Source organism: Salmo salar, chromosome 07 (genome assembly GCF_965601325.2).
Source record: "Salmo salar chromosome 07, fSalSal1, whole genome shotgun sequence".
In the NCBI taxonomy this organism is placed as follows: Eukaryota; Metazoa; Chordata; class Actinopteri; order Salmoniformes; family Salmonidae; genus Salmo; species Salmo salar.
The window spans coordinates 40,968,624-41,256,981 of NC_138297.1; the positions used below are offsets into that span (position 1 = coordinate 40,968,624).

General features: G+C 44.3%; 13 protein-coding genes, 1 non-coding gene and 1 pseudogene across 18 annotated transcripts; 4 read left to right on the forward strand and 11 right to left on the reverse strand.

The window, feature by feature from the left end:
• Positions 1-15,145: 15,145 nt before the first annotated feature.
• On the reverse strand, positions 15,146-49,001 carry LOC106609138 (D(4) dopamine receptor). Its single transcript, XM_014207615.3, has 6 exons — positions 48,511-49,001; positions 34,270-34,457; positions 30,399-30,730; positions 29,964-30,076; positions 24,980-25,686; positions 15,146-16,337 (listed from the first exon to the last, which is right to left on the reverse strand). The coding sequence occupies exons 3-6, from the start codon at positions 30,681-30,683 to the stop codon at positions 16,135-16,137; spliced, it is 1,308 nt and encodes a 435-aa protein (XP_014063090.1). The 5' UTR covers positions 30,684-30,730; positions 34,270-34,457; positions 48,511-49,001; the 3' UTR covers positions 15,146-16,134.
• Positions 49,002-99,502: 50,501 nt separating this feature from the next.
• On the reverse strand, positions 99,503-105,490 carry LOC145880029 (uncharacterized). Its single transcript, XM_082977625.1, has 7 exons — positions 105,094-105,490; positions 104,434-104,469; positions 104,272-104,292; positions 103,914-104,030; positions 100,836-101,045; positions 100,677-100,733; positions 99,503-100,526 (listed from the first exon to the last, which is right to left on the reverse strand). Exons 1-5 carry the CDS (start codon positions 105,171-105,173, stop codon positions 100,988-100,990), a joined length of 312 nt encoding a protein of 103 aa, XP_082833751.1. The 5' UTR covers positions 105,174-105,490; the 3' UTR covers positions 99,503-100,526; positions 100,677-100,733; positions 100,836-100,987.
• Positions 105,491-106,000: 510 nt separating this feature from the next.
• On the reverse strand, positions 106,001-110,104 carry LOC106609141 (V-type proton ATPase subunit F). Its single transcript, XM_014207620.3, has 2 exons — positions 109,838-110,104; positions 106,001-107,079 (listed from the first exon to the last, which is right to left on the reverse strand). The coding sequence occupies exons 1-2, from the start codon at positions 109,993-109,995 to the stop codon at positions 106,878-106,880; spliced, it is 360 nt and encodes a 119-aa protein (XP_014063095.1). The 5' UTR covers positions 109,996-110,104; the 3' UTR covers positions 106,001-106,877.
• Positions 110,105-110,152: 48 nt separating this feature from the next.
• LOC106609143 (ragulator complex protein LAMTOR4) lies at positions 110,153-112,596 on the forward strand. Its single transcript, XM_014207621.3, has 4 exons — positions 110,153-110,401; positions 110,641-110,724; positions 110,832-110,949; positions 111,058-112,596. The coding sequence occupies exons 1-4, from the start codon at positions 110,399-110,401 to the stop codon at positions 111,153-111,155; spliced, it is 303 nt and encodes a 100-aa protein (XP_014063096.1). The 5' UTR covers positions 110,153-110,398; the 3' UTR covers positions 111,156-112,596.
• Positions 112,597-113,215: 619 nt separating this feature from the next.
• LOC106609140 (ADP-ribosylation factor 4) lies at positions 113,216-116,937 on the reverse strand. Its single transcript, XM_014207619.3, has 6 exons — positions 116,732-116,937; positions 115,904-115,984; positions 114,750-114,859; positions 114,469-114,540; positions 114,077-114,202; positions 113,216-113,892 (listed from the first exon to the last, which is right to left on the reverse strand). The coding sequence occupies exons 1-6, from the start codon at positions 116,796-116,798 to the stop codon at positions 113,806-113,808; spliced, it is 543 nt and encodes a 180-aa protein (XP_014063094.1). The 5' UTR covers positions 116,799-116,937; the 3' UTR covers positions 113,216-113,805.
• A 140-nt stretch (positions 116,938-117,077) lies between these two features.
• LOC106609139 (GRIP and coiled-coil domain-containing protein 1) lies at positions 117,078-129,357 on the forward strand. Its single transcript, XM_014207618.3, has 3 exons — positions 117,078-117,320; positions 122,237-123,417; positions 126,706-129,357. The coding sequence occupies exons 2-3, from the start codon at positions 122,311-122,313 to the stop codon at positions 128,086-128,088; spliced, it is 2,490 nt and encodes an 829-aa protein (XP_014063093.1). The 5' UTR covers positions 117,078-117,320; positions 122,237-122,310; the 3' UTR covers positions 128,089-129,357.
• A 1,997-nt stretch (positions 129,358-131,354) lies between these two features.
• LOC106609144 (uncharacterized) lies at positions 131,355-133,765 on the reverse strand. Of its 2 annotated transcripts, none has more exons than XR_014392918.1 (8): positions 133,540-133,765; positions 133,340-133,439; positions 133,098-133,252; positions 132,865-133,017; positions 132,715-132,766; positions 132,538-132,636; positions 132,076-132,139; positions 131,355-131,947 (listed from the first exon to the last, which is right to left on the reverse strand). It is a non-coding gene; the product is annotated as an uncharacterized LOC106609144 (transcript). The 2 variants fall into 2 exon arrangements; XR_014392917.1 differs by having other exon boundaries at positions 132,865-133,023.
• Positions 133,766-134,072: 307 nt separating this feature from the next.
• On the reverse strand, positions 134,073-134,816 carry LOC145850399 (protein DENND6B-like; annotated as a pseudogene). Its single transcript, XR_014392816.1, has 4 exons — positions 134,802-134,816; positions 134,604-134,682; positions 134,389-134,494; positions 134,073-134,263 (listed from the first exon to the last, which is right to left on the reverse strand). The product of XR_014392816.1 is annotated as a protein DENND6B-like (transcript).
• Positions 134,817-136,279: 1,463 nt separating this feature from the next.
• Positions 136,280-146,343, forward strand: lkha4 (Leukotriene A-4 hydrolase). 2 transcript variants are annotated; one of them, XM_014207491.3, is made up of 18 exons: positions 136,280-136,536; positions 137,528-137,658; positions 138,519-138,639; positions 139,431-139,604; positions 141,482-141,534; positions 141,644-141,716; positions 141,847-141,987; positions 142,085-142,108; positions 142,204-142,274; positions 142,462-142,573; positions 143,518-143,662; positions 143,755-143,858; positions 143,968-144,038; positions 144,202-144,256; positions 144,367-144,462; positions 144,575-144,657; positions 144,738-144,842; positions 145,001-146,343. In XM_014207491.3, the coding sequence occupies exons 1-18, from the start codon at positions 136,381-136,383 to the stop codon at positions 145,131-145,133; spliced, it is 1,848 nt and encodes a 615-aa protein (XP_014062966.1). In that variant the 5' UTR covers positions 136,280-136,380; the 3' UTR covers positions 145,134-146,343. The 2 variants fall into 2 exon arrangements, with proteins under 2 accessions (XP_014062966.1, NP_001133592.1); NM_001140120.1 differs by having other exon boundaries at positions 136,380-136,536; positions 138,498-138,639.
• A 1,622-nt stretch (positions 146,344-147,965) lies between these two features.
• LOC106609145 (protein-methionine sulfoxide oxidase mical3b) lies at positions 147,966-172,258 on the reverse strand. Its single transcript, XM_082977626.1, has 29 exons — positions 171,961-172,258; positions 170,412-170,779; positions 170,099-170,306; positions 169,866-169,982; positions 169,678-169,779; positions 169,227-169,483; positions 168,285-168,542; positions 168,011-168,126; positions 167,641-167,767; positions 167,460-167,553; positions 167,215-167,362; positions 166,533-166,729; positions 166,159-166,259; positions 165,977-166,075; positions 165,659-165,793; positions 163,086-163,199; positions 158,879-159,071; positions 157,058-157,188; positions 156,711-156,783; positions 156,180-156,417; positions 155,785-155,990; positions 153,631-154,914; positions 153,461-153,561; positions 152,075-152,341; positions 151,227-151,320; positions 151,040-151,090; positions 150,823-150,922; positions 148,807-148,880; positions 147,966-148,705 (listed from the first exon to the last, which is right to left on the reverse strand). The coding sequence occupies exons 2-29, from the start codon at positions 170,742-170,744 to the stop codon at positions 148,518-148,520; spliced, it is 5,406 nt and encodes a 1,801-aa protein (XP_082833752.1). The 5' UTR covers positions 170,745-170,779; positions 171,961-172,258; the 3' UTR covers positions 147,966-148,517.
• Positions 172,259-180,371: 8,113 nt separating this feature from the next.
• Positions 180,372-186,579, reverse strand: LOC145880030 (UPF0606 protein KIAA1549). The gene is made up of 9 exons (XM_082977629.1): positions 186,501-186,579; positions 186,159-186,355; positions 185,766-186,010; positions 185,325-185,472; positions 184,854-185,156; positions 184,609-184,661; positions 184,393-184,520; positions 184,105-184,259; positions 180,372-183,291 (listed from the first exon to the last, which is right to left on the reverse strand). The coding sequence occupies exons 1-9, from the start codon at positions 186,502-186,504 to the stop codon at positions 183,064-183,066; spliced, it is 1,461 nt and encodes a 486-aa protein (XP_082833755.1). The 5' UTR covers positions 186,505-186,579; the 3' UTR covers positions 180,372-183,063.
• Positions 186,580-186,912: 333 nt separating this feature from the next.
• On the reverse strand, positions 186,913-196,664 carry LOC106609146 (uncharacterized). Of its 2 annotated transcripts, none has more exons than XM_082977628.1 (12): positions 195,038-196,664; positions 191,451-192,902; positions 191,100-191,185; positions 190,687-190,855; positions 189,518-189,648; positions 189,174-189,360; positions 188,799-188,858; positions 188,494-188,648; positions 188,174-188,351; positions 187,767-187,951; positions 187,297-187,496; positions 186,913-187,211 (listed from the first exon to the last, which is right to left on the reverse strand). In XM_082977628.1, the coding sequence occupies exons 1-12, from the start codon at positions 195,171-195,173 to the stop codon at positions 187,049-187,051; spliced, it is 3,102 nt and encodes a 1,033-aa protein (XP_082833754.1). In that variant the 5' UTR covers positions 195,174-196,664; the 3' UTR covers positions 186,913-187,048. The 2 variants fall into 2 exon arrangements, with proteins under 2 accessions (XP_082833754.1, XP_082833753.1); XM_082977627.1 differs by having other exon boundaries at positions 186,914-187,211; positions 187,297-187,502; positions 195,038-196,663.
• A 1,360-nt stretch (positions 196,665-198,024) lies between these two features.
• Positions 198,025-205,713, reverse strand: LOC106609149 (protein mono-ADP-ribosyltransferase PARP12). Its single transcript, XM_014207629.3, has 8 exons — positions 204,759-205,713; positions 204,266-204,401; positions 202,851-203,115; positions 202,629-202,724; positions 200,789-200,915; positions 199,392-199,560; positions 198,907-199,027; positions 198,025-198,685 (listed from the first exon to the last, which is right to left on the reverse strand). The coding sequence occupies exons 1-8, from the start codon at positions 205,085-205,087 to the stop codon at positions 198,585-198,587; spliced, it is 1,344 nt and encodes a 447-aa protein (XP_014063104.1). The 5' UTR covers positions 205,088-205,713; the 3' UTR covers positions 198,025-198,584.
• A 165-nt stretch (positions 205,714-205,878) lies between these two features.
• kics2 (KICSTOR subunit 2) lies at positions 205,879-212,680 on the forward strand. Its single transcript, XM_014207627.3, has 4 exons — positions 205,879-205,996; positions 206,224-206,476; positions 210,237-210,525; positions 211,188-212,680. Exons 2-4 carry the CDS (start codon positions 206,236-206,238, stop codon positions 212,005-212,007), a joined length of 1,350 nt encoding a protein of 449 aa, XP_014063102.1. The 5' UTR covers positions 205,879-205,996; positions 206,224-206,235; the 3' UTR covers positions 212,008-212,680.
• Positions 212,681-212,836: 156 nt separating this feature from the next.
• Positions 212,837-242,511, reverse strand: LOC106609150 (SLIT-ROBO Rho GTPase-activating protein 1). Its single transcript, XM_082977630.1, has 23 exons — positions 241,897-242,511; positions 224,214-224,409; positions 223,981-224,035; positions 223,745-223,852; positions 222,375-222,437; positions 221,530-221,721; positions 221,262-221,390; positions 220,887-221,108; positions 220,641-220,742; positions 219,870-220,067; positions 219,653-219,737; positions 219,297-219,324; positions 219,133-219,166; positions 218,984-219,044; positions 218,760-218,837; positions 218,542-218,676; positions 217,821-217,926; positions 217,033-217,257; positions 216,733-216,806; positions 216,131-216,341; positions 215,645-215,740; positions 215,149-215,470; positions 212,837-214,988 (listed from the first exon to the last, which is right to left on the reverse strand). Exons 1-23 carry the CDS (start codon positions 241,961-241,963, stop codon positions 214,566-214,568), a joined length of 3,210 nt encoding a protein of 1,069 aa, XP_082833756.1. The 5' UTR covers positions 241,964-242,511; the 3' UTR covers positions 212,837-214,565.
• Between the last annotated feature and the right edge of the window lie 45,847 nt (positions 242,512-288,358).

Genomic DNA, 288,358 nt, shown 5'->3' on the forward strand with positions numbered 1-288,358 from the left:
TTATTTTGTATGTTTTTTGTAAAAAAGAAATGTAATTTTTAGGGGGAGCCTGGCTTCCCTTGGCCCCCATGAATACATGCCACTGGACTCCATCCGTGTCCATATTGGGACTCTTGCTCAAACACACTTGTTCGCGCGCACACACACAATCCAATGTATTGTGAAGTAATTTGTGAACCTATTGCGAGGTGGACCATAGGTGTAAAATACATTGGATTTGAAAGAAGTCATCAAATAACATCAAATAACATTTCAACCACAGAATTATGTCATCATGTTAAACAAATTTCAACATAGACATGCCTTGTATAAAATATGTTGAATTTGTACCTTGGCTGTCAACGTTGGATATTACATTTTTGCATCTGAGCTCCTAGAGTGTGCGGCTCTCCCTTATTTTCTAGTTTTCTACTCCGCTAGCCAGCATCTCGCCTTAATAGGTGTGCATTTCTTTTTCTTCTGAATTTGTATCTTTAAAACAACGTCAGGTCTTAAAAAACATTATACAAAATTTAAACGTCTGGGCAGTACCTCCTACTGGATAATTGATCTATCGACAGCTACCCTTTGGTCTCCCTTCAAGGGTTTTAACTCTGCAGCAGAGGTAACTCTGGGTCTTCTTTTCCTGTGCCGGTCCTCATGAGAGCCAGTTTCATCATAGCGCTTGATGGTTTTTGCGACTGCACTTGAAGAAACTTTCAAAGTTCTTGAAATGTTCCAGATTGACTGACCTTCATGTCTTAAAGTAATGATGGACTGTCGTTTCTCTTTGCTTATTTGAGCTGTTCCATAATATGGACGTATTTTATGTATTCCAGGTGACTACCTCATGAAGCTGGTTGAGAGAATGTCAAGAGTGTAGAAAAGCTGTCGTCAATTTTTGAGGAATATAAAATATAAATATATTTTGATTTGTTTAACACTTTCTTGGTTAGAGTATGAATCCATATGTGTTATTTCGTTCTTTTGATGTCTTCACTATTCTACAATGTAGAAAATAGTAAAAAATAAAGAAAATCCCTTGAATGAGTAGGTGTTTCCAAACTTTTGACAGGTACTGTATATACTGAACAAAAATATAAATACAACATGTAAAGTGTTGGTCCCATGTTTCATGAGCTGAAATAAAATATTTCAGTATTTTACATATGCAAAAAAGCTTATTGTTCTCAAATGTTGCGTACAAATTTATTTATATCCCTGTTTGTGAACATTTCTCCTTTACCAAGATAACCCAACCACTTGACAGGTTTGGCATATCAAGAAACTGATTAAACAGCGTTATCATTACACAGGTGCACCTTGTGCTGGGGACAATAAAAGGCCACTCTAAAATGTGCAGTTTTGTCACACAACACAATGCCACAGATGTCTCAAGTTCTGAGGGAGCTTGCAATTGTCATGCTGACTGTAGGAATGTCCTCCAGAGCTGTTGCCAGAGAATTCAATGTTCATTTCTCTACCATAAGCTGTCTCCAACATCATTTTAGAGAATTTGGCAGTACGTCCAACCGGCATCATATCATATCCGCAGACCACGTGTAACCAATCCAGCCCAGGACCTCCACATCCTGCTTCTTCACCTGCGGGATTGTCTGAGACCAGCCACCCAGACAGCTGATGAAACGGAGGACTATTTTTGTCTGTAATAAAGCCCTTTTGTTGGGAAAAAATCATTCTGATTGACTGGGCCTGGCTCCCCAGTGGGTGAGCCTATGCCCTCCCAAGCCCATCCATGGCTGCGCTGCTGCCCAGTCATGTGAAATCCATAGATTATGGCCTAATTTATTTATTTTAATTGACTGATTTCCTTATTTGAACTGTAACTCAGTAAAATCGTTGAAATTGTTATATGTTGCGTTTATGATTTTGTTTAGCATAAATCATTTGGGACATATCAGTAAGCCCCATTGGACTCTTTAAAAGGTGCAGTGTTCCTCTTTTTCACCTGAGGGTGACAGTGTTGTGGAGGAAGTGAATGTATCCTCTCTCTGTGTGGGAGCTGTACATGTCAACTTTGTCAGAGGCATTGTGTGGAAGGCTCTGCAAATTGTTTCTGTTATCAGCATCTTTAACAGTTGTCTGAAGCAAGTGGCAGGCTATAGCCTCTGCATGCCCACTACACAAACAACATAAAAGGAAGAGAAAGGTGATGCTTGGCTGTGGTGACACCACCGTTGCTCTAGTATACTCCAGTACCAACCTCCTCTTCCCACATTCAGTAAAGCTGAATTCACAACACCAACCACCATCCGCCCATGCCAAAGACCAACTGACAGCCCATGATGCACTGCCTTAGACAGGCGCTTTCGTTCTTCTCACATGCCTTCATTTAGTTACTTCAGTCCGTAGGCTAAAACCAAACCTCTCTCAACCCCAAACAAAAGGCCTTGTGACTCTGGCTGTGTGGCAACGTTTAACCCCCCTGCAGTGGAGTCCTGGTGATGTTGCTCTGCGACCTTGCTAATTGAGAGGCACCAGACTGGCAAGCCACAAGGCTGGATCCGCTCCGATTAAACAGAACATTGTTTCTTTCCCTGTAGCCAAGGCATGGTCTTACTGGGATAAGGGCAAGAGCAAGGCCATCCTTTTGCCTCTGCTCCAGTACATGTGCATGGAATTAAAGGAAAACCTGAAAAGGGAATTGAAAAAATGAATGACGCTTTGATGTTGTGGTGTATGTTTTTGATTGATTGCTGTGTGAATACAGAATAAACATGGTGTAACATGTAATGACAATGACATACACATGTTTGTGTCCTGATCATGACGTTACAAGCCTTATATATCGGCGCTCCCACAGACTCCACGGTTTATTTGAAGTTGGGCAATTTGAATAGTGATCCTACTTTATTTTCACTCCTGAGGCATGGAAGAATCTGGTTGAAAGACCTCGAAACACAAGTTGAAACTGTATATTTTGTATAGAAAGAATAATATCATCGGCTGGACGTTCTTTACCATTCGGCCATCAGATATGCCACCAATGCTCCTTATAGGACACATCACTGCACTCTATACTCCTCTGTAAACTGGTCATCTCTGTATACCCGTCGCAAGACCCACTGGTTGATGCTCATTTATGAAACCCTCTTAGGCCTCACTCCTCCCTATCTGAGATATCTACAGCAGCCCTCATCCTCCACATACAACACCCGTTCTGCCAGTCACATTCTGTTAAAGGTCCTCAAAACACAGACATCCCTGGGTCGCTCCTCTTTTCAGTTCACAGCAGCTGGAGACTGGAACGAGCTGCAACAAACACTCAAACTGGACAGTTGTATCTCAGTCTCTTAATTCAAAGACTCAATCATGGACACTCTTACTGACAGTTGTGGCTGCTTTTTGTGATGTATTGTTGTCTCTACCTTTTTGACCTTTGCTGTTGACTGCGCCTTATAATGTTTGTAAAATGTTTTGTGCTGCTACCATGTTGTGTTGCTACCATGTTGTTATGTTGTGTTGCTACCGTGTTGAGTTGTCATGTGTTGCTGCCTTGCTATGTTGTCTTAGGTCTCTCTTTATGTAGTGTTGTGTTGTCTCTCTTGTTTGATGTGTGTTTTGTCCTATATTTATATTGTATTATTTTTTTTAAATCCCAGGCCTCCGTCCCCGCAGGAGGCCTTTTTCCTTTTGGTAGGCCGTCATTGTAAATAAGAATTTGTTCTTAACTGACTTGACTAGTTAAATAAAAATCATCCTTTTGTCTGTCTATTTCAATTGAACCTTTATTTAACTAGGCAAGTCAGTTAAGAACAAATTCTTCTTATTTACAATGACGGCCTAGGAACAGTGGGTTAACTGCCTTGTTCAGGGGCAGAACGACAGATTTTGACCTTGTCAGCTCGGGGATTCAATCTAGCAACCTTTCGGTTACTTGCCCAATAATCCAACCACTAGGCTACCTGCCGCCCCTAACCACTAGGCTACCTGCCGCCCCTAACCACTAGGTTACCTGCCGCCCCTAACCACTAGGCTACCTGCCGCCCCTAACCACTAGGCTACCTGCCGCCCCTAACCACTAGGCTACCTGCCGCCCCTAACCACTAGGCTACCTGCCGCCCCTAACCACTAGGCTACCTGCCGCCCCTAACCACTAGGCTACCTGCCGCCCCTAACCACTAGGTTACCTGCCGCCCCTAACCACTAGGCTACCTGCCGCCCCTAACCACTAGGCTACCTGCTGCCCCTAAATTAGTCGTATGTACGGGATACACATGGTATACAACTGTCCAACGAAGTGCTTACTTGCAGGTTCCTTCTCGACAATGCAACAACAATAAGAACTAATAAAAGTTAAGAATACGAACATAAAGTAAATGGGTCAGTAGAATATAATACACATTTTAGCATAAGTATAATACAGGAAGGCACAATTTATAGTTCAATATTTACATGTGTTTTGGGGAAGGGGGACTGGGTAGCAAGTGTTTAAATTGTGCAGTATTTAGCAATCATAATACAAATCTGGCAGCAGCAGTTATGATGTGTGTGTGTGTCACGAATGTGTATACACTGACTATACAAAACATTAAGAACACCTGCTCTTTCCAATTGAGACATGAACTGTGTATGTGTGCCATTCAGAGGGTGAATGTGCAAGACAAAATATTTGTGCCTTTGAACGGGGTATGGTAGTAGGTGCTAGGCACACTGATTTGTGTCAAGAACTGCAATGCTGCAGGGTTTTTCAGGCTCAACAGTTTCCTGTGTGTATCAGGATATGGTCAACCACCCAAAGGACATCCAGCCAACTTGACACAACTGTGGGAAGCATTGGAGTCAACATAGCATTCCACAGGGAACTGGCCTTTCGACACCTGTAGAGTCCATGCCCCGAAGAATTGAGGCTGTTCTGAGGGCAAAAGGGGGAGAGTGCAACTCAATACTAGGAAGATGTTCCTAACGTTTGGTATACTCAATGTGTGTGTGTGTGTGTGTGTGTGTGTGTGTGTGTGTGTGTGTGTGTGTGTGTGTGTGTGTAGATGAGTGTATATCTGTGTGTGTGTGTAGATGAGTGAATATCTGTGTGTGTGTGTGTGTGTGTGTGTGTGTGTGTGTGTGTGTGTGTGTGTGTGTGTGTGTGTGTGTGTGTGTGTGTGTGTGTGTGTGTGTGTGTGTGTGTGTGCTAAGGTGCAGAGAGTCAGTGCAGGTGATCAGTCCAGTTCAAGGTTTCAGCAGACTGATGGTTTGTATATAGAAACTGTCTCTGCGCCTGTTGGTATCAGACCTCATACTCTGATACCATCTGCCCGACGGTAAGGGAGTGAACAGCTCGTGGCTAGGGTGTGTGGGGTCCTTGATGATGCTGCGAGCCTTCCCTAGGCACGGTTTTGATTAGATGTCCTGGATGGGTGGGAGCACCCGCTGGAGGGCCTTGCGGTCATTGACAGAGCAATTCCCGTACCAGGCCGTGATGCAACCGGTCAGGACACTCTCGATGGTGCAGCGGTAGTATTTGGAGAGGACCTGGGATGGCGTGCCAAATTTCTTCAGCTGCCTTAGGAAGTAGAGACGCTGTTACTCCCTCTTGACAAGAGTGTTGGTCCATGTCAAGTCCTCTGTGATGTGGACGCAGAGGAACTTAAAACTGATGGTTATCAGACCTACAACCGTGGTGTCGACAGAACTCTGCCACTCCTTTTGTCTGTCTCTGTCTTCGTTTCTGTCTGTCAGTCTGTCTAAAATGTGTTTCCCTAACTCCTCATGGTGGTTATAGGAGTCAGCCAGGCACTCTGGTGGAACAAACCAGAGACAGGGTGGTAACCTTTCTCTCTCTCTCATATCTCTTTCCCTCTGTTTCACCTTCCCGTCCTCCCTTTATGTGCCCATTTCTCTATCACTCTATCAGTCTGTGTACCCCCCCTCTCTCTCTCTCTCTAGAAAATGATCTATATCCCATCTCTGCACTCTTTACTTGTTCTCTATCTCATTCTCCCTCCTCCTGTTTAAGGGCCAATTTCTCCACTTTACCTGATTCTAAACCTGGTGACCATTCTGCCATTGTTTTCATCCATTTACCTTTCTCAGGCTCAGGGCTAGATGTCACAACAATTAAACCGAGCTTCTGGGCCAGCAGCAGTCTGGAATATATTCATGAATCTCTAGTCTCCTTTAGCTTCCCTAAATTTGTCACAAGAGCCTGACATAAAAACCCATGTTGTCCAAGGTGCGCTAAGGCTGCATTTATTGGGGTGTGATTTCGTGTTCCCTCCCGCTGAGTTGTCCACTAGTGTGGAGGTGTAAATTACCTCATGTTATTATGCATTAACACCTTCTGTTGGGAATGAAGGGGAGTTATATTGTGAATAGAACAGGAGAGGTTTTGAAGAACATGCGATTGATGTCATGTACATTCTGAGAGCGTCTATTTCAGATGCTAATGAAACACATCTATTTCACACAGAATAGATCATTAGTGGTGTGTTTGTGGTATGTGTGTGTGAGAGAGCGAGAGAGGGACAGACAGATGGAGAGAGGGGGGAGAGGGACAGAGACAGACTGAGAGAGAGAGGGTAATGTGATGTGTGTGTCCTTAGCTAGTGAGCTCCTTTCCTGTTTTGAAAATGTTCCCACTTATTCACCCTCTCTCTCTCTCTCTCTCCCCCCTCTCTCTCTCCCCCCCCCTCCCCCCTCTCTCCCTCTCTCTCCCCTCTCACTTCCCCCTCTCCCTCTCTCTCACTTCCCCTCTCTCCCTCTCTCTCACTTCCCCTCTCTCCCTCTCTCTCACTTCCCCTCTCTCCCTTTATTTCCCTCCCCCTCTCTCTTTTCTCCCCTGTTTTATCTATCCTCTGACACTTTGTGTCTGTCGGATTAGCACCTTTAGTTTCTCAGCAGACAGGTGGGGAACATCATTAGAGCTCCACAAATAGTCTTGGCAAGCTCATCAGTGGGAGAGAGGTGTCACTTTAAAAAACACAGTGTTGTACATTGGAGTCATGCGACGGTTACGTCATACACTGCTACCCCGAGGCCCAGGTGGAAAAAATTTCTCAGCTAGAGAGAGTTAGAGAGAGAAAGAGAAATTAGTATGGAAACTAGGCTCATATCTGTATTAGGATCCTTTTTCAATCATAATATATGGGCTGTTTTTGTTTTCAAGCCAGTCATTTTACATTCTCTCAAGAGTAGTGATTGATGAATGATATATTGTTGTGTAGCGCTCATAGGGTGATCTTTTTTGTACAATCAATCATCAGAATGAAAGCTGTCAAGGCTCCACTTGATAAAACGCAGCGCAACAGTCTGACGGAAGATCAGTCTTCATACACAGCAATTTGAAATCCAAGCGGCAGCATTTTTTACAGCGCTCCTCAGTACAGACTCATTTTACAAATAGTCTTGATTCAAACCAAGGGTGCAACTTTGGTTTTAGAAGTGGGGGTGACATAATTTTTTATCCAGTCAGATAGAGGCTGTTTGGAGTCTCCGACCACTCGGAGACAACCACATGGTCCTAAAGCACACCGTTGCCTCGTTTTGCATCTCCCCTGTCCCCAGTGAAAGTTGCACCCCTGATTCAGACACATCAGCCATGTGCATGTTTAAAGATGCTCAGTGTGAAATCTCATCACGTATGCTTTTATTCACTGTCAGCTCAGTCAACTGTTGCACCAGGGTGGATCAATCTTTAATTATTTTTACCTCAGGGGTCGAATAATAACTTCAGATATTATGCACTTAACTCAAACTTTCCCATTGATCATGTATTGATATCAGTGTAGGATTAGCAGGAATATTTGAGTTGCACACGTTGTTCAGAAGTTATGATTTGGCCTTGAAAGAATTTCAATCTAAAACTTTTAACCCTCGGGCCCATTGATGAATTCAAGAAGCTTATTTTTCTCTGCCTGTTGTGTTTGACTTTGACACATTATTTCAAAGTCTATTAAATACTTTTGTTTGAGTGTGGACAGCATCCCTTTGTAGAGTAACATTTTTTGAAAGCTCTTCAATTCCTCACAGCTTCTGATCTGCTTGCTCGATGTTAGACTCACACAAGTGTGTCTGTTTTTCCAGGTAGTATACAGACATTGTGTGTCACTAAAAGTGTCACTTTGTTTAAATGTGTTTTTGGTTTATGTTTTCTATGTCTAGCTATTAAATATTATGCCCATAAGCCTCTACATGTTTTATGAACGGACTCTGTTTACCTGGCCTTCATCTTCTTCAGTAAACTTAAGGCTTTGATAACAATGTTCTTTACTTTCAGTAGAAAATGAATAGAAGTTGTTTTCTGCAGTATACTCTGCAAGTTCGATACATTTTTCATGAATATGTGTCACTGCTACTACACTCCCCTCCGTATTTATTTGGACAGTGAAGCTAAAATGTTTACATTTGGCTATATACTTCAGCATTTTGGATTTGAGATAAAATGTTTCATATGAGGCAACAGTACAGAATGTCACCTTTTATTTGAGGGTATTTTCATACATATTTGTTTTACCATTTAGAAATTAAAGCAATTTATGTATTTACTCCTCCCATTGGAAGTCATAAGTATTTTGACAAATTCAGTAAAATAATAGTGCATTAAAAGTCAAAAGTTTAGTATTTGGTCCCATATTCACTGCACACATGATTACATCAAGCTTGTGACCCTAGTGAGAGTTGAGAGGAAAACATGACAATTTTTTTCAAAACTTTCAGAACTACCTTTTAACACAATCTGTGTGCTTAGGCAGAAAAAGAGACATGAGGGATTAACACGATTTCTTGCTGAGAGGAAAATACAGTCAGTCTTGCATTAATTATAACGCTGCAGGGATGAGAGGAGCTATGGCCAAACAAAAGGTCACATCAGTGTCTCTGCATGATAAATTTGCTCTCCTAGATCTGGGGTGGACCTGTAATATCTATTTTACTCTAACAGAAAAGGTATGGTCAAGAATCTCGTCGATTACCCTGTTCATCCTCTACATACATCGGTTTTTGTGGTTGTTGCTGTTGTTCGTTTTGATGGTAATGAATCTGAGTGATGTACTGTGTGCTTAAGGTTTTGCTAACCTCTCGACCCTCTAACAGTAACCACATTGTGCCAAAGGAAGGCCCATGAGGCTCAAGGCATTGATGATTCTGCAAACCGATATTTCCACAACACAGCTACCTGTGTCTGGATAATTTCCTACCAGTTATTTTCAGTTGATGATGGGCCCTGTAAGTTCAAAGCGGTTGTCAGGTGCGTCGTAAAAAGTAGACCAAGGCGCAGCGGGTATCATGCTCATCTTCCTTTTTTATTTGGATAAACGTGAACACTTAACAAAAATAACAAACACCGATGAAAACCCAGTCCTGTAAGGCTACACAGCTATACATAGAACTACCCACCAAAACAGTGACCAAAAAAAAAACTACTTAAATATGGCCTCCAATTAGAAGCAACGAAGAACAGCTGCTTCTAATTGAAGGCCAACCCAAACCTGAACATAGAAATAGACTAAATAGACATTCAAACATAGAAATAGACAACATAGAACATTACGCAAAAACCCAAGACACATAAATCAAACACACCCCTGCCACGTCCTGACCATACTATAATAACAAAATGACCCCTTACTGGTCAGGACGTGACAGCGGTTCATAAGGTTTTTGTCATCTTACAAGGCAACTGTTGAGAGGGTTCAGTTGTCTCTCAACATATTTGACGTAATATTGTATTATTATAATTATTTTCCATAGAGGATTGCATTATCTGACATATGTAACCTAGCAACAAAATAAAGTTTCCCACCACCTTTAATCATAGTACCTTGCCAGTGTCTGCCTGCAGTTGTGGCTTCAAATACCAAGCTGATAACAACTCGAGGGCTCCTTCTTCCTCCCATAGTTATAGTGTTCCACATATTTTCAGAGCTTCTTCTTGAAGGCCCCAGGCTCGACCCTCAAGGGCCCTGTCTGATACGTAAAAACTGTGTCCTTACATGATCCTGTCTTTACAATTTTCTGTTTTATGACATTTTGATGGACAATAAAGCATATGGAATTGAATCGCAAGTAACCATGTTTTGATTGGTGAGAAAAAGGTGCGAGGAAGAGCCTGTGATGTTAGGTCTACAATGGCTTGCGAAGGTATTCACCCCCCTTGGCATTTTTTCTATTTTGTTGCCTTACAACCTGGAATTAAAATAGACTTTTGGGGGGTTTGTATCATTTGATTTACACAATATGCCTACCACTTTGAAGATGCAAAATATTTGTTATTGTTAAACAAACAAGACAAAATAAAATCTAACTTGAGTGTGCTTAGCTATTCACCCACCCAAAGTCAATACTATGTAGAGCCACCTTTTGCAGCAATTACAGCTGCAAGTCTCTTGGGGTATGTCTCTATAAGCTTGGCACATCTAGCCACTGGGATTTCTGCCCATTCTTCATGGCAAAACTGCTCCAGCTCCTTCAAGTTGTATGGGTTCCGCTGATGTACAGCAATCTTTAAGTCATACCACAGATTCTCAATTGGATTGAGGTCTGGGCTTTGACTAGGCCATTCCAAGACATTTAAATGTTTCCCCTTAAACCACTCGAGTGTTGCTTTAGCAGTATGCTTAGGGTCATTGTCCTGCTGGAAGGTGAACCTCCATCCCAGTCTCAAATCTCTGGAAGACTGAAACAGGTTTCCCTCAAGAATTTCCCTATATTTAGCGCCATCATTCCTTCAATAGTGACCAGTTTCCCAGTCCCTGCCGATGAAAAACATCCCCACAGCATGATGCTGGTGTTGGGTTTGCGCCAGACATAGCGTTTTTCTTGATGGCCAAAAAGCTCAATTTTAGTCTCATCTGACCAGAGTACTGTCTTCCGTATGTTTAGGGAGTCTCCCACATGCCTTTTGGCAAACACCAAACGTATTTGCTTATTTTCTTCTTTAAGCAATGGCTTTTTTCTGGCGACTCTTCTGTAAAGCCCAGCTCTGTGGAGTGTACGCCTTAAAGTGGTCCTAGGGCCAGATACTCCAATCTCCGCTGTGGAGCTTTGCAGCTCCTTCAGGGTTATCTTTGGTCTCTTTGTTGCCTCTCTGATTAATGCCCTCCTTGCCTGGTCAATGAGTTTTGGTGGGGGGCCTTTCTTGGCTGGTTTGTTGTGGTGCCATATTCTTTCCATTTTTTAATAAGGGATTTAATGGTGTTCCGTGGGATGTTTAAAGTTTCTGATATTTTTTTATAACCCAACCCTGATCTGTACTTCTCCACAACTTTGTCCCTGACCTGTTTGGAGAGCTCCTTGGTCTTAATGATGTCACTTGCTTGGTGGTGCCCCTTGCTTAGTGGTGTGGTAGACTCTGGGGCCTTTCAGAACATGCTGTTTATAGATTTTTCTACTGTATCATTGATTGTATGTTTGTTTATTCCATGTGTAACTCTGTGTTGTTGTATGTGTCAAACTGCTTTGCTTTATCTTGACCAGGTCGCAGTTGCAAATAAGAACTTGTTCTCAACTAGCCTACCTGGTTAAATAAAGGTGAAATAAATAAATAAAATAAATATATACTGACATCACGTGAAAGATCATGTGACACTTAGATTGCACACAGGTGGACTTTATTTAACACATTATGTGACTTCTGAAGGTAATTGGTTACCTGATCTTATTTAGGGGCTTCATAGCAAAGGGGGTGAATACATATGGACGCACCAGTTTTACATTTTTCTTATTTTTTTTGTGCTTTTTTTTTAACAAGTTATTTTTTTCACTTCACCAATTTGGACTATTTTGTGTATGTCCATTACATGAAATCCAAATAAAAATCCATTTAAATTACAGGTTGTAATGCAACAAAATAGGAAAAACGCCAAAGGGGGATGAATGCTTTTGCAAGGCACTGTTGGTTTAATGACGAGTTCCTATGGACATTGGTGGTGAGGTACAGTACAGTAGACTATAATCAGTTGCATAACGAACCCCCCTTGTGTTCTGGGTTGTGTTCTGCTCAATACGCCACTCAGCCGTTGTTTGTCCATTCAGTCGATAGGGAGATTGTTAGATAATGCAGATGTAATCACTGACTGACTGTAGTTCTCAGTGGACCAACACCATGGCGCCAACAAGAGTTGTGATGTTCATGATGCTGTGCCTTCGACAGTGCTGATCAATTTGCATAGTTTGATTAAAAGTACATGTATAACTTGATTTGGGGAAAAACAATCAATCAGTCAGGTGCTACTTGATCTAGGGAAAGTAAATGATTTTGCAATGAAATGGGTGTGTTTTGTTAAACCGATGGATTGCGTTTCAGATTGAGAAAAACAGGAGTAGGGAGGGAGATAAGATAGAGGGGTGCTTGACAGATCATATGACTCACCCCCTTTGCTCCTCACAGACTCTAAGAGGGCTTAGGCAATGCCCCACCATCCTCACAAATGTATTTCAGGAGGAGTAGAGTGCGAATGAAAGAGCAAGAAATACGTTGGATTGTCTTTCTAACAAAGCCGGGGATAAGGAGGAGCATGAATCAATGGGAAAGCTGCATATCTCTCCCTCTTTAACCCACTCAACAGTGGGTACAAAGCCTCACTGTGTTAACAGACCCTGTAGTGAGAGCATAGCGTCCTGTCCTTTAGCCCTGGCCCCGGTCCAGCCAGGACAGGCACAGAGATAATGGCTATTAAATGCCCTGTTATGAAACCTGGAGGTAAAGCATTCCAACGGATTTAGGTTTCACCACCATAGCAGGGACATCTTGTAAATTGCTTCTATTGCTGTGGATTGCTTCAAAATTCCTTCAAGTATACTTTTTTTGTTGATAACACTCAAAGTTGTTGAGCTGGTTGCAATATCTGTTTCTGCTTCACAGTGACAAACTGGCAAGCCGCTTTGTTATGAGTTTGAAACGAGTTAGCAGACACTCGAGTCCAATGTTAATGTACCCAGGTCTTAAATCAGCCTTCCTTGAGTTAACTATGAAAATCATTCATCCACACGTTTCAGAACAACATGTGCAATTACTTCTCAATTAAAGTAAAAAGTCACGACATCTTGGTTGATTTCCAGGAACAGATTTCTTTTGCTTCGCATTTTAACTAATGACAATAACCAGTTGTGGGCTCATTATAACTGTCTATTTCACCTTCCATTCAGGCATTCCTGTTGATTTAAGTGTGGACGAATGCTATTGTTTTAGGCACCAGCTGTGAGTTGAGAGAATACTTAATTAAAGAAGTGAATTGCTGAATATTCTGATTGTTTTCAAGTTTTAAAAAGAAATTACCTTTTTAACTTAAAGATGGGAGACAGGAAGACAGACACAAAGAACGACAGACAGATGGACGGACATACAGAAACCAGACAGACAGGACATTGAGCTTTTGAGAAAATCCATACATATACTGTATGTTATTACATTTCCTTCCTTTTCACATTTCTCCACAACAAAACACGGCCTCCTCTTCCTGTCGATTCCCCCCCCCCTTCTCCTCCTTCTCCATTTATCACATATCAGCCCAGTTTGTTTGACATATAAATCAATACAGTTAGAATTCTTGTATCCTTGATCATACTTTGATTACATTTTTCCTTTTGGCTTTGTACATTGAACATCCAATCCATGAAATTACAAATGTATACTGTAGGCTCAATTATTTCTATCATTAGATGCTGAGGGCCGGGGTTTTGATTCATAACACATGTGAGGCATTCAGACTCTCCCGTTATATCTTCTCTGTATGTGTGCAACCTTTCTGGACTTCCATCTGCTGAACTTCAATCCCTCTGACTGCCTAACTGTACATGCTTTGCCCTGTTAACTTTACTTTTATTCACTTCTCCTGGTGTGCTCTGACAGCAGCATATATCATTTTACTCTGTTACTGATGGGTTCGGAATAGAGTGAAATTAGACTCCTTTTAAAAGAATATTGAAGAACCTCTTGGGAAAGAAACGGCCTTTCAAAATGTTCCTCATATTGAAGATGTGATTTGGGGTAATAGGACATCACTTTTTATGTGAATGAAATGGATGGATCTAAGTAAGGTGAAAATGGCTCAAGTTTTTGTCTATCTGAAGAGGGCCCTGGGTCTTGAAAGGAAAGGAGACTGAAAGGTAAAGCTCTCAAACGCAGTATTAATGGGCATAAAGAGGGATTGGAGTGAAGGATATTAAACAGGTCGGAATAGATTTTCTCACCTATTTTCTCCGTTCAATACTCTGTCTTATTTAATCAGTGACAAAGACAGCAGATGGAAGAGATTCTCTCTGTAATGCACAATGCATCAAAAAATGAAAACAGAAATAGGATTCCTTCCTTGATTTGATTCAGTATTTATCAATGCCGTCTTCAAAGGATAAATACTGTATTTAAAAGCTCCTCTGTCAGTTTTTAAACAGGCCACAAGCCGAAACACATTGGTTCTACTTTTAACAATAAAAGAAGCCTTTTTATTTAATTCCATTGTTTTTCAAAAGTTGCTGACTGTCCTCTGTACCTCAGTTTGCTCCTCTATTCATGCACTTTGATTGGAAAGGCAGGTAGTGGCAGTGATCCCTTTCGTTTATGGGTGTTTTTGTGCAATAACGCTCTAGCAAACCCCTGGTGTCCGACAACAGAGATGTGGGCCATTTTCCCTCAGACTGCCTTTGCCTTTATGGTTTAAGAAGAGTCACATTTCCTTGTGTCAGGTCATCACAGCATGGCCAGAGATTAAAACGTCAAACTGTGATTTTTATCACTCTTGGTGCTCTGCCTTGGCTTTCAGGCTTGCTGTGGGGAAGATTGCTCGTGTGGTCGGTGGCTGGCTGTGGATCAGATCTACATAGATTGTTTTCATACATGGTTGCTGGTCACTAAGTATGGCTCACTGGTCCACAGCTCAGCTCCCTATCTCTGGGTGTATGTGTTCCTCTAGCTGGGTGAGAGCTGCGTCCGCCAAGCCACAGCAAAGACAGCTCATTAAGCTCAACGCTCAGGCCTTTACGCTTGAGGTGAAATTGCATGATTGCGTTTTTCTCTCCCCCTTGCAGATAACACGATAAGCCTCCCTGGCAACATATGTCTTGCAGACAAGGATAATTTCACGTGTAATGGTAATTTCCCGTGGGTGTAATATAGCAGTGTCTTCGGTGGCTTTTGTTGACATGAGGGGATCGACCAACATTCCGTATCGCTCTCAGTTACATGGATAAATAGATTTTATCTATGTAATTTGAAATTATTTAATTCTGACTGAACTAGTGTTCTCAGTATCTTACATAGGGGAAATATGGCATACATATTATCTGGAACATGTTTTATTACTTTTCCATCAACGACAAAGAGAATTGTTTACATTTGTCACATTCACCTCAGTTAATTCACAGCACTTTTGGAGCACTTGATCAGAATAGGTCATAGTATAACTTTACGAATGATATCATCTTAAATAGTTCTTTCCACAATGTTGGCCCTGAAGTCTGTAATTTGTCACTTCTTGTGGCGTAAATGTTCATGATATTATCTACAGGCAATGTCCGTAATCCACAAGATAGAAAATGTTTGTTGTATAATATAAGTTCCTCTTGAGCCACACTATGTCCCTAAAGTCTCCCAAGTCCTCAGGATAAAAGGAGACAAAGTCAATTCTAAAGAAAATACCATGAACTTTCACAGAAAACCTGCACATTAATAAATCAAAACCATACATAGCATCAACATTTAATTCTGAGAGAAATCAAAACTCACATATCAAATAGTGACATGTTCTTAAATGTGCACATTATTCACATATTTTATGCCTTTGGGCTATGATATTAACAGTATTCACCGTCTTCTTTATCCAAGCAATATTTTACAGGACGAAAAACCGTCACACAGTATCAACTTCAATGTAGAAACATCAGATACAGTGAGCCACTGTCTTTCAGTTCACAATATGTCAACTAAGGCATCAGTCAAATTCTGTCAGGCTGTCCCCTGTATTGTTTATCCATTTTGACAACCTCACCTTCTGCCAGCACTTAGATCCAGGAAAACCCCTTTGGGAAAGGAAGTCACTCTCACATCCAGCAGCTGAGGAGTTTTGTGAAAGATTATTTAATTCAGATCTCATGGCCGAGAGCAACATTCTAGAATTCCGGTCTCTGATTGAACCTTAAAGATAATTGTTCTTCTATCTCAATGAATAGTTTGTCAAAGAGGTTCCAGATCTCAGAACTCAGGTCTCATGCTCGACAGCAGAAAAGTTTGTGAAAGACATTTCGGAACTCTGCGTTGAAGGCAGTGTAGATGACGGGGTTGACAGCACTGTTGACGTAGCCCAGCCACGTTACCACGGAGATCAGAGTGGGGCTAATTTTGCAGGACACGCACAGCACGTTGGTCACATGTACCACAAAGAAAGGCGTCCAACAGGCTAGGAACACACCTGGTATAGGTGAGAGGGGAAGAGGGGAAGAGGAGGAGGAGAAGAAGAGGGAGGGAGGGGGGAGGGGGAGGAAAAGGGGGAGGGAAAGGGGACGCAGTCAGTCTTTTCAATAAATCAATACATGGCAAGGGATACATAACTACAGTATATTACTATAACCTGAGATGGTAAACGTCAATGTGATATGACATTGAGGAAAAGGTGTTTATGACAGACACTGCATATAGAGTTACTGGTTTTGTTTAATGCGAGTATAATGTGAGATGGTAAATATCATGTGATGTCCCATTGAGGAAAAGCTGTCTTTGACATGCAGACTGTAACTCACTGCATATAGAGTTGCTGGATTTGTACTATCTGTTTGTGGGTGTGTAGAATAAATGCATGTGGCACGAAAAAGTGTTTGCACAGATCATGTGAACCATGCTAGAAGATGGCAATCGAGTGGCTGTTTCCAAGGAGATAGCATCCTCTACTTGTACTGCAGGCTGCATTACCGTGATGTATGATGCCTTACAGACACTTACACCATGAGTTAACTCTATATTTGGTCGCTAGCTAATTAGCTGGTAACACTTTATCATCTTTCCGGCAAACGTGCCATGATAACGTTGTCACACTGAGCTCTGCCTGTACGCATGGCCTGCGCCAGTTATGGCGTGAACGACTCTGTCAGAGTAGATGTGCGTAGATGTACGTAGACAGTGTGTGTCATATTTTCCTTTCGTTCATTCAGCACGCGCCAACACACCTGTGCACGCACGCACACATATGGTATGATACAGCTTAGATCCACAACACATCGACTACGGACTCTATTTCTCTCTGCTTTGTCCGTTCAGACACAGCGGGAGTTGGTTTGTCAGTGGATGCGGTCCTGCATTAGTAAGCAAACAGGCCCAGCATTGTGGGAAGAGACTATGCTGTGGAGGGTGCCATTATTCATTCCCCTATTTTCACAACAGCACTCGCAGAATGCTCAACACATCATGTTAAATCTGTGGAGCATCAACACCGTCTAACACCACCGTCTCCCCTCGTTGCATTTTAACAGTCTGTGTTTTCAAGTGTTGAATTTCCAGCCACGGAGGGTGAGCCTTTTTCTCACATAATCAAAATGTTAGCCCCTTCTCAGCATGCAGCCTCTTTCAAGCATTCAGGGTTTGTTATATTGATGCCATCCCCTGTGGTCTCAGACTGCAAAAATCTGATCCTTGTTTTGTGTTGCTGTAAAGCTATGTTATTATGTAACGCTGAACAAAAACCATTGATTTCAAACATCTTCTTCTTGACCCTTGTCTGGCAGTAGAGTATTTACTCTTCTCTCAGGAGAGGCAGGCGTGATGCCTTTAGTTGGGGTAGGCACTGCCCGGAGGTGGCGACAGTTACTTCGTGGTGTTCCTCATTTCTGCATCTCGACGTCGTAAAAACCTAGGTGAGGCGCTTTCACCGCTGCAGGTGTTGTCCACTCTTTTAGGCGATCGAGCTTGGTGAGCACTGTTTCTCCTGGCAGTATCAACTGTAATGGTCTAGCCCCATGACGTTGGTTGTAGTAGAAGGCTTGTTTCCTCTTTTCTGTTGTATCCTTTAGCCTGATGTGTTTCTTGTTGAGCCACTTAGGTTGCAGGTTTCTCTCCAAGGTTGGGAGCGTCGTTCAGATCTTTCTACCCATGACGAACTCTGATGGGCTCATTCCCGTTGTTGTGCATGGGGTTGACCTGTAGCACATGAGAGCAATCAGTGGGTCTTTCTGCTTCCCTTTCTGTGTGACCGTTACCCTGAGTGTTGTGAGCGCTGGAAGTAATGTGCTTAACGTCAAGCTGCTTTGCCATTTCTTAGAACTCGGAACTAGAGAATTGTGGCCCATTTTCACTAACGACCTCATCTGCAATCCCATACCTTGCAAAGGTTCCTTTCAGCTTAAGGGCAACCTGTGTGCACGTGGTTGTAGGCATGTGTAATATTTCTATGAATCTTAAGTAGTAGTCAGATATAATCAGATAGTTTTGTTTGTTATGCACGCATAGATCCAGAGCAATTCTTTTCCATGGCTTGCCAGGGAACGGTCTTGAGATTAGTGCCTCCTTTTTCTGGGCCAAGACTGACATTACCTTTTTCTTCTCTGAGATCCCCGGCCATGATACTGAGGCATTGGCCCTCTCTCTGCATTTAGTCAGACCTTGATGTCCATCGTGTATTCTATCAAGAATGTCTGCCCTCTGTGCCTGTGGTACTAGTATGTGGTTCCCCCTTGTGACCATACCATTGTACTCTGAATGTTCACTTTTCACTGGGAAAAACTCTCTGTGACTGGGGTTTTACTCACATGTTCTGGCCAGCCTGACCTGTACTTGATCACTGTCTGTAGTTTATCATCTGCTGCGGTGGCAACTCGGCTCTCCATTTTTGTCTTTGTAGTAGGTATGTTGTTGATTACGGCTGCAATGTAACACTCCATGTATGTGTGTCTGTTTCCTTTTCTGTGAGTATCAACAGACTCCTTGACAGAGTGTCCGCCACGACCATGGTTTTTCCTGGCGCGTACTCTGCTGTGGGTTTGAACCTCATCAGCCGCATGAGTAGACCCTGGCACAGTAGATGCACGTTATCCAAGTCTTTGCTGTTCATTAGTGGTACCAAGGGCTTGTGGTCTGTCACTAGCTTGAAGTCCTCCAGGCCGTACAGATATTTCTCAAACTTCTCACAGGCCCAAACACTCGCCAGATGCTCCTTTTCGATCTGCACGTATCAAATACAATTTTATTGGTCACATACACATGGTTAGAAGATGTTAATGCGAGTGTAGCGAAATGCTTCCTAAGAACGCGAAGCGAGGCGACCATCTCTGTCGGCGCCATCTCTGATTATCTGGATTCTGCCTCCATGAGCCACCAGGAGCAGTACACCACAGGCTTCCATTCCTCACCATGGAGCTGTAGTACACCGTCAAGCCCAAAGCTGCTTGCGTCTGCTGAGACTGCGATGGCTCTGTTGCTGTCATAGAACGTCAGGACTGGGGAAGTCGTCAGAAGTTCTTTGAGGCGCTGGAACACTGCCTGGTGTGCGTGATCCCATGTCCATTCCGTCTTTGACCTCAGAAGCTCATGCAGTGGTTGACCCACTGTGGAAAGGTTGGGGAAATACTTTCCTAGGTAGTTAACCATCACAATAACTCTTTTCAGCTCGTGCAATTTCTATGGTGGGGAAAAGCAGCCAGATGGCCCCCACTTTCTCTGAATCGGGCCTGATTGGGTCAATGAGGTGGCCCAGGAAGCGTAGCTGTGTTTGCCTGAGGACAGACTTTTATTTGTTCAACTTTAGTCTGGTTGACTCAATCTCTTTTTAGTCACTCGTCGTGCTCCTCTGTGGTATTTGCATATACCAAAATGTCATCCATAAAACGGTGACTCCCTCTAGCCCTTGCAATATCTACATCATTTTTGGGGGGAAGATTTCTTGGAGGGCTCGAGATCCCAAATGGCAAGCGGCAGAAACAGTACCTGCCAAAAGGTGTAATAAAGGTTGTCAACTTTCTGCTGTCACAGTGTAGAGTTATTTGCCAAAACCCACTTGCTGCATCCCTTTGTTGAGAATACTTTGGCTCTACTCAGCTTTGCGAGTATCTCTTCCGAGGTGCGTAGTATAAACTGTTCTTTCACTACCTTTTCAACTCTTCATTATTCTTTTTCAAACCCACACATGTTCGCACTTTTCCACTTTTTTCTTTAGGACAGGCACCATGGATGCACACCTATCTGTTGGCTGCGTCACCTTCTCCATGATGTCATTTTACTCCATCCTGCACAGCTCTTCTTTCACCTTCTGCGTAAGTGGTATTGGGATGTTGCGCGCTGTGTGTTCTCTTTCAGTTGTATTTTGCGTGACACATTCTTTCTCAAATTCCTATTTTCTGACACTTGTTGCATGTCCACTTGAAAGCTGAACATCTTTCCTGCTTTTTATGTTGCATTCTCCTGCACCGGCTGCATTTTCCTTCTGCATGCTCCGTGTCCTTTGAATCTATGTTCTCATTGCACCATTTTGTATTCTTCTTGTGCCCCCCTGCAATCTTCTGCACATAGCACGCAGCTTCTCCCTGCTGGCTTACTTCCATGCTAACTACCTCTGACTGATGGACTGTTTGTATAGTAGTTGCTAACTTGAGATCTCCATCAACTGCAGTTTGCGAGACAGTCCATTATCCATTATGCCCACGACAATTCGGTTTTGAATATGCTGATCTCTATTTGCACCAAAGTCACAATGCTCTCAAAGCTCGTAAAGGGCTCTGATAAATGTCTCTGCCTTTTTCCCAGGTCGCTCTACTCGTTGATAAAAACCGGCATGTTCATGAATAACATTTAGTTTGGGAAAACAGTGTTCATTATATTTCCTCACGACAATATCAAAGTCTGTGTTCTCATCCTCGGATGCAAAGGTGAACGATTTGAAAATGTTCTCTGCCTCGCTGCCCATGGCATGAGGGAACTGACCTGCTTATCACCATATTCCTGATCCAACTTGGTCACGGTTCTGAATCTCATAAAAAGTTGTTTCCAATCCATCCATTCCATCAGAGGAGAACCTTTCTAGGTAAGTTGTTTTAATGCCCGTCTCACCAGAACGTCTCAAGATAACTGATGCACTGCCTCACGTACTGCTTTATGACATCCCGTAACACTGTTGTGTAGACTATCATCTACACACAATACCCCATAATGACAAAGTGAGAACATGTGTTTAGACATTTTAGCAAATTTATTGAAAATTAAATACAAAAAGTTCAGAAGGGTTTGTTTATATATTATGAAAACATTTTGTGACATTTTTTTGTTCGTGTTGGACTTCGGTAAGGTTTTTTTTAATTGTTCGGCACACAATATTTTTTCTTGAGGCCAGCCAATAAAGTCTTTGTTGTCGTTCAACGAGAGGAGACTCGTTTTCGTGGACATTTATCATTGAGAAATACTGCACCAAACATCTTAGTTAGATGTAAAATTGCACAACTAAGATCTCTTCGGCAAAAACGTCTAAATAAATGACAGATTTCTTGACTTATTTAAAATTTCGAAAAACATTATTCCCCTTTGACATTATGGGGTATTGTGTGTAGGCCAGTGACCAAAAACCTAAATGTAATCAATTTTAAATTCAGGCTGTAACACAACACACTGTGGAAAAGGTCAATGGGTGTGAATACTTTCTGAAGGCACTGTATTTGCTCTGAATTAAGATTAACCGATCCCTGCAGAAATAATGGGGTGTCAGCTGTGACATGACTCTTTTGCTTATTGAACTACAGTAAGTGAAGTGATTTACACCCGGTAACAGAATTGCGGTAACGGAATTTCATCATAGGTCCCTGATTTGTACTAAAATAGATGCAGAATTCTGGATATGAATGTCATTCTCTTTATGGTGATGTTTCCTAAATAGGTACACAAAAGTATAAATATGAAATATCCTCCTTTGCATATTTGGGTTTTATTCTACACACTGGCTATTATTTGAATGACCTCTGCCCCCAAACAAGACCAAATTTGGTTGTTCCGGACCGGCCCAAATCTAAACCAATCACAGACGTCTGTTTCACAAGTTTGGACATCAGCACAGTAGAGCTCAGTAGAGTACAATAGAGTACAGAACAGTAGAGGTTAGTACTGTAGAGTTCAGTACAGAACAGTAGTGTACAGTAAAGTAGAGTGTGGTACAATACAGTACATTATAGTGTACTAAACTCTAGTGTGCTCCACTGTGTACTGAACTACACTCTACTTTTCTTTACTGTGCTGTACTGTGCGGTCCAAACTACTATGTGACTACTGTAGCCAACTCAATTGCAGAAATTCCTGACATATTTTTCGGAATTTTCTGTTACCGATTTGGTACTCATAGCTTTCATTTTACACCCAATTTGACATTATCCAATGAACTTCACATGCTGGTGCTCATGGCTCCTTTTACATGGAAATTACCTCATTCATCTTAAGATAGGTAGGTGAGACAACCACATATCACAGTCGTAGTAAGTGCATTTTTCCACGATACAGAAATGATCAGCAAAGTCACTGCTAGCTGGAAAATACAATTTCTTTTTTTATGGGGGGAGGGGAATAAGACTGAGATATCTTATTTAAGATACTCATTGAGAGGTAGAGTTTCAGGTGTTTTCGGGAAGATGGGCAGGGACTCTTCAGTCCTAGCTTCAGGGGAAAGCTCATTCCACCATTGAGGTGGCAGGACAGAGAAGAGCTTTGACTGGGTTAAGCAGGAACGGACAAGAGACCAAAGGTGGCAGAATTGAGTGCCTGGGTTGGGATGTAGGGTTTGAGCACAGCCTGAGTGTAGGGAGGGGAAGTTCCCCTTGCTGCTCCGTAGGCAAGCACCAATGTCTTGTAGTGGATGCAAGTGGACTGTGCGGAGGACTGGGTGACATGGGAGAACTTTGGAAGGTTGAACACCAGGCGTGCTGCAGCATTCCGGATAAGTTCCAGGGGTTGGATGACACAAGCGGGGAGCTCTGCCAACAGCGAGTTACATTAGTCCAGACGGGAGATGACAAGTGCCTGGATTAGGACCTGCACCACTTCCTGTGTGAGGTAGGGTCGTACTCTACAGATGTTAAAGGGCAAGAACCTGGAGGAGCGAGTCACTTCTTTGATATTTGCAGAGGAAGACATGGTGTTGTCCAAGGTCACTCCAAGGTTCTTTGCACTTTGGGAGGGGGTCACTGTGAAGTTGTCAACTGTGATGGAGAGGTCTTGGAGCGGGCAGGCCTTCCCCGGGAGTATGAGTAGTTCCGTCTTGTCGGGGTTGAGCTTGAGGCGGTGGGCTGATATCCAAGCTGAGATATCTGCCAGGCACACAGAGATGCGTGTCACCACCTAGGTGTCAGAAGGAGGGAAGGAGAAAAGTAGTTGAGTGTCATCTGCATAGCAATGATAGGAGAGACCATGTGAGGATATGATGGAGCTGAGTGACTTGGTATATAGAGAGAAGAGGAGAGGGCCTAGAACCGAGCTCTGGGGGACACCAGTAGTGAGAGCATGTGGTGCAGACACAGATCCTCTCCATGTCACCTGGTAGGAGCGGCCTGCCAGGTAGGAAGCAATTCAAAAGTGTGAAGAGCCTGAGACGCCCAGCACTGAGAGGATGGAAAGGAGGATCTGATGGTTCACTGTGTCCAAGGCATCGGATAGATCTAGGAGGATGAGGAGAGAGTCAACTTTGCCAGTGCGGAGCGCCTTCGTTACACAGAGGAGAGCGGTCTCTATTGAGAGACCCATCTTGAAGCCTGACTGGTTAGGGTCAAGAAGATTGTTCTGAAAGAGATAACGAGAGTGTTGGTCAGAGACTGCACGCTCAAGTGTTTTGGAAAGACAAGGAAGAAGGGATACCGGTCTGTCATTTTTTATGTCAGAGGGGTTGAGTGTTGGTTTCTTGAGGAGGGGAGTGACTCTGGCCATTTTGGAGTGAGGGGGGACACAGCCAGTGGTCAGGGATGAGTTGATGAGAGAAGTTAGGAACGTGATTGGTCTGGAGAAGGGAGGAGGGGATGGGGTCAGGCGGGCAGCTTATCGAGCGGCCAGACGTCACTAGAATTTCATCTGTAGAGAGAGGGGAGAACGAGGTCAAGGTGTAGGGTAGTTCTGTGTGAGTCGTACCAGTGGACTCAATAGGCTGAGTGAATGAGGAGTGGATATTGTCTACCTTCTTTTCATAGTGGTTGACAATGTCTTCCGCGGGGGGGGGGGGGATTAAGGAGGGAGGAGAAGGTGGAAAAGAGTTTCCTAAGGTTAAAGGCAGAAACCTGAAATCTGGAGTGACAGAAAGTGGTGTTAGCAGTGGCGAAATAGGAAGGTAGAGAGGAAGGAGTGAAATTATGATGGAAGTTTAATTTGAGTTTAGTTTAACTTTCCTCCATTTTTGCTCACCTGACATGCTCAGCCATCGAGCAGAAAGATAGGGCAAGCCGACCGGGAGAAAAGGGGACAGTGAGTGTCATACGATACAGAAAGGGAGGAGAGTATGTAAAGTAGATGGTCCTAGCTAGCAAAAGACAATACTAGACAACAACAAATTAAGACAAAAAATATTATTCTCACTCACTTCACTTCTCACTCACTTCTTCTCACTCCTGGAGAGAGTAGGAGTCCTCTAGCTATAGATTGAAGCACACTGAACTGGCGCTTGAGAAGCTGGATATACTGTATACTCAGAGAAGAGGTGAAACCACTCACCCTCCAGGCACTGATTACCTGAACAGCAACAATCACAAACTGCCCTGCGCTTTAATCCTAGTTGATGTGTCAACAATCAGCTGCAGGTTATGAGGTTATGGATTCTGCTCACAGTGGGGGAACCCTTCATTTCCATGCTCCTCCATGTTTATGTAATTAATACTTTTTAAGCTCATTGCAACCCACTGTTTTCTTACCACAACGATGCTAAATGTACATTGTTGACATGATTTGTGTAAATATTAGACCTTGGAAGACACATGCATGTATACACACACACACACACACACACACACACACACACACACACACACACACACACACACACACACACACACACACACACACACACACACACACACACACACACACACACACACACACACACGCACACATACCTACCAACTACAACAGGAAGGACCTTCATGGCTTTGCGTTCCCTCCCACTCACTCTGCTACTCTTGCTGTTACGGCGCCCCCTCTTGGTGGCCTTAGCGTGGGCCAGCCCATTCTCCTTCCGGCTCTTCCCCTGCATAGGCGGCTTCTCCGTGGGGTCCGCGTCCGAAACGCTTTCTAACTGGGTAGTCATGGGGTCGCTCTCCGCCATGCCAGCCCCCACACCATCCTGCTGCTTGTCCTCCACCGCCGGGGTTGCTGTGGGCGACGCCATCGATACGGTCGACGGTGACATCGGGCTGAGCCCTGAGGGCATGAGGTACACCACCTTCTCCTTGGCCCCCGCCCTGACCCCTGCGTTCTCCCTCTGCAGGGCGGAGCTGAGGCGCAGGGACAGGCCCCGTTTTCCTCCCCTCGTCAGCTGGGAGCGCCTCCTGCCTGAGCTCCAGCGTCTCAACCCCCGGAACATCCAGTAGTACAGAAAGAGCATGACTGGGCAAGGCACAAAGAAGGAGCACACGGAGGAGTAGACCACGAAGCTGTCGTTCTCCAGCTTGCAGACGGTGGGGTTCCGGCCTGGCACCTGGTTGAGGCCGAAGATGACAGGACTGGCGACGCCCAGGGAGAGAACCCAGGTGGCCGTAATGAGGACCAGCTGCCGCAGGCTGAACTGGTTCCTGTTGTACTTCAGGGGCACCACCACCGCTATGTACCTGCAGGGACACACACATCACAGGGGATAAAATACATTTAAAATACATGGAGCACACCTGTTATACTTCAGGGGCACTGCTGCCACCATGGCTATGTACAGTTAAAGTCAGAAGTTTACATACACTTAGGTTGGAGTCATTAAAACTCGATTTTCAAATATTCTTGTTGACAAACTATAGTTTTGGCAAGTCGGTTAGGACATCTACTTTGTGCATGACACAAGTAATTTTTCAAACAATTGTTTACAGACAGATTATTTCACTTCTAATTCACTGTTTCACAATTCCAGGGGTCCAGCAGTTGACTGTGCCTTTCAACAGCTTGGAAAATTCCAGAAAATGATGTCATGGCTTTAGAAGCTTCTGATAGGCAAATTGACATCATTTGAGTCAATTGGAGGTGTACCTGTGGATGTATTTCAAGGCCTATCTTCAAACTCAGTGCCTCTTTGCTTGACATCATGGGAAAATCAAAAGAAATCAGCCAAGACCTTAGAAGAAAAATTGTAGACCTCCACAAGTCTGGTTCATCCTTTGGAGCAATTTCCAAATACCTGAAGGTACCACGTTCATCTGTACAAACAATAGTACGCAAGTATAAACACCATGGGACCATGCAGCCGTCATACCGCTCAGGATGGTTCTGTCTCCTAGAGATTAACTACTTTGGTGCGAAAAGTGCAAATCAATCCCAGAACAACAGCAAAGGACCTTGTGAAGATGCTGGAGGAAACAGGTACAAAAGTATCTATATCCACAGTAAAATGAGTCCTATATCGACATAACCTGAAAGGCTGCTCAGCAAGGAAGAAGCCACGGCTCCAAAAGCGCCAAAAAAAAGCCAGACTACGGTTTGCAACTGTACATAGGGACAAAGATTGTACTTTTTGGAGAAATGTCCTCTGGTTTGATGAAACATAAATAGAACTGTTTGGCCATAATGACCATCGTTATGTGTGGAGGAAAAAGGGGAAGGCTTGCAAGCCGAAGAACACCGTCCCAACCGCGAAGCACGGGGGTGGCAGCATCATGTTGTGGGGGTGCTTTTCTGCAGGTGGGACTGGTGCACTTCGCAAAATAGATGGAAGGAAAATGACGTGGATATATTGAAGCAACATCTCAAGACATCAGTCAGGAAGTTAAAGCTTGGTCACGAATGGGTCTTCCATATTAACTATGACCCCAAGCATACTGCCAAAGTTGTGGCAAAATGGCTTAAGGACAACAAAGTCAAGGTTTTGGAGTGGCCATCACAAAGCCCTGACCTCAATCCCATAGCAAATTTGTGGGCAGAACTGAAAAAGCGTGTGCGAGCAAGGAGGCCTACAAACCTGACTCAGTTACACCAGCTCTGTCAGGAGGAATGGGCCAAAATGTACCCAACTTATTGTGGGAAGCTTGTGGAAGGCTACCCAAAACGTTTGACCCAAGTTAAACAATTTAAAGGCAATGCTACCAAATACTAATTGAGTGTATGTAAACTTCTGACCCACTGAGAATGTGATGAAAGAAATTAAAGCTGAAATAAATCATTCTATCTACTATTATTTTGACATTTCACATTCTTAAAATAAAGTGGTGATCCTAAGTGACCTAAAACAGGGAATTTTTACTTCTATTAAATGTCAGAATTGTGAAAAACTGAGTTTAAATGTATTTGGCTGGTTTATGTAAACGTCCGACTTCAACTGTACCTGCGGAGACACGGATCAAAGCGAATGACATAGTCTACATTTAAAATACACAAACACATACATTTAACATGGAGGGGCTTCAAACAGGCCAACACAGCAGGGAAGTACTCGAGGGCATAGTGGCTGTTTTGGAAACATTTGAAAAACCTCAAAGCTGTTCTGTGTTCCTACAGGTTCAAAGTAAACTTAGATATGGAGGCACTGGAATGCCACAGATAAAGTTACAATAATACTCCCCTTCATTTGTAACTCCACTCTATTCCACCCCCCACAACCTGGCTCTACCCTGCTTCTCCTGTTTTATAAATCCAATTAATCTCAATCTATTGATTAGATACCATGTCGTATTATTACATTGAGAAATGTAATAACACCACAATGCTATAGAACCTGTCAGACTCATGAGCCGCGAAACACTAGGGATATAACATTTAACTAGCAGGAAGTGTGTGCTGTGTGGAACCTATTTAATGCTTATCTTATATTTTACAGTCGGCTTGTTTTTGCTTTGCCTTAGAAGCTCTCGGTCACACTAAGCCCTTAGTTGTTGTTTGGGGTAGAGTCCCCTGAGTGGATGGCGTGAGTTTGCTTCTCTCTGTTTTGAGTAATCAGTGGGCCTTGATGATTGGGTCGATGAGGGGTTCCAGAGCTACGGTTCCATTAGCCTCCTATAGACCACAGCCATCAGTTAGCATTCACTGTGTGATGTCTGCTAATGATCTCGCTACACTCTTCTCATAGTCTGGCAGAATGATTTGGAGTTTTACTGTAGGGCTCGCTACAGAGCTCGCTACAGATATTAGAAATAAATATTGAACTTGCAAGTTGAAGATATTGTTTTTGGTTTTTTTAATGGCTCTCTTTGTTACTTTCATAAGTGGGAATAAAGAGTATACCCAGGGTATTTCTTGAAGAAACTTTTTGAAGAAAAGCTTGAGTTATCAGTCTTTTCCTTGTTCAAACTAATAATTCAGAGATATTGCGGTAGCTCTTTGCAATTCTTTGTTAACTCAAATCATACTGGAGACTGCCCAATGGGCACAGCATGTCATTTCAACATGAATAATTGGGTAATATTTGGTTGACATGTCGATCAAAGATATTACAACCTATATTCACCCAGTCAAAAAGACAGTCAAAAGTTAGTTGAATATCCGTTGTGTTATCACTATACTTTCAACCATCTAAAGGCACAAACACATTCCAATGCCAAACAATGTCTGATTTGTGGTTTATTTATAGAAAAGATTATTGTGTTATCATAACTGTGCGTCATAACCAAATGACCTGGATTGCAGTTGAGATTGCATTAACCTTAGACTATTTACTGTATTACAAATGTAATATTGAATTGTGTTTGGTTGTCAATGCAATCAAATATCAAAATTATCTTCTGCTTGGATAGTTTCATTTGTGCCACTAACTTAGTCTGGCTTGAATTCCAGTTTGTCTAAGTCAAAGAATAAAACTAAATGAAATCAAACTTTTAAATCACTTTAAATAAAGTTTGTTTTGATTTCATCTTATTCTTAAAATTTGATTTTGATTGAGATTAAGACGTAAATCCAACATATCAATTATTCATTTGTAGACAAACTGGAATTAAAGGCAGACTAAGGCAGTGGCACAAATGGAACTAGCCAAGCAGAAGATACCTCTCCTTCAAATGTTGATATTTGGTTGCGTTGACAGTCAAGCACACAATTCAATACCACTAAATATCATTCAATTAGAAATCAACCAGAGCTTGAAACCCTAGGCCTATTGTATTGTCTATTTTTTGTTGAATTCTGGGTTGAAATAAAGCGATAGCTTTTGATGACTTTGCAAATCCTATAGCTTATAGGCCTCAATAGTATGATTTATGATATATATATATATATATATATATATATATATATATATATATATATATGAGGGATAAGAGTATGGTCACATTTCATTTACTCTGCTAAACCTACCCTTTTGTAATGACTTCGATAGCAACAGTGAATCTATTTTGTTTTTTTTAAGTGGACATCTCTAAGAAATCATTCTCACGATAGCACATTGGTAATAGTCAGTGAGAAATATCATAGCTGGGCTTGGTTAAAACCCTGGATGGGAGACCAAAGGGTAGCTGTAGATAGATCAATTCTCTAGGTGGAGCCAGGAGGCGCTACCCAGCTTATATTTTGTCTTTTTTCTGATAGTGTGTATAACGTTGAAGATCTGACATTGTTTTAAAGGTACAAATTCAAGGTTTATTTACAAGGTTTCCATATGTTGAAATGTGGTTACCATGAGGACATAATCCTGTTGTAGAAACTTCTCCCTCAAAACAGCAGTTAATGACTTTTTTCAAATCCAATGTATTTTCCATGTGTCTTCCACGTCACAATATGTTGACAAATTACATTGAAACAACGTTGATTCAACCAGTTTGTGCCCTGTGGATGGACATATGGTTGTTGCTATGTTTCAGAGTCCGGTGTACCGTAACTAGACAGGTTAGAGAGGGCAGGTGGGGTATTGAAAACTAGTGTGACCTGACGGCCATGTGTTACAATAGTGTCCAGGCGAAGTTGAGACAGAAGGACTCACCGGTCAACACTGATGGCACATAGGTTGAGGATGGAGGCAGTGCACAGCATGACGTCCATGGTCATCAGAGCGTCACAGATGTATGTGCTCAGGGTCCAGACACCACCCAGGAACTGGGTCACACAGCAGCAACAACAACAACAACAACAACAACACATGGTTAACAAGTTGTCTGTCCTGTCCGCGGTGGACTTTAAACTACGAAGAGACAGACAGGGCAGGTAATTGAACAAAACGACATGTATTTGGGTATGTGTATGTGTTTCTTCAATTTAAGAGGTCACGGAGGGAAGGTCAACTTACACGCACGCACGCACGCACACGCACACGCACACGCCACACACACACACACACACACACACACACACACACACACACACACACACACACACACACACACACACACACACACACATACACCCACTCCTCCCTCACCTCAGAATAGACGTAGAGGGGCAGCACCAGTACAGCCAGCAGTAGGTCGGCCACAGACAGGCTGATGATGAAGTAGTTGGTGGCAGTCTTCAGGGAGCGCTCAGTGAGCACGCTCAGACACACAAGTACGTTGCCCAGGATGATGATCAGGATGAGGGGCACGCCCAGCACCAGGGCAAAGTAATTGTAATCATACTCTTCCCTCTGGCCCAGGACCACCAGCCCCCCCTCAGTCAGACCCTCTGGGGTGGCATTGCTGCTGGGTGACGTCGTCACATTGACCATGTCGATTATGGAGGCCCCGGGCTGCACTGTCGCTCTGAAGTTAACATCTAGGGAGGAGGCGAGAGGAGAGTGTTTACTGGGGGTGTGTGTGTGTGTGTGTGTGTGTGTGTGTGTGTGTGTGTGTGTGTGTGTGTGTGTGTGTGTGTGTGTGTGTGCCTTCAGTAAGTATTCACACCCTTGACTTTTTCACATTTTGTTGTGTTACAAAGTGGGATTAAAATGGATTTAATTAAAAAAAATGTATCATCAATCTATACAAAATACTCTGTAATGTCAAAGTGGAAGAAAAATGTGAACATTTATTAAACATTTATGAAAATAAAACACAAATATATTGCAATAAAATAAGTATTCAACACCCTGGGTCAATACTGTACATGTTAGAAACACCTTTGGCAGCGATTACAGCTGTGAATCTTTGGGTAAGTCTCTAAGAGCTTTTCACACCTGAATTCTACAATATTTGCCCTTTTATATATATATTTTTTTTATTCTTCAAGCTCTGTCAAGTTGGTTGTTGATCATCATTAGGGGCGGCAGATGGCCTAGTGGTTAGCGCATTGGGCGAGTAACTGAAAGGTTCCTGGATCGAATCTCCGAGCCGACAAGGTAAACATCTGTTGTTCTGCCCCTGAACAAGGCGGTTAACCCACTCTTCCCCGGTAGGCTGTCATTGTAAAATAAGAATTTGTTCTTAACTGACTTGCCTAGTTAAATAAATAAATAAACAAAATAAAATTGCTAGACAGCCATTTCTTGCTATAGATTTTCAAGTTGATTTCAGTCAAAACTGTAACTAGGCCACTCAGGAACATTCAATGCCATCTTGGTTAGCAAACTCCATTGTAGATTTGGCCTTATTGAATTCCTCTTCCAGTGTCTGTTGGAAAGCAGACTGAGTCAGGTTTCCCTCTAGGACTTTGGCTGTTCCTTGCTGAATTTCATTTATTTTTATCCCAAAAAACTCCCTAGTCCTTGCCAATGACAAGCATACCCATAACATGAGGCAGCCACCACCATGCTTGAAAATACGAAGACTTCTACTCGGTGATGTCATGTCCTGACCTTAGAAAGCTGTTATTTTCTATGGTAGAGTAGGTCAGGGCATGACAGGGGGGTTTTCTATGTTTTAGGGGGGTTTTCATAGTTTTTCTATGTTGTCAGGTTCTAGTTTTGTATTTCTATGTTGGGTTTTGTTTGGGATGATCTCCAATTAGAGGAAGCTGGTCCTCGTTGCCTCTAATTGGAGATCATACTTAAGTAGGGTTTTTTTTCCACCTGGGTTTGTGGGAGATTGTTTTTGAGTACGTGTATGTTAACTCTGCGTCACGGTTTGTTGTTTTTGTTGTTCAGTTTTTTTTATATATGTATTGCATAGTTTCACAGTGTAAATAAAATGTGGAACGACACACATGCTGCACTTTGGTCCGCTCCTTCCTACGACAACCGTGACAGGTGATGTGTTGTGTTGGATTTTCCCCCAAAATAATAGTTTATATTCAGGACAAAAAGTCCATTTTTTTTGCACTATTACTAAAGTGCCTTTTCCACACGTTAATATTTTGGAATATTTGTTATTCTGTACAGCCTTTCTTTCCCCTTTAGGTTAGTGTTGTGGAGTAACTACAGTGTTGTTGATCCATCCTCATTTTTCTCATATCACAACCATTAAACTCTGAAACTGTTTTAAAATTACCATTGGCCTCATGGTGAAATCCCAGAGCGGTTCCCTTCCTCTCCAGTGGACACACAGAGTGTGTCCATGCAACTTATTACGTGACTTGTTAAGCACATTTGTACTCCTGAACTTATTTAGGCTTGCCATAACAAATGGGTTAAATACTTTTTGACTCAATGCATTTCAGCTTTTTGTTTTTTATTAATTTGTAAACATTTCTTAAAACATAATTCCACTTTGACATTATGGGGTATTGTGTGTATGCGGTGAGTGTAAAAAAGTGTGTGTTTGTGTGTGTGTGTGGTGTCATTATGCATGTGTGCGAGTGTTATGTGTGTGTGTGGGCGTATTTAGTGTGTGTGGTGGGGTGTCAGTGTAAGTATGTGTGAATGTGTGGGTAGAGTCTAGTGTGGGTGCGTCAGTGAAAGAGAATTAGTGCAAAAAAGGGTCTTTACGGGTAGTCCGAGTAGCCATTTGATTAGCTATTTAGCAGTCTTGTTTAGTTGTCTTGTGGGTAGAAGCTGTTCATGGTCCTGTTGGTTCCAGACTTGCTGCCGTGCGGTAGCAGAGAGAACAGTCTATGGCTTGGGTGGCTGGAGTCTTTGACAATTATTTGGGCCTTCCTCTGACACCCCCTGGTCTAGAAGTCCTGGATGGCAGAGAGCTCGGCCCCAGTGATGTACAGGGCAGCTTGTGGTCGGGTGCCTTGCAGTTGCTGTACCAAGCGGTGATGCAGCCAGTCAAGATGCTCTCAATGGTGCAGCTGTGGAACTTTTGAGGGTCTATGCCAAATCTGTTCGGCCTACTGAGGGGGAAGAGGTCCTGTTGTGCCCTCTTCCCTACTGTTTGGGTGTGTGTGACCATGTTCATTCTTTAGTGCTCGCCCCTTTATTTCCTGTATTCCACGATCAGCTCCTTTGTCTTGCTGACATTAAGGGAGAGGTTGTTGTCCTGGCACCACACTGCCAGGTCTCTGACCTCCTCTTTATAGGCTGCCTCATTGGCATCAGTCCTTCCACCATTGTGTCAACAGCAAACTTGATGATGGGGTGGGAGTCATGCACGGCCAAGAAGTCGTGGGTGAACAGGGACTACAGGAGGGGACTAAGCACACACCCCTGACGGGCCCTCGTGTTGATGGTCAGAGTGGCGGATGTGTTGTTACCTACCCTCACCACCTGGAGGTGTCCCATCAGGAAGTCCAGGATCCAGTTGCAGAGGGAGGTGTTCAGTCCCAGGGTCCTAAACTTGGTGATGACCTTGGAGGGGACTATGGTGTTCAATGCTGTGCTCTAGTCAATGAACAGCATTCTTACATTGGGATTCCTTTTGTCCAGGTGGGTGAGGGCAGTGTGGAGTGCAATAGAGATTGCTTCATCTGTGGATCTGTTAGGGTGGTATGCGAATTGGATTGTGTCTGGGATGATGGTGTTGATATGAGCCATGACCAGCCTTTCAAAGTGTTTCATGGCTTAAGCATTTAGGCAGGTTATCTTGGCATTCTTGGGTACGGGGACTATGGTGGTCTGCTTGAAACAAGTTGGTGTTACAGACTGGGTCAAGGATAGGTTGAACATTTCAGTGAAGACACTTGCTAGCTGATCAGCGCATGCTCTGAGTACGCATCCTGGTATTCCATCTGGCCCCGTGGCCTTGCTAATGTTAACCTGTTTAATGGTCTTACTCGCATGTAATCTGTGATAGTGTGCAAGTCCTGCCACATCTGTTGAGCTTCAGAGCTGCCGTTGTAGGATTCGATCTTAGTCCTGTATTGATGCTTTGCCTGTTTGATGGCTCGAGAGAGGGAGGGAGCATGTATGTGTGTGTGTGCATGCAAATCATGCCCATCAATACAGAGGGAAGTGTGTAATCACATCACTCCCTCACAACCCTGATAGATGTTCATACCTTAATGAAGTGAGGCCGGGAGATGTGCAGAGCGTGGTGTGTGTCCTGACCGCAGATTCTAGACACAGTGTGTTTAGCGTGTGTGTGTCAGCCAACTGCTTCCCCTCGCTGAGACCCATGACAGCCATGTTTTATAGAGATGACTCTTCAGTCATGCTCATCTCCCTGAGTGACATCACAGATCACACCTGCCAGGGAAGAGGAAGAGGTGGGATGTAAGAAAACTAATTTTATTTTACCCGCTTCTGCTGCAACTCAGTAGCCCAATAAGGCCAGCAGGCTAGTCTTTAAAAAAAGAAATGTATTGGTATGTAACTGTTATGAAAGTTGTATTGTCTATTTTGTTTTGTATTTAAACGCCACTTTAAATGTGTACATGACACTGCAACAAAATTTCCCCATCGGGACAATAAAGTCAGTAAGTAAATAAGAGTGACCTCTGCTATTTTTCATCCAAAGTGATGGTACAGCAGGCATCTGTGTTTTTACATCAGTGCGGATTAAAGGAAAACTCCACCCAAAAACTTTTGGTATTTGTTTCATTAGTCTATTGTTGATATATTCCCAAAATATTTTGCATGTCAGCAATCAAGTTTTCAAGATATGTAGCCTTCAAAATACAGACATCTGGCCCGTATGATGCATTTTGCTCTCGTCAGCCAGTTTTAGGATAGCTTTCTAAGGAAAACGTATTACTATTCCCAATGCCCCCCTTTCGTGTCATATTTTTAACTCTAGCTATAATTCAGATTTCATCATATGCAGCCTCCCTCCCTCCCTCCCTGTCTTGTTGTTTTTGTGTGTTGTTTTGCATGTTGTTCTGAAACACACATCTTGTTTTCCCAGTCTCCCCACTGAGCGTGCTCCAGATCAGAGCAGTTTTTCCTGTGATATGGAACTGTCTTTTTCTCCGCGGCAACAGGTGACAGTTGCCATGACACCCATGAGAGCTCGCACAAGCTACAAAAAGACCCACTCGAACTGTTCCAGCTCATTTCACTTGTATAGATGAGATATGAAAGCAGTGTTTTTTGTTTCTATTTTGGAGTGGTTTGGTCTAGTTTTGATTTACCTTTGTTTGTTGAGTTGTCAACTAATGTGACTTCAACGTGAAATCAACAAACAATGTGCCATGTCATTAGATTTAGGTGAGAAGTTGGGTGAAAAAAGCATAATTCCCTTACGTTAATTACTTTTTGCAAATCCAATCAGTTTTCCACGTTGAACGTCATCACATTTTTTTTTTATGATGTGGAAAAAACATTGATTCAAACAGTTTTTGCCCAATAGGTTGACACATTATGTACAAACAGAGTTTGTCATGTTCTGTGTGTCTATGGCTCTGGTCCAAAAATGATTTTCTTCTCACATCTGGGCAGTCCAGATGCATTCATTGGTGATTATATTGATGATGTTCCTTTTTCAGCGATCTCTTCCTGATAATAGCCACAGATTGCCAAATAGAAGCATTTGTCCCAAGCAGAGACGGCTTGCTCTTTTGAATTTGATCTATGGTGGAAATTTGAATTGTGATCTGGAGGGTGTTCAAGCTCACTGCTGTGTCTAATATCTCGGTTAAATTCGAAAGAGCAATCCGGACAAAAGCAAACAAACGCACACACATGCACCCAAACACATTGCATAGGCCTGCTGTGTAGCAGGTAATTCATCCGCGTGGTCGGCGGACTCGGCGTTCCGCCGTAAATGTCAAACCAAGCGGGAGCTTGCAGATTAACAAGAGAGGCTCAAAGGAAAAAAAACAAGACAGCGAAATAAAGTGGGAGTTATTGAGGTTTATCAGATCAGATGGAATGGACTGATAAAGCAGAGCAAAGACGTGGATAGCCATCACCACTCTTACAACAACACCACATCCCCCTGGGCAAAACAACTCTGCAGTGCACAATCAACCCACTGGGCAAAATGTTTTGAATCAATGTTGTTTCCACATCATTTCAACCCCCCCAAAATATATGTGATGATGTTGAATCAATGTGGAAAACTGATTAGATTTGAAAAAAGTCATCAACATTAGGGCATTTCATTTTTTTTTTACCCAACTTTTAACCTAAATCCAATGACATTGTGACATTTTTTATTGATTTCACGTTGAATTCATGTTAGATTGACAGCTCAACCAAATGTAAATGTAAAAACTAGACACTGTGCCCAGACATCATTAGTCAAAGCAACTTTAGTCAAAGCAACTTTCCTCCCTCTCGCTCTGTCTGTCAGGTTGTCAGAGTTGGGCATTGTTCGGCTCCAATTACTGTTTAATTGGCCTTGGGATTTCTCTGGAAGTGCCATTACAGCCCAACTATGATTAATTACCTACCAAAATCCCACTATCAAGGTGAATAGTCTCAGGTGAATACCGTCGGGAGTGCTAGACTTACATGAAAACGCATTACAGTAGGGGCTACTGAGGAACCTATTGGTACATTTTCACTTCTGCTGCCCTCATTTAAACAGCAAATATTTTAGATAACCATAAAACTGCTTGTTGTGTTACTGTAATTTTGTAAAGTTGAAACTCTGCATTCATACCCTGTCAAATAAAGTTGCACATACATTTTTTTTCTCAATGTAGGCTAAGTATTGTTTTGTTGCAAGTTTCAAGTATTTCCTTACAGACACTGTGATTGTGACCGGAAAGGGTTAACTACAGTACCAATGGTACACTCTGTAGGAGGTGTGAATGTCTTTCCACTGTCATTGTGTGTACCTGTATTACTGTATGTGTGAACTCTTAGAGAGAGGCCATACAAGTGAATGACATGGATACCTATTCTATTCTCTCTCCCAGCTATTGTTCAGAGGTGATGATGATTTTTTTTCTCCCTCTCTGCAAGAAAATACATTACGCAACCACAGCTTCTCCCCCACACCTCTGGACATGCCAACATGAGCACCTACACACCTCAACATAACCCCTGAACACGAGACCATTGCAGTCATTTTAGTCAACGGGTCTAATCCATGGTGGATATTCTTCTTAAAAAGGAACAATGGAATGCTGTAATTATATACCTCCACTTTGCACCTTCACATTACATGTCAGCCACTGATAAGTCGTGCTCATAGGGCTTAGGTTGATGTACTGATGCTGTTTGTGGTTTGTTATCAATAATGGATGCTGGTGCGTTTCTGCCCAAGCCAGGTCTTTATTTTGCTAGTTGCCAATTATGATGTTAGAGGTGGCCAGTGCACAGACAAACTGTCACCCTGTGTAGGGGGTGCGTACTGGCGGCAGAGAAGTCAGGCGCAGGAGAGCAAAAACTGATTTACAACGGTGCAGTTTAATCAATAAAACCACCGTTAACAGAACAATACATCAATGGGTAAACAAAACCCGTTACACACCAGCATAACGTGCACAAGCACTACAATAAACTGTTCCGGACAAGGACATGTGGGGAACAGAGGGTTAAATACACAACATGTAATGATGGAATTGAAACCAGGTGTGTGGGAAGACAAGACAAAACAATGGAAATGAAGACTGGTGACTTCGACCGCCGAACGCCGCCCGAACAAGGAGAGGAACCGACTTCGACGGAAGTCGTGACAGTACCCCCCCCCCCCTTGACACCGGCCTCGGGGTCAACCCGGAGGGCGAGGCGCAGGGCGATCCGGACAAAGACGGTGGAACCCCTGCAGCATTGAAGGGTCAAACACATCCTCGACTGGAACTCAGCACCTTTCCTCCGGACCGTACCCCTCCCACGCCACGAGATACTGAAGGCCCCTCGCCCGACACCTCGATTCCAGTATGGAGCGAACGGAGTACGCCAGGGCCCCCTCGATGTCCAGAGGGGGTGGAGGAACCTCCCGCACCTCAGACTCCTGGAGTGGGCCAGCCACATTTTTTTACATTTTAGTCATTTAGCAGACGCTCTTATCCAGAGCGACTTACAGTAGTGAATGCATACATTTCATACAATTTCATACATTTTTTTTTTTTTTTCTGTGCTGGCCCCCCGTGGGAATCAAACCCACAACCCTGGTGTTGCAAACACCATGCTCTACCAACTGAGCTACAGGGAAGGCTATTGCCACCACCGGCCTGAGGAGAGACACATGGAACGAGGGGTTAATACGGTAAACGGGGGGAAGCTGTAACCTATAACACAACTCGTTCACTCCCCTCAGGACTTTAAATGGCCCCACAAACTGCGGACCCAGCTTCCGGCAGGGCAGGCGGAGGGGCAGGTTTCGGATCGAGAGCCAGACCCGGTCCCCCGGTGTGATCACCGGGGCCTCACTGCTGTGACGGTCTGCGTTTTCTTTTTGGCGCAGCACAGCTCGCTGAAGGTGAACACGGGCAGCTTCCCATGTCTCCTCCGCGCGCCTGAACCAGTCGTCCACTGCAGGAGCCTCGGTCTGACTCAGATGCCAAGGTGCCAGAACCGGCTGGTACCCCAGTACGCACTGGAAAGGAGAGAGGTTAGTGGAGGAGTGGCGAAGCGAGTTCTGTGCCATCTCGGCCCAGGGCACGAACGCCGCCCACTCCCCCGGCCGGTCCTGGCAATAGGACCGCAGAAACCTGCCCACATCCTGGTTTACTCTCTCCATCTGCCCATTACTCTCGGGGTGAAACCCTGAAGTAAGGCTGACCGAGACCCCCAGACGTTTCCATGAACGCCTTCCAGACCCTAGACGTGAACTGGGGACCTCGACACTATATCCTCAGGCACCCCGTAATGCCGGAAGATGTGCGTAAACAAGGCCTCTGCAGTCTGTAGGGCCGTAGGGAGACCGGGCAGAGGGAGGAGACGACAGGACTTAGAGAACCGATCCACAACGACTAGGATCACGGTGTTACCCTGTGAGGGGGGAAGATCGGTAAGAAAATCCACCGACAGGTTGCGACCAAGGCCGTTGTGGAACAGGTAAGGGGTGTAGCTTCCCTCTGGGCAGGTGCCTAGGAGCCTTTCACTGGGCGCACACCGAGCAGGAGGAAACATAAACCCTCACGTCCTTAGCCAAGGTAGGCCACCAGTACCTCCCGCTCAAACAGCGCACTGTCCGACTGATCCCAGGATGACCAGAGGAGGGTGACGTGTGGGCCCAATAGATCAACCGGTCACGAACAGCAGACGGAACGTACAGACGCCCAGCGAGACACTGGACGGGAGCAGGCTCTGTAACGTAACGCCTGCTCAATGTCCGCGTCCAGCTCCCACACTACCAGCGCCACCAGGCAGGAAGCGGGGAGTATGGGAGTGTGATCCATGGGCCGCTCCTCAGTGTCATACGGCCGGGACAATGCGTCTGCCTTCACATTCTGGGAGCCTGGTCTATAGGAAAGGGTGAACACAAAACGGGTGAAAAACATGGCCCACCTTGCCTGGCGAGGATTCAGTCTCCTCGCTGCCCGGATGTACTCCAGAATGCGGTGGTCAGTCCAGATGAGAAAAGGGTGTTTAGCCCCCTCAAGCCAATGTCTCCACGCCTTCAAGGCCTTGATGATAGCCAACAGCTCCCAGTCCCCCACGTCATAGTTTCGCTCCGCCGGGCTGAGCTTCTTCGAGAAGAAGGCACAGGGGCGGAGCTTCGGTGGCGTACCCGAGTGCTGAGAGAGCAGCTCCTATCCCAGCCTCAGACACGTCCACCTCCACTATGAACGCCAAAGAGGGATCCGGATGGGCCAGCACGGGAGCCGAGGTAAACAGAGCCCTCAGGTGACTAAAAGCCCTGTCCGCCTCAGCTGACCACTGCAAACATACCGGACCCCCCTTCAGCAGTGAGGTAATGGGAGCCGCTACCTGACCAAAACCCCGGATAAACCTTCGGTAGTAGTTGGCAAACCCTAAGAACTGCTGCACCTCCTTTACCATGGTGGGAGTCGGCCAATTACGCACGGCTGAAATGCGGACACTCTCCATCCCCACCCCAGATGTGGAAATGCGATACCCTAGGAAGGAGATGGACTGCTGGAAGAACAGGCATTTCTCAGCCTTGACGTACAGGTCATGCTCCAACAGGCGACCAAGCACCCTGCGCACCAGGGACATATGCTCGGCGTGTGTAGCGGACTATATCAGAATGTCATCAATATACACCACTACACCCTGCCGGTGCAGGTCCCTGAAAATCTCGCATTCACCAACCCGTACGGCATGACGAGGTACTCATAGTGTCCTGAGGTGGTACTGAAAGCTGTCTTCCACGCGTCTCCCTCCCGGATACGCACCAGGTTGCAAGCTCTCCTAAGATCTAGTTTGGTGAAGAAGCACGCCCCGTGCATTGACTCAATCGCAGTGGCTATGAGTGGTAGCGCGTAACTATACCTCACCGTGATCTGGTTCAGACCCCAATAGTCAATACACAGGCGCAGACCTCCCTCCTTCTTCTTCACAAAAAAGAAACTCGAGGAGGCGGGTGAGGTGGAGGACCGAATGTACCCCTGACGCAGTGATTCGGAGACATACAGTGGGGCAAAAAAGTATTTAGTCAGCCACCAATTGTGCAAGTTCTCCCACTTAAAAAGATGAGAGAGGCCTGTAATTTTCATCATAGGTACACATCAACTATGACAGACAAAATGAGAAAAAAAATTCCAGAAAATCACATTGTAGGATTTTTTATGAATTTATTTGCAAATTATGGTGGAAAATAAGTATTTGGTCACCTACAAACAAGCAAGATTTATGGCTCTCACAGACCTGTAACTTCTTCTTTAAGAGGCTCCTCTGTCCTCCACTCGTTACCTGTATTAATGGCACCTGTTTGAACTTGTTATCAGTATAAAAGACACCTATCCACAACCTCAAACAGTCACACTCCAAACTCCACTATGGCCAAGACCAAAGAGCTGTCAAAGGACACCAGAAACAAAATTGTAGACCTGCACCAGGCTGGGAAGACTGAATCTGCAACAGGTAAGCAGCTTGGTTTGAAGAAATCAACTGTGGGAGCAATTATTAGGAAATGGAAGACATACAAGACCACTGATAATCTCCCTCGATCTGGGGCTCCACGCAAGATCTCACCCCGTGGGGTCAAAATGATCACAAGAACGGTGAGCAAAAATCCTAGAAGCACACGGGGGGACCCAGTGAATGACCTGCAGAGAGCTGGGACCAAAGTAACAAAGCCTACCATCAGTAACACACTACGCCGCCAGTGACTCAAATCCTGCAGTGCCAGACGTGTCCCCCTGCTTAAGCCAGTACATGTCCAGGCCCGTCTGAAGTTTGCTAGTGAGCATTTGGATGATCCAGAAGAGGATTGGGAGAATGTCATATGGTCAGATGAAACCAAAATATAACTTTTTGGTAAAAACTCAACTCGTCGTGTTTGGAGGACAAAGAATGCTGAGTTGCATCCAAAGAACACCATGCCTACTGTGAAGCATGGGGGTGGAAACATCATGCTTTGGGGCTGTTTTTCTGCAAAGGGACCAGGACGACTGATCCGTGTAAAGGAAAGAATGAATGGGGCCATGTATCGTGAGATTTTGAGTGAAAACCTCGTTCCATCAGCAAGGGCATTGAAGATGAAATGTGGCTGGGTCTTTCAGCATGACAATGATCCCAAACACACCGCCCGGGCAACGAAGGAGTGGCTTCGTAAGAAGCATTTCAAGGTCCTGGAGTGGCCTAGCCAGTCTCCGGATCTCAACCCCATAGAAAATCTTTGGAGGGAGTTGAAAGTCCGTGTTGCCCAGCGACAGCCCCAAAACATTACTGTTCTAGAGGAGATCTGCATGGAGGAATGGGCCAAAATACCAGCAACAGTGTGTGAAAACCTTGTGAAGACTTACTGAAAACATTTGACCTGTGTCATTGCCAACAAAGGGTATGTAACAAAGTATTGAGCAACTTTTGTTATTGACCAAATACTTATTTTCCACCATAATTTGCAAATAGATTCATTACAAATCCTACAATGTGATTTTCTGGAGAAAAAAAATCTCATTTTGTCTATCATAGTTGAAGTGTACCTATGATGAAAATTACAGGCCTCTCTCATCTTTTTAAGTGGGAGAACTTGCACAATTGGTGGCTGACTAAATACCTTTTTGCCCCACTGTATGTTTCCATAGCCTCTGTCTCCGCCTGTGAGAGGGGATACATGGGACTCCTGGCAAGTGCAGCGTCTACCAGGAGATTTATCGCAGAATCGCCCCGTCGATGGGGTGGTAATTGAGTCGCCTTCTTTTTGGAGAAGGCGAGAGCCAAATCGGCATATTCGGGGGGAATGCGCACGGTGGAGATCTGGTCTGGACTTTCCACCGTAGTAGCCCCAACGGAAACCTCTACACACCTCCCCGAGCACTCTTGCGACCACCCCGTGAGAGCCCTCTGTGGCCAAGGAACAGTGGGGCTATGACAAGCTAACCAGGGTAGGCCTAGCACCAATAAGGAAGAGACTAATTCTCTCCTTGTGACCCCCCTGCGTCACCATGCCCAGAGGAGCGGTGGCCTCCCTAATCAACCCTGACCCTAATGGTCGACTGTCTAAGGCGTGAACGGGGAAGGGCACAGCCATGGGAACAATGGGGATCCATAAACTATGGGCGAACGATCTATCTATAAAATTCCCAGCCGCGCCTGAATCGACGAGCGCCTTATGCGGGGAAAACTCAGGAAAAGTGACATACACAAACATATGTGCAACAGAGGGCTCTGGGTGAGAATGGTGCCGGCTCACCTGCGGTGACGCCAGAGTGCCCTGCCTGCTTCCTCGATACCCAGAGGAACCAACCCGGCACCAACCGGCAGTGCGGCCACAGATGGTGCACGAGCTGGAACCCCCTCTGGTCTCCCTGCGCACCGCCCCTCCCAGCTCCATGGGTATCGGAGAGGGAGTGCGGGAGGATGGAACCAACAGACCCCAATCTGAACATCCGCGGGTAGCCAGCAGGTTATCCAACCAGATGGACAGGTCCACCAGCTGGTCGAACGTGAGGGTGGTGTCTCTGCAGGCCAACTCCCGACAGACGTCCTCGCACAGACTGCAGCGATAATGGTTGATCAGGGCCCTGTCGTCCCATCCCGCGCCGGCAGCCAGGTTCCGAAACTCCAGGGCGAACTCCTGGGCGCTTCTTGTCCCCTGCCTCAGATGGAAGAGGCGTTCACCCGCCGCTCTACCCTCGGGCGGGTGGTTGAAGACTGCCCGGAAGCGGCGGGTGAATGCCTCAAACTAGTCCAACGCCGCATCTCCCTCTCTTCACACGGCATTGGCCCACTCCAGGGCTTTCCCGGTGAGGCACGAGACGAGGGCAGACACCCTCTCACGGCCCGAAGGAGCCGGGTGGACGGTTGCCAGGTATAAGTCCAGCTGCAACAGGAACCCCTGGCAGTCCGCAGCCGTCCCATCGTATTCCTGGGGAAGGGAGAGACGAATCCCACTGGGTCCAGGAGAAGGAGGGGCGCGTAGTGGAGACCCCGGTTGTGCTGGTGGAGGCGCTGGGAGAACTCCCTGTTTCTCCCAGCAGTCCATTGTCTGGACAACGCGGTCCATGGCGGTGACAAGATGGCGGAGCATTGCTGCGTGCTCCCGGACGCGCTCCCCCACCCCTATACCCGGGGTGCTCCTGCTGACTCCATAAGTTTGGTCCGGAATTCTGTAGGGGGTGCGTACTGGCGGCAGAGAAGTCAGGTGCAGGAGAGCAAAAAGTGATTTACAACAGTGCAGTTTAATCAATAAAACCAACGTTAACAGAACAATAAATCAATGGGTAAACAAAACCCATTACACACCAGCATAACATGCACAAGCACTACAATAAACATTTCCGGACAAGGACATGGGGGGAACAGAGGGTTAAATACATAACATGTAATGATGGAATTGAAACCAGGTGTGTGGGAAGACAAGACAAAACAAATGGAAAATGAAAGGTGGATCGGCGATGGCTAGAAGACCGTTGACGTCGACCTCCAAACGCCGCCCGAACAAGGAGAGGGACCGACTTTGGCGGAAGTCGTGACACCCTGGGCGGGTCAGCGAAACATCCCGTGGGTTGGAGAGTGGAAGGGAATTGTGTGTGGGAGTTGGCAGGTGTGTCTGTGTGTGTGTGTGTGTGTGTGTGGGGGGGGGGGGGGGGGCAAACATTCAGCAGAGCACCATTAAATCACCCGCCAGCTTTGCCCATAGCACAGAGAGAGGGAGTGAGAGGGGGCAGAGAGAGGAAGAGAGAAATAAGGATGGACTGAGACAGAAGGAGGGAGGCGATAGGGTCGGGAGAGGAGGAAAAAGAGAGTGGAAGCGATGAAGAGAGATATAAGCAAGAAATCAAGCAGCCTAGACAGCAGAACATAGATATACGCCTTATGTTGCTGAATGTCAATTTGTTTTCCTACCGAAGCCTAGCCTGAAACTTTTTCTGGCTGCCAAATTTTGACAGCAGATGCTGCTTAATAAGGTGTTTTTAGCTCTGTCTGAGATATACTTCAACAGGAGACAGCCTGTGACATTTCCTTTTGTGTTGCTTAAATGCTTTTACAAATGTTTTTACAGCATTTCAGTACTGAGCCAGAGAGCATGCTGGGGCACATTAGAGACAACAATAGCAGATGGGGCAAGGAGCTGTTGGAATTAGAAAACAAACAGACATGCTGGGGTCAGATGTGTGTGCGTGAGTAGTCGATGTGTGTGTGTTTTTCTTGTCTGAGTGTGTGTGTGTGTGTGTGTGTGTGTGTGTGTGTGTGTGTGTGTGTGTGTGTGTGTGTGTGTGTGTGTGTGTGTGTGTGGTGTTTTTGTGTAGTGTGTGTGTGTGTGCCTACATCCGTGTGGGGGTTAACAGTATGTGCAGAAAGATAACAACTGCAAGCCAAGATAACTACCCTTCTCCCTGTTTTCACTGTTCCCACATGTCAGTCAAAATAATGGTTATCCTCTGTTCGCATGCTCTTGTACAGTGTGTTGAACTGTCAATTAGCCAGGCGGGACCACAGGCGAGAGCTAACATGGAGACTACATAATGACTATTGGGAGAGGAGGATAGCGTGATTGTCAGCTTGAAGAAGAAGAATACAACACCATATTTAAATAATATTTCTGTGGGAAAATCGTTTTATGTTGCAGATGTGTGTACGCGTAATGTGTTAGCTTCCTGTCAACACTAATTAGCTCATATGCGGTTGGAATGGACTTGGAATGGAGTGTGTAGGATGTGTGTTTGCCTATGTGTGTGCACTTCTCCATACCAGTACCATACCCCCAGTATTGACCTCTATTTGCCCTCTATCTCTCTCTCTCTCTCTCTCTCTCTCTCTCTCTCTCTCTCTCTCTCTCTCGCCCTCCCCTGACCCTTTCCCTCCAATATCAATATTTTCCTTTCCTTTCATTGATCCTATCACTGTTTTTTTTCTCACCCCCTCTCTCTGTGGTCTCTCTCGTATTCCTTTTTCTGTCTCTCTCTTCCCCTTTCTCTTCTCTCCCACTCTCTCTCTGCTCCACGAGGGATTTCTCTGCTTTCATCCATAGCTGCTGCTCCTGCCGTGCTCTGTCGGCCGTGGCTGACTGAGTGGCCATTGTCCAGCACCACTCGTCACAGTCCACACCACCACTAGTGCTGCTGCTGCCATTTATCAAACACGTCACCCTCACCAAACAACCCGCTAAAATCAAAACATTTACATCATCAGCCTACTGTGGTGTGATGTCTGCCGGTACTAGGCTGTCTTTTAGTACTACTGTAGCGGCAACAACTGGACACTTGTGTCTCTCCGGTCTCCACACACAGACGACGAGCCGATCGGTATCCTAGAAACATCCTTTGTCATAACGACGATGCTGATCCGGGGCCTCAGATTTAATTTACTTGGCTAATGAGCTGCCAGACGTTTTGCATGAGGCGAGGAACCATTTGCATCATCATGGGTCTGCGAGAGATTTATTGAGAGATGATTTCTCCACGATATATAAATGTCATTTCTCTGTCCATGCCAAATGATGCGGGGCCACAGATGTTGTAAAAGTGTCTGCAACAGGTGGCAAACGCTCAAATAAAACCTAATAGCATAATGTGCAGCATGTATCAGCCAGTCAGTCTGAATACAGGGCGTGGTCTGTTTCAGTGGAGGCTGGTGAGGGGAGGACAGCTCATAGTTATGGCCGCAATGGAATGAATGGAATGGTATCAAGCACATTGCATAGAAACAGTGTGTTTGATATGTGTTTAATACGGTTCCATTCATTTAATTCCAACCATTACAATGAGCCACCAAACCAGCCACAACTGGTCTGTGTCCCAGTACCTCATCTTCCATCCTTCACTGCTAGCCTACCGATCTAACAGGTCTTCTTGGAGAAAGGTATAAGTTCTATATATGACTATATATATATATATATATATATATATATATATATATATATATATATATATATATATATATATATATATATATATACATACATATCTGGCTATAGTTTCATCTATCAATAGTCGTGAATGGAAGATAGAGTTTGTAAGGTAGTATCTGACAGGGAATATTTGTTTGGGAATGTATAGAGCGTGGCTTGATCGAATCTTGACTTGGAGGCTGCATACATACCAATGATGCCAGAAATAGCATGTAAGTTAGCAGTGCACCTCCCATTGATTCTGAAATGATTGTGTTCATCAAAACAATAGCAAACGAGACGGCGGGCGGGCATATTAGGATGCTCGGTGCTCTAAAACTAATCTGTAGCTCGCCTGCCACATGGATTTATAGATTTATTAATCTGAGCGTTTCTTAAAGTGCGTCCCAAATGGCACCCTATTCCCTATAACGTGCAGGACTGGTCAAAAGGCGTCCACTACACAGGGAATAGGGCGCCATTTGAGATGCAACACTTTCTCTACTCTTCCTTCCATGAAGGTTTAAATTGGACAGCGTCGTGGCAGGTGATGGATGATTAAAGAATATAAACACATGGTTATCCAAAGGGTGGATCAGGGAAGTCATTTCACACCTGAGACAGTTAAAGAGAGCAGCACAGTGTGGTGCCTTGGGAAGCTAATAGAAGTTAAAGCTTTTCTAAAGAAGAAAGTTGTTGACCTTTTGTTTTCTGCTCATTAAATGTGCTGATGTCGGATTAGGTGTAGTTTACGTAACCTGGGTAGTCTTTTCCATTAAAAGCACTGCTGTTTTCCAGGGTGTGCTATCTGTTAGTTTTATTGACAGCTCTATATAGTCTAGTGACATTCTGACAGATAAGAAATGAAATCTTACTTTGTGTTTATCAATATAAAAAAAAAAAATCACTGAACTGGCCTCTTATGTTTTCATTGCCCTTTAACTGTGTTTTTGCTAACCACCTGTCCTGTCCCATGTTATCGCTCCATATCCATTGCACATGTGCTCACCAGTTGTGGCTGACACAAGTTCTTTATCCTTGTGTTGGAGCCCATCCAGAGCTCACCAGACTGGGCTGGGTGGTGTTTGGTGGTGGCCTGGGTGGTGGAGGGTTCAAATTAAGCCTGGCAACGGAGCCAGGACTGTATTAACAAGAGGTTATGATACTGCGTATGACCTACATGTGGCTGTGCTGTAGCAGGAGGCAGTAGGAGCACGCCATGGTCGCGTGTTTCAGTAGGATAGAGTCTCTTGGTTTCTTAGAAATGGAAATACTGAGATATAGTTGGGATGCTGGTCTTTATCACTACTCACACTAATAGAGCACAACTGTTCTATGAATTACGTTTCTGCGTGGAATGATTCTGTAATTGTCTGGGCAGTACTAAATGAGTAACTGCGGGTTTTCGATGGCTTTAAGGCTCTGTGGTTAGTTCCTTTTGGGCACCATGCCACCCTGGGGGGATCTTATCTCACAGACAGAATCTGACACCCCCCCTCATTAAGATGATTAGATTGAGGACAACAAAGTAGTGCACCAGTTCTCTCTGTCTTGATACTAATCATGCCTGATCTGTTTTGATTAAGAAAGTAATAATAGTCATTATAAATTCTCTTTAATATGACAATCTTTGAAATTGTATTTCTTCTGGTATACCAATAGTGTGCTTTTTCCATTTTTAAAACTCAAATGAATTGTTTATTACTGTTGAACATTTGGATATAACAACCATTTTATGTATAATTATGCGGAATCATATCACCATTATACAATAACCATTTTCACCATTATATGCAGATCTTTTTTATTAAGACTTTTTTTTCATGTTTATATCAATTACACTATTTGTTAATGGTATTAGAGGACTTTATTTTCGAACAAGAGTAGAACATTCCAAAAACACAGAACAAAAAATATAGCACAAAAGGCAAAAAAGGTACTCACATCAACATCAAGCCTTTGACCCCATAAAGTCTATCAATCTTGTTATCACTGTCACTCCGAGGTCCCCAGTCCAAACTACCTGTCAGCCCTGATGTTGTCTGCTCCGCTGCTTTCCTTCTCTCAGCTCCACAAAACTGTCCGTCAACAGCTGTTTTCCCCCTCGCTCCGCCACACACTCACACTACTCCATCTCCTCCTGCGCTGCAACTGTGCAGAGTTTTACTATTGATGAGCCGTCTGTCTGAAGTGAACGTCCATGACCGATGTGTCAGAAACTTGTTCCCTGCCTTCACATTTATATGATGCAACGTGACTGAGCCCACATCGTCTCCCTTTTCAAAGACTCGGCCGCAAAGAGTGTGCTAGAACTCACAAACTCTCTCCTCTCACTCTCTAAATGAATCTCTGTCTCGCTCTCTCTTTCTTTCCCTCTCTCTCTCTATTTGTCTCTCTTTTTATCTTCCTCACCTTTGTCCGTCTCTGTACATCTCTTTCCCTCGCTCTCTGGATGCTGAGGGACCATCACTTGCTTAATTAGTCATGATTTGCCTGAAGCCTCTGTGATTGGTTAACAGTTAAAGGCTGCTGTGCACCCCTCGCCGCTCCCTTCACTCTCACAGAACAGCTGCTGCCCTATCACTGGGTCTCGCTATGTTCTGACTCCACCCTTCTCTTACTGCCGCTGCACCTGAATAAGCGCTTCAGGGCTTCTTGCCAGCCACAGAAATAGAGCTCGTAGAATAGACATTGTTCTATATTCTATTTGATTTTCCATGGAACCAACCATAGAAAACGAACTATACGTATATCTCAACGAGTCTCACCAATATGACAGCTTGATAGAACTGGCTTTAGGTGTGAGCACTTTAAGTGTGAGTAACACTTGCCTGTCACTCACTCTGATCTACCCTCAGGAGAGTAGTGAGTCTTGTACTCATCTCAATTGAAATCAGGATTACTCAACGTTATGGTGATGGGAAAACCAGAGAGTTCTTGAAAACATGCATACAGCTGTATGCTCATTCATTTTCATGAGTGTAGTTGATAGTAAACTGTACATAAAGTGTGTGTGTGGTTATTATTGACTCGTATATACAGTTGAAGCCAGAAGTTTACATAGACTTAGATTGGAGTCATTAAAACTCGATTTTCAACCACTCCACAAATTTCTTGTTAACAAACTATAGTTTTGGAAGTCGGTTAGGACATCTACTTTGTGCATGACACAAGTAATTTTTCCAACAATTGTTTACAGACAGATTATTTCACTTATAATTCACTCTATCACAATTCCAGTGGGTCAGAAGTTTACATACACTAAGTTGACTGTGCCTTTATACAGCTTGGAAAATTCCAGAAAATTATGTCATGGCTTTCGAAGCTTCTGATAGGCTAATTGACATCATTTGAGTCAATTGGAGGTCTACCTGTGGATGTATTTCAAGGCCTACCTTCAAACTCAGTGCCTCTTTGCTTGACATCATGGGAAAATCAAAAGAAATCAGCCAAGACCATAGAAATGTTTTTGTAGACCTCCAGTTCATCCTTGGGAGCAATTTCCAAACGCTTGAAGGTACCACGTTCATCTGTACAAATAATAGTACGCAAGTATAAACACCATGGCACACAGTCATTATACCGCATAGAAAGGAGACATGTTCTGTCTCCTAGAGATGAACATACTTTGGTGCGAAAAGTGCAAATCAATCCCAGAACAACAGCAAAGGACCTTGTGAAGATGCTGGAGGAAACGGGTACAAAGTTATCTATATCCGCAGTAAAACGAGTCCTATATCGACATAACCTGAAAGGACACTCAGCAAGGAAGAAGCCACTGCTCCAAAACCGCCATAAAAAATCCAGGCTAAGGTTTGCAACTGCACATGGGGACAAAGATCGTACTTTTTGGAGAAATGTCCTCTGGTCTTATGAAATAAAAATAGAACTGTTTGGCAATAATGACAATCGTTATATTTGGAGGAAAAAGGGAGAGGCTTGCAAGCACGAAGAACATCATCCCAACCGTGAAGCACGGGGGTGGCAGCATCATGTTGTGGGGGTGCTTTTCTGCAGGTGGGACTGGTGCACTTTACAAAATAGATAGCATCATGAGGAAGGGAAATTATGTGGATATATTGAAGCAACATCTCAAGACATCAGTCAGGAAGTTAAAGCTTGGTCGCAAATGGGTGGTCCAAATGGACAACGACCCCAAGCATACTTCCAAAGTTGTGGCAAAATGGCTTAAGGACAACAAAGTCAAGGTATTGGAGTGGCCATCACAATGCCCTGACCTCAATCCTAATGAAAATTTGTGGGCAGAACTGAAAAAGCATGTGCGAGCAAGGAGGCCTACAAACCTGACATGGTTACATCAGCTCTGTCAGGAGGAATGGGCCAACATTTACCCAACTTATTGTGGGAAGCTTGTGGAAGGCTACCCAAAACGTTTGACCCAAGTTAAGCAATTTAAAGGCAATGCTACCAAATACTAATTGAGTGTATGTAAACTTCGGACCCACTGGGAATGTGGTGATAGAAATAAATGCTTAAATAAATAAAACAAAGTGGTGATCCTAACTGACCTAAGACAGGACATTTTTACTAGGATTAAATGTCAGGAATTGTGAAAAACTGAGTTTAAATGTATTTGGCTAAGGTGTATGTAAACTTCTGACTTCAACTGTATTGACGTGTGTGTTAGAGGGGGTTGCAACCTTATCTCGTGACACAGCCAGGTATGTGTGAAATGGACTTGGGAAAGGGTGTTAAACATTTTGGCCTCTCCAGCCCCCGGATGTCCTATACTCCAAGCAGACAGAAATGAAGCAGGGAGTCTGCTCTGAGGCTTATAGGAAGACCTGGAGAGAGGAAAAACAGCACACTGAGAAACGCCAGCAAAATCCATTACAGGTTGATAACCTAACCTTTCCCTGGCTGCCTTGGTCAGACCTGATGGAATGTGGAATTGGTATTTGGTATTTGATTAGGATCCCCATTAGCTGTTGCGATAGCAGCAGCTACTTTTCCTGGGGTCCACATGAAACATGACATAATGCAGAACATTAATAGATAAGGACGGAACTACATACATTTAAAACATGGAAAATATAACTAAAAGGTTCTATACTGACTCAACACTGAGAAAAAAACACAGAGAGACCTACTTTTCTAGGCCTACATGTATTATTTAGATTTTCTTACATTAAATTTACATTCAGTAGGATCTATCAGTGCAGACACATAAAATATTTACGTAAAATAGGAGAGAGGTGTTGTGCTGTGAGGTGTTGCTTCATCTGTTTTTTAAAGCCAGGTTTGCTGTTCACTTGAGCAATGTGAGATGGGAGTTCCGTGCAATCACGGCTCTATATAATACTATACGTTTTCTTGAATTCGTTCTGGATTTGGGGACTGTGAAAAGACCCCTGGTAAACATGTCTGGTAGGGTAAGTGGGTGTGTCAGTGCTGTGTGTAAGTTGACTATGCAAACAATTTGGAATTTTCAACACATTCCTGTTTCTTATGAAAAGCTTCAACCTGGCCTTGGAATGCAATCACACATAGTTAATTCTGGAGTCAGACCTTCCCTGGACATGTCAGGCAGGCTCAGATGCCGCTTCCTGAGATTAAGCTGTGAGGGAGTAACCACACTGCATGTCATTGTAGAGCACCGTGACAGAGAGAAATTATAACTGTGACACGTTGTCTCTTCTGGCCCCTTGCCCCCCGTGTGGCTCGCGGGTCTGCTTATCCACACCCGTACACACACATGCAGTCAGAGCTGGCCCTAGCTTTTTGGGGTTCCTAAGTGAAACGTTGTTGGGGGGGCTCCTCCCACCTTGCGAGCACAACATTTTAGCGGTCCCCCTCTTGACAGTGGAAAGAAAAAAAGTACTTTTTCTCATTTGCCATGGGGCATAGTTTTAAAGCAAGTTTTCTGCAATGCTACACATTTTGCCATGGGCCAGAGAGAAGAATTTGCAATTGTATAACTAATTTCATGCAATTATAAAAATTTAAAAAATCCACGTGGCGGAGTGAGAGAGACTGACACAATCAATGGGGGCACCCTTGTTGGTAATTTAAAACATGATTACTACAAATTTAGATAACTGGCTAGACTAACATACCAATCTTAAAATGTTAGCTGACATGCGCTAATTGAATGACAGTCAGTGACTAACATCACAAGAGAGAAACTGCTGACGCACAACCAAATTTCTACTATTCTAACTCTCAACTGCTGGGACCCCGACTGAGTTTTTGGAAATTGATCCACGGGCCTGCAAAAGGGGGGGGGGGTGACCATCCCCGCTCTAGGTGATGGCTTTTTTGTAGATAAGACAGTTCTTTGAATTTAATTATACTGGGAGCTGTTCTCATTGAAGTCACATTGCAGTACTCCAGGATGCCTTCATAAGTCTGGAAACGTGTAGAACGTAAGGTTACAGTGACAGTATATTGGAAGGTAGTGGAAGGTTACAGTGATTTTGGGCTATTCTGTGTGTGTGAGTACCTAATGTTCGCTCTCAGGGAGAGTTCGCCCTGTTCTGTTCTGTTCTGTGTCAGATGAACTTATTGTGTCCTCTCTGCTCGCCGTGTGTTGGTTCAGGGTCTGGTTTTTGATCGGTCTGTGTGTTTGTAGCTCTGACTACACAATGGATGTGTCTCAAATGGCACCCTGTTCTGTATAGTATACGGTGTTGCTGGCCGGCAGCTGCTCACAAGCCAAGGGGGAGACCGATAGTTTAATTAGACTTCAAACATCAGCTCCTGCTCCTTCTTTGATCTCTCGTTTGAAGGATAACGTGTGAAGATGAATGTGCGCCAGAGTGTCTTTATCACAGCTCAAGGCTGTGCTTTTTCATGGGTCGTTGTGTTTCTATAATGATAAATGTTACGGCCGGTCCATTTTGTCCAGGTCACTGTTAAACAAGGGTCATGTAATGTGATGTATTAGGAGCTCTACTGCTGCATTTGATTTGGTCCTATAGGTTCTGCACTGTAGTATCGGCACCAGCTCTGTGTGTGTTCCCTCTAGTGGTACACTGTACATATATGAGGTATGACGTGATGGTGTTGTCTACTCAGCTACAAGGTGAACCTCTCACTTCCCACACTAATTGGCTGTGTGTGTGTGTGTGTGTGTGTGTGTGTGTGTGTGTGTGTGTGTGTGTGTGTGTGTGTGTGTGTGTGTGTGTGTGTGTGTGTGTGTGTGTGTGTGTGTGTGTGTGTGTCACTCAAATCATTATTCACCTGGACAGGCTCTCTGCTCCTTATTAAAGTGGCCCGTGGCCATGGTCAGATGGGCGCCAGTTTATATCAGAATGGAATACACTACATCCTTGGCTAGCATATGATTAAGTGCCAAAACTTAGTCTCATCAACATTGATGTCCCAGAACAGGTGATATTTATTGAACCCTTCAGAATCCATTGACTTCCAAATGCTTAATTCAATTTGAAAAGTGTGATCTTTTCATGTTTAATTTAATTGATGGTGTATTTGTTGTGTTTAAAAACGGTCTCTCTGTGTGTGTGTGTGTGTGTGTGTGTGTGTGTGTGTGTGTGTGTGTGTGTGTGTGTGTGTGTGTGTGTGTGTGTGTGTGTGGTGTGTGTGTGTGTGTGTGTGTGTTTGTGTTAGATACACTGACTGCCACATCACAAAGCCATCCAGCTTTACCAAGCTTTACTCCAATTAGTGGCTCCCACAATGTCTGCAAAAAGCCATTTAAAAGCTCCTCATAATCCTCTACTTGTCTCCTACTAACATGTTGTTAGAATTTCTTTTCAATGTTTTAATTGCTCCATCCATGTTTTATGCATGGTATATGCTTTAGTTGTGATTGCAAAGGGAAGGTATATTACTGGTAACTTTCAAGAATTTTGGTAACTTTCAAGTTTATGGAATTTTATCACATGACATCTAGTGGCCTTTTGGGGTACTTCCGATTATCACAGGTGTCTGTAATTAACTCTGGCCCTCTGTGTGGCCTTATCACATGTAAAATATATAGAATAATCAAATAAGATGATTTTAAATACAAAAAAATAGAATGACAAAGCTGGTGCCAAACTGGTGGCAGTTGTAAAAAAAATCTGTAGTTGGAAGAGTGTCAGAATGAATTGAAAATAATGTCATTGTTGATTATATATTTTTTCATTAATTGGGCTATTTTCTCTTGAACCATATGGCCTATCCATTAGAAACTCATGGAAAGTATGGACACATGTACAAAATGAATACTATACATTAGTCTTTATTTTTGTATTATTATTGATGTATACATTACAAAAGTTACCATAGATTGCCATAGATTACCTGTTAATTACCAAAATCACTGAAAGTTACGGTAACTTTGGTAAATTACCAGTAGTTTTGAAACCCTAGCGTAGTTAGATAAATTCAGGCATCTTGCTTCTTCTGATATCACAGAGTCCTACCCACCCCTACGTGCCTTCAGAAAATATTCACACCGCTTGATTCACACCGCTTTTCACATGTTGTGTTACAGCCTGAATTTAAAATTGATGAAGTTTTAATTTGTGTCACCGGCCTCCACTCAATACCCAATCATATCAAAGTGGAATTATGTTTTTCATTCATTTTTTTTTCTTTCAAATTAATAAAAAATGAAAAGGTAAAAGTATTCAATCCTGTTGTTATGGCAAGCATAAATAAGATCAGGAGTAAAAATGTGCTTAACAAGTCACAAAATAAGTTGCATGGACACACTCTGTGTGCAACAATAGTGTTTATCATGATTTTTTTATGACTACCTCATCTCTGTACCCCACATACAATTATCTGTAAGGTCTCTCATTCGAGCAGTGCATTTCAATCACAGATTCAACCACAAAGACCAGGGAGGTTTTCCAATGCCTCGCAAAGAAGGACACTTTTTGGTAGATAGGTAAAATGTCACAACAGACAATGAATATCCCTTTGAGCATGGTGAAGTTAATAAATAGACTTTGGATGGTGTATCAATATAACAAGTCACTAAAAAGATACAGGCGTCCTTCCTAACTCAGTTGTCGGAGAGGAAGGAAACCATGGTGACTTTAAAAAAGTTTGAGTTTAATGGCTGTGATAGGAGAGGATGGATGGATCAACAATATTGTAGTTACTCCACAATACTAACGTAATTGACAGAGTGAAAATAAGGAAACCGGTACAGAATTGTAAAAAATCAAAACATGCATCCTGTTTGCAACAAGGCATTAAAGTAATATTGCAAACAATGGGGCAAAGCAATTCACTCGTTTTTTCTGAATACAGAGTGTTATGTTTGGGGCAAATCCAATACAACACATTACTGAGTACCACTTTCCATATTTTCAAGCATAGTGGTGGCTGCATCATGTTATGGGTATGCTTGTTATGGGTATGCTTATAATCATTAAGGACTGGGGAGTTTTTCAGGATAAAAAAAAGGTAGAATGGATCTAAGCACAGGCAAAATCCTAGAGAAAAACCGGGTTCAGTCTGCTTTCCATCAGACACTGTGTTACGTGTGCTCCCTCTCCGGCCTCTAGGTCACCAGGCTGCTCGTTATGGCGCGCACCTGTCACCATTGTTACACGCACCTGCAAGTCGTCAGACTCACCTGGACTCCATCACTTCTCTGAGTGCCTTCTCTATATATGTCACTCCCTTTGGTTCCTTCCCCAGGCGTCATTGTTTCTGTTTTGTGTCTGTTGCGTTGTTCGTGTTTCTTGTTTCGTTTATTGATTAAATCACTCACTCCCTGAACTTGCTTCTCGACTCTCAGTGCACTTAGATACACACTGGGAGATTTATTCACCTTTCAGCAGGACAATAACCTAAAACACAAGGCCAAATCTACACTGAAGTTGCTTACCAAGAACACAGTGAATGTTCCTGAGTGGCCGAGTTACAGTGATGACTTAAATCTACTTAATAATCTATGGCAAGACCTGAAAATGGTTGTCTAGCAATGATCAACAACCAATTTGAAAGAGCTCGAATTTTTAAAAGAATAATGGTTAAATGTTGCACAATCCAGGTGTGCAAAACTCTTAGACACGTACACAGAAATACTTAAAAGTTTTGACTCAGGGCTGTGAATACTTATGTAAATGAGATATTTCTGCATTTCATTAATTTTTTTAAAACATGTTTTCACTTTTTCATTATGGGGTATTGTGTGTAGATGGGTGAGAGAGAAAAATCGATTTAATCAATTTTGAATTCAGGCTATAACACAGCAAAATGTGGAATAAGTCAAAGGTTATGAATACTTTCTGAAGGCACTCTCTCAGATTTAATGGCTGGTTGTGTGGTTGAAGTCCTCTGATCTAGGCTGGCAGCCTCCCCTCTGCTCCCCTTTGTCTGTTCAGGCAGATAAAAAGAGAAAGGGGGAGATGAGATCTGTAGCCATAGAGAGGGAGAGGGGGAGAGATCAGGGTCCTTCTTTGAGAGATTAACAAACGCTGTTACTTGCTGTTGTCGTGTGTGTTTTCAGTGACTCACACCGGCTGCATTTTCAATCAATTCGTCTTTATAAACAGAAAAAGATGTGTCAAGAAGAAGAATTTTCTTTCTGTTTATTTGATCATTTTCCAAAGTAGAGTCCTTCCCTTTTAGTCAGTGGCTTTTGAATCCAAATCCTTATTTTTTTCCACACTGATTCCCCAAGAAACATGTGCCAAGTCGGCTCACTCTTATACCTGCTGCAGTTTTATATTAAGGCTTTGTGAAGTCAGGTTGCATTCTATCCTAACCTGTCTTATTACAGAGGGTCTTCTGTGTTTTCACTGTCTTCTTTATCGCTGTTAAAAAGTTTCTATAGAGTGCACTGCCACGGTGACAGTCGCTATGCAAATGGTCAGCTCTGAAGGCCCCTGAACACGGTACACTGACTGCCACCGTTCTGCCTAGCATTTGCATTTTGAGAGAGATGAAAGCGAAAGGGGCTTTTATGCCCATTCATAAGGTAGAATGAAGAGTTGACGGATGGTGGGGATGGAGGTATCAAACCTCTGTCAAATCTGGCTGTCATAGTCGTGTTTGTAGGTGGCAGGGAAGTCAGGCGCAGGAGAAACCAACTTGGTTAAACTGGAATATTTTAATTAACAAAAAACAAACTCCAAAACCAAAGTACAAAAATAACATGGGTAAAAATAACCCGTCGCACACCGATACAAAAATACACGCGTACATAACTCACAAACAATCACTGACAAGGACATGAGGGGAAACAGAGGGTTAAATACACAACATGTAATGAATGGGATTGGAACCAGGTGTGTAGGAAGACAAGACAAAACCAATGGAAAATGAAAAACTGATCAATGATGGCTAGAAGACTGGTGACGTTGACTGCCAAGCACCACCCGAGCAAGGAGGTGCATCGACTTCGGCAGAAGTCGTGACACTGGCAGATGCAACGTAGGCTTCATTCTGGGTTACAGATAGAGTACCAGTTAAAATATACCAATGGCACTGCATGTTTGTGTTAAGGTACAGCACATTTCCACAGAGAAGTACTGTAGCTAAAAATGTGTTCTTATTCTTAGGAGCATACATTTATTTAAACAGTGGTTTAAATAGAAATGTGCCTTCAACCTTTGTCTTCTCTAGCTTCTTAGATACTGACCTTTCTCTCTGCTTTTATGTCGTGTGCTGCGGCTGAATGAAAAAGTGGATAAAAATCCACTCTCTTCACTACACTACTACTAACACGCATGCACACACATGCACGTACAAACACATACAGAACACACACACAGTGCCACACATCTCTTTGCATTGATCACTGTCACTGGGCCTACATCTTTTCTTATGTCCTTCCGGTGGCGAAGATGTCGAGGCTTTGGCATCATGGTTAGTCTCAGGTGTCGGAGCTGACAGCTGAGCGGTTCAGTATCAGGTTTCAGGTAAAACCCAAGTGCAGACTGTGTTGAAGTAACAATGTTTATTACAACAACAGGGGCAGGCAAACGACAAGTCAAGGCAGGCATGGGTCGATAATCCGGAGTAGTAGGGCAAGGTACAGGACAGCAGGCAGGCCCAGGGTCAGGTCAGGCAGATGTCGGTAATCCGGAGTAGTGGGGCAAGGTACAGGACGGCAGGCAGGCCCAGGGTCAGGTCAGGCAGATGTCGGTAATCCGGAGTAGTGGGGCAAGGTACAGGACGGCAGGCAGGCCCAGGGTCAGGTCAGGCAGATGTCGGTAATCCAGAGTAGGGGAAAAGGCACAGGACAGCAGGCAGGCTCAGAGGCAGGAGGGCGAGGAAAAAAGAGACTAGGGAAAAGCAGGAGCTGAGACAAAATGCTGGTTGACTTGAACAAACAAGACGAGCTGGCACAGACAGACAGAAAACACATCTATAAATACCCAGGGGATAAGTAGGGAAGATGGGTGACACCTGGAGGGTGGTGGAGACAAGCACAAGGACAGGTGAAACAAATCCGGGCGTGACATTCAGTCTTTTATTTCTCCTTGGTCCATTGCAAGGGTTGGAACCAGTTCAGGGAACAGTACCGAAAACAGGAAAATAACGGTGTTATTTGAGGAACAGAACCCGAACCAGAAATGAAAGTATACTGTTCTGGAACCTAACTGCTATTTTAAAGCATGGGAACCGGGTTAATAACGTTTTTTTAATGTTCCAGGCATTTTATTTCCAGTCCCACAAAAATCTCAAACAAAGCGCCTATGCACAGCCCTCACTCTGTCACTCAGAAACTTATTCCAGTGTCTGTCTGCCAGCTGGAAATCTTTCCCAGTGGGAGTATGTAGGGTACCAGCCCTTCCCCTTTGAAGCATAGGTTACTGTAGTCTACTGACAACTTTACAAGCATGATTCAGAAATTAGGGAGAGATGTTTAAAAGAATGGATTCACTTTTTCAATGCTAGTTAAGGATACAATTTCTCATTGGATTTATTAACTACCAAAAGGTAAGACGTGTTTTTAATTCTAGTTCTGCTCTGCACACACCCGCAAAATTTCAGTTGCATCTCAGGGGTCTGTCTGTCCTCCTCCTCACTCTCTTTATCTCTCTTTCTCACTCTCTCTCTGCCTGCCTCTGTTTCTCCTTCTCGTTCTCCTTTCTCCTTCTCTGTCCTCCGTTTCTCTCTATCTCTCCTCTGTCTCACCTCTTTGTGAAATGACTCTCGCAATGAAATCACTTCTCAGCATTCAAGTCATGTGCCAGTCGTCTGTGGCTCTGACCTCTCTGTGTCCTTCTTGATGTGCAAGAAGGTTCTCAAACTTGACAATCTGAATAACATCTGAATAAAACCAACTTAACCCTTTGGCAACCGCAGTAGATTCTGCTTCACTCTCTCCATTTAGTGCAGATTTGATGTGCTCACTCACTCAACCCTCCTCACCCCTAATAGTCTTCACTGACCCACATACACCATCATTCTCCTCCCCATCCTGTCCCCTCTCTCATTCTCCCCTCTCCCTCCCTCACTGACCCCCAATTGTCCCCTTAGGTCCTCCCTCCTCCCCTTTTTTGCTCTGTTCTCTCACCCTGGGCAGAAGATTCATCTGGACCTCAAGATTGTCTATCTGAGATAAACAAGGGAGGTCAGACAGGACCATCATACCCACACACAATGTCATCTGAGTGTGAGGGAGAGAGAGACAGACATTGGAAAGAACTAAACTGAGTTATTTCCCTCATTAAAATGCAAATCAATTTATAACATTTTTGACATGCGTTTTTCTGGATTTTTTTGTTGTTATTCTGTCTCTCACTGTTCAAATAAACCTACCATTAAAATGATAGACTGATCATTTCTTTGTCAGTGGGCAAACGTACAAAATCAGCAGGGGATCAAATACTTTTTTCCCTCACTGTACTTGGCCCTAAACAGAGAGCACACAGTGGCAGAATACCTGACCACTGTGACTGACCCAAACTTAAGGAAAGCTTTGACTATGTACAGACTCAGTGAGCATAGCCTTGCTATTGAGAAAGGCCGCTGTAGGCAGACCTGGCTCTCAAGATAAGACAGGCTATGTGCACACCGCCCACAAAATGAGGTGGAAACTGAGCTGCACTTCCTAACCTCCTGCCAAATGTATGACAATATTAGAGACACATATTTCCCTCAGATAACACAGATCCACAAAGAATTCGAAAACAAACCCAATTTCGATAAACTCCCACATCTACTGGGTGAAATACCACAGTGTGCCATCACAGCAGCAAGATTTGTGACCTGTTGCCACAAGAAAAGGGCAACCAGTGAAGAACAAACACCATTGTAAATACAACACATATTTACGTTTATTTATTTTCCCTTTTGTACTTTCACTATTTTCACATCGTTACAACACTGTATATATACATAATATGACATTTGAAATGTCTTTATTCTTTTCGAACTTCTGTGAGTGTAATGTTTACTGTAAATTTGTATTGTTTATTTCACTTTGGTTTATTATCTACTTCACTTGCTTTGGTAATGTTAACATATGTTTCCTATGCCAATAAAGCCCTTGAATTTAATGTAATTGAATTGAGTGAGGAGACGGAGGGGGAGAGACAGAGAGAAGGGTGTACAAAATAAAGACAAAAAAGACACAGACAGACAAAGACAAGCAGACAAGAATAAAAAGAGACACACACCCTGAGTGTGAGACAGAACAGAGAGAAAAGAGGAGAAAAAAGAGGGGTTGAGAGACAGAGAGAAGTTAGAGGCAGACAGACAAGTGTTTCTGCACCTTAGAACCCTGACAATCCATTGTGGGTCTCAGATGTTCTAGCCTTGCCGACCTGGTGAATAATGTTTCCCAACTTCAATTCAACTGTGTAATTCAATTCAGCCAAGACAGGAACAGGGCTAAAGGTTAAAGCTTCAATGCCATTTTGATGTCCCGAGACTGACCTAATAGACGCCATGAACGATGGATCACTCAATGGGCCAGAGCCCTCTCATTGGGACTGGCAGTTTGCCAAGGCCACACTGATGGGAATCCACAACATTGGGTTTGTCTGTGCTGAGCAGGGTTGTGTCCCAAATGTCACCCTATTCCCTATGTAGTGTACAAAAGTTGTGCACTTTATAGGGAATAGGGTGACATTTGGGAAGCAGCCTGTTTTTTTTCTCCCTCGGAAACTATGTGCAATATGTTGTTTTTCTATGCATCTTTCTTGTACAGTATTTGACTTGAGTCACAACAACCATGCTAGCACAGCAGGAGAAGGAGAGTGAGCTGTTAGAGATGCGTGGCAGTGTTGAGAAGACAATGGCACCCTATTCCCTATATAGCGCGCTACTTTTGACCATAGTCAAAAGTAGTGCACTACATAGGGAATAGGGTTACTCGCCTTAGCAAAGCTGGTTAGGCTGTTTTTATGTTATCCAGAGCGCTGGTGATGGCAACTGAGCTGCTGGCAACAATTTACACTTTTTTTGCCAATGTTTACTGACACCAGCCATATTCAACGGGTATTGAGCTTTCGTAAATTCGTCAGTTATTCTGCGCTCTGGAACACGGAACACTCAGATGAGAGTGCTCTGAAATCGGAGTAGATAGCCAGAGTGAATTTACCAACTATGTCTATCAACAGTTTTTGCGGTGACATCATTAGCATTCTATTGAAATGGTTACTTGCATAGTGGAATCTTTTGTTAAGACATGTAGCTAGCTAGCTTGCTAAACAATGAACCATAATCCCAACTCATGACATTACTACCCTGCATGAATCTGCAGGTAGCTAACCAACCAGGTTCAATGTTAGCTAGCTAACAGTAGGCTATAACTAGCAAAGCAAATGGCTCTGAGATACGAATAATATTACTACACAGATCATACACATAACGTTAGCAAGCGATCCAGCCAGCTAACGTTAGCTAACTAGCTAAAAGTACACTTTAACTTGAAATGAAAACTACTTTCTGACAAAATTAGAAATGTGTAATATATGAAAATGTAGCGAGCAAGACTATCTTACCTGTATACATGAATGGTCGCTTCTCACTCTGTTATGGATGCCATGGTTGCCCTTGGTTTGAAGATGTCATCCGGAGACTGTTTTCTCCATGTCCTTAGCTATCATACTCTAATTCCACAGATTTCAAAACTCGGTCCTCCAGAAAGTGGAGAGCAACACTTACGCATTTCTACTACGTGATATATTTATTTTAAAATCAGCGTTAGACAGGATTACCTACACATACTGACCAACTCAAATAGACAGATGTGTGCAACATGGCAGACCAATCCAAACTCATCTCTTGGCATGTCCAGCCCACTCATTATCTCAGCCAATCATGGCTAGCAGGAAGGTTGCTGTATTTTTCTGTTGCTAAACCCACTAGGCTCATAATTTAACCATTGTATTCATATTTACAGATGGCATACACATTTGTTATTTAGAAACATGAAAGTTCACATTTTCCAGGAGGCATTTCTGCCAAAAACGCATTTAGATTTTTTTTTTAAAGTTTGTGTTCAAATGGCTCTCCTATGAAGTAGTGACGATCGACATACGCCTAGTTTCCTGAAACAAGTCATATACGGTTAGTTGAAGCAAAGAAAGACCTAGCAAAGATGCAGCTGGCTCAAAAGAAAGCAGGACACCTTGCCCTCTTACATCTAGATGTGCCGCTAGCGGAACGCCTCGCCAATATCCAATGATAGAGCGTGGCGCGAATTACAAACTCCTCAAAAATCCCAAAACTTCAATTTTTCAAACATATGACTATTTTACAGCATTTTAAAGACAAGACTCTCCTTTATCTAACCACATTGTCCGATTTCAAAAAGGCTTTACAACGAAAGCAAAACATTAGATTATGTCAGGAGAGTGCCCAGCCAGAAATAATCACACACCCATTTTTCAAGCTAGCATATAATGTCACAAAAAACAAAACCACAGCTAAATGCAGCACTAACCTTTGATGATCTTCATCAGATGACACTCCTAGGACATTATGTTATACAATACATGCATGTTTTGTTCAATCAAGTTCATATTTATATCAAAAACCAGCTTTTTACATTAGCATGTGACGTTCAGAACTAGCATACCCACCGAAAACTTCCGGTGAATTTACTAAATTACTCACGATAAACGTTCACAAAAAACATAACAATTATTTTAAGAATTATAGATACAGAACTCCTTTATGCAATTGCAGTGTCCGATTTGAAAATAGCTTTTCGGTGAAAGCACATTTTGCAATATTCTGAGTAGATAGCCCGGCCATCATGGCTAGCTATTTTGACACCCACCAAGTTTGGCACTCACCAAACTCAGATTTACTATAAGAAAAATTGGATTACCTTTGCTGTTCTTCGTCAGAATGCACTCCCAGGACTTCTACTTCAACACCCAATGTTGTTTTGGTTCCAAATAATCCATAGTTATATCCAAATAGCTCAGTTTTGTTCTTGTGTTCAAGACACTATCCGAAGGGTGACGCGCCGGCGCGTATCGTGACAAAAAAATGCGAAATATTCCATTACCGTACTTCGAAGCATGTCAAACGCTGTTTAAAATCAATTTTTATGCGATTTTTCTCGTAAAATAGTGATAATATTCCGACCGGGAGACCTTGTTTTCGTTCAAACACTGAAAATAGAAAATGGAGTCTTCACATGCACGTGCGCACCCGTGTCATTGTTCTCAGAACGACCACTTTCCAAAAGCCCTACTGTTTTTCGCCCAGGGACTGCAGAGTCATCATTCCCCGTTCTGGCGCCTTCTGAGAGCCTATGGGAGCCTTAGAAAATGTCACGTTACAGCAGAGATCCTCTGTTTTCGATAAAGAGGCTATAGAAGGCCAAGAAATGGTCAGAGAGGGCACTTCCTGTATGGAATCTTCTCAGGTTTTGGCCTGCCATATGAGTTCTGTTATACTCACAGACACCATTCAAACAGTTTTAGAAACTTTAGGGTGTTTTCTATCCAAATCAAACAATTATATGCATATTCTAGTTTCTGGGCAGGAGTAATAACCAGATTAAATCGGGTACGTTTTATTATCCGGCCGTGAAAATAATGCCCCCTATCCTAAACAGGTTAACTGCACACACAGAACTAAAATCGACAACATGCATGATAGTCTTTCATGGTTGAGGAGAAATTAACAACTTCTCTTCTAGTCTTTTTAAGAAGCATTTGTGTTGAAAATTACTAACCACTTGTATAATCTATTTGCATACACTTCAAACAGACATACATAACCCACCAGACACGCCACAATGGGTTTCTTCACGGTACCCAAACAAAAAAACAGAATGAATGTGTCGCTCAGTTATGTATAGAGCCATGTCATCATGGAATGTTCTGGCACTAGAGGTTACTCAGGCAAAAAGCAAGTTTTGATTTAAAAAACAGATAAAAAAACACATTGTATCACAGAGCCTCTCCTCTTTCTAAAGATTTCATTTAACTGTACTGTATGTATACAGTACCAGTCAAAAGTATGGACATACCTACTCATTCAAGGGTTTTTCTTTATTTTTACTATTTTCTACATTGTAGAATATCGGTGAAGACATCAAAACTATGAAATAACACATGAAAAATGCAGTAACCAAAAAAGTGTTAAACAAATCAAAATATATGCAGTCGCAAAAACCATCAAGTGCTGTGATGAATCTGGCTCTCATGAGGACCGCCACAGGAAAGGAACACCCAGAGTTACCTTTGGTGCAGAGGATAAGTTCATAAGAGTTACCAGCCTCAGAAATTGCAGCCTAAATAAATGCTTCACAGAGTTCAAGTAACAGACACATCTCAACATGATCTGTTCAGAGGAGACTGCGTGAATCAGGCCTTCATTGTCAAATTGCTGCAAAGAAACCACTACTAAAAGACACCAATAATAAGAAGAGACATGCTTAGGCATTAGACCGGTGGAAATCTGTCCTTTGGTCTGATGAGTCCAAATTTGAGACCGTGTCTGGTGAGACGCACAGAAGGTGAACGGATTATCTCCGCATGTGTGGTTCCCACCGTGAAGCATGGAGGAGGAGTTGTGATGGTGTGGGGACACTTTGCTGTTGAGACTGTCTGTGATTTATTTAGAATTCAATACACACTTAACCAGCATGACTACCACAGCATTCTGCAGCGATACGCCATATCATCTGGTTTGCGCTTAGTGGGAATATCATTTGTTTTTCAACAGGACAATAACCCAAAACACCTCCAGGCTGTGTAAGGGCTATTTTTACCAAGAAGGAGAGTGATGGAGTGCTGCATCAGCTGACCTGGCCTCCACAGAGTGAAAGAAATGCAACCAACTAGCAGTGGTGGGAAAAGTACTAAATTGTCATACTTGAGTATAAGTAAAGATACCTTAATAGAAAATGACTCAAGTAAAAATGAAAGTCATCCAGTAAAATACTACCTGAGTAAAAGTATTAAAGTATTTGGTTTTAAATATACTTAAGTTTCAAAAGTAAATGGAATTGCTAAAATGTACTTAAGTATCAAAAGTATAAGTATAAACCATTTCTTATTCCTTATATTAAGTAAAGCAGACGTCACCATTTCCACTCCAACACTTAACCATCATTTACTAACAAAGAATTTGTGTTTAGTGAGTCCTCTAGATCAAAGGCAGTAGAGATGACCAGGGATGTTCTCTTGATTAGTGTGTGAATTGGACAATTTTCCTGTCAAAATGTAGCGAGTACTTTTGGGTGTCAGGGAAAATGTATGGTGTAAAAAGTACATTATTTTCCTTAGGAATGTAGTGAAGTAAAAGTAAAAGTTGGAAAAAATACAAATAGTAAAGTAAAGTACAGACACCCCAAAAAACAACTTAAGTAGTACTTTAAAGTATTTTTACTTAAGTGCTTTACACCACTGCCAACAAGTGCTCAGCATATGTGGAGACTCCTTCAAGACTGTTGGAAAAGCATTCTAGGTGAAGCTGGTTGAGAGAATGCCAAGAGTGTGCTTAGCTGTCATCACGGCAAAGGGTGGCTACTTTAAAGAATCTAAAATATATTTTGATTTGTTTAACACTTTTTTGGTTACTACATGATTCCATATGTGCTATTTCATAGTTTTTATGTCTTCACTATTATTCTACAATGTAGAAAATAGTCAAAATAAAGAAAAACCCTTGAATGAGTAGGTGTGTCCAAACTTTTGACTGGTACTGTATATTAATATTGTGTAAATAGTATTCTAGTTGTGTCTTGGTGTCTTTCCTATATATAACTTATATCTTATTTAATTTCTTTATTTTGAATTTAATGTAATATCTTATGTTGTTTTTGCCTATTACTGTTCTGTACTTGGTCATGTATTTGTACGTTTTATGTGGACACAGGAAGAGTAGCTTCTGCATGTGCAGTAGCTAATGAGGATCCTAATAAACTAAACATCATCATTGTTATATTACCAATGTCAGTTAAGATAAATAATATCTGACATACAAATAGGTACTGTGTAGACATAACCAATTATGGTCTCCCCATTAAATGACTGAGGTTGGCGTCTGGCAAAAGTATCTACAGTCTTCTCCATCTGTAGAAATAGGCAGACTTGAGGCAGAGTTTATCAGTGGCACATGGAATAAAAACGATGTTACAAATACTGGACATTTCTGCTACACTGTATTATTAGTAATCACCTTCAGTCCCACATTGTATAGGTATACTATACAAGTATACTATGTTGAAGTTTGAACAGGTCAAACTAAACCCCATCGACGACTGTTGGTGAGCAGGCAAGAGGGGAGGCTGGAGGTAAGGTGTTTGCCAGCGCCTTGTTGATGGGCATGGCAGTGTAGATCAGCTTCTGGCCCCTCATCAAATATATTGGTCGGTCACACACAAACACACTAAACAATTCTTGGTTAAAAAGAACACAATTGGGGATATTTGGTAACCAAGTGCTGGTTATAGTGGACAGAACACGTTGTTTAATTTTGACCCAGCCAGTTGGATTGAGTGAATAATCTAACATGTTGGGTTGTTGGGATTACCCAAACATAGGTTAATTGAACCATCAGTTGGGTATTTATTTTACTCTCATGCTGGGTTTACCTAGCAGCTGAGTCTTTTTGAACGTAATCCTTAAGTTATTTTCAGGAGGCTTGGTTTTGTCAATGGTGTGCGTACTGGTAGCGGAGTCAGGTGCAGGAGAGCAGAGAGTTGTGAACAGGCGCACAATTTATTGAGGCAGGAGGAACCAACAGACGGACGCCACTGCGTCAAAACCTCTAGCCAATTGGCAAAAGTGCAAAATGCGCAAACAGTCACAATAATTATGCTTAAACATACCTCGTGACAAAACACGGAATATACGAACACCAGTCTGGTGCGTCAAAATTGACACGTAACACAAAACAATTTCACACAAAGACATGAGGGGGAACAGAGGAATAAATATATGCAGTGTGATTGGGGAATGAAAACCAGGTGTGCAGGGAACAAGACAAAACAAATGGATAAATGAAAAATGGAGTGGCGATGGCTAGAAAGCCGGTGACGTCGACCGCCGAACGCCGCCCGAACAAGGAGAGGAGCCGACTTCAGCCGAAGTCGTGACAGGTTTATTAGAGGCGTGGCTTGCAACTAGATGCTATTGGCCACCCGTGAGAGTAAATATTAGTTCACCATGTTAAGTTTACATACGGCAAATTCAAAATTCAATAATGTTTTTTATTTACACATTCTTCTATTATATTAAGATAATTTATTACATATAGGGGGTGTAAGGTACACCCCCTTATTGCCTAATAAAGTATTCCACCTTATTGTATCCCAACAATGGGATTTAGATAGACTTTTAGGCAATGCATACATTTCTCTAAGCGTCATTGAAGCTACAAAAATGGCAATATTCAACCTTAACTCTAAAACAGAATAGAGGAACAGGAATGACATTTACTCTCATGGGTGGCTAAAAATAACTATTGGAAATGCCCACCCCTACTAAACTACGCCTCCAGTCTTCTGATCGGACCCTCTGGGTCATATCTCAATAACCCAGCACCAAAAGTCCCAGCACCCAGCATCATTAACCCAGGGTTTTTAAAGACAACAACCCAACTGACCCAACACCCGCAACCCAGCAGTTAGATCAACCAAACAATCCAGATTACATTATCAAGATGGCGCCAATAGACATGGTCATCCTGTTCATGGCTCCTAAGCAACTTCGCAGTATTTTTATTTGAAAATGTTTGATTTCTCACTTTATTAGTTCAGAACTTCCTTTGCATTATTACATGCAGCTGGAAATAATTTTGGGATATTAGAGCAGGGGTAACTCACCAGCATTCCAACCATAAATTACACTTATCCCAAAGAAGAGAAGAGTGGACTCTCAGTCTGACTCAGGAGGCGTGCATACCACCCACCACTTCCCGAGTATATTACTCACTAATGTTCAGTCCATGGACATTAAAGTAGACAAGCTCAGGGTGAGCATCTCCTTCCAGAGAGACATCAGGGGCTGTCACATACTCTGTTTCACGGAACCATGGCTCTCTCCGGATATACTATCCCCACCCATACAGCCATCTGGGTTCTCAGTACATCGCACAGACAAGAATAAAGAACTCTCCGGGAAAAAGAAAGGCGGAGATGTATGTTTTATGATGAACTACTCATGGTGTGATTGTGGTAATGTACAGGGACTCAAGTCCTTTTGTTCACCTGATCTAGAACACCTCACAATCAAATGCTGATCGCAATAGAATTAGAATAGAATTCTCTTTTGTCATCGTCACAGCTGTGTATATTCACCTTCAAGCCGATACCATGACGGCTCTCAAGGAACTACACTGGATTTTGTGCAAACTGGTAACTGCACACTGAGGCCACATTTATTGTAGCTGGTGACTTTAATAAAGCAAATCTGAAGAAAACGCTACCACATTGCCTGCGCCACTCACGCTTCAGAAACTGTCAACTACAAGGTCCTCCCCTGCCCTCCCTTAGGCAAATCAGATCACGCCTCCATCCTGCTCCTCCATTCCTATAGGTAGAAACTCAAACAGGAAGTACCTGTTGTAAGGACTGTTCAATGCTGGTCTGACCAATCAGAATCCATGCTTCAAGATTATTTTGATCACGCAGACTGGGGTATGTTTCGGGTTGCCTCTGAGAATAATATTGACGTATACACTGACACGGTGACCGAGTTCATCAGGAAGTGTATTGGGGATGTTGTTCCCACTGTGACCATTAAAACCCATCCAAACCAAAAACGTGTATAGAACAACTGCATTTAATCATGGGCAAGGTGACTGGGAATATAGTTGAGTACAAATATTCCAGTTATACTCTCCGTAAGGCAATCAAACAGGCAAAACGTCAGTACAGAGACAAAGTGGAGTTGCAAATCAACTGCTCAGACACAAGACGTATGTGGGTGGGACTCCAGACAATCACGTATTATAAAGAAAAAACCAGTCACATCCCGGACACCGATGTCTTGCTCCCGCACAAGCCCACAGTCCATGGCTCCTGTGGACTGTGGGCTCTCGTTCTCCGTGGCCAACATCGGATATTTAAGCGCATTAACCCTCGCAAGGCTGCCGGCCCAGACGATATCCCAAGCCGCTTCCTCAGAGCATCCGCAGACCAGCTGGCTGGAGTGTTTACGGACATATTCAATCGCTTCCTATCCCAGTCTGTTATCCCCACTTGCTTCAAGATGTCCACCATTGTTCCTGTACCCAAGCAAGTGAAGGTAACTGAACTAAATGACTATCGCCCCATAGCACTCACTTCTGTCATCATGAAGTGTTTTGAGATGCTAGTTAAGGATCATATCACCTCCACCTTACCCGACACCCTAGACCCACTGCATACCGCCCCAATAGATCCACGAACAACGCAATCACCATCGCACTGCACACTGCCCTATCCCATCTGAACAAAAGGAATACCTATGTAAGAATGCTGTTCATTGACTACAGCTCAGCCTTCAAAATCATAGTACCCTCCAAGCTCATCATTAAGCTTATGGCCCTGGGTCTGAACCCTGCCCCCCCAACACAGGGGCCCCACAATGGTGCATACTCAGCCCCTTCCTGTACTCCCTATTCACCCATGACTATGTTGCAACGCACGTCTCAATCATCAAATTTGTAGATTGCACAACAGTGCTAGGCCTGATTATCAACAATGACAATACAGACTACGAGAGGAGGTGAGGGCCCTGGCGGAATGGTGCCAGGAATATAACCTCTCCCTCAACGTCAACAAAATGAAGGAGCTGACCCTGAACTTCAGGAGACAGCAGAGGGAGCACACCCCCATCCACATTGGCAGGGCCACAGTGAATAAGGTGAAAAGCTTCAAGTTCCTTGGCGTACACATCAATGACAATCTGAAATGGTCCACCCACACAGACAGTGTGGTGAAGAAGGCACAACAGCACCTCTTCAACCTCAGGAGGCTGAAGAAATTCGGCTTGGCTCATATGACCCTAACAAACTTTTACAAATGCACCATTGAGAGCATCCTGTCGGGCTGTATCACCGCCTGGTACGGCAACTGCCCGGTCCGCAACCGCAGGTATCTCCAGAGGGTGGTGCGGTCTGCCCAACGCATCATCGGGGTCACACTGCCTGCCCTCAAGGACATCTACAGCACCCAGTGTCACAGGAAGGCCAAGAACATCATCAAGGACCTCAGCCACCCGAGCCGCGTCCTGTTCATCCTGATACCATCCAGAAGGTGAGATCAGCACAGCTGCTTCAAAGCGGGAACAGAGAGACTAAAAAACAGATTCTATCTCAAGGCCATCAGACTGTTAAATAGTGACCACTAGCCGGACCCCGCCCAGTACCCTGCCCTGAACTTTAGTCGCTGTCAATTGTGGTGGAATTATTGTAATCAAAAGGAGAGACTTAAGATTTCTTCAAAACATTCAAACTTTATTTAATTACTGCAGTAATGGAGCTGGTCAGTAATCACAGTAATCACAGTAAAGGGGACCTGAGTGAACAAGTAACACAACAATTCCCTACTTATTTCATTTATTTCATAAACAAAGTTATCCAACACCCAATGCCCCTGTGTGAAAAGTAATTGCCTCCTTACGTTCAATAATAGGTTGTGCCACGTTTAGCAACAATGACTCCAACCAAACACTTCTTGTAGTTGTTGATCAGTCTCTCACGTCACTGGGGAGGAATTTTGGCCCACTCTTCCAAGCAGAACAGCTTTAACTCAACAACATTTGTGGGCTTTCAAGCATGAACTGCTCGTTTCAAGTTATGCCACAACATCTCAATTAGGATTAGGTCTGGACTTTGACTAGGCCGTTCCAAAACTTCATGGAGACTTCATGGAGTGCGTTTTGGATGATTGGCTTGCTGCATGACCCAGCTGTGCTTCAGCTTCAGCTCACATACGGATAGCCTGACATTCTCCTGTAGAATGATTTAATACAGAGCAGAATTCATGGCTCTTTCTATTAAGGCAAGTCGTCCAAGTTCTGAAGCAGCAAAGCATTCCCAAACCATTTACTACCACCACCATGCTTGACCGTTGGTATAAGGTTCTTACTGTGGAATGTGTTTGGTTTTCGCCAGGCATGACATGGGACCCACGTCATCCAAAAATAGCGTTCTTCCAAGAGTCTTGATGATCATTCAGGTGCTTCCAGGTGCTTTTTGGCAAACTTGAGTCAACTTTTTGGACGAGATGGGTCCCATTATGTCTGGTGAAAACCAAACAGTGCATTCAAACACCTATTCAAACACTTATTCCCGACCGCGTACTAGAGTGCTTCGGCCGGGCATGAAAACCATAGAGCAGTGGTCACCAACCGGTCGATTGCGATCAAGTGGTCTATCTCCAAGGGATTCCTAGTCGATCATCAAACATTTCTGTAAAAAACCCAACTAATAAAGCCTTGAGTTCTTATTTTATATTCGTTTCACACTGTTGGCGTTAGGTGCTCAATTCAGCAGCCCTAGTGTCGGGAAGGCAAAGTGTTCCCATTTTGAACCATTTCATGTAGAACTCCGCCTACCCAGCAGGCACAGTGAGTAAATCAAGTGCACTTATAGGCCAATCAGATAGCTCAGATCATTGTGCCTGCACAGCTTTCTCACACCATAGACTGTAAAAAGAAGCCTGGAACATACAGCAAAGTTGAAAATGTGTGATTTCTAAACTTTTAAAAGCATGACTAGAGAGAGACTCAACGAATACAGCAAAGAGCTGCTGTTTTTATGGGTAAGTTTAATGTTTAAGTTCTTATTCAGCACTGTCAACACTTTGTTCAACACTTTAATAAGCCATAAAATGGCGTTCTCCTTCCACTCACGCCACAACCAGCACTGTGGCTGCAATGAATAAGATTAGGGTTAAGCATCAGGTTTAGCAGTGGGGTTAATGTTCGGGTTACGTTTAATCAGATTTTTACGACTTTGTGGCTGTGCCAGCTAGTGACCACAGCAGAGCTGCCTCCAGCACCAGGAAGTTCATGATGAAAAACGTTAACCTGCTTTTGACCATGGCCCATAGAACTGCAGACAGAGAATGGCTTATTATCAAGACCTCTGAGACAAAGGGGACTGATCCAACCTAGAGAGAGAGTCATAGAGAGAACTGGAGGTCTAGCTTTTATGTTTCAGCTGGTTGAAATGCCTTCATGGAGGTTTCAGCCTATTGTCAGCTTCCTGGAAAAACCTCGTATTGAAAGTAATAATTTCCCTGCTTGGTTGCGAAAGTTTCTTGGCTCTAGGATAAATTGGTCATTCAAAACACCATGTGACCTTTCAAGACGATATGGCATTAGATCTGAAAACATTATTATTATTATTTCTATAGATTGTCATTCTCAGAGCTTCGTTGGTGGAATGGACTAGATTTAATAGGTTCAACTGCCCACAGGACTACTCTTATACATTTACATATTTACACGTGTCATCCTCCCACACAATATATACAGTCACACACTGACACTGTTATTCCGCACTCACTTCCATGCACACATACACACGCACTCTCTCTCTCTCTGTTTCTCTCTCTTTCACTCTCACACAAACACACACAAACAAATTTGCAGGACCCCTTCCCCTTTCACCCACACACCCACAGGTGCAAGAATAGTCTGCGAGAGTGACTTGCAAGCTTGATCACATAGTGTACGTCATTTACAGTTAGGAAGCCGCCCCTGGCAGTGAGAGAGGTGTGCGGAGACTCGGTGAAGGGTGAAAGTCAGCCGAACTCGGCCCGAAGACAGAAAAAACACTACAAAAGAACATAATTTCGGTTCAGTGTTGCATTTGTACTGTGATTGCTGATTGCTGATTGCTGAGCCACACGGGTGGTCCCGTGTGGCTCAGTTGGTAGAGCATGGTGTTTGCAACGCCAGGGTTGTGGGTTCAATTCCCACAGGGGACCAGTACGAAAAAAAGAAAATGTATGCATTCACTACTGTAAGTCGCTCTGGATAAGAGCATCTGCTAAATGACTAAAATGTAAATGTAATGAATGCTTAGTAGAGAATCAATTATAAACCTAAAGGCTCTTTCAATAGCCGCAATGCCTATGGAGTCTGGCACCATAGCCAACATAATGCTTTGGAGATTAATGTGAATCAATGAAAGGTAATAAGGCAACAGCATTATTATGACAAACTGGCATGTCACAACACAGAATAAAGTTGTATGATGCCAGTCCAGTACAGTACAATGCTGATTTAAAAGCATATGGAATTGCTTTTTATGGAATGCTTTATAGGCTGTGATTGTGGGAGGTTAGAGACAATTACAGACAACTTTTATAGAAAAGTATTTTTACTCTACTATTTTACTCCAATTAAGAATAGCTTCCTTTCAAAATAGCCCGAGATGGGGCCACCACAACCACCTCTATGAAAGCATTATGTACTGTATGTAACTGTCTTTCTTTCTTTTGTTGTCAACCTATTCTCATAGTAATGCTTTAGAATTCATTGAATTTAACCTGATTGTACAGTTCTTGAAAGTCATTAATGGGACTCAACTAACTATTAAAGATATAGCCATCCTCCTCTCCAATACAGAGAGATGATGAGGAGATGATGTTAGATGTGTAGTGTGTTTGATAGGATCCCCATTAGCTGTTACTCGGTGTGTGTGTGTGTGTGTGTGTGTGTGTGTGTGTGTGTGTGTGTGTGTGTGTGTGTGTGTGTGTGTGTGTGTGTGTGTGTGTGTGTGTGTGTGTGTGTGTGTGTGTGTGTGTGTGTGTGTGTGTGTGTGTGTGTGTGTGTGTGTCTGTGTGTGTGTGTGTCGACAACCCGTGGCCCCATAACCAACGGGTGAGGCTGTTAAACCTGATCAATCCTCAGTTTTTAATGATGTCCCTGAGGTCTTGTATTATTCTCACCATCCCTTCCTTCTATGAATGTATACATTTTGTTACAGCACAGACAAAAAGGCCACCATTAGTGTCATAAAAGAACACGTACAGTACCTCTTTTTATGGTGAGTTTTCAAGCAGGCTGATATAGAAAGAATGTAATTCACAGCGGGCGCATCAGGGTTCATCCAACGCATCCAATGAAAAAACAGACAGACACAAACGAAAACGAAAATGGGATCGGTGGCAGCTAGTAGGCCGGCGACGACGACCGCCGTGCACCGCCCGAACAGGGAGAGGAGCCACCTTCGGTGGAAGTCGTGACAGATCATCCTGTTTCTACAAGTGGATTGGAGTCCAGCTGTGGTAAATTCAATTGATTGGACATGATTTGGAAAGACACACACCTGTGTATATAAGGTCCCACTGTTGACAGTGCATGTCAGAGAAAAATCCAAGACATGAAGTCAAAGGAATTGTCGGTAGAGCTCCAAGACAGGATTGTGTCGAGGCACAGATCTGGGGAAGGGTACCAAAACATTTCTGCAGCATTGCAGCCCCAAGAACACAGTGGCTTTGGTCTGAATGCCAAGCGTCACATTTGGAGGAAACCTGGCACCATCCCTACGGTGAAGCATGGTGGTGACAGCATCATGCTGTGGGGATGGTTTTCAGCGGCAGGGACTGGGAGACTAGTCAGGATAGAGGGAAAGATGAACAGAGCAAAGTACAGAGAGATCCTTGATGAAAACCTGCTCCTGAGTGCTCAGGACCTCAGGCTGGGGCAAAGGTTCACCTTCCAACAGGACAACTACCCTAAGCACACAGCCAAGACAACGCAAGAGTTGCTTCGAGACAAGTCTCTGAATGTCCTTGAGTGGTCCAGCCAGAGCCCGGACTTGAAACCGATCGAAAATCTCTGGAGAGACCAGAAAATAGCTGTGCAGCGATGCTCCCCATCCAACCCCGACAGAGCTTGAGAGGATATGCAAAGAATAATGGGAGAAACCCCCCAAATACAGGTGTGCCAAGCTTGTAGCGTCATACCCAAGAAGACTCGAGGATGTAATCACTGTCAAAGGTGCTTCAGCAAAGTACTGAGTAAAGGGCCTGAATACTTATGTAAATGTTATATTTCCGTTTTTTATTTTTAATACATTTGCTAAAATGTATAAAAACCTGTGTTTGCTTTGTCATTATGGGGTATTGTGTGTAGATTGATGAGGCGGAAAAAACGAATAAATACATTTTAGGATAAGGCTTTTCGAATGCACTGTAACATTTGTCAAGCCATGAAAAGAGGTGCGGTTCTCAGAATCCGCATTTAACAAAACATTTCCTTGAACTATGCATCTGTATTATTCTCACAGAGGAAAGAAACGCTGACTTTTTGTTATTCTTACGAAGTACTGAGATAGTGTCTTTTTCCTGTGTGTCCTTGGAGGGATGGATAGGACAATAATATATGAGCGTAGGGAGCAAGTGTGATTGTTCGGGGCAAGTGTGTGAGCAATCTAGAGATTCTTAGATAAAGAGAGAGAGAACGAGAGGAAAGAAAAGATAGGCTGGGACCTGCTGATGCGATGTGTGTGACTATGTGTGACAATAAGTGAGGTTTACAATAAATGACCTCGAAGCACACACAATGGGCCCTAAGGAGACGTATGCTGTATGCATGGACGATTAATAAGCATCAGAGGACAGAAGGGTTGACAAGAATATGTGTGCGAGTGTGTGTGTATGCATGCGTGTAACTCTGTCTTTGTGTGCCTATGTTGTGTGTCATTGTGTGCCTACAGTATGTGTTTAAGCCATATTAATTTATATTCATTAAACAGTTGTTTGTTTGTGTGGCTCGTGGTTGAGGTGAGGGGATGTCACCAAGTCCGTTTCATATCTGTTACCTTTCCCTGACACCTGTTCCTTCAGCAGGTCCCTTTTAATTTGATGCCTCTGTCCCCTGAGAGACTCTTCCAGAAGACCTCACTGAAAGTGCTCAGTAATGTAAAGACCCTGGGGTTGTCACAATAGGGCTGACTCTTCCCCCTCCCTTCTCCCTTCATCCATCGTTCTTCTCAAACAGGGCAGTAAACATTACAGGAACCTGCAAAAGATGTAAAACTGAGACTTATTGGCAGTATTGACAACTACGTTAAAAAGACGGACCTCTTTAGGTTGTGTGGTTCCGGCTACTTTTCGTAATTGAATTCCAAATGGTGGTTTCGGGCTGGAAGAGGCACAGATGGGAAGATCAGTACTGTTCTGAATTTAGAGAGGTATGTTATGCTGTAATGGCCATAGACATTACTACAGTGGACTGTATTATGATATTTATGAAATAAATAGGCCAATAGTTCAAACTTCAAAGATATAAACTACCATTTGACATTTGGAGGGTATGGTTCTATCTGAATTTTCTTCCAAATGTAGTTATTGACATAGCTTTGTTCTGTTCAATGTTGTCTACCTATAAAGTACTATAAATACCACAATTCATGTTAAGTTAAAAAGAATACAAGATACAAATTGCTGACACCATTCACAATGAGGGTTGAAGCCAATTATCTCAGAATCATATTTTTATAGTTCCCAGCTCTCAATTTGTGTATGTGAGTGTGTGTCAATGTGTAGGGTGTACACATTTTTGGGTCATTTTATTTTATTTTCTGCTCTTGGTTTTACTCACTCAAGCTAGTCAAGTGGAACACCATAAAATGATAAAAATGCAATTAAATTTATCACAAGTCTTTTCGGCTGCATACAAAAAGCTATATTACCATTTCTTGGAATGAAGGTGAACGTGGCTGAAGTACTACATGCATAAGTAGAAGGAGAGGGAGATGGATTACAAATAATATTGCACCATTAAAGTGGATATTCCAAAACTTTTGGCCCCTGGGGTCTGGAAAAAATTACAAAGTGAAAAGCTGTGAAGATGACACCCACTTCAATTATGGCAATGCAGCTTCCATAGACAGCCCACTCCTTAGACCTCAGCCGGCCCAGATGCAATGGACTCCTATCTCTCTGAGAGAAAAAATATACATAAAAACACAACCGTGACCTCTGCATTTACCTCTGAGAGAACAATCATACACGTTTTGAAGTATAAAGGACGTTTCTGTACTGGAAATTTATGGTCCCTTTGAGAATCCCAACCCTCTTTTTTATGGGGACATATTTTACGCCACTTTTGGCAACATCTACCCCTTTACCACCCTAAAAGTATTTTATTGCTAATCTGAGCGGTAACTGCCAGGTGGAAGCAATAACTACAGATTTTTTTTTTTTAAGTGTTAACTTTACAATGAGAGTGTACTTTCACTTCCATCTGTGTATGATTCGTCATCTGGACCCGGGCCCAGTGCTGGTGATGGTGATGTTGTTAAAATCCTGATAAAAGCTTTTTGTTCCAGCATTATAATACATTCACAGCTGAATGTTTCCATTCCAAATAGGCACTGATTGCCTTATTACCCAGCATTATGGCAAATAGAGGAGCCAAGCGAGAGGCGAGAGTGGCTGTCAGCCTATACTGTCAGAGAGAGAGAGAGAGAGAGAGAGAGAGAGAGAGAGAGAGAGGGAGCCATGGGGGGTGCTATAGGTTATAGAAGGCATCTGTTGATAGCTCATGACACAACATGAAAGCAACCTCTACAGTATGTTAGAGCTAAACAGTATTGGTCCTGGGTGTTTACGTATGGATGGATACATGGGGTTTGTATGAAAAAAGCTCCTGGGGTTTTTGTGTGGAGCCTCCCACTGTGCATATATTGTGTGTGTGTGTGTGTGTGTGTGTGTGTGTGGGGGGGGGGGGGGGGGGGGGGGGGGGGGGGGGGGATACGTGCATGCGCAGGGGTGCTTCTTCTTTGCGCATATAGACTACATGACCAAAAGTATGTGGACAACTGCGTGTCGAACATCTCATTCCAAAATCATCGGCATTAATATAGAGTTAGTCCCCCCCTTCGCTGCTATAACAGCCTCCACTCTTCTAGGAAGGCCTTACACTAGATGTTGGAACATTTCTGCGGGGACTTGCTTCCATTCAGCCATAAGAGCATTAGTGAGGTCGGGCACTGATGTTGGGCGATTAGGCCTGGCTCGCAGTTGGCGTTCCAATTCATCCCAAAGGTGTTCGATGGGGTTGAGGTCAGGGCTCTGTGCAGGCCAGTCAAGTTCTTCCACACTGTATGGACCTCACTTTGTGTACAGGAGAAAGGGCCTTCCCCAAACCGATGCCACAAAGTTGGAAGAGAAGAATCGGCTAGAATGTCATTGTATGCTGTAGAGTTAAGATTTCCCTTCACTGGAATTAATGGGCCTAGCCCAAACAATGAAAAACAGCCCCAGACCATTATTCCTCCTCCACCAAACTTTACAGTTGGCACTATGCATTCGGGCAGGTAGCATTCTCCTGGCATCCGCCAAACCAGAATCGTCCGTCGGACTGCCAGATGGTAAAGCATGATTCATTACTCCAGAGAACACGTTTCCACTGCACCAGAGTCCAAGGGCGGCGAGCTATACACCACTCCAGCCGACTCTTGGCATTGCGCATGGGCCATGGAAACCCATTTCATGAAGCTCACGATGGTGCCAGTGCCATGTTGAAAGTCATTGAAATCATCTGTAAGGCCATTCTACTGCCAATGTTTGTCTATGGAGATTGCATGGCTGTGTTCTCGATTTTGTACAGCTGTCAGCAACGGGTGTGGCTGAAATAGCCAAATCCAATCATTTGAAGGGGTGTCCACATGCTTTTGGATATAGTGTATGCTTGTAAGTGGTTGGGTGTGCGTCACAGGAGGTTGGTGGCACCTTGATTGTGGAGGACGGGCTTGTGGTATTGGCTGCAGTGGAATAAGTGGAATGGTATTAAATACATTCCATTCGCTCTGTGCCAGCTACAGTTGAAGTCGGAAGTTTACATACACTTAGGTTGGAGTCATTAAAACTCGTTTTTCAACCACTCCACAAATTTCTTGTTAACAAACTATAGTTTTGGCAAGTCGGTTAGGGCATCTACTTTGTGCATGACACAGATCATTTTTCCAACAATTGTTTACAGACAGATTATTTCACTTATAATTCACTGTATCACAATTCCAGTGGGTCAGAAGTTTATGTAAATACACTAAATTTACTGTGCCTTCAAACAGCTTGGAAAATTCCAGAAAATTATGCCATGGCTTTAGAAGCTTCTGACAGGCTAATTGACATCATTTGAGTCAATTGGAGGTCTACCTGTGGATGTATTTCAAGTCCTACCTTCAAACTCAGTGCCTCTTTGCTTGACATCATGGAAAAATCTAAAGAAATCAGCCAAGACCTCAGAAAAAAAGTAGACCTCTGGTTCATTCTTGGGAGCAATTTCCAAACGCCTGAAGGTACCACGTTCATCTGTACAAACAATAGTACGCAAGTATAAACACCATGGGACCACGCAGCCATCACACTGCTTGGGAAGGAGACACGTTCTGTCTCCTAGAGACAGTGCAAGTCAATCCCAGAACAACAGCAAAGGACCTTGTGAACATGCTGGAGGAAACAGGTACAAAGGTATCTATATCCACAGTAAAACGAGTCCTATATCGACATAACCTGAAAGGTCGCTCAGCAAGGAAGTAGCCACTGCTCCAAAACCAACATAAAAAACCCAGGCTACGGTTTGCAACTGCACATGGGGGCAAAGATCGTACTTTTTGGAGAAATGTCCTCTGGTCTGATGAAACAAAAAAATAATTATTTGGCAATAATGACCATCGTTATGTTTGGAGGAAAAAGGGGGAGGCTTGCAAGCCGAAGAACACCATCCCAACCGTGAAGCCCGGGGTGGCAGCATCATATTGTGTGGGTGCTTTGCTGCAGGAGGGACTGGTGCACTTCACAAAATAGATAGCATCATGAGGGAGGAAAATTTGGTGGATATATTGAAGCAACATCTCAAGACATCAGTCAGGAAGTTAAAGCTTGGTCGCAAGCTTGGACAACAAAGTCAAGGTATTGGAGTGGCCATCACAAAGCCCTGAAAAAGCTTGTGCGAGCAAGGAGGCCTACAAACCTGACTCAGTTACACCAGCTCTGTCAGAAGGAATGGGCTAAAATTCACCCAACTTATTGTGGGAAGCTTGTGGAAGGCTACCTGAAACATTTGACCCATGTTAAACAATTTAAAGGCATTGCTACCAAATACTGAGTGTATGTAAACTTCTGACCCACTGGGAATGTGATGAAAGAAATAAAAACTGAAATAAATCATTCTCTCTACTATTATTCTGCCATTTCAAATTCTTAAAATAAAGTGGTGATCCTAACTGACCTAATACAGGGACTTTTTACTAGGATTAAATGTCAGGAATTGTGAAAAACTGAGTTTAAATGTATTTGGCTAAGATGTATGTAAACTTCCGACTTCAACTGTATTATTATTAGCCGTCCTCCCCTCAGCAGCATCCACTGGTGTGCGTGTATGTGCGCGTCTTCTGCACGTATGTGTCTGTGGGTGGGTGTGATTGTGCTGTGTCTCCTTGTTAATGTGATTACATAGAGTGTTCTGTTCTAGACAATAGATCCTTCATGGATCAGTTGAAAAGGAATTTTATGAGGGCCATGACTGTGGCAACTTCCTTTTACTGCCTATTTTAGGAGGCTGTTAGCCTCTCTCCCTCCCGTTTCTGCTTCCTCTGAGTGGATGCCTGAGCCGGATGGCTCCCTCTCTGACATTGTCTACTCCAAAGAACACTTATGTGTTCTTTCTTTGTATCCCCCATAAAAGAGACACCTTCCCTTTTCCTCTTACCATTAACCATCTCTTACCATTAAGAATGTGTCTTTGTTTGAGTGTGTGTTTACGCATCAGAGTGTGACTTTGTTCATATTAAAAAGGTATTGGGTGATTGAGGACAGACCCCCCCCCCCCTCCCCCATCCTTCTCTATCTGCCTTTCTCATAGCTTCCCTCAAGTATAATGGTCTTGCTTTGTTCTTCCCCATCCTTACATCTTCCTCTACCTTCATCCTTTCTCCGACCCTCACCTCTCCCTCTCCTCCTTTGTAACCATTCCCTTGTCCTCTCCTGTTCTCTCCACCATAATCCACTACACCATCGTCCTCTCTTTCCTACTCTCCTATTCTCTTTCACCTTCACCAACCTCCCTTTCCCTCCTCCTCACCCGCCTCCTCCTTTCCTCAGGTGGTCAAATAGGGACTTCTCTCTCTGTTGGATCAGAGCAAGCTTAACCCTCTATCGTCTTTAATCCCCTGACTCCCCCTAGTCTGCTGTCACCTGTCCCACGTGTGTTGTGCTGATGGCCTGCTTCCCCCTGATACTTGATAGGAACATCACTGATCAGCTAGTGAAGGGATTTCAAACAGAGACTACTCCTTCAAAGGTTTTGGTATACCTTTAAGTCAACATTAAAAGGCTCAGGTGTGGATATAAGGTTAAGACTAGAACTGAACAATTCATTTTAGTTCATTAATTTTGCACATACTGTACAGATAAACACCCGCCACCAGCTCAAGCGATCAAACGACACCTCAGTTGAAACAGTTGCAATACGGCTACAATTTAAAAATACATCGTTTTTTTTTAAGGGTGAGATATCATAGAAATCTTCTGAATTGTCATCCTAAGTGCCTTTCTTGTTGTCGTTTTACTGTCTTAGCATAAACGTCAGTCACTCGGCTGAAAGGAAATCAGGGCTGTGTATTGAGTGTGCGCCATCATTCTCTGCTGAAGGGCCTCTGAAGAACATCAAACCCATTCAGAGAAACACTGTAGAAAAGGTCCATGCGGGATTCTTACCATAACATGACCATCATCATCATAATTGCTGTTGTCTTTGTTGTAAAGCACTGGGAGATCTGTATGCACACTGAGAGTGCACACTGTTTGAAAGCAAAGTAGTTTAGATAAGCTAGCAGCTTTTTCGAGTGAATGTCATGTCTAATACTGTTATGCACTGAATGTCTGAATGTTTATCAGATGTGGAAAAACAGCTCCAATTTAGAGAGAGAATGGGTGCATGTAAAAAGTAGTGTGTGTGTGTGTGTGTGTGTGTGTGTGTGTGTGTGTGTGTGTGTGTGTGTGTGTGTGTGTGTGTGTGTGTGTGTGTGTGTGTGTGTGTGTGTGTGTGTGTGTGTGTGTGTGTGACCTTTAATAAATCATTCACTTTACAGGGTTATTTATTCTGTCTGAGATGATTGACTTGGTGAGAAGTGAGCTTGACAGGTTAAAATAAGTCTCTGTCCCTCTCCTCCCCTCCCTCTCTCTCTCGCTCTCTTTCTCCTTTATTTTCAGTCTGCTATTAGTAGGCTCATATTAGGAAAGCCATTGTGTGAAGATCAAAACTCTCACCAAGGAGCTTTATATTTAATCAAAACTTTTACCACACTATCGGCAGGAACAATGACAAATGGAAACATTTATTGTAAACACCGTGATTCTCTCCCATCTGAGCAGTGTGTGGTTTTCACTTGACTTCACTTTACAGTCTAGACTAAAATAATTCCTTATTATACCACCACGGCACTTCACATAAGAGATGTAACACTTCCTGATATGAGTGTGAGGAGAACAATTCGTTTTACATATCCTGTATAGTTTGTGAAGGGGGAGAAAAATACAGGAACAGAGAGGGAGATAAAGAGTGCACTATATAGGGAACAGGGTGCCATTTGGGATGCAGGCCTTAGGGATGCTTGACCTGGAAGGGATGACCCAGAGGGGGAGTTACACAAGAGGAACATCAACACACCTAGATGGGCGATGAAGGCTTACTAAGAGAACAACTGCCCGAGAGCCTTATATCTAAATATATAAAGATCAGCTTAGCTTCAGAGACAAAACAGCATTGGGATGCTGCTGGTAGACTCCAGCTAGGAGGGCCATTGCAGTAGATTGACTCTGACTGTTAAATTATCCTGAGCACAGCTATGCAGCATTTATGATTGGTAGCGAACTCTTTAGTGAGTGTTCATAGGCCAAGAGATGGTTGGGGACAGCCTGTCCTCTTTTAACAGATGTTAGATCAGGTGGTATTTGCAAACAGTCTAAATGTAATGAATTCCTCCAGTGGCCAGAGCCAGGCTTATTAATGTAATTCCTCTTTAATTAAAGCTAAGGCCTGTCAGGCACTCTGCTGATACTATAGCCCTCTGTTAGCCTGCCTGCTCATCCCTCTCGATACCCCTCCCTATATCGCCTTCCCTCCTGTCTCTCTCTCTCCCAATCTCTTGTATCCCTCTCTGTGTTTACCATACCACATTCTCTTTTTGTCAGCTGTTATCTCCCTCACTATGGGCCAGGGCAGTCTGGTGATACTGTATACTCCGTCATTTACTATGTCTGCTCATTCCTCTTTCTCTCTGGTACTCTCTCTCTCTCTCTCTCTCTCTCTCTCTCTCTCTCTCTCTGGCTCTCTCTCTCCCTGGTGCTCTCTCTCTCTCTCCCTGGTGCTCTCTCTCTCTCTCTCTCTCTGGTGCTCTCTCTCGCTCTCTCTGGCTCTCTCCCTGGTGCTCTCTCTCTCTCTCTCTGGCTCTCTCTCTCCCTGGTGCTCTCTCTCTCTCTCTCTCTCTCTCTCTCTCTCTATCTCTCTCAATATTTCTAATTTACCCCTTTTGGTCCCACTCTCCCCTATTTCTTCCTCTCTTTCATCCTTCCCTCTGCCCCACTCTTTATCTCCCTCTCTGTTCCTGTATTTTTCTCCCCCTTCACAAACTTTACAGGATATGTAAAACTAATTGTTCTCCTCGCACTCATATCAGGAAGTGTTACATCTCTTATGTGAATGCCGTGGTGGTATAATAAGGAATTATTTTAGTCTAGACTGTAAAGTGAAGTCAAATGAAAACCACACACTGCTCAGATGGTAGAGAATCACGGTGTTTACAATAAATGCTTCCATTTGTCATTGTTCCTGCCGATAGTGTGGTAAACCCTCGCAAGGCTGCTGGCCCAGACGGCACCCCTAGCCGCGTCCTCAGAGCATGCGCAGACCAGCTTGCTGGTGTTTTTACAGACATATTTAATCGCTTCCTATCCCAGTCTGTTGTCCCCGTATGCTTCAAGATGGCTACCATTGTTCCTGTACCCAAGAAGGCAAAGATAGCTGAACTAAATGACTACCGCCCTGTAGCACTCACTTCTGTCATCATGAATTGCTTTGAGAGGCTGGTCAAGGATCATATCACGCCACCTTACTGGCCACCATAGACCCACTTCAGTTTGCATGCCGTCCCAACAGGTCCACAGATGACACAATCGCCATCGCATTGCACACTGCCCTATCCCATCTGGACAAAAAGAATACCTATGTAAGAATGATGTTCATTGACTACAGCTCAGCGTACAACACCATATAGTACCCTCCAAGCTCATCATCAAACTGGAGGCCCTGGGTCTCAACCCCTCCCTGTGCAATTGGTCCTGAATTCCTGACGGGCCGCCCCAAGGTGGTGAAAGTAGGAAACAACATCTCCACTTCGCTGACCCTCAACACAGGGGCCCCACAAGGGTGTGTGCTCAGCCCCCTCCTGTACTCCCTGTTCACCCACGACAGCGTGGCCATGCACGCCTCCAACTCAATCATCAAGTTTGCAGATGACACAACAGTAGTGGGCTTGATCACTAACAACGACGAGACAGCCTACAGGGAGGAGGTGAGGGCCCTCGGAGTGTGGTGTCAGAAAAACAACCTCTCACTCAACGTCAAAAAAACAAAGAAGATGATCATGGACTTCAGGAAACAGCAGAGGGAGCACCCCCCTATACACATCGAAAGGACAGCAGTGGAGAAGGTGGGAAGTTTTAAGTTCCTGGGCACACACATCACAGACAGACTGAAATGGTCCACCCACACAGACAGCGTGGTGAAGAAGGCACAACAGCAACAGCGCCTCTTCAACCTCAGGAGGCTGAAGAAATTTGACTTGTCACCCAAAACCCCGACAAACTTTTACAGATGCACAATCGAGAGCATCCTGTCGGGCTGTATCATAGCCTGGTAGGGCAACTGCTCCGCCCTCAACCGCACGGCTCTCCAGAGGGTAGTGTGGTCTGCACAACGCATCACTGGGGGCAAACTACCTGCCCTCCATGACACCTACAGCACCTGATGTCACAGGAAAGCCAAAAAGATAATCAAGGACAACAACCACCCAAGCCACTGCCTGTTCACACCGCTATCATCCAGAAGCTGAGGTCAGTAGAGGTGCATCAAAGCTGGGACCGGAGAGATTGAGAAACACCTTCTATCTCAAGCCATCCAACTGCTAAACAGCAATCATTAACTCAGAGAGGCTGCTGCCTACATTGAGACCCAATCACTGGACACTTTAATAAATGGATCACTAGTCACTTTAAACAATGCCACTTCAATAATGTTTACATATCATTACTCATATCACATGTATACACTGTATTTTATACCGTCTACTGCACCTTGCCTATGCCGCTCGGCCATCGCTCATCCATATACTTACTGTATATGTACATATTCTCATTCACCCCTTTAGATTTGTGTGTATTTGTTGGGAATTGTTAGATTACTTGTTAGATATTACTGCACTGTTGGAACTAGAAGCACACTTGCATTAACACTCTGTCACATCCTGACCATAGAAATATGTTAATTTCTATGGCAGAGTAGGTCAGGGTGTGACAGTTTTTTTTCTTTCTATGTTTTCTATTTCTATGTTTAGGTTCTAGTTTTGTATTTCTATGTTGTTGTTTTGTTTGGGATGATCTCCAATTAGAGGCAGCTGGTCCTCGTTGTCTCTAATTGGAGATCATACTTAAGTAGGGGTTTCTCCACCTGGGTTTTGTGGATGATTCATTTTAAGTTGTGTATGTGTTCATCTCTGCGTCAAGTTTTTTTTTTTTCATTCAGTGTATTTATGTATTGCATAGTTTCACAGTTTAAATAAAATGTGGAACGACACACACGCTGCACTTTGGTCCTCTTCTTCCTACGACAACCATGACACACTCGCATTAACATCTGCTAACCATGTGTATGTGACCAATACAATTTTATTTGATTTCCTATGTACTGCTTTATTTTTTACCAAAAGCAGTGCACTATATAGGGAACAGGGTGCCATTTGGGATGCAGATTAAATATGTCCGTAAAAACACCAGCCAGCTGGTCTGCGCATGCTCTGAGGACGCTGCTAGGGGTGCTGTCTGGGCCAGCAGCCTTGCGAGGGTTAACATTTAAATATTTTACTCACGTTAGCCACTGAGAAGAGGAGGCGCAGTCTTTGTTAGCGAGCCGCGACGGTGGCACTGTATTATTCTCAAAGTGTGCAAAGAAGGTGTTTAGTTTGTCTGGAAGCGTGACATCGGTATCCGTGACGTGGCTGTTTTTGTTTTTGTAGTCCGTGATTTCCTGTAGACCCTGCCACATACGTCTTGTGTCTGAGCCGTTGAATTGCGCCTCCACCTTGTCCCTGTACCGGCATTTCACTTGTTTGATTGCCTTGCGGAGGGAATAACTACACTGTTTATATTCACCCATATCACCAGACCGCTTTCCATGGTTAAATGCGATAGATCGCGCTTTCAGTTTTTCGCGAATGCCGCCATCCATCCACGGTTTCTGGTTAGGGTAGGTTTTAATAGTCACAGTGGGTACGACATCTCCAATGCACTTATTTATAAACACACTCACCAAGTCAGCGTATAGATCAATGTCGTTCTCTGAGGCTAACCGGAACATATTCCAGTCAGCATGATCAAAACAATCTTGGTCAGACCAGCGTTGAATGGTTCTCGTCACTGGGTACAACCTGTTTGAGTTTCTGCCTGTAAGCCGAGACGAGCAAGATGGCGCCGTGGTCGGATTTGCCCTAGGGAGGGCAGGGGAGGGCTTTGTATGCATCGCGGAAGTTAGAGTAGCAGTGGTTGAGAATATTAGCCCTACGTGTCGTGCAATCAATAGGCTGATAAAATGTAGGTAACATTGATCTCAAATTTACTTTGTTAAATCCCCAGCTACAATAAATGCAGCCTCCGGGTATATAGTTTCCAGTTTACATTGAGTCCAGTGAAGTTCCTTGAGGGCTGTCTTGGTATTCGCTTGAGGGGGGGGGGGGATGTACACAGCTGTGACTATAACTGACGACAATTCTCTTGGTAGGTAGAATGGCCGGCATTTGATTGTAAGGAATTCTAGGTCGGGTGAGCAGAAGGACTTGAGTTCCTGTGTGTTGTTATGATCACACCATGAGTTGTTAATCATAAAGCATACACCCCCGCCCTTCCTCTTCCCAGAGAGGTGTTTATCTCTGTCGGCGCGATGCATGGAGAAGCCCGGTGGCTGGACCGATTCCGAGAACATATCCAGAGAGAGCCATGTTTCAGTGAAACAGAGAATGTTACGATCTATGATGTCTCTCTGGAAGGCAACCCTTGCTCGAATTTCGCCAACCTTGTTATCAAGAGACTGGGGGGCCATTTGGGACGTTGCCAAGGTCTAAGCCCCCATTGCCCTGAGTGACCCATGACTTCATTACAACAACTAGATCACTTCTGTGCAGATGACCATCTCCTTCAATGCAGTGGGAAAATGTGATTTTTAAGTCAAGGAGAAAGGAGTTGATTTAACCGGTTTCGTAATTGCTTCTTGGTGGCTAGGCTAGAGGCCTGGCCTGTGAGCCTAGGGTATGTATTGCAAGGGTACTCAAATCCAAGCCCCAAATACTTCTGATTTTAATTTCTCCCTGGTAGATTTGGGTATGTCATTTTAGGCGAAAATTGGAAAAAAAGGGTCGGATCCTTTTAAGTGATTGGTTGACGTCACTGATTAGCCAGATGGTAGTGCTAAGCGATTAATGCTTTTTGAGGTCGGTTCGGTTTCTTTTCGATTACAAACAAATAATCAAATAATTTGGTTTCTATAATTTAAAAAATATATATTAAATGTATTATGAAATTATGACATTACAATCATTTTTGAGCTTTTTAATCGAAATTCCATAGCCAAAAAATAGTAAACATTCAATTGCCAAAACATTTAAAAAATTGTCTCTGTCATGTCTACATTGGGTAGACATCAATAGGAAATTACTATGAAATAATACAATATTTCAGTTGTATAAACTACTGGTCAAGAGTTTTAGAACATCTACTTATTCAAGGGTTTTTCTTTATTTTTACTATTTTCTACATTGTAGAATAATAGTGAAGACATCAAACTATGAAATAACACATTTGGACTCATGTAGTAACCAAAAAAGTGTAAAACAAATCCAAATATATTTTACATTTGAGATTCTTCAAATAGCCACCCTTTTCCTTGATGACAGCTTTGCACACTCTTGGCATTCTCTCAACCAGCTTCACCTGGAATGCTTTTCCAACAGTCTTGAAGGAGTTCCCACATATGCTGAGCACTTGTTGGCTGCTTGTCCTTCACTCTGCCGTCCAACTCATCCCAAACCATCTCAATTTGGTTGAGGTCGGGGGATTGTGGAGGCCAGGTCATCTGATGCAGCACTCCATCACTCTCCTTCTTGGTAAAATAGCCCTTACACAGCCTGGAGGTGTGTTGGGTCATTGTCCTGTTGAAAAACAAATGATGATAGTCCCACTAAACCCAAACCAGATGGGATGGCGTATCACTGCAGAATGCTGTGGTAGCCATGCTGGATAAGTGTGCCTTGAATTGTAAATAAATCACTGACCATGTCACCAGCAAAGCACCCCCACACCATAACACCTCCTCCTCTGTGAAGCATTTATTTGGGCTGCAATTTCTGAGGCTGGTAACTCTAATGAACTTATCCTCTGCAGCAGAGGTAACTCTGGGTCTTCCATTCTTGTGGTGGTCCTCATGAGAGCCAGCTTCATCATAGCGCTTGATGGTTTTTACGACTGCACTTGAAGAAACTTTCAAAGTTCTTGAAATTTCCGCATTGACTGACCTTCATGTCTTAAAGTAATGATGGACTGTCATTTGTCTTTGCTTATTTGAGCTGTTCTTGTCATAATATGGACTTGGTCTTTTACCAAATGGGGCTATCTTCTGAATACCCCCACTACCTTGTCACAACACAACTGATTGGCTCAAACGCATTAAGAAGGAAAGAAATTCCACAAATTAACTTTTAAGAAGGCACACCTGTTAATTGAAATGCATTCCAGGTGACTACCTCATGAAGCTGGTTAAGAGAATGCCAAGAGTGTGCAAAGCTGTCATGAAGGCAAAGGGTGACTATTTGAAGAATCTCAAATGTAAAATATATTTTGATTTGTTTAACACTTTTTTCGTTACTACATGATTCCATATGTGTTATTTCATAGTTTCAATGTCTTCACTATTATTCTACTATGTAGAAAATAGTCAAAAGAAAGAAAACCCCTTGAATGAGTAGGTGTTCTAAAACATTTGACCGGTAGTGTATATTACTTAGGATTATTTAATGACTTTATTATTTTTCATTCCTTAAAGTCATCTCATCTCTGGTCATGCAGTAGCAGTCAGCTGGCCAGTTACCTATGTTTTCCCCATACTGTACTGTCTTCAGTCATCCTATTTAGCTAGCCTGTCTAAGTATGCTGCAGAGCTGTTTGGCAAAATCATTTTACTAGTTCTTCAAACTGTCTCTGTCCCTCGCGTCGTTGTGTGGTGTAGGCTACATTTTTCTCTCATGCAGTCTATGCGGTCCGGGTGTATCTAACCTAACACAGGGTTTCCCATACTCGGCCCTGGGGCCCCACTTGGGTGCATGTTTTTTTTGTTGTTGCCCAAGCACTACACAGCTGATTCGAATAACCAACTCAACATCAAGCTTTGATTATTTGAATCAGCTGGGCAGAAAAAGTTTGGGAAACCCTGACCTAACGTACTGTATCAGGCGTAAAAGTGTGTCCGTCCAGAGATCTGTATATAATGATGTCTCCGCCCTAACAATGGATGTCGTTGTGCCAAAGTCGGGGAGGAAGGAGACAAGCTTAGGTCCAAAATAAGCCCATAGAAACGCGTTGGGATTATTTTGGACAGATTTTGGCGAGGGTGTAACCTCTTGCTTCGTCCTCTCTGGCCCGCCCCTGTGTGACCCAGAAAAAAACAGGTGCAATGGATTATTGTCATTGTAGTTAATAAACATGTTTCTGCTCTGAACTCGGTTGAATATTTGCTTAACGAAAACTCCCTTCAGCCCAGCGTCCCACACAGTTCTTGACTTGATTTCTCTCCTCTCTTGAATTATTTGATTTCTCTCTAGAGAAATGGCGCGTTGGGCTCCCAAAAAAATCGAACTAATCTGGATTTCAGAAAAGGGGATGTAAATATACTGTATTTGTGCAATAGTGCAACTCCTTATCCTACCACAGGGGACACTAGTGAGACCCTGTTGCTTATCAACCTGGACAGTATAAGATAAATGTCCTATATATGTAACTATGTATATATTATGGAGTAGTGATTTCCATGGTCCATTAAGGGCAGCCTGGAACCACCCCCTGCCCCGCCCGCTCCGTCCATTAGCCCTCTTCCAAACAGTTGTAATATTAACAAACCCATAAGGAGGTGCCTGTCAATCGCTCCCCCAGCCAATCCATTTAGCTCTGAGTGATGTAAACGTACAAGCAACCCCCCCCCCCATCGTGTCAGCCATTAAAATTGATCAGGTTCGACAGCACGCTAACAAAACGGCCCGAAACGTGTGTGTTTGTGTTTGTATGTGTGTGCCACAGGAGATTGGTGGCACATTAATTGGGGAGAACGGGCTCGTGGTAGGGTGTTTGATACCATTCTATTTGCTCCGTTCCAGCCATTATTATGATTCGTTCTCCCCTCAGCAGCCTCCACTGGTGTGTGCACGTGCACGTGTCGGGACTTGTGTGCTTAACGCTTATTGTATGCTATTATGAGTGGGTGTGTGTTTGTGTTCGTGACAGCCTACATGCTTGTATTATATGAAAAAGTTGAAGAGCTGTCCCCCACGTACCACTGAGTCGCCAGCTGGACAGGATCCCCTGGAACAGAAGGCCTCTCTCTCTCTCTCTCTGCGTCTCTCTCTCTCTCTCTCTCTCTCTCTCTCTCTCTCTCTCTCTGTCTCTCTGCATCTCTCTCCACCATGGGCTTTTGTTTCAGTATTCGATCCGTGTGTTCACCCTGCATCAGCCACACATGCCTAGACAAAGAGCTGTGACACACACCTGCTCCCGTGTCTCTCCCTGCCATGTTTGATTGCTCAAAGAGCAGCCCAGCCTAAGATATAATCATCTAATCAGCTAGCAGCAGCGCGGTGTGATTGCATTCCCAATCAGTTAACCCTCTCCCTCGCTCTGATGAACTGATATGTATACGAACAACACGAGAGATGGAACGGAATGTGATGTCTTGGATTGTGTTTTCTTGTCTCCGGGATTGGATTGGTCTTTTTACTGATAGAAGTACTAAAGTAAACAGGGGATATAGTAGCTAAGAACACAGACAGAATAACATGTTATTTTATCTCTGCGAGACTTGGAATGGAATGGGATCATGTTTGAACCACTTGTTTCACGCACTATGTGGTACTGTTGGACGGTTATGACTTTGGGGAAATAAACTGTTGGCAGGACTGATATCTCCATGTGAAACCTCTAGGTGTTGTTTTTACTCAAATATAAAAGTAAAAATACACTCCCCCAACACTGGCACAGAGATCACAGTCATCCTCAAACATCAGAAAGAGAGAGCAAAATTCAAGAGGGACAGCTGGAAACGGTTAGAAGAGCGAGAGACATAGCAAGAGAGATGAAGCACTGAAAAGTAACCTTTTCAGCAAACTTGGTAGTGACAACCTCATCTCTTTGAGACTGATCCAGAATGAAGTATGGCCAAAAGAAAGCGAAAGGGAATGAAAAGAAAAAGGGCTTAAGATACCTGATTATTTAGGAAGACTTACGGCGTGTAAGCATGAGTAATTAATCTGCCTATATTTTAAACAGTCAGGTACTTAGCCCAAAACTCTAGGACAAAAGGGTTGCTGTGTGAACGGGTCATCAGCAAAGTTTTCAGCAGACCAAGGTTAGCTAACCTTTGCCGATTTTATTCAGAATCACTCACACGTGTAAGAGATTATTCCTCTCCATTAAACGCTGGCGGACGCTGAGTAGGGCGATGGGGGTCTCTCATTAAAACCCACTCCATATGAAGAATGAAGGCTGGGAGGGCCGATATGTAACCATTAACTAAACATCTTTACAGTCTACTCTAACTCATTAAACTCTGTTAGCCATCCTGTTGATCTATGGGTCCGTGCCAAATATGGAGGGATCTTCCATGTTCTTTTTCTGCCCAATTGGAGACCAGTATAGAGCCAGTATAGACATAATCTGTCCAACGGTGAAAGGGCAGGTGATAATGGTCATAGATGGAGGTGTGAATCGTTTAACCGTGCCAGAGATCAGTTCTGTCTGGGTTAGGATGAGAAGACCTTCATCACTCAACTGACAAATGTGCAGTTTGTCTTTAAAACGCACGGGCACACACACACACACACACACACACACACACACACACACACACACACACACACACACACACACACACACACACGAACACACACACACTTCATCTCATTAATCTCACACACATTAAAAAAAGAAAAATATGTGATGTGCCAGAGGTGGGTGGGAGATGCGTTGACCTCCCGTTATAGATGAAGATGGCAATGAGTCACAGGACAGGATGAAAGAACTACTCTGCAGATCAGCACAACACAAGGACAGACAGACACACAACATGAGTCATGATAGAGAGGATTAAGAGTGGTGATGACAGATTGCACCCGGGGGAAAAACTGTCTGATTAGAACTCTTAATGAGGTCATATTAGAGCCTTCTATAGAGACTACTAGAGTGTGTGTGTGTGTGTGTGTGTGTGTGTGTGTGTGTGTGTGTGTGTGTGTGTGTGTGTGTGTGTGTGTGTGTGTGTGTGTGTGTGTGTGTGTGTGTGTGTGTGTGTGTGTGTGTGTGTGTGTGTGTGTGTGTGTGTGTGTGTGTGTGCGTGCGGGCGTGCGTGCGGGCGGGAGAGAGATGGAAAGGGGGTGATAAATAACCTAACACTCAAGTGGGATTGTGATTACAGAGGCACTAGAGTAATTTGCCACTAACTATTTTGGATTGCAGATATGCATCCTGATTGATAGGAGTGTGTGGTTGAAAGAGATCTGGTCTTTTTATTTTTTTATTTTTTCATTAGTGCTGTTGTGCTGAGGAAGTGTTCCAGGAGGAACTAGAGATGTGAATATCTTATCTATGAAACAATCAAAAATAATCCAGGACCAATTTTGAAAATGGTATCAATTAATAGGCCATTGACCAGGAAGATATTGGTCATTTAATTTGATCGGCAAGGAGCTCTATTCAACCACTGATCCAGATGTCTCTGGTTAAGGCAAAATAGCATCTTCTGAGAAAACAAGTTGGAATCAATAGCACCCACTCTAGTACCTTTTTCATTCACATTGTAAACATTTGATAAATCAGTCATTAGAAAAACAGTACAAGATTTTTACTCCAGAAACTTCTGAACAAGTCTAGAGCTCTGTAACAGCAATACAGTAAGAGGCTTAATCCACTTTGTGGTGACTTCACTTCACCATGGAAACCTGCTGTGGACTGTGGTGGACTGGGAAGCCAAACCATATGCCAGCCTTCATACAGTTTACAGTTCGCACTATTTTCTCCCCTGTGAACCTGGAAGAAGCCATAGGGGGACCTTATCTACCCCTCCCGCCCTTAAAAATGAGCAATCAGTTCTGTGGCTCTTCCAATTTAGCCAATTTGCCTCCAGTACTGATTCTAAACACCCCCTCATCACACGTGTCCATTCACAAGGGCTTTTTCTTGTCACTTCAGGATAGAGGGGGCTACTGTCATCGGAAACGACATGCCGATTCACTCACTGATTGGGACAATAATCATCTACAAGCTTCTAAAAAGCTTGAAACATTGCCAGTGTCCTGGAAACACTTATGCACTTTTTTTCCATCCTCTGAGTGACACACTCGCTCCATCACTGTCTGTTAAACTCTCCACTTGGAGGTCACAGCGAGGTCAATGGGAGATGCGACAGGGTAATACACTGCTAATAGCCAAGTGTGCCGAGGCTTCTCTGCCATAGAAATAGAAATACTAGCATGGGGATCCTCATTCAAGTCAATTTGACCATTATAGTAATGATATACTAAACAACAATATAAATGCAACATGCAACAATTTCAAAGATTTTACTGTGTTACAGTTCATATAAGGAAATCCGTCAATTGAAATAAATTCATTAGGCCATAATCTATGGATTTCACATCTGGGCAAGAGCACTTCGGAGCCAGAGCCACCCACTGGGGAGCGGGGCCCAGCCAATCAGAATGAGTTTTTCTCCACAAAAGGGCTTTATTACAGACAGAAATACGCCTCAGCGCCCCCTCAAACGATCCCACAGGTGAAGAAGCCGGATGTGGCGGTCCTGGGCTGGCGTGGTTACACGTGGTCTGCGGTTGTGAGGCCGGTTGGACATACTGCCAAATTCTCTAAAACGATGTTGGAGGCGGCTTATGGTAGAGAAACGAACATTAAAATTTCTGGCAACAGCTCTGGTGGACATTCCTGCGGTCAGCATGCCAATTGCACTCTCCCTCAATACTTGAAACATCTGTGGTATTGTATTGTGTGACAAAACTGCACATTTTAGAGTGGCCTTTTATTGTCCCCAGCACAAGGTGCACCTGTGTAATGATCATGCTGTTTAATCAGCTTCTTGATATGCAACACCTGTCAGGTGGATGGATTATCTTGGCAAAGGAGAAATGCTAAAAGGGATGTAAATAAATGTATGCTCAAAATTGAGAGAAATAAGCTTTTTGTGCATATGGACAATTTCTGGGATCTTTTATTTCAGCTAATGAAACATGGGACCAACACTTTACATGTTGCGTTTATATTTGTGTTTAGTATCTTTCTATGCCCACTGCTCCCATCACTGAGCTTCGGAATCTGGCTGTGGTGACATTTGGCTGCCTGTGCTAATGCTGCCTCTCAGTGGGAGTGTCTGGGTGGGTAATGAGAGCCATTTATCTGACTAAGCACAGCCTGCTGTCCTGATGGGGCCCTATGACGAGAGAGAGAGCGTCATCAGACTAGGAATAAGAGGAGCGTCTCATGTACAGTGGGGCAAAAAAGTATTTAGTCAGCCACCAATTGTGCAAGTTCTCCCACTTAAAAAGATGAGAGAGGCCTGTAATTTTCATCATAGGTACACTTCAACTATGACAGACAAAATGAGAAGAAAGAAAATCCAGAAAATCACATTGTAGGATTTTTTTATGAATTTATTTGCAAATGATGGTGGAAAATAAGTATTTGGTCAATAACAAAAGTTTATCTCAATACTTTGTTATATACTCTTTGTTGGCAATGACACAGGTCAAACGTTTTCTCTAAGTCTTCACACGTTTTTCACACACTGTTGCTGGTATTTTGGCCCATTCCTCCATGCAGATCTCCTCTAGAGCAGTGATGTTTTGGGGCTGTCGCTGGGCAACACGGACTTTCAACTCCCTCCAAAGATTTTCTATGGGGTTGAGATCTGGAGACTGGCTAGATCACTCCAGGACCTTGAAATGCTTCTTACGAAGCCACTCCTTCGTTGCCCGGGCGGTGTGTTTGGGATCATTGTCATGCTGAAAGACCCAGCCACGTTTCATCTTCAATGCCCTTGCTGATGGAAGGAGGTTTTCACTCAAAATCTCACGATACATGGCCCCATTCATTCTTTCCTTTACACGGATCAATCGTCCTGGTCCCTTTGCAGAAAAACAGCCCCAAAGCATGATGTTTCCACCCCCATGCTTCACAGTAGGTATGGTGTTCTTTGGATGCAACTCAGCATTCTTTGTCCTCCAAACACGACGAGTTGAGTTTTTACCAAAAAGTTATATTTTGGTTTCATCTGACCATCTGGGATTTTTGCTCACTGTTCTTGTGATCATTTTGACCCCACGGGGTGAGATCTTGCGTGGAGCCCCAGATCGAGGGAGATTATCAGTGGTCTTGTATGTCTTCCATTTCCTAATAATTGCTCCCACAGTTGATTTCTTCAAACCAAGCTGCTAACCTATTGCAGATTCAGTCTTCCCAGCCTGGTGCAGGTCTACAATTTTGTTTCTGGTGTCCTTTGACAGCTCTTTGGTCTTGGCCATAGTGGAGTTTGGAGTGTGACTGTTTGAGGTTGTGGACAGGTGTCTTTTATACTGATAACAAGTTCAAACAGGTGCCATTAATACAGGTAACGAGTGGAGGACAGAGGAGCCTCTTAAAGAAGAAGTTACAGGTCTGTGAGAGCCAGAAATCTTGCTTGTTTGTAGGTGACCAAATACTTATTTTCCACCATAATTTGCAAATAAATTCATTAAAAATCCTACAATGTGATTTTCTGGATTTTTTTTCCTCATTTTGTCTGTCATAGTTGACATGTACCTATGATGAAAATTACAGGCCTCTCTCATATGTTTAAGTGGGAGAACTTGCACAATTGGTGGCTGACTAAATACTTTTTTGCCCCACTGTAAAGTTCCAAATGCAGTGAATAGCCATGGCACGTCTCACATTTTTTGGACAATATCTACACTAATACTCTGTGTTACAATAGAGTATTGGCACTGATCTGTCTATGAAAAAAAACGTGGCACTCTCTGGAGGTCATTCTCCCCTGTGTTGTTGTCTGGTGGTCAGTGCTGTGATTCAAGTAGTCTTTGACTGACATAAGTCGGGACTAAATTAGGGTAGTTACATTTAACATAAATGCCAGCCTTTGTCCCTTGGGTTACAGTACATTGCTTTGAATGATCATTCATGTCTTTTCAGAGAGGCGTTCGACTGATCTGCCATATCATGTCGTCATGCTCACTGCTCGGTCTTGTGTGGTGTGGGCTCCTCCTTGTGGCGACTGTACTAATAAGACTCACAGCAGAGCTTTACTGGGTCTTTCTGGTTTAGGGCTGTTTGAACAGGCAGCAATATAATTATGTAAGGAAAAGAGAAAGCTCATTGTTATGTTGTATGTTAGACACATCAGTACAGTCTGCCTTTAATAGGCCACTACCTATCAAACTGTGGTGAGGGGATACATTTACATCCCTTTAGTTAGAGAGAGGGGAGGTAAGGGGGCTGGTGGGCATGCCTCTTTCCCTACACATTCAGGGCCAGTGTCTGGCCGTCAATCCCTCTCCCTGTAACCAGAGTAGCCAAATGTAAAAGAATCCACTCTATTGTCTGGGCTCAGCGTTGGATCACTCATCCCTGACTGCAGACCAACTCTCCTTTCCCACCTGTGGCAGCCAGGTGATAGTAAGCTGATCTTCCCACTTGTGAAAAGCATGACTTAATACGATATTAATCTTGCAGGTGAATGATTAATGACATTAGGCCATAGCCTCGTAGCCAACAGGGGAAAAGGTCTGAGTTACTTTATCATTTAGACAGTGTGTGTTGAATGGGGGAGAGGGGCATGGGGAGTGTACTTAAGCCAACATGGCAATATCCATCTCAAACTCCCAGAACCACGTTTTTATTTTACACGTTCTATTTAGCAGCTTCATTTTTCGTCTTCACAAAATAGGATGAATACACAATAAAAACCAGTGCAGGTGTTGGTGGTGTGTTTGTATTGTCATTTGGGTCCTGTGTGATCCGGTGGGCACCCTCACGCCACGGTGTCTGAGGTGGCGGAGCGAGGGAAGATGCCGTTCTTGTGGAAGAGGCTCTCTTTTACAATGGCGTTGAGTGCGTACATCAGGTCGAGGGCCTTGTTCATGTCACCTGCATTCAGAGGGGGCACAGCAGGGGCAGTTACCATGACAACTGGAGATAAGACATGGAATGTAGTAAAGGTAAAGGCTGGGCAGGGCCATGATGTCACCCACTGAATAGTTTTTCTACTGTATTGCATGTGATGTGCCCGTTTCTTTTCGCTACTTCAAAGCAGAAAACGTTCAAACATTCCAAATCCATGATGAGTGGTTTTGCCATGTTGCTGGAATTGTTGATCAACAATTAAGCCAATTTTTTTTGACCTAGAGCCCATCCATACTGCCAGTTGCTGGTTATAGGGTAGAAGTTCTTGACCTCAGGGAGGAGATATTTGTAGCGTCCAGTCTCCTCTTCCGAAAAGCCATCATACAGCACACCCGAGTCTCTCCCGAAACCGGTTCGATAAGCACCTTCTCATCTCTACTTTTGAACTTCGCCCCTTCTCTGGTCAGCGTTTTCATAGGTTTGGCTTTACGTTGAGGTTCGTTGATTTGTGGCAGTTTCATCCCTCGTTTTTCACCCACCTTTTTTGACGAGTTCAGGTTTGATCCAGTTATTTCAAAATCCATTTAGTCTAACAAATGTTTCTTTCAAAATAGCCTCCTTCCAAAACTCCTGTTTTTGAGAATCCATGTCCGCTGCTCTTCCCAAAAGCCAGCTAGCCTTCTTGCATATTGAGGTTATGCGCAACTATCACCCACAACAATTAAATATTTTGAATATCCTTTTATTATCTGGATACATTCAGCACCAATACAATCCCTATCACATTAAATGTGCAAGAGAAATTTCAAGGGATGTAGGTTTGACTTTTCCTTCACCAAAATGCATGAGGGTGTCATGGCGCGCTCGTGAAACCTCTCCAAACATTTGCTTATAACAATAGGTTTATGTCGTCCGCCACACCCCCCCCCCCCCCCCTTACATTTAAGACAATAATGTACGTTTTAAGGTACATTTCCTGCAGTGCTAGACATTGCCATGGGGCGGAGAGAACATTTTGCAATATTATAACAACTTTTATGCAATTCTACTCATTTTGCCATGGGGCAGAGAGAAATACAGCAGGCTATGTGCTGTTTTAAAGCAAATTTTCTGCAATTCTACACATTTTGCCATGACTTATGCCATGTTAATGATATCTGAGTGAGAGTGACAAACAAAATCAATGGGGTCCCTCTGGAGGTCAGGCCCCTGGCTACGTGCCCTGCGTGCCGGGTCGGTATTCGGCCATGATTACTACAAATGTAGATACCTGGCTAGACTAACTTACCAATCTAAAAATTGTTAGCTGTCATGGCTAATTGAGTGACTGCACGATCACATTTCGATCTTGTATCTTGTGTATTCTAATATTCTAACTCTCAACAGTTGAGACTCTATTGGGGGCCAGGGGCCCTAAACGACAGCCTACAGTACGTCGCTTATGCCTGGAGCCAGCCCTGTAGTACACAATGACAAATATTTGATACTTTTCTTAAGTGATTAATTAAGACAATTATTAATATGTCTTTAATAAATAGCAACTTTTTAGCTTTACCACACACAAAATACACCTTCTGTGCAACTCCTCTCCTATTGTGTCCTCTCCCCCATCACCAAGTGCTGCACATAAGCAATAGGCAGGTGGAGTGACTAAATATTTCAACGTTTCTCTCAATCCTCTTGTCCTTCCAGATCAGTGATGACAAAGGAAAGCAGAATAAGAAAAGTAATGGCTTAAGAGCAATAGAGGACAGCCAGCAACTACTGTATGAGGCCCCACATTACACTTCTTCTCATCTTCCTCCAATGCTCTTCCTCTCATCTCTTGCCGTTGCCATGTGGGTCTCTGGTTGCCCCGCCTGCACTCTCGTCCCCGCCCTGGTTCAGTATATGGCCCAGGGCACAGAGACTCACCACGCAGCCTTGAGGAGCTGCTGCATAATATTCATGCCTAAAAAGAGTTGCCAAGAAGGACAGATGAAACATTGATTTCACTTCAACGATGTACAGTTTTGTAATGCTTTTTGTCTTCCCTCCTTTTAGAGTTAAAGCGCCACCTACTGATAAAATGTATGATGACTGACTGAATACACATACTTACAATGGACGTTTTCTTTCCCTTATATCTATAAGGAGTGGAGGACCGTTGTACCCGTGTCTGTGTGCAGTAGAGGGGAAATAAATGATTAATGACATATTGGAACATGTGCAAAATTAAAGGGTAGATGCCTGTTTATAATAATTCTATAAGAGAACTCACATAGGTAATGTTGAGTTGCTATCTGTCTCGTTCCGACTCTGCATCAACTCCTCAGGCCTGTTGGCAAAAGAGCAACAACAGAGTGGGAGTTGAACTGTAACAGTATATATTTTCTATAGCATACCCACGATCCTTTCCACCAATGATCTTCCTCACGTTGAGCCGTACTCTGTGTCAGTGCTGTTCCAAGGAACATAGGTCTCCTCTGGCCTGCATGGATACATAGGAGATATCAGTAGTGAGTTAAACTACTCTGTCACTTCAAGTTCTAGAACATTTCTTGTTTACTCGGCTGGGTTTCATCGCCTACATACAGTGTACATATAAAACCCACACACAGGTCATGGACTAACGTCAAGGTCTTTAAATTCATCAGAAGATTATCACTTTATCAGTTGCTCTGTCTGTCTGTACTTTGTTTCCCTTTGTGTCATTCTACTCAACTAGATATTCATGGTTGAGAAAGGCCTATATTTGTTTTATGAACCAAAGTGAGTGTGGATTGAATCAAGGAAAGTATAGACAGACATTTATGATTCTATTTTTATGTGGAAAGCAGGCATTTATTGCATCACTCCTGGTTTGTAAAAAGCTTTTATTTGCGTACAAAAGAAGTGAAGTATATTTGGTTTAGTCACTTTTACACAAAACAATTAAGTATTTGACAAAGTACTCAACACATGTAATTTAATTTATGAACTATTATAATAGTTCATCTACTCTAAACGCCCCCTAGCATTAGTTTCCTTTTCATGCTCACAACTTACTTAAACTCTGGTGCAGTACATTTCAGAAATAGTTGTAGTGCAGTTTTTTGGTTGGAGAGCCACAAAACCTATTATCAAAGTCATGCTGCAACCGATGTGATAAAACGTGTTATTAAAAAACTGGGTGCCAATTTAAGCTATGCTGTGTCAGTGTCATTTTCTGCCTATCCCATAGGGGTCTTTGGTGGAGGTATAACAACCGTCGTTAGGAATGGACCAAGGCGCAGCAGGAATGTGGATACTCATGTTTATTGATGAAAAAACAAGTAAAGTATCCACTGGAAAACCAAACAAAACAATACTCACGACGGCAACAGTGTGACAGGCTAAACAAGCAGTGATCACAAACAACTACCCACAACCCCAAAGAAAAACACACACCACTATATAAGACTCCCAATCAAAGGCAACTCAACACACCTGCCTTCAATTGGGAGTCTAATCACCAACACAAACCCCTTAACATACAAAAAACCTGCCACATCCTGACCCAAAACTGATACCATACCTCCCTCTGCTGGTCAGGACGTGACAGTACCCCCCCCTCAAGGTGCAGACCCCGGAATGCACCTAACAGAAAATACAAAAAAAATGTAACCCCAACAAAACCAATAAACAATAACCTCTAAACAATAAGGGAGGGAAGGGAGGGTGGCTGCCGTCAACGACGGCACTGTGCTACACCCTCCCTCCCCAACCCACCTATCCTGGAGGTGGCTCAGGTGCAGGACGTGGACCTCGCTCCACCTTCGGCGTCGCCCACTTCGGCTGCGCCGATAGCTGCGCCGGGCAGACGGGCCACTCGGGCTGACCCTGGCAGACGGACCACTCGGGCTGGGCCGGAGGACAGGAGGGCCACTCGGGCTGGGCCGGAGGACAGGAGGGCCCCTCGGGCTGGGCCGCAGGACAGGAGGGCCCCTCGGGCTGGGCCGCAGGACAGGAGGGCCCCTCGGGCTGGGCCGCAGGACAGGAGGGCCCCTCGGGCTGGGCCGGAGGACAGGAGGGCCCCTCGGGCTGGGCCGGAGGGCAGTCGGGCCCCTCGGGCTGGGCCGGGGGGCAGTCGGGCCGCTCCGGGCAGTCGGGCCGCTCTGGCGACTCCTGACTGGCGGGCCGCTCTGGCGACTCCTGACTGGCGGGCCGCTCTGGCGACTCCTGACTGGCGGGCCGCTCTGGCGACTCCTGACTGGCGGGCCGCTCTGGCGACTCCTGACTGGCGGGCCGCTCTGGCGACTCCTGACTGGCGGGCCGCTCTGGCGACTCCTGACTGGCGGGCGGCTCTGGCGACTCCTGACTGGCGGGCGGCTCTGGCGACTCCTGACTGGCGGGCGCTCTGGCGACTCTTGACTGGCGGGCGGCTCTGGCGACTCTTGACTGGCGAGGCTGGGCTGACGCACTAGACGCCTGATGCGTGGGGCTGGTACCGGGCGTGCCAGCCTGGAGACACGCACCTCCATGCTAGTGCGTGTAGCGGGGAACACCGGACCGTAGAGGCGCACTGGCGGTCTTGGGCGCAGGTTTGGCATCACCCCTTCCGGCTCGATGCTCACCTCACCCTGGCACATGCGGGGCGCTGGTACAGGGCGGACTGGCCTGTGCATCCGTATCGGCGAGATGGTGCGTACCTCAGCGTAACATGGCGCCCTCCACCTCATACGCACCTCCCTGTAATCACGGGTAGCTGGCTTACGGCTCTTCCTTGGCCTGGCCAAGCTACCCGTGTGCCCCCCCAACAAAAAATTATTGGGGGTGCCTCTCGGGTTTCCTACCCAACCGTGTTCCAGCATAACGTTCCCGTTGGTTCCTCTGTCCAGCTGCCTCCACTCTCCTGAGTGCCTCCACCTGTTCCCATGGGAGGCGATCCCTTCCGGCCAGGATTTCCTCCCAGGTGTAGCATCCCTTGCCGTCCAGGACGTCCTCCCATGTCCATTCATCCACCCTGTTCTCCTGTGGCTTCCTCCTCTTCCGCTGCTTGGTCCTTTGGTGGTGGGTAGTTCTGTAACAACCGTCGTTAGGAATGGACCAAGGCGCAGCGGGAATGTGGATACTCATGTTTATTGATGAAAAAACAAGTAAAGTATCCACTGGAAAACCAAACAAAACAATACTCACGACGGCAACAGTGTGACAGGCTAAACAAGCAGTGATCACAAACAACTACCCACAACCCCAAAGAAAAACACACACCACTATATAAGACTCCCAATCAAAGGCAACTCAACACACCTGCCTTCAATTGGGAGTCTAATCACCAACACAAACCCCTTAACATACAAAAAACCTGCCACATCCTGACCCAAAACTGATACCATACCTCCCTCTGCTGGTCAGGACGTGACAGGAGGTGCCCGCTATCTCGCTCCCTTTCTGCAGGGCTGACCCCAGATTAGAGTTCATACAGGTGGGAAGGTAGCAGAGAGACACGCTGCATCTGGATTGAAAGGAGGGGAGTATCAGGTTAGAGGTCTGGAGTGTGTCCTGCTGGATGGTCAGACATTCAGCAATGATCTTGTCACTGCTGCTAAAGAAACTGTTAAGGTTATGTATATGCACAATTGCTTTAACAATAGTGCAGTTGGACACACACAACAGTTGGACACACACACACAGGCTTGTGTGCTCAGTCAAATTATTCAATCACATTGTACTTGCGTACATTTGGGGAGACTTACGGTATTGCGTGGTCGTAATCCCTGAAGGAGAAAGAAAAAAAGACGAGATATTTTAGAAAAATGTCTGTGAAAAGAGTCAATTGTGAGTCAATAGTGTTCATACAGTTAAAGTACATGTGTTTGGCCCTCAGGGGCCATGGTAAGTTTGAAGAGCTAACTTACAATAACAGACTCATATTCTCCATAGGAAGTATCATTCTGTAACGATAGAACAAATCACTTTATTGGTCAATTGCGCACAAGGTCCAACCGAAATTGTACTTCCACTTTCAACCCAACCCCCCGAAAAGACACACATACATGATTTTGGAGAGGTGCGGGGGGCTGCCACACTGGCCGCCCGGGGAGATGTTATAGTGGGGGGTTAAGTGCCTTGCTCAAAGGCATAACGGTAGGCAACGGCATCTAGGATTTGAGACCCGGGATTCAAACTGGCTCGCCTCTCTAACCGCTAGGCTACTTGGTGCTCTAAATGGTTTACAACATTTGGTTTCAAACACTATACATATATAGACCCATAAATGTACTCACTGAAAGGGGAAGGGAATCTCCGTTTCATTGGACTCTGTGTCATTCGACATAAAGGGTCTGAAAGAGCAATATGTTGGTCTCACTATTCTCACATTTAGTTAAACTCTTCCTAGTTTTTAGAAGTATTAGAACCCAACACTCACTGTGTTGTTGAGTTGAAGAAGAGTCTCATATTCATATTGTCTACAGAGGGGGGGGGGGAAAAAATCACATGCCTCACAGGTCACAACTCTATCCATTCATCCATACATCCTCTAATCTCCTATTTCCACAGGTAGGTAGATGTCTTACCTCTGGGTGCTGTTGAAGGGGACTGGGAATCCAAAGACATAGCCCAGGAGGATGACACCGAGAGACCAGGCAGGGATCATCTGTTCTCCGGAATAAATAGGTCTGTGAATAAATCCCCAGTGTCCAGGGATAGGTTCATTCTGGGAGCACCTCTTGGCCAAACGTCCATATCTTTATAAGGTGCAGGTAGTGGAACAAAGCTGTGTTTGTGTGTTGGTGTTTGTCTCTGGTTCACTGAAGAACATGGGAGAAAATGTAATAACTCACATGTCCAGCAAGATAAATGATGAGGCCTGTCTCAAGGTTGTTCAAATATTTGCCAGTTGGATCACAGCATCCGTGTGCAGGCCCCTATATACTGTAACACATCAGGTTCAGTCTCAGGGTCAGGCTTTAATCATGGAAACCACTCTGAATCTGATTTGTCAGGGTTAATACACTGGGGTTTAAGTTTGTGCCACTGGCACAGAGATACTGGGAAGTACTTCACTTCTGCTTAAACTATGCAGTGAGAAGTTAAACAAACTTTGGCTTCATGGGAACTTTACCCCACTTCCCAAAAGAAACTAAGTGGTCTTGTCACATCATCAGGAAAGCTTGCATCTCTTTTGCAGACAGGGTTGGAGATATAAGTATAGTTGGTAGTGGGGTCTTATTATGACTGACATGTAACATTCCTGTCGTACTTCAGGCTACTAGCACTGTAAGGCTTTAGAATCAGTATGGAGGATTGCTGGATTTAATTTGAAGATTTTGTACAGTATGAAATAATAAAAGTCTTCCAAGCTAACACACAGGGAATTGTTTTGGCTTTTGTGAGATTGTGAATAGTGCGATTCTCTTCTAATATTAAACATTTAAGACAGTTGTGCTGGTCTTGATATTATCATTCATAACTTACACAGTACAGGTTGGATAGAATAATTTATTTTTGTAAACATCTATTGTTTTTTTACAGGTATAAGTTAAAACTGTCACAATCACAATACATTACAACAGGTAGTCATTTTGCAGTGCTTAACATACTGTTTTTTCAAGCTATTCATTTTTTTGTGGATTTTCTGTTGATGAGATGTACCCTGTGGATTGGGGAATAATAATGTACATTTCACCAGATGATGAAATGCTACTTTGCAGTTTTTTGTTGTTGTAAAGATCCAAATAGGGGCATTAGGAATGTTTCCATAAATGACAAATGCGAGGTTAAAACAGACAGTCATGGTCACATGCATGCTCTGACAAATGTTACACTCACTGAATTGCAGATGACTATCCACAATTCTTTGCCGAGATGTCTTATGCAAGCATACTCTCCCCAAGGTTATGACAAAATGAAGCAAGCATTTGACAAACAGACTGGATGAGACCACAAGATACAGTACCTGCGTAAGATTTCATACAACAGCATGAATAACCCGAAAAGGCATACAGCAAAACAATTCAACCATCAACGTGGTCAACGAATAGTAATACCGTAATGTTCCAGCCAAAGGAATGAAAAACTAAATACTACACCAAACAACATTCGATCTGGCGAAAGTGCATTGCCAGGTGGATGGAACAGGACCCAGGCAAGAGATGAGGTGGATTGTAGGGACCAATTATGGACTCAGTCAATATGGATAACACATGAAACTGCCATCAGGCCAATTCATACTTTACAGCCTTCCATAGCATTACACAAGATAACTCATTTAGGATCATGACAGTCTCCAAAGTCCCCCTCCTCCATCTCTGTCCCTGCCCAGACCGTGACCCTGCATCTTTGGGTAAGTGTTGTGTGTTTATCGGAAGTCCTCAGCGGAGAACATGCCCTTGGCCCTGCGTAGGATGGAGTCCTTGGAGGCGTCGTATGGGTGCTCCTTGGAGGGTATCTCCAGCACGGCAGGGATGGACTCCATGTGCTGGTCGATGGCGTGACGGATCATCTCTGCTATGAACTGGTTGATTAGGATGATACCGATGTCATTGCGAGTCAGGAAACTCCTGTGGGGGGCATGACAGAGGTAAATAAGTTACAGAGACGACGACAGTGAACATTACAGCGCAGGTCTGTAAACAACAAAAAACAAGGCATGTTGTCCAGCAGTATTTGAAGGTGTTATGATGAATCATATCACATAACTAAGCCTAATGGAACACAGATATCATGATACCACCTACCTACAGATTGTAACACCAGATAATGTGACACACACACACACACACACACACACACACACACACACACACACACACACACACACAGTATCCATTATACTGGGAGTTACAGGTTAGGTACTGTTTGGTGTAGCACTGAGAATTTTCAATGCCAGTTGGTAACTGTCTAGATAACACCTGACATCCCCTATGCAATTACAAACATAATGGAGCATCAACTGTCTTCACCCTGTGTGCAAACAAGCTCACAGTTTGTCTGCTTTTAGGTATTTATCTTCAATCTCAAAATGAGGTAGATAGCTGGGTGGGTATAACGTTCAAAGTAGCATGATCAATTCACCTAGCTAACTAGCTGCCGAATAAGCATCAACTCAACACTTAGCTTATTCTTAATGTTTGTCCATAGGCTACCAGAGTGAGGACAGACATTTTTCGGAATAAACTTCATGAAATAGCCCACTCCCTACCCGGTGTAGTGCCGAAAATCTCCCCCCCTAACAGAATCCCCCCCCCCCATTCTCATTTACAACTGCGACCTAGCTAAGATAGAGCAAAGCAGTGCGACACAAACAACACAGAGTTACACATGAGAACTTGCTTGCTAGATGGGGTTGCCAACTTTCTCACTACCAAATAAGGGACAAAAGGTGGCGTGCCAGTGCACAGTGCCACGGCAGTGTGGGTACAGTGTTGTGTAAATGAACATACAGTGTATATTCATACTCAATTGGAAAGGCAAAACATTGTTATATTCCATTTAGTCTATAGCTTTACTAAAACTGTATAATTATGTAAACTTATGTGAATAAACAAAATAAATGATCAAAGAAATGACAATTTGAACCTTTACAGCAAAAAAAAAACAAATTTCAAATGCAAAAGAGGAAAAGAGGGGCATGAGTCACTCACCAAGTCTACTTTTTCCATGGATATTTTTTGCTGCTCTTGACTGATTCAAGCAGTCCTTTGTCCTTTTGCATAGCCAGAGAAAAGGCTTCACATGACAAGTCACAGTTCACAGATATTTGAAGTTCATTTTTGATCAGCTCTGTGCTGCATCTGTTTCTTGAGTCGGACCATTTAAATGGTCATCCGAGAGAAAATCCTCTCTACAAAGGCATTTGAGCCTGGCACACTGAGGACAAATGAGAATCCTGAACATGTTGATCAAGTTGGCTTTTGGAAAACTGCCACCCACTTCTCACTGGTGGATTTTGTGGTATCCTGTCTGGCTTTCTGTATTTTCTCCCGGCTAGCGCAAAACTCTTCATAGAGTTGGTCCATACTGACTGTCTCTGTCATTTTGAGGGCAACCACTTCAGTGAAGGAGAGCTCCTCATAGAGGCCGATCAGTTTCAGTTTCACCATTACATTTTCTGGTGAGAAGTCAAACCACTTGTCAATGTATGTAATGACAGTGTCATAGAACTTCAAAGTCCTGTTGCTGCTTGGACCTTTGTGCTGACAATTGTTTGTCCATCAGCTGCTTGGTCTGGTATCCAAAAAAGCTGTCCTGTTTCCGCTGAAGCATCTTCATTTGGAACGTTTGGACTTCCTCGTAAACATCTGTGATGCAGAGCGTTGTTTCCTCCAGCTTTTTTACAAGTTGGTCAAAAACACACCCCACATTGTTGAAAAAGCACAGAAATCTCTGCAGCTTCCGTTTTTTCTTCATACTCAAAAATACTCTTCAGTGCCACAGGACAGGTCTCCCCAAGGGACCTGAAGTATGAAGTAAGAGCTGGCCAGCTTTGCAGGAGACGATCCACTGACAGCTGATCGCAGGCGTACTTGCAGGCATTATGAGCTATGTGAGCTGGGCAATTAGCTTTCAGAATGCGATTGTTGGCACTGCTCAATAACTGGTAAACGGAGTGGTGTTTTCCAAAGTTGACATTATCTGCTGCATAGGCTGTGATGTGTCTAATATCCATTTCATGCTTTTCCAGACAGTTCATCAGCGCTTGATGTATGCCATTTGCAGTTTCATCACTGTCTTCATAAAAGTCAAGTAACTTGCACTGCACTCCATCAGACACAGAGAAATATCTCACGCACGCTGGAAACATTTTTCTATTTCCCTTGTTTATGGCATCACTGGCAACTGAGAAATACACGGGCTCACCTTCGGTCGGGGACAGATCATCCAACATATCCCGCACAGTCTTTGGTCCTAAAACATTCATTGTAATCATCTCAGCTTTCGTTCTTGCCAAGTGCATCATCTTCACAACATTTGAGTCATGAAACAAAGCACCGTTGAGCTCAAGGTTGCCAACAAACAACGCATACAAAGTAGCATGATCAATTCACCTAGCTAACTAGCTGCCAAATAGGCATCATCTCAACATGTAGCTCATTCTTAATGTTTGTCCATAGGCTACCAGAGTGAGGACAGACATTTCTCAGAAATAAACGTAATGAAATAACCCTATCCCTACCCGGTATCTTATTCTGCCGCTATACAACTGTATATGCGTTTGTTGGTAACCTTGTCATTTACGAAGTTTTTGGAACATATTCCTGTTGGGACGTTCAACAAATTATACCCACTCTAGATCGCTAGCTATAACTTAGCACTTACTTGAAGGTCTCCTCTATCTCTGCGATGCTTGTCTCCTTTTCGACCACCAAGAAATTCGGTTTACGATTTTTATTCAGCTCGCCAATGCCACCGAGTAGGAACCCGGTACACGTATCTTCATCACCAATGACGGCAATTAATTTACCTCGCCCTGCCATTATTTAATTCTACAAGATAAAATAGCAAAAACAAGCAATGACTGAATGTTCTTCCTTCTCTGAATCACGAAGCTGTCAGCTGACCAGTACTTCCGCTTTTGGGAGTTCTTTGGAGATGTCAGCTGTCACAAAACGCAGATAGTGCCATCTGTTGGTCTATAAAAATGTTTTATCATGAAATGGCGAGCAGGAAAAAAATGACTGTCTCTCAATGAAAATGTAATACATTGAATAGCTTTGAATAGTTTTGTAAAAAGAAAGTAGTGGTTTTGGTTTTATGCCTCACAAAGGACAAAATCCTTCTATATCGGAATGAGGTGACGTCACATCAGCTGATGAAGTCACGTGAAAAAAGAGAGGAAACGCAGCAGATGGGCTTACTCATAGGGCAAAACAAGTGAATATGGCAAGTATAAACGCTTATATTCTGATTTACTGCGACTCTGTATTGTGTAAAAGCAACGTATTTAGTGGTTCATACTGTTGTAGCGGCTACATTGTAGCCAATTTTTTTGTGTACTGTAGTGCGCGTGATAGTTTTCTGGCTTCGATGTCTCGCTAGCTAGCTAGCTGTAAACACAGATTTTTTTGTATCTCTCCCACAGATCCTAACGTGTCCATGTATGTAATTTGTTTGTGTTTTAGACTACTAGCACTCTGACACAGGGTCTGGAGAGGATCCCTGATCAACTGGGTTATTTGGTGATCAGTGAGGATGGCGTATTGGCGGTATGTTCACACAAACATGCGTAGCTATATGTCCTGCCCTGTTGCAGCACGCCTATCTTCCACTCCATCTCATTCCCAACTGACTCCCTGTTATTCCCTTCTCTCAGTCTGCGGGGGAGCTGGAGAATGATGAGCACACAGCGGGGGTCATAATGCAGATGGTGCGGACGGCGTGTCGTTTCAGACTGCAGGGTGCTGCTGAGCCGCCCTTCAAACGCATGTCAGGTAAGTCAGACAACACACACCTGGGTCACTCACTCGCACGCACACACAGTATTGCTGCTCCCAACATGCCACTCTAACCAGACCTCCCTGTGTTTTATTTCTTCACAGTCATGCTAGAGGACTATGTGTACACAGTGACCGTGTCTGGTCAGAAGGTATTTGTGGTGAAACGTCAAAACAACCATCGGGAACCTGTAGTGGTGTAGAACCGTGTAGTGAAGATGGGTTGGGAGGACGAAGGACCACTCCAATCAACACACACACACACACACACACACACAGAGGACAGGGACTCTGTAATCCACTGAACTGTTCCGTTCCTAGTTCTGTAAGGTTTCAGAACAACAGAAGAAAGCACATATAAAGTTATACTGAACAAAAATATAAATGCAACATACAACTATTTCAAAGATTTTACTGAGTTAAAGTTCATAGAAGGAAATCAGTCAATTGAAATAAAATCATTAGGCCCTAATCTATGGATTTCACAACTGGGCAGGGGTGCATCCTGGGATGCCAGGCCCAGACAATCAGAATAAGTTTTTCCCCAAAAAAGGGCTTTATTACAGACAGAAATACTCCTCAGCACCCCCCATTCCCCTACTCGGACGATCCCGCAGGTGAAGAAGCTAGATGTGGAGGTCCTGGGCTGGCGTGGTTACATGTGGTCTACGGTTGTGAGGCCAGTTGGATGTACTGCCAAATCCTCTAAAATGGAATTGGAGCCAGCTTATTCTAGAGAAATTAACATTAAATTATCTGGCAACAGCTCTGTTGGACATTCCTGAAGTCAGCATGCCAATTGCAGGCTCCCTCAAAACTTGAGACCTCTGTGGCATTGTGCTGTGTGACATAACTCCACATTTTAGAGGCCTTTTATTATCTCCAGCACAAGGTGCATCTTTGTAATGATCATGCTATTTAATCAGCTTCTTGATATGCCACACCTGTCAGGTGGGTGGATTATCTTGGCAAAGGAGAAATGCTAACTAACGGATGTAAACAAATTTGTGCACACAATTTGAGAGAAATAAGCTTTTTGTGTGTAATGAAAATTTCAGTGATCTTTTATTTCAGCTCATGAAACATGGGACAAACACTTTACATGTTAAGTTTATATTTTTGTTCAGTATAGATATTGAAGAATTCACATTGAATGGGCCACAATAGGCATCAAACTGCATGTGTAATCTTAATTGGTAACTTTGTAATGAGAAATGTAACAGAATAGTGCTGTGGTGTATTAGTCCCTACAGTATGTGACGATAATGAATTGTCGGTCTGTGTGTGGCAGGTAGACTGGAATTCAATCTATTCAGTTTATAGTATCAGCACACATGCTATTTAGTTTGAATGCTCCCAAACAACGTTTTGTTTAACATACTGAATGTTGCAGATAGAAATACCATGGATAGAGCTGGCATCTTTAAATACTCAATAGATCAGAAGCATGTCTTTTCTACGTAATACATTTCTATGTAGTAATGTTATGCCCTACTGAATGTGGCTTGATGGAAATACATTTTTGGGGGTAACTCATGTTAAATTGTGGAAGATTTAGGGCTTTCTTATTTGATTACCTCATAAATCTTTACTTATGAACATCCACATGCTTTGAACTTGTTTATAAATGCAATTTTAATTTTGCACTGCTGAAATATCTCTGCCATTTCCTGTTTGCTAAAGTGCTAAAAGTTCTAATTTCAGTTTGACAAAACCAGCAAGTATAGTGTAGCGTTTTAACTGCTGTGAAATATTTTTTCTATAAAGCAAAATATATTTTAAGCTGTTGTAAATAAAGTACAAGATGCAAAAACTAAATGGAAGGTGAAGCATAGAAATAGCACACCGAACAAATCTACAGCTTCTTAGCCTTTCAAAAAATGACATATCTGTAACTCACGTTTCTGTGAATTTGGTCAGGTCGACCAAAAAGTTACAATGCAAACCATGCATATCTATGTAGGATTTTAATCTGAAGATTTAAGTGGGAGCACCTCTGAGGGGAATATAAAGACACGGGCATGGAACTGTTTTAAGAACTTAAGTGTTTTTTTCCTGCAAGAGGCAATTAACTTTTCATAAAGTATCAGTTGACAAACCTAATTAGAGAATCCACTCTTTGCTTAATGTACAAAAAAATTAAAACAGATTTAGGCTAAAATTGTTACTAAGAAACATTCAACTATTCAAGGTTCTCCATTCCTTCATGAACAACTATGTCCCACCTCATCCAATCAGAGAAGACAAATGACTGTTTCAACAATTGAGAAAAGAAAAATAACATTTTATTGCATCATAATGGCCTTTGAAATGACTGAAGGTCCTGCACTCTTCACATTGTTTAGGAATGGAACTGGCCTTCAGGTTCAGATCTCTGGAATGACTCAGTCAGGGGAGGCCATAGGGGTTTTACACCCGAAACCCAGCTCCATATACCGTTTCCAAACTCCCAGTATCCCAATACCCCCCCCCCCCAACAAAATGTAGTGGCCCACCCTTCCATTCCACAATGATCAACATCAGCACACAACCATCATGTGAATCAATTTGTTATGTTTTTTTAAAACATGCAACTTAAAACAATTTTACTGTTGAAGTTGAGTGGCAAAAAGAAAAGATAATCTAAAACATCTGCATGTATGACAATGGGAATAAAAGGGAAGAATGATGAAAAAAGGTTTCAGAACAGGAACTGATCGCAAAGTCCATAACTGCAAGTTCTACCAGACAGACACACTGAATTTAAAAGGTTGCAGTTTTTTTCCCATTGATGAAATGCTCAGCCTGCACCCCTTCTACTCTTGCTCGCGTGTTCATATCTCGTTCGCTTCGGTCCTGCGATTTCTCCATTCTTTAGCGTTTCGACAGCTCGTTGGATAGCCAATCCAGTCCTTCGTATAGCCCAGTGCCCTGGGTAGCACAGGTAGCCTGGACATGCCACTGGAAGGAGAGACATAATGAGTTGCTGTACATAAAAGCCAGTAATGTCATACATATGAATAACTCTGCATAGCCACAGTGTATACTACATGGACCACATGTTTATCTGGTCAGAAATACATTTTACTATACAACTCTTTGGAAGGACTGTTCAAGTGTGTGTGAGAAAGAGAGGGATGCTCACAACTCTGCTGCGCAAGCTCTGCAGGCCCAGTTTGTCTGTGAGGTCGCTCACTGCCATAGCGTTGGGCAGGTCTTGTTTGTTTGCAAACACCAGCAACACTGCCTCCCTCAACTCATCCTCCTGCAGCTGTAGAGAGAAATAAATGAGAGAATTGGTTAGGAGGACAAGGGGAGGGAAACCATAGGCCACAGAAGGCTGTGTCTCAATGATCAGTCACAATGGCAACTATATAAATAACATTATTTACCATTGAATTAATGTTTATTTGCCCATGCCAACCATGAGCTCATTTTAGGTTCCTTTTCACAGAAATACTGCAAATGCCAACACAAAAATAGTACTGTTCCTTGACCAAAAACAGTAGCTTAAATAGACATGTATGCAACACTTACCATTTTAGACAGCTCTTCTGCCGACTCTGCTACTCTCTCTCTATCGTTGCTGTCCACTACGAAGATAAGGCCCTGTGAAGTCAAGGTTCAAAGGTCAGGCTACTGTTATTGTCTACTGTACATGTTCACTTAGCTTTTTGGATAAACAGGAGGTTCTTTTGACAGGGTCCATTCTGACACATATTGATTCTAGCACTATTTGTATAGTTGAATTAAGACATCAAAGATATGCTATGATGACCACTGATGTAGGTCACTGCTGTCACAGGTGTGTATCATACCTGTGTGTTCTGGAAGTAGTGCCTCCAGAGGGGGCGGATCTTGTCCTGACCGCCCACATCCCACACGGTGAAGCAAATGTTCTTGTACTCAACAGTCTCCACGTTAAAACCTGCTCGGTCACGGAAGAGCGAGAGAATCAGCAACAGGAATTCACACAGAGACTAGATCCAGTATCACCAGTCTGACCTCTACAGCATAAACAGCGCCGATCTAGATCATTATGGTAGAAATAAGGTTCTGTATGAATGATAACCTAATTAAAACCAATTTGCAATAGGAGTAAACTACTGCCTGTAGCTCAAATTGAAAATGAAAAACGATGGAATGGTGACCCAATTCTGTCTGATCTTAGGTGGGACAAACCATTATTTTCTTCCCTACTTATTTTGTCTGGGTGTTTAGATACTTATCAACGAATTTGCTCCATCAAAAGAGCCCCCTCACCCAGCAAGCCCCAACAGCTCTGGCGCATGGAGGCAGTGCAGCCATCTCTTTTTTTAATTTTATTTAACAAGGTAAGTCAGTTAAGAACAAATTCTTATTTACAATGATGGCCTACTCCGGCCAAACCCGGACGACGTTGGGCCAATTGTGCGCTGCCCTATGGGACTCCAAATCACGGCCGGATGTGATACAGCCTGGATTCGAACCAGGCTGTATCACCTCTTGCACTGAGATGCAGTGCCTTAGACTGCTGTGCCCAGAACTATGGTCATGAAAGGTTTAAAACCATTCAGTTCTATACCTCACCATCATGTCCAAAAATATTTTTTTCTTAAATTTGACAGACTGAATTGTCGAGTGCACAGCTCTGTGTGGACCTTAATGTCCATTTCCATAAACATTAAACAGGGTAGGCCTACATCCCTGAACAATTGGACTTGGTTACCATGGCATCAAAGATTGGGCTCAGTGTGTGTGTGTGTGTGTGTGTGTGTGTGTGTGTCATGCTACGTCAGTCACCAGAACAAGACATCAAAAGAAATCTTAATAATTTGCCCACAAGCTCAATGAGAAAGCAAGTCCCCCATTTAAAATCAGATTACTGAGGAGATGCTTTTAAAGACAGTGCCAGGAGTTGAGAAGACCCATGTTTTGCATATGGTTGTGTATGCTAGAGATCTATCCATCTTTGGCTCTGAGATTTTCTTACCAATGGTTGGAATAGTGGTTACAATCTCCCCCAGCTTCAGTTTGTAGAGAATAGTGGTCTTTCCAGCAGCGTCCAAACCAACTACAGAAGAAAATATTAATGTCAACAAACTTCCCAATCATAATAAACCCAGATGTGTTTGTTTGTATGGAAAATACGTAACCTAACAACAAAAAACAAGCAAGACAAACATATTGTACTGCAACTTCATGAAAGAGATAGGTAGCTATTACAAGAGGTCTTATCTCGTGTCAAATGAAATCCCTGACAGCTGACAGAGGGGGTGCTTGGTTTTCCATCATCAGCTGTCAAACTGCAATGATTTGGACAACGTATATACCTATATAGGGTAACAACTGTGCCTTCAGCTCAAATTAGGATCCGCATCCACAAAATATAGGCTAACACATAGGTGGACAAGTTATGTTAAGAGTGATGGAAATGAGTCTAGATATGTTGTATTAAACTAGGTACCCATTATAAAAAGCTCACTACATCTACACGCTTGTATAGTCCTGAGATGTGACGTAACTAAGCCATTCGTTGGTATTAAGTGAACAAAACAGTAATTATTGTGCAATAGCACAAATAGCTATCCATTTTCCTGCCTAAGCCTGAGTGTTATCCTAGCTAGTCTGTGTTTTTACTCCGATTGCTCTCAAACGAGTAATGTTTACGTTACAAGACATATAGCAAGACAGGTGAACAGGTAGTTTACTATAACTGTAATATTTCACAAAAAGCAAAGTACATCCCTGAAAATGTCAACCCCCTCCCACTAGCTAGCTAACGTTAGCTAGCAGACAGGTTGATAAAAGGATTGCTCACCCATAAGTATCCTCATCTGTTTTTTGCCGAAAAGCCTGGAAAATATCGACGAAATTGTTAGCCCCATGTTGTGAAAGAGCTCCGCGTGACGATAATAAAATAGAAAACCAAAGCTGTTTATTGTAACCAGACAGAGAGCGGGTGCAGCTTTCCTTTCGCAGTCTTTTCAGATGCCACGTCCAGGCCAACGCGGAATAAATGACGTCATCGCTTTCACATAACTTTATTCACAGACGAGAGTCTTCATTCATTTTTTCCCTCTCTCCTTCATTTTGCACCATGTCGCTATCGTTTATTGAGTTTTTCATTGTACAATGCATACAGTGTATAGTATCAAAATGTGCACAGAAGTCGTTTATTGAGATTTTCATTGCACAATGCATACAGTGTATAGTATCAAAATGTGCTCAGAAGTAGTTAATTGAGAATGTTGAATACAGAGAATCTTCTGTATTTGACAGATAACGGATTATTTCGACCTTCGCAAGATGGCCGCTTTTACAGACTGCTTCTGGTACATTCTTTCCTACTGTGAAGAACAGGAAGTAGCTTGGAAAACCATCGTTTATTGACACGTCGTATTCCGAATGTGAGTGTACTTTAAAGTTATGATATAGCACATTCTGATTGTATTATTGTACATTTGATTATACATCAGTGTATCGAACTGTTTGTTGAAAATGGTGTGCTGTCGAAGAGAGCGAGGTCTTTCGTGAAGCCCATTCCAGATGGTTGTGTAATTTAGCATGACAACTAACTAACAAGCTGGTCTGTTTACTTTACAAGACAGATTTCAACAGACATGGACAGACGTCCTTATGGGCAGACTAGTTGCAAATAATAATAATGTATTATTCGACAGCTAACAGTTAGAGACAGTATTAACACAGAACGGTACAGTGCTTCAGAAAGTTTTCATACCCCTTGCCTTATTACACATTAGTTGTTACAGCCTGAATTCAAAATGGATTAAATATTATCACCCATCTACACACAATACCCCATAGTGACAAAGTGAAAACATGTTTTTAGTACATTTTTGCACATTTATTGAAAATGAAATACAGAAATGTATCATTTCAAATCAAATTTTATTTGTCACGTGCGCCGAATACAACAGGTGTAGACCTTACAGTGAAATGCTTACTTACAAGCCCTTAACCAACAATGCAGTTAAGAGCATACCCCCAAAAAAGAAAGAGATAAAAGTAACAATTAAAGAGCAGCAGTAAAATAACAATAGCGAGGCTATATACAGGGGGTATTGGTACAGAGTCAATGTGCGGGGGCACCGGTGTGGAGGTAATATGTACATGTAGGTAGAGTTATTAAAGTGACTATGCATAGATAATAACAGAGAGTAGCAGCAGCGTAGAGGAGGGGGGGGGGGGGGGGCAATGCAAATAGTCTGGGTAGCCATTTGATTAGATGTTATGGAGTCTTATGACTTGAGGGGAGAAGCCTCTTGGACCTAGACTTGGCGCTCCGGTACCGCTTGCCGTGCGGTAGCAGAGAGAACAGTCTATGACTAGGGTGGCTGGAGTCTTTGACAATATTTAGGGCCTTCCTCTGCCACCGCCTGGTATAGAGGACCTGGATGGCAGGAGCTTGGCCCTGGTGATGTACTGGGGCCACTACCCTCTGTAGTGCATTAAGGTCAGAGGCCGAGCAGTTGCCATACCAGGTAGTGATGCAACCCGTCAGTATGCTCTCGATGGTGCAGCTGTAAAACCTTTTGAGGATCTGAGGACCCATGGCAAATTTTTTCAGTCTCCTGAATAGGTTCTGTCGTGCCCTCTTTACAACTGTCTTGGTGTGCTTGGACCATGTTAGTTTGTTGGTGATTTGGACACCAAGGAACTTGAAGCTCTCAACCTGTCCTCCTTTTTCTGTAGTCCACAATAATCTGTCTTGATCACGTTGAGGGAGAGGTTGTTGTCCTTGCGCCACACGGTCAGGTCTCTGACCTCCTCCCTATAGGCTGTCTCATCATTGTCGGTGATCAGGCATGACTCCAACACCATCATTAAGTTTGCCGATGACACAACAGTGGTCACAACAGAGCTTCAAGTTCCTTGGTGTCCACATCACCAACAAGCGGTACCGGAGCGCCACGGCAAGCGGTACCGGAGCGCCACAACAGTTTGCCGCAAACTTAATGATGGTGTTGGAGTCATGCCTGGCCGACAGTCACATACGTATTCACACCCCTTTGCTATGACACTACAAATTGCATCCAATTTCCTTTGATCATCCTTGAGATGTCACTACAACTTGATTGGAGTCCACCTGTGGCTAATTCAATTGTTTGGATATGATTTAGAAAGAAACACAGCTGCCTATATAAGGCCCCACAGTTGACATTGCATGTCAGAGCAGAAACTATACCATGAAGTCCAACGAACTGTCCGTAGATCTCTGAGATAGAATTGTCATGAGGCATACAGTACCAGTCAAAAGTTTGGAAACACCTACTTATTTCAGGGTTTTTCTTTATTTTACTATTTTCTACATTGTAGAATAATAGTGAAGACATCAAAACTATGAAATAACACATATGGTATCCTGTAGTAATCAAAGAAGTGTTAAACAAATAAAAATATATTTTATATTTGAGATTGTTCAAAGTAGCCACCATTTGCCTTGATGACAACTTTGCACACTCTTGGCATTCTCTCAACCAGCTTCATGAGGTAGTCACCTGGAATGCATTTCAATTAACAGGTATACCTTGTTAAAAGTTAATTTATGGAATTTCTTTCCTCTTTAATGCGTTTGAGCCTATCAACTGTGTTGTTACAAGGTAGGGTTGGTATACAGAAGATAGCCCTATTTGGTAAAAGACCAAGTCCACATTATGGCAAGAACAGCTCAAATAAGCAAAGAGAAATAACAGTCCATCATTACTTTAAGACATGAAGGTCAGTCAATACGGAAAATGTCAAGAACTTTGAACGTTTCTTCAAGTGCAGTCGCAAAAAAAACATCAAGCGCTATGATGAAACTGGCTCTCATGAGTAGGTGTGTCCAAACTTTTGACTGGTACTATCTGGGGAAGGGTATAAAACAGTTTCTAGAGTGTTGAAAGTTTCCAGGCAAAAAATAACATGATCTGGGAGATGACCAAGAATCCAATGACCACTCTGACAGAACAATGGAGTTCCTTGGCTGAGATGGGAGAACCTGCCAGAAGGACAAGTCTCTACAGCACTTCACCAATTGGGCTTTATTAAAGAGTGGTCAGATGGAAGCCACTCCTGAGAAAAAGGCACATGACAGAATGCATGTAGTTTGCAAAAAGCTACGTGAAAGACTGTGAGATCATAAGGCAAAAGATTCTCTGGTCTGATGAGACACGAAGTGAACTCTTTGGCCTGAATGCAAAGCGCTATGTCTGGAGAAAACCAGTCACAGCTCATCACCCATCTAACACCATCCCTACCGTGAAGCATGTTGATGGCAGCATCATGCTATGGAGATGCTTTTCAGCAGCAGGGACTGAGAGATTTATAAGGATAGAGGGACCAATGAATGGAGCCAAATACAGACAAATCCTTGAAGAGAACCTGCTTCAGAGTGCAAATGATATTAGACTAGGGGAGAAGATTTACGTTCCAACAGGACAATGACCCCAAGTAGACACATCTCAACATCAACTGTTCAGTAGAGACTATATGAATCAGGCCTTCGTGGTTGAATTTATGCAAACAAACCACTACTAAAGGACACCAATAATAATAATAATAATAATAAGAGACTTGCTTGGGCCAAGAAACACAAGCAATGGACATTAGACCGGTGGAAATCTGTCCTTTGGTCTGATGAGTCCAAATGTGAGATTTTTGGTTCCAACCGCTGTGTCTTTGTGAGACACAGAGAAGGTGAACAGATCATTTCTGCATGTGTGGTTCCCACCATGAAGCATGGAGGAGGTATGAGGGTGCATTGCTGGTGACACTGTCAGTGATTTATTTACAATTCAAGGCACACTTAACCAGCATGGCTACCACAGCATTCTGCAGCGATACGCCATCCCATCTGGTTTGCGCTTAGTGCTACTATCATTTTGTTTTTCAACAGGACAATGACACAACACACCTCCAGGCTGTGTAAGGGCTATTTGACCTAGAAGAAGAGTGATGGAGTACTGCATCAGATGACATGTCCTCCACAATCCCCCGACCTCAACCAAATTGAGATGGTTTGGGATGAGTCGGATCGCAGAGTGAAGGAAAAGCAGCCAACAAGTGCTCAGCATATGTGGGAACTCCTTCAAGACTGTTGGAAAAGCATTCCAGGTGAAGCTGGTTGAGACATTGCCAAGAGTGTGCAAAGCTGTCATCAAGGCAAAGAGTGGCTATTTGAAGAATATCAAATATATTTGGATTTGTTTTACACTTTTTTGGTTACAACATGATTCCATATGTGTTATTTCATAGTTTGATGTCTTCACTATTATTCTACAATGTAGAAAATAGTAAAAATAATGAAAAACCCTTTAATGAGTAGGTGTTCAAAACCTTTGACTGGTAGTGTACAGCCAAAGCAATGCTGGAATGGCTTCAGAACAAGAATGTGAAAGTCCTTGACTTGAATCCCATTGAAAATATGTGGAAAAACTTGAAGATTGCTGTTCACCACCGCTCCCCATTGAACTTAACAGAATTTGAGAAAATCTGCAAGAAAGAATGGGAGAAAATCCCCCAAATCCAGATGTGCAAAGTTGATAGACATACCCAAGACATCTTAAAGATGTAATCGCCAAAGGTGTTTCTCCTAAGTATTGATTCAGTGGTGTGAATACTTTTATTTTCAATAGATTTGCAAACATTTCTAAAAACATATTTTCACTTTGTCATTATGGGGTATTGTGTGTAGATGGGTGAGAAAAAAATGATTTCATCTATTTTAAATTCGGGCTGTAACACAACAAAATGTGGAATAAGTCAAGGGGTATGAATACTTTCTGAAGGCAATGTATTGTTAGGTTCTTATTTTTCAGAGTAAATAACTCACGGACACAAGAGAAGCTTTAACCAAGATTAATTCTTCCCAAAGGTTCTGTACAGCTGTAAGCAGACAGCAAAACATTTCTCACATCACAGTTATATACCTCCTACTTAAGACACTCCCTCTCTCTAATCCTTAGTTTATGGTTTAACAGGAAAAGAGTAACAAGATCCCAAACCCTTATTACTCCCTTCAGGTGACCTGTCCTCACCTCCTGACCTCAACCCCTCCATCTAATCCACAGATGTCCAACTGTCTTTCCTGTATCAACACGGTGCTCTGCTCCTGTCCCCCAACACATTCCAACACATTCCACAGCTATCTGTCCTTCTACAGAGAACCCTTAACTTTCTCCTTTGACTCTATCATTTATATAATATCTCAATGTTCAAAATGTCAAACCCAACAGTATCTTTGGCACTAACGTTAGCGTGCTACTATTTTATGTTTTATCATGCTGTCTAACAATGGTTCTTCTTACTATATCCCATGCAGGGTTTTGAGCCAGCAATCATGGATCTCAGCTGAAAGTCAAGCAACTGAAAATAAAACCAAAAATCCATTGAGCCATGGAGAAGTTTGGGATGAGCTTTGGGGGTGGCCCCAGCAAGAAGGAGCTTGTGGACGCCATAGAGACTCAGAGAAAGCAGTTGGTCCAGTATCAAACACGCTTCAAGGATGTGGTCAGGGCCTACAAGAGCCTGCTGAAGGAGAAGGAGGCTCTGGAGGCTAGTCTGAAGGTATTGACCGTCTCCCAGGAGGTTGACCTCAGCCAGCGTGGAGATGACGGCTCTGCCAGTGGCAGCCATATGACCTATGACTTCCCAGATGATCACTGCTCCATGCACAGCGAGGACAGTCTGGACACAGCAGCCTCCGCCGACACTGCTACCAGCGCTACCAGTGGGAGCACCAAGGGCGACCAGGCTGAAGAGGAGCAGGGTAGTAGCCCAGGAGAGATGGGGGCGACCGGGCCTGGTGGCCCCTCAGTGTCCCAGAGGTCTGAGGAGGCTAGTGGGTCAGAGAGCGGTATCAGCTCCAGCAGTAGTGGAGGGTCTGAGGTTCAGCAGCACCAAACACCCCCACCCACCTCTTCTATGGAGGCTGACCGGAGGGTCCTCCAGCTGAAGACCCAACTGACCACCCTGACCAGCTCCCTGGCCACGGTCACGCAGGAAAAGTCCAGGATGGAGGCCAACTTCCAGGCCGACAAGCGGAAGATCAAGCAGGACATGGATGCGCTCCAGGGAAGGTTGGAGGAGGCCAGGAGGCAGCATGAAGCAGAGATCCATACCCTGCATGAGCAGCTGGCGGAGAGCAAGGCTCGTGTTATCACCCAGCAGCATGAGAGAGAGCAGGAGCAGGGTAACCACGCCCTCATGCTCAGAGAGCTCCAGAAATTGCTGCAGGAGGAGAGAAGCCAAAGGCAGGATGCCGAGCTTCGGCTGGAGGACACTAGGGCGGTCCTGCTGGAGGTCACACAGGCCGCAGATCGGGGGCACGATTATGAGGCCCGGCTAAAGGAGGTGACCCAGCAGAGGGAGGAGATGAGGAGGAGCCTTCAGACTGCGGAGGCAGAGAGGAACAAGCCAGACCCACGGGTGGAGGAGCTGCAGCGGGAGCTGATGGCACTCAAGAACCACTTTCAGCAGCAGATGCAGCATGAGATCAGAAAGGTATGGTAATGCTTAGGAAGGACTGCAGGGTAAATCCATTTGAATTCAATCACATTTTAACAGCATTTAAAGAACACTTTCCATGCATGTTTCCTCATGGAGAGGTGGTCAGAAAGGGACTTTTTGGAAGGTACTCAGTTGACCCATTTTTCTTACAAGCAATTCCATGGTAACGGAATTACGCTTTGACTCCGATTTTTCACTTGAAAATGTGTGCCAAACAAAACCATTGATTTCAGAGTTTAACATACCATACAACTCTATACACAGGGACTAATTTGAACAATTTACACAGCATTTCACAAAAACACATTTACTGGAAGAAATGTGCAGATGCTAAGTTTGGTAACAGAATTACAGTAAAATCTCCCTCTGTTTTTTATCCAACCACGTTTTCCAAACACTCTGTTAAATATCTTCTCTGAATTAAGATTCAAAGATGTCTGCAGAAAGAATTGGTTGTCAGCTATGACATGACACCTTGAGTTAAAAAAAGTTATGTTATTGAACTACAGTAGGTGAAGTAGATTTCCAAACGGTAACGGAATTACATCATAGGTCCCTGATCTGTACTATCCAGAAATGCATAATTATGGATATGAATACCATTCTCTTTATGGTGATATATCCTGAATAGGTGCGCAAAGGTAGACATATGCAATATCTTTCTTTTGCACATTCGGGTATTATTCTACACATTGGCTAATATTATAATGAGCTTACATTTACATTTTAGTCATTTAGCAGACGCTCTTATCCAGAGCGAGAGCTCTGCCCCCAAACAATACCACATTTGGTTGGTCTTTACCAGACCAAATCTGAACCAATCATAGAAGTCTTATGTTTCACAAGTGTGGACATCACAGTAGAGTTCAGTAAAGTAGATCTGTACAGTACAATGAAGTACATTATACTGTACTGTACAGTACTTTTCTTTACTGTGCTCTACTGTACTGTGCTGTCCAAACTTGTGAAACATAAAGTCTATGATTGGTTCAGATTTGGTCCGGCCAGGGCGGACTGACAAAATTTCAAGAACTTTTCAACGTCCGTGGACATCTGATGTCTGTCGGTGCTCAGCGGGCGAGGATTCTTTTTACAGGAAATGGAAAGGGGGTAGGTGTCAGTAAGAGCCAGGAGATTGTAGCCAATTCAATTGCGTTAATTCCGTTACAGGTTTTATAAAAGATTTACGAGTTTGAATCCCTTATTCATTCATAAACAAACTTGATATCAGTAAAAACACTAACTAATTGGTAGGTCTACCTTGTTACTTCTGTGAACTTTCATTATCCTCCCTCGTGAGGGAGAGAAATTAGAAAATATTTTAAAATGTGGGTTTTTAGTGACAGAATTACAAGGCAATGTTTATTAAACTTACAAAAGGCAAATTTATCCAAAACGAAATGTGTTGACATTAGTTGGCAGGGGTCTTTACTTCATTATTGTGTTTTGATGTATTTATAATACCTTTTTAAGACTTTTTCTGGTAGATGTTGTTTAAGACCTCTTTTCCATGTGTTTAACCAGAAATCAAAGCCTTTGCTTATTCCAAATTTCTAGGATGGAAAATTGTTGAAAAATGTAATTTCACAAAAATATACTATTTTGACACTCAATTTGACATGCTCCTGTTTATTTTATTTACCCTTATTTTACCAGATAAGTTGACTGAGAACATATTCCCTTTTACACCAACGACCTGGGGAATAGTTACAGGGGGGAGGAGAGGGGAGGAATGACCCAATTGGAAACTGGGGATGATTAGGTGGCCATTGTGGTATTAGGGTCAGATTGGGAATTTAGCCAGGACACCGGGGTTAACACCCCTACTCTTACGATAAGTGCCATGGGATCTTTAATGACCATAGAGAGTCAGGACACCCGTTTTCACGTCCCATCCGAAAGACGGCACTTCACATGTTGGTGCTCGTGTCTATTTAAAGATGGACATACCCATACCCTACCATACCATTAGACATCCATGTCTTCATCACTGTAAAATATTCAGTTTGATATAATTTAACAGCTTCCTAACAGGGTTGTCAAACTTTCATAATTTCTTTAAAAAAATAGTTTTAAAATAAAAATGTACTTTTTTAACCTTCAACGTCAATTATCTAAAAACGTGAACTCAGATTTTTTATATTTTTTATATTTGCACATGTTGTAGCTTAGACTGTACTTTACATCAGCTGAGGTGTTTTTGAATACAGGGTGGGTGTCATTTCAATCATAGAAATGTAATTCATAGAACGGACCTATCCCTTCAGACCACTGCAATTTAGCTGGTACATAATTTAAATTGAACTTCTAATTACTACCACAAAGATGGTCACCTGTCCACATACCGTTGAATGTCAATTTAAATGGTCATGTCTATTCTATTATCTATATTTCTATGATTTCAATAGGTTTCCTATGGAGGCTTGAAAGTGTAATTTAAAACCGATATTCCCATTCAAGTCAACATTCTCTGATGTGTGGACCTCCAACCATCTTTGGGGTACCATTTGAAAGTTGACGTTTCAATTTTATTCCCATTTTAGTACATTTATCAGCCAAAACTTGACCCCCACCCTGTATTAAAGAGCATGTTGTCTCAACCGATGGCGGTAACAACACAAAAACCTTAGATTATGTAAAATAGGGTCTAAGATACAGCGTATGCAAATAATCTGAGTTTACGCGTATTTATATAATTGATGTTTCAAGTAAAAAAATTACATTTTAAGGAAACATTTTTTTTTCAAGAAATTATAAAATAGTTTGACAACCCTGATTTTAAGCTTTTAAATGATACCAATCTCCACAGTTTATCTTTTCCAGTGATGAAAACATGGATGTCTCATGGTATGGTGGGATATGCAAAAATAGGTCAACTCTGAGCACCTACATCTCTTGAATGTTTTGGCATTCAGTTTCAAAACGTCACTTTCTGAGCGCTTCTATAATGGGTAAATATGTATGGGGGGTTTCGTTCAAATCAAAAGGGGTGCTGTCAGAAAGTGATTGCGTTCAAATGGATTTACCCTGCACTGATTTTACAAATGTATCCTGTATTAAGGTGAATGACTTAAACATATCTAAAATCTTTGATGACCTGAATTTTAACACTGTATTCAACAACCCTTGATAAAACATAAATGCCATGGCAGAGAATAACATGGCATTATAAGGACATTATAAAGTTCAGGGAGAGGAAGAAAGAACACAAATGTACTGTTGTCTTCCATTGTCTATTTGTGTCTCATGGCTGTCATTTGCCTGTCCCCTCTCTATCTGCAGGTGTCGCAGGCAGAGGAGCGTCTGCAGGGGCAATCCCAGCTGGAGGAGGGCCGTGTGGCCAGCCTGGAGTTGCGAGTGTCTGAGCTGTCTGAGCTGCTTGGGGCCTGCGAGAAGGCCCGGCAGAGGGACCAGCAGAACGCTCACTGGCTGAGAGAGCGCATCCTGCAGCTGGACACGGAGAACAAGACCCTGGCCATCGCCGCTTCCACCCGTGGTTCCACCCTGGACCTCAGCATGGACGAGGCCAACCTGGACGTGAAAGTGCTGAAGGAGCGCCTGGAGAAGGTGAAGAGACTTCTTCTGCTAGCCACACAGAGGAACCACCCAGAGCAGACCATGGAGATAGAGAAGCTGGCTGAGATGGAGGGGCGGCTGGGTCAGGGGACGGGCAGTGGGGGGGAGTCATCAGACGGGGAGAAGGCCTCTGCGCTGTACTACCAGCAGGAACTGCGGCAGCTGAAGGAGGAGTTTGAGCGCTACAAGGTGCGGGCGCAGGTGGTGCTGAAGAACAAGAACGCTAAAGACTGCAGCCTCGCCAAAGAGCTGGAGGAGGCCCGTGACCAGCTGGCTGAGCTCAAGGAGAAGTACATCAACCTGCGTATCCATGGCGACGAGGCGGAGGCCAAGCACCGCCGGGAGCTGGAGGAGTGTCAGCAGGGGAAAGGGATGCTGCAGCAGGGTCATAAACAGGAGCTTGACCGGGCTGAGGCCCAATACAGAGAGAGCCTCCTCAGGCTGGAGGGGGAACTGCACCGGCAGAGGGACCGCACCATGGCCCTGCTGCAAGAGAAGGACCAGGAGTTGGAGAAGCTGAAGTCTATCGGCTACAGTCTCGCTGGTTACAGAAGCCACCACAGCGACGAAGGAGAAACGGGGGCGGACTCCAGAGCGACCGCGGACAGCGGCAGCAACAACAACAGCAACAACGCCAACAACATGGATGACTTGGCGCAGGAGGAGAGTGACATCATCACCCATGCATTGCGGCTGGCGGGGCCCAACGAGCCCACGCTCCTCCTGTACGCCGAGCAGCTGGCAAGAAAGGAGGTGGAGATCGGCTCGCTGCGGCGGCAGAAGCACCGGCTAGAGGAGGACGTGCACCAGCTGCAGGGGAGGCTGATCGCCAACGGGGAGCGATACGACGAGGAGGTGGCTGAGCTCCGCGGCCAGCTGGACAAACGGCACAGGGACCAGGGCAGGGAGGGGGCCAACCTGGAGTACCTCAAGAACGTAATCTACAAGTTCCTCACCCTTCAGGACACCAGGGGGCGTCAGCAGACCCTCACAGCCATACTGACCATCCTGCACTTCAGCCCTCAGGAGAAGCAGGCGGTGGTCAAACAGCATCAGAACCAGGCGTGGTGGACGGCAGGGATGAGGTAATGATGATGATGATGGAGAAGAATTCAGCTCCTCACTCTGCAAATAATGAGAACTCATTTGAAACAATCCCCCGACAGTCAACAAGTGTGTGTTGTTTAGTTTTCCTGAATAAAGTCTATTTATTTTGGTGTGTTGTTTTCCCAGGATTCCGGTGTGGTGTCACATATAACGCAATCATTTTGAATAAAGTCTTGAGGAAAATAAAATGTAATCAACTGTGTCAAAGCTCAAATGTTGATTGCCATTTCATTTTCCTCAAGACTTTATACAAAATGATTACTTTATGTGTGAAAGAAGCACACAAAACATTGGATTTTGCAATCTAATGAGTGGATATAGAAGTGTGGGTTTGCATTTGCCACTATGTGAAGCTGCATGTTTGGTTGTTTTGATTCTTTGATAAGATAGAATCATAGCATGAGGCTCACATCTGTGTTTCTGTCAAAAGAAGGTAACCAAATATTGACCGTTCTTACACAGGGACAAGGACAGAATCTGTTCACTTTTAGATAACAAAGCTCAGTCTAATAATTGGGCTGTCTGTGTAAACACAGCCATAATTATGTTAAAGGAAAGATTCCCTGTTCAAGCAGGCAGAAATACATGATGAGTTTTCCGTCATATTGAAATAAAACCAATTAGTGGAAAAAATTATGCAAAACTCTTCATACCGACTGTATTTCTGTCTGCTTGAAGGGCGAATCACTCCGATACACATGAAAACATGAAATGACCCTGGGAATCGATAGAACATTGCTCAGAGATGCACAAATACGATAGAAGATTCTAAATGGGTAAATCTTTCCTATTAATACTGAGTGCAGAACTCTCTGTCTGTAGTTTGAAGGAAGTTGCTAACTAACGTTAGCGCAATTGCTAACTAGCGTTCACACAATGACTGGAAGTCTATGGTAACTGCTATTATGCTAGTAGATACCTTAGACTTCCAGTCATTGTGCTAACACTAGTTAGCATTGGCTCGCTAAACTAACTTCATAAAGTCATAAAAATGGTGTCCATGAGTTCATCTGACTCTGGGGAAGTAGATAAAGGGCTTCATTGCCAAAATCTCAAAGTGTCCCTTTAATGCTAGATCTTCTGTATGTGTTGTACATAATATGATAATCTGAGGGCTAAAAAGCTGAATACTTTGGTTGGTAATTAAAGTATTTTCTAGTATACAGTTTTGTGTGGATAATACAATGCTTATTGTTGAAATGCATATTTTTGATTCCCTCAACATGAAAATTAAACAATTTTTCTCAGCGATTCTGTAAACGTGTGGGTGCATGGATGTATCACAGCCTTTGAGTTGTCATTCAGCACAGTTGTTTCCAAATGTTATTAGTAACGCTAACAGTATATTTGCATCTGAAGCCATTTTTTTTATATAAAAAAATATATAACTATAGGTTATTATAAATAAGTAAACACCAGGATCCAAATAGTATATCAGTATTATCAATACCCTTATCTGAAAACTGCAGTTTACTGCTTCCCTAGTGACCAAATGCCATTACAGTACTTCACAAAACAAACTGAAGAAAAAGTATTTAAGTACCACATATACTGTACCTATTTGAGAAACAATAGGGCTGTGTTTACGCAGGCAGCCCAATTCTGATATTTTTTTCCACTAATTGGTCTTTTGACCAATCAGATCTTTTCACATCTGATCTGATTAGTCAAAAAAACAATTAGGCATTCCAATTATGATTTTTTCCCCTATGTAAACACAGGCCTAGTAGACAGACAAAAGGGAGTGCAGTGAGTGAGGTAGAAGCCCTGATCAGCTGCATTTGTTTTACATTCACTGGTAACCTGCAATGTAATGAGTGGTTGTAGTTTAGGAAAGATATTAGCTGATGGATGAATATCTTAGCAGAATTAGCTTGGAGCTGGTGTGGCTTTGGCTAGGATTGGCACTGTCAACTTCTTAAAAAACCTTGCCCATACCCACAAGAGATAATGCATGTATTACGTGTGTTTTATGCACTCATTGACCACTATAACGTTAAAGAAATAAGCTCAGTTTCAGCCATGTCTACTGTGCACCAAGTACACTACATGGCCAAAAGTATGTGGACAACTGCTCGTCAAACATCTCATTCCAAAATCATGGGCATTGACATAGAGTGGGTCCCCTCTTTGCTGCTATAACAGCCTCCACTCTTCTGGGAAGGCTTTCCACTAGATGTTGGAAGATTGCTGCGGGGGACTTGCTTCCATTCAGCCACAAGAGCATTAGTGAGGTCAGGGCTCTGTGCAGGACAGTTAAGTTATTCCACACCGATCCCAACAAACCATTTCTGTATGGACCTCGCTTTGTGCACGGGGACCTTGTCATTCCAAAACAGGAAAGGGCCTTCCCCAAACTGTTGCTACAAAGTTGGAAGCACAGAATAGTCTAGAATGTCATTGTATGCCATAAGATTTCCCTTCACTGTAACTAAGGGGCCTAGCCCGAACCATGAAAAACAGCCCCAGACAATTATTCCTCCTCCACCAAACTTCACAGTTGGCACTGCATTGGGGAAGGTAGGGTTCTCCTGGCATCCGCCAAAACCAGATTCATCCATCAGACTGCCAGATGGTGAAGCGTGATTGATCACTCCAGTCCAATGGCGGCGAGCTTTACACCACTCCAGCCAACGCTTGGCATTGCGCATGGCTATCTTAGGCTTCTGTGCGGCTGCTCAGCCATGGAAACCCATTTCATGAAGCTCCCGACTAACAGTTATTGTGCCGACGTTGCTTCGAGGCAGTTTGGAGCTCGGTAGTGAGTGTTTCAACCGAGGACAGACGATTTCTACGCGCTTCAGCACTCGGGGGTCCCGTTCTGTGAGCTTGTGGGGCCTACTACTTCGTGGCTCCTACTACTTCGTGGCTGAGCAGTTGTTGCTCCTAGACGTTTCCACAAATTTGACAAACTTCCTTGTTGGAAAGGTGGCATCCTATGATGGGGCCACATTGAAAGTCACTGAGCTCTTCAGTACAGGCCATTTTACTACCAATGTTTTGTCTATGGACATTGCATTGCTGTTTGCTCGATTTAAAAAACCTGTCAGCAACGGGTGTAGCCAAAATAGCCGAATCCACTAATTTGAAGGGGTGTCCACCTACTTTTGTACATATAATCCTAATCTGAAATCTAAGATTTTGGAACCTGGATATTTAGAGGCGTTCCAATGTAGTGTGATTTGTTTGTGCTTGATCAAAAGAAAATACTGAGATTGATGAAAGCCTCAAAATGTACGTCACTTAAATGTAATTCACCCCTTTTATAGGTTTAATGACAGGAGTTTTAAACTCAACAAAATAAAACAAATGTAGAAAGTGCATATGATATTCATATTTTACACTAACAACTACGCATGTTTCTTCTGAAAAGCTGGAATAGAGCAAAAGGCTATACTCAAACCTGTCCCTCTCCACAGGTGTATACTTCAATCCCACTAGTAACAATCAGCATACTTAATGAAGGCATAATCTCATAAAGTCTACATTTCAACTACTCTATTCCCCTTGACCTAATGTTATTGTCAAGATGAACCATAGCTATGTTTCTCATATTACCTAAAACTTCTAGTTTGCTACATTATAAATCGTCATTATCTTACTCAGATGGGGGTAGTGGTTTGGCTGATGGCAATACTTTTAGTTTCAGGTTGTTTTTAAAAAGACTAAAAACAAAAACACTTCAGCTTCTGTATATTCAGCAGTGTCAGTGTTAGCGTCAGTATCTGTGTAGTACAGTCCGCAGGTCCTCTGGTAGAGAGTTGGTGATTGTCTGGAGGTATCCCTCTAGTTTCCCCAGCGCCCCTTCCTTCACTGGGAGCTGCTGCTTGCCAGCCTTCATCTGGATTGGGGGACAGACAGACTATAGTACACAATGGTTTGTGGCACAGAATTAATTTCTTACACTAAATATAGCATGTTCCAAATGGTTGAGGAGAGTGTAATGGACATAGTGATGGTTTTACTGACCAGTTTCTCTCAGCTTCAGAACCAGGTCCACCTCTGACTTGCCTTTGGTTCAACCCAGCAGGTCCTGGGTGAGTAGATCATGAACAAAACATTCAAACGAACCAACTTATGGGTAGGGAAAGGACTCCTAACTGAGGTAAAGTCAGTGGAGTCGTGTGGTTGAGTTTATTGGTCACGTGATGCTCTGTAAGTAGAGTTAAACTAATGTCTTTAGGTGCGAGTGAACAAGGCGGTGGGGATCAACTAACAGCATCACAGACAACCTCTAGGTGGAGACATTCTACTTTCTGGGTCATCTCCCTGTGTCGCAGGCAATACCAGCCATCGAAGTTGGGGGACCTGAAGAATTTCCTACTAGGCCATACAGCGAAGTGCAATGCATTATGGATGATTTGTTTAGAAAAACATGTGCCACAACTAGATACAATAGTTAGAAATGACAGATGAGGTGGCCAGACTCACCTGTACAGGCCCACCCAATCCCCTTTGAGCACAGAGGTGAGCTGAGGTCCAACGTGCGCCAGACTCCCCATGAACTCCTCCTGACTGAAGGAAACGGATCTGAAACACACACACACACCATATTCAAACATAGTATCAACATACCATAGAAACAGGTTTGCTATCCATGTCACCCACCTTCCAATGAGTCAGACCTCTAGCAGAGGCATAGGCTGGCCAGGTAGAGTTCCTGGGGCAGACAGACAGGTGAGACACCCAGCATGCAGCAGGACAGACAGTCTATATAAGGGTGGGATGTATGTGTGGTAGGGAAGGCAGTCCCCTCACCAGTGGGATGATGAAGCTCTGGGTGAGTTCTAACAGATGTCTCCTCAAGATGGCACTCTGCACCTCAGATAACCTCTTCCTCTGGATCCCTTTTTGGAGTCTTTTGATGAGACTTGTCTTTTTGAAGGAACGTTTTATGTGCTGTGTAGATACCTACAGCTTGGGAGAACATGTTTTTACACACCAACTCACTCTCTCAAACCATGTTGGTTCCATAACTCCAGATGTTTTACCTGACTTAGTGTCCAGTGTTTTCAGCTTGGCTGGTTTCTTCACCTGCTTAGGCAGATCACCTGACATCTTGAGTTCACCAAGGCGTATAATGTGGGGCTAGGACTGGAAGGTCTTTATGAAGAAGGGATTAGTGACCCCCAGAATCACATTGGGACTGGAGAGGAGAGAGAAAGGGAGCAGGGTGAGTTGAGTTGCCCCTCGGGTATGACAGAGTATAAACAGTGTTTAGAGTAAGCCCTACTCGCGGTGCCTGTGTCGTAGTGGTATACTCCTTAAACTCAGCATCGTGTATGGTGAAGTAGGGCCTGTAATCACAGCAATACCGCAGTGGAGTAATCGAGCTGTAGGATGGGAGAAAGACAAATTTCATTTTACTAACTCACCGAGTTACGGTACATACACATGACGCCAAATGTCATATTTCATACATTTTCTGTTTACCTCCCTAGGGCAAGCACGGTCTCCGAGGAGACAGTGGGAGAGGGCTCCCCGACAGTGGCAGCATGGGCTCCCCGAGCAGCATGAGCTCCCCGAGCAGCATGAGCTCCCAGAGCAGCATGAGCTCCCAGAGCAGCATGAGCTCCCAGAGCAGCATGAGCTCCCAGAGCAGCATGAGCTCCCAGAGCAGCATGAGCTCCCAGAGCATCTGCATCAGGAAGGACTGGAAACACCTGGACAGGTCAGAGGGCAAAGGTCAGTTCATATACAATGCTGCTTTCACTAATACAATGCATCCTCAAATTAAACTGAAAATACAGCTAAGTTCAAGCCATGTAATTTACACAAACAGATACCTAACTATTTACAGGATATGTTTAGATTTTCACTTAGTTGAAGAGGTCAAGCTCATGTATGGTCGGTAACATCATAGGGGCTGGTAGAAGATTCTGGTTATAACAGAAACATACTTTTTAGATGAAGTCCTCTAGCGATACCCATCAACTAACATCAACTTTACTAACATCATGGAGAAGTCATATTTTCATGGGCACGTGGCCCATTATGTAAAAAGCTATACCAACCTCCTTTTGTGCCCGTTTCTCCGGGCTTCCCCCTGGTTTGTCGTTTTTGGATGGGATCCTGACCTGCATGACCACGCCCATCACAGGCAGGTTGAGTGTCAGCCCTGGCACCGGAGATTGCCATTGGTCAATCTCGTTGCACACTGCATGGTGGGAGGGTGAGAAAGATAAAGTTAGGGAAGTAGAGTCCAGACTGTACCTTAGAGCCCTAGTTAACTATAACGGGAGATGAATTACAAATAAGACAAGAAGTTATACATCTCCCCACCTGCTTCAAGGCAAGGTTCCAACTTCTCAAAATACTCTGGAGCTATGATCTGCAGTAGGGACTGATAGAGGTGGGCATACAGTAGTCTGGACACCAGTACAAGAGACTAGCGAGAGAGTGAAAGAGAAAGGCAGGAGGGAGAATGAAAGAGAAAACCAAATGTGAATACATTGTGGTTCTGATTACTAATCAGATCTGGAGCATAAGCTTCTCACCTTCTGAAAGTAGCCTCTTGACAGCGGCGTCCTTGACTTGTCTGAAGTAGACATAGCCATAGAAATGGGCCAGCTCTCGCTGAGGGAGAAAGGAAAGGGGGAGAGATTAGATAATAAGTTATTGCAATGACGGAAGTTTAGTGGTGGCTGACATGAATATTCCACTCCAGTCATTGATTTCAGATTAGATGTCCCTACCAAAGAACCAAGCATAACCCTAAAAAGGTAAGCAGCCAAACTGTCCCTGGCTTGGACCAGTAGTCAGACCACAGTAAACGACCGATGACAGACGCCCAATCCCAAATTAACCCCTAAGAGTAAGCCCTACACCCTATGCACTTGGGGAGATGTGAGAGGACTTGGTTGATATAAGCAATATAGTGAAACTTTCACCTAGCCTATCAGAGGGCAACTATTACCCTATTGCTTACACCTGTCAAATCCAATCAGATCTTCATAAATATGATTTGGGATTGGGCCAGACAGAGGGCTCACCAGTAGTGTGTGATGGGTGCATCTCTGCTGTAGGCATCCTCCTCTACAAACCAGGAGCCCCTGCAGCCCACAGACTGATGCAGTCTGAAGCTGAACTGGGTGTCCCCAAGGCATCCTGGGAAACATCACACAGGTCATGTGACTGATATAGATTTTTGACCCAATCCCAAATCGACCCCTAGACCCTACTTCCATACACTTGTGGAGATCTGAGTGGATTTGACAGGTGCAAGCAATTTGGTAGGGATAATCAACTAAAATCAGCCGTGGCAGATCTTTTCTTGAGCAGCTGGTCAGAGGGCCAGAACATAATTACAAATCATTTGTAGACTGCAAATTTCCCGCAAGAAGCCCAAACGGATGTAATATTTGAATAAAACATAATTTCAAACTTTGCTTACTTTGGGGGCCAAATAAAATCACCCGTGGACAAACTTCGGCTCACAGGCCACCAGTTGGGGAACCCTGCAATATGGTAATAGTTCCAACTTCTGATAGGATAGGTGGAAGTTTCACCATTTTGCTAAAAGCCATCAAATCATGTCAGATCTCCACAAGTGCATAGGGCCCTGGATCGATTTGGGGTTAGGCCTCTGACTCTGATTGTAATGTATTTTGTGATGACAGAATGTGTAATCTAATACACTTAGCTGAGTAAGAGTCAGGGAAGGACAGGTAGCAAACGCTAGTTTTCTGGAGTTTAAAGGAGAGGAAGCACAATCGGGGTCTTACAAAATGATTTATTCATTGACAGGCAACTAGCTTGTTAAGTATGGGGTGCATCGCAAAAAGTATGAGCATAAATTCATTTCATACTTCCTTCTCAGTGAGTTTCACATGGTGTGGGTACACCTGCTGGAATAGAGGAAAAAGTGCCAATTTGTCATGATGTCACTATTCCACACATTCGCCGGCTGGCCAGATTATGAAACACATGAGAGGTTGAAGTGGACCAGGTTGATTTCTTTAGTTGTTCTGCAAAAAAAAGAGCTAAAAACAAGTGGTATTGAAAGACTGCTTTGAAATCAACATGATTAAAATGTTTCCCCGAAGTGTTTACTAATGCAAATATATAGATCGTTGAAAGGGGACGGAAAGCTCATTCTGGTAAATGTACTGGTTTGATTATTAATTTAGAAAGAAACTCACGTTCAGCTCCAGTGTAAACTACAACTCCCACAATGCATGCAGCAGGGCGCTGTCAGATGGACGTGCGGTGAGTTGGGTTGTAGTTCATAGCTAATGCAAGTGTTTAGAGTTCTCTCATGATCCTGGACCGAACATGACTTCAGCTACAGACCCCTGCTCATTTTCCTCATTTTCCAAGTGCGTTACCAAGCACCTGAATCTCACCTTCCATGTGGATTTTGACAGCCATGTCCTCAAAGCTAAGGTCGCGCTCACCGTGGAGGTTTTAGTGGATAATTTCACGTCTTTGGTACAGTATTTATCTAATTTCTCAATCTGGTTATGCAGCAAGTTAACGTTAGTAAACTAACGTTAGCTAGCCAAGTTCATTCATTCTTGCTAGCAAATGCCTTTGACGTGGGGAAAAAGCCTTGTTTCAGTACACATTGTTTCGGGTGGGTATAATTTGTGGAACGTTCCAACAGGGATCCGTTAAAAAAATGTCTTAAAGTACAAGGTTGCCTTCAAACAACGCATACAAAGTAGCATGATCAATTCACCTAGCTAACTAGCTGCCGAATAGGCATCATCTCACCACGTAGCTTATTCTTAATGTTTGTCCATAGGCTACCAGAGTGAGGACAGACATTTTTCAGAAATACACTTAATGAAATAACCCACTCCCTACCCGGTATCTTATTCTGCCGCTATACAACTTTGTATGCGTTTGTTGGTAACCTTGTTATTTACGAAGTTTTTGGAGCAGATTCCTGTTGGAACGTTCAACAAATTATACCCACCCCCTTGTTGCAGTTGTAAACCTTGTTTCATTTCACCTGTTTCACTACACTGCTACAAAGCAATTGGTGGAGCTTATCAGACACACAATGTATCACACACTGCTGCAAGACAAGCTCTGATTTGAATCTCACTCATTGCAAATCTGATCATTAGTGGGTCACATTCAGGAATGATATGTAGCTAGCCATATGTGCTTTATGACACTGTTCTGCTCAGTGACAGTAAGACTTTGACAGGTCGGGCTGGCATGTGATACCAGGCGCGTGAACTTTAGATCGGAGTGGAGACTGTGTTACTCACAGCAGGTGTAGAAAATGTAGTCAGCCTCTCAGGGCCAGGTAGAGATAGAATGATGTATTTCTTATGGTTACAGCTGTTTTACAGTCACGATCTGGGGGAAGTTGGAGGTTATTGTAGTTGCTGACACTGTTGGTTACCCAAAAGTATTGCCCCACTTCCCCTTTCTTTCTTTCCTCTCTCTCTCTCCTTCCTACCATCAGACCCTTGACACGAAGGACCTGAAGGTCTCCAAGGTAACAGCCAATGGACAGGCAGCAAAGTTCACTCTGGGAGCCAAGCACAGCTTCATGGGAACCCCTTTGGAGATCACACTGCCATTTGACCTCTCCAGGTAACTGTAGGGGAAGGGTCACAAAGACCCTCCCCATTATTGATGAAGGGGACCTTAAGAATCATATGCTCACTATTATACTGTTGCTATGTGTCTGAAACTCTGCCACTATACTTTTCACAAGCTACCTATATTAGTCTTTGCGGTTACGCCATAGCTGTTGCCAGAGCGTGCCTGCAGGCTGGGTGTGAGTTTGACCGGAACTAGGTAAAGAGCTGAGAAGTAAACACTATCTGGTTTTCACACTTTTTGATCTCGTGTGACAGTGGAAAATGCAGATGATACTTAGAATTTAGAGAAGCTACTATACTAGGTTACCTTATAAGGTAATCTCAGCTTATTGCTGCACACATACATTGATGTAGATGATCACACCACCAGGGACTGACCACAGGTATATAACCAGCTGCGCCCTTTGCTTGGTTGCAGAACTTACTCTGAGACATACATGCTGTGTTTCTATTGTTAACTTCTGCCTGCAATTGCATTAATAAAGGTTTGATTGATTTACTTAAAGAAGATATTGTCTGACTGCTGATTTCACCAATAAGCCAACGATTGACAAGGAACAAGGAACCTACCCCGACATAAGCACCCCCTCTGTCTCACTCTCACACTTTAGAGGCCTGTTCAGGAAGCTGTAATGTTACAGAACATCCAGATAGAAATGAATTGTGTAGAACAGATATGATTGTCATATAGAGTAGGGAATAGTGTCTTCTCTATTCATTCCATTTCTATCTGTAACTTTCAGAACACTGCACATCACTGATTCCACCCCAGGTAACTCAACCCTCAGAGATTGAACTGATGGATACTGGCTTAGAGGTAACATTTAGTGTGTGTGTTTTGTTTCTCAGGGGTCAGTATGTGATCGTGGAGGTGACTTATGAGACGGCTCCTAGTGCTTCTGCGCTGCAGTGGCTCACTCCTGAACAGACTGCTGGGAAGAAACACCCCTACCTCTTCAGCCAGTGCCAGGTAACACACACACACACACACACACACACACACACACACACACACACACACACACACACACACACACACTGTGAGTTTATGGACATGCACAAACATGAAAAGTCTTTATTTTGGGTTGGGCTCATTCTAATTCAACAAAAGACTGCACCACGAACAGTACTTCTATGGTAAAAGTAGTTGCAAGACTGCGGCATCAAAATGGAACATTTTCACAACCTCCTCTGCAACATCTGCCGAGTGTAACTGTAGTCACGCACAGAAACAACTTCTGTTACTAGAAGTCCTTATCATTCTTATTATTTTTGGTTGGATGCCAGTCTTGCTCAACGGTCATTTTAACTGTAAAAGTAGTTGTAAGACTGTCTCAAAAGACATAACAAGGGAACACTTTCCCAACCCCATCTTCTGCAACATCTGGCCACTGGTGTTGTAATCACGCACAGAAACCTGTTCTGCTCTTTGAAGTTCCTAGCAGAAGAAAGATTGAATCATTTGATTGTAACCTGTGCCAGGTGAGGTTGCTTTTGCCCCTGCTTTCTTTCTTTATTATATCCCCCCTCCTGTCCTCCCTCTTTTTTTGTGTATCACCTGTGTGTCCAATGGTGCAGTGTTCAGCTGCAGCACTGATAAGTTGATCATTGGCTCTTCTGTCGCTGATATTAACAGCCCTCTATATTATTGTACACACACTTTGTTTACTTACATTACTTATATTCGTCCCCTCTTGGAGATAAATCCAGATTAGGTGGTTGATGTGATAATGTGCTAATAACCACCTCAAACCCCTCCAGGCCACCCATTGCAGGAGCATGGTACCCTGCCAGGATACTCCTGCTATGAAACACACCTACTATGCCCAGGTGTCTGTCCCCAAGGAGCTGGTGGCTGTGATGAGTGCTTTACGGGACGGAGAGGAGCCTGATCCCCAGGACAGCAGCCGGATCATCTACCGCTTCAGACAACCAGTCAGTGTTTCTATTCTCGATCACTGTTTCTATTCTCGATCACTGTTTCTATCCATTTCTCCATCCAACCATCCATTGTCATCCATAGCTTAATACAGTAAGTCAGTCTTGCTTTTTGGCTTGACTGTTCAAGGCACAGCGCTCCCGAAGTAGCTGCTGATCAAACAATAATGAGTACAAGGAATGTTTAGATGAAACGGCCAGATAACAAAAGGAACTGTCGTAGTACGCCTGCAATCTGAATGAAATACACTACCAGTCAGAAGTTTGGAGTTTTTTTAATTTTTTTTTACTATTTTCTACATTGTAGAATAATAGTGAAGACGTCAAAACTATGAAATAACACATACGGAATCATGTAGTAACCAAAAAAGTGCTAAACAAATCAAGATATATTTGAGATTCTTCAAAGTGGCCACCCCTTTGCCTTGACAGCTTTGCACATTCTTGGCATTCTCTCAACCAGCTTCATGAGGTAGTCACCTGGAATGCATTTCAATTAACAGGTGTGTCTTGTTAAAAGTTCATTTGTGGAATTTCTTTCCTTTTTAATGAGTTTGAGCCAATCAGTTGTGTTGTGACAAGGTAGGGGTGGTATACAGAAGATAGCCCTATTTGGTAAAAGACCAAGTCCATATTATGGCAAGAACAGCTCAAATAAGCAAAGAGAAACGACAGTCCATCATTACTTTAACACATGAAGGTCAGTCAATCTGGAAAAGTTCAAGAACTTTGAAGTGCAGTTGCAAAAACCATCAAGCACTACGATGAAACTGGCTCTCATGAGGACATCCCACAGGAAAGTAAGACCGAGAAATACCTCTGCTGCAGAGGATAAGTTCTTTAGAGTTACCAGCCTCAGAAATTGCAGCCCAAATAAATGCTTCAGAGTTCAAGTAACAGACACATCTCAACATCAACTGTTCAGAGGAGAACACGTGAATCAGGCCTTCATGGTTGAATTGCAGCAAAGAAACCACTACTAAAGGACACCAATGAGAAGAGACTTGCTTGGGACAAGAAACACGAGCAATGGACATTAGACCGGTGGAAATCAGTCCTTTGGTCTGATGACTCCAAATTTGAGATTGTTGGTTCCAACCGCCGTGTCTTTGTGAGACTCCAGAGTAGGTGAACGGATGATCTCCGCATGCGTGGTTCCCACCGTGAAGCATGGAGGAGGAGGTGTGATGCTGTGGGAGTACTTTGCTGGTGACACTGTCAGTGATTTATTTAGAATTCAAGGCACACTTAACCAGCATGGCTACCACAGCTTTCTGCAGCAATACACCATCCCACCTGGTTTGCGCATATTGGGACTTTTGTTTTTCAACAGGACAATGACCTAAAACACACCTCCAGACTGTGTAAGGGCTATTTGACCAAAGAGAGTGATGGAGTGCTGCATCAGATGCCCTGGCCTCCACAATCACCGATCTCAACCCAATTGAGATGGTTTGGGATGAGTTGGACTGCAGAGTGAAGGAAAAGCAGCCAACATGTGCTCAACATGTGGGAACTCCTTCAAGACAGTTGGAAAACCATTCCTCATGAAGCTGGTTGGGAGAATAACACGAGTGCCTTGATGACAGCTTTGCACAAAGGGTGGCTACTTTGAAGAATCTCAAATATAAAATATATTTTGATTTCTTCATGATTCGATATTTGTTATTTTATAGTTTTGATGCCTTCACTATTATTCTACAATGTAGAAAATAGTAAAAAATTAAGAAAAACCCTTGAATGAGTACAGTAGGTGTGTCCAAACTTTTAACGGGTACTGTACATTGTCAGTGACTGGAGCGGGTACATGGCTGTGTGTGTCTGACCGCTGTGTTTGATTTATTTCACCGTTGTTGACCTTTGACACCTCCCAGGTGCCCATGCCCTGTTACCTCATTGCCATCGTGGTGGGAGCTCTGGAGAGCAGGTAGACACACCCACCCATACATATAACTATTGCCCTGTTTTCCTACTCTTTATTTGAAACGAATAAATGATCAGTGAAATATTAGTAATAAATGTTTGTTGTTTACAAGAGAGATTGGGCCCAGGTCTCGTGTTTGGTCAGAGAAGGAGTTTGTGGACAAGGCAGCATATGAGTTCTCAGAGGTGAGTTTAGCAGTATTTACTGTTATCTGTGTGGTACGTAGGTCATTTGTCTGTCCCACTCATTCTACGTCAGCAGAGTTTTTAGTATTGAAATGTCAGCCTTGCCAAAAGGTGTGTATGACCCTCTCAGACAGAGACCATGTTGAAGACCGCTGAGGGCCTTGCGGGGCCGTATGTGTGGGGCCAGTATGACATCCTGGTCCTGCCCCCCTCCTTCCCATATGGAGGCATGGAGAACCCCTGCCTTACCTTTGCCACCCCCACGCTTCTGGTGAGAGACCTTACACACACACACATCACAATACCAAATCCCCCTGTCTGTGTATTTTCTTTTGTAACATTCCTTTCATCCTATGTTTGTCTTCTAGGCTGGAGACAGATCCTTGTCCAGTGTAAGTAAACACTGGTGTCCGTGTCTTCTCAAGTATGTGTTTATATCTGTGTACTGGTGTGTTAACCTGTGTCCTCCTCCTGTTTCTCTCTCCAGGTCATAGCCCATGAGATCTCTCACAGCTGGACTGGCAACTTGGTGACCAACAAGACCTGGGAGCACTTCTGGTACGACACAGTGAAAACATTTTATCAATGTTCTTTTCTCGCTTGAATGATATGTTAATTGGTCAAATTAGCCATAACTGAGTATCAGACAAATGGGATTGAGAGATGGGGGGGGGGGGGGGGAAGGAAGATCGTTTTCCGGAGTTAATGAGTTCATAATTAGCGTCTGTGCCCCTTCCTTCTCCAGGCTGAACGAGGGTCACACGGTGTACCTTGAGAGAATGATTGGCAGGTCTATGGAGAGTGAACAGTTCAGACAGTTCAAGGCCATGGGCGGCTGGAAGGACCTGCAGGAATCGGTGAGAGAACACGCACACGTGCATGAGTACACTGTAACACACTGGTACATACAGGAGTACACTTAAGCCTTGTTCACATTGGCAGTTTGAAGTGACTCAAATCCTTTTTTTATATATATATCTGTTATTTTTCCTGGAGTTTGAACACCCAAAAAGCACATGGAATTGGATATTTCAAGTCACATTTCAAACCACCTTTCGTAGGTGGTTTGAAGTGAGTAATACATCTGATTCCTGGCCGTGCGACTTGTTTTTAAAAGGTCAAATCGGATTAATTTGCTCTCAAGCGGTTTTTATTTGGCATATCTTGTTGCTTGCTAGCTACTCTGTCAGTTTGACAAGAACATGTGGTAGCTAAATAACTTGTTAATTATTTCCAAACATTAGTGAGTGTGCTAGAGAGATAAACAGCCACCTAGCTAGCTAGTTGACTGCTGTGGCTAACCAAAAAGGCCTTGTTTTGAAAGTTAGGTCATATCATTTGAAGCTTTTTAAATGTGTTCTAACACTATGATTTTGGTCATTCAAAGCAACTGGGAAACGTCCATGGCAGGCTTTGTCACCTTAGCTTGCTACATAACTTCTCAGTTGATGGGAAGCACGAGCACCAACACCAATCAGCCTACACCACTGTGCACACACCCTTCGTTACCATGACAACTAGCGTAACCATGTCAGCTAATGACTGCTGTCTGAACACACAAAAATCAAATTTGGTCACTTGTAACTTCCTGTTTGGACAGTCGGTATTCCAAAAATGATTTTGGAAAACAAAACTGATTTGAGCTTTGAGGCCTGCAGTGTGAACAAGGCTTAAGTAATGTGTCCGACTTCACTGAAGTCACTTAGCTGTTCATTCATACCTGTGTGTGTTTGCGTTTGTTTGTGTGCGGGTGCAACTGTGTATGCCCGACCTTATCTGATCTGTTTCCTCTGTCTCCCAGGTGAACACGTTTGGGGCCAACAACCCTCTGACCAACCTGGTTCCCAACCTGAATGAGGTGGACCTTGACGAAGCCTTCTCCTCTGTCCCCTACGAGAAGGGTTTCTCTCTTCTCTATCACCTGGAGGAGCTCATGGGAGGACCTGGTGAGACACACACACACACACACACAGTTGCATTTCATTCAGTAATAAAAATGAAGTCACTTGCTTCATGTAATTGGCTGTGTCTCTTACAGAGGTGTTTATGGGTTTTGTTAAGTCGTACATCCAGCTGTTTTCTTACAGCAGCGTCACTACTGAGGAGTGGAAGCACTACCTCTTCACCTATTTTAAGAACAAGGTACAGTAACCACCACTCTCCACCTAACCAAGTTGCTATCAAATCCTCTTGCTGTGGCTCTTGAACTTCTCTCTGTTTCACCTTTACTGCCCCCCCTATCCGATCACAGGTGGGCATCCTGAATAAGGTGGACTGGAACGCCTGGATGTACACCCCTGGGATGCCTCCCGTCAAACCACAGTGGGTTTACCTTACCATTTCCCTTGAGAATCACTCACCTGGCTGGCTGTTACACCTTTGAGCCCCACTTCTGTTATTTTGCGGGTCTGTTTTTAGTTGTCACTGTTTACCTGTCCATTCAATCGGAGGTGTGTGTTAAATCGATGCCACCCTCCTCCCCCAGATATGACAGCACCATGGCAGACGCCTGCATCGCGCTGTGTAAGAGATGGGTGAAGGTGAGGGTACATGCTCCACATTGATAATGTGTATGTTCTAGAAACCTCAGGATGATAGAACATAGCATTTTTACAAGTATTACTGTGGTGTTTAATTTCTCTCCCTCTAGACCAAGGAGGGGGATCTGGGGAATTTCAGTGAGGTGGATGTGAAGACTCTCTCCACCCACCAGCTCATAGAGTTCCTGTCTCTGCTCTTGCAAGAGGTAGACACGCCTCACTGTCACTCACCTGGTCGTCATAGCAACCTTCCATAAAGCCATGCGATCGCTCTATTTGAATCCAAAGCGGACCAATGACCATATCTCCTCCCCCTAGGAGCCCCTCCCCCTGAGCCATGTGAAGAGGATGCAGGAAGTGTACCAACTCAACGCCTTCAACAACGCAGAGATCCGCTTCAGGCGAGTTCCTGTTCTGGGGTCACATCGTGCAGTATGTGTCTGTGTGTCATTGTCTCTCACTGTTGGCTCCCTTCTTCCAGGTGGCTGCGGCTGTGTGTCAAGTCCAAGTGGGAGGATGCCGTTCCCATGGCACTGAAGATGGCGACAGAGCAGGGGAGGATGAAGTTCACACGGCCACTATTCAAGTAACCGACGGCGCCACTATCTGAGAGACAATCTCTGTTATTAGATGCCATGCGGTGTTGTGCTTTCTGGATCAAATTATTTCCTATTCTCTTATTTAGGGACCCTTTGTGTGTGTGTGTTCTACCTAATCACTCTCTTTCTCCCTCCCTTCTTTTAGAGAAGTGTATAACTTTGATAAGTATCATGAGGAGGCGGTGCGTGTGTTCATAGCCCACCGGGCAGCCATGCACCCGGTAACAGCCAATCTGGTGGCCAAGGACCTGAAGGTGGACACCGACAAGAGCACCTGATTCTAATTGGAATCCCACCAGAAGCACTCCAAGACTGGCATTATTACCGGTTCACACACCCCACCCCGTTGCCGGAAACGACCAGAGAAAGCTAGAGAGAAGCTTCCAGCCGCACCCCCACTTTTTAATAACAGTCTCTACTTTGCTTGGCAGCTATTCAGAATTGGCTTGTTTCTGTTTGTTTTACATTAATGTTTGTGATATGTCGAGCAGGGTTGGGGTCAATTCTGAATTTTTGAATTTAATTCAATTTGAATTGGCCACACCCCACAGGAAACAGAATTTGAATTGAAGGAAGTAGAATTTATTTAAACCAATTAAACTAAGGCCTGAAGTCTATTAATTTTACAAGTCTTTTATAAAAAGCATATGCCACTTATTAATGCAAAGAATACACATGCCATTTTAAATATTATGGCTCTATTCAGTCAGATCTGCTTTAGCAGACATCCGCAACGGAGGTGGAATTGTTAGATCTGTCAACTCTACACGGCATTGCATTAACAGAAATCCCATGAAGCCTTGTTTACAAGTTGAACACTGGGATGTGAGATGTAATCTACACCTCGATTAGGATGATCGAAATTCTCATTTTGTTTAATGATTTTTCAATTTGAGCATAATTGTTTCTATATAGCCTAAACTTTCTTGTTCTGAATTTCTAATGCAAAGAATACTATCGCAGGTTAACAGTTGATCTGATTGAATATAGGCTTTAGTTTGATTATAACTCAAACCAGTATTTTTCTTTGTCATTATAGGTTAGCTTATTCCCTTTCATACAATTGTTTTATCTAATAACTTCTGGGAAATGTATTTGGATATTTAAAAACATGAAGGGAATTATTATAGACAACCCACAACATGATCTTAGAGTATTTCAGACCACTGTAATTATTTCAAATTGTTTTAAGAGAATGAGTTTTAAAAATGAAATGTTTCCTTATGGTATTGGTAACCATACATGATGTCAAAACAAACATTTCTATCATAATGTGTAGAATTCGCAACTCAATTCAGAATTGACTTCAACCCAGACATCGAGGTATTCATCTCAGGGCAAATAAGTTTTTTATTTAATACATTTCTTTTGGAAACTCATTTTAGAATGGTTAAATCTTGTCCAGAATGCAAATACAGAACCTGTGTGAATTAGTTGCAATTATCTCATGCTTTCTTTGACGCCATTAAACACCATTATCAGAGAGTAGTGAATGTCTCGTGTTTTTTCCTGTTTCTTCAGGATCAGTTGACAGTATTAGGCAGTCTCACGTCCCGGCATTTGCCCTCTAGCAGTAATTCTGAGAAGTGAAGAAAGAATCTGAGAGATGGTTACCAATCAACACTGGACTACAGACCTCCATCACATTCTGCTGCTTCAGACAGAGAAGGGTTGGTAGGTAGATGTGCTGGATCTGGGATATGTGCTGTGTAGGATATAGGGCACCCAGATTGAGGCCAGGATTCAATCTGATTGCTGGTTATAGGCATATATCTCGAGATTGAGCCGGCATGCAGCATTTACTGTGAATGGGATCTCTGGGAACGCGGGAACATTGCCTTTAAAAGCTGCAATGCCTATAGCACATGATCGGATTGAATCCCTGCCTGAGTGTTGCCTTGCAATTACGGGGTTGTGGGTTCAAATCTCAACTCTGTGTTTTGAATGTAGTCTTGGAAATCCAAGACCTAAGGCAACGGCAATAGTTTGCTGGACTATTTTGAATGCATTTTCACAGTCTGTTAAATATACATATATGAAGAGACAAGCTGTAAACGAGCTGGTGCCTCAGGTTTAGGAGCTTGTCCTCCAATGACAGGTCATGGGTTCAAGACCTGTGCGCACCACTTGAATGCTACTCGGAGTCAATGAGCAGCGGTTATTGAGAAAATCTCATTTGTTTTCAATAGACTTCTCTATATTTTAAAACGAAGGGCCCTATTCAATCTGTATCGCTGATGTGTTACAGATTGCGCAATATACATTCTAAAGTAATTTCCGATTAAGGCCAACATATACAGCGTTAAATGCCATCTCCGCCAACGCGGAAACATTGCCTTTAAATTACAATTGGGCTTTAGCGCTGAACTTCTGTGATAAGCATTGATCTCGATATAAAAGAATAAGAGCCCACTTTTTCCAGACGTTTTTCTCCATAACCGCTGCTGTCCACCCTTTCGAACCCAAGGAATTTACCCCTCTGCCTCTGCTTATTACTCCCATCCAATCAGCCATCATTGTGTGGCAGCCACTCCCTCAGGTAGCCTTGACTCACTGACCAGCGAAGTCCTCAATATCCAACCATGCTCCAGAACAGGCACCTGTGTTCATGCCTACAACCCTGTGCTTCAGGGGCCAGAGCCACAGACTCTTTTACACTTCCCTCTGTATTTTTTACATTGAGAATTGAAGAAATCCACACAAAACAGGTATTTTGAACCTACAACTCTTTGGCTACAAGGCAGGGATTTAACCCCAGAGCCACAGACTCAACCATGGAATAGTTATTTCCATATATTTATCATTAGCAGCACACTCAACAATGGAATAGTTATTTCCATATATTTGACATTAGCAGCACAGGTAATGAGACTTAAACCCACAACCTCTTGGCTTCATGGCAAATATTTAACCCCAGAGCCACAAACTCCTTGAGATACTATATTGCCACCCCTTTATACAAGTGGCAGGTTTAGAAAGTAGTGAACAAGTTGAGAGTAATCTCAGCAGCTACTGCATTAAAAAAAAAGTCCCTCCCTAGCTCCCCACCCCCAGGTCTCCCTCCCGCTCCCCTACAGGAGTCCCCCTTATCATCTTAAAATGTTCAAACATGATGTCAGAATGTCTTTATTATCCAATGTATGAAGTAAAACGTAATTAGTGTAATTTAAAAAAGGTTTTAAAAAAATGAGTATTGTTTCTTTTTACATAATATACGTTTCTCTAAATTGTTAATGAATAACAATACAAATCATTCAAACATGCCACATATCGCCATAACAACAGCCTGGGTGAGTATAGTGAGCATAGAACAGCGAGCCATCTCAAAGGCCCAGAGTGAGTCAGGGGTGTAGCAGGATGTGATGTAGCAGGATGTGGTGTAGCAGGATGGGGTGTAGCAGGATGGGGAAACATCTCCAATCCTAAAAATTAATCATCTAGACACAGTCCCGCCTTGATCCTGGTCATAACGTTGTATCAGAGGCGAAGTGACCTTACAACCATGACCCTGATCGCAGCTTTAGAGAGGAAGTGACCTGAGTGTCTGTTGCTTAGGCCCCGTTGTGCAGGCCCAGGCCCTGGGATAGAGCTCAGGCCCAGTTGTGCAGGCCTAGGAATAGAGCTCAGGCCCAGTTGTGCAGGCCCAGGCCCCAGAATAGAGCTCAGGCCCAGTTGTGCAGGCCCAGGCCCCGGGACAGCATGATGGCCTCCAGGTCTCTGTCTTCCTGGCTCTCCTGCAGCCGCTGCTCCTCCAGCAGAGACACCAGAGCATCTCTCTGCTCCACCACCTCCAACATCTCCCCCAGGATTAGCTTCTCCTCAGCCAGCTCTGCCTCACCCTTCAGGTGGTCTGAAAGAGAGGGAGTGAGAGAAAGATGAAAACAGAGAATATATTAAGAGCGTTATGGTACAGTATGACGTGTGTGTTTGCATGTCTATGAGTGTACTTACCATCCACGGCCATCCTCTCTCTGAGCTCCTGTTGAAGACGGCTCTGTCTGTCCTCCAACTCCAGCTCCCGAGCACTGATGGAGAGACAGTTGCCATGGAGACCATGTCAGTCCACAGAGACACTGATTGACTCAGATAATTGCATACTGCACTGAGGCATACTACATACTGCCATTCCGTCATAAGTGCTCATACTATTCATACATTAGGGCAGCACAAAGCACAGAGTCCAGTGGTGACTGGGGAAGATGAGGGGTGGGGGTGTGTGTCTATTTGTCAGTAACAGCTGGTGTGCGATGTCTAATATTAAAAAAGTCTCGAGGGATTGCTCGCCTGAGGTAGAGTACCTTATGATAAGCTGTAGACCACACTATCTACCAAGAGAGTTCTCATCTATATTATTCGTAGCTGTCTATTTACCACCACAAACCGATGCTGGCACTAAGACCGCACTCAACCAACTCTATAAGGCCATAAGCAAACAAGAAAATGCTCATCCAGAAGTGGCGCTCCTTGTGGCCGGGAACTTTAATGCAGGCAAACTTAAATTCGTTTTACCTCATTTCTACCAGCATGTCACATGTGCAAGCAGAGGGAAAAATTAAAAAATAATAATACAAAAAATAACTCTAGACCACCTTTACTCCACACACAGAAATGCATACAAAGCTCTCCCCCGCCCTTCATTTGCCAAATCTGACCATAATTATATCCTCCTGTTTCCTGCTTACAAGCAAAACTAAAGCAGGAAGTACCAGTGATTCGCTCAATACGAAAGTGGTCAGATGACACGGATGCTAAGCTACAGGAATGTTTTGCTAACACAGACTGGAATATGTTCCCGGGATTCATCCAATGGTAATGAGGAGTATACCACCTCAGTCATCGGCTTCATCAATAAGTGCATCGACAACGTCATCCCCACAGTAACCGTACATACATATTCCAACCAGAAGCCATGGATTACAGACCATCATTAATCATTAAGTTTGCTGACGACACAACAGTGATCACCGACAACGATGAGACAGCCTATAGGGAGGTCAGAGACCTGGCAGTGTGGTGCCAGGACAACAACCTCTCCTTTAATGTGAGCAAGACAAAGGAGCTGATCGTGGACTACAGGAAAAGGCGGGCTGAACAGGCCCCCATTAACATCAAGCGGGTTGAGAGTTTCAAGTTCCTTGGTGTCCACATCACCAACAAACTATCACGGTCCAAACACACCAAGACAGTCGTGAAGAGGCCACAACAACATTTCTCCCCCTCAGGAGACTGAAAAGACTTGACATGGGTCCCCAGATCCTCAAAAAGTTCTACAGCTGCACCATCGACAGCATCCTGACCGGTTGCGTCACCGCCTAGTATGGCAACTGCTCGGCATCTGACCATAAGGCGCTACAGAGGGTAGTGCGGACGGCCCAGTACATCACTGGGACCAAGCTTCCTGCCATCCAGGACCTACATACTAGGCGGTGTCAGAGGAAAGCCCCAAGAATTGTCAGATACTCCAGTCACCCAAGTCATAGACTTTTGTCTGCTACCGCACGGCAAGCGGTACCAGAGCGCCAAGTCTAGGACCAAAAGGCTCTTTAACAGCTTCTACCCCCAAGCCATAAGACTGCTGAACAATTCATGAAAGGGCCACCGGACTATTTACATTGACACCCCCCTTCCCTCCATTTGTTTTGTACACTGCTGTTACTCGCTGTTTATTATCTATGCATAGTCACTGCTCCCCTACCTACATGTACAAATGACCTCAACTAACCTGTACCCCTTCACATATACCCGGTACCCCCTGTATATAGCTTAGTTATTGTTATTTATTGTGATACTTTTTACTTTAGTTTATTTGGTAAATATTTTCTTAACTCTTTCTTGAACTGCACTGTTGGTTAAGGGCTTGTAAGTACCGGAAAAGCATTTCACGGTAAGGTCTACACTCGTTGTATTCGGCGCATGTGACAAATAAAGTTTGATTTGACATAGGTCATGGGTCAGATAGATACTCACAATATCATGAGTTCTGACTCATAGCGCATCAGACAGTTCTTCTGCTGGACCAGCTTGAACCACTGCTGCATCAGAGCTGGGTCATCCTGCCTGCCCATGACTAAAGGAGCGAGGGGGAAATGGAAAGAGAGGGAGGGAGGCGTTTAAGGAACCAGGGGTTAGATTGGAGGGTAATGAATAGTATGAGGGAATACAGCATAGTACGTGAGGTACATACCTCCCAGGTGTAAGTCCAGCTCTTCACTGTCATTCGACTCTCCCCAGTAGTCTTTAATGAGAACATACAAGGGAGTTGACCACATGACCACACATACACTGGTCATTTGCTGAGTCAAACTAACTAAGAGTAATATAGGTAAAACAAACCATGATGTCAAACAAGCGTGTAAAAAGTGAGTGTTTACCCGCTTCCCCTCTCAAGGCCTTCTCCACAGCCACACCCCTCTCCTCCAGCTGCCTCTGCTTCTCCTCCACCTGCTCCAACTGCCTTTGGATCATCTGATAAGGCACATTTTATACACTCAAGTAGTCAGGCACGCATCGGCTGTGTTTACACAGGCAGCCCAATTCTGATATTTTTCCTTTAATTGGTATTTTGACCAATCAGATCAGCCCTTTAGCCAGTAATTGAGCAAAAGATCAGAATGGGTCTGCCTATGTAAATCCAAGGTGTCTGGATATCTTACAAGTGTAGACAAATCCGAACAGTGAACCCATTTAAATAACTATTATCCCGCATTCTAAAATCATTGACAGGTGGCACCACTGACTTACGGCATCAATATGTGTCTTATGAAAAGCATGTGCTGGCGCACACCCAGAGAAAATGTTTTAGTGTAGAGGTGCTGACTAACAGTGAATAAACTGTAAGCTATAAAAACAAAGAGAGTCGCAAGCTCAATGTATAATCTCCCAGTTATTTATGAGGTAAACCAATTATTACTGGGAGTTTATACATAAAGTGTGTGACTGTCTTTGTTTTTATAGCTTACAATCAATATGTGTCTTAAAATAAATAAATAAAGAATAGCTGTCAAATAATTTGCGTACAGGGAGGGACCTGAACGCAGACACAGTGGACGGATATAAGATAGTTTAATACCACGACTAGACATATTTCTGAAAATGTGGGCACAATCAGAATGTGGACAAGATCAAGACAAAAAAATGCATGTTAGGGTCATCTACAATACCAACGAGGCTTTAAACAAATCATACGCACTCACACATACATTATAAACCTGCGTCTTACCTGGGCTCTGTGGAGTCTCTTGAGTTGCTCTTGTTTGGCCTGTTTGCGTGCTGCCCTCTGTACTCTGCGTGTTAACCTGGCATCTAGCTGCTCCTCCTCTGGGTCTCTCTCTCTGTGGAACATGGCCTCTGACACATCCAGGCTGGACGGGTCCTTCAGGTCCATCATGTGCACCAGTACCCCCACAACTTCCGTAGGGCACGATGACTTCCGCTGTGTATCCATATGGGGGGAGTTGTCCCGCTCCCTCTCCTTCCCCACGCGCCTCTGTAGGAGAGAGAGAGAGAGAATCAGCAGGCTACACACACACACACACAATTAAGATTCGACCACAGCAACAAATACATACACACTACACACTACTGAGTATACACACTACTGAGGTTTAGGGACGATAAGGACGCAGCACACAGCACAGAAAGGCTTGATGCAACCAATGAGAATGTTCACACTACCTTAATGGCATACGCCCTCTTAAAGGCCAGGGCATGAGGCACATATGCAGACTTGGAAAGACGAAGACCAAAAAACAATCAAAATCGAAGACCCAATATATAGTATGTCTAGTTCAGACAAAACGTACTCTAAATCGGAACTTACAAACTATTTACTACAGCTATAAATGACCCATCTACACAATGGGAGAAACGTAACCATCTACACAATGGGAGAAACGTAACCATCTACACAATGGGAGAAACGTAACCATCTACACAATGGGAGAAACGTAACCATCTACACAATGGGAGAAACGTAACCATCTACACAATGGGAGAAACGTAACCATCTACACAATGGGAGAAACGTAACCATCTACACAATGGGAGAAACGTAACCATCTACACAATGGGAGAAACGTAACCATCTACACAATGGGAGAAACGTAACCATCTACACAATGGGAGAAACGTAACCATCTACACAATGGGAGAAACGTAACCTCTCTCAGTCACTCTGCTGTAACGATCTCTAACTGGACAAGGACACAACAGCCTTCATCCTACTGCCACAAAGTAGCATACCTCCCCTTCCACATTCTCCTCTTCCTCCTCCTCAATGGTTTCCTTCTGAAGGTCTGACGTTAGGTCAAACAGCTCCAGACGAAGCTAAAAACATGAATCCATTAAAACGTTTACCTGAGCCTCTGAAGACAGGAGATATGGTAAACAACAAAGACCAGATATCCCCTAACACATATGACATCAGCCTCCTATAGTGTGAACGCATTTCCTCCAAACATTCACTGTAAAGACTGCTGGCACACACAGAGCTGTAGAGCTGAACATAGGTCTGTAGTGACATCACTGACTCTCACAGTCAGAGCTGTAGTGTAATGTCAGCCTGCTGCTCTAAGATCAGTGGTAGTGTTAGTAGTGATGTCCTTACGTTGGCCTTGGGGTTCATGGAGCATCTCTCCATCACAACAGAGCAGGTGATGTCTGACTCCTCTGGCTCCGACCAGCTCTGGCGCTCCCTGAACTTCACACCTGCACAAACACAGAGGTTCACCATAGGAAATCGCTATACCAGATCACCAGAGTGTGTGTGTGTATTACCTCTTCTCTCCGCAGAAGTTTTCCTCCTGCCCTGCTCTTTGGGGGCTGGGGCTGTTGTCATAATGGGAAGGGAAGTCCTGCCCTTCTTCTTCCTGTCCCTCTTATAGCCAGAGAAGACAGCTCTCCACAGGCCCAGGGGTCCACCTTCTCCTATGCCCGCTTCCGACACACTCTGGCTTGGGGGCTGGTTGTCCCTGTGGCACTTACGTGAAGGGAAGAGGGAGCCCCCCTGGAGTTGTGTGAGGAGGAGGGGAGGCAGGCTCTCTGTGAGTCTGCGGGGGTCTAGACCACCTCTGCTCTTCCCTGGGAGAGGCTCCCTTCCTAGGGGGATTTTTGTGTCCTCTCCCATGGCTGCTCTCTCTATCTCCCTCCTCCTCTCCATCTCCCTCTTCATCCCGATCTCTCTCTCGTCTCTGGGCACTGCCTTAAGGGGCTTCAGGGGGGACAAGGGGGGGTTGATGTCCTCTAAGGGGTCTATTACTACACCCTTACACAGCTGCTCCCCAAGAGACCCCGCCCCAACAGACCCCCCCGCAACAGATCCCTTTCCCCCATCCACGTCCCACGGTTTCAGCTTCTTGCCCCCGACCCCCCGCACAACAGCCGACGCCATGAAAGGTGCGGGGGCAAATCGAGGGGCAGAGTGAGAGGCGGGGCTTTGCAGTGACTCCGCCTCCACAGCAGGGTGGGGCAGGCTATCCCAGCATGCCTTGAGCTGGGCGGGGGGAGGGATGCCGGGAGGGGTGAGAGGGTCCGAGGTAGAGGTGGTGGAGCTCCCGCCCACACCGATCCCCGAACTACTGCTGGAGTCACACACCCTCTCCTTCCCCCCTCTCTCCCTCTCCTCTCGCTCTTTTCTCTCCTTCATCTCTTTCTTCTCCCCATCCTCCTCTCCCTCGTCTGGACCCAGGGAGCAGCCAGAGGTGGTGGAGGAGTTGGGGGAGGAGTAGGTAAAGACAGAGGAGTCTGGAATTGAGACTGAGGACGTGGGTGTGGGTGCATGCGACGTTAAGGGTGTGGGTGCATGTGACGTTAAGGGTGTGAACGGTGTTGAGGCAGTGGCTGGAGTGGAGAAGGTGATATTGGGTACACTGGTGGGGCTGTGTGGACCGTGTGTGTTGGGTGTTGTCGAGTCAGGTATTTGTATGTCAGGCGTGTGTGTGTCTGGAGAGTGTGTGTCAGGCGTGTGTGTGTCAGGTGTGTACGTGTCTGGAGAGTGTGTGCTCTGCTGCCACTCGTCCAACGAGGCTACCTCCTCAGCGGTGAGGGGAGATGCTCCTTCCCCTGACAGAGAGAGAGAGAGAGAGAGAGAGAGAGAGAGAGAGAGAGAGAGAGAGAGAGAGAGAGAGAGAGAGAGAGAGAGAGAGAGAGAGAGAGAGAGAGGGGGGGGGGGAAAGAGAGGGATGAGGAGAGAGAGGTGTAGGCGGAGTAAGGGAGAGGGAGAGAGAGAGAGGGAGGGGAAGTAAAGAGAAAGTCAGAATCCCTACAGAGAAAACTAGATAGCAACATCCTGTGTCGTACAGAAAATATTGCTTGTGAGCCACAGTTGGTATTGAGCAAGAGTAGGTATTAGTGTTTTTGTTGTCGTTGTTTAGCAACACTCTAGACTTGATGAGGCAAAGGATATTAGTAATAAGGTTTGGGCAACCACGGCCACCAAAGCCATTGGACAGTGGTGCAAGAATCACTTGTCTAAGTCCATGGGGTGCAATAGATGGGGAAGTTACTGTAACTTCGGCCTACTGGTGTGTCATTATGCTCAAGGATACAACAAAACATGAAAAATGGTTAGTAACAAATCAATTACCATAATAAAAATGATAAACATGTTTTGTTAGCTTTCTCTCCTGTGGCGGTGCCACCTGTCTCCACCTCTTCTCGAGGGAGGAGCCACAGACCTGAGTGACGCTCCCTCTCCCACGGACAGTACTCCCCTTCTACCAGCAGGGGGAGACACACCAAATAGAGAGATGGGCAGGGAGGGAGGGCACACACACACAGATACAGACAGAAAGAGGGTTGAGAGAACAGAATAGAGAACAAAAGAGAGGAAAGGAGGGGAAAGGTGAGGAAAGGAAACTAGTCTAAAAACAAATCTTTCTAACAGCACTTCGAGAGACACACACAGGAAAAGAGAGAAAAATGCCCAATTACCGTCACTAGATAACTCCTCATCATCATCATCATCTTCTTCATCAACCTCTCCTTCCTCCTCTCCTTCTTCTGTCTCTTCTTCGTCATCTCCTCTCTCTCCTCGGAGGCGTGCGTGTAGTTCCATGGCCTTCCTCCAGGAGTCTCTAGCCAGGTCATTGGTTAGAGCCCGCTGCCTCTCCCCCTCCTCCTCCGTCTCTGATTCCGAACTATGAGGAGAGAGGAAGGCAATTACTGTGTGTGTGTGTTCGTGTGTGTACAAGAGAAAAGGGGGGGAGAGAAAGAGGGGGAGAGAAAGAGGGGAAGAGACAGAGGGAGAGGATATGGGAGATAGATAGCGAGAGAGAAAGAGGGGGAGAGAAAGAGGACAGATATATGTTTGTTTTTGTAATGTTGACCTGGTGCCCTCGTTGTCCCGCAACGAGCTGCGCTTGTGATTGGCCTTCTTCTCCTCTGTCACCAGCAGACTGAGGTTGTAATTGGCCAGCGTCTCCTCTGGCACCTCCTCCGGCTCATCTGTTAGCTGCTCAGTCTCCAGGCTCCCCAGGCTCCCACGGTAGTTCTCCAGCTCTATACGTTCTGGCGTGCCGCGCACGCGCTTAGCCAAGCCACACTCCCTCTCAATCAGAGATGCCACTGAGCGCACACACGCACACATACACACACACACACACACATAGAAGCTTTACCAAGCCGGACCCACTCCCAATCAGAGACGCCACTGAGAAACACACACACACCAGCCACACACACACAGACATACACTTAGCCAAAGTCAATGTCACATTCTTTGGGCACTCAGGACATTCTTTACACACTCAGCGGCGTCACTAAGAAACACATTCTGTGCACAAACACACATACACACGTCACAAGCATTACGAGTGAAAACACACACATGACACAGATACATGAACCGCTTGGCATACCTGAGGACCTGCGATCTGCTGTCACCACAGTTACTGAGGAGCGAGGGTTAGTGGACAGTGCAGCTGGAGACTCCTGGAAGGAAGTAGCAAAGTTGGGGTCAAAGAAAAAATAGTATTTTACCCCCAAAAACTCCAAGGATCAGCATATTGATCTACAGAAAAGCTCATACACACGTGACGTATTCTCCTCAAAACAATACAATATACACAGAGAGAGAGAGAGAGAGAGCTCGTCATCAAATGAAACCTTAATTGCTATTTCTATACAAATATCAGGAGTTTACAACCCAGGTCTGCCAAGAACTTCCATTTAGCCAGAGTACGAGGGGAAAGGCAGAAGTCCTTACCAGGAGGGTCCGCTGAGAGGGGGTCCGTTCGTAGGGGGTTGGGTGCTGGTCGGAGGTAGGAGGGGCTGGTCTCTTCCTCTGGACCGGCCCAACTTGACGGACCTCATAGTGCGGCTTACAGTAGAACTTCCCTACACACAGAACCAATGTGTTAGAACACCATACATAGAACCGCCGTACACACAGCAGTTTTAGAACCTCACCACACTAAGAATTGCAGCGTGAGGACCGCACTACAGAGAGATCTGCAGCTGCCACGCATCTTACAGAAGAACTTTAAACGAAAAACCTAAGCGTTATCTAACGACAGTAGAACTACAGAGAAAACAGTGTTATGTATCTTACAAGTCTCATCCTCAGCTAAATCTTTTTTACATTTCCACACAAAGAAAACAGTGTCCCTAGACCTTGAGGAAAAGTCTCTCAGCTTCCTGGAAAGGAATGGGGTGAATGAAATAGAGTTGTGTCTTACAGTGTGACTCCTCCATAGAAAAAAAGCGCCGTTCTACAGAATTGACGGGAAGACACACTCGATCTGGTCCTTACACTGACAGACCACTTCATATATAGGTCGACCCTACACACGCTCCTCTCCCGCCTCACACTCAAACGGTTATCATGTGACACCTCATCCCTGATTGGTTGAACGGTTTGAATTAAACTTAGAGATTAGCTCCCTGACATGACAACACTGACATCTTTTGTATCACATCTCTAAGAGGTACAATACACACACACACAGTCACACACGCGCAAGCAGGCATGCACACATGCAACACCAGAGCCTTTTGTGGGCCCTAAGTGAGATTTGGTTGGGGGGGGGGGCACCCCCACCTTGTGGGCAAAACATTTTGGTGGACCTCCTATTCACAGCAGAGAGAAACATTTACGTTTAACATTTAATTTCCTGCAGTTATACACATTTCGCGATGGGGCAGAGAGAAAATGTTGCAATTTTACAGGAAATGTCTTGCAATTCTAACCATTTTGCCATGGGGTGGAGAGACATTTCTGCAGTTTGAAAGTTTATTTCCTGCAATTCTACACATCTTGCCATGACTTTTGCCATGTCAATGATATCTGAGTGAGAGTGAGTAACAAAATCAATGGGGGCCCCGTGGAGGTCAGAGCCCCTGTGAACGTGTTCTGCATGCACGGTCGGTATTCGGCCTTGATTACTACACATGTAGATAGTTTAGCTAGCTAACTTACTAATCTAAAAATTGTTAGCTGACATGGCTAATTGAGTGACTGACATAACAAGAGAAAAACTGCTGATGCACCACCACATTTTTTACTTGCACCTTGTTTATGCTACAGTAATTTGAATCCTCGACTGAGGCCCACCCCCTTATTTTAAGACACACACCCAATCAAAGATACACAACCACACAGTCAGTCCAGGGTGCCCCAGGCGCCAACTGTGCAGTAAGCAACACACTGAGTTTGTGTTCTTCATGTGTCAACTGAGTTGATCTCTGGTCTGCTGATAACCTGGAAGCCTCACAAAGTGATCATGCAGTGTAACATCAACCCTGAGGGCAGATTGGTGCAATCAGTGTAAAATCAGCGTGATTGAGTGTCACTGACCCTCATAAACTGCAGGTCAGAGCTGCATTCAAGATGACACAACAAGGTGTGGTAAAGCATGTAAAACAAGTCGAGGCAGTGTTTCAGTGCCAAGACCATGCTGGGCTGGTAGAGGTATTTTCAGTGTGTGTGTGGTAGGGCAGCCCTTGTATTTCATCGGAGTTACCCACTTTTAACATTACTCTCTAACCCTATGGAGCTCAGTCACCCCCCCCCCCCCCCCCCCCTCACCGTTAGGCCGGTCGTAGGCGTAGGAGGCTAGGCGAAGGGTGGAGCTGCAGTGGTCACACTGGAAGCAGCTCCGGTGGAAGAACAGTCCCTCAGCACTGAGTCTCTCCATCACGTACACACGCTTACTGCAGAAGAAACACACGTCACTGGCCCCTCCTGGCCCTGGCCCCGCCAACACAGAGTGAACGCCAGCCTGAGAGGGGGGGGGGGGGGGGGGGGGGGGGGTGAAGAGAGAATAAGCTGTGATACATGGATCAGAGTTAGCCAAACAAAAACACATTTACTAGATGAACCGTGCAAATGCAAAGTTTGGTAACAGAATTATGGTAAAATCTCCCTCAAGTTTTTGTGTCCACCTTTTTCCAAAAAAAGATTCAATATGTGTTAAATTAAGATTAAGATTCAACCATCAGGTGTCAGCTATGACATGACATTGACTTAGGTAATTATGGTTCCCGGATCTGTACTACACAGAAATGAATAATTATGGATATAAATGTCATTCTCTTCATGGTGATGTATGCTAAATAGGTACACAAAATGTATAAACATGGTGAAGATTACGGGGAGCCAGAGAGGGGGCTCAGCTCCCCTGAATGAGACATTAGCTCCCCTAAATGCAACAAAAGTCCAACTTTTGGGGAGGGGGGAGAGGGGCTCTCTAAGTAATAGTAATTTAACTATTTTCCTATTCGTTTAAAATGTAGTGGTAAATATGTTTTACAGTGGTAAATATGAAAATAAAAGCTTCCAATGACATAGAAGTTTCTGTCATAATTTAAACCATGTATTTCACTATGGCTGCGCTGTCCACTCAATAGGGCTGAATTTCAGTCTCAGCTGAGCTCCTTTACGAATAGATTTTCCTTTGTAAATCCTAATTTTCGCCATTTATTTGCCATGCGTCCTTTATTTAAAAAAATGCCTTTATTCCAATGCATTAGAATTCTCCGTTGATTTATAATTGTTTGATTTTGTCAGTCAGCTGTTTAAGGCACTCATTGCTTTGATTTTCAGGTGCGCCTGTTGTTCTCCCTGCCATCCGTGGCCAGAAGTAGTAGACCATTTTTTAAACTTGATTATTTTCTATCAACAATAATTTTATTTCCTGTATCAGCTGATGATGGTCGACAATATCACTAGACAACTAGCCTACAGCTAGACACCAATGCGCATTCAATCCATCAACAACTAGGCCTATACATTACTGACAGTAGGCCTATAGTTGATTATTTCCGTTAGAAGCATTCGATTTCGCAATGGCATAGTACTACATTATTTGGGATTTGTGTGTCCATGAGAACTGTTTTCAAGGCGAAACATAATGAAATGTTACGTAGGGATAGTTACACATACAGTGTATTTTTCGAGATCTCGAAGATCCATGATTTGTACTGGATTGAAGTTCACTGTTCTAATTAACATGGTAAATGCGTAATAATGACAAATAACACTGTCATTAATGTAAGGAAAGAAAGGTCGTGTTTTATGTCACACGATCTGTGAAGACGCGAAGCATTAACTCATGAATTATGACGACTCATGAACTAGGATGTAAAAAATATTTTGATTCAACTCATGCATTATATTGAATGTAAGCTACCTATTCTGCGTGTGTTCATGTGTTTAAAATTGCCTTGGCAGAGAGGGTAGGCCTAGTGGAGTGTAAACGCAAGTAAACGCCGTTGACCCACAATTTTCAGAAAAATGCTTTGAAAGTATAGGGACCGTTTATTTTTTCACCGCGACCGGCAATCAGACTTTACTGATCTATTTTCTTTACCACAACACACTGGCTACGGGTCGGCCTATCTGAAGTTAATGGTAATACACTCTGGCGTTTTTCCCGGGACAGTTTTTAGCCCCATTTCAGGTGTCCCGACTTTTCAGGCTACAGAAAAGGTCAGTTTGTCAGCAAGATGGAACAATTAATGTAGGCCTAATCGATGTCAATCTCTGAATATCATTAGGAAGACTTTTTGGTGTTTCGTAACAGATGTCTATTTCCATTCATCAAATGGCGCGAGGCGGCCTATACATGCAGTTTGGATACTGGATTTATTTTGGAGTGGAGGCACCATGCACAGGTAGCCTACTTTTTAAGTGATTTGTTTGACAATCAGATGAAAATACCATAACTGTTTGTGTTCATGCCACATTAAAAGGAAATACATTTTGACTGTTTAAATTGTCTTTATTATTAGGCCCATAAAAAAACGCTGAAGCGCGTGCACTCAAACAAGACCACGTTTGTTGGGTCCAAATCTGAACCAATCATAGATGTCTATGTTTCACAAGTTTGGATATCAAAGCACAGCACAGTAGAGCTCAATAGAGTACAGCACAGTAGAGTTCAGTTCACCAGACATGCCACCAGGGTTCTTTTCACTGTCCCCAAATCCAGAACAAATTCAAGAAAGCATACAGTATTCTATAGATCCATTATTACATGGAACTCCCTTCCATCTCATATTGCTCAAATGAACAGCAAACCTGGTTTCAAAAAACAAATAAAGCAACACCCCACAACACCTCTCCACTATTTGATCTAGATAGTTTGTGTGTATGTATTATGTAGGCTACGTGTGCCATTTTTAAATTGATGTAGTTCTGTCCTTGAGCTGTTCTTGTCTATTAATGTTTTTGCAATAGCTAATGGGGATCATAATAAAATACCAAACACCTACTGTGTACTGTACTGAACTCTACAGTACAGTACTGAACTATACACTTCTTTTCTTTACTGAACTCTACTCTATTGTACAGTACTGAACTGTACTCTACTGTGCTGTATTGTACTTTACTGTGCGGTGCAAACTTGTGAGGATGCAGGTAGCCTAGCAATTAAGAGAGCTGGGCCAGTAACCAAAAGGTCATTGGTTTGATTCCCGAGCTGACTAGGTGAAAATCTGTCGATATGCCCTTGAGCTAGGTACTTAACCCTAATTGCTCCTTTAAATCGCTCTGGATAAATGACTCAAATGTAAATGTGAACCCAACTGTGGTTTGAGACTGCTATGGTTTCCCATTGTAGCCAACTCAATTGCAGAAAATCCGTTACCGATAGATTTACTGATACCGAATTGATATCAGTATAAACCAGTGCTGTTAAAAGTACCCAGTTGTCATACTTGAGTTAAAGTAAAGATACCTTAATAGAAAATGATTTAAGTAAAAGTGAAAGTCACCCAGTTAAAGTCTACTTGAGTGAAAGTCTAAAAGTATTTGGTTTTAAATATACTTAAGTATCAAAAGTAAATGTAATTGCTAAAATATACTTAAATAAATCATTCTAAATTCCTTATATTAAGCAAACCAGATCACACTATTTTCTTGTTTTTCTATTTACTGATAGCTAGGGGCACACTCCAATACTCATCATTTACAAACAAAGCATTTGTGTTTAGTGAGTCCACCAGATCAGAGGCCGTAGGGATGACAAGAGATGTTTTCTTAATAAGTGTGCAAATTGGACCATTTTTCTGTCCTGCTAAGCATTCAAAATGCAACGAGTACTTTTGGGTGTCAGGGAAAATGTATGGAGTAACAAGTACATCATTTTCTTTTGGAATGTAGTGAAGTAAAAGTTTTCAAATAGTAAAGTAACGTCCAGATACCTCAAAAAATGATTTAAGTACTACCTTAAAGTATTTCTACTTAAGTATGTTACACCACTGGTAGAAACACTATAACTAATTGATTGGTATACCTTTACTTGTTACTTCTGTGAACTTTCATTGTCCTCCCTCCTCATGAGGTAGAGAAATTCAAAGATATCTTAAAGATATGTGGGTTTTTGGTGCAGAATTTCACAGTACAAGGCAATGTTTCTTAAACTTACAGAAATTTCTCCAAACTAAATATAAGTGTTGATATTAGTTGGCACGGGTCTTTACTTCAACCTTATTGTGTTTTGATACATTTATAATACATTTTAAGACTTTTTCTGGTAGATGTTTTGTAAGACCCCCTTTCTATCTGTTTGTCCAGAAATCAAAGCCTTTGTTTATTCCTCATTTTTGGGATGAAAATGGTTGCAAAAATGTATATATGCCTCAATAATTTTTTTTATTGACTCCTAGCTTTCATTTGACATCCAATTTGACATGCTCCTATAAACTTCACTTTGGTGCTCATGGGTACTTTTACATGGAAATGGCCTACTTCAGAACCAGCCTAGATAGGGTATAATCCAATAAATTCTTACTGATTCCTTCCTATCAGGAGTGTGCTGGGGTGACGGTGACTCCCGACTTTGAAGCTGACAGGATATCTGTTCAGCCAATGAGCTCACTCCCCCTGTGTACATCTGAACGTATTTCTAAAAGACAACAGGAGAAAATAGAGACGAGATGAGGACGAAGGACAGAACAAACAGTAAACACACACAGACACACTCACTAGGGATGACGCAATCGGAGCCATAAACATGTTGTTGTGTTTTGGATTTTGAAATGGAACACAAAGCTACCCCTATTGGACACATCAAACCCCTATCGGATTCAATCATTATACTAATTTAACCCTCTTTCTGTTGCAGTGTAATAATAGTCCAAAATAATAAATATAAATGTTATCACTAGGCCCTTATCTCACACCAATCAAACTTAATTTGTAGGCAAATCAGAGAGGAGTCTGAGGAAAGAAGGCTGTGCAAACATTAACAAAAACCATTCACAGGCCTCTGATTTTTTTTTATCTTAAATGGGAAAACTTCAGTTGCAGCGTTATCACATGCCACATGCCCTGCGGTAAGTTATACAAATATACTTTCTTAAAGACCAAACAAGATGTACTCTGAATCCAGTTCAGTCCAGTTTCCTCCTCTTTCTCTGAAACAACAGTTGTTTATATGAATTACAGTATCATTTAGCACTCTGACACTGCCCTGAGGCACATCGATTGAACTCAAGTTGTAGCCCACTCATGGTCCACACTAGCCCAATAATGGACTGATGGAGCCCAACGTTACTCCTTATAGTCCAAGGATCTTACATGTTCTGTTTAAAGGTGAATTGGCTCTGGAAGCCAAAACAGCCAAATACTCCATCAAAATGTGAATCAAATCCCAATTGCAGTATGGTTCTAGAAACACAAATCCCTCTCATATCACATCAAAATAATTTCACAAATTGAAAATACAGTTGCAGCCGACTGCATTTTTCAGTGACAACACATTTGCGGCGTCTGTCTTCAGTTTACACACAGGTGTTCAGAGACACAAATAGCTAATTAGCACAGGTAGTCCACTCTGTTTTCCACAAACAAACGCTGCAACATGGAAATGGCTGTGTGAGAACACTAACCCTAAAAGGTGTCTAAGTAATTTAACATTGTGATTTTTGAAAATGATTTATTGCTTACATGAAAGACGGGTTCCATATGTTTCCAAAACCATACCGCAAGGGATGCGTGATAATGTTTAAAGCATTCCTCGGGGCTATACTATTACCAATTGACGCTAAAAGTAGTTATGAATTGTCTATGAATGGGGTAGGTACACACTAGGGGTATGGGTAAAGCTTTGACCGTGGGCAACTGTTACTGCCAACGTTCACCATGTATCTGTCACGATCCACTACACTGAGAGAACAATTCATTGCCATACGCCAGATGGCGCAACATCCGTCTGTTGGTTTGACGGACTGCGAGCTGCTTCGGATTTGACGCCACCTGTCGAAAGACAATTCTGAACAGTTGGTCTTTTCTGTCCTGAATATATATCAGGGAACCACTGAGGTAGCCGAGAAGAGACCTCAAAAGTCATCACACCAATGACACACATTAGTCTACAGATGGCTACTGGGAACTTGGGAAATCTATGAACATTTATGTGGGGCATGGGACATCATCATTAGTCTACATGACATCTGGTCTACACACAACTACATTACCCAGATTCCTCTGGGGGGGGTGGCGTACCTGCTCCCCCCTGCTGGGCAGAGTGTGACATTTGACCTTTTCCTTGTACTTGAAACTCATCTGCTCCTGCTGCTGCGTGCGCTTCTTCTGGGGTTAGATGGGTTTAGACGGCATCATGTGAGTGGGTGGTCGAGGTAGGGAAATAGCGAAATACTGTGATATCGATGGGAACTAAAGCTAAGAAAGAGCTATGAAAAAATGCCACGCGACTGAACAACACACAAGCATCCACCCCCATGTGGTGACACAGAGAGATACAGCTATATAACTCTACAGTCCTTTAAGAACCACAGGTGGAGCAGGTCTTACTATTTTTACCTGTTTCCAGGTGGCAGCGGAGGCCACAAAGGCTGGCCCCTGGGGGTCAGGGGATGCTGGAGGAGGTGGAAGCATGGGCATGGAGTCCCCCTGGTGGTCAGTTAGTAGAGGGAGTGAGGGCTTAAGACTCTAGGGCCTAGGCTAAGAGCTACCACTGCTAACCCTAACTACCAGTTAATCTTAAGCCATATTGCTACAACCACAGCTGTTCCCTTCAACCAAATGAACCCTTACTTACTGCTCCAAGGCTCAGTGAGTCCCATTGGCCCTGACCCAAAATACCCATTAGTGCAGCTAATCTGGCTTATCCTCTGAAACCTCAAGAGGAAGTCAGTCAGTCGTCTCACACCTGGAGGATCTAAACTACCAACAGCTATAGATGACAGACCGTGCTGTAGAAGTTCCTTTATTCAGATTAAAAGCACAGATTTCCAATAAGAATATATTTGAAAACCTTGACGCTTTGAGCGAGGGAAAACTATCTAAGTAACACCTGAAAACTCTTAGCAGCTAGGAGTTCTGAATCCCATCCCCTCTCACCTGTCTGCGGAGAGCTGCAGCAGGCGTGGAGGAGGGGCAAGGGGCATTCTCCTCAAACTTGGCCAGCAGCTGATTGGCCATCGAGCGCACTCTGCTCTGGCTTGCTCCACCCACAGAGCACAAGGCAGCCTCTTCCTGTGGGAGGCAGAATGGTGGAGCGTTTGACCCGTGTCACTTTAAGGCCAAAGGTTTTGTATACCTGTTCTCACATTTAAAATACTTTACCTTATTGCATGTCATCTCAATACTTTAGTCACAGAACTACCGGCAGTTACACTTTCTCTTACCTTAACCAGGGATGCAGGTTACCCCTCTCACCTCATAACTGTCCACTAATCTGAGATCTTGTCTCACATCCTCCAGACATGGCCGACTGGTCTTCCTCCTCTTCCCCACCGCATCTTTCTCCTTCTGCTCCTGATGGGAGGGACACACACAAATATATGTACACCTACATACAGACAAACAGAGTCCCTACATAAGCAAATAGGGGTGTGTACCTTGGGGTTGCGCTTGCGGGACGGGCTGTGGCCCAGGCGGCTGAGGAGAGAGGCAGGACCAATCACAGCAGCCCTCCCATCTAGGCTCTCAGTCTGGGATTCTAAAGAAAAAAAAAGAGGAGTAGAACAGTCATGCGCAGCCATTTCCTCATCTCCTTTCCTTCATAACCACTGACAGGTAATAGGAATAGAAACATTTTCACCACTTTGCTTTTGCTTAGTAAGCCATTGTAGGTATGTGGTTATGAGAGGGCCGGAGATGAGGAAGACTATTCAGCATTCTGGAAAGAGAGGGTAGGATAAGAATAGAGGGTGATGAGGAGAATTGAGCATTAACAGTTCTTACCGCTGACTACCGTGGTCGAGAAACTCACCGCTTGGGGGCAGTGCGTCCTTGAAGAGCTGGTGAAACTGGCTGAGGTACATGACCATACAGAGAGTGTCCGTTTCACTGACAGACGACATCTCCTCTACAGTCATCACAGGAGAGATGCCAAACTCCTTCTCTGCCACCTCCAACCCCAACCTCATATTCTCCTCCCCCTCATCCTCCTTCAGAGACTCAACGTCACTGCAGAGAGATGGGATGAGAGAGTCAAAGTAAGAGGGTCACACACACACACACGTGCAAATAGACACACTTTACACACTTACGCACACACACACACACACACACACACACACACACACACACACACACACACACACACACACACACACACACACACACACACACACACACACACACACACACACACACACACACACACACACACACACACACACACACACACACACACCAGAGCAAGTGGACAAAGAGAGGCACTGATCCAATCAGGCAATTAAAAGGGCACTAATCAGGACCATGGTCTTCTGACTCATCAGCCTCACCCCTCTCACACTCTCACACAAACACACACGCGCCTGAGCTTCCATGAAAAGGAAGCGAGACAAACTACATTGCGCCTGAATGCTACCTTTGGGATGAGCTGTATGAGGTGTATGAGGTAAGGTGATTTGTGAGGAGCGTGAGGCTAGAGGTCAGAGGTGACTCACATGAGGTCAGGTCGGTAGTGGTGGATGAGGGCACACAAAGCTAGGCCACTCTTCCAGGAAGTAGTGAGGTCGCTAACCGCAACGCCACGGTAACCCTGTGTCTGCTGCTGGCACCATGACAAAAGCTTACTGGAACGAGAGAAGGACTCTGGGGAACCAGAGAGGAAGAAAACAAATATGAGTGAAGATGATGATTGGTTAGAGTTATGTTAGTGTAGCCTCAGTACTCAGAGGGTGAGACTCACCCTGTCGTAGCAGCTTCGGCAAGGGGGACCGGGGTCGTGGTTCCTGGTCCGCACCCGAACCTCCACTCTCTTCTGTGTATATTAGATGCCCCACCTACAGAGATTGTCATCCTCATCATCATCATCAGACCTGTGTGTGTGTGTGTGTGTGTATGTGTGCGTGTGTCTGCCTTGTGCATACCTGTGCGGGGGTGATGAGTTGGGGGTTGATGTTAGGGTAGCGGGTAGCTGGGTCTACAGTGTACTGACCAAAGTTCTTGTTGACATTTTCTGGAGAGGCCTGAGGAAGGAGACGATACAGACTCTCTCTGAAAAAAAAAGAGAGAATGAGAGGAGAGAGAGAAATGATTATTTAGTTAGGGAATCAGGTGAATGATAATTTGGTTTCCTAGCCTAGGTGCCTGTTTATCGATGATTTTGGCACATCATGTATATTTGTGTGGGTCTGGCAGTGTGTTTGTCTATAGGTTTTACAATGTGTAACTTGACAGTGTGCCCATTCCCTGATTGCTGGTGTGCGTGTTCTCCTAACCGCAGACCTGCCCTCTCACCTTTCAGCAAGTAAGTCCAGGGGGGCGAGGCCTTGAGCCCAGCTCCGTACCATCCAGGCAGAATCCAATGCTGCCAGGAACCCCCGTGCTATACCTGTCCCCATGGGCCAGAACGGCTAACACACACACAAGCAGACACAGACACACACACACGCACATTACAACCATATGCTACTTACAACAGAATTACTTTCAGAGTATTGCTGACATTAACACTCTTCTACTCTCCCTCAACTCTGCTCCTCTCTTCCTCTTCCTCTCACTCGCTCCTCACCTCCAGAAGGCTGTCTCCCACCAGTGTGACCAGCAGATGGTGTCCATGTCTCTGTCTGACCAGTGCAGCGTTCTCTGACGCGTACATACAGGTGAAGTCAAACAAGGCAACATCAGGCTGCCCGTAGTGGTTCATGGCAAAGTCCAGGGACGGCAGCTGGTGATTGGTGGAGAAGTCCGCCGCCTCGCGGGCGTAGGCCAGTAGCGCATTCTGGTCCACGTTTCCCCGTGACAGAAGTGTTTCTGTGTCTGCATAGTCCTGACAGGTATGACACAGTAAACATCAGTACAATAGGATACAATCAATGTTTGAACAATAACACAGTTATACAGTCAATATCAGGGCAGTAGAGAGCAGTGAGATCAACATGAGTAAAATAACAATACAGTCAATGCAGCTGTATCAGTCTGTCATAAAGTATGTATATGTGTGTATGCGTTGTTTTATGTTGAAAAAAATGTTGGGCCCCTTTTTCTCCCCAATTTCATGATATCCAATTGGTAGTTACAGTCTTGTCCCATCGCTGCAACTCTCGTACGGACTCGGGAGAGGCAAAGGTCGAGAGCCAATGCATCCTCTGAAACATGACCCTGCCAAGTCGCACTGCTTCTTGACACACTGCTCGCTTAACCCGGAAGCTACCCGCACCAATGTGTTGGAGGAAACACCGTACAACTGGCGACTGAAGTCAGCGTGCATGCGCCCGGCCCGCCACAAGGAGTCGCTAGAGCGCGACGGGACAAGGACATCGCAGCCGGTCAAACCCTCCCCTAACCCGGACAACTCTGGGCCAATTGTGCGCCGCCTCATGGGTCTCCCGGTCGCGGCTGGCTGCAACACAGCCTGGGATTGAACCCGGGTCTGTAATGATGCCTCAAGCACTGTGATGCAGTGCCATAGATTGTTGCGCCACTCGGGAGGCCCGTCTGTGTGTGTTGTTACCCGCAGAATGACTCCTTTCTCCAGCAGACTCTGCTTCTTAGCCGTCATCACAAAGTAGTGCGTGTCGTCCTTGTAGTACACTATATTCTCAAGGTCCACTCCCGTGGCGTCCCGTAGCTCCTGAAAGAACCTCTGGTTAAAGATGAAGGCCACTCCGCTGATCTCCTCCACCTTGGCCTCAGCCGTGGTGTTACGGTTCATGAAGTTAGCTGTGATGGCAATGGCCAGCTTGCCCCGGAACTCCTTACGCCTGAACCCTGATTGGACACATGGGAGACAGGATGTGATTGCAAACAGGAATTCTGGGATCAGAGGGCGAGAAAAATTCCCTTCCCATAAACACATTTACTAAGAAATGTGTTATTTCAGTGATGGGAGGTCTGACTGATGCTGCCTGAGATCTGTTGCTGTTTCAGTTCAGTGTTTCGGTAGGTGCTACTAGATGATTTACCTGGCAGTGTGTTCCGTCGTCCATCAGCTCCGATCACCACGTCACACTGCAGTTGGTTAATAGGGTGAGACTTGGGTTTCACCTCCACCCTCCAGCCTACCTCTGAGGCACACACACACAAACACATAAAGGCATTATATATATATATATATATATATATATATATACACACACACAAAAGGTCTTACTCTGTTGCTCCTGGTCCGCAGGTGGCTCCACCAGTCCCTTGAACTCTACGTTGACATGGACTTCCACCCCCAACAACAGAGCTACCTTTAATAACACCAACTGTAGCTGCCGTATACCTACAGAGAGTGGGGGGTGGGGGGGGCGAGAGAGAGAGAGGTGAACATGGTTACAGCCCCATAGCTGTAACCATGGAGACTCAGGGGTCAAGTGTCAGGGATCATTCCATACTCACTGATGTGGTCAATGGCTCCAGCACAGAACTTGCCGTAGAACTTCTTGGCCCCGAGGCCCCTGAGGTCGTGGATGGTGAAAGGCCAGAGGTGAAGGACGTTGTTCCTGGAGAAGGCATCTCTCTTCTCCAGCACCACCACTCTGGCCCCCAGGAACCCCAGCTCTACTGCTGTACGCAGACCACACGGCCCCGCCCCGATGATCACACACTGGGAGAGGGGACAGCTGGGATGAGAAGCTAAAAACGTACACACGCTGTGCAGCCTGTGTATTTGAAAATGTTAAATACCAGATTCTAAATGACTAATAAGTACCGTGGTGTTGGCACAGACACGGCCCTTCCCGTATTCGTGGTGGGCCGCTCGTTTGTCCAGTTTGGCCCACAGTGCGTTTGCCTTCCAGTAGCTGAGGCGTTCTTTGAGGGTGTGGTAGAAAGGCCTCTGCGGCTGCGTCGGGGAGTGTGTCTGTGGCTGAGTGTGTGTGTGTGTGAGCTGAAGGTGCTCACACAGCAGGTTGAAGGCACGGAGTGTCGTTCTGCAGGTAGACGCCTGGACAAACTCATCAAACAGAACCTGGGCGTGGCCCTCCTTCTCCGCCTCGTCGCCCACGGCAACGCCGGCAGCAGCAGGGCACCCTGGGTACTCCATCTCAGCTTTCTGTTCCAGGCTCTTTCATTGGCTGCCTGGAAAGAGAGAAAAGATAGAGAATATTCCATACTGACTTCCCATGTAGAATCCATGGGAACTGTGTTGAGTTATCATTCCAATTCCTTGTCGCGCCAATGACAGCAATGGAGTTGGCATTTGCAAAAGCACAAACAGATATGGGACCAGGCTACATGTGTAATAAATTGCTTATAAAACATTTCTACGTTTGCAAGTAGCCTAATCTCTGTGTGTGTGTGTGTGTGTGTGTGTGTGTGTGTGTGTGTGTGTGTGTGTGTGTGTGTGTGTGTGTGTTTGGATTAAGGTGTTCTCTGTCTGAGCTGGCTGCATATCAGAGGTTAGGTCCCCTGCTGGGAGGTAGGGCCAGAGATGTTCCTATACTGTTAAGAGCCCAGATAAACCAGCTCTCCATGTTGTGTGCTGGGCTTATGGGTAATGAAGTATATCCGCTGCTGAGACTCTGGTTGTCACACAATCAAGCCCTCGGGAAAGTGTACCATATCCTGCTATTGCATTATATTCAGTGCTCTTAGGTGAGTGAACATGAAGTGCATTATACAGTGTATTTCTGTATTGTATAACCAACCATAATTATCTCATATAATTTGAATATATTATCAACATACTACCTTTTATCACAATAAAAACAGGGTGTATAAGGACTTGGGGGGAGGAGGTAGAATATGTGCCCACATCCCAAGACTGGGACAATAACCAAAGCAGTCACCAGACAATACAAAGAGAAAGAGGGAGGGAATGTGTGTGGTTGGGGACACACAATGCACCTCATACATAGTGGATCCATCCCCACCAAGCACCAAGGGAAACCCACACACATACTCCATCACCCACACACACTCCAATGTCAGCATAGCAGGGGGCGATGTACAGTATAGTAGTTTATTAGACTGAATTAGAACATTTTATAGATACTCTATTAATCCCCCAAAGGGGAATAAACAGCACCAAATAACCACACAAGACTAAAAACCTTAGATAAATAATATACTATCCATTTTAGATGAGTCTAAGTGCCTAGGACGTTCGACATAATTACCTTGCACATCAAAAAAGCTTTCATTCTTTCAGTATTGTCTGTCCATTACGTCCACACAATACTTTCTAGATAACACATTCAAGTACACACAAATACACATATTGACGGAAGAACACACATAAATTGCGGTGTAGGACTTACTGTATGCTGTGTTGTCGTCTGGCCTGTACAGACATTATCACTCTCCAGCTCAGCTACGGGTTGCCAGGTGACTCTCAGAATTCAAATGTAAAATCTATCTTCAGCCGCAGAAACAACAACCCACAAACCTGCACTGCAGTAGCCTATACCGCAGCATCCATTGTCTCTGCCTGTCCCCCTCCCTTCCTTATAGTGTGCTGTGCATTATGTTGATACCAAACTCTCCAAGTCTGTCTTTCTCGCTCTCTCACATCCAGACGCTTTTCTCGTCCAAGGTCAGGGAACAGCCAAGTACAGACTCCTCCCACACAGCATGTTCACATAGGCTACAGTACACACACACAGGCACACACACAGACACACACACACACACCTAATCTCATGGTGTCCCTGGGAAACAGACTGGGCTCTAACAAGCTTAAAGAGGAGAGGGATCAGAAGAGAGAGATCATTCTGTAAGAAAGTGGCACTGAGGGAGAGAGATACCCACTCTGTTTTTGTGTGCCTATGTGTGAACAGAACACACAGACAGAGGTCTATTGGTGCATATGGCCCGAGACCCTAACCCTTATGTGCTGTCAGAGAGAAGGGTTGGGTTATACATTCTGTCGGTGTAGAGGTACCTGCACATGCCAGGTATAGGCCTACACATGACAGAGCAAATACACGTTTATAGGCCTACCCCGAGAGGGCAGGGCTTAATCTATAGCTAAACATTGTGGCTAACCCCTGACCCCATGGCTTACACTGCAGCTAATACCTGATCACCTTCACTGATCCATACTATATTCCCAGTAGCTACTTCAGTATAATGCCCGCGCCACACCCCACACACACATGCGTGCGCACACACACACAGCCCACTAAGCTGCCCCATGGCGTGTGTGTGGGTGGTGTTACAGTCTAATTTTAAAGTTAACCTCTCCATGACGGGGCTTCTCAATGTTTCCAATGAAACCCAACCAAGTCTCGCTCTGTTTGCTTAAGATTTCACGTAACCCCATTGGATTAGAACTTTGTCTTATATATAGAGGACGGCTACATCTCCCTAAAGGGTAATGTCACCATCTAGTGGTTGGGAAGTGAGACTGAATTCCCCTGCCTGACCAGTTATTTTCACTCAAGCGTACACACTTTCTGGAATATAAATATCTAGATAATTTAAAACACAAAGACAGCTGTCAAAGTATAAAACTTGAAATGTGTAAATATACAATTAAATGAATGTGTTGAGAATCACATGTACACAGTCAGGAATTTTGCTGTGAAGAGAAAAAAGTGATTCGAATGAAATAAAGTAATAAGCCAAGACTTGTATATCTCATATTGAGTATTATCTTAATTTCACACAAGAACACAGACAGTGTCGTACCAGTAGTGCCCGTCCCTTTGTCTCGATAGGCAGTAGAAAGGCTCCAACAGCACAAAGCACACAGGCCACAGTAAATGGCAGCATATCTAAAATCATTGAATGTGACATCAACACCTACAACACACACAGAGAGGCAAACATTATGACACACACATTTAAGAATAAACACCTGTAACACACATTCACGTATTAATACACACATACACAAACCTCAGCCAACATGAACAACACACAGCCACAGACCTGTGCTACGCAGGGGGGCGATCATGCCTCCGATGCGGCTGAAAGAGGTGCAGAAACCCATTCCAAGAGAACGCACTGCAGTCGGGTACACCTGAGAGACAGAAGGAGTCATCAGACACACACAGTATACACCTGAGAGAGGCCTATACAATACATTGTTATACACTAACAGTATATCTGTGGATGGAATGTAAAGTTGTGTCCACATACCTCTGCAGTATAAATGTAAACCACATTGAAAATCATTGAGACCAGAGACCTAATCAAGAACAGCAGAATGGTAAAAACCAAACCTGGAAAGAGAGATAGCGAGAGAGTGACAGAGAGAGAATCTCATGAGCAAAAGTATTGATACCGTATTTGAAATTGGTGACAAAATAAAACAATCAAACCCCACAGAGTGTGTTTACAGTGTATACATAGTAGAGCAGACGTTAACCAGCATGAGGAACAGGGCTGCCATGAGCTTCAGGAGAACCATGCTCAACTTCCTCCCAAACACGTTCAACAGGCATATATTCAGAGGGATGACTGGAGACAGAGAGACAAAGAGAGAAAGAGACAGAGAGACACAGAGAGCGAGCACAAAAACAAATCAGACTTGTCCACGAACAGTACCATTATTCAGATAGCAAAACAAAAGAGTGTGAATCTGACCTCACGTGAATCTGACCCCCACTGTACACACACGCACACATGCACGTGTAACAGGGTTTCCACTTGACACTGCAGAAATATGTATTTCTACTGGTTGGTTGAATATACATATCGATTATGCCATTGTTACGCATGCAGAGATTGAGAATTCCTTCCAGTCTGATATTGACTTGCAAGCTGTAGGTCATGTTCTGAGGTACTATATTCTATTTTCATATTTACGAGTTCACTATGTACATGTCCTGATGTGTGTGTGTGTGATATATATATATATATATATATATAGTACAAGTCAAAGTTTTGGACACCTACTCATTCAAGGGTTTTTCTTTATTTGTACTATTTTCAACAACAGAAAACTATGAAATAACACATATGGAATCATGAAGTAACCAAAAAAGTTTTAAACAAATCTACAAATATTTTTTATTTGAGATTCTTCAAAGTAGCCACCATTTGCCTTGATAACAGCTTTGCACACTCTTGGCATTCTCTCAAACACCTCCATGAAGTAGTCAGCTAGAATGCATTTCAATTAACAGGTGTGCCTGAGGAGCAAGAGGACAAGTACATTAGTGTCTAGTTTGAGAAACAGACGCCTCACAAGTCCTCAACTGGCAGCTTCATTAAATAGCACCCGCAAAACACCAGTCTCAACGTCAACAGTGAAGAGGTGACTCCGGGATGCTGGCCTTTTAGGCATAGTTGCAAAGAAAAATCCATATCTCAGACTGACCAATAAAAATAAAAGATTAAGATGGGCAAAAGAACACAGACACTGGACTCTGCCCAGAAAGCCAGCATCCCGGAGTCGCCTCTTCACTGTTGACCTTGAGACTGGTGTTTTGCGAGTGCTATTTAATGAAGCTGCCAGTTGAGGACTTGTGAGGTGTCTGTTTCTCAAACTAGACACTAATGTCTGGAGGTCCTCTTGCTCAGTTGTGCACTGGGGCCTCCCACTCTTTATATTCTGGTTAGAGCCAGTTTGCACTGTTCTGTGAAGGGAGTAGTACAGAGCGTTGTACAAGATCTTCAGTTTCTTGGCAATTTCTCGCATGGAATAGCCTTAATTTCTCAGAACAAGAATAGACTGACGACTGCTTGGTTTCTGGCCATTTTGAGCTTGTATTCGAACCCACAAATTCTGATGCTCCAGATACTCAACTAGTCTAAAGAGGGCCAGTTGTATTGCTTCTTTAAATCAGGACAACAGTTTTCAGCTGTGCTAACATAATTGCAAAAAGGTTTTCTAATGATGAGCCTTTTAAAAATGATAAACTTGGATTAGCTAACACAACGTGCCATTGGAACACAGGAGTGATGGTTGCTGATAATGGGCCTCTGTATGCCTATGTAGATATTCCATAAATCAAAATATTTTAAAAGCCGTTTCCGGCTACAATAGTCATTTACAACATTAACTATGTCTACACTATATTTTTCTGATCAAATTGATGTTATTTTAATGGACCAAAAAAAATGCTGTGACCCCAAACTTTTGAACAGTTGTGTGTGTGTGTGTGTATATATTAATATATATTTATTTTTTTTACATTTCATTTTTTCTTGTGGGCCGGCCCCCCTTGACCTAGATAGATTGTGTCACGGCTGTCAAAAGGAGAAGAGGACCAAGGTGCAGCATGTGTGTCGTTCCACATTTTATTTAATCTGTGAAACTATGCAATACATAAACAAAAACAAACCATGACTACTCAAAAATAATCACCCACAAAACCCAGGTAAAACATTTAAAAAAAAGACTTAAGTATGATCTCCAATTAGAGACGAGGACCAGCTGCCTCTAATTGGAGATCATCCCAAACAAACCAACATAGAAATACAAAAACTAGAACCTAACATAGAAATAGAACACATAGAATAAACCCCCCCTGACACGTCCTGACCTACTCTACCATAGAAAATAGCAGCTTACCATGGTGAGGACGTGACAGTACCCACCCCCAAAGGTGCAGACTCCGAATGCAACTAAAAACTAAAAACAAAACGGAGGGTAGGGAGGGTAACCAGTGTCTATGGCGGCTCTGGTGCAGTACCCAGAACCTTATCATCCAGCACATCCTCTAGTAGAGGAGGCGGCTCTGGTTCGGGGCGTAACCCCCGCTCCGCCCGCTGATCCCTCTGCTTCTGTGCCACCGGACCGTAGATCATCGCCGGAGGTTCTGGGTTGCAGGCCGCCGCCGGAAGCACCGGACTGGGAACTGTCGCCGGAAGCGCCGGACTGGGAACTGTCGCCGGAAGCGCCGGATGCGCCGGACTGGGAATGCGCACTGGAGGCCTGATGCGTGAGGCTGGCACAGGTGACGCCAGACTAGTAACACGCACCTCAGGGCGAGTGCGGGGAGCAGGAACAGGACACCCTGGACTGGGCAGGCGCACTGGAGGCCTGATGCGTGGGAGTGGCACAGGTGGCGCCAGACTGGTGACACGCACCTCAGGGCAAGTGCGAGGAGCAGGCACAGGACGTACCAGGCTGGATAGACTTACTGGAGGCCGGGTACGTGGGGCAGGCACAGGATATACTGGGCCGTGGAGGCACACCGGAGGTCTCGAGCGTATAGCTGGCACAACCCGTCCTGGCTGGATGCTTACTTTCGCCCGGCAAATGCGGGGAGCTGGCACAGGACGAACTGGGCTGTGAACACGCACTGGCGACACAGTGCGCAGTGTCGCATAACACGGTGCTTGCTTCTTCACTCGCTCCCCATGGTAAGCATGGGGAGTTGGCTCAGGTCTCCACCCTGACTCTGCCAAACTCCCTGTGTGCCCCTTGCCTCGTGGTTGGTATAGTGCCTCATAATAACGCAGCTCTGCTCTTGCTGCCTCAATCTCCTCCCTCGGGCGGCAATACGCCCCAGCCTGACTCCAGGGTCCTTTCCCGTCCAGAATCTCCTCCCAGGTCCACTCCTGATCACGCTGCTTGGTCCTTTGGTGGTGGGTGATTCTGTCACGGCTGTCAAAAGGAGAAGAGGACCAAGGTGCAGCGTGTGTGTCATTCCACATTTTATTTAATCTGTGAAACTATGCAATACATAATTAAACTGAATAAACAAAACAACAAACCGTGACACAGAGGTGAAACAAACACTACTCAAAAATAATCACCCACAAAACCCAGGTAGAAAAAAACCCTACTTAAGTATGATCTCCAATTAGAGACGAGGACCAGCTGCCTCTAATTGGAGATCATCCCAAACAAACCAACATATAAATACAAAAACTAGAACCTAACAACATAGAAATAGAACACATAGAATAAACCCCGTCACGCCCTGACCTACTCTACCATAGAAAATAACAGCTTACCATGGTCAGGACGTGACAGATTGATAGACCATCAGACACATCTACACACTCATTCCGACACAGACTGTTACAACCGATAAAAACAGTCCCAGAAAATGTCATCTATATTTCATCCCATAAACCTGTAAAGGCACAGACCTTCCAGCATCCATATCTATCAGCCACGTATCCACTCAGCATTCCACACACCATGAACCCCACAATCTGAGTCAGAGACAGACAGATAGAAAGCTGTATCATATACATGTGTAATAGGTCTACCACATATTTAAAACCTAGCTGCATGCTGATTGGTGTATTTCCTCACCATGGAGACCAGAGCCACCTCCCAGTCGTCCAGACGCCACTCACAGCGGATCTCAGAAGACACCACGGCCAGCAACATGAACTCCATTGCCTCCACTATCTACAATATATACATGCATGCTTATATGCTCATGCACATCCATTAGCAAGAGCTCTTGCACTTACATACGGACAGACAAATAGACAGCTAGACAGATAGACACACACATGGACACTGACCATAGCCCACCCAACTACCTCATCCCCATATTGTTATTTGTATTTCTTTTGTATTATTATTTCTCTCTTTTGCACCCCAGTATCTCTACTTGCACATCATCATCTGCACATCTATCACTCCAGTGTTAATGCTAAATTGTAATTATTTCGCCACTATGGCCTATTTATTGCCTTACCTCCCTAATCTTACTACATTTGCACACACTGTACATAGATTTTTCTATTGTGTTATTGACTGTACGTTTGTTTATCCCATGTGTAACTCTGTGTTGTTGTTTTTGCCGCACTGCTTTGTTTTATCTTGGCCAGGACGCAGTTGTACATGAGAACTTGAACTGGCCTACCTGGTTAAATAAAGGTGAAATAAAATTTAAAATACATTTTAAAATGATGATGAACAACAGAACATGGAAGCGACCAAAGCCGATGGTCTCCACCGCTTCCTCCACACTGTATGTCTGTGGCTCTGAAACAAGAAGGTCAAAGTCCAAATCCCACATACACACTTCACCCCCACATTATCACTTCCCAGCACGTGACCAAACACTCTACCTACTGGGTGGTTTATGAGCGGCGCTCACCTTTGACCTCTTGGTGAGGGGTGTTGACCTCTTGGTAAGGGCTGTTGAATTGTTGGTAAGGTGCTGTTGACCTCTTGGTGATGGTTATTGACCTCCATCTCCACTTCATCTAGCTGGATGGCACTAACCAGCTGAGTCTTCTTGGAGGACCTCCTCGGTCTCCCTACACTGCCCATTGACACTGCAGTCTACACCATTACAATACTATTAATATAATATCTTATGCCCATCCTGTAACATTACCTCAACAATCAACAAACTTGTCACCCCACCACTGTTTTGGTAAACAGTTGTGGGATGGGGATAGAAAAATGTAACCACTTAAATTCATAGACAGAGCTATGGATGCAAGGACTGACTGCCCATGAGATCAAAATTATAGTTTTAATCATGTTTTGAGGCTATACAGTTGTTTCACAATTACATTGTTTACAAACAATGGCGTTAAACAAGCTAATTTTGAATTCTGAGGGGGTCAGTTGAACTAAGCTCATGAAGCATGTCCAAGTTATGCTCTTTAAGAATCAATGAGCTTTAAAGTGCAAAAATAGAAGTAGAAATCGCAAATTGGCCTTTTAATATTATATTATCCTGCTAAAAACCTACCACAACATAACATCGTCCCCTGCCCATACTGTATCACCAACAACAACATTATGTCTACCTGTCAACTAGCTCTCAAGAACCCAAGGGGGCCCAAGTGGGTTTACAGCTTTCCTCTCTTGGATTCTCAGCTGAACATAAAGACCACAGCTGACTCCATGTTAAATACAATCCCGACACTGTGTTATAACGTTTAGAAACGTTGAAATAAACCCACAACTACAAATATTTGGCAAAGTTTTAAATGCTAAACAAAATCTACATAACGTTATCATACATTGAGCAACGCATTGATTTATTATGCGAAGTTAACCGCACATCAATAATAATGCACAAAGTAAACTATGCAGCAAATGACCCCACTGCGGGGAATCACTGTTACCTGCTTTTTGTGATGAATTCGCAACTTTTTTGAATAAGGCTATCTTTGTCATGAAGAACTTTTCATATATTGGCCATCTTGAAAATCAATTTCAAATGCAGTAACTCGGCCAGTTCTGCTCACCTTGGGACAGGTAGCTCAGGAAGTTGATGACAAATTGACAACACCGCTAAGAAAGGTCAGACGACACGTTTTTAGGTCCCGCCTAACGTCTGTAACCTACATATGCTAATCAGTATTCAAATATTGTAAAAGGAAATAAATACCCTACTCAAACTAATATCGGTTACCCATAAGTAAAATGATCGCGAAAGTTTGTCACTCCCCTTTCTGTCCACGATATATTATATTATATTCAAACAGGACTACCCAATGAGAATTACTACTTGCATTGGACATAAATATATGTTAGCCTACCTGGTATTGTTGAGGAGATAGATTGAGCGGAAGGATATCGGTGTGTATGGGTGAGAGGTTGGGCTGCGGATTATAGTCAGACAATAGTTGAGGCATTATTCAGTCAGGTTTATCCTGTTGTATCTCTCCGTCTCTGTGTGTGTGTGTTTGTTGGAAGATGAAGGGACTGAAGGGTTAGGTATCAGTTATCAGAATGGGGAAGGAGGTGCACTCACCTGTACGCCCTAGCCAATCTTTACAACAAAAAAAGGTACCAGCAACTAAAATAATGATTTTTAAACTTTTAAAGAGAAAAAAAAACAAAGACTGACTTTAAAACACATAATTTCTTTAATGTTTGATTTACACATCATTCAGACTCTATACGCCACAGGGATGTAGCTCAGAGGGAGGAGAGAGGAGAAAGAGATGGATAGAGAGAGAGAAAGGGAAGGAGAGGGAAGGGAAGGAGAGAGTGAGGGTATGAAGAGTGGGAGGGCGAGAGTGGTGTCTCAGAGAATCACAGATCTATAAAACACAGAACTATGAAACATTCAGGAGGTGCTGCAGCTACTCAAAGTCCAGAGTTTGAAGTGAATCCTATCTTTTTAGACATGAATATCAAATTCTGAGTGTGTGTGTTTTCCATGTTGGCAGTGTGTGTCTGTGCTCCCCATGTCGGTATAGGCTGTGTGTGAGATGCTGTTAGACTGAGGAGACATCAACACACTCCAACCCCCTGTACGGAGGGAGTGAAGGGTCTGTTACTCTAAGTTACTTAGTAGCACCAGGTGAATCGGTTTGTCGTCCGCACACACATCTCTGTGACTCCACTCTGTGTATAGTCCCACAGCCTTATTGACAGGTGCCAGGTCCAATCAGGAAAGTTTATAAGTCCCAGCAGATGAAGAGTTATGAATCAGGATTGGTCCACAGGGAAGGTGTGTTAGTCCTTCTGTTGAAAGGTTGTCCATATAATTGAGCAATCACAGATAAAATAGTTTGACATATTTTACGCTTATATTTATTTTACATACTGTATTTATTGTTATATCAATTTTAATTTAGGTTAAAAAAATGTTATTAGAAAAAGGCAAAACAAGAGTATAACAGAATGACACTTACATAGTGCATCTTTTCTACTGCTTGATTATCATGATGTATTATGTGCTTGGATGGATCAGGTTCGGATGGCACTGTATAACACTCCTCACTCTTTACTTGTATGTTACAACTCTTCAGTTTAACTTTTGTTTTAAACATTTTTTTGTACTTATTTTAGCAGAATGCCTGAGAGAAGACAACAACAACTGTCACATCACTAATAGCTAGCTAGCCAAGCCTCAAACATAGTCAACATGCTGTAGATAGCTAGAGCACAGAGCTGGATGGGCAAGCCTTCTCTTGCCTCCACAGACCCACACATTACTGACCATTGACCAAACCCAATAGAATAAGACCTTAGAGAAAACAGCCTGAAGCAGAAATGGAAGCCAGCCATGCAGCCATACCACCAGCAGATGGAGACAAAGAGCACTTAACCACCACCAAACCCACCAACCGCTAAAGTGTATTATGTCCATTTGTCCTAAATGGCTTTGTTTCCTAAATCCACCTCTTCGAGAGGTTCACCTTCACATCCATTTGGATAATAGTTGACTAAGGAAAGGAGATAAGGAGAGGAAGCTATTTGGGGGAAATTGGACATGTAGGTGTTTTTCACTCTATAAACCATACCATCAATATTCCCAAAATCACCTTTTCATTACCTTATGTCGATGTTGTGTAAAATCATTCCTATTTCAATCTTAAATTTCACAGGTAGCCTATTTTCTGTGGTTGTCAAGCAAGAGTGGTTTTCCAGCTCTTCCTACCAAGAGAAACACTATCACAATTCGACACAGTCAATCGTCACCACAGAAATGCCTGTGTCCTGTGAGAGTTCTGCTTGCCGCAGAAAGTCACATTGCTGGTGGATGGGATAGGTTAGCCCCATGTCAAGTCTTTTGACACCTACTGAAAAGCGCTATATATACACACACGTTATATATCTGCAACGCATAATCCATTTTTTTTCTCTCAATTTTTGTACCAGCAACACATGAACACACGAGCGACTATGCTAAGCGACGTCTCCACTGCGATAAACAACGTTATGATCAGCTCCACGGCAACAGTGAGCGCAAACACAGGGAGAATACAGCCATAGAACATCCAAACAGTATTGGTCTTTGGTCAAAATAAAGGATTTAAAAGTATACTTTCAGAGCAATAAAAAATAAATACAATTTCAATACTCCATTGGTCACTCTTATAAATTCATATTGTGCTCATTTGGGATTTTTACATCTCTTTACATATAATATTTTCATTTTTATATACGTTTTTCATCTATATATTCAATTCCCCCATGCCCAAAGTACACTATACTCCAAGTCTCCAACTCTCTCTACAGTGCAAGACCTCACCAATATGGCTGATGAATGGAGAAGACCTCACCAATATGGCTGATGAATGGAGAAGACCTCACCAACATGGCTGATGAATGGAGAAGACCTCACCAACATGGCTGATGATGAATGTATGTTGAAGGCAATGCGTGGTTAACTTAATGACAGGAGACATTATGCTGAGGTTTAGCACCACATACAGGAGGTCAGGAAGGGCAGAGATGGCCCCTCTCACGGAAGCACTTCTATGGAACTCTAAAGAAAACAAACTCGATCCTCCCGTCCAGTGGAAACACTGTGGTGTAGAATGAGGAACCTTTACAGAGAGAAGAACCCTTTAAAGAACAGTGATGCTATTCTTTTAAGGAAATCGTATCTGTTGCAGACTGGCTGAGTCTTGTTCAGACCAGCTTATAAAAAGCAGTGTAAGCCTCTTTAGACCAGTTTAGGGCAAGTGGTTCTGACTGTTTCAAACTAGTTTGGGGTAGTGGTTCCGATTGGGCCATACTTGTTTAGGATGAGTAGTTCAAACTGGTTCGGACCAGTTATGAGGTAGGGGCTCACACTGGTCTAGGAGTAGGTGCCGGCCACAGCAACCTGTTTCTGGGCAAGTCGTCGTAGCTCCTCCCTGATGGCCTTGATGAGGGAGGCGGAGCTTTGGGCTGAGGGGGAGGACTCGTCTAGGGGGAACTCTGGAGTGGGAGGGGCCAGGAGCATCGGAGGGACAGAATGGTCTCCCAGAGAGGAGCTGGGCATCTGAAACACAGCGGGGGAGGAGAACTCAGGGAACGACAGCACCTAGAGAGAGATAGAGATAGGATGAGAGAGAAGGCAAGAGAAAGAGATCAAATTACTCCTCTGTAAACTAGATTACTCCTCTAGAAAACAAATGTTTCTCTCAATCTCTGACATGTGGCCCGCCCAAACAGTCTCACATGCTGACCAGACAGCACGCGTGCGTGCGTCTGCGTGTGCCATCGCGCACATGTTGATTTTGTCTGTCCACCCACACCAGACGCGATCAGGACACACAGCTTGAAGTATCAAAACAAACTCTGAACCAACTATATTAATTTGGGGACAGGTCGAAAAGCATTAAACATTTATGGCAATAGCTAGCTAGCGTGCTGTTGCTAGCTAATTTGTCCTGGGAAAAAAATCATTGGGTTGTTATTTTACCTGAAATGCACAAGGTCCTCTACTCCAACAATTAATCTACAGATAAAAGGGTAAACCGAGTTCATTTCCAGTAATCTCTCCTCCTTCAGGCTTCTTTGGACTTTATATGGCGGTTGGCAACCAACTTTAAGGTGCATTACCACTACCAACTGAACTGGAGTGTAGACCTTAGTTCATCTTTCAATTACCCACGTGGGTATATGGTCCTAAAAACCAATGAGGAGAGGGAGAGGCGGGATTTGCAGCGCGTTAAGCGTCACAAATTGAACTAAGTTCTATTTCAGCTTATGGCTACCCTGAGACTGGTTGACGCGCGCCAGCAGTGTGGGTGCAATGATTGAATAACATGTATGTGTACGTTTCATTTGCTACGTGAGCGGTGTGGTCAGCATGTCATGCTGTCCCTGTTGGTCATCATGTGGTCTGACTCACACTCTCTCTGCTGGCTCCAGGTCTGGAGAGGTCCTGGTCTAAAGGCTGCTGGTTCCAGCTGGAGCCTGTTGGCCCAGAGACACTGCGGCCCACCCCAGGGTACGCACTGATCCGGCTCGACAAGCCCACCTGAGTCAGGTGATGCAGCTGAGCACCTGAGAACACAAACAACACACCATGTGTAAGTAATCATTACATACACACAGTATACACTTACCATACACACATCAATCCCAATTAACACACACACACACCCGAATCACACACACGCACATACGGCATCTTTACCTGTGCTCCCCCCAACAGGTCGGGGTCTGGAGGAGGAGGGAGGCTCTTCATACTGCCCCCTGTTGGAGTAGACAGAATCTTGCAGCTGCTCCTCTGCAGTAACATAGGCCCCCGAACCCAGGCCCTGCCTGAAACACACACATACACCAGACTTTAGAAATGCTGCCATTCACTGAATGTACTTCAGCTTGGGTAGTATAGTAACATCTGTCTCACCTCTGCAACAGGCCTTGTACTGACGAGGGAGACATCCCCAACTCTGCATACCTCTGGACAGGAAGAGAACATAGAGAGAGTGAAGGTGAGATATCGAGAGGAGAAACATGTGGATGCAAAATAGTAATAAGGGGAGAGAGGGAAGGTGAGAGGTTGAGAGAGACAGTATGATTCATACTTCATAGAAGAGACCCTGGGAGTACACGCAAACACACACACACACACACACACACACACACTCTTACCGCAGAGAAGGGGCTGTGTGTGGGGGCTGCGGGGTAGGAGCCCCATTGGCGTGATGGGCGTGTCTGTGGGGAGGGAGAGGGGCTCGGCAGGGCGGGGCTGACCTGCGTGACCCCGACACTGACGCTGCCCTGGGAGGAGGGTGACACCAGGGCGAAGGCATCGTCCAGTAGGGAGTGCATCTGTTGCCGCGCCTCCTCGATGGACGGCTGGGGGGGCACGTAGGGCGGCGGGGGAGGGGCGTGGTCAAACATCTCATCGTTAGGGGAGGGGCTGCCGTGGTCTGGAGGTAGATCCGGGTCCGACTGGAGGAATAAGAGAAGAAGAGGAATAAGTGTGAGTGAGCGTGTATATGGTGTGTGTGTGGCCTACATGGTGAGACACACATACTATGCGCACCTACACACACACAAACACACACACTATTCACTCCAGCACACACACACAGTATGCGCATAGTATGTGTGTCTCACCATGTAGGCCACATTGTTGAGTCCAGGGTATTTCCTGTAGGTGGCGCTGTGGTCTGTGAGCAGGCGGTCTCTGTCCGTCAGTCTGTCTGTGTCTGGCAGACTGCCATTCCCCTGCTGCTTCCGCCGGCCCCGAGGAGAGCGCCTCCCCCTGGCAGGGCAGGGAAACACATCGGCAAAGATTAGTCTCAGACACATTCATACACAGTCACACACACTCATCTAATTCAGTCACAGACACTAATACAGATCAGTCACACATATTCACCATGACTATTCAAGGGATGCAAATATCTTCCATCTAGAGTTCTATGCGGAAGAACGAAAAGGAGAATCTTGATACAAAGAACGGAAACAACCTGATGCTAGTAGAAGGCACTTATGAAACAAGTTGATCATAACCATGAGGTAAGACTAAGAGTCTGAGGATGTATTGACCATCACCTCCTTCTGGATTCCCCTGGGGTGGGGGGCGAGGGGGGGTCGGGGTGCAGGATGCTGTCCATGTGGTCATGGGCTGAGCTGTAGAGGCGCTGGGGACACTCTCCCTGCCCCGCCTCCTCCTGCGCCTGCCCGAAGGCGTCCAGGATGTCATCCATAGACGGGAACTCACACTGGCCCCGCCTCTTAGCCCGCTGACGCAGCTTGTTCCTGTGGTGCTCGATCTCCGACTTATGTCTCAGAGCCACCTAGATACACACACACACACACACACCAAGATTTTAAGGAGTTTTAAGGTGTGTGTGTGTGTGTGTGTGTGTGTGTGTGTGTGTGTGTGTGTGTGTGTGTGTGTGTGTGTGTGTGTGTGTGTGTGTGTGTGTGTGTGTGTATTCTCACCTCTGCACTGACCCTCTCTGTGAGGGTGGGGCTGTGTGAGCGTTGTGGTGGGCTGGGCCGGGGCTGCATGGCAATCAACTGGACCTTGTTGGCCTGGCGACCCCTGGCGTCAGACGAGCCTCGGGACAGACGGTCCACGTGGTCAAAGATGGAGGAAGAGGAAAGCAGCTCATCTGGACCACTGCCTGTGGGAGGGACTGGGGAGAGGGAGAGGAGAGAGGGGAGAGGAGAGAGGGAGAAAGAGAGAGTAAGGTAAACTGCAGTAATAATGTAGCAGTAAACTGAGTTATTTCTGACAAGCTGCAGCTTTACTGAACCACTCAACACGAAGGGGGGACTTACCCATCTTATTCCTCCCTATGATCCAGGCCAGAACAAAAAGAAAGGAGGGCGAGAGAGAGGTAGATAGAGAGAGGCAGACAGAGAGGGGAGGGGGCGAGAAGCATTATCACTTGGTGGTCAGAGATTCATGTTCACATTGCAAGCTTTTTCTCCCCTCCTCTTCTGCGCCCTCCTCCTCCTCCACTCTCTCTCCATCCTGCATTCTTTCCAGCACTCCTCTTTCCCTGTTCCCTCTCACTACCTCTTTCTCTCCTGTGGTTTCTCTCGCTCTCGCTTAGTTTTTCTCTTTGATGCAACTCCTTTAATCAGCTTCTCTCCCGCTGAGTCAGTGCATAGCTCTTTAGGACACACACACAACACACATGAACATATACACACTCTCACAATCTCTCCCTCTACCACTTATTCTCCTCTGTGTTTCAGCACGGCCGTTGTAGATAGAACAGTATACATGTAGAGATGACCTGATTCCTCGTTCTAATCTACATGACAAAGAATCCAGTTTGTTCGATCATGGTACATTTCTATCAGAATGTTATGAATAAGGCTTAAGGTAAAGAGAAAGGGGCGTGTCTCTTGCCATTCTTGGGCGTTTTGTTTCGGTGCTGTTTCCCCTCGTGGGGCGTGGCCACATGTCTGGTGGTCTCCTCTGCAGACTCTCTGCCACTCGATTGGTCGCTACCTAACGAGTCACCATCTGACGGAGACAGTCTGGCCAATCAGAGAAAAAAACTGAGGTTAGTGTGGGTTTGTGGATTAGTGTGGATGTATCCATGCTTGTGGATGTGTTACCAACCTCCCCCTACGGCGGTTAGCGCGGGCAGCCTTGGTGGAGGAGCCCTTGGATTTGGGAGTGTTGACATCCCCTCCCTTAGAGGGGGTGGCCTCTTTGATGGGCACAGGGAGGGCACCAGGCTCCTGGATCACCATGATGTCATCCTTACTGTGCTGCCCCAGGTGGAGCTTGGCGAAGTCAAACCCCTTCACAGTGGGAGCCTGTAGCTGGAGAGAGGGTGGAGAGAAAGAGAGGGGGAAGATATAGAAAGAAAGAGAGAGGGGAGACAGAAAGAGAGAGAAAGAAGGGAGAAAGAGATGGGGAGGAAAGAGGTAAAGGTGGAACAAGGAGAGATCCAAGCACATCAAGACATGTATGTATGCATGACTACAGCCTTATGCCATTCTCCTTTTGATGCAATTCCAGTCAGATCACAAATCCACAGTCACCCATGGAGGTCGACCCGCTAACCCTTCACCCCTGCCCCTGACCTTCTGTCTCTGCTGAATGGTGTTGATGGCGTCAGGCTGGAACTCCAGCTTCTCCGAGCCGCACAGTTTCCAGTAGAGGATGATGATGATGAAGATAGCCAGCAGGACAGGCACCACCACCCCCACAATCAGCCAGACACTGCTGCTCTGAGTCTCAGACGGGGGCACTGTCAGTGTCTCCACAGCTACAGAAGGCAAATACATTATGTACATATACAATCAGCTTACACTTTTATCTAAGCAATATGCTACTGTACATTAGGAAATGAGTGCAGCCAACCTACATGGGCTTACATTGTGAATCACTGAATAACATAAGTACTACTTATCGAAATCCACACAAGTGTGCATGCGGCCACGCGCTGGTGCGCGAACACACACTTGCGCGGTCGCATGCATAGACTCACGCTGGGCAAGGGGTCTCTGGACGCGGTGCCCCAGTACGATGGCAGCCCGTTGCAGCTCCAGGCGGTTGAGGGTGGCAGCGGTGGCATCAGCAGGAACTCTCTCCCCCCCTGGTCCCTCCACGAAATACACCACTTCCAGAGAACGCCCTGAACCTGCCAGTCTCGACACACGCACCACCTGGAGATAACACCATGGAGTCAGTGTGTGTGTCTGTGTGTGTGTGTGTGTAGTGTGTGGGTGAGTACAGCATGTGCATGTGGTAAGGATGCTACAAACAGCACCCATAGTGGGTGCGAGAGTGTATAAGTGTGTCGTTTACCTGTAAGCTGTTGTTACCCACGGCCGTGGATCTCTTCCAGCGGGGTCGTTGACTCCCCTCCCCCAGCCCTTCCTCCAGCAGCAGGGCCAGACGGCGCTCCAGACGAGCCTTGAAGCTCCGCTCAGTCACAGTCTGCTCCTGGACACCCAGTAACACTGCAATACACACACACACGCGCAACACTAATGCACTTCTCAAAAACGGCCGTCATGACTGCAACACATAAACACATTCATGCTGCTCTAGCACGGTCATTCTCTCAATATTGAGCTTAAGGCTGAAAGTCCCGAAGCTGAAATTCGTACCTGTGCGGACCCAGGAGGAGCGTAGATGGTGAGAAACGTTTAGCTCGGGGTAGTGGAAGGCTGGGGAGACACACACAGGATAGAGAAGATCAGGTTAGTCACTGTTGTCTGTGGGGTGAGTAACTCCTTTAGAATGGGTGTGTGTGGGAGTACAATATATGCATATGGTCAGGATGCTACAAACGGCACCCAGGTGTGAGAGTGTATAAGTGTGTGTGTGTGCGTGTGTGTGTGTGTGTGTGTGCGCGTCTGTGTGTTCGCGCATGTGTCTGTGTGTCCTGGCGTCCGTGTGTGTGTGTGGGATAGTAACTGGTGTATAGATGGGGGGTGTGTGGGGTGTCAGTGAGGGGTAGATGAGATGTGTGTGTGACTTACGTTCGGCGATCTGCAGCACGGGGAAGCCCAGGTAGAAGCTGAACTCCACCGTGCTTAGGTGTCTCAGGTGACCGCTGACCTCTGACCCTAACAGGTAGCCCCGCCCATCACGCAACGCAAACGTGATGTCCACCGGAACCTTCTGGTCACCCTGTGGCTTGGCCTGACCCATGGTGATGTTCAGGAGCTGGAGGTAAACACACACACACACACACACAAACACACAAACACACGTGTTACAGATTGACTCACTTTTTGATTGATCTGAATCCCTTTCCTCAGCTCCGCTGAACCTGCCCAAGTGAACGGCTTAATGCACACACCTTCACGGCTACGACTCTTACCTGTACAGTAACGTTGCCAAATTCATGTGCGCGTCTGCGTGTCTCTGTGTAGGCCATCAGCAATCCTCTCTCCACTCGCTCACTGAAGTTACACACACGCACATCCACGTGACTGGGCACAAACTGCAGCACTGAAAAACACACACATTATAGATTATCACACTGACAGTACACACACATTGTCTAATGCAGCACTAAAACGCGCGCACGCGAATGCACACACACACTAGTGATGGAAGAAATCTTTCGACTCATTTAGTTAATTTCAGTCAGTAATGCCCAGAGCACGCAGGACCCCCTACCGGCCAACGATGAACTGAAAACTCAAGTCATGATTCTACAAGCCTCTATTTCACATTGTTCACCATAGGGGTGAACATTTGTTTCCATTTGTGACAGACTTGTAAAAGTTGGATTTAAACAACGTACATTTGTAGATTGCTAGGCATACAAATACGATTATTTCTTGATATATTGAAGCGAGGTCTAGCTGTGGCCGCAACCGGGCTGGATTGGGAACGACTCATGGCGGAATGCCATGAGGGCGATAAACACAATATCGTTCCAACTGCAGCGTCCCAAAACGATTCAAATTTATTAAGCAGAGGCTGTGTAAAGTTATGGTTCTACAAAGCTGTGTCATCGCAACATTCAATAATCAATTCATTCACGAGATCAATTATCAGTTCAATTTTTCTTCTCTATACTACCTGCAACACATGATCTATTTCCATGTGCGCATGAATGACAGTTGTTGGTCGGACCACGCCTCTGGAACCTCTGAGCAGGAGGAGCGTGTATTAATCCTGCTATAGGACTCATTGCGACCAGCAAGTCAAACGAACGAGTTACTCAGAAAAACAAATCATGACACTCAAGTCAGTAAAAAGAGGCGTTCAAAAGGAAAAAAAGCATTAGAACTGCACATCACAGAGAGAGACAGAGACAGAGAGACAGAGAGAGACAGAGAGAGAGAGAGAGACAGACAGACAGACAGACAGACAGACAGACAGACAGACAGACAGACAGACAGACAGACAGACAGACAGACAGACAGACAGACAGACAGACAGACAGACAGACAGACAGACAGACAGACAGACAGACAGACAGACAGACAGACAGACAGACAGACAGACAGACAGAGAGAGAGAGAGAGAGGTTCCTACCAGAGTGTATCTGGTACTTGCGATCAGGTATGCCGTAGAGGGGTGAGACAGTGGGAAACGAGGAGGAGCCTGGTGTTGCTTGGCGCAGAGCGTTGATGACAGACATGGCGGTGAAGATCAGAGGTCCCGCCACAGCACGGAACGCAAAGCTAGACGGAGTTCTCAGGACCTGGCGGAGGGAGAGAGAGAGAGGGGGTTTGGGAGGGAAAAGAGAGCAGAGGGAGTGAGAGAGGATTGGGAGGGAGAAGAGAGCAGAGGGAGAGAGAGGATGAGAGGGGGATAGGGAAGGCAGGCATGATTGGCATTCAAGACATTTGTGAAGGGCAAATTTGCACATTCCTGCAATGCATCTCATGGCTACAAACATGCTCTTTCCCCAAAGCTTCCCCAGTGAGTATTGATAGCAGACCTACCTGCAGCTCCACTGAGCAGTTGAACTCCCTCTTCAAGATGTCCCTGACCTGGCCAAAGCCCACAGTGGAGGCAGACTTAGGCAGGACTAGGAAGAGACAGGGTTAACCTCAAACAACCTGCATTCAACCATTGCCAATGCATTCCCTGAAAACACACTCCTAAGCTATTGGCTAACCAAGGGATGTGCTCCCTTTAAACAGGTGACCATGAGATCCCAAGCACAACACATTGACAGGCCAGAGCAGTAGAGCACAGTGCAATGCATCCCCATCTACAATATTGGCATACAATTGCCTCTCATATGTGCCTCCATCTCTAGTCTACTATGAGTTCTACTGGTGTTGTCTTACCCACTCTGACCAGGTACATCTCAGGCTTGGTGACGTTACACAGGTACTGGCGTCCTGGAGGGGCCTGGACTGGGGGAGTCCAGGTGACGCTCGCCAGGGTGCCAGTGGTTGTCGTGGTAACGGTGGTTGCCTTGGTAGTGGTCGTAGGTCGATTGCCGGGGACCTCGATCACGGGTGGTGGTTTTATGGGGTCCCTCCCTGGAGGTCGCAGCATGGGGGGGCGAGCCAGGCTGGTGGTGTTAGAGGGGGGCAGTGGAGGGTGTCTGCCAGGGGTAGCTGGGGGGACTCTGGGCCGCGGAACAGGAGGCTGAGGGGGTATTCTGGAGGTGGGTCTAACTCCAGGGGTGAGGGTACCCTGACCATCCCAGAGAGTGGGTGAGAGGGTCAGGGGAGGGGTGGGACCCACTGAGGGGACAAGGGGGTGCTTGTGATCCCGGGCTGGAGGGGGCCCTGTGCTAAGGGAGGGGGACGGGGACTGAGTGTGTGTGTGGGTGTGTGTTTTTGTGGTAGCGGTGGGTGTGATGAAGAGTTTGGGGGTGGTCTTTGGGGGTGGGATGACCATTTCTCCATCTCTGTCTCTTTCCACATCTTTATCCCTCTCCCTTTCCCTCTCTCTCTCTCGTTCTCGCTCCCTTTCCCTCTCTCTCTCCCGTTCTCGCTCCCTTTCCCTCTCTCTCTCCCGTTCTCGCTCCCTTTCCCTCTCTCTCTCCCGTTCTCGCTCCCTTTCCATCTCTCTCTCCCGTTCTCGCTCTCTTTCCCTCTCTCTCTCCCGTTCTTGCTCCTTTTCCCTCTCTCTGTTCCTCTCCTCATCTCTCTCTCTGGCCAGCAGATTGGTGTAGTACTCCAGACTGTTCATATCTGGCAGCAGCAGCTCCGTGGGCTCTAGAGGAAACATGTCCCCCAGGTCATAGTCTTCTTCATCCCAGGGAGGGTATCCCTCAGGTTCAGCAGGGTGGGTGAAGGGGAGGCCCTCCCGGAGGGGGGAGGTGGGGGACGTAGAGGGTCGGAGGAGGCTGGAGGACAGGGGGAGGGTTGGGCGGGAGGGGAAGGAGGTGTCGTAGGAGGCCCCGTCGTCAGGGTCGTAGGTGTGGCTGGGCAAGGTTGTGGCTAGGGCCAGTTCCTCCCCCTCTGGGCCCATGAAGGAGAGCGTCTCCAGGTAGTCTCCGGACCCCCAGGCCTCCTCTAGGGAGGGGGCGTGCTCCCAGGGCGGGGGAGGGGTGAGGGTGGGCTGGCTGTGGGGGGGCAGAGGAGGGGGGTGACTGGGGGACAGCAGGTCCGGGGGTCTCAGGAGGAGGTGTATGCCCTGAGTTTCATCGTCCACTGAGGCAGCGTCAGCGTTACCAGGGTGACCAGTGTCTTTGGGTGGGCTGGCGCCTGGCCATCTGGAAGAGGGTGACGATGACGACCGTGATGACGACAGTGCTGCTGTCGTTCTGTTGGAGTCTACACCACCTGTGGAGAGATAAACTACAGTCACAACACATGTCCATAATGGCCCATAGTGCAGGAGCCTCTCTTGTTTCTGTAGCGTGAGGCAGCTTGATGTACAAGTACGCCCCTTGGAAAGGACACTAGTCTTTCGCAGGGCCGTGTACATGTGTGCGTGGTTAAAATGTATGTATGAACACAGCAGGCTGAGCAGAATCCCTGCTGGTGGCTGAGAGACCTAGTTAAAGCTGAGCTCCATCTAGAGAATACAACGAGCAGAGGATAGAGCCCAGCACTGATCTCACACTCTCTCTCTCTCACACACACACACACACACACACACACACACACACACACACACAGAGAGAGAGAGAGCCGACCCTAGACTTTTAGGGGCCCTAAGCGAGATTTGTTTGTGTGACCATCTCATAAGCAAAACATGCGTCTGCCCCTCTAGGTGGCAAAACAAATAAAAAAAGTTGTCATTTTAAACATTTTGACATGAGTAGAGACAGTTCTAAATACATCGTTCTGCAATTTTACACATTTTGTCATGGGGCAGAGAGAAATTGTGCAGTTTTAAAACAAATATTTTTCCTGCCATTTATACATATTTAAGGCCCGTTTCCAGCAATTCTACACATTTTGCCATGACTTATGACAGGTTAATACAATTTCTGGGTGAGTGACTAACAAAGTCAATGGGGGCCCCCTGGAGGTCAGGGCCCCTGGGCACATGCCCTGCATTTCGGTCGGTAATTCGGCCATGATTACTACAATGTTTAGACAGCTGGCTAACTAACTTACCTAGCAATTTATAAAATGTTAGCTGACATGGGCTAACTGAGTGACTGACATAAGAGGAAAACTTCTGATGCACTACCAAATTTCAAAATGGCACCTTGTGTATTATTATTCTAACTCTCAACAGTAAATTGAGACCCCGACTGTTGCTTATTTGTAGGGTCGGCCCTGCACACACAATCCTCACTCAACATGACACTGAAGAGTCTTACACGCACACAAAGGCATAGAGAAACACCCAGTTAATTTATCATAATTTTAAGCACAATATACTGTATCACAAAGCGCTATAGTACAGATGTATGATAACCATAACCAGGTCACTCTATGATTGTTACCTTAACTAAAACAGAATAAATGAACAATCTCCTTGCTCTCCCTGCTCCTCATCCATCCCCTCTCTCTCACACACACACACACACACACACACACACACACTCGGCAGTACAGTAAGTTACATTACAGCGAGCACCCTGCCACCACCTCCTCCTCCTAGCCTTGACTAGGCGCTGCCGTGCTTTGCGGCAGTGTCACGTGCTGTGTGGTGGGGAGCTCATTGGTATGCTGCAGACACAGCACACAGCTCAGAGGCATCCCAGCCAACAGCAGGATCAAATCACACACACGCACACATATTACATTGATTCAGAGAGGGAGAGTGATGGAGAGAGCAAGGGAGCAGAAAAAAGACAAAGAAATAGAATTAGAGGGGAAGAGTAATCGAGAGAGAAGAGAAAGAAAGAGCGAGAGTGCAGGAATGAAGATAGATGAGAGTAAAGACTTGTGTTTCTAAGAATATCATGCAGCACCCTTAAGTCGATCCACATGGCTTTGATGACAGTGATCCAATCAGCAGTGCTAAACATCCTTCATCACCAGGAAGTAGTCCGTCTGCCCCTGCCACACAGACCGCCCACAGATTTCTTTATTTTAAGTCAGGATATATTTGACTTGGAGTGGGTGCTTGTATGCGCCGTATGTTTGTGTGATTGTATCAGTGGGTGTGATGACCCAAGGCCAGTGAGTGGGACTGACTGAGGGATGACTGTGTGTGTAGGCATCCACTGTCCAGCTGTCCCTGACGACATAACCGAGTCACTGAGAGATGGAGGAGGATGAATGGACAGACAGAGGTAAAAGGATGGAAAGACACGAGGCGAGGAAATGGGGGTGAATATGGAAGTTGGTGGATTCAGCACCAAGGACAGCTCCAAAAGTCAAGGACAAGTCAAATACTGGCCCCATCTCTCAGTGTACCTTGATGAAACCAGGTGTGAACAGTAATTCTTATCATTCAGAGTCAAAGCCACCAGCCATCCATGCCTATGAAGGTAAGAAAATTAAATGCCAGTTACCTGCAACAGGTGAGCTTGACATCGTCATGGACACCAGCAAGGAAGCTACCAGCAGATGCGCGCAATAAATGCGCAGGCCCTGAGAGGCTCCGGGGCACATCCTCGAACCCGTGCTCATCAGGATCAGACTTTCCATGGCACGCAAGTAGTCACATCACACACGTGCGATGCCATCTCTCCTCTATCGCATCATCACTGCATGCTTTCTGGCGACCAGGAGGCCCTATATGCAAATATCTAATAATACAAATCTATATAGATAAAGGCTTGTAATAAAAATATCTTCATCGTATAGAACCAATTAATGGGTGCCTTTTTTTAACTAGGCTATTAAAGCAGTAGACAGGCTGCCTTACCAGTGTCCTGTCACATTTGATAGCTGGTTGGCTGACCCCATAATTGGGAAACTTATACTAGGCCACGTCTGCCAACAAACATCATGCATCTCACAAATCTGACAGCCATGGTGCGGTTAATTCATTGATTTATTTTTTATTAAGCCTATTTAAAATAGCCCATGAAACGGTAGGCTACAACGGATTTAGTTGCTGTATCCTAATTAACCTATAATACTGTCGGTCATGACACAATTCCCATCTTATTATCCCATCTTTATCATTACGACACCTCGTCTAGTGGACATTTTTACATTTTCCCACAGTATGCCTACACTTTCGCAGAAATATACAAATTGATACATTTTAGTGATAAAAAAGGGCGGCAAGCGCGAGCTGTTAATAGCACAAATTTTGAAGCCTTTTTATTAAGACTGAACGCTGTCAATCGGCTGATAATATTTAACTAACCTACGTGTAAACTGAAAGAACAGGAAAAAGCCTAATCCAAATCTCTCCAACACACAAACTGTTAGCCTACAGCAGTCGCCGCATTTCTTTCTTTCCATAGCCTATTTTTTCACAGAGATGTGATGGAGCCTACCTGCCATCCAGGAGATGCGGTACAGGCGCGTCACGCATCTCCCTGGCCCATGCGGCCGCGCGCTCACCGGCAAGGAGACAGAACGAACAAATGTACTATGTTGCAAAATGCAGAACCTAAAAACCATTTTTTTTTTCGTTTGAAAAATAACTCCCAATGTCGCCAGTAATTATTGAATCTGTTCGCGGCCGACCGCTTGAACGTAAGCCGCGCCGTGTTCATACATTTTGATCATCTCGCCGTGAAACGTCACACACTCGAGCGCCCATCACTGGAGAACCTGAGATTCTAGACACGTCTGAGTATCATACTGTCCGCATCGAATAGGAATTTGTCATTGCGCCTGTAATTCACAGTCCATAATACCCAAACATGACATTCGATTCTACACACAAATCATGAGCACGCCATTATTGGGTTTATTCTTGGGAGGCGCGCATCGGTTGGATGATTTTGCAGCAGAGCGTTCGCTGCAACACCCCTGGCATTCCTCAAATGCGTGTGCCAACATACCTGGTCATTGGCTGGGAGAATGCCACTCAAAATACCGGTTAACTTGTCCTTATTAATACAAGGCATAGGCCCTTGTGAATCATGGATCTATATCAGGGGTTCTTAAACTTTTTCAGCCTGGGACCCAAATTAGAAATTCTGTGTTTTCCTGGGACCCAAGCATTGGAAAATATGCAACTATACGTAAATATTGGAACATTTAATTGCCCTTATGCCTAAAAAAAATGCAATATAGACAAAAACAAATAATGAAATACCCATAAATATATTTTCATGTTTTTTTTTCCCCACATTAAAAACACTCTCTTACATACCTGTCTAGATTGGAACTGTTGCTGTTAAAATACAATAAATAATTTCATTCTGAACTGGAATAAACGGATTGATCCCATCACACAGATGTATAACAGAACACACACACCCAGGCTTTTTGATCGTGCAACCCTAAGTAACAGTACAGATTTAAAAAAATCTGTCCTACTGTACATCTTAATGTATAAATGATTGTTGATAGAAAGTCTAGGTTGGAACTGTAGCTCTTAAAATACATTTTTTTTTATTCTAAACTGGAATAAACTGATGTATCACCTAACACATATGTAGACCAGAAAACACAGTCCTAATGAGAGGTATTAGCTGTGTAACGTTACAAGGGATGGGACTTTTTTTAAAGAGAAACTCCCTACTACTATGAGAGATAGTACTCCCTTATTTCTGCTTATCATCACCTGTTATAACATGTCTTGCTAGTTGACTTTTCCACTTTCGAAGCACGGTCTCCTGAAGCATTCTGCCCTGTTCTGAAATAACTCCTTGGGTTTACTGTCATGTGCCTGGATGTTTGGTCAGGACGTGTCGTTTTAATAATTGGTTCGTTTCGAGAAACCCATTACTAAGCACTTCCCCACACAAAACACATTGTGAGTGCTCCTCGTTATTTCTCAAAGTTTGTATGAAAGAGACAAAAAGTAATCACTGTATTTGCGTTTCATGACAATTGAGCTCAGTCAGAACTGGTGGCTAGCACGAGTCCATTTCACTACAGCGTGAGTGATGGCGAGCGGGAATAACAAGTCAATGGCTTGAACGACAGCGCTGCAGGGTGTGGGTCGCGGAGTGATCTTCAAGAAAACTGCTGAAAAAAAAGATCCGGTAAACAGCGAAGCACATGGGCATCTCCCTCTACAACCTCCCCAAACTGAGCAGAGACTGCTGATAAGCAGAGAGTAGAGACTGCTGATAAGCAGAGAGCAGTGACTGCTGATAAGCAGAGAGCATAGTTGCACTTGGCCAAATTAATTCAATTCATGAAATATTTATACATTTACGTCGCGACCCATCCGCGACCCATACTTTAAGAAACGCTGATCTATATGGTTTTCATTTAGAATATTTGGGCCAAATGATGTTCATAATAAGGCTTCTGTGTAAATAATTATGTTAAATATGGGGAGACATGAAAATGAGTCTGAGTATGGTCTTGAATAACAGAAAATAGACATGTAGAAAAACTATTCCACAAATAAACATGCCAGACCAGTCTATAGTTTTATTATCACATCTTTATCTTTACATAAATATAGAGATGCATGCTAGGAAATAGAGTTATATACTAGACTTCGATTAACTCAAAACGTGATAGGTATTCAAAATGTTAAAATGTACAGAAAAATGTAAATACTTCCTCATTTGTCTACAGTCAGACATTTTGTACATAAAAGACAAGTTGTATTTAGGTATTGATACTTGATTACAGGAAACGTAAAAACAGACACCATCTGAGGGCACCCGGTTTTCCAATGAGCAAAAAAAAAGTAATATGCAAAGAAAATGCATATTATATCAGTAACATTATTTGAAATTAGCAACACATTGTGATTTCCTGTTGCTGGCTCTTCATGGCAGTGCCAGGTAGTCATCCCTGTGGTATTGAGTGACTTACATACCGTGTTGTATTAGGGTGACTGTCAGCCAGTCCAATTTATCCCCACTCACCAGATCCAGAGTAAAGGTACTCCATTCATTCAGAGAGGAACAGATCTGCCCATTTATTCCTCCTCTTTATTTTCTCTCTCTCTCACCCTTCTCTCTCTCTCTACAGTGCAGTCTTGTTCTCCACTTCCATGATAGAGATGAAGCGTGGTCGGCGACGCACCCTCCTCTTGGTGTTGTGTTTGGGGTTCCGCTGGTACATGTCTGCAGGAAGGTTTGAAAGTGGAGGACAAGTTGATGAGGAGAGGGGCAGAGGCGATGAGGGTAGGGAAGAGAAAGGAAGGGTACCAAAAAAAAAAGAGGAGAGATCAAAGATGAATGACACCTCGTCCTGGTCACTGTATGTTTTGATATAAACATATTGATCGGGTTTATTTCAACTATTTCAGTGCAGGTGTATGTTGGGGATGTACTAAGAGCTTTACCTTGAAAACTGAGGGAGTAGCTGCGGTGACCTTTCATAATGGTGACCTCAGCAGATCCGTCTGCCAGGTACGCTTCCTCCAGCTCCCGGGACGAGAGGGATGTCATACGCTGTTTATCGTCCTGACCGCAAGACAACCGCAACACCACCACATACTTAGGCCGGGATTCAATCCAAGGCATTTTATAGAGTAGCACACTGGACAGCCGACAATGCAACTTTTAATGCTAATTTCCCGACGTTCGCCGGAGATAGAATTAACGGGAAACACTGCACGTGTCGGCTCATGCTAAATTAAAACTCAAGAGTAATGAGCTGCTCTATAGAGCGCCTGGCATTGAATCCAAGCTCTTATCAATACCGAATGCTCTTTAACCGTAACTCAACCACAACAGCACCACTACTTAACATCACAGAATCCTCACATCCATATCTCAAATGTCAACCGCAAAACTCATTGCCTCCCATTTTTTCCTCCAGACTCACAGGTCTTCCAAACTCAATCCAGTTCTCGTGGTCGCCCTTGTAGTACCACAGCCACTCAGTGGTCAGGATGTAGTGAGCCGGCTTTGTTACCGAGGAAACCGTGGAGAGGCGCCGCACGGGGTCCGACTCCTGTGTCATCGTTAGGAAGTCTACTGGCCGAGATCCTGGACTGAGAGAGCGAGAGAGATGTTCATGGATTATTTTCATTTTACAGTCAGACTTTACGGGATGTTGCCTGTAAAAAAAAATATCTGCAAATGTTTTTTAGAACCCAATTCATACAGTCCAATTTTTACCACATTCTTGCTTGGATAAGCCTTTTATATATACTGTGCACATGCCGGCAAGTTTAAGAGAGAGTACATGTGGGCCGATGTGGGTGGACGTCAGTGGCGGTCGATGCCGTTTAAGATGAGGGAGGACGATTTTTTATTTTATGAGTATTAGCCAAATATAGCCTACAGAAAATCACACTGATTAAGACAAGTCAAAATATTTTGGTCAGGTAGAACAAGGATACTAAATGACTGCAAGAGCAAAATAATCCACTTGTTTAGCTACTTCACATACTGGCAAAATGTTCTGATCTGTGCTAATAAATGAGCCAACTAGACAAGATGATCACGAGCAGCACTCACCTCAATTTAGCTAACATTTCCACAGCCTAATTGTAGCCTAACCAATATCCAAACGGAGATTCAGTGAAAATAAAAATCTGACATTGATTGATTTATCAAGAGTCCCCACGCTTGTCTCAAAGCCGTGCAAAACGGTGCTGAAATAGTTCACTACACACGGGTAGGCTATGCTTCAAATGTAGTATAACAATTTGATGACTTTCGGAGTTTCAGTAAGCAACAATTTGATGCCTTCAATTGCATTAGCCTACTTTATTCCAATATGTTCATCATTCAGTGATATTTACTCCCAAAGTAATTATTTATAGATCCATGCAGTTGTGGTTAAGAAAACAGTTAATGTAGTGGGTTATGCGAAGAGATGGGTGAAGTGACATGCCTCGCAAAGTTTAGAACTGCCAGGAAGAAAGTAGTAAGGGCGCTGCCTAGCAACCATCATTGGTCCATTGTTGATATAGTCCCAAAATGTTTTGCATGTCAGAAATCAAGTTTTCAAGATACATAACTTTCAAAATACAAAAATACAGACAGTATTTTGAGTGGAATTTTCCTTTAAGAGCATAGTGCGTGCCAATGCCGCCTCAGCATTACAGCTACATTTCATACTAAGCCATAGGCAGAACTTTACCGCAATCATGACTAGGTCGGTTCGCGGAAATAAAAGTTAGAGGGATGCTAAAGTTGGCGGGAAAACATATTGGTTTGAAAAGGTGCATAAGAGTCCACTTTCAACTTTAGTGGACTGTGGTGAACCCTGACCTGTGTGTGTTCCGGGGATCACAGAAGGCTCTCTCGATGTCCTCAGTGTGATGCAGGTGTATCCAGTCGTTCCCATCAAACACCTCCCACTTATAGGGCAGGTTAAAATGCACACAGAGACACTGGTCTGGGCACACAAATGCATTACACAAACAAGCATGCGAGAACCACATCCAAACATACCAAAAGCATAGAAATATACCAACAGCGGAGCATCAAGTCTAGGTCCAAAAGGCTCCTTAACAGCTTCCACACCCAAGCTATAAGACTGCTGAACAATTAATCAAATGCCCACCCGGACTATTTGCATTGACCTCCCCCCACCCTTTGTTTTTACACTGCTGCTACTCGGTGTTTATTAGAATAATAGTGAAGACATCAAAACTATGAAATAACACATATGGAATCATGTAGTAACCAAAAAAATTGTTAAATAAAATCAAAATATATTTTAGATTTTTCAAAGTAGCCACCCTTTGCCTTGACAGCTTTGCACACATTGCATTCTCTCAACCAGCTTCACAAGGAATGCTTTTCCAACAGTTTTGAAGTGTCACCAGCAAAGCACCCCCACACCTCCTACTCCATGCTTCACGGTGGGAACCACACACGCAGAGATCATCCATTCACCTACTCTACGTCTCACTAAGACATTGCGGTTGGAACAAAAAATCTTGAATTTGGACTCATCAGACCAAAGGACAGCTTTCCACCGGTCTAATGTCCATTGCTCGTGTTTATTGGCCCAAGCAAGTCTCCTCTTCTCATTGGTGTCCTTTAGTAGTGGTTTCTTTGCAGCAATTCAACCATGAAGGACTGATTCACGCAGTCTCCTCTGAACAGTTGATGTTGAGATATGTCTGTTACTTGAACTCTGTGAAGCATTTATTTGGGCTGCAATCTGAGGTGCAGTTAACTCTAATGAACTTAACCTCTGCAGCAGAAGTAACTCTGGGTGTTTCTTTCCTGTGGTGGCCCTCATGAGAGCCAGTTTCATCATAGCGCTTGATGGGTTTTGCGACTGCCTTGAAACTTTCAAAGTTCTTGACAGTTTCCGGATTAACTGACCTTCATGTCAAAGTAATGACGGACTGTCGTTTCTCCTTGCTTATTTGAGCTGTTCTTGCCATAATATGGACTTGGTGTTTTACCAAATAGGGCTATCTTCTGTATACCACCCCTACCTTGTCACAACACATCTGATTGGCTCAAGCACATTAAGAAGGAAAGAAATTCCAGAAATTAACAAGGCACACCTGTTAATTGAAATGCATTCCAGGTGACTACCTCATGAAGGCGGTTGAAAGAATGCCAAGAGTGTGCAAAGTTGTCATCAAGGCAAACGGTGGCTACTTTGAACAATCTCAAATATAAAATATATTTTGATTTGTTTAACACTTTTTTGGTTACTACATGATTCTATGTGTTATTTCATAGTTTTTATGTCTTCACTATTATTCTACAATGTAGAAAATAGTAAAAATAAAGAAAAACCCTGGAATGAGTAGGTGTCCAAACTTTTGACTGGTACTGTACATGTACATCTAACCTCGACTAACCTGTACCCACGCACATTGACTCGGTACCATCTGTATATAGCCTCCTCCTTATTAATATTATGTAATTTTGTGTTACTTTTTATTTCATTTTTGACTTTAGTTTATTTAGTAAATGTTTTCTTAACGGCATTTCATGAACTGCATTGTTGGTTAACGGCTTGTAAAGTAAGCATTTCAGGGTAAGGTCTACACCTGTTACATTCTGCACATGTGACAAATAAAACTTGATTTGAACAGGCAAAAATACATAAAAACATAACATCAAGTAGAAGAGAGCTCACCCTGGAATCTACAGTTCCTGCGTATGAAATGCAGACAAATCTCCTTCCTGTCCTCTTTCTTGATCACAGGCCTGGAGACCAGCTCACCTACACGCTCTGATACACACATATACAGAGAGATTATACACGTACTGCAGATCAGGCCAAGAGAACAGCTCAGTTGCATAAATACTGCAGATCAAGCCAAAAGAACACACACACTCCAGGTGAGGGATTCCATACCTTTAGCATTGTAGGGAGTAGTGGGTGTGTTGAGGCGGTGGAGGTTCTGGTAAACGAAAGGCAGGTCGTTGATGATGTCACTGCTGAGGCCCCTCTCCTCTAGCATGCGACGGCCATGCTGGTCGATGACGTGCTGCCTCTTGCACTTAGGCCCGAACATGCAGTTGTCCTGCACAAAGTGCATGCACATGTGCACCTTGGTGCAGCCATCCCTGAAGGTACATGCGCCGTGGGGCCCGGAGGCCTTGTTGTAGTGAGAGCACACCTGATGTCAGGAACACACAGCAACAATGTCAGAGACAATCATTGTGGCAAGGCAGTCACACATAGCCAACCAGAGAGGGGCTGGGCCAAGCAGTTGCCTTTAGAATACATGGTCATCGTCAAAATGATCTAACCTCGCACACCAAGAAGTTCTACTTTACCTCTTTGGGTAACGAATACTTCACGGGGACAAACCCACATCAACAGCGTAAGTTTTTATATTTCCTTTTTTTGTATTCTTAAAAAAAATATAAAAATCTTTATTTGGTCTTTTTTTTTTTTTTTTTTTTTTTTTTACATATTTTTTTTTTTTGCACACAAGAAGTCCCACAGGTCCAAGGTGTCTTCATCTCAGATGACTCTTCTCCGACATTGGGCTTTAGGCTGGACGTGGTGGTATTTGTAGTGTTTTTTTGTTTTGTCTTTTAAACATTTTCATCAATTTACTGTGATATTTGTTTAGACTGGATGAGCCAACATTACTCTTGGAAAACTGAACACGTTTTTTCCCTTTTTTTTGGTTGAGAAACTTGTTTGTGGCTCCGAGGAGGCTCCGAGGCCTCCATATAGTTGTCCAATCAGATTACAGGTGCATCTGGTTCGGTGAGGTATCGTCCAAGCAGTGTGCAGGATTCACTTCTCACTGAACCTGCCTATAATCTCATCCAGAATTCCCTTCACTGGAATGCCAGGATGTAAGCTACTCCTGTCCTTCCCTCTTTGGGGAGATAGAATGAGTAAGAGAGAAAAAGAATGAGAGAAAAAGAGAGAAAGATTGAGGAGGTCTACGCCTTCTAACCATGAGCTCGTACACAAAGAGCACTGCTATACTCCCTTAGGGCAGAAACCTGTAATGCAGAAACATCCCACATTTTACTTAAGGGAGAAAGACTTCATGGATCAAGAGAGGCAAATTCACATACAAAGAGAGCATGAGACACAGCATTGCATTTCTACTGTATTCATCTAAGGGAGAAAGGGTATATGAAAGTCTACAGGGGCGTAGGGAGAGATGCTAGGGATTGGAACTGGCTCATTTCTTAATGGACACCGCCAGGCCTTGGTAAGGCTCCATCCAGGTGTGTAGTGGGGTTCTAGTCAGTAGTGGAGCGGCTTGTGCTGTATATTCTCTGTGTGTGTTTGTGTGTTACCTCCGGCAGCAGGGCGGGATCATTCTGCAGCAGTAAAAGGAACAAGTCATCCTCGTGCAGCTCATGCAGAGTGCACTCCCTCAGGAGAGTGTAGTTATGCTCCGAACGCACGTCATGTGAGAACTTGCACTGTTTCCTACAGAGAGAACAGCACACAGACAGACCAGAGTGGAGTAGGTAAACAGACAGGAATGTACCATAAAGACATCAAGCATAATTTTGCTTTTGTGTAGGCTACTGAAAACTTATTATCATGATATGCCTTGTTCCAAATCAATGAATTTAAGGAACCATAGGCAATTCTGATGATAATAATAAATGTGCTACCACTACTTTACACACATTCGTGTACTAGACTAGAGGATGCAGGTGTTATTTGTCCAAATTGATCAATACAGAATAAAAGGGGCGTAATAGCTATCTCATCTATGCTGCAGCTAGCTAGCCACTCTACCTTGTAAAAATTACTCACCGCGGTCGAGGTTTCTCTTACCTGCCTTTCCCAAATCTACAGTTTCCATAAACAAAATATTTGCAAAGGTGAAGGTCCTGGCAATCTCTGCAATCTTGTTTAGTGTAATTTTTGCATAGTCGCAGCGACGTTTTGGCGACAATCACACAGTCAGTTCCCCATTCGTCCGTTCTCTCTCGGTTCCGCACCACAACAAACCGAGAACACTTCTTTACAATGTACCAAAAGTCGTCCTCAGTTATTTCAACACGCTGGAATACTTTCCTGTGCAATTGCTGGAAGGCCAGGGAACCTTTGTTGCTGCATAATATACTGGTGGCATGATTAATTACTCTGGAGTAACTAGACATTGTTGGTGCCTTGCGGATGAGAAGGCGGAAGCAGAAAACCAGCAACAGATTGGCAGTGCTAGTAGCTCTACTTTCTCAACGCAGGGGCGATCGCGTTCAACTCAGAGCCTCACAGAAATGCAATGGAGATTGTCGCCCCGTTGTGGATAAAAGTGGAAAGTGTTCTAAATATCAAGCATTCTATTTTCAATAATGTGTTATCAATAAGCCACACATGAATTAGATTTTCCCCCGATATTATACTATTGATAAAAAATATTGGTCCTTGTGGTGTAATTTTTCCCTCTCTCTTTGGGTCTGTGGTCACTGATTATTTCATCCATCTGTGAATGATTAACAGTGTGAGAGATGATGTGCTTAGTGCTATCCAGTACCCTTGTTAACCTTAACAATAACCCTTACCTAACCCTAACCTTCTTCTTCTTGCTGTGTGGCAAAAATGTGCGGTGTCAAGTTTTAGCAGAGGAATATTTTTCTAGAGTATTGAAAACAGTCGTTGATGTTTGACGTCAAATGCTGCTAACACTCACCCCAGAAAATCTGAAGTGTGTTCAAGGATACTTTAACAGACAAATTAAGTCACATTGAGTGGTCTTGTAAGGTAAATCAATATGGTTTTTCGTTCTCATGGCAAAGGGGTGGCATGACACGCCCTACAACTTGGTAAGTACTTAAATATTAACACAGCTCTATCCAACGAAAATGATCGAATTAAACTATTTATTTTCATATTTCCATTCAAGTGTATTTCTGTATCTGTGTTTTTTTTAACCACTCCAAGTCATAAGAGGACGCTAGACGTTCAGATTGCAACGCTTCCCACGGTCCCACCAGACATTTCTGCTTTGCCGTAGTGTTGTGATGCGCATTGAAACCAAGATGGCGTCTACGGAATAGCTAGTTAAATTGGTATAAAATATTTTATTTAACGCATAATGTTTTATACATTTCGTTTGTTCTATGCCAGTGCTAGATGAACAATACATTCTGACAAATTCAGTTTGGGCCGAGAGAGGTGTTGCTAAATTGTTTTACCTAGATCTGTAGCTAGCATGATAGCAGTAGTATCGAACTAGTATGCGACCAGTTTAGTACGGCAATAAATGTTCTATTCACAAGTTAACTTGCTGTATTAGCTGTCCTAAAGCATGATGGAGGCTCCGCGTGAGGAGGAACTGCGGCCGGTGCCTCGTGAGCGGGCGATTCTGGAGAGTTTCTTCACGCAGCTCGGAATGTTCTCGTTCGACCGGGCGAAGGATTATGTGGAGAAAGAGAAGGACAGCAGCAAGAGCGCAGGGGCCATCTGGGCCGCTCTCCTCGCCGCCTTCGCACACCTTGCCGCAGCGGAGAAGACCTATCATAACATGACGTTCCTGGGACAAAAACTGGGTAAGAAGCACCCCATGTAAACACGCACTGACAGAAAATGCAATTTTTGTTGCACTACGAAACTCATTGGTGTGGCAAAATGACACCCCTCAGTGCAATTAATGTAACCTATCACAAGTGGGACTAGTATGTTATTATGTTGTTATTATCCAGACGAGAAAGTCACGTTCCATAATAGAAAGTTGAAGTGTAGGTTTCTAACAGCAGGTGGCGATACAAGCCCACATTTGTATGACTTATGTATTCAGCAGCACATCAAGTTGATATTATGGGGGTAGGAGGAAGAACGTACAACTGGATAAAGGACTTCCTGTTTGGAAGGTCTATCTGGGTAGGGAAGTCTATCAGGCAGCTAAATGGTGGATAACTGCAGGGGAGCGTGATTAAGACCTCTGTTGTTCTCAATCATAGTCAATGATGTTTACTCGCAGGTATGGCCAGATATTGGGAGGTCATTATTTGCAGATTATGGGGCCTTGTGGAAGAGGGGAAGAAATGTGCCATACATAGTCAGGAAGGTGCAGGAAGCAATTGATGAGGTAGGGCAGTGGGCATTAATGTGGGGATTCAGGTTCTCTGTGTTCTTTACCAGGTGGGAGATGATATATGCTTGAGGTTATATGGAAGAAACTTGGAGAGGGTGGGGTCCTTTCAGTTCCTTGGGGTGTACTTTGACACTAGCCTGACCTGGGCAGAACCCATTGATAGTGGTGGGAAAGTGTAAGAAGGTGCTAAATGTGATGTGCTGTCTGATGGGGAAGGAGTGGGGGGCTGGGTGTTGCTCATTGAGGACCATGTACAGTAACAGTCAAACTCATTCAAGGGTTTTTCTTTATTTTTACAATTTTCTACATTGTAGAATAATAGTGAAGACATCACAACTATGAAATAACACATGGAATCATGTAGTAACAAAAAGTTAAACAAATCAAAATGTATTTTACTCTTCAAAGAAGCCATCATTTGCCTTGATGACAGCTTTGCACACTCTTGGCATTCTCTCAACTAGCTTCACCTGGAATGATTTTCCAACAGTCTTGAAGGAGTTCTCACATATGCTGAGCACTGCGGTCCAACTTATCTCAAACCATCTGAATTGGGTTGAGGTTGGGTGATTGTGGAGGCCAGGTCATCTGATGCTGCACTCCATCACTCTCCTTCTTGGTCAAATGGCCCTTACACAGCCTGGAGGTGTGTTGGGTCATTGGCCTGTTGAAAAATAAATGATGGTCCCACTAAGCCCAAACCAGATGGGGTGGCGTATCGCTGTGGTAGCCATGCTGGTTAAGTGTGCCTTGAATTCTAAATAAATCACTGACAGTGTCACCAGCAAAGCACCATCACACCTCCTCCATGCTTCATGGTGGGAACCACACATGGGGAGATCATCCGTTGAACTAGTCTACATCTAACAAAGACACGGCGAGTGGAACCAAGAATCTCGAATTTGGACTCATCAGACCAAAGGACCGATTTCCACCAGTCTAATGTCCATTGCTCGTGTTTCTTGGCCCAAGCAAGTCTCTTCTCAATGGTGTCCTTTAGTAGTGGTTTCTTTGCAGCAAATCGACCATGAAGGCCTGATTTACGTAGCCTCCTCTGAAAAGTTGATGTTGTGTCTGTTACTTGAACTCTGAAGCATTTATTTGGGCTGCAATTTCTGAGGCTGATAACTGTAATGAACTTATCCTCTGCATCAGAGGTAACTCTGAGTGTTCCTTTCCTGTGGCGGTCCTCATGAGAGCCAGTTTCATTATAGTGCTTGATGGTTTTTGCAACTGCACTTGAATAAACTTTAAAAGTTCTTGACATTTTCCGAATTGACTGACCTTCATGTCTTAAAGTAATGATGGACTGTCATTTCTCTTTGCTTATTTGAGCTGTTCTTGCCATAATATGGACTTGGTCTTTTACCAAATAGTGCTATCTTCTGTCTACCACCCATATCTTGTTACAACACAACTGATTGGCTCAAATGCATTAAGAAGGAAAGAAATTCCACAAATTAACAAGGTACACCTGTTAATTGAATGCATTAATTGACTACCTCATGAAGCCAGTTGAGAGAATGCCAAGTGTGCAAAGCTGTAAAGGCAAAGGGTGGCTACTTTGAAGGATCTCAAATATAAAATATATTTCGATTTTTTTTTTCACATGTTTTTGGTTACTGCATGATTCCATATGTGTCATTTCATAGTTTTGATCTCTTCGCTATTCTACAATGTAGAAAATAGTCAAAATAAAGAAAAACCCTTGAATGAGTAGGTGTATCCAAACTTTTGAATGGTACTTTATGTTGCATTGATACGATCTGTAGTAGACTGTGGCAGTATAGCATATGGTTCGGAAGCCAGGACCTCATTGGAAAGGCTAGATGTCATGCAGGGGCAAAGACTCAGAATATGTAGCGGGGCATTTCGGACCTCCCCAGTGGCTGCACTACAGGTGAAGATGGGGGATATGCCATTGCAGATTAGGAGACAGTAGCTGGCACTGGGTCAACTTGGGTCAACTTACAGGGACATGGGGTGTCTCATCCTGCGAAACGGATTCCACATGCATGCTAGAAACATGAGTGAGGACAGAACATGAGCTTTGGGTGGGTGGGTAAAAATGGGACTGTATGGGAGTTTAGTCCAATGGTAGCTATTCCAGTAAGTCCACCATGGCTACTCCTGCCTAGTTGATCTAGAAGTGTTGACGAGACAACAGAAAGATAGGGTGTTGATCCATCTGATTTGTTTAATAGACATCTGGATACTGTGTATCAGGATTTTGTGGCCATTTACACAGATGGTTCAAAAGATTCAAGGACAGGATGCACTGGGTCAGCATTTGTAGTGCAGGAATGTGGGGTGGCAGTCAGGAAACGTATTACAGATCATCTGGCTGTATATACGGCGGAGCTGATGGGCATACTGTTGGCCTTGAAGTAGGTGGAGGAAGTCAAGCCAGCCAGAATAGTTATTTGCTTTGATTCATTGTGTTGAGTTTTCAGTCCTTTAGCTCACGTAGCAGGCAATACCTGCTTTGAGGTACTGCAAACCCATGGCAGGATTAGACTGATGGTTATAGAGATAAGATTTACTTGGGTCCCAGCCCATGTGCGGGTGGATGGGAACGAGGCAGTTGATGTACTGGCTAAACATGCACTTAGTCGTGGGCATGTTGTAGTTTCAATGAGCAAGGCAGAGTCAAAAAGCCTGATATGGACAGTGATGGTGCAGAGATAGCAGGAACAGTGGAATAGAGATACCAAGGGCAGACATTTATTTGAAGTAGAGATGAAAGTCTGGAAGGGGAGGATGGCAGGAAGGAACAGAAGAGAGGGTGCTATTTTTTACAAGATTAAGGGTGGGACACAGCCGGTTGAAAAAGTATTTAAATGTGATAGGAAAGTGTGATTATTGCCAGGAAACAGAGACAGTTGACCATCTATTGCTACAGTCTGGGCAGAATCAGAAGGAAAGAGAGAGGATGAGATCTAGTATGAGGGTGGCGGTAATGCACCATAACGTTAGATGCCAACCCGCAATAAACCCCACTGAAGACAGCACATCACGTCTGCCCTGAGGGGTCGGCTGGAAGTGGATGTTTACAGTATTGAACCCAATTTCCATTTCCCCTGAAAATACGGTTGTTGGGACTTTAAAACGTCAGCTACGTTAGGTTATAGCTCCCCAACCAACAATTTCCAACATGGACTGTTTTCTCTACGTTGCTCCAATATGTTAATCAGGATCATAACCCACTCTTGCAGGCGGCCAGTCGTTCTTCAGCCGCAAGGACTCCATCCGCACCATCTACACCTCCCTGTTCAACGCGCTGAGGAAGGTGGTGACAATGGGGCGCCACGCCCAGCCAGGCTCCGCACCCTACCTGGAGGACCTGCTGTCTCACCTGTCGGAGCAGCTGTGCCACTTCACCCAGGCCCGCATGGAGATGGCTGACCTGTACGAGAAGATGCACGCGCTGGGCAGCCAGAAGAACATCAACTCAGAGGAGCTGGTCACCACCCTCGAGGCAGTGCTGCAGAAATACAGCTCCAGGTGGGTGGGACGTGTCATGTGTGTAAGATCAGCTGTGTGTGCAGGCTGTAATAGTGTGTGAGTGGCTGAGAAATTGCAGAAACGAGAGTATGGGGAGGGAGGGAGGGAGGGGCGGGTGAGCACGACAGGGGAGGGAGGGGGGGTGAGATTTCTGCTGAAATCAGCAGATGTAAAATTTTGCTCAGCCGGAACCAAAGCAAGCCCAACACAGAAAAGCCCACTGTGCGGTGGAGTCGCAGTTCACACTGCAGCGAGTCACAATCTGGCACACATGGGTGGTTGTGCAGTCAGGGTTGAAGGTGACTTTCTCGCACAGCAGTCGACACTGCCAGGAAACGTAATTAGCACTGAGAATACACAGGATATTAACTGCTAATCAGGGCCAGAACCTCCACACCCAGTCCCACACACACTCTTAGCAGCACAGAACACCTGAGACATCCAATGCTGTTCTACGGCCACAGTCCATCTCTTACAGTATATTAATCAGCATTTGTGCTAATGAGGCTATTTATCATTAGGATAATTGGTCTTACAGAATAGTGAACACGATTGATTCGTAGTGGAGTGTGATCAGTTAAGGCTACCATCTGACACCACTAGCATTTCTTCCTTATATTAGATATAGCTTTCTCTCCAATGACCCCTCCATCTCCTCCCAGGTTCCACCACCCCATCCTGGGCCGCTTGGAGGGGGGCTTCCAGACAGAGGTGGATGTGGTGACACAGCTCCTGCGCTGCCAGGCCCAGGTGTCAGAGTGGCACTTCCTGCCCGCCCTGCTCAGCCTGCATGGGGCTAGCTCTAAGCTCACTGCCTGGGGACAGCTCTTCCAGCGCCAGAGGGAGACCCGCAAGCACCTGTTCGGAGGCCAGTCCCAGAAGGCCGTGCAGCCACCCCACCTGTACGTGTGGCTGCAGCGCCTCCAGGGGGCGCTCCTGGCCAAATTCAGCTTCTACTTCCATGAGGCGCTGAGCAGGCAGACGGTGTCCGCAGACATGAAGGCCCTGACAGCACGCACGACGCCCGATTACCACGGCAAGATCTGTTCGTTTATTCGCAAACACGATGCCAACAACGTGTCGCTGGTGTTCGACAACCGCGGCTTGGATAGCTTCCAGGGCCACGGCTACCACCACCCGCACTCGTACCGCGAGGCGCCCAAGGGTGTGGAGCAGTTCCCCGCCGTGGTGTCCCTTCCCGGGGGCGAGCGGCCACTCACTCACTGGCCCAACGTCATCATGATGATGGGCGACCGCGAGGCGGAGCTCAACACGCTGGACAAGGTGGTACACTTTTACGACGACAAAGTCCAGAGCACTTACTACCTGACCCGACCAGAATCACACTTCACCCTGGTGGTCATCTTCGATGGAAGGAAGTCCGAGAAGGACTCGCACATCACCGCCTTCCTGCAGGAGATCTCTGGCTCGCTGAGGAACTCCAAACCATTCAGCACCCTCAAACCTGGCTCCAAGGGCTGAGAGAGAGATGTCCTACTTCATATACTACACGCACACACATCGTAAACTGACTGTCCCCATAAAGGGGCAGAGTGGTATGTATCGTTATAAGAGAGACAAGGGAGTGTTCCAGTTCCGTAGACAGACAGGATGGACAAAGTTGTCTAATCATTACGAAAGCTTCTTGAATAACATTGTTGCTATATATTGATTGGTTTTAGCTTCTTAAAAATGGGTGGCCAGGACCTTTTGCTTTACTACTTGAGATTTCAAATATAATTAGAACCTCAGCATTGTTTTAATTCAGAGAATGGCTTGAACCCGAGGTCCAACTGTTGGTTCTGTTGAGCATCGCGCTTTGAATCCTTTTAGTTTGTTTTGCCAAATCAGTTCCAGACCAAAGATGTGCGTCACTGACTATTAGACGCAGTGTGGCCTTCTCACAGTGAACTACTCTATTGAGACGTTTGACCTGTTTCTATTCCAACACAGGATCGCCAACTTCCTATCCCTGTCAGGGATATAATGATGCTATGTACGGAAAAATCTTTTAGCTTAATTTTTGTATACTTTTAACATTTTGTTTGTTTACCGTTTTTAACAGAAGTGCTTAATTTGGTTTCACTGTATGTCGTTGTACTTATTTTGCTGTTTAATTCCCGAATAAAGTTGAGACGACTGTAGAAAAAAAGCATCATGACTTGTGTGTAAGAGGTGCTTTCACATGTTTCGGGAAGCTACTTAAGACGGACATTAGTGAGTGTTCAGACAGCCAACTGTCGCACGACCCATCCCCTTTTCCCACCCCACTCACACTCCGCAGGTGATAAACAAGGCAATAATGAAGGCTCGACTAACCAAAACGCACTTGTTAATTTCTTCCCTTTTATTTATAATATAAATACAACATCAATACTATCCATTTGGGTATAAGAGCTTGTCTTTAGGAAGCTCAGGAGTTTCAGATACAGCAACAGACTAAACCATTTCCTTTAATTATCAGACACATTCAGAGAGAAACCAACGTCCCTTAAAATGCACCTGTTCACATGTTATAATGCTACATGCCAAGTACACGATTTTTCCTATACATCAAAGTGCAATGTCACAATAGATTAACTCTAGGATTCATAATTCAGTCTTCTACTAAACACTGATTATTTCATTCTAAGTGCTGCTGCTCTCCATTCAGGACATGTGTGAGTGGATTAAACTCCCCACAAAGACAAGGGTAAAAAAAAAGGCACTTTCACATTGACACACACTAACCGATGCACACCCATAGCCCATTCTTCGAGACACACATCCCCAGTACTACTCAAACACACAACAGTTCCCACAGTAAAGAGGACACATTCAGTGTGCTGCTGTTCTAGTGTATTTTGGGCATTTACACTCAAAAAGCCCAAGCCTGTTTGCTTACTGTGAACTTAAGGTTATTTAGTGACTTCAGTGTAACACAACCAGATATACCATATTCCCACACACACCAACTGCCAGCACACGCAAACACCCCTGTCCTGCACATGTTCTGTTACTTACAGGCAGACATGAACAATCCATCATTTTATCCACAATCGCACTTACAAAGGAACAGAACGAGGGCAGGCAGAGGAGAAACACACAGACAAACAGGGTAATGGGAAAGAAATCACACACACACAGGCTGAGGGAAACGTACACTACAAACTCCTAACCCACTGTACCTCCAAACTATTTCCCCTGGCCTGTGTATCGGTTGAACACGAGAAGGCTGTTTTCTAGTAGTGAGGGTTAACGCCGCTGCCGGCCCCTGTGACATTATTGTCCACTGAACATTCAATAGAGAGCTGAACAGTCGTTAAATACTGGAACATTCATTAAATAGCTGAACATTGGTTAAATAGAATGTGAGTTCTGTCACCGATGCCTCGAGAGGCTTCGGTTGAGGCATTAGTGAGCTTAGCAGCGGAACCAAGTGAAATAGAAAATAATTTGAAAAAAAAGATCACATAGACCACCCTTATGTTTCCACTCTGTGAGCCTCCCTTTACCCATCAGGCACATCTTCACTCCGCATTGTCCCTTTCTTTCGCGTCGCCAACGAAAATCGCTCGTCGATGCAGCAGCCAATCGAAACACACGAAGAACACAGCAGCCTTTTGGTGACAGACCTTCATTAGCTGAGGAGCCTTTTGTCATTACCTAGCCGACGTTCACATCACTGAAACTACATTTCACTGGAGGAGAACTACACCTCCCACACATCTGTGACTACATCTCTTTTACAGGATAGGGTTTCTGCTTTCTTTAGCTTGTACTTTTTTCTTGTACTTCTCCCATTCAGCAGTCTCATTTTACATAGCTACGCTTTGATACATGGAGAACGTTAACTCCTACACACCAAGAAGAGAGTACACACCAACCTGACGACACACATAAATATCATGGCATATCATAGATCATATATTATTTTGTATTACTACATAAAACCTTTTTAGTTTCAGATCTGTTCTACCCTTGTTCAGGTTTCTAAACAGTAAGCAGGTACCCTGTTCTCCTACTCTTTATTTTGGCCCGGGTTGGCCTGGTTTGGCTCATCACATGGTGCAGGACTTGTCCAGCAGCGGGGGCAGAGGAGGGGTGTTGCTCTTGGGCGGCACCAGGGGTTTGGGCCTCAGGGCTGGGGGGCGAAGCGGAGCTCCCATACGGAGCGGAGCCCCCACTACGGGCTTGAAGGAGCCCAAGGTGTCGGGGGAGGGGTTGGTGGATCGGATGGGTGCGGGAGGGGGGCCAGGGAGGGGAATGAGGGGGCTCAGAGGGCTGAGGGGACTAGGGGTACCAGGAGTCCCTGGGGTGGAGGGGGTGCTGTGGGGGCTGGGCGACTCGGAGGAGCAGGCTTTGATTGGGCTGTTCTTAACCTGCTCCAGAGTGTCCAGGACCACGTCAGGAGCCGGTCTGCAGCCCCCACGCTCCAACTGCCTCAGCTGCCCCAGAGCCACACTCACATTCTCCTCTATGTCCTACAGAGAGAGGGGAACGAGGCGGGGTGGAGGAAAGAGGGAGTGGCAGAGAGAAAATATAAGATGAAGTATAGTTTGATTTGTGCAGCAGCTGTCTGTTTTTTTGTATAATTACTGTATGTACTTGTGTGTGAAAGTATGTGCGTGTGAGAGAGTGTACCTGTGCCAGCGTGTCTGGGTCCAGGGTTCTGGAACTGAAGCCGTGCTGCCCGCTGCTGGAGCGCCGGATGGGCGTGTCTTCAGGCCGACGCAGCAAATCGTGGCGGCTCACGGTAACCGTTACCGCGGCAGTGGAACGGCGACGACGCTCGGGGCTGTCGAGTGGCGGGGTTAAGCCAGTGCCCCGCCCCAGAAGGAGCTCCCGTGGGCTGAAGTGACCAGTGACGGGCGGCGAGTTCCTCTCCAACACACTCCCGTTACCATGGTCTTTAGAGCGACCGATGGGGCGACGGAAAATGTCAGTCCGCTTCCTGCGGTGGCTGCTGTGGAGAGACGTACAATATAGACCGTTAGCTAAGATCAGAGCTTGACTAAATCAATACACTCCACAAACCGCTAGCTTAGTTTGTTAGCTTTGTGCAATTTATAGGTCTGTGGTGGTCTGTTGTGTGTTAACTACTGACCTGTTGTAGGTCTCTGGCGATCTAACTACTGACCTGTTGTAGGTCTCAGGCTGTCTGTCAGTAGGAGAGCTCAGCTCACTTCTGGCTCTCTTGTCATCATTGCTAGTGCTCCCACTGTCGCTGTCCACTGTCGATGCAGAGTCAGGCCTGAAACACCACACAGCACCTCTTACCAACCAATCAGTGTTAAACAGAACCTGTTACCCAACCAATCAGGGCACTCTAATCAGACAAATGATCAGTTAGTCAATCAATACCAGTGGCCAGTAATTGTTCACTCCAATCAATTTAATTAATAACTTAGGTCATCGATCAGTCAGTCAATCAATCCATCAATCCCAAAAAACACATTTAAAGAATCAAAAAGGGTCAGTTCCTTTGATACAGTAAAAAGGAGTTGAGCACGTAAATGTTCATTCAATAGTTAATTTGATAACAATCCACAATGGGATGCCGCTGTAGGCATATTTTACAGACATGTTCTCTTGGCATGGTTGTGTCACTTAGCGTGTATGCTATGTGCTAGCTATGCTGTAGCCGTGTACTTGCCTGTCCTTCAGTGTTATGTACTGGTGAGGCACCAGTCCATGGGTGCCGTTGAGTCGCCCCTCCCACCAGTCATGTGATGCACGCTGGAACAGCTGCAGGGTCACTCCCTTCTTAAAGGAGAGCTCCCGCCCCGACCGGCCCGTATAGTCAAACCTGGCCACTGCCTCTACTGCTTCCCCCTCTGAGAGACAGAGCGAGACGGAAGAGAAAAAGAGAGAAATTGAGAGAGAGGGGGCGGGAAGCGGGAAGCAGAAGGACAGAGAGATAAGAGCCAAATCGTATGATCGAGGGGGACCTGTCAATCACTAATGTCCCCGGCTTGACCTTCCGAGCTCAGCCAATGAGGAACGAGGGGAACGCGAAAGAGAAATCGGAGCATAAGAGTCTTAGCTAGCCATCACCCCACCGCCTCCCCCTTACAATGGGAATCACACACTGCACACAGCGAGAAACGACAGAGGGAGAGAGGGGAGTCTATGCTAGCTGTTGCCATGGAGACAGCTCTCTATCCATTGGTGGATAAGAGAGAAGCCCACTGGGTGATTGTGTAGAGGTCAAAGGTCAGAGCGTACCCTCCTCACTGGTCTGAGTCTCTGTGCCGCCGTCAGGCTCCGCCTCCCCACCCGGCTCGCTGAACGGACTCTCGCTGGAGAGGATAAAGGGAGAGAGGGAGAGTAAGAGAGTTTGGGTGTGAAGGGAGGGAAAGGATGAAAAAGGGAGTGTAAGCACCATAACTGCAGCAGTCAGCAATATTAGACAGACTTGCTAGAACCGGGCCCTCTTGATACTTCACAAAATGGATGAACAGAAGGATAAAAGCACAGATGGTTGGTTGCAAGGCTGGAGTATACAGTATAGTCCATCTGTCTCACCAGTACTGGTCTCCAGTCATACACTTCTCATAGACAGGCCCAGGCACCTCCGGGGGGTCGGGGAAGATGTTGTCGTGGTGCAGGATGACCGTCTTGATGACCTCATTAACATGCGCCTGGCAGGCCACCTGGTCCAGTGCATCGGGCGTGGGCAGCAGGGTGGGGCCGAAGACGATGGCCAGATTCCCAGCATCCATCATGTTCTCGTCGCTGTACTGGGATAAGCTGGGCAGGGGGCACAGGGCAAATGTTACTACTTAAACACCACATCACATGACCAGGCAGGAAGTAAAACACTAACTCCAGGATACAAATAGAAGTATGCGGAATGTTCATCATACTCATACCGAATACTGCAATCTAACACTCTGCAATCTAACATTCAGACTCTGCTGTGGTAGATCACACCTGCACCTCACACTTCTCCCTCTCTCCTCCCGTTCACACTTCCTCCTCCATCTCTATTTGGAGCTGCAGAGATGAGACATCGTGTTCAGCCAAATACAGACAGACAGACCGTGTTGTATGTGGTTCTGTGTGATCTAGACTACCGTAGACCTACATGTTCTCGACTAGCCCAGACCTGGTTCTGTGTGGTTTTGACTAGCCCAGACCTGGTTCTGTGTGCTCTTGACGAGCCCAGGCTTGGTTCATATGTTCTAGACTAACCCAGACCTGGTTCTGTGTGGTCTAGTCAAACCCAGTACTGCTTCTGTGTGATTATGTGGGTTCTAGATTAGCCCAGACGTGGTTCATGTGTGGTTCTGTGTTAGCGTACAGACACTCACTGGTTGAGGAAGGCGAACAGGTATCTCATCACGACCAGAGTCGCCCGTGGAACACCCAGTAGAATCTTACGAATACACTGAGCTCTGTCATACAGGCTCTCTATACCTGTGGGTACACACACACACACACACACACACACACACACACACACACACACACACACACACACACACACACACACACACACACACACACACACACACACACACACACAGTAATATTCCCAGGAACTCATGAGGTGTAATCCTGAAACATAAGCAGCCCATAGAGAGAGGCATTGGAGACGTGTGTGGGAGGAAGAGAGAGAGAGAGATGCAGAGAGAGAGATGCAGAGAGAGAGATATATAGCGGGACCCATTTTGACAGTGCCAAAATTGAAAACACACTACTGCATTTCAAAACTGCTCTTTTTGTCAATGAACAGGCGCTGATCATTTATGGAGACCTAAAACTAACAATGCATTTATGTGAAGCATGCAAAGCAATTGGAATCTGTTGCATTTGAAATATGTTTTGAATTAAGGGCCGTATCGACTGGTGATAAGGTCATTTTTACAACACGTTGCGTGTTAGAGCTGTCCAAATGTCACCTGCAGTCATGGTAAACCACAAAACCTTCACAGCTGATACTTTTTTCAAACACACACAAAAAAACACCACTCCCCCCTGTCCTCCTGTCCAGCCACCTCCCACACCATAGAGGAAGGAAGTGCTACTCACGGACACAGGAAAGTAGGTCGTTGAACCTTTCCTTGGGAAAGAGGGGGTTCTCCAGCCCCCGGAAGTAGAGCTTCAGCACACCGGCCACCGAGTTGATGTCATGGTTATTCTCCTCGTCAATCAGGGGGTCGTTACCTTGGCAACAGAGACAGACATGGTTAGTTTCCTTTCCCCTGACCTGGGAGCACAAGTGTGATGACCTCACAGTGACCTCTCACCTCTTTCAAATGAGTTCTTGATGTCGTTGACCTCCACCTGCGACCCCGACACACGGAATATGCCCTGGTGCTGAAGACCTGAAGGAGATGGGAGGCGGTTATGAGTGTCTAATCATGTGTCAGTACACATCAGAGGAACTTGAAAAGGACTTGGCTCCTAACCCCTAGCCCCCAAATAGGCTAAGGGGAGGATCCACCATGTTGTTTTCAACAGAAGGACTCACCATGGAGGTTGATGTAGCGGATGCAGCTCTCCACCAGCAGAGGAATGGCTTTAGTCGAGTCCTAAAAAAACACATCCGGGCAATTAAGCAGCCACCAGAGACCAACCACACACAGACACAAGCAGCGGGAGGAACAGTGGAAACATTACCTGGTGATTGCTATGGGAGTTCTTTCGTCCACGGCTAGGAGAGAAACAGAGACAACAGTGACTCGGTTTTAATTTGCAGAGCTCAAAGACGAGAGGTGAGACAATTTAAAATATAGAAACGGATAAAACAGAGCTTCAGTCAATAACATGCTTAAGAGCTATACCTGGTGGTCAGCGTGTCTGCTATATACCCTGGAGAGACATGAAAGACACAGGCAGACAGAGAGAGGGCAGTTTTTTTTTTATTGTCAGACAGGGAGGGCATTAGCACGTAAGGCATATTTCTCAGCCATAAAAGAGGCAGTGAGAGAGATAGCAGTTACAAAAAGATAGCCTTGTTTGACCATCCTGATATCGCAAGCTCACATTCTGTTTCACTACACGGATTCAAGTGAAACAAAACGAGAGCCCAGCGTGGATCAGGCTAACAAAGAGAAAGAAAGAAAGAGAGAGAGAGAAAGAAAGAGGGTAGACCGCAAGAAAGAATCGAGAAAGCAAGATAGAGCGTGGGGTCTCTTACCCTCGGCCATGGCTTTCTTCAGCAGGTCGTGCTTGGCCTGTAGTTTGGAGATCAGATTACTGCCCTCCAGATACTCACGGAACTTCTGTGGACCACAGTCAGAAGAACATACAGCGTTTATTAACTGTACATCTACCTAACTGTCGACATCAACTAGCCTGTGTGTGTGTGTGTGTGTGTGTGTGTGTGTGTGTGTGTCTCTGAGTGCGTGTCTCACCGTGAAGTAGAAGAGCTCAGTCTCCTGTTGGTTGGCACGGCGCTTGGCGAGGCTAGGTTTGTTTAGGTAGCCGTCCGACACGCTGGACTTGACCGACTCTGAAGAGGGGCTGTGGGTGAAACTCTGGGAAACGTCATAGTCATCCAGCACTGTCATGTCCTGAAGGGTGGTGAGAGTGGCCCCCGATGTCTTCTTCACCTGCGGGTAGGGGAAATAGAGTTAGACCAAAGTAGTCGCTCACAGATTGTGTGGTGTATGTGTGTGTTCATGTACTTGTGGATATGAGGTTTGAGCGAGTGTGTGTCTTAAATCTGTACGGTGCAGGTGGTGTGTGAGAGTGTTTATTTGTGTATGGTAATTACGGTGTGTGTGTGTGTGTGTGTGCTGAGACATGCAGATGCAGCTCATTACTCCAGTCTTCATCAGCACTTCTGTGCCCTTCAGGGTTAGATAACAGCTGCCCTCCCATTCCACAGCAATCCATATACATACTGCTCAACCGTAATACACACTCTAAAAACACACTATAAATAACCCAAAAAAGCTCTAGCTTCAGGGAACGAAAATGGTTTATTTGTAAGTCTACATCGGGCACAAAATCAATCCAACCCGACCTCCCTCTCCTTCGTCCCACAGCATGTGGTCTGAGAGTCAACCAAACTACAACACAGCACACTGGAAAACTGTATATGTCTGGTCTCACCTCTCCAGCAAAGCACACTGGGAAACTGAAGTACATATGACTGTGTGATAAATGTGTGTGTGTCTCACCTCCTCGTTCTCGATCTTCAGGGTAGAGAGGCGTGACTGGAGCTGCTGCAGCCTAGATGTGAGCTCTGCCTGCACCTGTGGCTGGGCAGCTATCTGGGTCACCTGACAGGAAACAGGAACAACACACAGCATGACCGGGCGCCTACCTGGGCAGGGGGGGGGGGGGGGGGGGGGGGGTGTCACTGTGTGCGCGTACGTCTGTGTGTGAATCCGTGCTTGTGTGTTTTTGCACTTCTGCGCACTCACGGGGTCCCCCATGTGGGGCTGGAAGCTGAAGCGTGGCGGGGGGCAGAAGGCGGTGGGGTAGAGGCCCAGCAGGCGCTGTCTGTCTCGGGCAGGATCCAGGCCCTCTACGGCCCCCTCCAGTACCTCCAACCCTGTCCGCCTGGAGGCCTCCAGACTCAGCTCTGCAGACAGGTAGGTCTTCAACGCACGACTCAGACTGGAATGGTACCCCAGGTCACAACACTGAGGGAGGGAGGGAGGAGATGGTAATGTGTTAGAGAACGACACACCTAACACTTTTTGTCAACACTGCTTAGGTAATAGTGAAATCTACTGAATCGGCGGGGGGGGGGGGGGTGTGTGTGTGTGTGTGTGTGTGTGTGTGTGTGTACTCACGTCTATGATATCGGGCAGGTCGTGGATGTAGTATTTGAACACGGAGGAGTTGGTGGCCTCCATCGTCAGAAGGTACTCGTTCCTGGCCTTCAGAGACTTCAGCTTGTTCTCAGAGTACTTAGCCTTCCTCTGGAGAGAGAGCGACAGAGAGAGGGAAAGAGTGGGAGCAGAGAGCGAGAGAGAAGGGTGAGGAGAAAATAAAAGTTAGAGACTTACATTTTTTTATGAACGCAGGAAAGGAGAGGTTGTCCCTCAAGGGTCTCTGTACCTTCTCCCTCATCTTCTCCATCTTGCGGGCGGCGTTGCGTCTCTGGTGGCGTTCCTCTATACGCATGCCGAATAGCGGCTCCACCCCCCCGCCAGGCCCCACTTTGCCAACCCCCACCTGACGTTCGGCATCCCTCAGCTTGGTTTCCGCGTTCAGCGTCTCCCCATGGTACATGTGGTATGTCTTCATCACCTAGCAACCACAGCCCACAATGCATCCATCTGTCAACAACTCTGCCCAGGCAAATCATTTGGGTCGTGTTCAGAAGGCACTAATGGACGGAAAGGTTTTGACATGGAAAGCAGAAAGAATGCTCCTCATTGAACGAGTCCAGGTAGTACCTCCTCCGTTTGAAAGTGTTTTCTCCTGTTTCGTGCCTACTGAACATGACCTTACTGCTCATACCACAGTCACCTATAGAAATGCACCTGACAAATGTTGCCCACCGTTGACAGTTGCACCCACCCTAAACCTCCCTTCACCCTGTGAGGTTAGGAACAGACCTGTCCCCTCTAAGTTCTTGCTAGCTCATGTGCTTATTTATTTACACCAGAAGCTTTTAAGGCTGCCAAGCCTTCACTTAACTAAGCTTAACGCTCAGCAACTTTCCTTTGCAGCATTTTACTGAAATTACAAGAATTGGTAGAGCACAGAAAAAGTTACTCATTCCTCAAAGTTCACGTTGCAATGTTTAAAATGAAAGTGTGTCCGTTTTTGATGACGTGTTGTTTAAGAACAGGAAAAGTGACAGTAAAAAAAAAAGCTTTCAACTCCCTAAAGTTATATGTTTAATGGAGACTGTCTGTGTGTGTGTGTGTGTGGCAGTTATAGATGATGTCACTTACGGTGTAGAGTTCATTCAGGAGCTTCATCAAGTCCTCCTGCAGCTGAAAGGTGATCTCTTTACTCTGAGAGAGGAGGGAGGGGAGAGGAGGGGAGCAGAGTGGGTAGACGAGAGAGAGGGGGTATGGAGGAAGAGAGAGAGGAGGAGAGAGATATTTCATCAACACAGTGGAGAAGGGAGGTCATCACTGCAAATGAGAAACGTTTCATAATCCGATAAAGAGGGCATATGAATAAATAAATACATCCACAAACGGATGAATCCATAAATAAAACATATAGTGGCAGGAGCCGGGCTGTAGCTCCTAGCTCCTGTGTGTGTGTGTGTCTGAGTCCTCATGTATTAAACAGCTCCTTCCAGTTTGGGAGTTTGACTTATAGCATTCTGTACAGCATTAATATTGCATTAAGCCAAATGACTCTAAAATCCCAGAATGGATGAATCCCATTCCACTAGCCTTCTCACTGTGAGGCGGACCAGCTGAGCCGGTCACCATGGACACCAGGCTGTCAGAAACTCAGCGTTGTCATGGTCACCAGCCGGTGTCATCCTCGGCTCACTCACAGTGACTGACAAGTGTCATCTGTGTGCTAGAGCTTCATACAGGGGCGAAACTTTCACTAGAGATGGGGGACGGGTGGGGGGCAGCAACCAGTTTTATCATTGGAATGATATACAAAACAAGGCAAGGATGTGCTTTAGGACCATGCGGACGCCTCCAAGCGGTTGGGTAGGCAGTTGAGTGTTTATCCGACTGTAAAAAAAAAAAAAAGTAAATAAAAAAAATTATATATATAATTTTTTTTAAAATAAATAACTTTGTCCCCCCACTTTTAATATCCAAGTTGCGCCCCTGGCTTCATAAGCAGTTATAACACAGTTACGAAGCCTCTTTGTCTAGGTGTACTGTATGTATCTACAAGCTAGCAGGTCTCTCAGCACTTTAGCTCTCATTAATAAAACAGGAGCCACAGAGATATGAATAATGAACATGATGAGCTGAACTCGGAAGGGGTGTGTGTGTTTAACTTGTTCTACAGTACTCGGAGGCAGGCTTCTCTAAAAATACACGGGGGGAAATGTGGACCTTCTGTACTTTTGATTAAAACCCATCAGGTTAATTCTTTGTGGCTCCTTTTATAGCTCCCTCTCAAACCAAGAGGCTTCTGGGAAAATACACAGGAGGAAATATGAGCCTTTACTTTTCCTTAGAAAACATTAACTCTTCTGGTCCTCTTCTTGCTCCCTCTCATACTAACAGACTTGTCATCGAAGCTATTAAACCCTCTATTCCCTTGGGAAAGTCATCTTTGAACGCTGACCCCTGATGATCTGTGACACGTGCATGAGAAGAGGCTGTGATTGGCTCACTCTTTTGAGCAGGCGGGCGGAGTCGTCGCTGATGTGCGTGAGGCGGGTGATGACGTTGTTCAGGTAGAGGTCACTGAGTGTGGCGTGGTCCTTACTCTCCCTTCTCACCTGAAGAGCGAGATTATTCAGGCAATGTAAGCACATGATCTCAGGCAACTTTTTAATGAAGAGAACCAACATGTCAGCAATATGTGCCTTCAGGATGGAGCACACATGCAAACAAACAGATTCATTACCTGGTTCAGCAGCAGGTACCAGCAGTTAACTGGAGACAGCAAGTTCTGGTCCTTTCTGTAGGAGAGAGAAAGATCGGGGAGGTTGTACTCAAATCAACACAAACATAAAGCCACTGTTTACACATAAACCCATATGAGCTATGCACACACAAATAAGCAGTTTGCACACACACACACACACACACACACACACACACACACACACACACACACACACACACACGTCCTCTTACTTGTACTGCTGGTGGTCCTTGGTGCTGCGTGTCTTGGCCATGAACCTCTCGGCTAGTTTCTCCAGGTTCCTGGAGTACTCCGTCTCGATCTCAGCCTTCTTCCTGAAGAAGTCCTGCAGGTCCTGCAGCAGCTGCACCCTCATCTCTGTCTGCTGTTCCAAACACCGCTGCTGCTCCACCAGCTGGGCACGCACATCTACACACAGATACACTTATAATCAGATATATACTGTATACACACACATGATACACACAATCAGCGATACATACACATACGATTATGGAAATACACACCACACACACTCAGAGACATACTGTAAACACAATCAGACATGTTTACACACTTCCCTGCACTGACATGGACACAGAAATACATGCACACACCCTAAACCAGACCTCCACAGACAAACACAATTATTTAGTTACACAGACACCTCTAGTAATACACACTCACTAACAGATGCAGACATAACACCTTTGCAGAGTACTGGCCCATATACTAATGAATTGATTTCATATTGTGTTTTTCACCAGGTCTCAAAGCCCTTTACAGATGACGGGAACACCGCTCTTCATCACCCACTAATGTGTAGCTAGGCACCCACCTGGGTGATGCACATGGCAGCCATTTTGCGTTAGAACACATGCTCACTAGATAATCCACTATCACAGTGGGGAACGTGCATGTCTCTGCACACTTACGTGCATGCGTGTGCAAACACACACACACACACACACACACACACACACACACAAACACGAGAGCATGCGTGACTGGAAATCAGATTCTTCAGGCTAAAGGCCATGACATTATTCTATTGGGATCTTTATGAAGCATATCTGCGCATGCACACCAGTGTGTGTGTGTGTGTGTCAATGTCGATGCGGCAGATATGAGCTCTGTCTTCACCTTCTTCGTCACATGGTTCACACACAGTGTGTGGTTGCCAAGACAACAGGTAGTGAAGTGGAGAGGGTCCCCTGGAGATTGGTGTGTCTGCGTGTCCATGTGTGTGTAAGAGAGACCGTGTGAAAGGGAGAGACCAAGATAAGGAGAGAGGAAGAAAATGAGGAAGGGAGAAATATAGAATGTATGTGTGTGTGAGAGAGAGAGGGAGTGGAAGAGGTGGGGGGGTTATCGTTGTGTATTCTCTGCCAGTCCTCTCCTTCCTGTGTCAGATACAGTTGAAGTCGGAAGTTTACATACACCTTAGCCAAATACATTTAAACTCAGTTTTTCACAATTCCTGACATTTAATCCTAGTAAAAATTCCCTGTCTTTGGTCAGTTAGAAACATTCTTAAAATAAAGTGGTGATCCTATGTCAGAAAAATAGTAGAGAGAATTATTTCTTTCAGCTTTTATTTCTTTCATCACATTCCCGTGAGTCAGAAGTTTACATACACTCAGTTAGTATTTGGTAGCACTGCCTTTAAATTGTTTAACTTGGGTCAAATGTTTAGGGTTGCCTTCCACAAGCTTCCCACAATAAGTTGGGTGAATTTTGGCCCATTCCTCTTGACAGAGCTGGTGTAACTGAGTCAGGTTTGTAGGCCTCTTTGCTCACACATGCCTTTTCAGTTCTGCCCAAAAATGTCTATAGGATTGAGGTCAGGGCTTTGTGATGGCCACTCCAATACCTTGACTTTGTTGTCCTTAAGCCATTTTGCCACAACTTTGGAAGTATGCTTGGGGTCATTGTCCATTTGGAAGTCCCATTTGCGACCAAGCTTTAAAACTTCCTGACTGAGGTCTTGAGATGTTGCTTCAATATATCCACATAATTTTCCTCGCTCATGATGCCATCTATTTTGTGAAGTGCACCAGTCCCTCCTGCAGCAAAGCACCCCCACAACATGATGCTGCCACCCCGTGTTTCACGATTGGGATGGTGTTCTTCGGCTTGCAAGCGTCTCCCTTTTTCCTCCAAACATAAAGATGGTCATTATGGCCAAACAGATCTATTTTTGTTTCATCAGACCAAAGGACATTTCTCCAAAAAGTACGATCTTTGTCCCTATGTGCAGTTGCAAACCGTAGTCTGGCTTTTTTATGGCGGTTTTGGAGCAGTGGCTTCTTCCTTGCTGAGCAGCCTTTCAGGTTACGTCAATATAGGACTAATTTTACTGTGGATATAGATACTTTTGTACCCGTTTCCTCCAGCATCTTCACAAGGTCCTTTGCTGTTGTTCTGGGATTGATTTGCACTTTTCGCACCAAAGTATGTTCATCTCCAGGAGACAGAATGCATCTCCTTCCTGAGCGGTATGACGGCTGCGTGGTCCCATGGTGTTTATACTTGCATACTATTGTTTGTACAGATGAACGTGGTACCTTCAGGGGTTTGGACTTGTGGAGGCCTACCATTTTTTTCCCCTGAGGTCTTGGCTGATTTCTTTTGATTTTCCTATGATGTCAAGCAAAGAGGCACTGTGTTTGAAGGTAGGCTTTGAAATACATCCACAGGTACACCTCCAATTGACTCAAATGATGTCAATTAGCCTATCAGAAGCTTCTAAAGCCATGACATAATTTTCTGGAATTGTCCAAGCTGTTTAAAGGCACAGTCAACTTAGTGTGTGTAAACTTCTGACCCACTGGAATTGTGATACAGCGAATTATAAGTGAAATAATCTGTCTGTAAACTATTGTTGGAAAAATTGCTTGTGTCATGCACAAAGTATATGTCCTAACCGACTTGCCAAAACTATAGTTTGTTAACAAGACATTTGTGGAGTGGTTGAAAAACGAGTTTTAATGACTACAACCTCAGTGTATGTAAACTTCTGACTTCAACTGTAGATCCCTCGCTCTGAAACAGCACAACCACTGAAGTGTGCACTGCCATGCTGACTGTGGGATTGGTGTGTGTGTGTGTGTATATTTAATGTGTGTGTGTGTGTGTGTGTGTGTGTGTGTGTGTGTGTGTGTGTGTGTGTGTGTATAATGTGTGCGTGTTCTTTTGTTATTGTGGGCAAAGGATGCGGTCCAAGATGACTCCTTAGAGACAGCCGCTCTATGAGAGAGATGGAGGGAGGGAGGGAGAGAGGGATTTGTATTTATTTTATTTAACCCTTATTTAACTAGGAAAGTCAGTTAAGAACAAATTGTAATTTGCTGAACAGGAAGAGGAAGCTCATCCTGGCTCATTTCCATGACAAACAGGTCCAAGGACACAAGGGCAGACACACACACACATAAGTGTTGGCATTGGCCACCAATTTCTTCCTTCAGTCTCACAACCACACACTGCTGTGAGTGCTCTCTCTCATCTCTCCTTCTTTGCTTCCTCCATCTCTTCCCTCCTCCCTCTCTCCTTCCATTCCCTTCGTTCTCTCCCTCCTTCCCTCCCAGGCATGCAGATGTGGGGTCAGTAATCACACACATGCAGACACAGGCAAAAAAAGAGCTGCTTGCAGAAGAGCTCACTTTCATAGGGCCCCCCTCCTTCTCTCTCTCTCTTCCACTCCCCTTCCTCTCTCCCCTTCCCTCTTTTGCACTTATCATTCAGGCTTATATGATCCAAGCCATCACTTGATGTTACCAAACATAAAAAAAAATGCCTCATATCTTTGCACACAGAGACCGACAGCCAGACATTAGCACTGTGAAATACATAGAGGTCAGAATACCTGGGTATACCTGGGCTTCAGATCAACACTCAACACTCACTGTGACATCATCACGTGAGTAGAACAGCCCCCCTCATAAACACAGTTGCCCCTGACCAATCACAGGATGGGGAGGGAAGGCAGACTGCAAATCCACATAGCGACAATTCAGATACATACATGTACCTCCGCTAAAACGGGAGAGAGCAGCAGCAAAGCGGTGCTGTATCTTTAAGTGGTCATTGTAATGCAGGGCATCCCCAAGTGTGTTTTGGCCAGCTGCCAGACTGGGATGGGCGCACACACACGCGCACACTCTCTCTCTCTGGTGCTCTCATTAAATCTAATCACTCAAATTCACTGTGTCGATGTCGATTCAGTGTGTGTGTGTGTCTCTACACCAGGCGGTGTCAGAGGAAGGCCCTAAAAATTGTCAAAGACCCCAGCCACCCCAGTCATAGACGGTACCGGAGTGCCAAGTCTAGGACAAAAAGGCTTCTCAACAGTTTTGCCCCCAAGCCATAAGACTCCTGAACAGGTAATCAAATGGCTACCTGGACTATTTGCATTGTGTGCCCCCCCCCACACAACTCCTCTTTTACGCTGCTGCTACTCTCTGTTTATCATCAAATCAAATTTTATTGGTCACATACACATGGTTAACAGATGTTAGTGCGAGTGTAGCGAAATCTTGTGCTTCTAGTTTCGACCATGCAGTAATATCTAACACGTAAACTAACAATTTCACAACAACTACCTTTTACACACAAGTACAAAGGATTGAATAAGAATATGTACAGTGGGGGAAAAAAGTATTTGATCCCCTGCTGATTTTGTACGTTTGCCTACTGACAAAGAAAGGATCAGTCTATAATTTTAATGGTAGGTTTATTTGAACTGTGAGAGACAGAATAACAACAAAAATATCCAGAAAAACGCATGTCAAAATTGTTATAAATTGATTTGCATTTTAATGAGGGAAATAAGCATTTGACCCCCTCTCAATCAGAAAGATTTCTGGCTCCCAGGTGTCTTTTATACAGGTAATGAGCTGAGATTAAGAGTGTGCTCCTAAAGGGAGTGCTCCTAATTGCTGCTTGTTACCTGTAAAAAAAAAATACACCTGTCCACAGAAGCAAATCAGATTCCAAACTCTCCACCATGGCCAAGACCAAAGAGCTCTCCAAGGATGTCAGGGACAGGATTGTAGACCTACACAAGGCTGGAATGGGCTACAAGACCATCGCCAAGCAGCTTGGTGAGAAGGTGACAACATTTGGTGCGATTATTTGCAAATGGAAGAAACACAAAAGAACTGTCAATATCCCTCGGCCTGGGGCTCCATGCAAGATCTCACCTCGTGGAGTTGCAATGATCATGAGAACGGTGAGGAATCAGCCCAGAACTACACGGGAGGATCTTGTCAATGATCTCAAGGCAGCTGGGACCATAGTCACCAAGAAAACAATTGGTAACACACTATGCCTTGAAGGACTGAAATCTTGAAGCGCCCGCAAGGTCCCCGTGCTCAAGAATACATATACATGCCCGTCTGAAGTGTGCCAATGAACATCTGAATGACTCCGAGGACAACTGGTGAAAGTGTTGTGGTCAGATGAGACCAAAATGGAGCTCTTTGGCATCAACTCAACTCGCCGTGTTTGGAGGAGGAGGAATGCTGCCTATGACCCCAAGAACATCATCTCCACTGTCAAACATGGAGGTGGAAACATTATCCTTTGAGGGTGTTTTTCTGCTAAAGGGATAGGACAACTTCACCGCATCAAAGGAACGATGGACGAGGCCATGTACCGTCAAATCTTGGGTGAGAACCTCCTTCCCTCAGCCAGGGCATTGAAAATGGATCGTGGATGGGTATTCCAGCATGACAATGACCCAAAACACACGGCCAAGGCAACAAAGGAGTGGCTCAAGAAGAAGCACATTAAGGTCCTGGAGTGGCCTAGCTAGTCTCCAGACCTTAATCCCATAGAAAATCTGTGAAGAAAGCTGAAGGTTCGAGTTGCCGAACGTCAGCCTCAAAACCTTAATGACTTGGAGAAGATCTGCAAAGAGGAGTAGGACAAAATCCCTCCTGAGATGTGTGCAAACCTGGTGGCCAACTACAAGAAACATCTGACCTCTGATTGCCAACAAGGGTTTTGCCACCAAGTACTAAGTCATGTTTTGCAGAGGGGTCAAATACTTATTTCCCTCATTAAAATGCAAATCATTTTATAACATTTTTGACATGCGTTTTTTTTCTGGATTTTTGTTGTTGTTATTCTGTCTCTCACAGTTCAAATAAACCTACTATTAAAATTAGACTGATCATTTCTTTGTAAGTGGGCAAACGTACAAAATCAGCAGGGGATCAAATACTTTTTCCCCCAATGAACATATAAATATATGGATGAGCGATGGCCGAACGGCATAGGCAAGATGCAGTAGATGGTATAGAGTACAGTATATACATATGAGTTGAGGAATGTAGGGTATGTAAACATTATATAAAGTGGCATTGTTTAAAGTGACTAGTGATACATTTATTACATCAAATGTTTTATTATTAAAGTGGCTAGCAGTCTGATGACCTTGAGATAGAAGCTCTTTTTCAGTCTCTCGGTCCCAGCTTTGATGCACCTGTACTGACCTCGCCTTCTGGATGATAGCAGGGTGAACAGGCAGTGGCTCGGGTGGTTGTTGTCCTTGATGATCTTTTTGACCTTCCTGTGACATCAGGTGGTGTAGGTGTCATGGAGGGCAGGTAGTTTGCCCCCGGTGATGCGTTGTGCAGACCGCACCACCCTCTGGAGAGCCTTTCGGTTGTGGGCGGAGCAGTTGCCGTACCAGGCTGTGATACAGCCCAACAGGATGCTCTCGATTGTGCATCTGTAAAAGTTTGTGAGTGTTTTTGGTGACGAGTCAAATTTCTTCAGCCTCCTGAGGTTGAAGAGGCGCTGTTGCGCCTTCTTCACCACACTGTCTGTGTGGGTGGACCATTTCAGTTTGTCTGTGATGTGTACGCCCAGGAACTTAAAACTTCCCACCTTCTCCACTACTGTCCCGTCGATGTGGATAGGGGGGTGCTCCCTCTGCTGTTTCCTGAAGTCCACGATCATCTTCTTTGTTTTGTTGACGTTGAGTGTGAGGTTATTTTCCTGACACCACACTCCGAGGGCCCTCACCTCCTCCCTGTAGGCCGTCTCGTCATTGTTGGTAATCAAGCCTACCACTGTAGTGTCGTCTGCAAACTTGATGATTGAGTTGGAGGCGTGTGTGGCCACGCAGTCATGGGTGAACAGGAAGCACAGGAGTTGGCTGAGAATCAGCGGGGTGGAGATGTTTCCTACCCTCACCACCTGGGGGCGTCCTGTCAGAAAGTCCAGGACCGTGTTGCACAGGGTGGGGTCGAGACCCAGGGTCTCGAGCTTAATGACGAGTTTGGAGGGTACTATGGTGTTAAATGCTGAGCTGTAGTCGATGAGCAGCATTCTTACATAGATATTCCTCTTATTCAGATGGGTTAGGGCAGTGTGATTGCGATTGCGTCGTCTGTGGATCTATTGGGGCAGTAAGCAAATTGGAGTGGGTCTAGGGTGTCAGGTAGGGTGGAGGTGATATGATCCTTGACTAGTCTCTCAAAGCACTTCATGATCATGGAAGTGAGTGCTACGGGGCGATAGTCGTTTAGCTCAGATACCTTAGCTTTCTTGAGAATAGGAATAATGGTGGCCCTCTTGAAACATGTGGGAACAGCAGACTGGGATAGGGATTGATTGAATATGTCCGTAAACACACCAGCCAGCTGGTCTGCGCATGCTCTGAGGATGCGGATGCCGTCTGGGCCTGCAGCCTTGCAAGGGTTAACACGTTTAAATGTTTTACTCACGTTGGCTGCGGTGAAGGAGAGCCCGCAGGTTTTGGTAGCGGGCCGTGTCGGTGGCACTGTATTGTCCTCAAAGCAAGCAAAGAAGTTGTTTCGTTTGTCTGGGAGCAAGACATCGAGGTCCGCGACGGGGCTGATTTTCTTTTTGTAGTCCGTGATTGACTGTAGACCTTGCGTGATCGAAGCAATCTTGAAGCGTGGAATCAGATTGGTCGGACCAGCGTTGAACAGACCTGAGCACGGGCGTTTCCTGTTTGAGTTTCTGTCTATAGGCTGGGAGCAACAAAATGGAGTCGTGGTCAGATTTGCCTAAGGAATGGGCGAGGGGCTTTGTATGCGTCGCAGAAGTTAGAGTAACAATGATCCAGCATTTTGCCAGCCCGGGTCGTGCATTCGATACGCTGATAAAATTTAGGGAGCCTTGTTTTCAGATTAGCCTTGTTAAAATCCCCAGCTACAGTAAATGTAGCCTCAGGATATGTGGTTTCCAGTTTACATAGAGTCCAATGAAGTTCTTTCAGGGCAGTCGAGGTGTCTACTTGGGGGGGATATACACGACTGAGATTATAATAAATTATAATCTCCTGGTAGATAATGCGGTCGGCATTTGATTGTAAGGAATTCTAGGTCAGGTGAACAAAAGGACTTGAGTTCCTGTATGTTGTTATGATCACACCACGACTCGTTAATCATAAGGCATACACCCCCGCCCTTCTTCTTACTAGAGAGATGTTAGTTTCTGTCGGCGCGATGCGTGAAGAAACCAGGTGGCTATACCAACTCTGATAACGTATCCTGAGTGAGCCATGTTTCCGTGAAATAGAGAATGTTACAATCTCGGATGTCTCTCTGGAAGGCAACCCTTGCTCGGATTTCGTCTACCTTGTTGTCAAGAGATTGGACATTGGCGAGTAGTATACTCGGGAGCGGTGGGCGATGTGCCCGTCAACGGAGCCTGACCAGAAGACCGCTCCATCTGCGGCGCCGTTGTTTTGGGTCGCCTGCTGGGATCCGATCCATTGTCCTGGGTGGTGGACCAAACAGAGGATCCACTTCGGGAAAGTCGTATTCCTGGTCATAATGTTGGTAAGTTGATGTTGCTCTTATATCCAATAGTTCCTCCCGGCTATATGTAATAAGACTTAAGATTTCATGGGGTAACAGTGTAAGAAATTATACATAAAAAAACAAAATGCTGCTTAGTTTCCAAAGAACGCGAAGCGGCCATCTCTGTTGGCGCCGGATACACTCGTATATGCATAGTCACTTTAACTATACATTCATGTACATACTACCTCAATTGGCCCGACCAACAAGTGCCCCCGCACATTGGCTAACCGGGCTATCTGCATTGTGTCCCACCACCCACCAACGCCTCTTTTACACTACTGCTACTCTCTGTTTATCATATATGCATAGTCACTTTAACCATATCTACATGTACATACTACCTCAAATCAGCCCGACTAACCGGTACTGTTGTTTTTCACTGTCTTTTTACTGTTGTTTATATTTCTTTACTTACCTTTTGTTCACCTAATACCTTTTTTGCACTGTTGGTTAGAGCCTGTAAGTAAGCATTTCACTGTAAGGTTGTATTCCTGTTGTTGTTCGGCGCACGTGACAAATAAACTTTGATTTGATTTGATTTGTGTGCCCAGGGAAGAGCCTGTGCATTCAGAGTTCATCAGTGACAAAAAGAGCACAGCAGGAGGGAGATGAGTAGACGCAAGGAAGAAATTCTCTTCTATGAACTCTTGAGTTCCACTCAGCAATGTGTGTCTGTGTGTGCATGGCTGAGCTGAGGATGTATTCGTGACCTTTCCTGATCAGAATACACACACACACACGTCATGCCATTTCAGTCCAAACTCTCTAACCGTCATCTCCATTTCCTCCTTTCTCTTTGATATCAACCTGCAGGGACATCACGCTTTTTCACAACAATGTGGAGTTCTTTCCTGTGAAAAGTGAAAGCCATTTCCTTTTCTGAGATAAGTGATCATGAAGGCACTGCAGGTGATAAAGTCAGAATATGTTTTATGTGCTCTGTGGTGCTGTGAGAGAGCATGTGAGGGCGAGAGAGTAAGAGAGTTCATCCCACACAGCCCTACAACATGCCCATGTAATTATGATGGGTGTAGAGCCATGTTCAGTGTATGTGGCCTGGCAACCATCTTGGTTGGAATATCCTACTGTTCTGTGTGCAGTCCTCAGTATAATAATAATAATAATAATAACAACAAATTACTTTTGTATAGTGTTTTTCATAGAAGCTCAAAGCACTTCAAAAGCAAAAAACAAACAAGCAATATATAATTTCAGGTCAACCGATAGAGGCCAAGTCTTTGAAAGCTGCATCCTACGAAGATGGTGAGTGTCAGTTCATGGGTGAATGGAGAGAGCTGGTCAGAGGGTGGTGGATGATTGTTATGGAGTCCGCTGATGATCTTGTAGAGGGCGTCTTACACTTGGACCTGAATGGCGCCGGAGGAGATTTTACGGGCTCTTAACCAATTGTGCATTTGTTCGCATTATTTGCAACTTATTTTGAACATAATGTTTCTGCCACCATCTCTTATGACCGAGAAGAGCTTCTGAATATCAGGACAGCGATTACTCACCTTGTTCTGGACGAAGATTTTTTCTTTAACGATTCGGACGTGAAGGATTTACTTCAGACACCCGACAAGGCCCACATCCCCGTCATTCGCAGGAGAAAGAGACATCGGGGACATAGGTCGGGGTGCTTTGTAAGGATCCGATAGCAAGTGGGTGATCTGCCTCTACCATCAGTCCTATTAGCTAACGTACAATTATTGTATAACAAAATAGACAGCTACGATCATGAATATCCTACCAACGGGACATTAAAAACTGTAATATCTTATGTTTTACTGAGTCGTGGCTGAACAACGACAATGATAAAATACAGCTGGCGGGGTTTACGCTGCATCGGCAAGATAGAACTATTGCCTCCGGTAAGACAAGGGGTGGAGGTCTGTGTATATTTGTAAACAACAGCTGGTGCACGAAATCTAATATTAAGGAAGTCTCGAGGTTTTGCTCGCCTGAGGTAGAGTATCTCATGATAAGCTGTAGACCACACTATTTACCAAGAGAGTTGGTATATTTTTCATAGCTGTCTATTTACCACCACAAACCGATACTGGCACAAAGTCCGCCCTCAATGAGCTGTATAAGGCCATAAGCAAACAACAGGAAAATGCTCATCCAGAGGCAGTGCTCCTAGTAGCCGGGGACTTTAACGCAGGGAAAATTAAATTAGTTTTACCTAATTTCTACCAGCATCTTAAATGTGCAACCAGAGAGAAAAAAAACTCTAGGGCACCTTTACTCCACCCACAGAGACACACACACAAAGCTCTCCCTCACCCTCCATTTGGCAAATCTGAACATAATTCTGTCCTCCTGATTCCTGCTTACAAGCAAAAACTAAAGCAGGAAGCACAAGTGACTCGGTCAATAGAAGAAGTGGTCAGATGATGCAGATGCTAAGCTACAGGACTGTTTTGCTAGCACAGACTGGAATATGTTCCGGGATTCTTCTGATGGCAATGACCACATCAGTCACTGGCTTCATCAATAAGTGTAACGATGATGTTGTCCCCACAGTGACCGTACGTACATACCCCAACCAGAAGCCATGGATTACAGGCAACATCCGCACTGAGTTTAACGGTAGAGCTGCCACTTTCAAGGAGCAGGACTCTAACCCGATCGCTTATAAGAAATCCCGCTATGCCATGAGACAAACCATCAAACAGGCAAAGCGTCAATACAGCACTAAGATTGAATCATACTACATCGGCTCCAACGCTCGTCGGATGTGGCAGGGCTTGCAAACAACTGTATTACAGACTACAAAGGGAAGTGCAGCCGCAAGCTGCCCAGTGACACATGCCAACCAGACAAGCTAAATTACTTCTATGCTCGCTTCGAGGCAAGCAACACTGAAGTATGCATGAGAGCATCAGCTGTTCCGGATGACTATGTGATCGCGCTCTCCATAGCCGATGTGAATAAGACCTTTAAAAACAGGTCAACATTCACAAGGCCGCAGGGCTAGACGGATTACCAGGATGTGTACTCCGAGCATACGCTGACCAACTGGCAAGTGTCTTCACTGACATTTTCAACCTGTCCCTGACTGAGTCTGTAATACCAACATGTTTCAAGCAGACCACCATAGTCCCTGTGCTCAAGAACACTAAGGTAACCTGCCTAAATGACGACCGACCCGTAGCATTCACGTCTGTAGCCATGAAGTGCTTTGAAAGGCTGGTCATGGCTCACATCAACACCATTATCCCAGAAACCCTAGACCCACTCAAATTTGCACACCGGCCCAAGAGATGATGCACTCCACACTGCCCATTCCCACCTGGACAAAAGGAACACCTACGTGAGAAAGCTATTCATTGACTACAGCTCAGCGTTCAACACCATAGTTCCTTCAAAGCTCTTCACTAAGCTAAAGACCCTGGGACTAAACACCTCCCTCTGCAACTGGATCCTGGACTTCCTGACGGACGCCCCCAGGTGGTAAGGGTAGGTATCAACACATCTGTGACGCTGATCCTCAACACGTGGCCCCCTCAGAGGTGTCCGTGCTCAGTCCCCTCCCTCCCGCTTTGAGGATAATACAGTGCCACCGTTGCGGCCCACTTACAAGGACTGTGCCACCCCCCCTCCTTCTCCATGGCCGATGTGAGTAAGACACTTAAAACGTGTTAATCCTTGCAAGGCTGCTAGCCCAGATGGTATCCCTAGTCGCGTCCTCAGCGCATGCGCAGACCAGCTGGCTGGTGTGTTTACGGACATATTTAATCGCTCCCTATCCTAGTCTGCTGTCTCCACATTCTTCAAGATGGCCACCATTTTTCTTGTACCCAAGAAGGCAAAGACAACTGAACTAAATGTCTACCGCCCTGTAGCACTCACTTCTGTCATCATGAAGTGCTTTGAGAGGCTGGGCAAGGATCATATCACCACCTTACCGGCCACCCTAGACCCACTTCAGTTTGCATACCATCCCAACAGGTCCACAGACGATGCATTCGCCATCACACTGCACACTGCCCTATCCAATCTGGACAAGAGGAATACTTTTGTAAGAATGCTGTTCATTGACTAGAGCTCAGCATTCAACACCATAGTACCCTCCAAGCTGGAGGCCCTGGGTCTCAACCCCGCCCTGTGCAATTGGGTCCTGGACTGTGATGGGCCGCCACCGGTGGTGAAGGTAGGAAACAACATCTCTACTTCGCTGACCCTCAACACTGGGGCCCCACAAGGGTGCGTGCTCAGCCCCCTCCTGTACTCCCTGTTCACCCACGACAGCGTGGCCATGCACGCCTCCAACGCAATCATCAAGTTTGCAGATGACACAACAGTAGTGGGCTTGATTACCAACAACGATGAGACAGCCTACAGGAAAGAGGTGATGGCACTCGGAGTGTAGTGTCAGGAAAACAACCTCTCACTCAATGTCAACAAAACAAAGGAGATGATCGTGGACTTCAGGAAACAGCAGAGGGAGCACCCCTCTATCCACATCGAAGGGACAGCAGTGGAGAAGGTGGTAAGTTAATCCACAGCATACACATCACAGACAAACTGAAATGGTCCACCCACACAGACACTGTGGTGAAGAAGGCGCAACAGCTCCTCTTCAACCTAAGGAGGCTGAAGAAATTTGGCTCGTCACCCAAAACCCTGACAAACCTTTACAGATACACAATCGAGAGCATCCTGTCGGGCTGTATCACAGCCTGGTATGGGAACTGCACTGCCCTCAACTGCAAGGCTCTCCAGAGGGTGGTGTGGTCTGCACAACGCACCACCGGGGTCAAACTACCTGCCCTCCATGACACCTACAGCACCCGATGTCACAGGCTGGCCAAAAAGATCATCAAGGACAACCACCACCCGAGCCACTGCCTGTGCACCCCGCTACCATCCAGAAGGAAAGGTCAGTACAGGTGCATCAAAGCTGGGACCGAGACAGAAAAACAGCTTCTATCTCAAGGACATCAGACTGCTAAACAGCAATCACTAACTCAGAGAGGCTGCTGCCTACATTGAGACCCAAATCACTGGCCACTTTAATAAATGGATCACTAGTCACCTTAAATAATGCCACTTTAATAATGTTTTCATATTTAACATTACTCATATCATATGTAAACTCAGCAAAAAAAGAAACGTCCTCTCACTGTCAACTGCATTTATTTTTAGCAAACTTAACGTGTAAATATTTGTATGAACATAACAAGACTCAACAACTGAGAGATAACTGAACAAAGACATAAACTGAACAAGTTCCACAGACATGTGACTAACAGAAATTGAATAATGTGTCCCTGAACAAAGGGGGGAGGGTCAAAATCAAAAGTAACAGTCAGTATCTGGTGTGGCCACCAGCTGCATTAAGTTCTGCAGTTCATCTCCTCCTGAGACATTACTCCACACTTCCACCAAGGCACCTGCAAGTTCCAGGACATTTCTGGGGGGAATGGCCCTAGATCTCACCCTCCGATCCAACAGGTCCCAGACGTGCTCAATGGGATTGAGATCCGGGCTCTTTGCTGGCCATGGCAGAACACTGACATTCCTGTCTTGCAGGAAATCACGCAGGATCAGCCTGCAGGAAGGGTACCACATGAGGGAGGAGGATGTCTTCCCTGTAACGCACAGCATTGAGATTGCCTGCAATGACATCAAGCTCAGTTCGATGATGCTGTGACACACCACCCCAGACCATGATGGACCCTCCACCTCCAAATCGATCCCACTCTAGAGTACAGGCCTCAGTGTAATGCTTATTCCTTTGACGATAAATGCGAATCCAACCATCACCCCTAGTGAAACAAAACCGCGACTCGTCAGTGAAGAGCACTTTTTGCCAGTCCTGTCTGGCCCAGTGACGGTTAGTTTGTGCCCATAGGCGACGTTGTTGCCGGTGATGTCTGGTGAGGACCTGCCTTACAACAGGCCTACAAGCCCTCAGTCCAGCCTTTCTCAGCCTATTGGGGACAGTCTGCACTGATGGAGGGATTATGCGTTCCTGGTGTATCTCGGGCAGTTGTTGTTGCCATCCTGTACCTGTCCCGCAGGTGTGATGTTCGGATGTACCGATCCTATGCAGGTGTTGTTACATGTGGTCTCAAATCAAATCAAAGTTTATTTGTCACGTGCACCAAATACAACAGGTGTAGACCTTACAGTGAAATGCTTACTTACAGGCTCTAACCAATACTACAAAAAAGGTATTAGGTGAACAATAGGTAAGTAAAGAAATAAAAACAGTAAAAAGACAGTGAAAAACAGTAGCGAGGCTATATACAATAGCGAGGCTATAAAAGTAGCGAGGCTACATACAGACACCGGTTAGTCAGGCTAATTGAGGTAGTATGTACATGTAGATATGGTTAAAGTGACTATGCATATATGATGAACAGAGAGTAGCAGTAGCATAAAGAGGGGTTGGCGGGTGGTGGGTGGCAGGTGGAGAGACACAAAGCAGATCAGCTGTCCGTCCTGTCTCCCTGTAGCGCTGTCTTAGGCGTCTCACAGTACGGACATTGCAATTTATTGTCCTGGCCACATCTGCAGTCCTCATGCGTCCTTGCAGCATGCCTATGGCACGTTCGCGCAGATGAGCAGGGACCCTGGGCATATTTCTTTTGGTGTTTTTCAGAGTCAGTAGAAAGGCCTCTTTAGTGTCCTAAGTTTTCATAACTGTGACCTTAATTGCCTACCGTCTGTAAGCTGTTAGTGTCTAAACGACCGTTCCACAGGTGCATGTTCATTAATTGTTTATGGTTCATTGAACAAGCATGGGAAACAGTGTTTAAACCCTTTAAAAAGAAGATCTGTGAAGTTATTTTGATTTTTACGAATTATCTTTGAAAGACAGGGTCCTGAAAAAGGGACGTTTCTTTTTTTGCTGAGTTTATATACTGTATTTTATACCATCTATTGCACCTTGCCTATGCCGCTCGGCCATCGCTAATCCATATATTTATATGTACATATTCTTATTTAGATTTGTGTGTATTAGGTAGTTGTTGGGGAATTGTTAGATTACTTGTTAGTTATTACTGCACTGTCAGAACTAGAAGCACAAGCATTTCGCTATACTCGCATTAACATCTACTAAGCATGTGTATGTGACCAATAAAATTATTTGATTTACTCCCTATTCACCCATGACTGCATTGCCAGGCACGACTCCAACACCATCATTAAGTTTTTCCCGACGACACAACAGTGGTAGGCCTGATCACTGACAACAATGAAACAGCCTATAGAGAGGAGGTCAGAGAACTGGCCGTGTGGTTCCAGGATAACAACCTCGCCCTCAACGTGATCAAGACAAAGATGATTGCTGACTACAGGAAAAGGAGGACCGAACACACCCCCATTCTCATCTACGGGACTGTAGTGGTGCAGGTTAAGAGCTTCAAGTTCCTTGGTGTCCACATCACCATCAAACTATCATGGTCCAAACACACCAAGACAGTCGTGAAGAGGTCACAACAAAGCCTATTCCTCAGGAGACTGAAAAGATTTGGCATGGCTCCTCAGATCCTCAAAATGTTCTACAGCTGCACCATCGAGAGCATCCTGCATCTCCGCCTGGTATGGCAACTGCTCGGCCTCCGACCGCAAGGTACTACAGAGGGTAGTGCGTACTGACCAGTATATCACTTGGGCCGTGTGGCTGAAGTCTTTAACAATTTTTGGGGCCTTCCTTTGACACTGCCAAGTATAGAGGTCCTGGATGGCAGGAAGATTGTCTTGGTGTGTTTGGACCATGATAGTTTGATGGTGATGTGGACACCAACTCTACTTACATGTACATATTACCTCAATTACCTCGACTAACCTGTGCCCCCACACATTGACTTTGTACCGGTACCCCCTGTATAAAGCCTCGCTATGGTTATTTTACTGCTGCTCTTTAACTGTTATTTTTACTTAAAACTTATTTTTTCTTAAAACTGCATTGTTGTTAAGGGCTTGTAAGTAAGCATTTCACTGTAAGGTCTACACCTGTTGTACTCAGCGTATGTGACAAATAACATTTCATTTGATTATAGCCACTGCACTTCTCCCCTTCCACTCTGTGTAACACAGTGTAGGATGCTGATGCCTCAGCAGCTCTGGGCGCCAGAACGCTCACCACACAAAGTAGTCAGCCAGGTCACCCGTGATACAAGTCTGTATTCAACATCCATCCATGACTGAGGATGTATTTAGTTCAGTGCTATTGTAAGACGTGACATTTAACAGAATCAGTCTCACGTGGAACACCTGTACAGTCAGTCAGTGCTCTCCCCAGATGCCCCCCTCATTTCATACCGTACCACAGGACATCATGGTGGGGAGGGGGGCAGTTCCATAGTTACAGCACTGAGTGGAGGTCCGACTGTCACAGTAACCATAACAAGCCTCTCTCCTTGGGGACATCAGTGGGGTTGACGAGATGATGAAACCTACGCCGTGTCCCACTCCCACCATACGCAGAGTGCAGTGCTCATTATATACAGTTTGTCAGACACACCCGGGGGAGCCCGCTGCAGTCACAGCCTCTGAAGTAAACCAATACATGCAAACCAACAGTGGAACAGAACCAACACCACAGACAGAGAAAGACAGACAGAGCTCCCAGCTATGTCAAATACCCACTACTACTCCACTCTATACCCAGCTACCACTCCACTCTATACCCACTACTACTCCACTCTATACCCACTGACTAGTGTAACCTACTACTGGCAAACAGCCTGACTTCCACATGGCTGAGAATGATCAAGGGCGCTGCAGAATCCCCCCCCTCTCTCCTCTCCCCCTCAGGCACCTTACAGCACTCAGGATGAACCCAGAAATACTGATGTATCATACTGAGGTGTCATCCCCACTACACATCCATTTTCCAAACAAGCCATGTTTGAGAGGCGGTAGATCAGACATAATAGGCAGGTGTAGTGTATATGGACAGGTGTGTTTGTGTGTGTGTATATGAATGTGCCTATGAGAGAGGGGGGGTGTATAAACATGAGGGTGTGTATGAGGGGTGTATATGTGTGCGTACATATCGGTGTGCATGTGCGCGGGTTCGCGTTAGTGATAATTGTTTTTTAGAAAAGCATACCTTTCACCTGGCTCTCATACTCTGCAATTATCTCCTTGTCCTTCTTGCTCCTGACCAGGTTCGACATGTCGGCGCACTAACGATGGTCAATCAGATAACGGTCCAAATATTGATTATTCCGTTCCACCGCGCGTCCACGATGCCCGAGGCACTATCGCAAACCACAGGTTACATACTAGAGAATAGATCCACTCACTGCCGCAACAACAGAATGTATTATTCCTCTTCAAGGGATGGCAGATAAAACGCTCAATCATCCAGAATCACCCTTTCCATAGATCCACCCGTGACCGCCTGAGCCATGCTACGGGTTCTCTGTGAGCTGTCAACTGGGAAGCAGGTAGTAACAATTTCCCATTAGCGAGCTCAATGAGCGCGGCAGAAGCCTACACACACTGGGCTGCGGTAAGAGAGTGGTGCACGCCCACTAGGTAATCCAGCGGAACACTGACGCGCCCCTGGTCTCTCTCGTTCGCCGGAGTTCCTCCTGTACAAGTCTCTCCCGGGGTGTTTGCGTGAGTGTGTGTACAATATGTGTCTGTGACCTAACCCTGTAGTAACCTTTCACACAAACTATGAGCTAAGCTACACTGCATGCTGCTCAATGCCATGGGAAAGGGTGGGGCTCGGGGGCGTGTACCCAGAGATGATTGACAGTTAAGCCTACGGCGACCACTTCAGCCTTGTTCACATTGGCAATTTGAAGTGACTCAAATCTTTTATTTTTTTTTCGATTCGAGTCTTATTTTTTCTGCAGCCTGAACAGACAAGAAGCACATGGAATCAGATGTTTTATTTAACCAGGCAAGTCAATTAAGAACAAATTCTTATTTACAATGACAGCCTACCAAAAGGCCTCCTGAGGGGACGTTAAAAAGAAATTAAAATAGGACAAAAACACATCACGACAAGAGAGACAACACTACATAAAGAGACCTAATACAACATAGCATGGCAGTAACACATAACACAGCACGGTAGCAACACAACATGGCAGCAGCACAAAACAGGGTACAAATATTATTGATCACAGACAACAGCAAGAAGGTAGAGACAACAATACATTACGCAAAGCAGCCACAACTGTCACTAAGTGTGTCCATGATTGACTCTTTGAACGAAGAGATTGAGATAAAACTGTCCACTTTGAGTGTTTGTTGCAGCTCGAGATCCCTACTGGACTCCCGACGTTGTGGGGGTCGGCTCCAATACCTTGTGGACTGGGAGGTTGTACGGCCCAGAGGAACGCCGTTGCGTTCCGGTGGATGACATTCTGGATCCCAACATCATCCGTGATTTCCATTTTCGCCGACCTGCCCGATCCTCGGGGCCGTTACTCTGGCCGGCGTCGTCCTGTGGCTACTTCCCTCCGGCGTTCGAGGTCGCTGGTTTACTAATCACCGGTCCTGGCAACCATCATTACACGCACCTGGCATTCATCATGAGGCACACCTGGACTCCATTACCTCCTCTTTATCTTGCACTCCTTTAGGTTCATTCCCCAGGCAGTATTGTTTCTGTGTTTCATGTCAAGAAACATGTATCTGTTCCATGTTCCTTCTTTTATTAAACTTACCACCTGCACCTACTTCTCGACTCTCTGCGTCTCAGTGGGCAAATTTTGTCATCAAAGTCTGGCATTCTCTGGATTTATGGTGCTTTCAAGACAACTGGGAACTTGGGGGAGGCCAATCAAAGCTACTGTAGACATAACGTGATTTGATGTCATTTTATCTGTGGCCAATCACCTTGAACCTTCTTGGATGGGAACATCTAATGTAACTCAATGGCAGCACCCAAGGGGCTAGAATTTTAGAGCTCTACCCTTAGACTTGGCGGTGACGTACTGTGGAGTCCCCATGAGTGACAACACTGAGCCAATCACTGCACAACGCTCCGTATTTTATGCTGGCTTGCCCCACCATCACAGAAAGCACAGAGCTTGGCTGAAACACCTGCATTTTGGAGCTGCCTTACTCAAGAAAACAAAAAAGAGACCATGTTTGTATGCGGCTTTGTTAATTCAATTATATTTTTTACAGTGTTTGCAAACTGATATGTGACAGGTATTAATGCCAAAATAACATGCAAAACAGGCAAGTCCAGATTTTTTTTGCCTAGTTGGCCATTTAACTTACCCTGCCTTCATAACCAAGTGGGAAGGTGGTATTTACCAGTTGGATGCGTTCACGTGCTTTGAACTCGTTGAGAAAAGCAGATTGTTTCAATTTACCCCTGCCTACATGTACAGAGCCTTCAGAAAGTATCCATGCCCCTTGACCTAGGAACATAGACTACATCCCTGTATTTTTCTAGTCCTTGACTTTTTCCACATTGTCGTGTTACAGCCTGAATTTCAAATGTATTAAATTGAGATTTTGTGTCACTGGCCTACACACAATACCCCATAATGTCAAAGTGGAATTCTGTATTTAGAAATGTTTACAAATTAATAAAGAATGATAAGCTGAAATGTCTTGAGTCAAAAATTAAACCCCTTTGCAATGACAAGCCTAAATAAGTAAAGGAGTAAACATGTGCTTAACAAGTCACATAATATGTATGGACTCACTCTGTGTGTAATAATAGTGATTTTAATTTTTAATGACTACCTTATCTCTGTACCTAACACATACAATTATCTGAAAGTTACCTCAGGTGAACAGTGAATTTCAAATACAGATTCAACCACAAAGACCAAGGAGGTTTCCCAATGTCTCGCAAAGAAGGCCACGGTAAAGTTTTTGAGCATGGTGAAGATATTAATTACACTTTCGATGGTGTGTCTATACAACCACTCACTACAAAGATACAGGTGTCCTCCCTAACCCAGAGAGGAAGGAAACCGCTTAGGAATTTCACCATGAGGTCAATGGTGACTTTAAAACAGAGTTTAATGGCTGTGATACGAGAACTGAGGATGGATCAACAACATTGTATTTACTCCACAATAGCAACCTAAATGACAGAGTGAAAAGAAGGAAGCCTGTACAGAATAAAAATATTCCAAAACATGCTTCCTGTTTGCCCTAAAGTAAAACTGCAAATGATGTAGCAAAGAAATTAACTTCATGTCCTGAATACAAAGTTTTAAGTTTGGGGCAAATTAAAGACTTACCCAGAAAGACTCACTGCCAAAAGTGATTCTAACATGTATTGACTCAGGGGTTTGAATACTTATGTAAATGAGATATTTCTGTATTTCATTTTCAATAAATGTGCAAACATGACTAAAAACATGTTTTCACATGTTTTAAAATGTGTACATATATATTTTGAATTCAGGCTGTAACACAACAACGTGGAATAAGTCAAGGGGTTTGAATACTTTGAAGACACTGTAGATATGTACATACAACTGTCATACCCCTGCACATTGATATGGCACAGGTACTGCCTGTATATACTGTAGATTCATTCTTGTGTATTTTATTCCTCGTGTTTTTATTTTATTAATTTGATCTCGGCATCGTTGGGAAAGAGCTCATACGTAAGCATTTCACGGTAAAGTCTACACCTGTTGCATACACCTGTCTACACCTGTTGCATGTTACAAATAAAAATTGTATTTGATTTGATTGGCTAATGGCAACAAGCATGTCAACCATAAACTAAAAGTACAGCTATCATGCTTGTAAACAAATTATAGTGTTATAAAACCATATTAACAGATTGCTTTTTATAAATACTGTTTTGTTATTGCATTTAACTGCCAAAAATGCTGTTATCGAGGTAATTGCTGAAGTTAGAGGTTTGCATGTAGGAGAAGTTGGAGCTGACGTCAGAGGTCAGCATGTGCATTTTTCCCAGTCGTATGTGGTAAATACCGTCTTCTCACTTGGTAATGAACGCAGGGTTAGTTTTGGAATGGGAGTTATTTGTGCTGAAACCTGCATACGGAGTGGATCCCCCAGGCAGTGGTGACCTGTCATTTAGGGCAGGTGGGGCAGACCGCCTGATTTGAGCCCCACCTGTTTAGCTAAATATATATATACAGTACCACAATCAAAAGTTTGGACACACTTACTCATTCATGGGTTTTTCTTTATTTTTTACAATTTTCTACATTGTAGAATAATAGTGAAGACACCAAAATTATGAAATAAAACATATGGAATCATGTAGTAACCAAAAAAGTGTTAAACAAATGAAAATATATATTTATATTTGAGATTCTTCAAAGTAGCCACCCTTTTCCTCGATGACAGCTTTGCACACTCTTGGCATTCTCTCAATCAGCTTCATGAGGTAGTTAACTGGAATGCATTTCAATTAACAGGTGTGCCTTGTTAAAAGTTAATTTGTGGAATTTCTTTCCTTCTTAATGCATTTGAGACAAACAGTTGTGTTGTGACAAGGTAGGGGTGATATACAGAAGAAAGACCTATCTGGTGAAAGACCAAGTCCAGATTATGGCAAGAACAGCTGAAATGAGCAAAGAAAACCGACAGTCCATCATTACTTTAAGACATGAAGTCAGTCAATATGGAAAATGTCAAGAACTTTGAAAGTTTCTTCAAGTGCAGTTGCAAAAAACCATGAAGCGCTATGATGAAACTGGCTCTCATGAGGACCGCCAAAGGAAAGGAACACCCAGAGTTACCTCTGCTGCAGAGGATAAGCTCATTTGTAAAGGGGTGCGTAACTGGTGGCAGGGAAGTCAGATGCAGGAGAGCAGAACTAGGTAGTAGCCGGAGCAGTTTAATCCAAAAACCAACGGCATAAAAATACAACAGAATATGGGTACAAAAACCCCGACGCGCACCAGTAAACAAGTGCACAAGCACTTACAACAAACAATCCCACACAAAGACATGGGGGGAACAGAGGGTTAAATACACAACAAATAATGAGGGAAATGGAAACCAGGTGTGTATGAAAACAAGACAAAACAAATGGAAAATGAAAAGTGGATCGACGATGGCTTATAGACCGGTGACGACGACCGCTGAACGCCGCCCGAACAAGGAGAGGAAACAACTTCGGTGGAAGTCATGACATCATTAGAGTTTCCAGCCTCAGAAATTGCAGCCCAAATAAATGCTTCACAGAGTTCAAGTAACGTACACATCTCAACATCAACTGTTCAGAGGAGACTGCATGAATCAGGCCTTCATGGTCGAATTGCTGCAAAGAAACCACTACTAAAGGACACCAATAAGAAGAAGAGACTTGCTTAGGCCAATAAACATGAGCAATGAACATTAGATGGGTGGAAATCTGTACTTTGGTCGGATGAGTCCAAAATTGAGATTTCTGGTTCCAACTGCCATGTCTTAGTGAGACGCAGAGTAGGTGAACGGATGATCTCCACATGTGTGGTTCCCACAGTGAAGCATGTAGGAGGAGGTGTGATGTGTGGAGGTGATTTGCTGGTGACACTGTCAGTGATTTATTTAGAATTCAAGGCACACTTAATTATCATGGCTACCACAGCATTCTGCAGCGATACGCCATCCCATCTGGTTTGCGCTTTGTGGGACTATCATTTGTTTTTCAACAGGACAATGACCCAAAAAACACAGCATTTATTTATATATATATATATATTTATTTATTTTTGTTTTTTTGCATGTTATTTTGACATTAATACTTATCACATATCAGTTTGCAAACAATGTAAAAATACAACAACATTGAGTTAATAAAGCTGCATACAAACATTGTCTCTTTTTTGCTTTATTGACTAAGGCAGCTCCAAGATGCAGGTGTTTCACCCTAGCTCAGTGCTTTCTGTGGTGGAGGGGCAGCCAGCGGAAAATACAGAGTGTAGGGGTTGGTAATGTTCTCAAGTGATTGGCTCAGTGTTCTGTCACTTATGGGGATACTACGTCAGTGCAACATCTACAAGGAGAGCTCGAAAATTCAAGCCCTTTGGGTGCTGTCATAGATTTACATTAGAAGTGCCCATCCAAGAAGGCTGAAGGTCAATGGCCACAGATAAAATGACGTACAATCCTGTTATATATATACCGTAGCTTTGATTGGACTGATGTCAACATCATACTTTCAAAATCTTAGCTAGCGAGCTAGACAAGCAGAATCAAGTCAACAATCTACTGGCAAATCCTTTTCAATCCTTGCCATATGGAAGGAAGTTATAGATGAAACATATCAGTGCTGATCGGCCATTGGACATAAACATTACACAACACGTTGGAAATCGAAAATTCAACAATGAGTGGTTTGGAAAGAATCAGTGGCTAACTGCAACGGTTGTAAAGCTATTACTAGCCTGCTATACAGTGGAGAGGGTGTGTGGTCCAAGTCTGGGTTTTAGGGTCTTTTCCTAGCTTAAAAGGATAAACATTCACATGCAACACCATGGGCCAGAAAATGTTGAGTACATTGGCCATGATGTCAATCCAGCATGACTTCTGTCGCGTTCAAAACAACTGGAAACTCAGAACTGAGAAATCTCAGACTTCAGTGAGTCCAAGACAACTGGGAACGAGCTCTGACTGGGAAAATACATTTTGAACGGTCATCCAACTCGGAATTTCAACTCGGAAACTCTGGCCTCTTTTTAGAGATTTGACCTGAAGATCACTGACGTCATCAATCAATCAATCAATCAATCAATCAATCAATCAATCAATCAATCAATCAATCAATCAATCAATCAATCAATCAATCAATCAATCAAATGTATTTATAAAGCCCTTCTTACATCAGCTGATGTCACAAAGTGCTGTACAGAAACCCAGCCTAAAACCCCAAACAGCAAGCAATGCAGGTGTAGAAGCACGGTGGCTAGGAAAAACTCCCTAGAAAGGCCAGAACCTAGGAAGAAACCTAGAGAGGAATCAGGCTATGAGGGGTGGCCAGTCCTCTTCTGGCAGTGCCGGGTGGAGATTATAACAGAACATGGCCAAGATGTTCAAATGTTCATAGATGACCAGCAGGGTCAAATAATAATAATCACAGTGGTTGTAGAGGGTGCAACAGGTCAGCACTTCAGCAGTAAATGTCAGTTGGCTTTTCATAGCCGATCATTCAGAGTATCTCTACCGCTCCTGCTGTCTCTAGAGAGTTGAAAACAGCAGGTCTGGGACAGGTAGCATGTCCGGTGAACAGGTCAGGGTTCCATAGCCGCAGGCAGAACAGTTGAAACTGGAGCAGCAGCACGGCCAGGTGGACTGGGAACAGCAAGGAGTCGTCAGGCCAGGTAGTCCTGAGGCATGGTCCTAGGACAGGAAAATCACGTCAGTGACTCAACCCACTCAAGTGACGCACCCCTCCTAGGGATGGCATGGAAGAGCACCTGTAAGCCAGTGACTCAGCCCCTGTAATAGGGTTTGAGGCAGAGAATCCCCAGTGGAGAGAGGGGAACCGGCCAGGCAGAGAGAGCAAGGGCGGTTCGATGCTCCAGTGCCTTTCCATTCACCTTCACACTCCTGGCCCAGACTACACTCAATCATAGGACCTACTGAAGAGATGAGTCTTCAATAAAGACTTAATGGTCGAGACCGAGTCTGCGTCTCTCACATGGATAGGCAGACCATTCCATAAAAATGGAGCTCTATAGGAGAAAGCCCTGCCTCCAGCTGTTTGCTTAGAAATTCTAGGGACAGTAAGGAGGCCTGCGTCTTGTGACCGTAGCGTACGTGTAGGTATGTACGGCAGGACCAAATCGGAAAGATAGGTAGGAGTAAGCCCATGTAATGCTTTGTAGGTTAGCAGTAAAACCTTGAAATCAGCCCTGCCTTAACAGGTAGCCAGTTTAGAGAGGCTAGCACTGGAGAAATATGATACGAATTTTTGGTTCTAGTCAAGATTCTAGCAGCCGTGTTTAGTACTAACTGAAGTTTAGTTAGTGCTTTATCTGGGTAGCCAGAAAGTAGAGCATTGCAGTAGTCTAACCTAGAAGTGACAAAGCATGGATACATTTTTCTACATAATTTTTGGATGGAAAATTTCTGATTTTTGCAATGTTACGTAGATGGAAAAAGCTGTCCTTGAAACAGTCTTGATATGTTCGTCAAAAGAGAGATCAGCATCCAGAGTAACGCAAAGGTCCTTCACAGTTTTATTTGAGACGACTGCACAACCATCAAGATTAATTGTCAGATTCAACAGAAGATCTCTTTATTTCTTGGGACCTAGAACTAGCATCTCTGTTTTGTCCGAGTTTAAAAGTAGAACATTTGCCACCATCCACTTCCTTATGTCTGAAACACAGGCTTCCAGGGAGGGCAATTTTGGGGCTTCATCATGTTTCATCGAAATGTACAGCTGTGTGTCGTCCGCATAGCAGTGAAAGTTAACATTATGTTTCCGAATGACATCACAAAGAGGTAAAATATATAGTGAAAACAATAGTGGTCCTAAAACGGAGCCTTGAGGAACACCGAAATGTACAGTTGATTTGTCAGAGGACAAACCATCCACAGAGACAAACTGATATATTTCATAAAGATAAGATCTAAACCAGGCCAGAACTTGTCCGTGTAGACCAATTTGGGTTTCCAATCTCTCCAAAAGAATGTGGTAATCGATGGTATCAAAAGCAGCACTAAGGTCTAGGAGCACAAGGAGATACAGAACCTCGGTGTGACGCCATTAAAAGGTAATTTACCACCTTCACACGTGCAGTCTCAGTGCTATGATTGCGTCTAAAACCAGACTGAAGCGTTTCATATACATTGTTTGTTTGCAGGAAGGCAGTGAGTGCTGCGCAACAGCTTTTTCTAACATTTTTGATCGGAATGGGAGATACCATATAGGCCGATTTTGTTTTTTATATTTTCTGGGTCAAGGTTTGGCTTTTTCAAGAGAGGCTTTATTACTGCCACTTTTAGTGAGTTTGGTACACATCCGGTGGATAGAGAGCCGTTTATTATGTTCAACATAGGAGGGCCAAGCACAGGAAGTAGCTCTTTCATTAGTTTAGTTGGAATAGGGTCCAGTATGAAGCTTGAAGGTTTAGAGGCCATGATTATGTTCATCAATGTGTCAAGAGATATAATATAAAAAAACTTGAGTCTCTCCCTTGATCCTAGGTCCTGGCAGAGTTGTGCCGACTCAGGACATCTGAGCTTTTTAAGGAATACACAGATTTAAAGAGGAGTCTGTAATTTGCTTTCTAATGATCATGATCTTTTCCTCAAAGAAGTTCATAAATTTATCACTGCTGAAGTGAAAGCCACCCTCTCTTGGGGAATGCTGCTTTTTAGTTAGCTTTGCGACAATATCAAAAATACATTTTGGATTGTTCTTATTTTCCTCAATTAAGTTGGAAAAATATGATGATCGAGCAGCAGTGCGGGCTCTTCGATACTGCACGGTACTGCCTTTCCAAGCTAGTCGGAAGACTTCCAGTTTGGTGTAGAGCCATTTCCGTTTTCTGGAAGCTTGCTTCAGAGCTCGGGTATTTTCTGTATACCAGGGAGCTAGTTTAATGTTTTTTGTTTTTAGGGGTGCGACTGCAGCTAGGGTATTGCGCAAGGTTAAATTGAGTTCCTCAGTTAGGTGGTTAACTGATTTGTGTACTCTGACGTCCTTGGGTAGGTGGAGGGAGTCTGGAAGGGCATCTAGGAATCTTTGGGTTGTCCGAGAATTTATAGCACGGCTTTTGATGATCCTTGGTTGGGGTCTGAGCAGTTAATTTGTTGCGATTGCAAACTTAATAAAATGGTGGTCCGATAGTCCAGGATTATGAGGAAAAACATTAAGATCCACAACATTTATTCCACAGGACAAAACTAGATCCAGAGTATGACTGTGGCAGTGAGTAGGTCCGGAGACATGTTGGACAAAACCCACTGAGTCGATGATGGCTTTGAAAGCCTTTTGGAGTGGGTCTAATATGTGAATATAAGGTCCGATAGGAATTCAGGGAACTCGGTGAGGAACGCTGTATATGGCCAAGGAGGCCTGTAAACAGTAGCTATAAAAATTGATTGAGTAGGCTGCATAGATTTCATGACTAGAAGCTCAAAAGACGAAAAAGTCTTTTTTTTGGTAAATTGAAATTTGCTATCGTAAATGTTAGCAACACCTCCGTCTTTGCGGGATGCGCGGGGGATATGGTCACTAGTGTAACCAGGAGGTGAGGCCTCATTTAACACAGTAAATTCATCAGGCTTAAGCCATGTTTCAGTCAGGCCAATCACATCAAGATTATTATCAGTGATTAGTTCATTGACTATAACTGCCTTGGAAGTGAGGGGTCGAACATTAAGTAGCCCTATTTTGAGATGTGAGATATCACAATCTCTTTCAATCATGGCAGGAATGGAGGAGGTCTTTATTCCAGTGAGATTGTTAAGGTGAACACCGCCATGTTTAGTTTTGCCCAACCTAGATCGAGGCACAGACACGGTCTCAATGGGGATAGCTGAGCTAACTACACTGACTGTGCTAGTGGCAGGCTCCACTAAGCTGGCAGGCTGGCTAACAGCCTGCTGCCTGGCCTGCACCCTATATCATTGTGGAGCTAGAGGAGTTTAGAGCCCTGCCTATGTTCGTAGACAAGATGAGAGCACCCCTCCAGCTAGGATGGAGTCCGTTACTCCTCAACAGGCCAGGCTTGGTCCTGCTTGTGGATGAGTCCCAGAAAGAGGGACAATTATCTACAAATTCTATCTTTTGGGAGGGACAGAAAACAGTTTTCAACCAGCGATTGAGTTGTGAGACTGCTGTAGAGCTCATCACTCCCCCTAACTGGGAGGGGGCCAGAGACAATTACTCGATGCCGACACATCTTCCTAGCTGATTTACACGCTGAAGCTATGTTGTGCTTGGTGACCTCTGAGTGTTTCATACTAACATCGTTGATGCCGACGTGGATAACAATATCCCCATACTCTCTACACTCGCCAATTTTAGCTTTAGCCAGCACCATTTTCAGATTAGCCTTAACGTCGGTAGCCCTGCCCCCTGGTAAACAGTGTATGATCGCTGGGTCATTCCTTTTAAGTCTAATACTGCGGGTAATGGAGTCGCCAATGACTAGGATTTTCAATCTGTCAGAGCTAATGGTGGGAGGCTTTGGCGTCTCAGACCCCGTAACGGGAGGAATAGAGACCAGAGAAGGCTCTGCCTTTGACTCCGACCCGTTGCTTAATGGGGAGAACCGGTTGAAAGATTCTGTTGGCTGAATGAGTGACACCGGTTGAGCATTCCTACAGCATTTCCCTCCAGAAGCCATGAGAAAATTGTCCGGCTGCGGAGACTGTGCGAGGGGATTTATACTACTATCTGTACTTACTGGTGGCACAGATGCTGTTTCATCCTTTCCTACACTTAAATTATGAGCGAGGGAAAAACTAAAAATATAAACGGTAATTAAAAAGTCAAAACAGTTGGCAGGTAGCAAAGTAAGGTTAGCAACAAACCGCACAGCAGCACGTAAACAAGTTTTTCCGAGTTCCCAGTTGTCTTGAAAGCACCATAAATCCAGAGAATGCCAGAATTTGATAACAAAGTTTGCCCTCAAGAAGGACTGCTGCGCCACCTTCCTGTTCAAGTGAGCACAGCACATCAAGGTGTGTCCAAAAATGTATTTTATGCTGTAGCTAAGAAAGCAATACTAAGTGTATGTGCCTCACCCTAATAATTTGGTCCCTTTCCCCCTCATAACTTAGCCTACTGTTTTGACTTGGTGGTACACATGTAGCCTGTAGCCTGTTTTTAGAGAAATGTAATTATCAAATATTGTAAGAGCTTTCATTGTCTGCATATATGCCCCCTTTATTTTTCCTATGATTCTGACTTGGTGTACAGGGAGAATACTGTAAGAACGGCCCATGTTCTGAATTCTGTCGCTGCTCATTTCAAAAGTGCTGAACAAATAGTGATATTACCTACATCTGTCTTAGCTCGCTCATTAATGTCTTCATTGAAATGACAGATTGCCTCTGATCCGGTCATCGTTCCCTTATGCCATAGTTTGTACATCTCAATTGTCAGTAGAAACCACATTTGTTTAAGCAAGTCAGCCATATCAGCTATGCTTTTTTAAAGGCAGGAAATTAGGCTGAATGAACTGTTTTGCTGCCAGAAAAGGCTCTGCTGATAGCCAGGTGTAGCGGTGGTAAGTATTCACTCCATGGTTCTGAAAAGAAAGCTCTGCTGTTGGGACAGCTTTATGTAGACCCTACAAGTTTGTGGGCACTGTTTGTCACCATTATAGTGCAATGAATGTATTGTTTAGTGTTGTGAAGTGGCTTTGCTGGCATGCATCAAACATTTTTGGGGGGAGTTTGCCCCACCAAGATTTACTTCGCCACTGCCCCCAGGACCTGCTCATTACGCTGTGTGTTGATGCAGACTGGTCTGCCATCTTGTGACACCATGCATATCTACAGAACCCTCTTCAGGATGCAGTCTTGCCTATGGCCCTGCAGCATGCTGCCACCAGATGGCAGTAGAGTCCTACTAGTCACTCCACTCATACATCCTCTGTGCCTAGCTCTTTATAGAATATTTTATTTTTTATATATAGAAAATAATACATGGTTTCTTGGTGGAGATAATGAATATGAGGTTGAAAAGTGGTAGAATTACCCTTTAAATAATATGTCAGAAGACCACTGGCAGGCATGCTGTTGTGTTGGCCCTAGTGGTCTCCCATTTCTAGCTTGATAAATTAGGGATAGAGAGGAGGTGGGATATGATACTGTGGGAGGGGTCTACATGATCAGGTTCAAAGCCCTTCAGACTCGTCATGCTACTGGGCTGGAATAAAAGCTTGCAACCACACAGGCCCTTTACGGATAGAGAACAATCAATCATGTTGGGCCTGGTTGAGAGGTAAAGAGCATATGCTCATCTGCAGAAATCAGTGCATAGTCAGTCATATAGGCTATGAGTAATGTTGCTGTATGCTGTTACCATGGGAGATGAAGACACCGGTAACTTCCAGGTTGAGAGGAAGTAATGTTATCGCCAGGTAAAGGTTAGTTGAAAAATTGCTCCCCTAGGCTTTACGCTAGCTAAGCTGTAGGGGAGAGTGGGTTAAGTTGAGCCAAAGGGTTCATTGAACCACTCCTTGTTTCGAGGAAACCATACACAAAATGAATCATGTGACCAAATATTTAGGAAGAGGTCATAATTTATTGGGGTCTCTATAAGCTACAATATGAGGTTCTAAATCTATCATGAAAGTGCATCCTTGTAGCTATGTTGGCTAATATAGTCGAAATGTTTGCCATGGGGTAACCTTGAGCCAATGTCCATGGGGTAAGTTGTCCGTTTTATGCATAATGGAGTCAATTCAGACTTAGGAAATGTACGCTTTTCCTACGCATGCCATTACTATGCACTTCTCAGTAGTTGGTATTCAGACTTACCTTATGCTGGCTCGTAACCGGCTTTGCAGGCATGGTTCCCTTCCACAGTCTGAATACATTTTATTCAACCGCTGAAAACCCTCCCACTTGCTGGCCAACTGATTTTCCAACAGATTTTCTCGTAGAGTTTTCATTTAATAGAGTTTTCAGTAGATTTATCTTAAGTCATCCCTTTAAATACAGTGAGGGAAAGAAGTATTTGATCCCCTGCTGATTTTGTACGTTTGCCCACTGACAAAGAAATGATCAGTCTATAATTTTAATGGTAGGTTTATTTGAACAGTGAGAGACAGAATAACAAAAAAATCCAGAAAAACGCATGTCAAAAATGTTATAAAATGATTTGCATTTATGGTTTTCTCGCGCGTAAAGGTGAGGGAATTAAGTCAGTATCTATAGACACCCCTCCACCACAACTTCATTTGATCTCCACCCCAAAGGAATAGCTGGTAAATAGCGTGATTTCCTCATGCTTAAAGTCAAGGCCAGAACACTGCATAGTGAATGAAAAGGGAATTAAGTTCCATTTACGCATGCATAACTCGGGTCGGAATTCCCTCCATATGCATAGTATTTTTGCAATGTATCATGCATATGAACTCAAGATAGTGAATTTTTAATTGTTACAAAGCAGATATCTTCATGCCCCCTGTATACAAATGTAACATGCCTTGGACTGAGACGTGGTCAGCAGATGAGAAACCTGAATGAACAGGGTGAAATGACGAAGAGATAACGGAGAGAAACGTTAGTAGTGTTTAGTAGTAAGCACTCAAGATGTATTAAAATATTGTTCTCTTTTGTTCATCTTTTTTGTTCTCAAAATCAATTAAACAGTACATTACAACTTTATTGTATTACATTTTCCCATTCCATATTCCAGTATCAAAAATAAAAGATCTCAGGTTAAAAATATCTACATAGTCACATTATATATAACACAATGTACTATCAGTGCCAATTTTGAAAAATATATAAATTACTGGAGGCCTGTTCTAAACAATGCTACAACTATTACATTATAAACCATTAACATGTAAGCTAACATTTACTGAAACCAACTAGCTTAGACTTGAGGTAGTTAGTGCTTCGCCAAGCTAAATTTGGTTAGCATAAAGCTAGCAAACTGTTAAATGCCATTTTCATACAAATATGAACAATCTAACACATTTTATCATGACATCACATATTAACATGTAATATATTACCTGAACTAAACTGAGACTTCATTCAAAGAAAATAAAACAGGATATAAAACATTGAAAAAAAAGTACAAAAAGTTTGAACGCCATCTTAATCACTTCTCTTACACGTAAACCATTAGCAACCTAGCCTACATCCATTACTTACAATGGGAAAATACCAACCAGCTTTTCACTCGGTTTAAACTCCTTTCAATTGCCTTCAAACTCATGGACTATGCAGTTAACCATGTTATCGCAATATTTTAAGTCTCATATTGCACTTTACATACCTGAATTAACAGGGTGAAATTATGAGACGGAGATACTTTAATAGTGTTCAGTAGTAGGCATTCCCAAGATTGGAGAAATACAAAACCTCATCTCACCAATGTTCCCCATTGACGTCACAGCTCTCCCTTGCATCAGTAAACGTTACTTTAAATGCAAATACCTGGGAGGCCTAGAAAATGATAAAAGGGATGGCTCCATAAAATAATAAACAAAATTAACCATATACAGTACCAGTCAAATGTTTGGACACAGCTACTCATTCAAGGGTTTTATTTTTACTATTTACTCCATTGTATAATAGTGAAGACATCAAAACTATGAAATAACACATATGGAATCATGTAGTAACCAAAAAAGTGTTAAATCAAAATATATATTTTACATTTGAGCTTTGCACACTCTTGGTATTATATACACACACAGTGCTGCTTGAAAGTATGAACCTGTCACAAGCGTCGAAAGGATTAGACCAAGGCGCAGCGTGTATAGTGCTCATCTTTAGAATTTTAATGAATGCACTTGAAATAACAAATGCGACCAACAGTTCCGTCAGGTACAATAACTAAACGGAAAATAACCACCCACAAAACCCAAAGGAAAACAGGCTGTCTAAGTATGGCTTCCAATCAGAGACAACGAAAGACACCTGCCTCTGATTGGAAACCATACTCAGCCAAACATGGAAAACGAAGCATAGAAAATGAAAACTAGAACAAATTCCCCTTGAACCAAAAAAACCCCAAAAACACACAAAACAACCCCCCCTGCCATGCCCTGACCATACTACTATGGCAAATGACCTTTTTTACTGGTCAGGACGTGACAGAACCCTATAGGGCTAGTCATTATTTTGCTATAAATGTAAATAAATATATAAAATCCTAAACCCCAATTTGTAATAAAGACATTCCAATTAAATGACAGAAACAAAAAAATGTCATTGTTTATTTAACAGAAACTCAGATTTGATGTGTGCAAAATATGTGAACCTCTTCAGTCAATAGCTTGTGGCACCTCCATTAGCAGCGATAACTTGGAGTAAATGTCACCTATATCCAGTAATCAGTCTCTGACATCTTTTGAGTGATTTTTGCCCACTCCTCCTTATAGAACTCAGCCAATTGAGTGAGGTTTGAGGGGTGTCTGGCATGAACTGCCCCCTTCAGGTCCTCCCACAGCATCTTGATTGGATTTAGGTCAGGACTTTGACCAATCCAAAACACAAATCTTCTTTCTCCTGAGCCATTCTTTGGTAGATGTGCTTGAATGCTTTGGGTCGCTGTCTTGTTGGAAGACCCATTTTCAGCCAACTTTAGCTCTTTGACTGATGGCCTTACGTTCTGTTCAAGAATCTCCTGGTAATACCTCAGAATTCATGGTTCCCTTAATGTGGAGTCGTCCAGGTCCAGAGGAGGAAATGCAGCTCCAGATCTTGACATTCCCACCACCATGCTTGACTGTTGGAATAAGGTTATTTTGGGAGTAGGCAGTGTTGGGTTTTTATCAAAACATAGCGATGTTGATTGTGATCAAAAACATCAATTTTGGACTCATCGGTCAAGAGCATGGACTTCCAGAAACCTTCAGGTTTCTCCAGGTGGACTCTGGCAAAGTTAAGATGGGCAGTTTGGTTCTTTTTTGACAGCAGAGGCTTCTTCCTAGCAACCCTCCCATGAATGGCATTTCGATTCAGTGTTCTTATTGTAGCATGCACAGTTACATGAGATGCAGCAAGGGAAGTCTGCAAATCTCTAGATGTTATGTTTGGGTTGGATTTTACCTGATTTATTATTGTTCTTGTGGCTCTTCGGGATATTTTGGAAGGGCGTCCACTTCTAGGCCGAGTTTTTGTCATGTTAAATGCTCTCCGTCGGTCAATTATTTGCCTCACAGTGAACTGATGGAGCTCAAATCTTTTTTTAGATGATTTTATAGCCACAGTCTGATGTGCTCTCACTACCCTCATCCTGATGTCCTCTGACATCTCCTTTCCTCTCAGCATGGAATGCTTTGCATTCACCTGGATGGGTAACACCAAACTGACCAGGTTTCTTATCTCTATTTATCAGAGTCCCGCCCAAACTCTTTCCTAACGATCTCTCATTTGATTGGTTCATTTGGTACCCAATTATTTACCCACCTGATTCCACTTACCTACTTGATTTAACCAATGCAACTTGGGGTTCACTTATTTTTGCACCTGCACTAAATTCCTTTTTAATTTAGTTTTGTTTTTCTACACGCATGATATGGTATTATTAAATATTAACCTGTTATGTCAGATCAAAAAGACTGGTTCTGATTTCATGGTAAAAACAAACAAAAAAATCTGTAATTGCACAAGGGGTCACATTCTTTCAAGCAGCACTATACATTTGTGTGCGTCACACAAATATAAAACAAGCAGGGGTCTGACCCCACTTGAGGTTCTTGAGAGAGCAGCCAAGGAAGTAAGATGAGGGAAATCCATTAGAGCAGCAGCAAGAGATTAAATAATAGACTGAATGACACTGAAGAGGTACATTGACAAAAATAAAATGTATCTGTGCAAAATAAAGGCTATGATAGAGTAGCAGATGACATCGAGTCTGGACATGGAGTTGAGTTTCATGGGCTTCAAAATTAACTTTTCTACGAAAGAACTTTCCTTTCGAAAGGAGAACTTTCCTACGAAGTGACACTTCTAAACAACATCCCAGTCCCAGACTACTGGTCAAGCATTGGAAGGGTAAGTGATATTGAACAGAAAGATCTATATCTGAATTAGTGGAGGCTCCTCAGAGGAGGAAGGAGAGGACCATCCTACTGAGTGAATTTCATAAAAATAGTGAAACATTTTACAAAGTTATCCTTTTTAGATAAAAATATACCAAATATATTAACATGTCACTAAATAATTGATTAAAACACACTGTTTTGCATTGAAGGTCTACAGTAGCCTCAACAGCACTCTGTAGGGTAGCACCATGGTGTAGCCGGAGGACAGCTAGCTTCCGTCCTCTGGGTACTTTGACTTGAATACAAAACCTAGGAGGCTCATGGTTCTCACCCCCTTCCATAGACTTACACAGTAATTATGGCAACTTCCAGAGGACATCCTGCAGAGCACTTCCAGCATGAACTGACATGTTGTCCACCCAATCAAAGGATCAGAAAATGTATCTAGTACTGAACTACAGCTAGCTAGCTAGCACTGCAGTGCAGTGCAAAGAGAGAGAAAGACAATAGTCAGAGGAGCGAGAGCTAGCTATATTTCATCCTTTTCTTTTCACTTTCACTTACATAGCTAGCAAATGCAGCTAGCTCGTTTAGCCTACTCAAACGCCTTGCTCAAACAGATGGATGCAATGTTAGCTAACTGGCTATGACTATCCAACACTGGAACTCTTCCAAGTCAAGGTAAGCTTTTGGTTTTACAAATTTATTGCCAACGGGGCCCGCCGATTTAAACTGCTTACTGACTGTACACTGTACTGCATGATTGTAGCGGGTTTAATAATGCGTTAGTTCTATTAGCTATGTTGACTATGACAGTACTTTAGCTAATATGGTGACAATGATGTAGGCTGTGTGTAGCGGTTATGATATGAAGTTTTTTTCCCCCCGCCTGGTCACAAACAGCTAATGTGTTTGGTATTTGGTATTTTATTAGGATCCCTATTAGCTGTTGCAAAAGCAGCAGCTACTCTTCCTTGGGTCCACACAAAACATAAAACATGACATAATACAGAACATTAATAGACAAGAACAGCTCAAGGACAACGCCTCTCCCCCAGGTCATATAGGGGAGAGGCGTTATGCTGTGAGATGCTTTATCTGTTTTTTGAAACCAGCTTTGCTGTTTATTTGTCAATATGAGATGGAACAGAGTTCCATGCAATAATGGCTCCATATAATACTGTACGCATTCTTGAATTTGTTCTGCATTTGGGGACTGTGAAAACACCCCTGGTGGCATGTCTGGTGGGATAAGTGTGTGTCAGAGCTGTGTGTAAGTTGACTATGCAAACAATTTGGGATTTTCAACGCATTAATGTTTCTTATAAAAAGAAGAAGTGATGCAGTCAGTCTCACCTCAACTCTTAGCCAAGAGAGATTGGCATGCGTGGTATTTATATATCAGCCCTCTGATTACTTTTTATTTTATTGAACCTTTATTTAACTAGGCAAGTCAGTTAAGAACAAATTCTTATTTACAATGATGGCCTACTTCGGCCAAACCCTAACCCAAACGACGCTGGGCCAATTGTGGGCCGCCCTATGGGACTCCCAATCACGGCTGGTTGTGATACAGCCTGGAATCGAACCAGGGTCTGTAGTGACACCTCGAGCACTGGGATGCAGTGCCTTAGACCACCGCGCCACTCAGGAGCAAGACATGCCGCTCTGTTCTGGGCCAGGTGCAGCTTAACTAGGTCTTTCCTTGCAGCACTGGACCACACGACTGGACATTAATCAAAATTAGACAAAACTAGAGCCTGCAGAACGTGCTTTTTGAGCTGTGGTGTCAAAAAAGCAGAACAACTCTTTATTACGGACAGACCTCTTCCCATCTTTACAACCATTGAATCTACATGTTTTGACCATGACAGTTTACAATCTAAGGTAAAGCCAAGTAATTTAGTCTCCTCGACTTGTTCAACAGCCACAACATTCATTACCAGATTCAGCTGAGGTCTAGAACTTAGGGAGGGATTTGTACCAAATACAATGCTCTTAGTTTTAGAGATGTTCAGGACCAGTTTATTACTGGCCACCCACTCTTTGTTAAAAATTTCAGTGACTTCTTTAGCTGTGGTTGCTGATGCATATATGGTTGACTCATCAGCATACATGCTTTGTTTAATGCCAGTGGCAAGTCAATCGTAAAAATAGAAAAGAGTAGAGGGCCTAGAGAGCTGCCCTGCGGTACACCACACTTTCATGTTTGACATTAGAGAAGCTTCCATTAAAGAAGTGTTTGTAAACACCCTGGTCGGTTGATTAATAACCTGAACCAGATTACAGGCACTGGTTACAGTTGTGCATTGAAGTCCACAAAAGAAGAGAAAAGGTGAGAGGAAAAGAGTCCATAGATGCGAGAAGGAATTCAACAAGCTGTTTGTATGTAGCTATGAAAGTGAACTGTTTACATGTGATCAAGTGTGTATTCATTCTGGCAATTATTTTACGTCACCGACCGCCAATGATCTGAATGTAGGCATACAGTGCATTTGGAAAGTATTCAGACCCCTTGACTTTTCCCACATTTTGTTACGTTACAGTTTTATTCTAAAATGTATTAAATTACTTTCTTTCCTCATCAATCTACACACAATACCCCATCATGACAAAGTGAAAACAGGTTTTTAGAAATGTTTACAAAAAAACAGAAATACCTTATTTACATAAGTATTCAGACACTTTGCTATGAGACTCGAAATTGAGTTCATGTGCATCCTGTTTCCATTGATCATCCTTGAGATGTTTCTACAACTTGATTGAAGTCCACCTGTGGTAAATTCAATTGATTGGACATGATTTGGAAAGGCACACACCTGTCTATATAAGGTCTCACAGTTGACAGTGCATGTCAGAGCAAAACAGCCTGCTTGGAGTTTGCCAAAAGGCACCTAAAGGACTCAGACAACGACCCTAAGCACACAGCCAAGACAATGTAGGAGTGGCTTCGGAAACAAAATGTCCTTGAGTGGCCCAGCCAGAGCCCGGACTTGAATCCAATCAAACATCTCTGGAGAGACCTGAAAATAGCTGTGCAGCGACGCTCCCCATCCAACCTCACAGAGCTTGAGAGGATCTGCAGAGAAGAGTGGGAGAAACTCCCCAAATACAGGTGTGCCAAGCTTATAGAGTCATACCCAAAAAGACTTGAGGTTGTAATCGCTGCCAAAGGTGCTTCAACAAAGTACTGCGTAATGGGTCTGAATACTTTATGTAAATGTGTTTCAATTTTTTTATTTTTTACTTTTTATTGCAAAAATTTATAAAAACCTGTTTTGTCTTTGTCATTATGGGGTATTGTGTGTAGATTGAAGAGGGGGAAAAAACTATTTAATACATTTTAGAATAAAGCTGTAAAATATGATGGTTCGTACGAGGCTAGGTAAGTTTTGCTTAGAGAACACTTTTTTTGGACAAGCAATGTTTTCAAAACTGTTTTGTACATTCATTCTGATTATTTCCAGGGATACACAACATCCTGAAATATATGTGTATATCTTTATTAGAAAGAATACTATATTTCCCTTGACGTAGTGATGTTGAATATAAAAAATGGCTCAACTTACCCAACTCTCCCCTAATGGGTATGGAGCATTCACATATCACCTTACAATTCTGTAGCTAAGGTGGAAGATGGCTAGGTAACTGCTGTTTGACTTAACAGGAAACTAAACTAGAGTTTTTAATCCCGGTGCTGAGCTAGTGTGTTAAGTACAGTTATATTGGCATCCTTGCACTTTTCTTAAATAATTCCCTATTTCTTCTAAAATATGTTGAAATTACGAAAACTTTTGGTCTTCACACCTTGTTCTTGGATTTTCAACATTACAGAACCAATCTTATTTTAAATGTTATTTAGAAAATAAAGATAAAAAAAAATGATTGCCAACCCAAAACTACTACTTGGGTCTTCGGCCAAGATAACTGTCAACAAATGCTTCTTGTAGCCATCAATGAGCTTGCTGCACCTTTCTACTGGCAATTGGCCTACTATTGAGCAGCAAACTGCTCTAATTCTTCAATGTTTGAGGGTTGTTGTCCTGCTGGAAGACCCACAATCTTCAATAGAGACAGTTTTTGGACACTGGATTGAACATTGCACTACAGAACACTTTGATATTCTGCTGATTTCATGATGTCTTGCACACATTCAAGGCCCCCGAACCTCGCCAATAATTGATTGTAGGGAGGGTGTTCTATTTTTACATTTATGCTTTAACGTTATTTTATCTTTTAGAAACAGCACGCTTCATTTGGTGGTTGGTAAACATAGAAAATCCCACTGCTGAAGGAGACACAAGAAAGCCTGATTGAACTTCTAAAAAACACACCTAAACAAGCCTACTGTACTGTGCATCCTGGGGGAAAATGTTCTGTGGCCCAATTAAACAAAATTAGAGCTCTTTGGCAATACCAATCAGTGCTATGTTTACTGACAACCAAATTAAGCATTCAAGAACACCCTCCCTAAAATGAAAGATGCCGGAGGTTTGATAATGCTGTTGGGTTGCTTTGCTGCTTCTGGTACTGGGGGCCTTGAGATTATCAGGTGTTTTGTATAGTCCAATGTTCAACTCAGTGTCCAAAAGCTGGGTCTCTATTGAAGGTTGTGGGTCTTCCAGTAGGAGAACAACCCCAAACACCTATAAAAAATAACCCACGAATGGTTAAGAGATGCTGGACTGGCCAAAGAAGAGTCCAGATTTGAATCACATCCAAACCCTATGGTGAATTCTGAAAACAGCAGTAGAGGGCAAATTGTAAAGAATGAAAGCACTTGGCTGGTGAAAAGTTGGCCAAATTGTCAGTAGAGAGGTGCAGCAAGCTCATTGGTGGCTACAATAAGCATTTGTCTGCAGTTATCTTGGACAAAGGCTGTGCAACCAAGTACTAGCTCCGGGGTGCCAATCATTTTCTCAATGCCATTTGTCTTTATTTTTTGGAAATAAAAATTGTAAACGTTGGTTTAGAAAAAATTTAATTGGTTCTGCAAGGTAGAAAATCCAATAAAACGGTTAACAGGTAGCCTAGCAGTTAAGAGGCAGACACAAATAAAGAGTTGAAACAGTTATTCAATATTATGCATCATTGTTTAAGCCAATTTTCAATGCTATTTGTGATATAATTTGCTGATTTCCCATGGCCACCCATGACTGGTTCTTGGTCCCTCCCTTGGCCACCCCATTAAATAAATCCTAGAAACACCCTGTATCTCTCCCCATGAGGCTAGTCGAAGGCCCTGGGGACCGTTCAGACTAACCAGGCAGTAAGTGCTCTCATCACATCACTTAAGCCAGCCACAGGCCCAGCTCTATTAGGTTAGCCAGGAACAGAGAGAGGAGAGGACCATGTCCATGTTACACAACCCTCATTTACCAGATCTGAAAGATAGACAGTGGTTCAGTCCCAAATAGCACCCTATTCCCTATATAGTTCACTTGGGCCCTGGCCAAAAGTAGTGCACTGTATAGGGAATAGGGTAACAATTTTTGGATCACAACCTGTGTTTCTGGTGTGCTTAGCTTAAAGCAGTGTGTCTGTCACTGTCTGTAGATATGAGTACAGAGCAGCATATTAGTGGATGTATGTATTTGACTAACATATGGAGTTGTGGATCTGTTGTGGATGATTAGAGGCATTTTGAGCTTTGATGGTCTGTTTTTGATCTATAGTTTCTTGTCCAAGCTTATCTGTGCATGAAGCTTATCTGTGCATTTGTACATAAGAAAAGTACATAAACAGCCTTCTTTCTCTCTCTCCCTCTGAGGAAATCCCATTCCAGTATAACTACTAGACAGACATTACTCTGGATCCACAGGGGTAGAAAAGGGTTGGCCACCCAAGAAATATGTAGATAAGGAGGGCCAAAGGGGATGATTTGATTAAAGGAGATAAGCATAGAGCTACCTGAAATGAACTTAGAGAAACACACTCACCGGAGTCCGGGGTTAGATTCCAAAAGGGGAACACAAAAGGGGAATGAAATTCCATTCTGCCTTTAAAAAGACATGGTTCAGTGAGGAGCTATTGTCAGGGAAACATTTTTTTTGTTTCATTTTTCACCTGGCGCTAACAGCAGTCCTAACAGAATTAAAAGGAGTTGGTCTGTTCGTTTCCTGTTTCCAGTGTGTAACCTCATTACTGGTCCCCCTCCTTCCCGTCAATGTCCCCCACAGCGGCAGTCCTGATCTCTCTCTCATCTTTTCCTATCCTTCTTTTGTCACTCTTTCATTCACTTCTTTCTGCTCTCCTGAGTTCATACAGACTATAGATGCACTTTTGCATACCTTGGAAAACAGGTTGTTCTGTGGCAGAGAGCCTTAAAAAAATACACAGACACACTCACACGCACACGCCCACGCACACAACACAACACACACAGAAGCTGATCCCCAAGCCTTACACAGGTGAGAAAATAAATCTGTCTGAGCTCCAGTGAGTACATCAACATTAGATTAAGGAAACATAAATGAGTACAGTCAATTACAGGAGACATGCCCCACAGTAAATTAACCCATTTAATCCCGAATTCTTCCCAGACATGAAAATATCCAAATCATGTGTCATTAGTAACCCTTTGAAATAATCAATCATTATTTTTTTTACATTTTCATGGAAAAGTAGGTGAAAAAGTATGTTTTATGTTCGGTCACAATTGTGACCGGTGGGATAATGTGATGTACACTGAATTAACATATTTCTCCTATGCAGTCATGAAAATTCTTATATATCCCAGCCCAGTTATTAACACATTTAAAACTCTGTCACTGGCAGTCCCCAGCATTGCTACTAGAATGCCCCATCACATTCTAGTGTGACTATTTTACATATCAAAAACCCTTATACAACACCGATATGAATACTGAGAGCAAAGACAAAAAAACAACAACCATCAACGTATTTCAACATTGTTACTTTATTGTAACATACAATGTAACATTGTTACTTTATTGCAAACATTTAATATTGTAATATTTGAACTTATTCAAATATTCATTGTAACATTGTCATTGTGACATTTTAGTGCAATGTTCACTAACAACTGTATAGCAGTCGTGAGATTCATTCACACTGAACAGAAAGGTAACATTTAGGATAGAGGTAGCCTGTAGAATATGCATTCAAGTAGAGGCCTACACTGAACATATCATAGAGGTGGGCTTCAGAACCAAGTGCACGATTAGTTTGTGCATCCCTATTTTGAACTACGATCAGTCAGACCTACTGTAATACTATTGCTTGTCCTTGGTTTGGGTGGAGTAGAGGTTGGACATTTCAATGGTGATCTCTCTTAGCGTGGGTGGATACATTAGTAGGAACACATTCATTGGGTTGGGGCAGCTTTGTTTTACACATTCTGCAGTATTTGGGCTGTATACTATGTGTTTTGGAATCACAGTGGTGGCAGGTCTCTTTGATAGTTTGAACACTCCGTCTTTATTTTTGACCACCTGCAGCTTTTCCCTTGGCTCTTCTGACTCGACCCTCTAGCGGGTAGAGGCCCTTGGCTCTTCATTATCAACAGTGGAGGTGGGTGGGAGAGGGAGGGTGGTGAAGGTTTGGTCATCATCACTGATAAATGTTGTCCCTGTCATGATCTGTTTGCATAGGTTCAGCATATGCATTCAACAGCCTGGCTGGCAAATGGCCTGTCTCCCCCTCATAGTCCATATCTGACCCAGCGCTATCACAATCACTGAGGACAGCATCTTTCTCATTTTGAGGGATAACTGCAAAGTTGCATGCCTTGTCTGGGCAGTCACCTAGATCCAACATATCCAGAACTTGACTCAAAATCTAACTAAAAGAAAGAACAGAGTAGAAAGTTAGGTAGAACAAGAACTGTGTGTGTGTATAAGTATGTGTCTACCTAGATGCACTGCGTTATCCCGCCGGTTACTATTGTTGCCGTCAACATGTTTACTCATTCTATGACCACACTGACCACACTGACCACATTGCAAATGCATATATCAATACTAGACACCTTAAAGAGGGTGTGTACCAAAAATCAGATACAAAGGGGTCAGCCTTTGAACCCCTCACCATTCACGGTCATGGGTCATCAGGGGCATTGAGGGATTCTCTGTAAACACACTTGTATATCAGAGTCACACCAGACCCTTTTCACAAGGTTGAGAGGGAAGCTGGATCACACAGACACATGGGGAGCTTGGCTGCACAGCTATTTTCAGGCCTCTCCAGAGATGTTCGGTCGGGTTCAAGTCCAGGCTCTAGCTGGGCAACTCAAGGACATTCAGAGACTTGTCCCGAAGTCACTCCTGCGTTGTCTTGGCTGTGTGCTTAGGGTTGTTGTCCTGTTGGAAGTTGAACATTGGCCCCAGTCTGAGGTCCTGAACACTCTGGAGAAGGTTTTCATCAAGGATCACTCTGCTTTGCTCTCTTCATCTGTGTCTCGATCCTGACTAGTCTCCCAGTCCCTGCCACTGAAAAAATCCCCACAGCATGAGGCTGCCACCACCAGGCTTCACCATAGCTGGTTTCCTCCAGATGTGACACTTGGCATTCAGGCCAGAGTTCAATCTTGGTTTCATCAGACCAGAGAATCTTCTTTCCCATGGTCTGAGAGTCTTTAGGTGCCTTTTGGCAAACTCCAAGCGGGCTGTCATGTGGCTTTTACTGAGGTGTGGCTTCCGTCTGGCAACCCTATCATAAAGGCCTGATTGGTGGAGTGTTGCAGAGATGGTTGTCCTTCTGCAAGGTTCTCCCATCTCCACAGAGGAACCCTAGAGCTCTATCAGAGTGACCATCGGGTTCTTGGTCACCTCCCTGACCAAGGCCTTTCTCCCCCGATTGCTCAGTTTAGCCGGACGGCCGGTTCTAGGAAGACTCTTGGTGGTTCCAAACTTCTTCCATTTAAGAATGATGGAGGCCACTGTGTTATTACGGACCTTCAATGCTGCAGAAATGTTTTGGCACCCTTCCCAAGATCTGTGCCTCGACACAATCCTGTCTCGGAGCTCTACGGACAATTCCTTCGACCTCATGGCTTGGTTTTTGCTCTGACATGCACTGTCAACTGTGGGACCTTATATAGACAGGTATGTGCCTTTCCAAATCATGTCCAATCAATTGAATTTACCACAGGTGGACTCCAATGAAGTTGTAGAAACATCTCTAGGATGATCAATGGAAACAGCATGAACCTGAGCTTAATTTTGAGTCTCGTAGCAAAGGGTCTGAATACTTATGTAAAGGTATTTCTGTTTTTTATTTTTTAATACATGTGCAAACATTTCTTAAAACCTGTTTTCACTTTGTCATTATGGGATATTGTGTGTAAACTGCTGAGGATTTTGTTATTTATTTAATCCATTTTAGTATAAGGCTGTAACGTAACAAAATGTGGAAAAAGTCAAGGGGTCTGAATACTTTCCAAAGGCACTGTATATCTAAAACATTCCATTACTGCACATCTACATGACCACATTCTATTCACACACACAAACACACTACACACACAACACACATTTTGCACACACACCAAACACATAAACAGAACATGTCCCCACTGGATTCCAGTGTTCGATTCCGAAAGGGAAATACAAAAGGGAAATGAGAGTCCATTCTGTCTTTAAAAAGTTCAGTGAAGAGCCATTGTCTGGAACCATTTTCTTCACCTGGAGCTAACAGCAGTCCTAACAGAATTAAAGGGAGTCGGTCTCATCACAGACGGCCTATCTACCCCTCATTCACCCATTCTGCTCGTTTCCTGTTTCCAGTGTGTAACCTCATTAACTTTCCCCCTCCTTCCATTCCAAGCCTCAGTCTTCTGTTTATGTTCCCAAGCTGCTTCACCAAATCTCTCACTCTATCCATCATTCTCTTTCTACACTCTCTCGCTCCCTCTCACTCTCTCTCTCTCTTTCTCTCACGCCTGGTGTCCGTTCCTCTCTCTGTTTGACATTCACTATCGCTCTATTACACCTTTGTCTCTCCTTTTATCAGTGTATGTCAACCTCCCTCTCATTCTCTTTCTTTCATTCACTCCTTTCCGCTCTCCTGAGTCCATACAGACTATAGATTGCACTCTTGCGTGCCTTGGAAAACCGGTTGTTCTATGGCAGAGAGCCTTAAAACATACAGTACACAGATACACACGCATACATGCACACACACACTACACACACACAACACACAAACAGAAGCTGATGCCCAAGCCTTACAGAGGTGAGAAAATAAATGAGTACAGTGAGTACATCAACATCAGATTAAGGAAACATAAACGAGTACAGCCCATTACGGGAGACAAGCCCACAGGAAACTAAAGAGGAAAAGAATGAAAGATGGAGGGAGATCAGTGAGAGATGAATGCAGGGAGTTCAGAGAGGGAAAGAGGTGAGCAATCTGTCTGTCTTCATAGGGAGTTCCCCATTGACAATGTTTAGACTCTCTTTGAGGTGGATGATCCAATAAGAGGCCTTTCCCATGTCCACTAACTCACACTCTCCCAGTCCTGTCTTAGTAAACTCTGATATGAGGTCAGATATGGAGGGCTCAGCCTGAACCCCCTCATCAGTCATGGTCATGGGTCATCACTGGCTCTCAGATCACCAGGGGCATTGAGGGATTCTCTGTAAACACACTTGTGTATCAGAGTCCCACCAGACCTTTTTCACAAGGTTGAGAGGGAGGCTGGACCACACAGACATATGCAAAACACACACACACATTTTGTCTCTCGTCCGCCTATATGTAGTTAGATTACCATACATTTCTTTACCTCACGCCACTCCCAAACTGTTCCATATGAGGAAGGGAGAGCGAGGAAGGGATGGAGAGAGTGAGAGAGAGAGCGAATGAGTCCGTCTCAAAACAATGAAATATAATGGCTGATTAATCCCCAGCCATCACATTATCGTTGATTTATTTCAAAAACATTCCATTACTGCACATCTCCATAACCACATTCCATTCACACATACACACACACACATTTCGAACAAACTCGTATATCAGTGTCACACCAGAGCTTTATCTTGTCCACTTTGTCTCGTCTGACCCTTTTCACAAGGGTGCCTATACCAAATCAAATTTTATTTGTCACATGCGCCAAATACAACAGGTGTAGACGTTACAGTAAAATACTTACAATGTCACAGCTGTTATAAGGATTGGACCAAAATGCAACGTCGTCCCACATATTTATTAAAGCGTGAAACTGAATGCGATACACTTAATTACTAGAACACACAAAACAACAAACCGTGACGCAGCGAGACAACACACTACTCAAGAAATATATAATCACCCACAAACATGCAGAAACACCCCTACTAAATATGACCTCCAATTAGAGACAACGAGGACCAGCTGCCTCCAATTGAAGGTCAACCCAATAAACCCCAACCTACAACATAGAAATAGAAAACATAGAACAAACACAAAAACACCCCGTCACGCCCTGACCACTCTACCATAGAAAATAACAACTTACTATGGTCAGGACGTGACAGTAACCCCCCCAAAGGTGCGGACTCCGACCACACCTATCAATCAACAATAAAAACCCCCCAAACAAATGTAAAAAAATATAAAAAATATAAAAAACACAAACACAAATGTCTTATGGCGGCGGCTCTGGTTCCGGGCGTAGTACCCCCACCGCCCGCTGATTCCCCCGCTTCTGTATGTCCGGAGGAACCAGACCATGGATCATCGCCGGAGGCTTCGGACCGCCAACCGCCGCTGAATACTCTGCGCTAAAAGCTGCCGCTGAAGACTCTGGTCTGCAGACCACCGCTGAAGGCTCTGGGCTGCAGACCGCCGCTGAAGGCTCTGGGCTGCAGACCGCCGCTGAAGGCTCTGGGCTGCAGACCACCGCTGAAGGCTCTGGGTTGCAGACCGCCGCTGAGGGCCGAGTGCTCACAGCAGGCACTGGCTGTACCGGGTTATGAATGCGCACTGGAGGGAGAGTGCGAGGAGCAGGAATCGGTCTCACCAGACTGGGAAGACGCACTAATGACCGAGTGCTCACAGCAGGCACTGGCTGTACCGGGTTATGGATGCGCACTGGAGGCCTGATGCGTGGGGCTGGCATAGGAGGTGCCAGACTAGTAACACGCACCTCAGGGCGAGTGCAGGGAGCCGGAACAGGATGTACTGGACTGGGCAAGCGCACTGGAGGCCTGATGCGTGGGGCTGGCATAGGAGGTGCCAGAGTAGTAACACGCACCTCAGGGTGAGTGCGGGGAGCTGGAACAGGACGTACTGGACTGGACGGGCGCACTGGAGGCCTGATGCGTGGGGCTGGCATAGGAGGTGCCAGACTAGTAACACGCACCTCAGGGCGAGTGCGGGGAGCCGGAACAGGACGTACTGGACTGGGCAAGCGCACTGGAGGCCTGATGCGTGGGGCTGGCAAAGGAGGTGCCAGATTTGTAACACGCACCTCAGGGCGAGTGCGGGGAGCAGGAACAGGACGTACTGGGCTGTGAAGGCGCACTGGAGGTCTGTAGCTTAGAGCTGGCACACCCCTTTCTGGCTGAATGGTGATTTGCGCCAAGCAAGGGCGGAGCGCCGGCACAGGACGAACTGGGCTGTGCTGGTGAAAGGGGGTACCATGCGTACAGGATAACCTGGACCGAAGAGATGCACTGGAGACCAGATACGCTGAACTGGCGCACTTCTACCTGGCTGACGGCCAACTCTCGAACGGCAACGGTGAGGAGCTTGCACCGAGCGCACTGGCGACACAGTGCGCACCACCACATAACAAGGTGTTTGCTCGGTCACTCACTCCCCACGGTAAGCACAGGGAGCTGGCTCAGGTCTTAAAACCGCCCCAGCCAATCTGCCCGTGTGCCCTCCCCCCACATTTTTTGGGTGCTGCCTCTTGTCCTTCCTTCGTTGGGCTAGCTCCTCGTAATGTCGCCGCTCCTCCCTTGCTGTCTCCACCTTCTTCCATGGCAGGGTCTTGTCCCCTGCCATTACCTCCTCCCATGTCCAGGACGTCCTCCATTCCATTCTTTCCCTGCCCAGGATCCCTGCTCCTCCTGGGCACGCTGCTTGGTCCTTTTATGGTGGGTGACTCTGTCACGGCTGTTATAAGGATTGGACCAAAATGCAACGTCGTCGTTGTTCCACATATTTATTAAAGCGTGAAACTGAATGCGATACACTTAATTACTAGAACACACAAAACAACAAACCGTGATGCAGAGAGACAACACACTACTCAAGAAATATATAATCACCCACAAACAACATGCAGAAACACCTCTACTAAATATGACCTCCAATTAGAGACAACGAGGACCAGCTGCCTCCAATTGAAGGTCAACCCAATAAACCCCAACCTAGAAATAGACAAACTAGAACTACAACATAGAAATAGAAAACATAGAACAAACACAAAAACACCCCCGTCACACCCTGACCACTCTACCATAGAAAATAACAACTTACTATGGTCAGGACGTGACATACAAGCCCTTAACCAACAATGCCGTTTTAAGAAAAATAAGTGATAAAGTATTTTCCAAAATAAACTGAAGTAAAAAATAAATAAATAAAAAATTATTAAAGAGCAACAATAAAATAACAGTAACGAGGCAATATACAGGGGGTACCAATACAGAGTCAATGTGCAGGGGCAGAGGTTAGTTGAGGTAATAGAGGTAATATATACATGTAGGTAAAGTGACTATGCTCCGGTAGCACTTGCCGTGCGGTAGCAGAGAGAACAGTTTATGACTAGAGTGCCTGGAGTCTTAGGCAATTTTTAGGGCCTTCCTCTGACATATAGAGGTCCTGGATGGCAGGAAGCTTGGCCCCGGTGATGTACTGGGCTGTACGCACTACCCTCTGTAGTACCTTGCCGTCGGAGGCCAAGCAGTTGCCATACCAGGCGGTGATGCAACCAGTCAGGATGCTCTCGATGGTGCAGCTGTAGAAGTTTTTGAGGACCTGAGGACCCATGCCAAATGTATTCAGTCTCCTGAGGGGGAATAGGTGTTGTCGTGCCCTCTTCACGACTCTCTTGGTGTGTTTGGGCCATGATAGTTCATTGGTGATGTGGACACCAAGGAACTTGAAGCTCTCAACCTGCTCCACTACAGCCCTGTCGATAAGAATGGGGGCGTGCTCAGCCCTTTTTTTCCTGTAGTCCATGATAATCTCCTTTGTCTTAATTACATTGAGGGAGAGGTTGTTATCCTGGCACCACACGGCCAGATCTCTGACCTCCTCCCTATAGGTTGTCTCATCGTTGCCGGTGATCAGGCCTATCACTGTTATGTCATCGGCAAACTTAATGATGGTGTTGGAGTTGTGCTCGACCATGCAGTCATGGGTGAACAGGGAGTACAGGAGGGGACTGAGCACACAACCCTGAAGGGCCCCCGTGTTGAGGATCAGTGTGGCAGATTTGTTGTTACCTACAATTACCACCTGGGGGCGTCCAGTTGCAGAGGGAGGTGTTTAGTCCCATGGTCCTTAGTTCCCGCAAAGCTCATCGCTAAGCTATGGCGTTGAACGCTGAGCTGTAGTTAATGATTAGCATTCTCACGTAGGGGTTCCTTTTGTCCAGGTGTGAAAGGGCAGTGTGGAGTGCAATAGAGATTGCGTCATCTGTAGATCTGTTGGGACGGTATGCAAATTGGACTGGGTCTAAGGTTTCTGGGATAGTGGTGTTGATGTGAACCATTACCAGCCTTTCAAAGCACTTCATGGCTACTGATGTGAGTGCTACTATATTGCCTAAGGGGGAGTTGGGTAAGTTGAGCCAAAGGGGTAAGTTGAGCCACCCTTGTTTCTAGGATACCATACACAAAATGTATAATTATACCAAATATTTAGGAAGAGGTCATCATTTCAGGGAGTCTGTGAAGGAAGAAACCACATTCAAAAAGTGGTAAGCAAGTCACATCCCCAAAAACTGATTTTCACCAAGTCAAATTAATTTATTATGTTAGAGGTTTCATGATGCTTGTATCTTAACCAAATTAAATCATTGTAAGATTGTTCTATAAATCATTTGGGGTCTCTATAAGCTTCAATATGAGGTATTAAACCTAGCATGAAACTATATCCGTGTAGCTGTGTGGGCTAATATAGTCAAAATGTTTGCCTTGTGGTAAGTTGAGCCAATGGCAAGTTGAGTAAATTGAAGTGTTTTCTTCCCAGGTGTAATTGAAGGCATTGTCACTGGGAAATGAGGTAACAACAGGGTCTGTCCTATGTTCAAAGTGTTTTAAAAAGTACAAAGTGTTATGTGTTAAACCTGTGTTTAAAAGATGCTTAAAATTATAAAAGACAAAAAAGCGATTGTGGTTGTGTTGAATTGTGTTTGGGAAATAAAGATAGACATGGTTTTAGGTAGTGGTAATAGTTCATTCAGTACAGACATTTGTAGGCGAATTAACTTACCTTGTACCGTGGCTCAACTTACCCCACACCCCCATAGCCTCGTACGAACCATCCTGATCTCACAAGATCACATTCTGTTTCGCAACAAAGTGAATGTGAGCACGCAACATCATGATGGTTCGTACGAGGCTAGGTAAGTTTTGCCAAGACACCACCTTTTTTGGATGAGCAATGTTTTCAAAACTGTAATATTTACATGAATTTTGATTATTGCCAAGGATACACAACATCCTGAAATATATGTTGATATCTTTGTTTGAAAAAATACTATATTCCCTTGACAGAGTAATGCCGAATGTAATTATTATTTTTTTTAATTGCTAAACTTACCCCACTCTCCTCTATATGTAGTTAGATTACCATACATTCCTTTACCTCACGCAACTCCAACGGTTCCATATAAGGGAGGGAGAGAGGGGAAGGGATGGACAGAGCTAGAGAAAGAGAATGAGTCCGTCTCCAAACAGTAAATGTATCAGCTGATTAATCCCCAGCCATCACATTACTGTTGATTTATATTTAAAAAAATTCCATTAGTGCATAATAAAACACATTCCATTCCCACCCTAATAGTTGTGCAAAGTTGGTAGAATATTATTAAAAATGATTCACAGCTGTAATGACTGCCAAAGGTGCTTCCACTAAGTATTAGCTCTGGGGTGTGAAGACATAGACAATTATTTTAGAAAAATGTATTAGGAACATTTTCTAGAACTTTGTTCTAGAACTTCCTGTACATCTGCAGGAAGACGAAACTAATGAAATCTCTTTATTTAATATCATTTTAATGCAGCAAAATGGAAAGACTCTTGAAGGGGTGTGTCGACTTTTACTAGGCGCTGTAGCACATACACACAAACACACATCGCACACTGAACTCACAATGCTCTGGTATAGATTAGGAAGCGTTATGCAGATGCAGGTTTCACACTTAGGCTGCGAGTGTGGGAGTGCTGACAGTGTCATATTGTGTCATATTTGCCCACGGGACTGCTGCTGACTGGATGTTTTTTGTTTGTCGCACCCTTCTCGGTAAACCCTAGACACTGTTGTGCGTGAAAAGCCCAGGAGGGTGACCGTTTCTGAGATACTGGATCCGTTACGCCTCGTTTTGCCCATTCTAACATTAAATCAAACAGTAACTGAATGCCACTTGACTCACTGTCTGTAGGAGCGATCCAGTTTGCTGAACTGAGTGGTGTGGCAGGGCTTGCAAACTATAACGAGCTTCAGATTCCTTGGTGTCCACATCACCAACGAACTATCACGGTTCAAACACATCAAGACAGTCGTGAAGAGGGCATGACAATGCTTATTCCCCCTCAGGAGACTGAAAAGATTCGGCATGGGTCCTCAGATCCTCAAAAAGCACCATCGAGAGCATCCTGACTGGTTGCATCACCCCCTGGTATGGCAACTGCTTGGCCTTTGACCACAATGCACTACAGAGGGTAGTGCGTACGGCCCAGTACATCACTGGGGCCAAGCTTCCTGCCATCCAGGACCTCTATACCAGGCGGTGTCAGAGGAAGGCCCTAAAAATTGCCTGAGACTCCAGCCACCCTAGTCATAGACTGTTCTCTCTGCTATCTTATGGTAAGCGGTACCGGAGTGCCAAGTCTCGATCCAAAAGGCTTCTTAACAGCTTCTACTCCCAAGTAATGAGACTCCCGAACAGCTAATCAAATGGCTACCCGGACTATTTGCATTGTCCTCCCCCACCCATTTTTACGCTGCATTTCACTGTAAGGTCTACACCTGTTGTATTCGGCGCATGTGACAAATAACATTTGATTTGATTTTGATTGGAAAAGTCAAACCCTTAAACTCTCACATAGAACATCACACTAAAAAACACAATACACACACACACACACACACACACACACACACACACACACACACACACACACACACACACACACACACACACACACACACACACACACACACACACACACACACACACACACACATCCTGCACTTTGATGACACTGTGCCATTATCCAAATGGAACTCTCTGAGCCATCAAAATGTTTCTCTTTGCTGATAAGGAGAGAACCACCACATCCTCACCTTGGGCTGGTGAGGAGGACTGATTTACCCAGCCGTATTTGATCAGATATGATTACTTCATATGACCACCACGACCCACGACCCCCAAGAGACCAGTTAGGAGATGACAGACCATTTGACAATGAGATTACTTATTTAAGAGGAGCATCAAACATTAACTGAAGCTGTTCAATCAGAATGACTCATCTACCCTAATGTACTGTACATGTCTAAGACGGTATATGAATAATATATAGAGGAGAGGGGTTCATTATCTTTATGGATGAATCTGTGTGTCACCCATAGAGATGTGTTCTATTTCATTCTGTGGTTTCACTTCTCAAAGGATAGTGAGGGAGTGTGTGTGCATTAGCGTGTGTCTATGAGAGAGTGTGCGAGTTATATTGTAGCAATCGTTACACTTCTCACCAAGTGGGTTAACCCTATTGACACAATACGAATGGTGTCTGCCTTTCACACCAGTGAACCTTGTTCGCTTCCCTGCTACACTGGTGTCAGAAGTGGGATGGCGGCCATGAGGCCATCGAAATGCGGAGTTGGACGTGTGAGGTGGCTTGAAAGAAAGTCGAAGCACGGGGATGTGCCTTCTGTTCTGAGGGAGCACTGTAGCGAGAGGGGTTCATTATCTTTATGGATGAATCTTTGTGTCACTTACAGAGATACGTGTTCTATTTAATTCAGTGGTTTCACTACAACGAATACAAAGATATGTGATTGAGGGATTGCGTGCATGTGCGTGCGCGTGTGTGTATGTATGTATGTATGTATGTATGTATGTATGTATGTATGTATGTATGTATGTATGTATGTATGTATATGTGTGTGTATATATATATATATATATATATATATATATATATATATATATATATGTGTGTGTGTGTGTGTGTGTGTGTGTGTGTGTGTGTGTGTGTGTGTGTGTGTGTGTGTGTGTGTGTGTGTTATATTATATTATATTATGGTCACAACCATATGTATGTATATGTGTGTATATATATATATATATATATATATGTGTGTGTGTGTGTGTGTGTGTGTGTGTGTGTTATATTATATTATATTATATTATGGTCACAACCATAGAGTACATAGCGTTCTGACTTCTGAGTTGAGGTTTTTCTGGCTGAACAATCAGTACACACACAGAGCAGTATGGTTGGTGGGGCCCGGGCTCTGTTATCTCTCTCTCAAGCCACTGCCTTTGTCTCCGTGATGAATGCCGCTGTAATAAAACACGGATGAAGCATGGATCATGTCAGAACTGGGAATCAGGAACCATGAGGAAAAGGATTGTGGGAATTAACATCTATCCGCCCAAAATCCCAGAATTCCTCGAGTGGCCGTTAGAGATTTAAATCACCATCAGAGCCCAGGACGAATCCACAAAGGGGGGGGGGGGGGGGGTGTGTGTGTGTGTGTGTGTGTGTGTGTGTGTGTGTGTGTGTGTGGGTGTGTGTGTGTGGTGTGTGGTGCGTGTGCGTGTGTGTGTGAGAGAGAGAGAGCGAAATGACAGTTCTCAAACATGGGGATAATGGATTTTAAAAAGTAAAGAAAGACTCCAGAGGAGCGAGGGGGAAAAGAGGGAGAGTGAGGGGGACAGGAGCAGGGTAAAGGCATAAGCCTATTGGTAATAAGAGATATTATGGTAGAGGAATGGTGGAACAGACAGAGGAGCAACAGTGACCTGATACAACACACACACAGTACACAAACACTACATGACCAAAAGTATGTGGACACTGTATGCCGCATTATTACGGAGTTGGTCCCCCTTTGCTGCTATAACAGCCTCAACTCTTCTGGGAAGACTTTCCAATAGATGTTGGAACATTGCTGCTGGGACTTGCTTCCATTCAGCCACAAGCATTAGTGAGGTTGGACACGTTGGCCGATTAGGCCTGGCTCGCAGTCAGCGTTCCAATTCATCCCAAAGGTGTTCGACGGGGTTGAGGTCAGGGCTCTGTGTAGGAGAGTCAAGTTCTTCCACACCGATCTCGACAAACCATTTCTGTATGGACCTCAGTTTATACATGGGGTTATTGTCATGCTGAAACAGGAAATGGCATTCCCCAAACTGTTGCCACAAAGTTGGAAGCAGAAGAATCATTTAGAATGTAATTGTATACTATAGCATTAAGATTTCCCTTCAGTGGAACTAAGGGGCCTAGCCCGAACCATGAAAAACAGCCCCAGACCATTATTCCTCCTCCACCAAACTTTACAGTTGGCACTATGCATTGGGGCAGGTAGTGTTCTCCTGGCATCCACCAAACCCAGATTCTTCTGTCGGACTGCCAGATGGTGAAGCTTGTCATCACTCCAGAGAATGCGTTTCCACTGCTCCAGAGTCCAATGGCGGTGAGCTTTACACCATTCCAGCCGACACTTGGCATTGCGCATTCTGATTTTAAGCTTGTGTGCGGATGCTCGGCTATGGAAACCCATTTCATGAAGCTACCAATGAACAGTTCTTGTGCTGACTTTGCTCCCAATGAGGCAGTTTGTAACTCGGTAGTGAGTGTTGCAACTGAGGAGAGACGATTTTTACACGCTACGCGCTTCAGCACTCGGCAATCCCGTTCTGTGAGCTTGTGTGGCCTACCACTTCGCGGCTGAGACGTTGTTGCTCCTAGACATTTACACTTCACAAGAACAACACTTACAGTTGACCGAGGCAGCTCTAGCAGGGTAGAAATTTGACAAACTGACTTGTTGGAAAGGTGGCATCCTATGACGGTGGCAAGTTGAAAGTCACTGAGCTCTTCAGTAAGGTCATTCTACTGCCAATGTTTGTTTATGGAGATTACATGGCTGTGTGCTCGATTTTATACACCTGTCAGCAATGGTTTGGCTGAAATAGCCAAATCCACTAATTTGAAGGGGTGTCCACATACTTTTGTATATATAGTGTACCTTACGCATATACAAATCATAAACTCCCATAAATGAGGGAGTGTAACATGTCCAGAGTGTGGGAGCTAATGTCTTATATACATTCCTTTGTGTCCAGTTTCCCTTGAGGTCAATTGCTAGACATAGATTCAGACCCAGTTATCAATAACACTATATTGCACTGAAACATGACTTATGTGTTTTGCTGTGGTCCGTGCTGCTAACAAATAAACCTTAGGAGGTGCAGAGTGTTCCCTCTCCCTGGGTGCTGATCCTCCGGTACACTGACCAGGGAGAGACTGACTGACTGATTCAATCTGGAAAGAATCATGGATGTGATCAAAATCACAGTTGAACAGAATCACTCAGCCACATCGTCTCTGACATGTCAGACACACGCACACACACACACACACACACACAAACGCATGCACGCACACGCAGACATACACAAACACACAGATAAAGCAGAATAACTGTCTCTGAACTGTATTTCTAAGGCTTTGATTTACTCCCTCAGCCGTGGAACAAAGAAGACGATGTGCAACAATTAAAGACTCCAAAAAGATTTAGAGCCCTGACTTCATAAGACCGGAATAGATTGGAATTCTGCCTGGTATCACCAATAACAGAGGGACAGAGTTCCCATCTTTGGGGAAACATTGGCTTAAGAACACAAAATGTAAAATACAGACACACGGTCAAATGGAGGACACATCAGAGAACATCAGAGAAGACCATAACCGTTTCTCATATAGAGCGACCTGACCTTGTTCCTCCCAACGAACAGGAAGTTAGTGCTTGGGTCAGCACAGCAAGTGCTTCATTTAAGGATGCTGTTTACTTTGTAAATAGCTCATAGATTACAGGGTTTTTTTTTTAAATTTAATTTATTCAACCTTTATTTAACTAGGCAAGCAAAATTTCTCAACTTTACATTTATAATTGTATTTATTTATTTGACAGGGACCATGTACAGCTGGTGATCTACAGTAGCTTGTTTGCACCTGTGATCGATGGACACAACACATAATCAGTGTTCTCTTCTGTGTAGTCCCCCAAAGCTCAACATCACACACTAGATACACAGGATCAGATACGCCAGGTGTTGATATGTATCCCTTCCAGATCGTTGTCACTGAGTGTACGTGTGTGTGTGTGTGTGTGTGTGTGTGTGTGTGTGTGTGTGTGTGTGTGTGTGTGTGTGTGTGTGTGTGTGTGTGTGTGTGTGTGTGTGTGTGTGTGTGTGTGTGTGTGTGTGTGTGCGCATGATTACGAACGCATGCGTGTGTGTGTGTATCAGAGTAGAGTGCGGCCTGTAGGTGTCGGTCTCAGTGTTCTCTCTCGTCTATCCGCTGATTTGTGTCAAGATGAAATGATACAGTCAAAGTCAGTGTTGGCTGTGTGTTTGTGTTTATGTTCATTGCTCTGCTCAAGCCATCTGGGAGCCGTTTGGCAAATGTTTTACCTAGAGCTTTAGTGCACTTAATCTATTTGTTTGAACGTGTGTGTCAGAGATGGAGAGATGGAGAAAGAGACATGGAAAAAGGGAGATAGAAACAGACAGAGGTCAAGAGAGTGAGAGAGACAGAGAGGTGAAAAGAAAGAGAGAGGAAGCGAGGCCGGGTCTGAATTAGCCTCAAGAGGCATGACTGTAGTATTTTAGGTCACAGCTCTCAATGCACGCGACATTGAGATAAAAACATGTTCCTCTCCAAAAAGTCCATCTGCTCTACATAAACCCTTGGGTGAATGGTCATCATTGACCGTAAACCTGTCTCATGGTTCTGGTTCTGAGCGGTTCAACCTGCCCAGAGTTGGCATAGCAACGGAGGCACATCCCCAGAGAGGGAGGGGCTCGTTCAGCTTAGTCATCTGATATGGCCCAATCAACACCGAGCACCAAGAAACTTTGTTTCTGGGTTTCTACAACAGACTGTTACTGACGCTTCACCACACTACTACAATAAAACTACACTGACCTAATCTGCAGAGTCTGAACACATACGCGAGCACTCAAGCAGGCACGGATGCTCTTTCACTAACAGGCAGAGGTATTTAAGTGTTTATGGAGGAGGATAATTCAAGTCTGTCTGAGCATGAAGAAGTGAGACAGAGAGAGAGAGAAGGAGGGAGGGAGAGAGACAGAGAGGGAAAGAGGGTGCGAGACAGAGAGAGCGGGTCTGAGGCATAGAAAAACAGAGGGAGATAAAAGAAGAAAGATTGAAGGGTGTGAGAGGAACGGAGACAAATTACACAACATCCAACATCCACAGGACCAGGGTTGCCAGGTGTGGATAATGGGTATAATATATCACCTCCAAATGAGCTGGGTTGCTAGCACCATGCGCATGCATGTTGCAACTAATAAACAGGAAGACCGTTTTTACAGTAGGAATGGGTAGTTACTTATGGGTGAGCTGTTTGACATTTGTAGAACAGGAAATCAGTGCACACACAATCTTTTCCTATCCCCTCGCTCTCTTCCTGTCCCACAGTCTGTCCTCGCTCCCTGCTGACCCCAGTCCTTAACATCCCAACATCTCACTCCCTCACCCAACACCCCTTTCATACCACGCATAAACATAGCACACACAGGGACACACACACACATAACGCCATGGCTCCATCCAACCCAGTTCCCATCATATGATATTGTTAGTGTAAGTCAGTTGGGCCCCTCTCTCTGAAGCTCAGACACAGAGATTAAGCAGGCCGCCACTACTGTAACCCTACTGTTAAACATCAATGGCTTCTGTAATGTTGGATAAAGAAAGTGTTGCTCCAAATATCCAACTCAATTCACACTCATAAGGCTCTCCCCTGACCATGTGTGTATGTGTGCTGTGTGCTATGTTTACTAACCATATGGGACCCAGTGTTTGTGGGATTGTGTGTGTGTGTGTGTGTGTGTGTGTGTGTGTGTGTGTGTGTGTGTGTGTGTGTGTGTGTGTGTGTGTGTGTGTGTGTGTGTGTGTGTGTGTGTGTGTGTGTGTGTGTGTGTGTGTGTGCAATACTTACAACATCAAAACAAGCCCAGTTTTAGGGGTCCAGAGAGAGTCCTGAGCTACAGTATATAGCTATCAATTATTCTTTACCCAATTACAATCTCCCTCTCCCATCCCAGCTAACAATTCTATGGAGAGAGAACGTTTTTGTAATGTTACCCATAATGTTCACCTAATATTTGACTGTACAGTTTTCCGTTAGTTATGGGAACATATGTATGTTGTAAGAAAAATAATGAGAACCTATTTAGCATGTTTTGGCGTTAGAGTTAGGAGAACATTCCCTTAATGCCAAACAGAACTTACCCAGAACCTGGTTACCATGTTTTTAGAAGAGAAGGCTGGTGAGAGGAGCTATAGGAGGTCGGGCTCATTGTAATGGATGGAATAGCTCCTCCCACCAGCCTCCTCTGGTCCTCAGAATATAAAATATAATGTTCTAGACAAGTTTCAAGAGACTTTCCAAAAACATTACGTATTCTGGTGGTTAGTAGAATATTCCATGTTCTCAGAATATAAGATATTAATGTTATAGACATTTTGTTTCATTTTTGTATCATTTACTCCTGAACTTATTAAGGCTTGCCATAACAAAGGGATTGAATACATTTCAGCTCTTAATTTTTAACTAATTTGTAAAAATGTCTAAAAACGTATTTCCACTTTGACATTATTGGGCATTGTGGGTAGGCCAGTTACACAAATTCTCAATTTAATAAATTTTATATTCAGGCTGTAATACAACAAAATGTGAAAAAGTAAAGGGGTGTAAATTCTTTCTGAAGGCAGGAAGATCGGAATGCCATGAAGTTCAAATCACGTTTGAATAATGTTGACTAATATTTACTGTACAAATGAACATACACAATGTAATCATGCGTGTCAAATATGTGAGATGACAAGATTTTATGTTAAAAGCTTGTGTGTGGGGGTATCCCTAACTGTGCCAACACACAAAGAGCTATAAATATACAGAGTGCACAAAGTATTTTGAACACCTGCTCTTTCCATGACATAGACTGACCAGGTGAAAGCTATGATCCCTTATTGAGGAAATATATACAGTTGAAGTCAGAAGTTTACATACACCTTATCCAAATACATATAAACTCAGTTTTTCACAATTCCTGACATTTAATCAGAGTACAAATTCTCTGTCTTAGGTCAGTTAGGATCACCACTTTATTTTAAAGAATTGAAATGTCAGAATAATAGTAGAGAGAATGATTTATTTCAGCATTTATTTATTTCACCACATTCCCAGTGGGTCAGAAGTTGACATACACTCAATTAGTATTTGGTAGCATTATCTTTAAATTGTTTAACTTGGGTAAAACGTTTTGGGTAGCCTTCCACAAGCTTCCCACAATAAGTTGGGTGAATTTTGGCCCATTCCTCCTGACAGACCTGGTGTAACTGATTCAGGTTTGTAGGCCTCCTTTTTCAGTTCTGCCCCAAAAAATTATATAGGATTGAGGTCAGGGCTTTGTGATGGCCACTCCAATACCTTGACTTTGTTGTCCTTAAGCCATTTTGCCACAACTTTGGAAGTATGCATGGGTCATTGTCCATTTGGAAGCCGCATTTGCGACCAAGCTTTAACTTCCTGACTGATGTCTTGAAATGTTGCTTCAATATATCCACATCATTTTCCTTTCTCATGATGTCATCTATTTTGTGAAGTGCACCAGTCCCTCCTGCAGCAAAGCACCCCCACAACATGATGTTGCCACCCCTGTGCTTCACAGTTGGGATGGTGTTCTTCGGCTTGCAAGCATCCCCCTTTTCCTCCAAACATAACGATGGTCATTATGGCCAAACAGTTCTATTTTTGTTTCATCAGACCAGAGGACATTTCTCCAAAAAGTACGATCTTTGGCCCCATGTGCAGTTGCAAACCGTAGTCTGGCTTTTTTATGGCGGTTTTGGAGCAGTGGCTTCTTCCTTGCTGAGCAACCTTTCAGGTTATGTCCATATAGGACTCGTTTACTGTGGATTTAGATACTTTTGTACCTGTTTCCTTCAGCATCTTCACAGGGTTCTTTGCTGTTGTTCTGGGATTGATTTGCACTTTTCGCACCAAAGTACGTTCATCTCTAGGAGACAGAACGCGTCTCCTTCCTGAGCGGTATGACGGTTACGTGGTCTCATGGTGTTTATACTTGCGTACTATTGTTTGTACAGATGAACGTGGTACCTTCAGGTGTTTGGAAATTGCTCCCAAGGATGAACCAGACTTGTGGAGGTCTACAATTTTTATTCGGAGGTCTTGGCTGTTTACTTTTGATTTTCCCATGATGTCAAGCAGAGGCACTAAGTTTGAAGGTAGGCCTTGAAATACATCCACAGGTACACCTCCAATTGACTCAAATTATGTCAATTAGCCTATCAGAGGCTTCTAAAGCCATGACATCATTTTCGGGAATTTTCCAAGCTGTTTAAAGGCACAGTCAACTTAGTGTATGTAAACTTCTGACCCACTGGAATTGTGATACAGTGAAATAATCTGTCTGTAAGCAATTGTTAGAAAAATTACTTGTGTCATGCACAAAGTAGATGTCCTAACCGACTTGCCAAAATTATAGTTTGTTAAAAAGAAATTTGTGGAGTGGTTGAAAAACAAGTTTTAATGACTCCAACCTAAGTGTGGGTAAACTTCCGACTTCATCTGTATGCCATTTAGCAGACGCTTTTATCCATAGCAACTTACAGTCATACATTTTATGTATGGGTGGTCCCGGGAATCAAACCCACTACCCTGGCACTAGAAGTACCATGCTCTACCCACTGAGCTGCAAATGGCCACTAATGTCAATTGTTAAATCCAGTTCAATCATTGTAAAGGAAGGGGAGGAGACAGTTTGAAGAAGGATTTTTAAGCCTTAAGACAATTGAGACATGGATTCAGAGGGTGAATTGGGTAATTTGGCATGATAGAAGATTTAAATGCCTTTGAATGGGGTATGGTAGTAGATTCCAGGCACACCGGTCTATCAAGAATGGTCCACCACCCAAAGGACATCCAGCCAACTTGAGACAACTCTGGGAAGCATTTGAGTTAACATGGACCAGCATCTCTGTGGAACGCGTTCTACACCTTGTAGAGTCCATGCAGTCTCCCAGTCCCTGCCGCTGAAAAACATCCCCTCAGCATGATGCCACCACCACGCTTCACAGTAGGGATGGTGCCAGGTTACCTCCAGATGTGACGCTTGGCATTCAGGCCAAATAATTCAATCTTGGTTTCAACAGATCAGAGAATCTTGTTTCTCATGGTCTGAAAGTCCTTTAGGTGCCTTTTGGCAAACTCCAAGCGGTCTGTCATGTGCCTTTTACTGAGGAGTGGCTTCCGTCTGGCCATAAAGGCCAGATTGGTGGAGTGCTGGAGAGATGGTTGTCCTTCTGGAAGGTCCTCCCATCTCCACAGATGAACTCTGGAGCTCTGTCAGAGTGACCATCAAGTTCTTGTTCACCTCCCTGACCAAGGCCCTTCTCCCCCAAATGCTCAGTTTGGCAGGGCGGCCAAACTTCTTAAATTTAAGAATAATGAAGGCCACTGTGTTCTTGGGGACATTCAAAGCTGGAGAGATGTTTTGGTACCCTTTTCCAGATCTATGCCTCAACACAATCCTGTCTCGGAGCTCTACGGGCAATTTCTTCAACCTCATGTTTTGGTTTTTGCTCTGACATGCTCTGTCAACTGTGAGACCTTATATAGACAGGTGTGTGCCTTTCCAAATCATGTCCAGTCAATTGAATTTACCACAGGTGGACTCCAATCAAGTTGTAGAAACATCTTAAGGATGATCAATGGAAACAGGATGCACCTGAGCTCAATTTCGAGTCTCATAGTGAAGGGTCTGAATACTTATGCAAATAAGGTATTTCTGTGTTTTATTTTTAATACATTTGTAAATATTTTGTGTAGATTTTATTTATTTAATCCATTTTAGAATAAGGCTCTAAGATAAGAAAATGTGAAAAAAGTCAAGGGGTCTGAATACTTTCTGAATGCACTGTCTGCTTTCAGTACTAGATTCATTCTCTGATCCTTTGATTGGGTGGACAACATGTCAGTTTATGCTGCATAAATTCTAGGTTGAAGAATGTAATCTGGAAGTTGTCATAAGTCTATGGAAGGGTGTGAGAACCATGAGCCTTCTAGACTTTGTATTGAAGTCCATGTACCCAGAGGAGTACGGAAGCTAGCTGTTCTCCAGCTATACTATGGTGCTACGCGACAGAGTGCTGTTGAGGTTACTGTAGACCTTCATTACAAAACAGTGTGTTTTCATCACTTATTTTTATCTGAAACAGAGGACTATTTAAATGTTTATTTTTTATGAAATTCACTGAGGAGGATGGTTCTCCCCTTCCTCCTCTGAGTAGCCTCCACTGAGTCTATGCCCTGATGAATTGAGACTGTTCTTAGAGAAAAAGGGGGGGAAGGCATTCTTAATGTTTTGTACACTCAGTGGTTCACCAATCAGGGCCTAGATGGGCTCTGCAATAGTAACAAAGGGTGGTGTGTAAAAAAACTTGGTGTTTTTATGGAGAGTGTTTCTTTGGGACCATCAGGCGACGTCTTAAAAATGTTTTTAGGGATGTCCCCGGAACAAGCTGGGGAACTACACAAACATTTCCAAGGGATAAAATATTCTCCTAACCCTCAGAAAACTGGACACTGGAATATACTTGCAATGTTCCAACATTAATATTGAATATTCTGAGAACATGGGAACCACATTCTGGGTAAGTTCTGTTTGACACGAAGGGAATGGTCTCTTGAAAGAGTCCATGCAATGGAACATAACTATGAAAATATTAGGTAATGACCTAATGAGACTCTTAAGGGAACATTCTCTAAAGTTGTGGTAACTTTTGTTGTTAGCTGGAATACTACTCTCCTAAATCTCCACATACATCAGTCTCCCCAGTTTGTCAATCACAAACAGCAACAATTAACTGCATGTCTCTTTACAACTAGATAGTTTCTCTCTGTAACCCTGTTGTATTTATTTTAGCTCTTTACCTCTCTCATAATCCCTCATACCTGTCTCTTTTTCCCTTACTTATTGTGTCAACCAATGTTGGGATAGAACACTGAGTTGAGATATGAGGCTTCTCCCTAATTTCAATCTTATCTCATCGCTGCAACTCCCCAACAGGCTCGGGAGGCAAAGGTCAAGTCATTCGTCCTCCGCCAAACCGCACTTCTTAACACCCGCCCCCTTAACCCGGAAGCCAACTGCACCAATGTGTCAGAGGAAACACCACAAGGTGTCGCTAGAATGGGATCGAACCCGGGTCTGTAGTGACGCCTCTAGCTCTGCGATGCAGTGTCTTAGACCGCTGCGCCACTCGGGAGGCCCAGAAGAGGAAAAGTTTTATGGCCCAGTGAAGTCAAAATATTTTTTTCCTGTGTTTTGTATCATATTATACAACAGCTGATGAAACTAACACTGTAAAAGTGTGAAAAAATGTGAACAGTAACCACGTTTCCATCTACAGTTTTTATGCGAGAAGTCATACTGTATAAAAACAAATCATGACAGCTGGGATGGAAACAAGAAGTTTCGGTACAATTTTATTGATGGCCGACAGA

Bases quoted from the DNA above. Each gene is read 5' to 3' on its own strand.
- LOC106609141 (XM_014207620.3), bottom strand. From the start codon at position 109,995: ATGGCAGGGCGAGGTAAATTAATTGCCGTCATTGGTGATGAAGATACG. The intron at 107,080-109,837 runs GTAAGTGCTAAG...TGCCCCCCACAG, and splicing joins GAGATAGAGGAGACCTTCAA to GAGTTTCCTGACTCGCAATG.
- LOC106609146 (XM_082977627.1), bottom strand. From the start codon at position 195,173: ATGGAAAGTCTGATCCTGATGAGCACGGGTTCGAGGATGTGCCCCGGA. The intron at 192,903-195,037 runs GTAACTGGCATT...ATCTCTCCACAG, and splicing joins GTCAAGCTCACCTGTTGCAG to GTGGTGTAGACTCCAACAGA. The intron at 189,361-189,517 runs GTAAGAGTCGTA...GTTTACCTCCAG, and splicing joins TTGGCAACGTTACTGTACAG to CTCCTGAACATCACCATGGG.
- lkha4 (NM_001140120.1), top strand. From the start codon at position 136,381: ATGACTTCAGCTACAGACCCCTGCTCATTTTCCTCATTTTCCAAGTGC. The intron at 141,988-142,084 runs GTGAGAGACCTT...TTTGTCTTCTAG, and splicing joins TTGCCACCCCCACGCTTCTG to GCTGGAGACAGATCCTTGTC. The intron at 144,257-144,366 runs GTGAGGGTACAT...CTCTCCCTCTAG, and splicing joins TGTGTAAGAGATGGGTGAAG to ACCAAGGAGGGGGATCTGGG.
- LOC106609150 (XM_082977630.1), bottom strand. From the start codon at position 241,963: ATGTCGAACCTGGTCAGGAGCAAGAAGGACAAGGAGATAATTGCAGAG. The intron at 219,167-219,296 runs GTATAGCTCTTA...TTTCTCTCCTAG, and splicing joins GCAGACACGCTGACCACCAG to CCGTGGACGAAAGAACTCCC. The intron at 216,342-216,732 runs GTACGCTCTGAC...TCTGTCTCTCAG, and splicing joins GACTCAGACCAGTGAGGAGG to AGGGGGAAGCAGTAGAGGCA.
- LOC106609140 (XM_014207619.3), bottom strand. From the start codon at position 116,798: ATGGGGCTAACAATTTCGTCGATATTTTCCAGGCTTTTCGGCAAAAAA. The intron at 114,860-115,903 runs GTAAGAAAATCT...GTGACCGAGCAG, and splicing joins AACCACTATTCCAACCATTG to GTTTTAACGTGGAGACTGTT. The intron at 114,203-114,468 runs GTAAGTGTTGCA...TTCTCTCTACAG, and splicing joins CAGAAGAGCTGTCTAAAATG to CTGCAGGAGGATGAGTTGAG.
- LOC106609138 (XM_014207615.3), bottom strand. From the start codon at position 30,683: ATGGTCAATGTGACGACGTCACCCAGCAGCAATGCCACCCCAGAGGGT. The intron at 25,687-29,963 runs GTGAGTCCTTCT...GTGTCCCTGCAG, and splicing joins TGTGCCATCAGTGTTGACCG to GTACATAGCGGTGGTGGTGC. The intron at 16,338-24,979 runs GTAGGTATGTGT...CACCTATACCAG, and splicing joins GGTCCTTCCTGTTGTAGTTG to GTGTGTTCCTAGCCTGTTGG.
- LOC106609143 (XM_014207621.3), top strand. The intron at 110,725-110,831 runs GTATGTTCACAC...CCCTTCTCTCAG, and splicing joins GTGAGGATGGCGTATTGGCG to TCTGCGGGGGAGCTGGAGAA. The intron at 110,950-111,057 runs GTAAGTCAGACA...ATTTCTTCACAG, and splicing joins GCCCTTCAAACGCATGTCAG to TCATGCTAGAGGACTATGTG.
- kics2 (XM_014207627.3), top strand. From the start codon at position 206,236: ATGATGGAGGCTCCGCGTGAGGAGGAACTGCGGCCGGTGCCTCGTGAG. The intron at 206,477-210,236 runs GTAAGAAGCACC...CCACTCTTGCAG, and splicing joins GTTCCTGGGACAAAAACTGG to GCGGCCAGTCGTTCTTCAGC. The intron at 210,526-211,187 runs GTGGGTGGGACG...ATCTCCTCCCAG, and splicing joins CTGCAGAAATACAGCTCCAG to GTTCCACCACCCCATCCTGG.
- LOC106609149 (XM_014207629.3), bottom strand. From the start codon at position 205,087: ATGTCTAGTTACTCCAGAGTAATTAATCATGCCACCAGTATATTATGC. The intron at 200,916-202,628 runs GTGAGCTCTCTT...TTGTGTGCCCAG, and splicing joins CAGGAACTGTAGATTCCAGG to ACCAGTGTCTCTGTGTGCAT. The intron at 199,028-199,391 runs GTGAGTCTGGAG...TCTTGCGGTCAG, and splicing joins GGATTGAGTTTGGAAGACCT to GACGATAAACAGCGTATGAC.
- LOC145880029 (XM_082977625.1), bottom strand. From the start codon at position 105,173: ATGATCCCTGCCTGGTCTCTCGGTGTCATCCTCCTGGGCTATGTCTTT. The intron at 104,470-105,093 runs GTAAGACATCTA...CTATCGTTACAG, and splicing joins CCCTTCAACAGCACCCAGAG to AATGATACTTCCTATGGAGA. The intron at 101,046-103,913 runs GTATGGTATCAG...GTATCCATGCAG, and splicing joins GTCCTGACCAGCAGAGGGAG to GCCAGAGGAGACCTATGTTC.
- LOC106609145 (XM_082977626.1), bottom strand. From the start codon at position 170,744: ATGGAGTACCCAGGGTGCCCTGCTGCTGCCGGCGTTGCCGTGGGCGAC. The intron at 152,342-153,460 runs GTAAGGACATCA...TCTCTCCTACAG, and splicing joins CCATGAACCCCAAGGCCAAC to AGGCGCGTGGGGAAGGAGAG. The intron at 148,881-150,822 runs GTGAGTATCTAT...TCTCTCCATCAG, and splicing joins GAGTCAGAACTCATGATATT to TGCTCGGGAGCTGGAGTTGG.
- LOC106609139 (XM_014207618.3), top strand. From the start codon at position 122,311: ATGGAGAAGTTTGGGATGAGCTTTGGGGGTGGCCCCAGCAAGAAGGAG. The intron at 123,418-126,705 runs GTATGGTAATGC...CTCTATCTGCAG, and splicing joins TGCAGCATGAGATCAGAAAG to GTGTCGCAGGCAGAGGAGCG.
- LOC145880030 (XM_082977629.1), bottom strand. The intron at 184,662-184,853 runs GTAAGAGTGTGT...CTTCCTGTCCAG, and splicing joins CACACAGCCCCTTCTCTGCG to AGGTATGCAGAGTTGGGGAT. The intron at 184,521-184,608 runs GTGAGACAGATG...TGTGTGTTTCAG, and splicing joins GTACAAGGCCTGTTGCAGAG to GCAGGGCCTGGGTTCGGGGG.